General features: G+C 39.6%; 1 protein-coding gene and 1 pseudogene across 13 annotated transcripts; one reads left to right on the plus strand and one right to left on the minus strand.

Annotated features, from left to right (window-relative positions):
• Positions 1-36841: 36841 nt before the first annotated feature.
• On the minus strand, positions 36842-204289 carry HUWE1 (HECT, UBA and WWE domain containing E3 ubiquitin protein ligase 1). 13 transcript variants are annotated; one of them, XM_042974388.1, is made up of 85 exons: positions 201559-201945; positions 198044-198183; positions 192681-192746; positions 172740-172808; positions 166846-166944; positions 165926-166132; positions 164433-164585; positions 142554-142616; positions 139929-140006; positions 138831-138878; positions 138681-138749; positions 137976-138075; positions 136574-136674; positions 136149-136299; positions 135886-136013; positions 135145-135285; positions 134828-134933; positions 132949-133083; positions 132339-132440; positions 131770-131850; positions 122747-122853; positions 122396-122573; positions 114715-114806; positions 113891-114102; positions 110860-110917; positions 109649-109825; positions 106369-106614; positions 105222-105355; positions 104274-104368; positions 92707-92898; positions 90352-90568; positions 89824-89946; positions 88651-88888; positions 88031-88261; positions 86630-86752; positions 86036-86131; positions 85174-85443; positions 82602-82754; positions 80915-81042; positions 80605-80686; positions 79767-79943; positions 79144-79303; positions 78497-78855; positions 75437-75632; positions 74106-74273; positions 72881-73026; positions 72396-72462; positions 71224-71438; positions 67459-67670; positions 66833-67015; positions 64097-64269; positions 63595-63743; positions 62763-62838; positions 61829-61927; positions 61107-61240; positions 60751-60919; positions 59177-59405; positions 58366-58544; positions 57992-58081; positions 57678-57832; positions 56476-56521; positions 54246-54530; positions 53147-53402; positions 52816-52946; positions 52081-52295; positions 51717-52005; positions 51476-51578; positions 50180-50726; positions 48914-49517; positions 48129-48250; positions 47860-48016; positions 46578-46710; positions 46093-46295; positions 45363-45490; positions 43974-44070; positions 43265-43414; positions 42365-42610; positions 41931-42048; positions 41218-41358; positions 39985-40272; positions 39764-39869; positions 39012-39129; positions 38530-38711; positions 38050-38240; positions 36842-37462 (listed from the first exon to the last, which is right to left on the minus strand). In XM_042974388.1, the coding sequence occupies exons 4-85, from the start codon at positions 172782-172784 to the stop codon at positions 37360-37362; spliced, it is 13254 nt and encodes a 4417-aa protein (XP_042830322.1). In that variant the 5' UTR covers positions 172785-172808; positions 192681-192746; positions 198044-198183; positions 201559-201945; the 3' UTR covers positions 36842-37359. The 13 variants fall into 13 exon arrangements, with proteins under 13 accessions (XP_042830322.1, XP_042830321.1, XP_042830325.1 ...); XM_042974387.1 differs by lacking the exons at positions 192681-192746; positions 201559-201945 and adding an exon at positions 204197-204289; XM_042974391.1 differs by lacking the exon at positions 192681-192746 and having other exon boundaries at positions 104301-104368; positions 201559-201946.
• A 10963-nt stretch (positions 204290-215252) lies between these two features.
• Positions 215253-216119, plus strand: LOC102958672 (annotated as a pseudogene).
• Positions 216120-288358: the final 72239 nt, after the last annotated feature.

A 288358-nucleotide genomic window follows, 5' to 3' on the forward strand; every position in this document is an offset into this window, starting at 1 on the left:
TGAAGATACTGCCTGAGGCCAGGAAAAGTCTACTGAAGAGGATCAGAGGAACAGTCCTCAGAGGTAGTTCATCTCCAAACCAGTTTGAGTGGAAAAACTTCTTATGGAGCATTGAATAAAGAACTCAGAAGGGTATTGCCTCAGTACCAAATTAGCTCTAGACTATCAAATTAGCTCTGAACTAAAGACGGTTTAGGTCCAGGTTTAAAAACCTAAAAGCATGCTTCAAAAGGATCACATTGATTAAATGTGTCCCAGAACAACCCCCCACCATGTTTAAATACCCCCCCAAATTCAGCACTCAACAAGGTAAAATTTACAATGCCTGGCATCCAATAAAAGATTATCAGTCATGCAAAGAAGCAGGAAAATACAATCCATAAGGAGGAGAAAAACAATCCATAGAAAATGACCCAGATGATAGAACCAATAGACAAAAAATATTAAAGCAGCTTTTATAAATATAATCCGTATATTCAAGAAGGTAAAGGAAAGAATGAGCATGGCTGAAATACCACACCCAAAGAAGACCCTGCTGCATCCCCCAAAACTCAGAGCCGAGATCCAGTACTTGCTAGAGAGAATATGGTTGTGGCTCATTGAATGGTGGAACTTGCTCAAAATCTGCTTTTTGGAACTTGCCAGAAATCCACGCTCTAGGAGGCCAAAGAAAGCTGTTCATGGGGAGCTGTGTCATCAGAGGCACTCTGCTACAAAACTACCTGAGGGAAGGTGCCAGGGGAGGTTGCTGGCCACTGGGCACTGCTGCTTGCTGTGCATCACAGGAACTGGAAAATGAAGCTGTATTTCAAATACCAGAAGCAAATCACTACTAACCCATATGATGGGGGATTTCAGAGAGAATCTGCTGGCCATTGGGTGCTGGTGGTCACCATGTACTGCAGGAGCCAGGCACTGGAGAATCTGAGAGTGCTTTAGGACCCTGGTGTTGGAGAAAGCTGTGTATGGTGCGGGAACCTGCTGAGTGGGCACAACAGAGCCAGGAAGAAAAACCAGTTTCCTTCTTGCAATGTCTCTCCAGTGCCCTCTACTGGCAAAGCTTCAGGGCCAGCTGGCAAAAGAAAAAATTTTTTTTCAAAAATTTTTTTATTTATTTAAATTTTAGCTAGTTAACATTCAGTGAAATATTGGCTTTGGGAGTAGAATTTAAATGGTCCAGATCCATTTTCACAGAGCAAGCATAAAGAGTGAATTTGAAGCCAAGAGGAAAAATCAGCAACTGGCACAGTTCACCCCTTTGACTACTCAGCTTATGTGTGCACCCCTCTACACATAATTGAATTCTTATACAACAAAACAATGTATAGCTATCTTTCTCATAAAAGAGGAAGTTGTCACTCCCCAAAATGAGACATAGTCCCAAGAGTAATTGTATCCATTGTTGCCTGTGTTAATTATTCCTCAAATTTAGTCACAGTCCACTGATATTCTAATATTGAAAGACTAAATTGTAAGATTAACTTCCAACAACTATTTGTATATAAAATAAAAATGGGAAAGAGAGAGAAAAATAAAATAGCTTAAATTGCTAGCATATACATAAACACATAAATATAACAAGCAAAAAGAAAATAGGCAAAGCTACAATAGTACTCATTTCTGTAATTGATCATGAAGCTGTAATTGTCATCTGTGGCTTTCTTCTTCCACTATCCATTCTGTATTTCCCCTGCCTTCCTCCAGCAACTCAGGTACTCTTTTTTTTTTAACCTAATGGAATGACTCAAACTTTCATTTCTAAAGTGTCTGAGTCCTCCATCATCCTGTCTGTTGTGAATTACTTTAGTTCTCCATTAACTTTTACTATTGGGCATGGTAGTACTAAGAGGCATCCCAGATAATCCTGAGTTGCAGGCATAGTCTTCCTTGCCTCCATTGTGTAACAGCAACCTGATTTCCCCTTGGTAATGAAAATCAGTCACTACAACCAGTGAATTAACTCTACCTCCCCCCACTTTTATTTGCCTGTAGTTTCATTGGCATAGGAGCCCAAAATAGCTCAGCTTCCAATTCAGTGGAGCTGTTGTTGTGCCCCCTAGTGGAGGCTTCTTCCACTGGCAAAGAATCACCAAAATTTAGAGGACAATGTCTCCAGCTTCATTAGGGTCTTCCCACCCATACCCATTCCAATTTACAGGACCCTCATCCTTCCCCATCAATGCCCTCACTTTAACAGTAGACACCCTGCAAGACTACAAATTCAGTTTGCATTGTAATTCAGCCAATTGCAGGATAAGAGTCTGCATTTGATTTTCAATAATCTTAGCTCTCCAGCTATAGGAGATAAGGGTCTCCTTCAGGGCACACCTAGATCTTAGGTCATTTATATGGTGCTTAAGCTGAGAATTCAAATCTCTGAGCTCATCCTTTTCTTCCTCTACTTTGTCCAGCAATATTAGGAGCAACCGGCCAATCTAATTATTCTTGTTAGTTTTCAAAAAATGTTTGAAATTCTCATATACACTATCACTCAGCTCTTTCTTATAAGCGGTTGATTAGGACGATCCAATGGATATATTTTCTATTTTCATCAGTGCTCTCTTTATACTGGAAATTGAGTCAGTAGCATCTTTAAATTTAATCAGATTAGAGAGCCAACTCCAGAAACTCCAGACCCAATTTAGAAAACTCATCCTTAACACTCTGTTCATCTAACCCCACTCCTGGCACCAAAATCTGTATTAGTCAGTGTTCTTCAGAGAAACAGAACCAACAGGATATATTTATATATAAAGAGATGTATTACAAGGAATTGGCTCATGAGATTATGGAGGGTGAGAAGGCTCAAGATCTGCAGCCAGCAGAGATGGTGTAGTATATAGTACATAGTATGTAGTATATAGAGCTAATGGTATAGTTCCAGTCCCAGTTCAAATGTCTGAGAACCAGGAGAGCCAATGGTGTAGTTCCAGTCCGAGTCTGAAGACAGAAGAAGACTGATGTCCTAGCTGAAAGACAGCCAGTCAGGCAAAGAAAGAGTGAATTCTCTGTTACTCAGCCCTTTTGTTCTTTTCAGGCCTTCAGTGGACTGGATGAGGCCCACTCACATTGGTGAGGCAATCAACTTTACTCAGTATACCAATTCAAATGTTAATCTCATTCAGAAATATTCTCACAGGCGCACCTAGAATAATATTTAGTCAGTTATCTGGGTATCCCATGCCTCAGTCAAGTTGACACATGGAATTAACCACCACAGGGGCTTAGACTTCCAAACTAGCAGAGCTCAAAGTTGCTATGATGGGAAGCAAAAATTCTATGCGTGGGTTATTAGATACAATAGTGAGAGGGGCCATTCCTACTCTTACCCCTTGATTTCAGGACCCACTTATACTGGTCATGGGGGAGGTGGCACCATGTAATGGTCTCTGATTCAAAATGCATACTCTGTCCTATAAAACAGAATCTTATCCTTTCAGGGTGTTGTTTTTTAACTAGCATTATAACTGAATCTTCAAAGCCATTCCACGTTTCAATTAGGCCAGCTGCTTCCAGATGGTATAGTATGTGGTAAGACCAGTTAATTCCATAGACATGAACCCATTGCTACATTTCCTTTGCTGTGAAATGAGTTTCTGGATCAGATACAATGCTGTGCAAAAGAGTCCACAGATGGTGGTGTTGGCACAAGCATTACGGGTGGGAAAGGGAAAAGCATATCTAGAAAATGTGTCTATTCCTGTGAAGATGAAGATGAATCTCTGTCTCCTTCCATGATGGAGGAGGTCCAAAATAATCAACCTGCCACCGGGTTGGTTCCCAAAGGAATAGTGCCATTCCAGGGACTCAGTTTTCATCTCTGTTTGATGGCAGATTAGGCACTCAGCAATAGCATTAACCATACCATCCTCAGTATAGAGAAGCCCGTATTGTTGAGCCCAGGCATAGTTCCCACCCTCACCACTTTGTTCATGGGCTTCTATGGACTGAATTGTGTCCCCCAAAATTTATATGTTGAAACCCTAACCCACAGTGTGATGGTATTTAGAGATGAGGCCTTTGGAAGACAATTAGGTCATGAAGGTGGAGTCCTCATGATAGGATTAGTGCCCTTGTAAAAAGAGCCTTTTCTCTCTGTTACCATGAGCAAGAAGATGGCTGTTTGCAAGCCATGGAGAGAGATCTTAGCAGGAACTAAATCAGCCTGCACTCAAATTTTGGAACTTCTTAGCCTCCAGAACTGTGAGAAATACATTTCTGTTGTTTAAGTGACCCAGTCTATGGTGTTTTGTTGTTATGACAGCCTAAGGAGACTAGTCAAAGAGGTTGTTGCCTGTTTTCTCCTCTAGGATTTTGATGGTCTCTTGTCTCACATTTAGGTCCTTCATCCATTTTGAATTTATTTTTGTTTATGGTGTAAGAAAGTGGTCCAGTTTCATTCTTGTGCATGTCACTGTCCAGTTTTCCCAACACCATTTGCTGAAGAGACTGTCTTTTTTCCATTGGATAATCTTTCCTGCTTTGTTGAAGATTAGTTGGCCACATACATTTGTGGATCCATTTCTGGGTTCTCTATTCTGTTACATTAATCCATGTGTCTATTTTTATGCCAGTACCATAACTGTCTTGATGATTACAGTTTTGTAATACAGCTTGAAGTCCAGGATTGGGATGCCTCCAGCTTTGGTTTTCTTTTTCAACATGACTTTGGCTATTTGGGGTCTTTTCTGGTTCCATACCAATTTTTGAATTGTTTGTTTTAGCTCTGTGAAGAATGCTGGTGTTATATTGATAGGGGTTGCATTGATGTGTAGATTGTTTTGGGTAGTATTGACATTTTAACAATATTTGTTCTTCTAATCCATGAGCATGGAATGTTTTTCTATTTTTTGTGCGTCTCCTTCAATTTTTTTTAATTTTTAAAAATCTTTTATTTATTTTTGAGAGATAGAGACCGAGTGAGAGCAAGGGAGGAACAGAGACAGAGGAAGACACAGAATCCAAAGCAGGCTCCAGGCTCCGAGCTGTCAGCACAGAGCCCGCCACGGGTCTCAAACCCACAAACCGTGAGCTCATGACCTGAGCCGAAGTTGGATGCTTAACCGACTAAGCCACCCAGGCGCCCCTCCTTCAATTTCTTTCATAAGTTTTCTATAGTTTTCAGTGTACAGATCTTTTACCTCTTTGGTTGGGTTTATTCATACATATCTTATAGTTTTTGGTGCAGTTGTAAACAGGATCAATTCCTTGATTTCTCTTTCTGCTACTTCATTATTGGTGTATAGAAGTGCAACCAATTTCTGTATGTTGATTTCATATCCTACGACTTTGTTGAATTTGTTATGTCAGTTCTGGTAGGTTTTTGGTGGAGTCTTTCAGGTTTTCCACATAGAGTATCATATCATCTGCAAAGAGTGAAAGTTTGATTTTTTCCTTGCCAGCTTGTCATATGGCATTCTTATTTGTCACAGACACTTCGAGTGCCAATGGATCTGCTGGATCATAAGGTTTCAACTGAAGAGGAGCTTGTACTGAAGCTGCAGAGCTTTAGCTTGCTCTGGTCCCATTCGAAACTGGAAACCGTGTGGGCAACTCTGTAGATGGGTTCAAAGTAGCATACTGAAATGTTGCTTCCAAAATCTAAAGAAGCCTACCAAGGCATCTAAATCCATTTGGGCTTCTATAACAAAATATCACAGGCTGGGTGACTTGTAAGCCACAAACATTTCTGTCTCCCAATTCTGAAGGCTGGAAGTCCAAGATCATGGCACTAGCAGATTTGATGTGTGGTAAGGGCCTGCTTCCTTGCTGATAGCTCACTTCTCACTGTAACCTCACATGTAGAAGGTGAGAGGTGAGAAGATGAGAGGTGAGAAGGTGAGAGGGAGCTCTGTGGGGTCTCTTTCATAAGAGCACTAATCCCATTTATGAAGGCCCCACCTTCATGACCTAAGCACATTCAAAGCACCTCCTAATACCTTCACATTGGGCATTAGGATTTCAACATATGAATTTCAGGGGACACAAACATTCAGACAAAGCACAAGGGTTATACCTCTTTATTTATGGTAGGAGGTATGAAGTATAGCAACTTGTCTTTCACCTCAGAGGGAACTTTTCAACATACTCCAGACCATTTAACTCCTAGAAACTTCACCGAGGTGGTAGGTCCCTGAATTTTTGTGGGGTTTATACCCAAATATATTTGTCAGGGTTCTCCAATGAAAGAGAATGAATAGGATGTGTATATATTGGAGAGAGATTTATTTTAAGGAACTGACTCACATTATTATGGAGGCTAGCAAGTCTACAATCTTCAGGGTGGGCTGGCAGGCTGGAGACTCAGGAAAGAGCCAGTGTTGAAGTTCAAGTTTGAAGGCCATCTGCTGGCAGAATTACTTCTTGCTCAGGGGAACTCAGTCTTTGGTCTAGTCAGTCCTTCGACTGATTATATGAGGCCCACCCACGTTATAGAGGATGATCTGCTTTACTCAAAGTCCACCAATCTAAATGTTAATCTTATCCAAAAAACACCTTCACAGAACATCTTAGAACAATATTTGACCAAATATGTGGGCACAAGCCCAGCCAAGTCAATGTTATAAAATTAACTATCACACCAACCTTTTCATTCTTATTAAGGCATCTAAGGTACTTGATACTTCCTTTTCACCAGATCCAATCAGCATTTCATCAATGTAGCAGTCCAGTGTGATGTTTTGTTGAGTGTCAAGATGATTAAGATTTCTGCAGACTATATTATGGCAGACACCAGGAGATTTGATGTATCCCTGAGACAAACTGCTGTTCTTTTCTTTTTTTTCTTTTTTTCTTTCTTTCTTTCTTTCTTTCTTCTTTCTTTCTTTCTTTCTTTCTTTCTTTCTTTCCTTTCTTTCTTTCTTTCTTTCTCTTTTTAAAGTAGCTCCATGCCCAACCTGGGGCTTGAACTCACAACCCTGAGATCAAGAGTCACATGCTTGGGGTGCCTGGGTGGCTCAGTTGGTTAACCATCCAACTTCAGCTCAGGTCATGAGCTCATGGTTCATGAGCTCAAGCCCCACATTGGGCTCTCTGCTGTCAGCACAGAGTCCGCATTGGATCCTCTGTGTCCCCCTCTCTCTGGCTCTCAAAAATAAATAAAAATTTTTAAAAAAGAGTTGTATGCTCTACCAACTGAGCCAGCCAGATGCCCCCAGGTTATACTGTTGTTCTCGTCAGTTAAAGCAAATGGTTTCTGGTAGTCCTTGAAATTTAGTATGGAGAAAAAGTCATTAGCCAAGCCAATACCTGCATACCAAGTTCCAGGAGTTATATTGAACAATTCCAGTAAATACACTGTATTTGGAATAGCAGCTACAATTGGAGTCACCACCTGGTTAATTTTTTTAAGTTTATTTATTTGTTTTGAAAGCGCACACGCACATGCAAGCAAGGGAGGGGCAGAGAGGGAGAGAGAGAATCCCAAGCAGGCTTCAGCTGTCAGTACAGAGCCCGATGTGAGGCCCAATCTCATGAACCACGAGATCACAACCTGAGGTGAAATCAAGAGTCAGACCCTGAACCTACTGAGTCACCCTGGCATCCCACCACCCGATTAAATTTATGATAGTCTGCAGTCATTATCCAAGATTCAGCTGACTTCTACACAGGCCAAACCGGTGAGTTAAATGGAGACAGGATAAGTATCACCACATCTACTTTTTAAAGTCTTTTATGGTGATACTAATCTCTGCATTCTCTTGGGGATGCGTTATGATTGGTTTACTAACGTTAAAGGGAAAGGAAGTTCACTTTCACTTAGTCCCTTCTTACCATAATGGCCCTCATTATTAACAGCAAACTGATGTGGAGATTATGCCAGTTTCTAAGTATGTTTATTCTAATAATAAATTTAGGAATCAGGGAAATAACCACAAGGTGGGTTACTAGACCAACTGGGCTCAAGGGGAATTGAGGTAAAATTCTATCACCTGACCATCACTTTGTAAAGTAAAAGTGAAGCCCCCACTTTCTTGGGCCACAGTGACATTTTGGGTCCCTAGGAATTAGTGTCAATTCAGAGCCATTGCCTAGGAATCCTCATAAAGTCTGGGTATTTCATTTTCCTCAATGCACATTCACTCTATTAACTGGCCACAGGTCCCTTGGGGGAAGGCTTGGAGGAAGATTTGTGGTATGTTCTTACAGCAATAGTGCATGTTCCTTCCTCAAGGGAACCTGCCCTTCCCTTCAGTCAAAGGGCTCTGGGTCTGTGAATTGACTTCAGACTGAAAACAGCAAGAGGCTGACTCTCCACTGTGGTGACTTGAGTCAGATTTCTGGCTACTAGATCTAGAACTTATATAAATTAGCAATATTCTAGTAGGCCATTCATCTGTTTCATTCCTAGGGACATCATGATCAGTTTGCCTACACATTCATGCTGCCCTTTATGGTAGATGTTCCTACCTTGTCTTTGGCAGTTAAGTGTTGCCACTTGGCCTCTAGTTTTCTGGGAAGCCATCATCCCCGTTGAAACCAGAGAGCTTGTCTTAGTGTGTTCAGGCAGTTCGAACAGAATATAATAGATTGAGTAGTTTAGAAACAACATTTACTTCTCACAGCTCTGGAGGCTGGGAAGTCCAAATAAGGCACTTGCAGATTCAGTGTCTGTTGAGACCTGTTTCCTGGTTCATAGATGGCTGTCTTCTTACTGTGTCCTCACATGGTAGAAGGGATCTCTCTGGAGTTTTTTTAAGGGCATTAATTCCATTCTTGAGGGCTCCACCCTCATGACCTAATCACCCCTCAAAGGCTCCACCTCCTAAAACCATCACACTGGGGGTTAGGTTTCAACATATGAATTGGGGAGGTACATTAAGGGTATAGCATTCTCCCCCTGGCCCCCCAAAATTAATGTCCATTTAACATGCAAAATACACTCATTCCAACCCAATAATCCCAAAAGTCTTGACTCATTTCAGCATCAACTCTAAAATCTAAAAGCCTCATCAAAATATTATCAAATCAGATATGAATGAGATTCAAGGTACGATTCATCCTGAGGCAAATTGCTCTCCAACTGTGAACCCAGCAAGTCATGTGCTTCCAAAATTTAGTTTTGGCACAAGCACAGGGTAGACATTGCCATTCCAAAAGGGAGAAATGGGAGAAAAGGAAGGAGTGACATGGTCTGGTCAAGTCCAAAATTCAAGGGGCAAATTCTGTTAGACCTTAAGGCTCAACAATATTCCTCTTTAGGGGTGCCTGAGTGGCTCAGTTGGTTAAGTGTCTGACTTCAGCTCAGGTCATGATCTCAAGGTTTGTGGGTTTGAGCCCCATGTCAGGCTCTGGGCTGACAACTCAGAGACTGGAGCCTGCTTCAGATTCTGTGTATCCCCATCTCTTTCTCTGCCTCTCCCAACCTTGTGCTTTCCCTCTCTCTCAAAAATAAACATTTTTAAAAAGTAAATTTCCCTGGACTCTCAACAAAAGTTTTTTAAAAAAAGAATATTCCTCTTTGGCTGGATGCTCTGCTCTCCAGGCCCATTGGGGTGGAGGTCCTACCTTCCAGACACACTGGAGAGAGGCACATGGTGGCAGGTTTACTCCACAGCTTTGCTGGGCATGAGTTGGGCCCCTAAGGCTTTGGGCATCTGGCCCCCAGGCAGTTCTCTGCTAGGGCCCCATGGTTCACCTGGCTGGGGTCCTAAGCTTGCAGCTCTGCCTGGAGGCCTGGTCCTTTGAGATCTGGGTGGAGGCACCATGTCCTCATGGTGCAGCCCGTGCCATCTTGGGCTGCCAGAGCTGCACCTGAGGTAGCTGGCGAGCTTGGTATTGAGTGCAGGAACAGAACCCACCACCATGTGAGGCAGTGTTGGGCAATATGCCAACACCTCCTCCTTTGAAACTATTCTGTCCACAGAGCCCTTGTACTCTGGGCCTATGATTGGACAGGCAGCCCTGATGATCTCTGGATTGCAATCAGGGTCATTCTTCCCTGAAGTCATACCTGGTATGCAAGGAAGACAACCACAGAGCTTCCAAGGATGCAGGTGTTCCTCTCACTAATGGATTTTTTTTTTCTTTAGAGAGAGAGAGCATGAGCAGGGGAGGGGCAGAGAGAGAGGGAGGGAGTGAGGTAGGGGAGAGACAGAGAGAGAGAGAGAGAGAGAATGAATCTCAAGCAGGCTCCATGCCCAGTGCAGAGCCCAAGGCAGGGCTCAATTTCATGACCCCAAGATCATGATCCGAGCCGAAATCAAGAACCTGACACTCAACTGACTAAGCCACCTACAGGCCCCATTAATGGATTGCTTAATGTCTTAGTGAATGAGGTGTCTTCTGAGCCTCTTCATGGAACATAAGGGTTGTATGCAGGCCATCCATGACAAATTCTGTCCAATATTCCTATCATCCTCAGCTTGTGGGTTCCCTCCAGACATGCCAGGGCACCTCTGGCATCTCAACCTCATTAATGTGGGCCACAAAGAGTCCCAGTTTCAGTTAATCAACGAAGTAAGCTCTTAGAGCCACCTTCAGCTGCATGTGCTGATACATTAAATCCAGAATCTCTAGTAAGTGTACCAATATCAATTAATTATGCCCTCATTCATCTAACATCCTTAGAATCTGCTTCTGCACTGATATCCCAGGTTTTGGCCAATATACACCATCAAAGTCTTACAATTCTTTTGGTATATAAGCTGTTTTCTCCTTGGTCATAGTGTGCACTTGTTCCCCTGGAACATGCTGACCTTAGTTATGGTTCTATCAGCAATAGGGGGTGGTTGTTATTGGTCTTGAGGAGAATCATCATCCCCTTTCAAGGCATTTGGACCAAGTGTTTTACAGTATTTTCAAGGAGAGAAAGGCTAGGCTCAGACACTGAAGGGCAAGCTACTTCCATTAGTGAGGGAGGCTCAGAGTAACTTGGTAGTTCAAAATTGTCAGTTTCATCTGGAACCAAACTGATGTTACCATTCCAATTTCAGGATCCCATTTTTTGCCAGTCAGTGCCCTAACTTTCACATGAGAAGCTTGCCGAGACTGTGAATTCAATTGTCATTGCAATTCAATAACCCCTACAGTTAAATATTGTATTTTATTTTCAGCAATATTAGCCCTGTAGCTACAATAACTAAGAGCATCTTTTTAGGCATCATGAAAGCTCTCTGGTTCTTAGACTGTGGCTTGAGCTGAGAAATTAATGGACCTAAGCTTGTCATTTCTCTTTGTAAGTGCTCAGTGCACTCAGAATAATCCATCCCACATCTGAGTCTTTATTGCCAGCCATTATTATTGCCATAATGGTCAAATGCAGCAGCCATTTAGGCTTCCAAGGATGTGATTCAGTTGACATTTCATCATAATTAACCATAGATTGATTAATCATGATGCTACTGTATGCCATGGATTACTAGCATCCATTTCTCATTGATAGGCACTGTGCTCAAGCCCAGAGGTGTGAACAAACCAAACCCAAAGTCTCATCTCTGCAGGTCTGCTTCCTGGGACCACTCTTGGTGACAGACAGACACTATTGGTATCAGCCCGAGTCCTATCTGTAAAGAGGAATGACACAGTAATTTGAACAGGGTAAGTTAATATAAGGAATTACCTATAACAGGGATAAGAATAATGAGAGGTTGGCTAGGAGGATGTAAAGAGAACTCTAAGGAATACAGGAATAGCAGATATAAGAAGTAGTCACTAGGGCGCCTGGGTGGTTCAGTCTGTTGAGTGTCCAACTCTTGATTTCAATTCAGGTCATGATCCCAGACTCATGGGATTAAGCCCCACATTGGGCTCCACGCTCAGTGTGAGCCTGCTTAAGATTCTCTCTCTCTCTCCCTCTGCCCCTCTCCCCAGCTTGCCTTCTCCCCCCTCAAAAAAACAAGTAATCACTACCTCTAGGGTGAAATACAATGCTCTGGGACTGAGATCCAGATTTTGTTGGAGAGGCATGACTATAGCTCATTGAATGGCAGAGAAGTCACTGTGGTGCTGCACTGGTGGAACTTGCTGGAAATCTATCCTCCGGAACTTGCCATAAATCTGCCTGCCATGGGATTCACGGAGTGCTGCTGGCCTCTGTGCACCTAAGGAGCCAGGCCCTGGGGAAGCTGCAGGATCCAGAAGCACTCAGCTTGCTACCAAAATGCCTAAGAGTAAGTGCTAAGGGGAGCAAAAAGCTGCTGATCACTGGGTGCTACTGGCCATCATGTACTGTGAGGACCAGGCACTAGAAAAGTTGTGAGCATTGCAAGAGTCTGATGCTAGAAAAAGTGATGTAGAAGGAGCCTGCCAAGCAAGCACACAGGAATCAGGAAGGAAACCTCTTTTTCTCTTGCAATATCTCTCTAGCACCCTGTACTGAGAAACCTTCAGTGCTTGCTGGCAAAGGAAAAATAGGTAAAATATGCTCCATTATCACAGAGCAGGCAGAAAGGGTGAATTTGAAGTTGAGAGGCAATAAATTGACAAATAGCACACCAGGGGTCAAAGAAGAAATCATAAGGAAAATTAGAAAGTATTCTGAATGGAATTAAAATGAAAATATAATTTATCAAAATTTATGGAATCCAGCAAAATCAGTGCTTAGAAAGAAATTTGTAGCATTAAACGCTTATATTAAAAAAGAATAGTCTCAAACCAATGACCTCAGCTCAAGAAATTATGATAAAAAGAGGAAATTAAACCCAAAATAAGCAGAAAAAGGAAATAACAAAGATAAGAGCAGGAATCACAAGTAGAAAACAGAAAAACAATAGAGAAAATCAAAGAAACCAATAGCTGGCTTTTTGGGAAGATTAATAAAATTTACAAACCTCTAGCCAGAATGAGGAGGGAAAAGAGAGAGAAGACCCAAATAACTAATATCAGGAGTAAGATATGGGACAACACTATAAATCCTACAGAAATTGAGATAATAATAAAGGGATGTTATAAAGAGTTTTATACTCACAAATTTGACAATTTAGATAAAATAGACACATTCCTTAAAAGACACAAGCTACCAAGCTCACTCCAGAAAAAATACAACCTGAATAGCCATATGTCTTTAAAGAAATTTATTTCATAGTTAAAGACGTTTCCATAAAGAAAATCCCATGCCAGATAGCCTCACTGGGCATTCTATTTGACCAAACAGTTAAGGGAGAAATAGTAGTTGTATACAAACTGTTCAAGGATATAGAAAAGAAATATATTAATTTTCTATTGCTGCATAACGGACTACTATAAACTTAATGGTTTTAATCAATATTCATTTATTATCTCGGTTTCTGTAGGTCAGAAGCCCAGCACAACATGACTGGGCTCTCTGCTCAGGCTGCAATCAAGATGCTGGCCACACTAAGTTCTTGTCTGGAGGCTCTGGGGAAAAATGCTTCCAAGCTCATTCTTGTTGGCAAAATTGAGTTCCTTGCAGTTGTAGGATGGAGGATCCCACTTTCTTGTGGGCAATCAGCTGAGGCTACTCTTTTCTCCCAGAGGCCACTGTATTCTTTGCCATGTGACCCCCAACCCCAGGCCTTCGAGCCAGCAACAGTGTGTCAAATGTTTCTAGTGCTTTTGATTTTGGACAGTTACATCTTCAAACTCCCTTAACAGCAGTAACTAGATTCATGTTTAACTAAATAACTAGGAGAAGGTATGTGTATACCAGAGACTGGGAATCTTGGGGGCCATCATAGAAATTTGCCTAACACAGGGTGGGAACACTTCCCAACATACTCTATGAGTTCAGCATTACTCTAATTCTGATACCTAATCAGACAAAGAAATCCCAGCAAGTTATTTCATGGATATCAACACACTAATTGTAAAATGTATAATAGAGAGACAAAAGACCACAGTGGCCAACATCCAATGTTGACTGAAGGAGAACAGAGTAGGAGGACTGATACTACCCAACTTTAAGACTTACTATAAAGCTACAGTATATAAGCCAGCATGGTATTACCAAAAGAATAGATCTAGATCAATGGAATAGAAGAGAGAGCTCAGAAATAGATCCACATAAACATAGTCAACTGATCTTTGACAAAGGAGCAAATGTAATACAAGGGGGCAAAGATAATCTTTTCAACAGGTGCTGGCACCTGTCAGGATAGCTATTATTTAAAAAGGGGGCGGGCACCTGGCAGGCTCAGTTGGCGGAGCATGTGACTCTTGATCTCAGGGCCATGAGTTCAAGCCCCACATTGAGTGTGGAGATTACTTTAAAAACAAACAAACAAACAAACAAAGTATTGGCAAAGATACGGAGAAATTAGAACGCTTGCACACTGATGGTGGGAATACAAAATGGTGCAGCCACTATGAACAGTATTGGGGTTCCTCAAAAAATGAAAAATAGAATTATCATATGATCCAGCAATTCCACTTCTGGTTATATCTCCAAAAAAATTGAAATCAGGATCTCAAAGGGATATAAGCACCCCTGTGTTAATTGCAGCAGTATTCACAACAGCCAAGACACGGAAACAACATAAGCATCCATTAATTAATGAATAGGTAAAGAAAATGTAAATATATACAATGGAATACTATTTATTCAGCCTTTAAAAAGAAGGAAAATATGCAATATGCAACAACATGGATGAAACTTGATGACAATATGCTAAGTGAAATAAGTCAGTCACAGAAAGACAAATACTGCATGATTCTACTCATATGAGGTATCCAAAATAGTCAAATTCATAGAATCACAGAATGGAATGGTAGTTGTCAAGGGTTGGAGTAAGAGGGAAATGGGGAGTTACTGATCAATGGGCATAAGGATTCAGTCAAATAAGATGGATAAGCTCTAGAGAGCTGCTGTACAATGCTGTACCTATATAGTCAACAATAATGCATTGTACTTTTAAAAATTTGTTAACAGGGTAGATCTCATATTAAGTGTTCTTACTACCAAAAAAATGGTGCTGGAACAACTTGACACCCACATGCCAAAAAAGGAATCCAGATACCAACCTTACACCCTTCACAAATATTAATTCAAAATGGATCACAATCCCAAACATAAAATGCAAAACTATAAATCTCCTAAAAGATACCACAGGAGAAAATCAAGATAATCTTGGGATTGGCAATAACTCTTTAGATATAATGCCAAAGACATGATCCATGAAAGGAAGAATTGATAAGCTGGACTTTGTTAAAATTTAAAAATTTCTGCTCTGTAGAAGACAGGAGAATGAAAAGATCAGCCACAAACTGAGAGAAAATATTTGAAACGACCTATCTGATAGAGGACTGTTATCCAAAATATATAAAGAATTCTTAAAACTCAGGGTACCTGGGCGGCTCAGTTGAGTGTCCGACTTCAGCTCAGGTCATGATCTCAAGGTTCACAAGTTTGGACCCCACATCAGGCTCACTGCTGTCAGGGCAAAGCCTGCTTCAGATCCTCTGTCCCCCTTTCCTCTCTGCCCCCACCCCTGCTCGCGTTCTCTCTCTCTCTCTCTCTCAAAAAAAAAAATAAAAACATTAAAAAATGTACTTAAAAAAAGAATTCTTAAAACTCAATAGTAAGAAAATTAACAACTCAATATAAAAATGGGCCAAAAACCTCAACAGGCACCTCACCAAAAAAGATATCAGGTGGCAAATGAGCATATGAAAAGATGCTCCATATCCTATGTCATTAGAGAAATACAAATGTAAACAACAAGGAGATACTACTACATACCTATCAGAGTGGCCAAAATTCTGAATGCTGACACCACCAAATGCTGGTTAGGATACGAAGCAAAAGGAATTTTCGTGCATTGCTAGTGGGAATGCAAAATGGTACAGCCACTTTGAAAGTTTGGCAGTTTCTTACAAAACTAAACATACTCTCACCATATCATCCAGCAGTCATGTTCCTTGGTATGTTTACCTAAAGGAATTTGAAAACTGTGTCCACACAAAAATCTGCACATGGAGGGGCGCCTGGGTGGCTCAGTTGGTTAAGCGTCCGACTTTGACTTAGGTCATGATCTCACGGTTCGTGAGTTCCAGCCCCGCGTCGGGCCCTCTGATGCAGGCTTGAAGCTTGGAGCCTGCTTCACATTCTGTGTCTCCCTCTTTCTGTGCCCCTCCCTCACTCACACTCTGCCTTTGTCTCTCTCAAAAATAAAATAAAACATAAAAAAAATTTTAAAAATCTGCACATGGATATTTGTAGCAGCTTTATAATTGCCCAAACTTGAAAGCAACGAAGATGTCCTTCAGTAGGTAAATGGATAAACAAACTGTGGTACATCCAGACAATGGAATAGAATTCAATGCTAAGTAGAAAAGAGCTATCAAGCCATGAAAAGACATGGAAGAACCTTAAATACATATGACTAAGTAAAAGCAGCTGATTTGAAAAGGCTGTATATTATATGGTTCCAACTATATGACATTCTGGAAAAGACAAAACTGGAGATCAGTGGTTGCCAGGGGTTAGGGAAAGGGAGGGAGGAAAGAATAGGCAGAGCACAGGGGATTTTTAGGGTAGTGAAACTATCCATTATAATGGATGTATGTCATTACATATTTTTCAGACCTATAAAATATACAACACCACAAGTAAACTCTAATGTAAACTATGGACTTTGGGTGATTAGGATGTGTTAATGTAGGTTCATCAGTTATAACAAATGTACCACCTAGTACAAGATTTTCATAATGAGGGAATTTATTCATGTGTAGGGGTGGAGGGTTATATGGGAAATATCCATACTTTCTGCTCAATTTTGCTATGAGTCTAAAACTGGTAAGGGCACCTGGTGGCTCAGTTCGTTGAGCGTCCGACTCTTGATTTTGGCTCAGGTCATGATCTTGCAGTTGTGGGATCAAGCCCCACATTGGGCTCCATGCTGAGCGTGGAGTCTGCTTAGGATTCTCTCTCTTTCTTCCTCTGCCCCTCTCCCCTGCTTGGGTACTCTTTCTCTCTAAAATAAAAACATAAATAAATAAAACTTCTGTAAAAGTAAAATCTTTGTTACAAAAAGGATATTATGAGAAAAGAAAGCTACAGATCAAATATCCCTCGTAAACATAGATATGCAAGTTTTAAACAAAATTTGAGTAAATCAAATCCAACATAATATATAAAAAGGATTGCACATCATGACCAAGTAGGGTTTAATCCTAAGAATACAAGGTTGGTTTAATACTTGAAATCCAATCAGTGTAACTCATCATATTAATGGACTAATAAAGCAAAAATATATGATCATCTCAACTGACACAAGTAAAAACATTGACAAAACCTAACATCCATCTGTGACTTAAAAAAAGGAGAAACGAAAAACAATCTCTTACAAAATTAGGAATTTGGGGGTTTCTTCAACCTGATATGGAGTATCTACATACAACCTACGTCTAATTTCATTCTTCTTTTAAATCTAATTTCATTCTTAAAGGTAAAACGTAGAGTGTTTTCACCCTAAGATCAGAAAAAGTCAAGGAATGGGGTGCCTGGGTGGCTCAGTCGATTGAGCGTCCAACTTTGACTTAGGTCATGATCTCACCGTTTGTGAGTTCGAGCCCCGCATCAAGCTCTGTGCTGACAGCTCAGAGCCTGGAGCCTGCTTCAGATTCTGTGTCTCCCTCTCTCTCTGCCCCTCTCCCACTCATGCTCTGTCTCTTTCTGTCTCAGAAATAAATAAACATTAAAAGAAAAAAGAAAAAGCCAAGGAAGGATGCCTACTCCCACCATTTCTGTTTAACATTGTGCTGGAGGGTCTAGCCAGGGCAATAAGGCAAGAAAAATAAATAAAAGTCAGACTGACTGGAAAAGAAGTAAAACTGTTCTTACTTGCACACAACATGATTACCTATGTGGAAAATCCTGTAGAATCTACAAAAAAACCTACTGGAACTAATAAGTGAGTTTAGCTAGATTGCAGGATACATGTTTAATAGAAAAAAAAACAATTGTATTTCTATATACTATCAATGAATGGTCAGAAATTGAAGTACAAAATACAATACCATAAAAAGGTGAAATACTTGGGGGAAAATTTAGCAAAAGACTTGCAAATGCTTTACACTGGGAAGCACTGGAAATTAAAGAAGAGCAACATAGATGGAGAGATATACCATGTTCATGGACTGAAATACTCAATATTGCTGCAATGTCAGTTCTCCACAAATTAATCTATAGATACAGTGACATCCTAATCAAAATACCAGGAGATGTTTTTTGGAGGGGTGGGTAAAAATTGACAAGCTTTTTATAAAATTCCTATGCAAAGTATCTAGAATAGCCAAAACAACATTATAAGAGAAGAACAAAATTGGAGGGCCTAACACTACCTGATTTCAAGGCTTCTTACAAAGTTACAGCAGTCAGGGGTGCCTGGCTAGCTCAGTCAGTAGAGCGGACTCTTAGTCCGAAGTCTTTTCCCTGTCTAGATATGGTTCTGCACTTCCCTAGCCGCTCTTTCTCTTCCCTTTGTCTCTCTGCAGAAGGGGGTCCCTCCCCTCTGTGCTCATGTGGCCTTTTTTTTTTTTATCTCCCCCAGTTCGCAGTTACCCACCTATCTTTTTTCCAGCTTTCTCATTTTCTTCCTAGTAGATTCAGTCTCTTTTCCTCCCAGGCTCTTGTGTTCAAAGCCCTTTGGCTTCTACACTTCTTTGAGAGACGTGGGATGTAAGGATCCCCCTATTTCTCTGCCATGTTGGAACTCCTCATTACCCGAGCATATGACTCTTGATCTTAGGGTCATGAGTTCAAGCCCCACATTGGGTGTGGAGCCTACTTAAAAAAAATAAAATAAAGTTACAGTAATCAAAACAGCATGGTATTGGAATCAAGATAGACAAATAGATCATAGAAGAGGCCTAAATAGCATCATGAGGATGGACTACAGTAGGTGTAACTAGTCACCACTGATTTAGATAATCTTTCCTGCAATATATTTGTGCCACGCAATTTTGTACATCAATAAGTAAGTGTATCTGTAGTGTTAAAAGTGGTCAGTGTGGTCAGATCCTGAAGGTGGCAGTTGACTGAAGGCAGGGGCTTATGGCTGGTTTTTTTTTTCATAACTACATATGCAGTGTCTAGTGCCTGGTATCTAGGAGGTGCCAAATTAATATTTCTTAAACTGATGAAACCCATAAGAGTCATGCATAAATGCATGATCTCTGAAATGCCGGCAGAATCACAAGTGCACACTCCTGCAGGTACAGTCACATGTTAATATGAGCAAATGTTTACCCAACGCTTCCTATGGTCCAGGCACCATGTTGAGCACCAGATAAGTATTGTTTCATCTTATGCTCCACCAAATAGAAATGATTAGGATTCGTGTTTTGCAGATGAGGAAACTGAGGAACAGGGAGGTTCAATACTTTGTTCAAGGTTACTTAGCCAGTGTCAGAGCCAGGGTCTGTACCCAGGCTAGTTTGTCTAATTCCAGAACCTATGGCCTGACTACTATGCAAGTACACACAAGCCCAGAGAGACCCAGGGATACACAGAGAAAATTTTTGGCTATAAGAAAGCTAGTTCCAAACTCAGAGGCAATTCCATGCAGACATGTGCTCACACAGTCTCTCTCTCTCTCGCTCTCTCTCTCTCTCTCTCTCTCTCACACACACACACACACACACACACACACACACACAGAAACACAAACACACTCACTGATGGCCACTCTTCCATGTCAAATACTGACTGACACTCACACTGTTAAAAAGGAAACCACAGGCACAAAATGGAGTCACTTACGCTAGGCCAAGTCACCAAACTGGGGCTTAATACCTAACCTAGTTGTAGTTTCAACCTCTCCCAGACATGTAGTCTTAACCAGTCAGCCAGGAATTTTCTGGTCAGCCCCAATAAGGTAACCTGTCACATGGGCCTTCTCTATCCCCAAAAGGAAAATGAGGTAATCTACCTAATAAGACCCCTTTTCCCCCAAAGGAGGTCACCACACCCCAAACAATCCCCTTTTCTGTTTCTGACTTCCTTGTCTTGCCTTTAAAAACCTTTCCCTTTCTGTGGCCCTTTGGAGCTCCCCTCTACTTGCTAGATGAGATGCTATATGATTCATGAATGGATTAATATGGCCAATTAGATCTTTAAAATTTACTTGATTGAGTTTTTGTTATTTAACAGATTTGGTGGCAGCATCAGTATCCAAAGTGAACTTCTGATAGCATTTGGGGACAATGAGAAACATAGGTGTGGTGCCTGTAAGCTCTTGAGTTCTCTGTTTCTCCCTGTTTCCAAGGGCCTTTGGTAAGTTTCTCTCAATTCTGAGCTCCATTTTCTTTATGTTGAGCTCCCAATATTAATTTGCTTTCCACAGTTCCCTATTTTGACTGAAAAACCTCAATCCTGTCCCCAGTCCCCAGATTCCACATTCGGAACTGCTGTAGGTTACTGGACTAAGTTGGACTGGGTCTGGCTTAAAAACTAGATGGGGTCCAGGATCAGACTGGGTCTGATTTAAGCTGGGCTGGGTCCAGTACAAGGCCTCAGGTCAGTAAAATTGTATTTTAAATAAAGCCTAGTTGCTAACGGGAATCTTGGAATTAAAAAAAAAGTCTCAAACATTGGTGGGCATAGGTCAAACATTTAGAGGTTGTTTAAGCACTTGGCACCTCAAGTAAACTGCCCTGATAAGATAAGTTAGTCACAGAATGGGTTAGAGTGATACTCGCCAACCTTAAGAAAACTTCTTTGCAACAAGGTACACTGTAAAACACCCCACAATTCCAAACCTCATGTCATGTCCTTCTTAGGCATTGGTTTGGCTCTGAGAAACCCAAAGGTCTAGCTAATTGAAGTGAGATCCTTTAAATTTTGAGAGTTGAGTGCGCCACCTTCAGGCACACCTGCTTATGTCTAAAAACTACAGTCCCTGAAGCGGCAGATATCTAGTAAAATGGCAAAATCTTTCTAAAAGCAACCTAGAATTACAATGGTCATTACGGGGAATGTTCCAATTAGACAAGATTGTTCATATACGAAGTGCACTTGAAGGCAAGAGATCCCAAATTAAACAAACAGAATGAGATACCTGTTTTAACTGGTATGCAGAAGTCTCCAAAAGACTTCAATATTCCAAAATAGCTTCATTAAGAGATTCATCACAGAAGGCTAATGAAAAATTAAAGACACAAGGGGTTATGTAAAACAAAACACAGGCTGCCAGCTCTTCATCAGCTTGTACACATGCTGGTAGGACCTGGTAAAGCCCAGAAATGGATGCAGGAAGCAAGATGGTAAAACCCTGAGGATGATATTCAATATCCTGGACCTTCAACATCCCAGAGACTGGAAAAAGCTCGCAAAATGGCATCTGAACCCTTACAAGCCATTCCTAGGGTCTTCCTTGCCCACACTGATCGGTCTATTATACAAACTTGCAAACAAAAAGAAGGTGAATCAGTGGCAGACTTTAAAGCCTGTTTAGAAGCCTTCTTTCTACAGCATTTGGGGTTCCATACAATAAATAAGGTCACCCAGCCTGCTCTATTTGTAAGTGGATTATCTCCTGAAATTAGTGGATTGGTAAAAAGACAGAAAACAGGATGGGAGGCCACTGGCCTGACTGAACTCATGACCATAGCTGAGCATTTTAGAAGAACCCTGGAGCAAGACCACAAACAATAATCTGCCAAGCTATTAGCCTTATAGTTACAGCGGCTCCAAGGCCAGAGACCTAAAATAACATGTGGGCCTCTCAAATTGCACCCTCCTAGGGGTACAGCTTCAAGACACTGGCTCAAGGATTCATGTCTCTGCTGTAATCACCTGGGACACTGGAAAAGAGATTGTCATCAAAGGTCCTATGCAAATTTTTCCTGAAGGCCCTTATATGTACCTCCAAAGGAGGGCCCCCACATGTGTCCTCCCACAGCTGATGGGACTTCGAGGGGTTCTCTGGTAAAGTATTACCAATAATTCCCTTAAACAGCCAAGAGGAAACTAAAATTAAAATTAATGGGTAACTGTGCCAAATTCTAGTTGATAGCAGAGTTATGCTTTTCTACCTTAAACTCCACCATCACAGGACAAATCCCTTGGAGTAATAAGGAGGTTTCTATAGTGAGGGTATCTAATAAAATTCAGAGAGAGTTTATATCTCAACCAATACAAGTAACTCTGGGACACTTCACTGAGAAACATTCTTTTTTGCTGAGATGCAGCCTTAGTCAACCTATTAGGTAGAGATCTCTGTAAATTAAAAGGGCTAATATGTTTTGCCTCCAATGGAGACCTCCTCTTGGAATTTACTCACCAACTCAAGCCGATCTTTTTAAAAAAATGTTTATTTATTTATTTTGAAGGAGAGAGAGAGAGTGTGTGTGAGCAGGGGAGGGGAGGGACAGAGAGAGAGAGAGGGAGAGAGAGAATCCCAAGCAGGCTCCACACCATCAGTGCAGAGCCCGACGTGGGACTCGATCTCACGAACTGTGAGATCATGACCTGAGCTGAAATAAAGAATTGGATGCTTAACCAGTTCAGCCATCCAGTCACCTGCAAGCCTGATCCTTTATATTTCTTACAATTTGTCCTTGACATAGAAGAGGAAGACTTCTAACAAAAGTACCCTGATTTTAATCGAAGTGCCCCCAAATCTGTGGGCTACTTCTAATACAGACACTGAAAGAATAAAAAGTGCAGAGCCTATAAAAATTCAAATAGATATAACTAAACCTCTTTCTAAATCACCTCAACATCCATTAAAGTCCGAGGCCAAACTTCACACCCATAGTGTAAGACCTGATCCCCCAGGGGCTAATCATTCCCTGTACTAGCCTCTGTAACACACCCATAGGTCCTAAACCTAATGGGTGGGGATGGTGATTTGTCCAGGATTTGAGAGCTATTAACAAGATAGTTATTCCCCATTTCCCAGTTGTCCCAAACATGAACACCTTTCTGTTACAAGTCCCACTAGACTCAAATGGTTCACTGCTATAGACCTTTGTTCAGCATCTGTTAGCTTCCCTGTAGACCCCAACAGCCAATATCTGTTTGCCTTTACTTGGGACAATTGACAATATACCTGGACAGTTATGCCTCAAGGGCTCACTGAGGCCCCTTCTTATTTCTCCCAAGTGCTACACCAGGATTTAAGTACCCTCCAATTCCCCAGGAAATTAAGCCTTTTACAATATGTAGATGATTTCTTGCTGTGCTCGATTACCAAAGAAGCATCCATAAAGGATTCCATTTACTTGCTACAACATTTAGCTGAAAAGGGACATAAAGTATCTAAGGAAAAATTGCAAATTGTCTTTAAGTTCTGTTCATTACCTAGGTCATAATCTAAGCGCTGAAGGAAGTCAGCTATTTCCAAAAAGAATTAAACTAATGCAGGGATTTCCTAGGCCCACAAGCAACAACTTCATGGGTTTCTGGGCTTGACTGGCAATTGCAGATTATGGCTCCTAATTTTTCTCTGTTAGCTTCTCCATTGTATGAACTTACTCAAATTTCAGTCCTTGAGCCCCTTCCTTGGGAAGATAAACATGAGCAGGCCTTCAAGAGCCTAAAACAAGTGCTACAAGAACTGTTTGCCTTAGGGCTACCTGACCTACTCAAAACCTTTCACCTTATTTGTGCAAGAAAGGGATAATGAAGCCCTGGAAATGCTCACGAAAGAACAAGGTAATGAACATATGCCTATTGCCTATTATAGCACACAACTCGCTTCACTTGTTTGCAACTGTTCCAGCAGTCTTAACGCTATAGACACAGATGTGAAGTTAATAGAAGTCTCAGAGGATCTAACTCTAAAAAATCATGTCTATTTACAAACTCCTCATTCTGTACAAAGTTTTCTTAATTCTGAATTGACTAAACCATTTTCTCTACAAGTAGATTAATCTCCTATGGGATCCTCCTGCTTCTACCACCTCATCTACATCTTAAACATTGCAACACCCTTAATCCTGCTACACTACTACGCCTGCCCAATGAAGACAAGCCCCGTGAGGTGCTTGTTATCACCGTGAGGTGATAACATCCCATTTCATTGCATTGCATCCTGATTTATGAGACACCCTTTTAACTCATCCTGATTTAATCTTGTTTGTGGACAGGTCATACTGTAGACATGAAAAAGGGAATTTCCAGGCTGGTTATACTATTACTATTCAATACGAGCTACTCAAAAGGGGAAACATCCCCAAGCTAAATCAGCCCAACGAGCAGAGCTCTGTGCCCATACCAGAGCATGCCACTTATCAGGACAAACTGTTAATATTTATACTGATAACCAGCATGTCTTTGGGGTTATCCATGATTTGGGGATGTTATGGAAACAAAGGAGTTTTCTTACATCCTCTGGGAGCCCAATGAAAAGGGGGCAACAAGTAAATGGCCTTCTCACTGCTATTCTCTACCTTCTGTAATTGCTGTCGTTAAACTTGAGGCTCAGGGCACCTGGGTGGCTGAGTCGGTTAAACATATGACTCTTGGTTTTGGCTCAGGTTGTGATCTCATGGTTCGTGGGATCAAACCCCACATTGCGTTCTGCACTGACAGCGTGGAGCCTGCTTGGGATTCTCTCTCTCTCTCTCTCTCTCTCTCTCTCTCTTTCAAAATAAATAAATAAATAAACTTAAAAAAATAAAATTGAGGCTCACACTGAAAGGACTGAACCTGAGTATCAGGGAAATGCCCTGGCTGACTCTCATGCAAAGTCAGCCACAACAGAATCTGTAAAGGTTGTGGCACAAGTGGATGAAGTCCATTCTGCTTCTGCTAGACTTTTACTGGGATGCCCTCAATGCCAGACTTTTGCCATCCTGATGTCCTTACAACATGGCCACAGTCAGAATCAGAGAAATTAAGATGGGGAAACAATGACTGTGAATTAAATGGTCAGGGCTATGGGAAACCCCAGATGGCTACTTAGTTCCTCCCAGCTCCCTGGCAAACCCCGTTTTTCGGTTTTTACATTCCTTCACCTACTCTGGTGCATTTAAGATGACTTAAATTGGAAATAGACATTGGTGGGGAGACTTCTATAAAACTGCAAAAACAGTTTATCACCAATGTCTGACTTGTTAGGTCTATCGTCTTGGAAAAAGAGTTTTTGTTCCCTGAGTCCTCAGACCTTCCTCTGGACCCTTTGAACACCTGCAGTTGTACTTCGTTCAGCAGCCACTTAATATGAAGGTATCAATATGTTCTTGTTACTGTATGTGTGTTTTACTGGATGGATTGAAGCATTCCCCTGCCACAGGGCTGATCCCCTCACAGTGGCAAAGACACTGTTAAATGCGTTTTCCACTTGGGTTATACCTTCCACGATCTCCAGGGATGGAGGAACCCACTTCATTGGGCAAATCATACAAGCTTTAACAAAAAACCTTGCAAACTTCTTGGAATATCACTGTCCTATCACCCTCAGTCATCAGGCAAGGTCAAGCGAACTAAAGAGATCCTCAAACTTAAAATATCTAAATTTGTGGAAACTACCAGACTCCCTTGGCCTAAGGTACCGTCTTTTGTCTTGCTGACTATTCGTAGCACCCCCTTTGGAAATCATAATCTCACTCCATACAAGATAGTCACTAGCAGACCAGTGTTTATTGGCATAAACCTTCTGCTGATCCCTTATCTCAAGCTAGTATGGCCAGCTACTGTAAGTCTTTAATGTCTTATGCTCAAGCCTATCAACAGGTAAAAGAAGTTTTCCCATATCCCAATTCAAAGGTCCCAGCCTAGAGCCTGGTGATTGGGTATTCTGGAAATGTCATCAGAGGAAGACAGCCCTCCAGCCCCATTGGGAGGGGTCTTACCAAGTGCTCCTGACCACTGATATTACTGCAGAACTAGAAGGCATTGAGCCTGGGGTACATACACACCTCACACTAAAGAAGGTTTCACCTGAAAGCTGATCCTGTGCAGTCTGGAGGCCTCCAAAGCAAATTGTCAAGGAAGAAAAAACAAAAAACAAAAAAAACCCCACAAACTGACAAGGAAGAGAAGTAGCTGACATTGGGGTAGACTGCTTCTGCTCAAGACATCAGACCAAAAAGTAAGGAAAAACAAGCAAACAAACAAGCAAAAAAAAAAAAAAAAAAAGACATCAAATCAAGACTTCCTACTTTAAACATGAAGCCCTTTCGCCTTTTTACCCTTTCCTTTACTGGCATTGGCCAGGAAACATAATGCCCTCATCTGTATCTCCTAGGTCATTGCTAAGAGGAGCAGTAACCTTTCAGATTGCTGGATTTGTCATCCAAGATAGCAGTCTACCCACGATGCTAGAGACCCCCTGGTCCTCCCTGTGGCCAATTTCTATTCCTAATGTCACTTCAAACTACAGTCAACCACACCCCACCCTTAGAAGTCTTTTACTGAGCTCAACTTTAAAAATTTTTTTTAATGTTTATTTATTTATTTATTTTATTATATTTTAAAATATAATTTATTGTCAAATTGGTTTCCATAAAACACCCAGTGCTCATCCCAACAAGTGCCTTCCTCCATGCCCATCACCCACTTTCCCCTCTCCCCCACCCCCCATCAACCCTTATTTATTTTTGAGAAAGAGGGAGACACAGAATTCGAAGCAGACTCCAGGCTCCGAGCTGTCAGCACAGAGCCTGATGCGGGGCTCGAACTTACAAACTGCGAGATCATGACCTGAGCCAAAGTTGAACACTTAACCAACTGAACCACCCAGGAGCCCCTTTTATGGCCAGAACATCCAGTGCCTTGTTTTTACCTTTCTCCAATTATAAATGTACACACCCAATTTGACACAACTACCTCCATAAATCTTAGTACACTTGCACCCCCACATTCCCATGATTATCTAGATCAGACCTACTCTACTCCCCACTCACTGAGATCTCCCCAGCAGCACCCATCTTTGCAAAGCATTTAGAATGACTATTTCAGGCTCAGGGATTCTCTTCCCCATAAGCACTGAAAACCTGACTTACCGCTGGCTTGAATGAGTAAATGCAGCAATCCCTGTGGGTGAGTCTGTTAACAGTATCACCCTAATGGGAATGCTCTGTGCAAAGAAAGGGTTTGTCTTTGTCTGTCATTCTCTATGGGTTTATGAATGCCTAGATGGCTGGCATGTAACCTATCAATGCCTTTTAGGTTTTCTAACTGTGCCCCTAACTTTCCACAACTGAACTAAGACACATCATTGGTCAACTCTCCTGTATTTACATCACTGAGTTAGAAAGGACTTACCAGGAGGTTTTCAATGACTCAGAATTCACTGAACCAGGGCCCTACTTCTCTGGCTAGGAATAAATGTAAGTGAGGCTATGATCAGGACCCCCTCCTTAACTCTTGAAGATATTGTAGATTCTGTTGCTAAGACAATAGTTTCCCTAAAAAGATCCTTAGACTCTCTGGCCAAAGTAGTTCTTGATAATAAGGATAGCCCTTGACTATCTTTTAGCTGAGTAAGGAGGTGTCTGTGCTGTGGCCAACACCACCTGCTGAATTTGGATTAATGCTTCTTTTTTTTTTTAATGTTTATTTATTTATTTCAAGAGAAAGAGAGAGAGGGGGAGAGAGAGAGAATCCTGAGCAGGTTCCTCTCTGTCAGCGCAGAGCGGGGGGTGGGGCTTACTCATGAACCGTGAGATCAAGACCTGAGCCAAAGTCACCAGTGGGACACTTAACCAACTGAGCCACCCAGGTGCCCCTGGGGAAGTTGAAACAATTGCATAAGATCCTGGAGCAAGCCACTTGGCTTAAAAAGGGGATTCCTTCAGCAGGGTCTTTCTTTCACTTATTTAATTTTGAGTGGTTTCGGTCTTGGGGACCATCACTCCAAAGTGCATTCCAAACACTGGAAATTCTCCTGCTCGTTATAATCATAATAATCTCCCCAATGCATTGTATTTTCTCAAGAGCTTGAAATGCGTGTTTGTAGCTGCTCATGCCAAGCAAATTATCTCCCTGAGACTGGGTGTCAGAAAAGGGACTAAGAGAATGACCGACTTAAAGACTGTGACCCCAAAACCGTGACTTGTGAACATCACAAAGGTTAAGACCTGTGGATACCACACAAAAGGAGAAACAACTGCAAGAACTTCAGAGTGAAAGCTGGGAGTAGTTCTAATTCCTTAAATTTTGATCACATCTCTAAATTAAGCTGACAGTCTGATCAAAAGGGGGAAATTATTAAAAAGGAAACCACAGGCCCCAAATGGAGTCATTTATGCTAGGCCAGGTCACCAAACTGGGGCTTAATACCTAACCTAATTGTAGTTTCAACCTCCCCCAGACATGTAGTCTTTTAAAAATCTTTTTTAACATTTATTTATTTTTGAGACAGAGAGAGACAGAGCATGAACGGAGGAGGGTCAGAGAGAGAGGGAGACACAGCGAAGCAGGCTCCAGGCTCTGAGCTGTCGACTGAGCCACCCAGGCGCCTCCGCCCCAGACATGTAGTCTTAACCAACCACTCAGGAATTTTCTGGTCAGCACCAAAAAAGTAATCTGCCACATGGGACTTCCTTCTCAGTCTCCAAAAGGAAAATGAGGTCATCCACCTAATAAGACCCCTTTTCCCCCAAAGGAAGTGACTTCATCCCAAATAATCCTTTTTTTCTGTTTATGACTTCCTTGTCCTGCCTTTAAAAACCTTTCTCTTTCTGTAAGCCTTTGGAGCTTCCCTCTACTTGTTAGATGGGATGCTGCCCGATTCATGAATGGATTAATAAGGCCAATTAGATCATTAAAATTTACTCGGTTAAATTTTTGTTATTTAACAACCCAAGCACCACAACTCAAGGCACCAAACCAGGGCCACGCGCGGTCACACCGTCACACATCCACTTTTGGAACGACAGTGCACAGTTAGCCCCCACGAGCCCATTCGGTTACAGCAGTGCACACGCAGTGTCACACGATCACTTGCAGTTAGACCACACGCAATCTCCCCAACACAGTAACAATGTCCCCTCCCCTAAGTCGTCCTGTTACACAAACCCAGAGTCACACCCACTAATTTTCCAGGAGGAGGGGCTAGGGGAAGGCGGTCTAGGCGTGGGGCCTCCGGCTGAGCTGCTTCTGGTAGGCGCTAGGGTTGCCGGGCAGAGAGCGCCTGGGCTCCACATCCCGCTCCGCCATTGGCTGGAGGTCGCGCTGGGGCGGGGCTTGACGCCCGGCTTCCGTCCTCACTGGCCGAGGATCAAGTTGGCTTGGAGAGGGTGACCAACTGTCCTGGTTCGCTCGGGAGGTGGGATTTTCAGTGTTTAAACCAGGCAAGCCCCCGGCAAACTCAGAAGAGTTGGGCGAGACTTTCCTGCAGTGGCGCGCAAGGCTGGGTGGGGCGCTTCTAGATCCTAGAGATTTCGTCTGAGAGGGGAGTGGGCAGGGCGTGCCCACTGGAACTAGGTTATTTATTTTCTATTGTAGAAACACATGCTCACGGTGAAAAATAGACAAGGAAATCATCATTATCATCATCATCATCATCACCATCATCATTATTCAGAGGAGGCTCTGGCTTACCTTAGGCCCTCAGTCTCCTTTCCCGTTAACAATGCTTTGTTTCACCTAAGCCTGCATAAGCCTATTAATGACTTTTTCAGAGTCCTCGCCGGTGACTTGTGTCCCGCCTGGAAGAGGGCAGCAGCAGCAGCCTCCTCAGACTTCCCCGGCCTCCACGCTGGCCCCTCCCACCTACTCTTCACCTGCAGTAGAGAGGTCTGCGTCACATCTCTTCTATGCAATATATTCCCTTTGGTAGTTCCCACCTAACTCAGAGTTAAAGCCTGGGATTTGGCCCCTGTCTCTCTGACCTCAACTCTTAGGACACTTCCCATCACTCACCTCTCTAGAACCCCACTGGTCTTCCTTCTAGATGCCATGCAAATTCCCACTTCGGAGCATTTACACTGGCTGTTCCCTCTGCCTGGAACACTATTCCTTGAGATACTTCGATGGCTTATACTCTTGCTCCTTTCAAGCAGGTCTTCTGAGCTTACATATCATCTCTTTGGAGACGCCTTCCTCTGACCACCTCAGCTAAAATAGCCTCCCCCCCCAACTCTCTTTTTACATCTGTATTTGTCTTCAGAAAAGAAAATACATCACTCACTCCCTGATATATGTGTTTATTGTCTGCCTTCCCCATTAGAATGTCAGCTTCATGATTGCACGAATTTATGTCTCAAGTGTTCACTGCTTGCATCCCTAGCTTGACACACAGCACATGCTCAATAAATGTTTGTTCAATGAACAAAGCAGGAGGATAGAAGTGTAATGAGTGGTGGAGGCTGTGGGGCCTCAATGTTGTGGTCCACCCAAACCATTCACATTAACATCCCCCCCTCCACCCCCTCCCTCCCACGGACACACTCACCATGTTGTCCGCAAGCCAAAGAGTTTGGGCTGCCAATTTCCATTTGAATTTATAAATATTAAAAAGCATTAACAGGAGTATAGGATACATATCATTTGGCACCTTATTGTGCATATTTTGAGGTTTTTCATTGTGTCAGTGCCCCTGTAGCTAAAGGTCAGGAGCATGAACCTGCCCTGAGTCAAGAAAGTTGGTAGTGAGGGAGAACACACAGCATGGGGTCTGGGGTATCTCAGAAGAAAGATGTGTCATAGGATTTGGGCAGGTGATTTGGGGACAATTCAAAGAAGTGAAAATTTGGTCTAGATTGAATAGTATCCAGAAGGGGTAATTTTATGATTGGGTATGCTACTACATCTTCTCTATAGAGAGGACTAGAAAGAGGCTAAAACTGTAATTGGCTAAAAAAAAAAAAAAGAAAAGAAAGCAGCCACTCATTAATCAGGATAGGGGATGTTGGGTGATTTCTGTGGTTTAGACAATGTCTCTGACATTTTGTCTGTGTTCAGACATGATTTTGAAGTGGTTTCAACTTTGTCTTTTTTTTTTAAGTTTATTTATTTTGAGAGAGAGATAGAGAGCAAGCAGGAGAGGGACAGAGAGAGAGAGAGAGAGAGAGAGAGAGAGAATCAAAAGCAGGCTCTGCACTGTCGGTACACAGCTCAATGTGGGGCTCGAACTCATGAACAGTGAGGTCATGACCTGAGCTGAAATCAAGAGTTGGATGCTCAACCCACTGAACCACTCAGGCGCCCCTCAATTTTGTCTTAATCCAATGAATGGCCTTCTCTGATGTTGATATTCTGTGAAATTGTTTATGTTCAATGGGAAAACATTAAAGCCTAACTGTGAATGTCAATTAGGCCAGACTGCTCCCAGAAGTCAGGGGCTGCTTTTCTCTTTCTCGGTAGACATTACAAAACTACACATCAGAAAGGTGGTGCCAGTTTCTCCATACTATACAACAGTACCCATTTCTTCACATTCTCTCCCACCTGTGTTAACTGGAATTAACGTAAAAACTTTATATGAGTGTGTGTGTGTATGTGTGTGTTATATACAATGTTACATTAGTTTCAGGTGTACAATATAGTGATTCAACACTTCCATACAACATCTGGTGCTCATCATGAACTTGCACTCCTTAATTTCCATCACCTGCTTAACTCATTCCATGTGCACACCTCCCGCCACCCCCCCCCGCCCCCCCGCCCCACCGTGCCTCACCCCAACCCCACATCCCCTCTGGTAACCATCTTATATTTCAATTTGGTAAGTGGTTTCCATTGCGCTTTTAATGGATCTTTAATTATTACAGAGGTGGTAATAATTATCACAGAGGTAAGCATTTTTATATGCTTATTGCTCATTTATATTTCTTCCACCTTTCATGTCCTTGTATGTGTTTCTGTTGGGGAGTTTGTTTCTTAGTGATTTGTAAGTTTAATATATATATATATATATATTTTTAACTTTTTTAATGTTTATTTTTGAGAGAGAGAGAGGAGAGAGAGACAGAATGAGCAGAGGGAGGGGCAGAGAGAGAGAGAGAGAGACACAGAATCTGAAGCAGGCTCACAAACCACGAGATCATGACCCAAGCCAAAGTTGGATGCTCAACCAACTGAGCCACCCAGGTGCCCCATAATATATATATTTTAATATATTTAAATATATAAACACACAATACACTATATATATATACACACACACACTATGTATATATATATATATATATATATACATATATATATACATATATATATATATATGATTAACCCATTGTCTGTTAGAGACATATTTTTTCCTAGATTGTCATTGCTTTTTTTATTTTTTAATTTTTTTTTTTTAGTTTATTTTTTGAGAGAGAGAAAGAGAGGGCAGTGGAGGGACAGAGAGAATCCCAAGCAGGCTCTGCAATGCCAGTGCAGAGCCCAATGTGGGGCTTGAACTCACGAACCATGAGATAGTGACCTAAGCTGAGATCAAGAGTCAGACACTCAACTGACTGAGCCACCCAGGCGCCCCATAAATTGTTATTGCTTTTTAATTCTGTTCACGGTGTTGCCAACATTTTAGTAGTCAAATATATCAGTCTTTTCCATTATGATGTCTCTTATAGATTTTAGCCTTAGATTTTCCATATCCCAGATCAGTTATTATTTGCTCATATTTTCATTGTGTGCTTTAAAGAATAAGTTCATATTTTTCATGCTTGACTCTTCCATTTGGAACTTATTCATGTGAAGTGTAGAGCAAAATTTGTATTTTTTTAAATTTAAATTTTAGTTAACATACTGTGAAATACTGGTTTCAGGAGAATTCAATGATTCATCACTTACATACAACACCCAGTGCTCATCACAAGTGTTCTTTTTAATATCCATCACCCATCTGGCTCATCTCCCACCCACCTCCCTCCATCAACCCTCAGTTTGTTCTCTATCATCAAAAGTCTCTTGTGGTTTGTTTCCGTCTCTTCTCTTCACCCCCCTTCCCATGTGCTCATCTGTTTTGTTTCTTAAATTCCACATGGGTGAAATCATATGGTATTTGTCTTTCTCTGATTGACTTATTTCGCTTAGCATAACACATTCTAGCTCCATCCATGTCATTGCAAATGGCAAGATTTCATTCTTTTTGATGGCTAATATTCCATTATATGTATGTATATGTATATATATGTGTGTACACACACACACACACACACACACACACACACCATCTTTATCCATTCATCAGTCGATGGACATTTGGGCTCTCTCCATAGTTTTGGCTATTGTTGATAATGCTGCTATAAACTTCGGGGTGCATCTACCCCTTTGAATCTGTATTTTTGTATCCTTTGGGTAAATACCTAATAGTATAATTGCTGGGTCATAGGGTAGTTCTATTTTTAGTTTCTTGAGGAACCTCCATACTGTTCTCCAGAGTGGCTGCACCAGTTTGCATTCCCACCAACAGTGCAAGAAGGTTCCTCTTTCTCTGCATCCTCGCCAACACCTGTTGTTTCTTGTTGTTAATGTTAACCATTGAGGTGGTTTCTCACTGTGGGTTTGATTTGTATTTCCCTGATTATGAGTGATGTTGAGCATCTTTTCATGTGTCTGTTAGCCATCTGGATGTCTTCTTTGGAAGTGTCTATCATGTCTTCTTCCCATTTCTTACCTGAGTTGTTTGGTCTTTGGATGTCGGAATCCCAGAGAACACAGGCAGCAACCTCTTTGACCTTGGCCATGGCAACTTCTTAGTAGCCATGTCGCTGAAGGTAAGGGAAACAAAAGCAAACCTGAACTATTGGGACCTCATCAAGATAAAAAGCTTCTGCACAGTGAAGGAAACAAACAATAAAACTAAAAGGCAAAATTTTACCTTTTACCCTCCCAATACTTAGGCAAGTTTCCTAACCTTGACAAAGCTATTCCTCTGTAACTGACTCTTGGCACTTCATTTTTTTTTTTTTTTTTTTTTTTTACAGCCCACAGCATGCTGAATATTCATGGCTGAAGCCATTCTGCCAGGTCTGCCTATTTCAACTCCCGTCTTGCTTAGCATGTCAGTTTGTCCCCCAAAGTCTCAAAGCCAGCTATACTTGCATTTTTATGCAAACTGATAGTGTCTTCATTTGCCTTTTTGTGCTTCTTGTGAGTTTTGCCATTTTTTTTCATGAGTCCTAAACACTCCTTCTTAAGGTTATTCTTGGGTATTTTGTTATCATTGTGAAGATAATCTATTTTTTGTTATGTTCTCTGGTTATTGCTTGTATTTGAGAAAATGTTTAATCTTGCTACCCCTGCCTGTTAAGTCTCTGTGTGCCCACTGCCCCTTGTACTTTCCTAACACCTGCCTCCTTCCCTTCAGTAAGTTTTTGGAAAGCACGGCCTTCTCAGTATTGTCAGCACATGGTAAGTGCTCAATATTTTATGTTTACTATGGGTAATAATTCTCTCCCCAGCCAAGGCGAGATACACATCCTAAACATAGAACCGTATGTTCCAGTTTATCTGGTTTGCGCCTGTGGCCCAGCATAATTATTCATAGCATCCTTTTTATTCTTAAAATTGTCTAACTTTGGATGACAGAGTACATGGTCACCCTATAATTAAAAGAGGACTATTTTAATAAGGAAACAACCCATGGTAATCATAATGCACAGGCAGATCAGTGGGAATTACTAGGGGGCAAAAAGAGACCTGTTTAATCGTATCAAGAAAGCAGCTATTAATTAGCCTTCATGTAGAATTAGGCCTGTTACAGACTTCCCTGCTGCCTAACTCAAATTCATCGTGAAATATAATAAATTGTCTATCTCAAAAAACTAATTATGAAATATTTCAGATGTTATAAAGTATTATAATAGATAGCATTGTAAGGAACACCCACATTGTCTAGCACCACCCAGCCTAAAAAATAAAACATCACCAACATAGTTGAGGCTGTGTAATTATCCGTTCCAAACTGCATCTCTTTGTCCCCCATAACTTATCCTGAACACTGTGCAATACTTTGTCATACTTCTGCATGGATTTTCATACTCTTTACATATACAGATGTAGTTTTTCACGCTCTTGGTACGTATGCCATGTAGTACTGTTTTGTGACTTTTAAACAGGTCTCATACTTGTCAAGATTGTGCATGTTGATAAATTTAATGGATATTTTTACTGCTACACAGAATTCCACTGTATGAATTTATTACCTACTCATGCGTGTTGGACAATAAATGTTTACACGGGCGAATGCTTTGTTCATGGTTAAGTAGTCCTCTTGTTGAGAGTCAATTTTAAGTTCTAACAACTTGTGGTTCTCTTTGTTTAGTGAAGTTTCTCAACAGTTATACCTCATTTTCTGCTTTATTGAACTGGTTAGAACTGGTGTTAAGTGTTGATAGTGGTGATTGGCCACGTTATGCTTCCAGCGTGATGTTGGCTGTTGGTCTAAGGCAACCTCATCAAGGTACTGTCTTTAAAGTTACCAGTAATAATTTTTAGCAAATGCCTTGCATCAATTGACAGAATTTTTTTATTTGACTGGCATTGAGGTGTAAATATTACGCCACACACATATCCCAAAGGCAAATCATACTTGGGGTCCCATTAGGTTTCTGTAGTATGCCACTGAATTAGATGCTTTTGTTTTTCAGGGTTATTCCATCTGTACTCCCAGCCTCCATACCCAACTCCCAAACCTTGTACCTCTCCAATTTAAATGTTAGCGGTTTATTCTTTGATTTTTTCCAAGAATCAGTTTTTAAAATTTTTTTTAATATTTATTTTTGAGAGAGACAGAGTGAGAGTGGGGGTGTGGCAGAGAGAGAGAGAGAGAGAGAGAGACAGAATCCGAAGCAGCTCCAGGCTCCAAGCTATCGGCACAGAACCTGGCACAGGGCTTGAACTCAAGAACTGTGAGATCATGACCTGAGCTGAAGTCGGACACTTAACTGACTGAGCCACCCAGGTGCTCCAAGAATCAGTTAAGCTTATTTATCAATTCTACCATATTTCTGCTTATTTTCATTTCAAAGCCCTGCTGGACTCCCAGCCTCATCTTAGGCCACCACCATCCTTTGCTTAAGTTGTGTCAATTGGACTCCTACTGCCTTGACCTAGATTAATCTCGCCTTCTTAATCTTAACTCCCAGCCTCGGGATTCAAGTCGAGTGGCTGACAATGGAAAGCCTTCCCTGATCTTCCAGGCTAGGTCAGGTACTTCTCTGGGAACCTTCCTACATCTGTCACAGAACTACTCAGTCTCCTTCTCCTTGGACTAGAATCTCAGTAGCAGGGACAGGGCCAATTCATCGGTCTTCTCAGGTGTCAGCCAGAGGAGGCAAAGGTTAAGTGTCAATTTAAAAAAGGGAGAAAATATCTAGCAGCCATTTGCATCAGGGCCAAGGGGGATCAGCTTAAGGGGAAAATCTTTATGAAATAGGACCTCCAGAGAATGAGGAAAACCACACAAAGCAAGCATTACTCGGGGTTGTTTTTCTAACTAAACCTTTATTATTTTTTTCTTTGAAGGCTGGAACCAAAGTCCTTCGATCAGCTGTAACTGCTAGATGGAGTAAAAACCACAAGAGACTATTGGGTGATCTGTGAACAGACTGGCAGATGACGAAACAAAACCAAAAAGGATGGGAAGACTGTTCTTCTGGAAAGCTAGTCAAATTACTTGCTTATTGAAATTTGTTAGAAATAAACTAAAACATTAAATGAAATCAAAATTTTAAACTGAGCTCTAGACTTGAGGCTGTTATAAAGGCTCACCAAACAGAACTGTCAGTTGGGTTGAGTTCTCAGAATGTTTCTTAAAACCTGGTTTGTTCCCCTCAAGCAAGGTGATGCTTTGTCCTTGGCTGCAATCTGTAACACCATCACCGCCCTCAAGTGCAGGTCCCATTCTAAAAAACAGGCTTCCCTCAATTCCTGGTGGCTGCTGATCTCTCCTGATAACTGGGAAACCGCCTTTGAAGAAGGAAGATGCACCAGTGGTGGTGGCAGAGCTGGTTTTCTGGAGTCCATTTGCATCTTTTCTCCAGATGTAGTAGCATGTGCTCAAGAGTTAAGTTTGAAAAAAACTCCATTGTGAAAAGTGAGTTATGAAGAGTGCTCTTTATTTGAAACCTCCACAACACAGACGCCAATCTTGTCTCGCATTGAATCATTAGCTGTGCACATCAACACATTCCAAGCACAAATTAAGAAATGCAAACAGAACAAAAAAATATATATATATATAATTTTTTCCCCTATCCAAAGGTTTCAAGTCTCAATGCAGCAAATCCTTCTGAACACAGAATCTGAGGAGCACACTGTTCAAACAGTTGGGACAAACAGGTCCCTGCAAAGGCTAATGCCTTTTTAACACATGGGCTGGGGATCATGGACGGCATGGAACAGGGAGGAGGAGGTGAGGAAAAGGGAGAGGGAGAGAAAATGAGCAGGACAGGGGCAATGGGTATGCGCTGGGGAAGCTGGGACACACACATGGTGAGTTGATGGATTTCATTTATTGGTTTTTGACATTTTCTTTCGGGTTCTTTTTTGTTTTCATTTCCCCCCATTCCCAGGTCCAACAATGATAGAAAAACCCCACAGTGGTGGGCAGAGCCTTATTAGGCCAGCCCAAAGCCTTCAGAGCACTCCTGGATGGCCAACAGTAGCATGTGGCGGAGCTTCTCAAAGCTCTCATAGGCAGGCAGGTCCAGCTGATTGAAACTAGGGAAAGAAGAAAAATCAGTTTGTGACAAAAGATTATAACCAAATCCCTGTGTTCCCATGGTGCCCACTGACCTGTCCTCCCTAAGGGAACCTACTCCTCACTTCTTGAAGACTTGCTGTTCTAGCCTAGCCTGCTCTGCCCTCTTCTAATCTGGCCCCAATACTGGCCATGAGGCACCTAAAATGTAAATCTGACCCTGTCACTCCTTAAACACCACAGCCTTGCCTATGGGCTAATGTGCAAGCTCCAAGGAGGCCTTTGGGGTCACTGGTGATCCAACCTCTGCTCAGTTATTCAGCCTTCTGTTGCCTGCAACCTCTTGCTCCAACTAAGCCCTGGAGTACACTGTGCTCTCATGTGGCAGTGTTGACCTGCAATGTCTCCCCAACCTACTGTGAATCTGGGCCAGCTTCTCATCTCAAACATCACCTTTTCCACAAAACTATCAAACTGTGAGCTACCCCAAGGTCTAGCATAGCTGGGGCCAGATTTGGGTTCCTGCCCTTGGGTAGGGGCCTAGAAGCAGCAAATATGCAAGCTCAATCATGAATGCTTAAAACAGGGAACAAATCCTTCCTCTTACCATGTGTGAGCTGAAGGCAGGCGATCTGTGGACCTGTCATCTCGATGGATCTGAAACTTCTGAATGCCATTCATACCTTCAAGGGCAGCAAAGCCTTGCAAGGGCACTTTGGAAGTACCCGTGACAAACTGGAGGAACTTGGCACGGTCAGCTTGGTCGAAAGAACGCAATGCTCTCCAGAACCACTGGATCTGTGGGAAAGGACACAAGAAGCCAGTGTTAGGTAGAGAGCTCTTGAAAAGAGGGGGGGATAGGATTTGAAATCTTAGGCTAGTCCCTTCCGTGAAATGGGCTTCAGTTCCTCCATTCATAAGATGAGCAAAAACATCACCTGAAAACATGTTCTAGAAGGATGAAGAGTTAGGTGTAAGTAAGCTGTCACCTATACCCCCTTCATGTCCCCAAAGAGTACTGGTTTATTTGGTGTCATACAAACTAGCACTGCTTAGGGATAGGAGAAAGATGCCAGTAGCAGCTCACCTGAATAGAGTTGGACTGGTACTTGTGGTATTCAGTGTTGGATTTCAAATCATCAATGTCAATTGTGGGCAGTCCTGATATGAGTAGCTCTAACTCCTGCTCAGTGAAGATAGAAATGAGGCGCTTTGGAATGATCTCATAGAAGCCTTCTAAGAAAGCTGCCAGCTGTTTACGGATGGCTCCTGGGGAGAGAACCAACAAGCCATGCGGCATCTAAACTCACACAACTGGTAGAGGTCAGAGGTCCTCAATCTGGCTCCAGCTGCAACTAGGATTGTGAATGGTATACCTGCCTCACCTAACACTGTTTCTGGGCCCCTGTATAGGGTGAATTAAGGGAAATATTTTTTGGTCAGGTGTTTGGACTCTGGCTGGGATTTGTGGCTGGCACAGGGGAAGAGAAAAAACAGTATCTGTGAAATGAGTGAGGCCTGACCTCTTCCCATATGAGCAACAAGGAGTATAAGGGACATTTCCCCTACCTGTCATTCTCATCTGGCACACCAGGTGTACATACTCCTTCTTATTCTCTTCTGTTACCAAGATGTTGGCCCCATTAGGTTTGAGGTCACGAACTTCACAGACTCCAAACTCTTGGACCTGGAACACCCAAAACACCAATCATTCATACCAGGCTTGGTCCAGGATGGGATTTATATAGCTACCTGGGAATATGTAAAATCTTTGCCATGTCCTGGGTAGAGAGATGAAGCAAGGTCATAAAAAAGTATCTTTTCTCAGGAGCTCATAACTTTGTAATAGAGAAAAGCCAAGGGTTTGGCTTCAAAACACATAAAGGCTGAAAATAAGGAAATTGTCAATGGTAAAAGGGAAAAGGCATGATTAACGTGTAATATGATACAGTACAATCTATATGGAAAACAATTTGGAGGAAGACTGATATTTATTTATACCATTTTTCTACAATGAACTACTTCTGGAAATGAAGAATATGGAATTGGAGACTTTAAATACATATATACATATATATATGTATATAAATAAAGAGGAAACTAGGAACTTGAATTGTTTTACAAATCCTGGTTTTTCTGTTTGTGATGTCTCATATAAATACCCACTGCTCACTGCTGGATGGGGAATGGAGCATGGGACTTAAAAGTTGAGATGCTTCCTTAGAAGCATAAGAGATTATCCAATCCCAGTTCAAGGGTGGCCCCATAATGGGTTTCCTGGACTAGCTAGAATGTGCTGTGGTGACAATTTCTTGACCTACCTCAGTGCTGAAGGTGAGGTCATAACCTAGTGTGGAGACATCATTTTCCAGCAGATAAACCAGGCCCTGGTAGAAGTGGTAATCTTCACTCTCCATATCCGTATATCTAGAAAAACACGATCAGGGTCACCATGGGTTAGGGTGCAGGAGAGAAGCATGGGGGTGGGACACAAGAAAAGAACCTGTCAAAAGAGAATGTGGATCCTTTGCCACATCCTCACCTGACAGACTTGCCCAAGATGTGTTTGTAGAAGGACCGAGTAAAATAGCACTCCAGGAGGCGGTTGTCATATACAGCTTTGGCCACAATGCGTCCAACAAACTTGAAGTAGCTGAGGTGGTTGGGGTTGCAGTGGGAAGATGGGTTGATGGTGTAGGTGACCCGATCACCGGGTGAGGTACGGAACAAGGCATACATAGGATTAAACATCTCCCGAGAGATGATCATATACCACTCCCGTAGGAGCCCTCCAGCATCCTGCCCTTCTTCTCCTTCAAACACTATATACCTGCGTAAGAGACCAGAAACAGATGTGCAGAAAGCCCAGGACAAATCCATTCATTTATGTAGTATGACCCGAGTGAGTGAGTGAAGCAATGGCTGGGGGGTACAGGATCAGAGAACAGAAGTGAATACAGAGTGCCAGGAAAGCCCAGAGGAAGGGTAGGGATCTGGGACAAAAAAAAAGCATCAACAGAAAAGAAGTCCTGAATTATCAGTAAAGGTTCATCAACAGGAAAGGTATAGAGGCTTAAATGAGGGCCTCACTTAGGGAAAGCAGGGAGAGGAGGAATCCAGCGGTGTCAGAGAGGGCTGATCAGGCTGATACCTGTTAAGGATTTGGTGGTGGAGGAGCAGGGCCCAGTCTGTCTCAGAAGTGTCTCTGACTTCCTATATGATTACATGGATGGGGAACCCATGCCACGAGGGAGAGGAGGAATCAAGTTCCTGAGCTCAGGAGCGTCAAACTACTCCAACAGGTCTTTCATCTCACTGGCATTAAACTGCTGATCTCTTCTAGGTGGCTTCAGAATCACCAGTAAACAATTACCAATTTGGTGAGGAGCCACTCATGCAAGTGTGGTCTCCCTGAAGCCAGGATACCATTTGCTCAGCAGTCTTCCCATTCCTAATGTAACAACAGAGAAAGCTCTCTGTGAAGCCATCAGGTTTATCCTTATAAATGCCAAAGACTCTTCTCTCTGGGATTTGTTGCATAGCTCATCCCAAAGGTCAGCCTAGCCAGCATTAGACCAGTCTTCTGAGACCAGACCGAGAAGACAGAAGACAGCTCAGTGAGACTATCTCTACCAGGTTCCTATTTGGAATTCCTGCTGGGGAGGGCAGCACCTCCCTCAGTTCCTGGGCATATCTGGTGCTTAAGTAAGCCTTCACTACCATGTAGGAAGTTGCTCCACCCTCCCATCCTCTTTTCTCTCTTATGGGCTCTTACAATCGATTCTTCATTTCTTCAGGGGATTTCCGGTGCAGTTCACGATAGGAATCTTCAAACACATGATCACGGCGGACGTGCACAGCCATGTCTTCTTTCCGAAGCCCCTCATCCAAACGTTCTAGCTCTTGGCGGAAATATCTTGGGAGGCAGAAAAGGAAAATAGGATTGGGGGTGGCAGAGCAAACTTCTGTTTGCTTGATCTTGATTAGGATGAAGACCCACAGTGATGTTCCTCCCATCCTCCCAACACTTTGATCCTTGCTCCCCAAATGTTCCCCTGGGGAAGTGCCCAGTAGTTCGGAGAGGCAGGTTATTCATTACCAACTCTAAATTTTTCCCATCTCCACCGAATAAAGGCCCAGAGTCTGTGGCAGAGAATTTCTGCTGAGCCATGCTGTAAGTGTACTATGGCTACCTGCACCTCCTGTATTACCCCAAAGGATGGAATGGAACTTTAGGAGTCATGTGATTAAACAAAGGTTTTGCACTTCTCTGAGGAAGGATGGAGAAGACCAGGGAGTATTTAGGTACAATGACTGTCAGAGACACAGATGAATCTCTTCCCTCCCACCCAGCACCATTTCCAAGGGCTGCCACCAATGGAAACTTCTTTCTCTGAAAACACTCCTTCGGGAGGAATTTTGGCTCCTTTCTGGGAGAGAAGATAGCATTTGAAAAGTTCCCATCCCCACAGCCTCCAAGGCACATACTTGCGCTTGACATCAAAGTCGAGGACACGAATGTAGTCTACCAGGACAGCAAAAGGTCCATCAGCGAGGTGGGTGGTGGACTGCCGTAGGATCTGGTTTAACACAGTGCGGTGAGTCTCTGTGGGGAGAAAGGGACAGCAGGAATCAGCACATCCTGGTTCCCAGAAGACTACATGATAGCCAACCAACCAGCAACTTTCTTATTTCAGAGAAAAAAGTATGGCACAAAAGGGCTTTCAGATCTGGTCCCTACCCTCATTAGCTTCATTCTCTTTCTCCCCCTACCCACCCAGCCACCCCCCCCCACACACTCTCTCTCTCTCTCACTCAGTCCCATCCCTCTCCCCCATGAAACAGCTAAGAATAAAATGTATGAAATGACCCTGTATAAAAAATGAATCCTTCTACGCTGGAGGCCTAAGAGTTCCCTGTACCTGCAAAGCGAAGGAACTTCTGCGTGTCAGGGGGCAGGCTTGAGGAGATGTGCATAGATGAGGGCTCCCTGGAGAAGAATGGGTCAAGGGAGGAAGGAGTGGCTGGGGTTAAGGGGGCAGGGGAGAGTGGAGGAGGCTCATCCTTGATGTGTGCCAGCTGGCTCTCACGGGTGTCTCGGACAGGAGGCTTGCTCTCTCGCTCTGTGGCATGGACCAGGAAGAAGGCCTCGACAGCTGGCTGTAGCACTGGGGGTAGGAATGATAGGGAAGTTTTGAAACTTCAACATACAAACCTCTTTTCCTTCATGATCAAATTACAGAAGTACAGTATGGAAGAAATACTGAAAACCTGCAGGAGAAATACAATGGTAACAAAGAAAAATGAAGCCACGGAGGAAGTCTGAGCCTCCTTGAAACTAAAGAAAAATGGAGGGGCGCCTGGGTGGCTCAGTTGGTTACGTGTCCGACTTCGGCTCAGGTCATGATCTCGCGGTCCGTGAGTTCGAGCCCCGCGTCGGGCTCTGTGCTGACAGCTCAGAGCCTGGAGCCTGTTTCAGATTCTGTGTCTCCCTCTCTCTCTGACCCTCCCCTGTTCGTGCTGTGTCTCTGTCTCAAAAATAAATAAACGTTAAAAAAATTAAAAAAAAATAAATAAAGAAAAATGGAATAGGCTACCAGTTATAAAGATTCCCCTGGTCTAAAAAGTGAAAGATACCAGCTACTAAAAGAGAAGGCAAATCTTTTTTTTCTGATACTAAAGTGACAGAATTTGAATTCTCCTTTGAATTCTCATTTCAGAGACACTGAGAGGGGTGATCTGGAAGGAAAAAAGTTAAGCTGGCAGAAAGGGCCCAGAGCAGATCAGTGGGTTGGGACCTTGGCCCAAAGGCCACAACTCACCTAGCACCGCATGCTGGTCATGGGATTCCTCCAGTTCCTTTAGACACTCTCCCAGCATGTCCCATAGCTCGTCCAAGCTCAGCTGCTCACTGAGCAGGGGTAACTCAGGTGGCCTCTCCTCCTTCTCCCCTTGTGAGGTTCCATCTGAGCCTACAGGCCACACAGAAGAGAGACAGAAAGCCTTTGAGGTATTTCCTTCATTTAGCTTTTTCCCAGACCAGCTGTGCAGGCCATTAGATCAAGGAGACTGGCTCACTGGCTACTAAGTAATACTGAGTGACATCTGAAAGTAAGCTCTAATCCTACACTGGATGACATTTAAATTTAAATAAAATTAATACAATAAAAAATTTGGTTTCTCACTTGCAAGAGCCACATTCAAGGAAACTGAAGCCAAGAGAGATTTGCTTCAGGTACCAGAGTCACTAAATGGGGGAGCCACAACTGAAACACGTGCTGTCTCCACATCTAACATCACATCACAGTTTCTTAACTCCAGGAATTGTAGTGTATGCTACGAATCTCTAATAAGGGCGCGAGATGGTGATATTGATCTTCGTTGGTAAAAGCCTATTAACGTTTACAAAAACCAGCGTTCAGTGGAACAAACTGGAAAACAGAGCTTATATATGTGGAGAACAGGGGACCCAGCAGACACTTCATGAAGACTGGCTCTTTTGGTGCACTGGAAACAGGAAGTAGTACTGACCGATGGACGGAGTATCCTGAGCACCGGGAGATGGCTGGTCCACATCCATGGGTGACTCCTCTCTCCGGACAGAGGCCTCTGACTGGCTTGACTCCGACTGGATAAAAGGGAGACAAAGTCACATAAAGGGTGCAATGCAACTCTGCTTTCCTCAGGGAGAGGCTAGAGGCTGTTTCTATCCATTCTCACACATACTAAGTTTGGAAAGAGGTTTCCTATATATTTGGTCAGAAAACCCTGTGGCTTTCCAGAACAAAAGAATGGCCTTCCCACCTCCTTTGCTGTCCTCCACCCTGAGCTAGCAAGCTTTTCCGAAAAGCTCCTTAGATTCCTGCATTGCCTCCACTCTACTCTTGACCTACATCTAGTCAGACACCAGCCTTCTGGATACAGACTTGGAAGACTTCTTCTGGGGACAGATTACATATATGTGCATCTACATATAAAACTCAAGTGAACAGACTGTAGGTTTGGCTCTCTGTTTCTGTTTGCTCAGAAAAGGGGAAATAATAAGGGAAAGCCTTTGATGGGTGGCATTATTCACAAAGCCAACATCTACCCTATCGGGTGTGGGAAAGACGGGGCAGAAAAAAGTACTTCAGAATAATAGCTGTTTTCCCTTTCTCCCTTGTTGGGAGTCACAGCCCTCAAATTCTAGGACATTCCCAGCATGCTCAATGAAATCATACTGTAGAATAGTAATTATACGTAAAGAAAAACCAAGCCTCAGGATACCTTTATTTCCTGGATCTTGGGAAGGTGACTTGCATGTTTCAAGAACAGGAAAACAATGAGAGTGCCACAGCATACATACATGATGCCAGGCTTTTCCCGCAGCCACTCTGTGCTGGGATCCCAACAATGAGTTGGCTATCTAGAAACCTGAGGGTTTCTTCCTAAAAGTGACTGAGTGCCTAGGTGCCATGGTACCAAGAGAGTATGGAAAACAGAAGCAGAGGCCAGAGTAGATGGACCAGCCATAGCCTAGAAAAGGCTGTGTGGGACGTAGACCAAGCTTGGGAGAATTTCAAGGGCTGGATTCCTGATGTATTTGCATTATTCCAAGAGACTGAAAAATCTTTATTCCACATCCCCTTAGAACCCAGACACTTAGCATTATGCAGTATGCAAAAGCGCCACTATTGACTGGATAGCTGGGAGTGGGGTATGATGGCCAAGCTTTAAATCATATCAATCCAAACCAAACCAACAAAACAATGAACAAACAGTAGAGAAAACACCAACAGAAAGTAACCCTGTTGTCCAGAAGCATTCATACAGCAAACTTAATGCAAAAGCATACAAGGTAAGGGCAGTGAAACCCCACTGACGATGTGGTGGGGAGGGGAGAGAGACAAATGAATGAGGGGCCACAGGCATCATGCTAACCGTTGCTGCTTGTTGCTGTCTCCGCGCCCTTTGACCCTCACGTACCATTTGTATAATGGCATCAGCCTCAGCCTCCAGCTGCCGAACAGCTGCCTGGATGCTGCTAGCTGAGCCTAAACCGGAGGAACCTGGGAGAAAGAAAAAGAAAGGCAAGGTATAAAATGTAGAAAGAGAGAATGCCCAATATTCTCTCTCCCATCGCCTGGGCTGCCACAGGGCATCCTGCTGAAGTCTCTGAGCTTTATTTAGCTCAGGCAGCTACACAGTGCTCATCACCAGGCACTAAGAGCTACCATTACAAGTAAGGGCAGGGGGCATGGTGGTACACAGATGGATAGTAGCAGGTAGAGAAGGTTCTGTGGGACAGGAAGAAAGGTAGGATTTGGTAGGCCATGGCTGAGGCAACATGGCTGCAAAGTTTTAGTCAGGAGTGAGCCAAGAAGCAGAACGGAGACACGGTGACTTAAACCTTATCCAGCGAAAGATCTGCCCCCAATTTCTTTGCCAGATTTCCACTCCCCTTTAATTCTCACTTGCCCTAATGAATTTCCTATGCAGACAGCTTGAGTGAGATACAGAATGCAGCCATCAACATTCTAGGGAAGTATCATCATTTCCTTTTTTGGAAAGTTCAAGCAGGATGGAGACATGACATTAGGTCCTGCCCTCCAGGGACTCTGAGTTCACCACCACCAACCCTGACCCTCAACTGGACACTCCAGTTCCATACCTAGCCTGCCTGTCTGCTTGGCTTTCTTGTTAGCTCGGCGTGTGTCGTCCCGGAGCTGGATGATGACCTGCAGTACCCTCAAGAAGAACTTCTGGGTAGATGTCTTGGATGTCAACATGGACATAGAAGGCAGCTGGAGCTCCCGGCCACCCAGAGGTCGCTTCTGAGATGCCACAATTACCACATTCTCAGCCATGTCAAACCTGGACAGTGTAGAGGTGGCTTGCGTATATTGACCGCATCAAAGCACAAACATCCAGAGTGAGCAGGGCTTTTTGGTGTTGGCTAGAGGGTTAAAGAATCTCCAAAGGAAATCCCACAGTGGGGAAAAAATAGGGTCAGGTATGTATAGGACAGATAAAGAAATCTGCCCAGAGAGGGGGGAAAAAGAAAAAAAAAACAAACAAACCAGGAAACCAGCAAGAGCCACCTTTTAGAATATCCCAGATTTTGGCCCCATAGCCAAATGAGTGGCTACCACCCACCTGCTCTGCATTTTGCCTTTCAGCTTCGTGGTCTGTGGCTGCTCCTCAGGTAGGCCATCAGGAGAGAGGGTCTCACACTGGGCTCGCCGCTGCTGTTCTAGGTTATATTCCCGTAACTCAGCCAGAAGGGTACCTGGGTCAAGTAGAGGAGCCACCAAGTGTTCAGACTTCCCTAGTGAAGCAGCTGAAAGCCAAACCTTTGCAAGAAACCTACCAGGCTATTGTCTTTGCTCAGCTGCAGAGAATCTGGAGTGAGCAGAATTTTGCTGTTCACCTATGTGTGTTCATGGATCAACCATCCAGAGACTACCAATTTACCCTGCCTCAAGAATCTGTAGAATCTACATGAAATGCAGATCAGTACAGAGAACAAAAAGTATCGGTTTGGGAGCCTGTATACATTTTGAGGATAAGGAAAGAACTGCAGGAGAGTGCCTAGGACACTGCCTGGCCCATGGGTGTTGAATGGTAGCAGTCAAGAAAGGTCAGACTGTGGCCAAATTCCTCCTGGAAGAACCTTATAGTTCTCATGTAGCAAAGAACATAACGTCCTGGGTCATAACAGTTTAATTAACACCCATATCACCTAAGCCCCAGGCACATTTGTGGGGAGAGAACTAACCAGGTAACCAAAATCTAGGGAGAGCCATGATTGGGATGGGAGTGGGAGAGAGCAAACAGGCTCTCTATGCTGAAAGAAAACCTGGCTCTACTCGTCAATTCAATTGCTTCATCAACCTGGGTTTTAGTTTTCTCTTGGTAACAACAGGAAGGAAGATTGAAATGAGACAATTTCCAAGTGTTCTTAGAACTTTTGTACCCTCACAAGTACACAAAGGCAGAGGGTACCATTTGGACTCTCAATTCTTGAGCCTAACCTAAGTGCAGGTGCATCTCTGAGGTGGTGAAGTTGCCTAAGCAGGTTCATCATAGGACTCCTGCAAGTGCCCAGAATGTAGAAATGGAAGAAAGAGCACTGCTGGTCCTATACATGATCGTTTCCCTTTACTACTAAGCATGGATTACGTGCCACGTGCCGGGCACTGGCAATATAGAGAAAAGCCCAGCCTCGCTCTCCATGAACAACTGAGCAGGGGAAAACAGATGATAACCCAGTATTATCAGTGTTGCAATGGACGAGAGTACAGGGGGCTATGCTACACAAGTGGAAGGAGTTTGATTCAACCTGGGGATTCGGGGAAGGCTTCCACTTGGCTTCCCCAAGAGGGGATATCTCAGTGGAAGGTTTCAGAAAGACAAGACGTTTTACTCCTGTTATTACCTATCTGTTTACAAAGAGTATAGCCCAGATGGCGAGCTCCATTCAGTAGCAGCTTGAGAACAGTGTCCCGGGTTGCAGGGTCCCCCCGAGAGAGCTGTAGTAACACATTTGCTGCATCTTCCAGACCTTCTTCAGAACAAGAGTGTGACGTCAACACCTGGGAAAAAGAAAAGAGAAGGGGTGAGCCTCAACTTAAGAATTAAAACTTTATCTACTCCCATTTACCTTTTCTCCCCCAGTCTTGGGAATTCAGAAGAGCCTGGACTCACCTCCACAGAGAGCTGTAGCTGGTTTTCCGTGAGGCCAGAGGATACCATCTTAAAGTCTGCACTGCTGCTGCCCCCATCACCCACCTTTGCTGGAGATTTGCTGGCCTTAGTAGTTGTAGAAGCTTTGAGGAAACAGATGAAACACTGTAAGCCTCTAAAACGCACAGGCCAGAACCAAGAAATCACTAAATCATCCAGGGCTTCAATACGGGAAAGTAGTGAAAATGAAAAGCCACCCACCAAAGCCAAATCCCAATGACTCAGTTTGTCAAGGAGTCTCAGGACTAAACATTTCTCAACTGTTTCCCTACCATTGAGCCCCTTCCTCAAAATCTTCAAATAATTCTTACTAGTCTGCTGTAGGGCTCATTCCCTTTATTTCCTAGGACAGCTTGGCTAGTCTACCCTGATTCACATGGTGTCCTGCCTGTTCTTGAACTCTGTCCTGAGAACTGGCTCCTTCAACCAGGATGGAAAGGTTGGGAGTTCTTTGAAAATAGGGACTTTCTCTCTCTATCCTCCTTTTGGTGCTTAGCCTAGGGAAGCCACATTTAGTGAATGCCTGCTGGTCTTTACGAGTGTCTGTGTGGGTGGATGGATGGGTGTGGGGAGGAAAAGGATGGAGAGAGTGAATTGGGACTGATGAGGTCAAGAATGAACGCCTCTGGCTCTCACAAACACAAACCAAGCTGACTGCTATCATTTAGGGAGTAATACCTGGATGGGGGAGTGAGGGGTGAGGTGGGTGTACACACCCCAGGCTTCCAGCCTACATCCACACTTACTTGAAACAGTAGTGGTAGCAGTCGTGGGGGTAGTCACCGTGGTCGAAGCAGCTACGGCAATGGTGGATATAGCCGTGGCAACAACCAGAGCTGGAGCAGAAGTGACAGGGGTGGTTGCAGCAGGGGGAGTGGGCGTGCTGGAGGCGGCAGTGGTAGTGGTGGTAGATGTGGTTGAGGTGGCAACAGTGGTGGAGGAAGCACTGCTGCCAGAATTAGCCTGTGCTTCCGATACTTTGTTTTCTGGGAGAGCAATTGAGATGAGAGAAAGGAGTCTGAGGAGTTTCTCAGTTAAGAGAGAGCTCCGGCGGATGACTGGGTGTGACAACATGTTCATGAGCTGCCCCAGGGGAGAGGCCTCGAGGCTGTATGGGGAGGTTTCCCCCTCACCACCAGCGCTCACTGGCACTGACTTCACGGAGTTCTTGCCTTTCCGGCTGACATTCATGTTGTCCAGTTTTACCAATAAATCCCAGAAGTCTGTGCAAATGCCACTGCTGGTGGACTGTGAAGAGCATGGGCTGCAGGCCTGCTTACTGCCCCTCTCCCGATCGCTCTCACAGTTTGTTTCTTTGGTCCGCTGCTGTGTAAAGTGGCTGGGAAATACCTGCCGGCAAGAGAAGGACATGCTTGATCTAGGGGGTGCACAGAGAAAATATGTCTTCTTGACAAGGAAAGACAACTGGTTCCTAGACTCTCTACTCCTTTGGATAGCTTTGGCAACATGGGAGAGATGTCATACAGGAGTTTTATCTAACTGATGGTGAAGTGGCCCAAAGAAACAAACAAGGGCTTTGAAGGGAGATGATTAGCTAACTTCTGAGCGCCAGTCTCTGTATTTATGAAATGGGGAGCACACCTATGCATAATGTATTTCTGCACAGTGCCTGGCACAAGGCAGGCCCTCAACAAATGGCATCAATGATTATTAAAAAGAAAACTGAACTAAGTTCTAGGTCCAGCTCCATCACTTACTAGCCATGTGACAAAGCCACTAAAAATTTCTGTACCCCAGCTTCTTCATGTGTAAAATGGGAATCATACAGATTACTGAAAGTTGTTTTGATAACGAAATGATATAATGCACAAAAATTGCAAAAAGTAAAAAGAACCCCACAAAATTATTCACTTGACAACTCTCAGAAACAATACAGGCCTCAGCACTAACGGTGAAGAAAGACCTACTTGCTCTCTCAGAGTTCAGATTTCATCTAGGCTGTGATTGCCATCCCTCTTCCATCCCCAAGAGTTGGTTGGGTTCAAGCTCACCTTGGCCAACTGAATGAGTGTGTCCAGAACATGTCTGCAGACAACAGGAGCAGCCTGGGGGTGGATGTGGACAGTGGAGCCACTGCTTGCATGCTTCTCGGTATGTTTGCGACCCCCTGAACGTTGAATCTGGAATATATTAGTCCTGCAGCCTAGGGCTGCGTCCATAGATACTGAGAGCCAGGAAAGCTGGTTGGAGCTCTTAGACTCCATCTTGTGTAGGAGGTCCAGGGGCCGGTGTTCGTGGCTGCCTGATCCACAGCTCTTGCTTGACTTTTTGCCCTTCTCCTCACTTGAGGAGAGCTTGGGTGTTTCAATGCACAGCTCACTCTCACTGCTACGCTGCAAAATGGACAACAGGCTGCGGATGACCCAGTGGCGAGTCTGCGCATGGTAGCAGAGATTTCTCAGTACTCGGTGTAGACGGCTTGTATTAAGCTTTGGCTCATCCACGAAAAGTAGGACCAGGAGACAGGATAGGGCTTCGTGGTCCAGGAGGAGTCGTCCTCGGAGGCGGAGGAGAGTGTCTACATTACTGCCAGAAGGCCTGGAACAGAGCATAGTTTCTGGGTAACACGTAGCTAGAATGCTGGGATTAGGTATAAGGCCTGGGGAAGGGGGATGAGCTGCATACCTCCAAGGAGGCATAAGAAGGAGAAGTGCCTAAGTCTAAGGGCTCTTAATAATAAGAGCTGCCCTCTTGTGTGCCCACTGGGTACCAAGCACTCTACAATGTCTATACCAGCTGGTACGGGGCTGCTGATAAGACTAAAGAATTGCCCATTTTTGAGGTGATGAACAAGAGGCTCAAATAGGTTAAGTGACTTGCCTTACATCACATGATATCTGTATCATCAATTGGTAAAATTGGATTGTACTTGAAGTCTTAAAAATAATGTTTATTTCTGCCTTCTCTAGACTACTAGGGGGTTGCCTGCCTGCCTCATAGAGACTGATCACTCCCTTTACATTTTGGCATGTTGGGTACAGTCTGCTTCAGCCTGGGTAGTAATGAACTCCTCTTCTTCTGTGGCCTAGATATTACAATCTCTAGGCAAATGGCTTTCCTTATACCACAACCTGCTGCCAGCCTGCCTTACTTTGTGATTATGGTTTACAATAGCTACACCAACCCCAAAGTGTGGCTTTCTGAAGGTGAGTCCAAAGATTTGGCTCCCCACTCATTCAAGGCAACAGCTGGAGAGTTCACTGAGTCCCTCTACCTGTAAATTAAGGATGTTGGACTGGCAGTATATGGGAGAGATGATATGGCAAGGTGAAAAAAGACAAAGGTACCTGTTATGGCTGCTGCTACCCCCCATTTGAAAGGTGCCGCCCCTCTGCACAGCAAGGCGAGTGTACTGAACTCCACGGTTGCCACTGAGGCGACTGGTGAAAGCTGGAAGAAAAGAAATAGGAAACTGAAACTAGGGAGGCGGGTGGTATGCCAGGTCCGGGTAACACAAAGGGCAACAACAGAGCCTTGTGTATACAAATTCAAACATTTCAGAGCCCTCCCACTTGCCTCCCTCTGTACCCGGGCTTCGGAGAATGGCAGAGAGTGCAGAGGTGCTACTGTGGCCAAAGAGCCGCTCATGCATGAGTTGTCGCTGCCGGGCTTCTTGTTCTCGCCTCAGGGCTTGAGCCTCAGCTGCAATGTCAGGTGGCATCACAGCCAACACGCTATCCTCCATGTCCTCTAGGACACTACGGCGCAGGTCTGAGGGTAGGGTCTGGATGAAGGTCACAGGGTCCATGGGAGTGTCTGAGCTAGCATTCTGTGCCAGTTCCCGTCGCTGTTGCTCAGCTCTTTGCTGTGCCAGCACCTACAGAGCAGAAGATGTCAATGGGGCACACCCACAACCAGGCATCCTGGTCCCACCAGCTCCCTGCTCACATACTTCCTCTTGGATAGCTGGAGGCAGGGCGGCCAAGAACTCAGGGCTCACTTCAGTCACACCAGGATTCCCCACCACTGCAGGAGCTGAGTTATTTGCTGAAGGGGCAGTCCGAGTTGGTGGACGAATGCCCAGCTGGTTCTGTAGGACTTCCCGGCGAATGTCATCAGGCAGAGCAGCCAGGAAAGAGGGGTCCACACCTTCGGGTAGACTGATACCTGAGGGGAGGTGCAAGACGTGAAGGAACTCGCACCTCTACCGATGCTTAAGATGCACTTGAGTAAAGAAACTCAGGGCCTTGCTTGTGGGAAATGAGCTTTGTTTGTCCTCACTGCACACAAAAGACAGGACACACAGAAGGCCCACTCACCTTCCCTAGGCTCAGAATAGCACTTGTTATATGCCAGATTCTGTGTGTACACTGTCACTTAATCTTTATAAAGACCCTACAATGTAACTATTATTACTGCCTCATTATCAATGAGAATCAGAGAAGTTAAGTGATGCCCCCAGGTTCTGAAGGTAGGTCGCTGCAGAGGGAGGAACCTGAGCTAAGATCTGTTTGACTCCAAAGCCTGGGCTCATCCTATCATGCAGCATTAACACACCCTTACCACTAAGTCCTCCTCCCATGTGTATGCCGCCTTCCAAATGGAACCGTTTGGTGGGCATTTCCATGCCAAAGGCTACAAGAAGCCTAAACAACCCCTGGGTGGCCTGAGCACACATGGAGCTCACCTGCAAGGGGATCTTCTTCTTCACTGCTTGTTGAAGGCAGTGGCTCTTCTAGGATTCCCCGGGAATCTGCTCCAGAAATGGCCACAGCAGAATCTCTGGTGGAAGAACTCTCAGAGGATGCAGGGGGAGAGCTGAAGAAAATAAATTTCAGGTTGTTTTTTGTATTAATGCTTTCCTATTTAGAAAACACTCCTACAATATCCCTTTCTTATAGAAGCTATGTTGACCTCCCTAGTGCACCAAGCGTATGCAGTAGCTAACAAGTCTACATGTGGCTTGAAAGACCCGCCATCACATCCTGCCCTCTTCTTGCTCTGTACACAATACTTACCTGTCCTCAGGGGGTGGGGCAGGTTCCCCTGACCCATCACCCCTGCCTTGCACTTCTGTGACAACTGGTGGGGCATCCCCAGGAGTGGAACTGCCTACTGTGGGCTGCTCAGAACTGCCAGCTGCTGAGGTGTCACCCACAGCTTCCTCTAGGGTACAGGAAGCCAGGCTACTGGTGTCCATGGGAGAGCCTTCCAGTTGACTGCTGACAGCTGTCAGTGCATCAGAATCTTCAGCTCTCTCTGGGGAAAGAGAGGCTAGGAGGAAGTCACATGGAGAGGTTAGATCTCTGCCTAGAAGAGGGGGCTGAATTAAGATGCAGCCAGATTAAGGGAGCCTGTCACTTTCAGATTCCCTGCAGGCAACATTTATACATGCGTGTTGGTACTGTTTATCTAAATAAACAATGTTCCTTGAAGGAAAAAACTCCTACACCTTAAGACTTTTCCAGAGCACATCATAGGCGGCATGGTATACAGCAGGAATAGTAATTAGGTTTCAATTCATCCTGTTGGAACACTGCTGAGAAGAATTTTGAGGCCCCATTTCAAACCAGTGGGAAACAGTGACATGATATAAATGGTGTCTGCCAGGATGGGAGAGCTATATGTGTGTGGGGTCAGATGCTTGCCATCCCTGAAGGATGCTGAAGCAGAGCAAGCTTTAAAATCACCCAGATCTGGATTTTAATCTCAGCTCAACCACTTACTGAGTGATCTTGGGCTAATATTTCATGTGAGTTTCAGTTTATTCATGGAGATAACACTGCCTACTTTAGAGGGTTGTTTCTGCATGCTCTTCTGACTGAGCCACCCAGGTGTCCCAGGAGGGTTTTCTGATTACCTCAATAAACTGCTGGCATCATCACTTGTATCATTAGACACTCAGATATATTATCACTTGAAGACACAGAGAAGAAACCTCAACTTTAGGAAAGCTAATGTGCAAGGTGAGAACATACTCTTTGAGAATTTGAGCTTCTATTATTTCTCTAAGAAAAGTAAAGAGAAACTACAAAGATGTCCATTCTCCACCCCTATACCCTCCTGCCCACCCCCCCCCCCCCCCCCCCCCCGCCAAAACCTTGAAATTCTACTCACTTATAGTGGGAGCTGGGGACAACTCCATCTGAGTCGTTTCTGCTTCTCCACTTGGCCTTGTGGGACCTAGTTCCTCTGGCTCTACCGGCATCAATAGCTGTGTAGAGCTTGCCCCTTCACCAGCTGGGGATTGCAGCTCTTGAGGAATGTCTCCCAAGGCTGGTGGGGGTGGGAGTGTTTGTTGTTGTGAGGGCTGCAGAGCGACAAGGGTCTCCTTGGACTCAGATGTTGCTGCATCGGTTGAAGATGGGGTTGTTGGGTAGCTGTCAGGCATAGGAGTCCCATCTTTCTCGGAAAGAATGACAATGGGGGTGTTAAGGGGCAATCAGCCAAGAACCCAGGGAACCACTTAATCAGCACAAGTGGCCTGACAAGTACCCTGCCCACCCCCGGGGCTATGACAGGTCCTAGGAACAGCTTGTGGCTGGTCTGGTATACCCAGGATGAGGGCTAAGGCACAGTGCTATCTTAGTCTCAAGAACTGGAGATCTGAATCTTTGTAGATCCTAAGAATTAAATCTTTCTGTGTCCTGGGCGGAAGGGGAAAGAGTTCAAGTCACTTTATAATGATATTTGCCTCACCCTAAATATCACCTATTCCCTTCCACCTCCCTTTCCCCCCCCCCCCCCCCCCCCGGTCCTGATTATCCAAGGAATATCTACAACTCTGATGGAGGCAACCAGTGCCAAGACTAAGTATGAATATGCCACACACCAGGGAAAGTAGTAAGTTGTATAGTTATCTTCTAATTGGGGCCTAAAATCCCTACCCCACAACAATACAACTTACTACCTCACCTCGGCATGAGCAGAATCCTCTAGCAAGGGCAGCAGGCAAAAGGCCATTTTTCCTGATGACAGACCCTTTCAAAGACCTTACTTTCATTAAAGGGACCAGGACACCTACCACCCACTTTCACTGCTTTAAAAAAAATACAGTAGTCTTTAGTATAATCATTTTGCAACCCAAATGCCAAAGGAGACAGAACGTATAGGAAAGCAGAGGAAAATTCTGAGGAGATGGGGTGGGGGAGACATAATACCACACGGACCAGTTACTAGAATCATGAAACAGCTACTGACATTAAGATTAGAAGGAGGAATACGAAACGTACAGCAGTAATACCATTTAACCCACAGAGCTACCTTCCCCAAAAGCAGATTGCTCAAGATAATATCTGCATTAGACTTTTAGATTCCAGACCCACAAAGTTTATACAAAAAGGAAAAAATAAAAAGAGACTAACATAGGATTACCAACTTTTAGTTTAGCCAAATAAAAAAGAATCCTGTCAATATCACTTAATAAAAATATTTTGATACCAAAGACCTAGAAAGGACATAATTTCTTTAAATCAAATAAATTTAGCTTTCTGAAAAACTCATTAATCCCTCTTTAGTTTTTTTTTTTTAATAAAGCTTCCTTACTTTTTAAATTAAAAAAAATTTTTTTAAATGTTTATTTTTGAGACAGAGAGAGACAGAAAGCGAGCAGGGAAGGGGCAGAGAGAGAGAAAGAAAGAATTGGAAGCTGGCTCCAGGCTCTGAGCTGTCAGCACAGAGCCTGATGTATGGCTTGAACTCGTGAACTGCAAGATCATGACCTGAGCCAAAGTCAGACGCTTAACTGACTGAGCCACCTAGGCACCCCTAAATTTTTTTTTAATGTTTATTTTTGAGAGAGAGAAAGAGAGAGCATGAGTTAGGGGAGGATCAAAGAGAGAGGGAGACAGAATCCGAAGCACGCTCCAGGCTATCAGTACAGAGCCCAACACAGGGCTCGAACCCACAGACCATGAGATCACGACCTGAGCAGAAGTTGGACACTTAACCGACTGAGGTGCCCCGATCCCTCTTTACTTTGTTCATTTCCACTAAGGACTGGCATTTGGGACTACCGCCATCAGGTATTCTCATGAAGTACCACACCATGGTGGTCACCAAAGGGGGCAGGACACATGGCCTTGCTATACATGCCAGAATGCAGCACAGCAAGATCAGAATGAGAACCTGAACAGAGCACGTCGGAGGGGAAGTGTACCGCCGTGGGAAAGACAGTAGACTGTATAGTTATCTCCAAGATGGGGTATGACCCTAAAACTATACAATCTACTACCTCATCCCACAGAGCACCAGTGTTCATTCATCTTCAGCCCACCTGGGCCAGCTACTTGGGTCAGGAAAAAGAGCCAACCAATTAGCAAGAAGGTAAAAAGGCGGGTAGAGTTACCTGAGAGGTTCTGTTCGGTGGAGTCACTGGTCTTAGATGCAGTACACTGGAAAGAGAAGAGACAGACCCATGTGGGACTTTGCAAGCACATTAAGATAGGGGTCAACTATAATAGCCACCAGTTCCAACATAAGCCATCTAGGAGTTCAATGACCTGGATGAAGATGAGCACTTTAGTGAGCAAATGTATCTCCAATTTCTCTAATACATACTTGTGTTCAAAGATGGCTTGGGGACAGGGGGGGGACTTCCAGAGGGCTGACTGAAGAGTGAGCTGGGCTTGGCATAGGACATGACCTAAACACAACTGTGAGGCCAGCAAGAATTTCTTAAAGTTTCACCTCTCTTTATTTCCCTTCCTTAGGCTCATTTTGTCTACTCCAGCTTCTTAAATCATATACCAGGCTTACTGATTTTCTATCCCTTTTCACATGTTTGAAACAATGTTATTGTTTATATCAAGCAAAACTTCCATACAAAGTTATTTGTTAGATCAAGCTTGTTATCCTAACTGAACATTTTGATATCCTTAACCTAATACCTTAACTGCTGAATGGGACATAACAGTCTTTCAACTCAAGTCTTTTAATTTCTTTGTATTTCTGTTAGATTTTACTTCATATATTTTAAAGCTAATATTGTTTAAAGTCCCCAAAACTTCTAAACCAGTAGCTTCTTTCTAAATCAAAATGAAAAATCAAGCCTTAGAAATGACATGTGGTTATGGGGCTCAGGGAAGGAACATTTCCTGATCTGAAGCCAAAACCTAAGCCTAACTTATTTAAATGATGGAATGGGGCCATCTTGGTAAGGTTGCCCCCACACTTGTTAAGTCAATCCTCAGAGAGTGAAGTGGAATTGAACCCCCAAGAGCATGGGCATAATCAAATTCATTCTTCTAATCTAGCTGCAGTCAGTGAAGGAAGAGATTACACAGTGTGACTGGTAAGTCAGGAGCCACTCTGGTTCTTTCTCCAGTTTTCCCCAGTGAGAGACAATGGAGAAATAATTTTCCCTCTGGGTTTGAATTCTTTTTCCTAAAAAACATGTGAACGTATGGTGAATTTGGAATGAATCATTTCTCAAGTTCAATGTGAACATCCCAGGATTCTTCAATGACTGGTGCTATGTGTATGCCAAAACCACATGAAAGTAAAGGTAGACATAGCCAAAGATGAATCTTCCTAGCCCTTGCAAATCACCTGTGCACTCTGATCTCTGTTCTCCTTATCTTCTTTGCCTTTGTCAGTTATCTTTGTTTCTTCCTCAGCCAACTGTTTCCTCCGTTTCTCCCGCCTTTCTTCCAGCTCCTCATCCCTCAGGAATTCCAGGTGATTGACAATGGGCACTTTAACAACTGGATCACAGAAACAAAGATCAGAGGTTGCTCAGGGGAGGTGAGGAAGGAAGCCAAGAGGCAGAGCTTGTGGCCAGAGAATGAGGGCAACATTCTCCCATGCACTCATCCTAGCTGTGGAAGGCTCACTACTGCTCAGATAACCAAGCTACCACATACCTGAAACACAGTCATGCATGCTCTCAGCATCAAGAACTTTGCATTCCTCTGTCCAGCGGGTTAGGGCTGTGGGGATGCTGGACAGGGTCCCTGTGAGGGAACAAAAGAGAATGAGATTCCTGGCCTGGTCACATGTCATCTGATGCAAAAATTGCCGTATTTTTCTAACAAGACCCAATGTCTTATCACGAGGTTTGGCACATCACAGGTATCCAGAGATAGTAAAAGTTTTGACCTTGGCTAAATTATCAAGTGGTTCTGCCCCTATAATATGTGGTTTCTCTAGGCAGGGCAGATAATGTTCTCCTTTCCCTCAGCAGGGAAAAAGTAGAAGGCGAAAAACTCTATGTATCCTCCCTTTTCACCAAACTTGCCTGCTTGACTGGTAGCTGTGCTCTGGTCATGGAAAAAGTCATCCAGCAGCTCATCATCAGATCTGGCAATAATGTGGACATCATCGTTGCCCACCAGGAGGCGGGCTCGGCCTCGGCTTTGTAGGGGAAGGCTGCTGCTCAGCTGAAGGATGTCAGCAGCAGCAGAAGGACCAAGCAACCTGTAGGGTGATGGTGGAGTGCCATGGTCACTGTAACCCATAGGGGTCTTGCAACTGTTGTTGTGATCCTTTCTGTAACCTCTAGGAAATGCTTAATGCTATTATAGACTTGATCATACTTAAGCATAAATCTTTTTTTTTTAAAGTCTTATTTATTTAGGTAAATCTCCACACCCAATGCGGGGCTCTAACTCAAGACCCTGAGATCAAGAGTCAAATGCTCCTCCGCCTGAGCCAGCCAGGTGCCCCACTAAGCATAAATCTTAGTTATCTTTCTAACCATTCCATCTGTCTGTGAACTTTATTTGGGTTGAGGTCACATATTATTCCATAGTTCCTTGTACAGTGAGTGTCACTGGTAACTCCAGGAATTGTGTTAGGGTATAATATCTCTCTTGTATACCCACTGTTGCCTGTACATGGATTATTATGTCCTTTCTTCTCACTACACTCTAAGCCTGAAGGCAGAAATCCCATCATGTCTATATTTAAAGTGTAAAGTGCTTGGCATATGAAATGATTCACTGACTGTTGAATGTATACATAGGACACTGAAGCAAAAAGATACAATCTGGTATTCTCCAGAAGGCTGCATATATAACCCAAAAAGAAACGGGACAAATGTAACTCACCTCTGGAGTATAAGAGGAGGGTTGGGCTGGCGATTCCCAGGGTAATGAACATGAATGGTGTGGCCTGTATTGGCTGTCAGCTGCCTTAGGGTTCTCTGACTGCGCCCGATGCCCTGGGTGAGACGTGTTGTGGAGGAGCCACTGCCCAGCGTCAGAGAACTGTGGTCTGCATGGCGTACCATCAGTGGGTGAGTGGTAGGGATATTTCCTGGGGATGGGGGGATGTCTGCTGCAAGGACAATATGTAAAGGGGTCAGTGTCAAAAAGAAATTTCTTCCAAGGTTGTTCAACCAGAGCCATGTCTCCTGGGCCTTACTTCCTCACACGGAAACCTGAGCTTTGTCCTTTCTCCCTCATTCCCACGCCTCATGTATAATCACTGACACTACCATAGCTTATGCCACCATCTCTTACCTAGATATTGCAACAGTCTCCTAACTAGTACCTTCTCCCAATCCATTTTCCACACGACAGCCACAGTGATGCTTTTAGACCCCTCAAAAACATGCTACTCCTCCATCTTGAAGACTCCAATCCTCTCCCCCTTCTTTACTTGCTCTTTTGTTTTTGGCCCAGATGTCACTTGCTCAGATTTTACAGATTGGCTTAATAACCCTTTACTCTGGGCTTTCTTACCATACTACAGTGTAATGCCTGCTTACTTATGATTCCTAATAGACCATAAGCTCCTTTGAGGGAAAGGGACCGTTTTATTTTTCACTGCTGTATTCTTAGTACCTAGGAAATAGTAGGCATCCTCATTTGTTCAATTTGATTTACTAAATGAAGGGAGGCTCAACGTAAGGAAGACTGACAGAAATCACAAAAATGAAAAAAAAAAATCACAGAATAGAAGGCACCTTGAAAATTATGTAATACAACCCATTTTCAAAAAAAAAAACTTTTCATTTACAGGTGACAAACTGAGGCTCAAAGAGGTAAAAGACTACTTGGCCAAGACAACAGACCAGCACAGTTCAGTATTTTCTGCTATATCATGCTTGTGATTTGGGGTCAAGACCTGCCTTTTCAAGACAGCTTGATTTTAAGAACTAGATGCTAAAAGCGAACTTTGACGTTGATAGAGGAGAAGGAAAGAGATTCACTCTCTCCTCCGAAAAGATGCGTCCTTGATGAACAGAGTGAATGTGCTCAAATCTACTCCCCAATGCCAAGCTCAAAGGTGTTCATTCAAACTCTCAAGATCCAGTGTTACAGACATAAGAATTGATTGCCCTGTCACTGTAGTGTGCACATGGGTGCGTGACGCAGTCAGCCTTGGTCTCACTTAAAAAAAAAAAAATTCAAGCAAATCATCAAGTTGTCCAGGCTCTAAAATGGCTGCCTGTTTACTGAGGTGGAGAGAACAAAAAGCAGCCTCTCACAATTCTTTCTTCTAAGTATACATTTATTGAGAGAGATGGATTCAGATATCCCTTGCCCCAGGAAGTCAGCATAGGAAAAGAAGTGCTGTCTGTATCAGATTGATAGCTGCTCTGGTTCACTGCTTGGTTTACCCTAGAGAAGGGTATAAGAATCAAGAGATAAAACCCAGCTGAGCCCCTGTATCTTACTAGCACTGGAGAACATGTTGTCAAACTCAATGATGAGATCATCCTCCCGGTCAAAGCGCTCAAATCGGACCAAGGGAGAAGCGTTCATATCAGGGTAATCCTCATCCAATTCCATTTCAGAGCCATCGTCGTCATCGTCTTCATCTCCCTCTTCACCTTCATCATCCTCCTTAAGGGGAAAATAGGAGATGGAGAATTGCTGGAGGTAAGGGTTTTCTGAAGTCTGATGTCATGGCCACATTTGCACATGAGGGAGGGAGGCGCTGAGGCTAGCAACCCAGACTGTTGGTTTTCTCCAGCTCTGTGTTCCCATGGAAGAGGTTGTCTGAACCAACCCAAACACAGTCCCCCCTCACCTGATCATCTTCCTCATCTTCCTCCTCCTCCTCCTCTTCATCCTGACTATCATCCTCATCCTCGTTACTGCCACTGCTGTCCTCTTCCTGAGTGTGCTCCTCCTCATCCTCAGGGTCCAGGATATTCATGGAATCTAAAACAAAGGGAGCACATTGGAGGACTATACTGAGCAGCTAGCAAACAGGCTACTGTGGCAGGCCGGCAGATTGAGTGGGAAGGCGATGGGGTATCTGACTCTAGGAGAGGAAGAACCAGATCTGGGGTGATGTACAGACTTAGTGAGCCAGCCCTGATTTCCTGAGAGTGCCAATCAATGCATCAACACGCTGAGCAGGGTGGCTGAATGTGGAGGCTGGCTACAGGGTGGTGCTTCAGGAGCCATGGTCTAGGACTTGGCCAAGTCTGCTGGTGCCCCCTTGCCTTTCCAGCTCTACTTTGCTATTAACTGCATCCTGTTGGTAAGAGGGAATCTGGAGCGATGATAGCAGGTGGGTGAGAAGAAAGCGAACCAAGTAAGAAGTAACAAACTTTTGGGTAAGCAGTAGTAACATGTTATTTGAAAAACTGGCTGAGGATAAAGTGGATGATATATGTCAGCGCATGCAGACAGATGCTTCCTTATTCTGCACATGTGGGCAGCTGCCTCCAGGAAAACCCTAGTGTAGTGTCTGTCAGACGTGCAGGGCAAGAAGGGAGGCCTTTCTGGCCTCGGCACTCTCACCTTCTCGGTTGGCCTGCAAGGTGGAAGCTTGGCTGAGGTTGGAAGGAGCTTCATCCATCAGCACGTCCTCTTGTGATTCATCCTCTCCACTTCTGCTCACTGAAGGTTACAGAGCAGAGCCTTCACTGAACAACAGAGGACTTCCCTTTCCAGATTGGGTGCGTCTAAAGTAGCTATGTACACCCAGCAGATATCCACTTTTTTTTTTTTTTTGGATGAGGGAGAAGACCTAGGTTCTCTGCTGTCGACTAGCTAGGTGAGCTTGGCCAGTCACTTTACCTGTCTGAGTCTCAGTTTCCTCATCTGTAAAATGGGATGATCACATCTGCTCTGCCAATCCCACTAATTGTGAAACCACAGAGGATAATGGGTGTGAAAAGTCTTGTCAAATTTAAGAATACATGTCTACTTCCGTTTATCCTTTGATTTCCTTCATCAATAAAATAAAAACAAGTAACACAGAGACCCTTGGAGCCAGGTGACAGTAGGGTACCTTTGCCGTTTTCCGTTTGAGTTGTAAAAACGGGCCACCCTTAGGGAATGATCACACTTTTTACACTACTGAGACTCAGAGGCAGAAAGCCCCTGGATTTTGCTAAAGAACTGCAAGGAAAGCACGTTCTCACCCTACAGGCTCTACAGCCTCCTCTAGGATTCCATGAATAAAAAACACGCTTAATATGCCTGATGTATCATTTATACCGATGGCCACCCCCTCCACCTCCCCCACATAGGCAACACTTCAGATCCGCCACAGGTCTGTAGATGGTTTGTGAATTTCTCATCTGTAAGATCGTCAACATCAAGACAAGCAGCAATCTAGGCTGGCTATGAGCCCTTAGGCAGAGCTGAGCAAGCAGATGATGAAAAAAAGGGTCCTCCCAAGAGAGACTGAGACAAAGGAAAAGGCTATACTCAGTTCTGGGGCTCTCACCTATAATTGTACTGTTCCCAGATCCGCCATCCCTCTCAAGCAACTCATCTATCAGGTCCTCCAGCTCATTCTCAACCTGGAGAGAAATAGAACATATATATGGATGCACACAAGTCTATCATTGCGCTAGCACGGAAACCCTAAAAAAAGCCAGCAAGGGAGTACATATTTCCAGGATAACGTGTGACAGAGAATGTTGCATAAACACCACACATTTGGTGCTAAGAGCACAGAAGCTACCATGTGCTGTCAATCCACACTCAGACTGTCCTTCAAATGGGTTCATCCCAGTTATCTCAGACCAGGCGAGTCTTTATACTATCCAGAAATACATGCAGATCTCCTCAGAGCTAGCAGCTTAGGACTGTACGCCCCATTTCTTACAACTGCTACCAGCTCCAGAAATTACAATGCTTTCTTTAGGGTCTTTAGAAAATAGCTGTTTGAATGCTCCAGTGAGACCTGGTGCTATAGGCACAACAGTGATGTTAAGGAGTTTCCATTAATGACCAGCACCAAATAAATCAAAGACCTTGGGCCCAAAGGGGTCAGGCCAGTTTTCTACATCCACATTTCACCTGTGCCTAAGTCTGGGATTCCTGCTGGGATCCATTCCATTTCATAGTACATGGATGGCATCCTGGCCTTATCCCCACCTCTCATTTAATACAATTCAAACACATTTACTGAACATCAACTAAGCATATCATCTGTGCTCCTGTGCAAAGTAGACAGCACTGAGGCAAGGATCTAAGGTACTCACCCACCCACACCACTTGGGGATTTTGTTTAGCGCCGCAAAAGGGGTATGCTGGGTGATCTGCCTCCCTACCTGCATCTCTTGTGAACTGAGCACCTCAGGCTGCCCAGCAATCACCACTGAGTCGGTTTCAGCCTCCCCATCCATGATATCCCCATCTGCCACCTCTGTCTGAGTGACATCATGATCCTCCTCCTGCACTTCTGCTTCCCCAGGCTCGCCTGAAACAATCAACCAACCAGCAAAATAATCAAAGGGTGCCTATATGCAGGGCACCACGAGGCAAGCATGGAAGACAATAAGGTCCCTTCCCTGGGCAAGTTTACAAGTTCTCAGAGAAAAAATGAATGGGTGACAAAGGAAAAGACAAGGCTACGTGTGAGGATAGCCAAATAAGGCTGCAATTTTAAGGAATTCTTTGTGGGGCAGATTCCCACGCCACTATGACAGATCTCTAGAAGGCCAGCAATTTCCCAGGGAAACAATACCAAGCCAAAAGAGTTGTGATGCCATGCCCATAAAGTAACTATGCCCACCCAGTCTGCTCTCCAGTCCATTGGCTCTGATTCCCTACCTGGGTCCTGCTGGTTGCTATTGGAGTCCTGAGCAGCTCCTTGGGCATCCTGCTCAGACTTGCTCTTGCTAGAAGCACTCTTGCTGCCAAAAAGGCTACTAGGCTGGTTCACAATCCGGGAAAGTGTTTCCAAAGGCTTCAAAGCAGCATTGACTGTGTTGGCCATGTTTGGACTGAGGTAAAGATACAGAGATGGACTTAGCACAGAAACCTGCACTAAAAAGAACCAAGGCTCATCAGAGTAACAACTGATTCCAGGGGATGGGGCATGGACGGTACAAGGTGAGCCTGGAACATCTTGTTGTGCCAGAAGGCTTTAAAAAATTGATGGGGTCATTACCACAGGCCAAATCTGAGAATAAAAAATAATGACGGTAGTGAATTATACCATATTAAATATAAAAAGAAACTGCAGCCACAGGGATACAAACATAAGCAGAAGGAAATCTTCATTATAAAAGAATACCTGCTAATAAATAGGAATGAGAAAATCAGAAATCCTCACTTTTCGAACAGCAATGTAAGCGATCCAGGCAGGGATCACCAATAAATGCTAACCTACTGAGTTAAAAATCTTCAGGGCATAAGATATTCATATAATCTTCATATGAACTCAAAGTATCACCCATAAAACATTTATTAAGTACAAAAGGGAAAGCTAATGTTTATGTGATCAAACTTAGCATCACCAATAATGGGACAAATTAGCATTATGTGTCTCCTGATATGATGCACCAAGGGCAAATATCACCCATGTAGTATTCATGCCAGAAGTTTAACCTGAACCTAGCCATGAGGAAGCAATTAGACAAATCCAGGTTATGGAATATTCTATGAGACATTTGGCGCCTTCCAGATTCTTCAAAATAGTCAACTGTCAAAAAAAACAAGATACACATGACATCAGATGCAATTAGTGATGCTCACTGGATGCTGGATTAAAATGCTCTCTCCCAAGCTATAAAGACATACTTGGAATAACTGGGGATATTGGAATATGAACTACATGTTGAATCCTATTGTATCAATGGTAAAATTTCTTAGATGTGATGATATTCTAGCCATGTATAGGAATGTTTATTCTTAGGAGACACATGCTAAAGTATTCAGAGGTTAAGCATCATGTTGTCTGCAATGAACTTCAAATGATTCTGCTCCTAAAAGGGGGAAGGAGAGGAGGAACTAAAGCAAATAGGACAGAATGATAACCACTGGTTAATCTACATGAAACATATGGTGCTCATTACACTGTGAGTCTAAAATTTTTAAATGTTTTTAAAAAATTAATGAGCTTGTATCAAGAGGACAAAAATCAACTTGAAGAGGTCCCATGGGCCAAAGGTGCAATGGAAAAGAATAATGACTGCAGAGATCCAAATAATTCAATAAAAATAGAAAAACCAGAGAAAAGTTGCATTTGAGGTGGTGATTAAATCTATTTTGACTTTACTCTAAAAATTAGTGACTTAAGAAAAAAAATAAAAAAAGTTTTTATCCTGCCTCTTAAGTAGGAACTGTATTTCAGGGTAACCAGACTCTCCCCCCTTGAACTGGAGCTGTCACAGAAAAATGCCAGCTAATAATGTCGAAAGAATGACAGAAATTAGAAAACAGTCATTGATAATCCCCCAAAAAACTGACACAGGAAAGGATTATCAGTTGGTGTTAAGATCATTAATTAGGTATACAGCTGATAGGAAACCAGACATTTATATAGCACCAAAACAGTAATATAGGCTACTTTCTAATAAGAAGGGGGGAAATTTAACAGTACTCTACTCTAGAGTAAGTCAATTTTATCATGATTATTAATGACAGTTCAAAGAGATGTGTCTCCCCATGATGGAATATGAGATACACATCATTTATGATATATCCTAACCAGTAATTTCAAATTGCTCCATTAAGCCTCTAGCTCTAATTAGAAGTTAACAGAAAACAGGGAGTAAAGGAACAAGTTAAATGACACTGCAAGGAACCAAATGGACCAAATCTAGAAGGCAAAACATTCAGCATGACAGCAGGCCTGGTCACCTTAACAAGTTAGTGTCATTAGCAGAAATAAAATGAAAATTAAAAAATTAATTAAGATTCTGTGTTAGAATAACAGATTCAGAGGATATAGCCAGATGTAATGCAAGGTCTGTAACTAGATTCTGGTTCAGACAAAAATTTCTGAATATGGATTTGGGTGTTACATATGATGAAAATTTACTTACAAAAGCAAGGTAGAGATTTATAACTGGAAAAACAAAAAACCCTAATCCAACCTAGGTTATACAACAGCATATATGATATCATTTTAGTAAAAAATACATTTTGTATGTATATGAAAAAACCACTGAAGAATGTAGTAAAGTAACAGTGATATCTGGTGGTAGAAACCCAGTATCTACTTTTGCTTCTGCATTTTTCATGATATACATATAATCTTATAATAAAAGGTTACTTTTAATTAAGATGGGGGAATCTTGGGGAAAAAATTACTGATACAGTCCAACTCTTGAGTTTGAAGCAAATGAGAAAACTAAGGTCTAAAGAAAGGCAAGTGCCTTGCTTAAAAACCACAATACTAAGAACTCAGGTTCCCACCTATACCCAAACTTTTCCTATCACACCAGTGGCTCACTACTGATTCTGGTGAGGATACATGAAACACAAGCAAATGAAGAAATAAAAGCAGCATGATTAAAGGGAGGGCAAAAGCTTGCAGCTGAAGTTCAGGAATAATTTTACCTGGACAGGTCCAGGCTATGAGGCACTCTTGCCAGGTCGTTAACCAGTCCTTTCTTCAGGAAGAGTCGAATAATGTTGTTCATGCCATTGTGCTGGGTCTTGGCTGTGGCACTGCTGTAGAAGCTGGACGTTGAGGGGCAGGACTCCATGATAGTACTGATGATACACATCACTGCTTGAAGCCTGGGAGAGAAGTTTGACACCTCTATCATATGAATACTGCCCATTCTTAGGAGTCTTAAACTAACCGGCCTCAGATAACCCTCCTGGTGCCCTGTGTTTCCTTCTGGAAGTAACATTTAAACAGGTGAGAGCTCACTCCCTGAGTGGTAGCATTCTTAATTTTCTTTACACATAATTTAAAAAATGAGACTGAATAATCTGCTCAATTTCTTGAAGACATCAGAACTATAATGACAACATCCCTTTGTTCTAAGCTGTTTACCCTCCTCAAATGTAATCAGTTCCCTAGGTATTTTGAGGCACTAGAACTATTTGAGAGGACCAGAGAATATACAGTGCCAGTGTGACCAGAACTCTTGTTCAAGTGCTAGGAATCCCACGGGCCAAGAATGGAGTAAGGAGATGCTACTGATTATCAGCACTAGGTCAGGCATGGGTTTTACCTGGCATGTTTCTCTGTACTCTCAGCCATAGCCAGTGCCCGTCCCAGAGCTGCTTTTACTTCATTCACAAGGGCTACTTGGGCATCTGTGCCACTCCCTGCAGCAGCTAGGCTTGCGAGGAATAGGCGGGCCAGGGCAGGTGTGTCCTTGTCTTCTGCATTCTGGGTATGTGGGAGGAGGTGGTCCAGAACAAAGGCCAGCACACTGCAGTCCTGAAAAATTATTATGACATTTACTCACAAGCATAATTATGCCATATTGTTTGCACATCAACAAGGTACACATACACAAAGTTGATCCTTCAAGTCACCCAGTCAGTGATTATCAGGTCCACTTTATAGATGAGAAAACCAAGGGTGCGAAGTACAAACTAAGTGAGCAAATCCAGATTTTATGCTTTTAAACTCCACTCATTTCTCACTAGTTTACACATTTTCATTTACAGGTCACTTGATATTTCTCAAAACATTTTTATGTGTGGTATTTAAAAGAACTGTTCACAGTAAACCTACAGAACAGTTAAGGCAAGTTCAGTATTTTCCCATTCTGACAGATGGGTAATATGAGGCCCAAAGAAACAGGGCCTGTGCAAAGAACTTAACCAATGGCAAGGATTCAAATCTTGTTCATAATTAAGTGCTATAATGCCTTCATGTATTCAATTAAGTTGTAATGTTTACGGATACCTATAATGTGCTAAGGACCCTAGGCTAAAAATAGGCATTTAAAAGAGAAACAGCACAGCCACAGATATGGATATGCAAAAATATTTAATGCAAAGTAAATAGCAAAAAAAGGCCCAACAAGGAAAAGAAATTACATGAGACTTGTTCCTTCTAACAACGACTTCTGTCCTGATAATTCTTTATATTAGAAAGAAACTTAGTTCTATTGTCATTTATGCAGATATTGGATCAAAATTTTGGAATTAGAAAGGATGGCTGTATAACACTGAATGTACCAAATACCACTCAATGGTACACTTTAAAATGCTTGATTTTATGTAAATTTTGCCTCAATAAAAGCTGCATTGAAGAATTCTAGAGTCTGGAAAATTAGATACGGTGGCTAGGTTAAGATGAAACTATTAGAAATAAAAATTCCCCAGTACTGAATAAAATACAAAATTGTGTAAATATGTTATATAACATTATTAGTAAAAACTGGAAAAAAAGCTTTGCAATTTGGGAAAGCAGGGTGATGTAGTAAAAGACTTGGATTTGCAACCAGAGACCTGGATTCCAATTCTAATCCTGTTACTCTGCAGTTTGGCCTTGAACAAGTTACTAACCTTTCTGAGCCTTCTCTACTTCTCTATTAAGGGGAGCAATACCAACAACCTTCTAGTGCTGAGGTAAGGATTAATCAACAGTATTTGTAAATCACCTAGGAGTACCCAGTACCACAAGGTCATGTGACACATAATAGATACTTAATAAATTTGCAATTAAATGTCTTATTCCACAAGGAATGCTTATATTAACTACAACTGGCATAATGAGTAAAAGCTTTGAAATAAAAGCCTAATGTATATTTAGTATACATAACTCCACAAAGGACTTGTATCTAGAATATGTAAAAAATTCAGTAGAGAACAAGAATATAAGACTTGGACACCTCACAGGAGAATATCCAAATAGCCAATACAGAAAAGGATATTTTAACCATAATGCAAAATCTAGTGGATTTGTAGTAATCCACTAGAACAGCTAAAATGAAAAATAAGAAAATACCAAGTGTTGGCAAGGAGGTATGGCAAGCATACCATATGCTGTGCTTGGTAATAATATAAATGGACACAACCACTCTGGAAAACTTTTGGTGCCATTTGCGAAAGCTGAAGAGACCAGCAATTCTACTCCTTAGGCATGTTAACACCTAATAGAAACACTTAATCCAGTTTATCCTTGAATAACACGGATTTGAACTGTGTGGGTCCACTTATATGCAGATTTTTTTTTCAATATATTGGTGCCATACTGTAAATACATTTTCTCTACCTTACAATTTTTTTTACTGAAACCATTAGCAAGTCTTTATTTCCCTTACTGCCTTTTCATTTGAAATTAAATAGTTTTGATTAAACTGTTTTCTATTTAATTAAAAAAAATTGTGAACAAGCAAATTTGTATTTAAGAGTTTCAGCTCAAAGTTGCAACAATCTAAGAATTAGTGATCCAAGCAGAAATTACAATTTTATTTTTTCTCAGGGGTAATAACATTTTTCTCCCTCTAATATATGTAACCATACAAAATATGTGTTAATGGAGTGTTTATGATGTTGGTAAAGTTTCTGGTCAACAGGAGGATATTAGTAAAATATTTGGGGGAGTCAACAGTTTATGCAGATTTTCAACTACAAACGTGAGGAGAGGGGAAGGAGGTGTCAGCACCCTTAACATCCCTGCGTTGTTCGAGAGTCAACTGTATATGTTCACCAAGACATATATAAGAATGGACTGTAGCAACACTACTTTCAATACCTGTAAAATGGAAAACTACCCAATTGTCTATTAGCACTAGAATGGACAAGACTGTGTTACATTCACACAATGGAATCCTATACAGCAAATAAACTACTACCACACACAAAAGTGGATATTGCAAACAAAGGAATATACACTGTATGATTCTATTTATATAAAGTGCAAAACGAACCTATGACAACAGAACTCAAGATAATGGTTGACATTATGGAAGTTTAAAAGGGAGGGGGAGCTGTAGAAAGGCATGAAGGGGTAAGCTTTTGTGGAGTTTTTAATGTTTTAATTTGGGTAATGGTCATCCAAGAAAAACTAACGACTCATTCAGGAATTGCATATTTTTGTATGTATTTTAAAAAACTCAGATTAAAGTAAAACTAGCTTAAAAATGGCAGCTGATTTCATATTCTTTGCCTGCAACATTAATGCCCCTACTCTACTCTCAGACCATTTATTGCTTACTAACCATGAAATTAAAATATAACCTCCCAAACAAGGTTCCCTTTTTGAAAAAAATCTCCTTGGGGGCCCCTTTTATGTATATGGGAACATGATCTAGTTTCTTAAAGTGCCCTCTCACTTGAAAAATCTAACCTGAAGATAATTCCATTTCAAGACATTTCTTTCCCACAGCTCTGATAAACATTTAGGCTTTCCTTATGTTTTATGTTACCAATACTATTACCATATCAGGTGTCTTTGCACAGGTGTGAGTATATCTGGAAGATAAACACATTTTGTCTATTTGGCTTATTCTATTGTCCCCTAGACACCTTTATGTAGACAAACCACAGATACCTTTCAAATTACACATTTTCTCTTCAAGCCATTTCTTCTAACATAAAAGGAATAGAAAAACATAAAATGAGAAACATCGGAATCCTTGATTTTGTTTTTATTTTCCAAAGATCCATTTCTACCTTTAAAACATCTCTTCAACTCACCCATTTTTTTCCCAACAACTTCACCAAGATCCTGTATTACCTAGATTGCTATCTACATCAGATTCCTAATTGGTCTGACTCCAAATCTTGAGTTTTACAGTCTTTACACTGCAGAACAAGTGATTTTCTGCAAACAAATTAACAAATGGCACAAACTCACTCCCTGTAATGAACCCGATAGCTCTACATCATGGGGAAAAGCCTAGCTTCTTTAACGTGTCTAAGAGGCCTCTGCCTCTCAACATTGGGCTAACATGTGCAGGTTCCTAGCAAACTGTCTGACACATTTGTATCCAAATGATGACAGTATCAAATCTTAAGCAGATTGGAAATATTACCTCTTTAATCAGCTCAGACTGGCCCACAGTGTAGCTGTAGTTGGCAATCAGGGTAGCAATACCAACATAGGACCTCACCAACTCTGCCAGAAGACGAAGAATAGTGGAGGTGGGCATTAAAGGTTTGCTGCCCTTGCCCTTCTGCTTGCCTTCCTCAGAGGCTCGGTCCCCTTCTTTATCTTTCTTCCCATCACGAGACTCTTCTGGAGTTGATGCTGTTGAGAAAGAGTCAAACACTGGTTCAGTTTCACACTGAAATATTGGCAAACATCAAGCCTTATGTGGAAAGAGAATACTACTTCTATTCCACTTTAGGTCACTGATACAAATGGAATGTCCTCCTCATAATGCAGTGGAAGGACACATAGGATGACAGGTCTTAGATATGGTGCAGCAGGGAGGCTTTGCCCAACTGTTCACATATCTTCTGCCATTTCCCTCCTTTTATACATAATTTTGCACTCCAGAAATACTGTACTGAGAGTTCTCCAAAGACGCCTTATGTACCCCCTTTTACCTTTCCTTCCCACATGTCTCCCTGGCACACATTTACTTATCTAACTTAATTCAAATTCTGATCTCCTCCATAAATACTTTCCTGTCTCATCCAGGAATACAGAGATATAGCGGGTACATGTGCCCACTGTACCTTATCCCAGCATGCCTCCATTCCAGCAGTTATATTAAGTATGGTATCTCCTTGGTTAGATCTCAAAGATCTTTCCTATCCAAGAAGCAGCAGCTCTTGGAAGGTATCCTTAGAATTGTTTCCATGTGACATTTCTCTAATTGTTGACTAAGTAGCCAATGGGCTCTGGTAACACTGCTAGAATCCACCATGCAAGGTTTATAGCCAGAATTGTGTCACTGGCACCAAAGCTCCATACGCCAGGATAAAACCCACCATAAGAAATATATGTGGTGGTTTAAAGAGTAGATCTAAAGGATCTCACCACAGCAACCATTACTTTGTTAGTTAAGTCACAGTTCTACTAATTTTAGCATAGAGAAATCCTTTATTTACAGAACATGGAGCTCACCCTTGAGAAAAGTTCACTTAGACAAATGTGACAATTATGCCTGTATTCCCGTATCCCCTGCCCAGGACACCCACAGTTTCTTTGTTCTCTCAAGAAAGTAAGAACAAAAGAGGGAGAAAAGTAAACCATTACCTTCTCCTTGGGATGTCCCAGATGTGGAAGTCTCAGTGGAGGTACCATCTGCAGCAAAGACCTGACTCTATGGAGGAAGAATACCCCTGAGCCATTATTAATTTCAGAGACAGTTGTCTCTAAATGGTAGGAACCCTTCCCAGGGTACTCATTACGAATGCTACAGACTCTCTTTGGCTGATCTTTTAACCATCTTCACTCCGTACATACTATAATCTGTGGGAAGCTATCATTATAAACAGTGACTGGAAGATTGGGGGCACATACAAGGGACAATGAGAATGAAAAATGAATTTAATATTTCCAATCCAAAGAGAGAAAAATCCCAGATTTTACCCCAAATTTATCTTCATTCTTAGGCAACAGATAATTTACAGATACATCAAAATTAATACCTTTGAAATTTCCCTGGCATAACCTTAAACATGGAGAACACATAGGTATCAGAAAGCGAGAAGGAAGACAGGAGGTTGGAATTGACTTACATTAATGGAAAAACCTGACTGTGCATCAAAGTCACTGCCCTGACGAGTAAGTGACCGGTACTGCTGGTATACATCATCACCCATGTCTTGCAGGAGCTGGCCAACCTCTTGGGTCATACCCCCAGGTTTAGGATCAGATTTCTCTGCTAGAAAAACAAAAACAAAACAAAACTCATTAATAACTATGCAATGCTAATGCCTATTTGGCAGCTTGGTCAATTTCACTTCACTTACTATGACATAGTGATGTGGCTAGACTTTCACTTAAGAGGGGAAACGTAGTTATGACCAAGAGAGCAAGGTTGAAAGCCTCATTCTTTTACTAACTAGTTTTGTGACCACAAGCAATTTACTTATTTTTCTCACTTTCCTCAGCTTCACAACTAAGCTTAAATGAACATACCTGGTATTATACCTAGTGCAACAGAGATCAATAAATGGTTACCCCAGCTATATAAGCTAAATTATTTTGGGGGGTGGGGCTGATATGTGAGGTAGAATAAAGGTTCTATGGTTGTAGAAGCAAGAAGCTCTATATGGATCAAAGTGCTCAATAGATGAAAAGCACCAAAGACTCATATTTTGACTTAATTAAAGATTATATTCACCAATTTTTGGCAATTCTGTGGGACATATCAATTAAATATGTCCTAAATAAAATCCTGAAGGATATGACTGGAATGCAATCTTAAGTTCCAATTAATTCACTCATGACTTTCCCAGTACTTACAAGCAGCACCTTAACTAGGAATAAAGGTAGATTGGGATGGTGGTCTCAAAGGTCAGGAAGCCTAATCACACCTTCTAATACTGATCCCAGTTTTTTTGGAAACAAAGATGTTTTAGCAACAAAGAGAATGAAAACATTAGAGACTTTTTGGTATAAATTTTCCTGCCCACAAGATGCCATTATCTCCTCTTTAATCTTTGTTCATTCTTCCCTCTGTATGGGATAGACTCTCATATGTCAGCATTCTCATTCTTATCATTCAAGACTTATTTCAGAAACCACTTGTTCTAAGAAACCTTCCTATAGGTCCCACCCCCACAAGGTCAGATGCCTTGCTCTAAGACTCACCACTACCTTACCATCTGTCATAATGTATGACCATTGGCTTTTTCAGAGAAGTGCACATGGGCACACAAGGAGTGCTCACTATGCCATTAAGTTGGTTGAGAGATCCAGGCAAAGTGCCCGGCCTCCTGAGGTAGATTAGATACATACCTTCCTCTGGAGCATGGTATGCAGCCAGGGCATTCAGCATATCATAGATCACTTCCTTGATGGTATCAGGAATGACAGGCAGAGGTGAGGGCTTCAAAGGGGTCGTCTTCACTAGCTGTACAGCATTAGGACCTTTAATTCTAAGATTCTCAAATTCATCATCTGAAGCTAAGCCAAAGTGAGACAGAGAAAAATCACTCAACAGTGAACTAGTACCTATATTTGATTACTAATAAAGACTCAGAAGGGGGTTTGTATAAACACACATGCTTGGGACAAAAGGCCATTTCCAAACGTTCAAGTAGCCTACTAGGAAATCTAGCTTTCACTTTCCCTAAATCCCACAGAATTTATTACAGCAGTACCAAATAGTAAAAAGAGTATAGGCTTTGCAGTTGGGGGAGACTTGGTTTTGAAATCCAGTTCTGTTACAGGATCATTGGCCAGATTACTTCAACAAACCTTAATTTTCTCACTCCTAAAATTATTCTTTTTTCATTCCTAAAATTTGAGGATTAAATGAGATCATACAGGAGACATGCCCAGCACAGGAGGTCAGGCACATATCTGGGGCTTCCAAAAATAATTAGCTCCCTTCCCAACATTAAAAAACAAAACAAAACACAACTCTCCCTCCACAACCCTACAGAAAAGTTGAAAGGTTAGTAAGACACCCATATGCTTTTCATCTAGATCCTAAGATCAAAGATATTTTTCTACATAACCATAATACCACCATTAACACCCAAGACATTTAACACAGATATAATCATCTAATACACAGTATTCAAGTTTCTCCAAATCTCTTTACCTGGGTCCAGAGTCCCATCATGGTTGGTAGTTCTTTCTAGTTTCATCATCTAGGAGAACCTTCCATTTTTTTCCCTTTATGACATTAATATTTTTGTAGAGTGCAGGTGAGCTGTCTTATAGAATGTCTCAAAATTTGCATTTAATTGCTTCCTCATAATTAAATATGGGCCAAACATTTTGGGCAAGAACACACTGATGATACAGTGTACTTCCTACTGTACCATGTGAGTCACATGTCCACTTGTCCCTCAATTACCACTTTATCTGTAAACCATTCACATTCTGTTGTCACACTAAGACAAATTCTTTGAGGGCAAGGACTAGACCAAATGAGTCCTTGGTATCTCTGGCAGGGATTACCACAGGGCAAGTAAAATAGATAGACACAAGAAATATTGAAGTACCTCTGAACTGGCCCACATGTCCCAACACTTGCTTAAGGAAGCTTTCCAAGTTATCTCTGGGGTTATACTAGGCCACAGACTTCAATGTCTCAAAGGCCAGAAGGGGAAACTCACCAGTTCCTGAGCCTCGAGGGGCTGGAAGGGCAATGCGGATACAGCAGTTGGCTACTTCAGTGAAAATGTCTGGATTGCGGCATGCGGCTGGCCCCAGGACACGAAGGATATAATTGATCTCCCGAGAACCAAGGCTGCCAGATACAACACCAGAGGTAGTGCTACCAGCTCCACTCGTGGCTGCTGAGCGAACCACCTAGTAAAGAAAGGAAGAAGCAATGTGGATTAATGACCACTTTCTAAAACTCCAATTGCATTCAAGGAAGAGTTACCAAGGATTCAAATACTATCCAAACTCTGCCTCAAGACACTGGATGATAGTTTTAGATTTTTGGGAAAAGATGTACTTGGGTCTTTTAAGTCCCATTCCTTCCTGATTCAAAATATGTGGCTTATAAAAAGTTACAGGATTCAGCACATCCCAAAACTATCAATTATTATAACAGATGGCATGTTATCTTTATAGAAATTGGGAAATGTATCTAGACCACTGATCATCTAAATTATAGCCCTCACATGTAAGTGCCAGCTCCTAGCCTTCCCAAATGCTGTCCCAATTTTAAACCAGAATGGTTCAATCTCTAAAAATATGCAATACCAATATCCACTTGGTGTTTAAGAACAAAATTAAACGTTTCTTTATGCCTCAAAGTCAATCATCAGTCTTAGACAGACACAGGAAATACTGAACTATTTACAGATGGCTTGCTCTGAAACTATAGGGCTTAGACATTATGCTTTTGGTCTTCACAAAAGGACTCATTAATCAATAGAAAATACAAGAAGGTAATAAAGAAAATAACTACCGTATTTTCCATTATCATTCCTTTGTGAACTATGTTCACAAACATCTTTTGGAATCTTAATGCTTTCCTTACCAAATCAGTCATCTCTTTAGTTGAACATATTAACCCCAATATCTTGCCTGTAAAGCTATAATCCTAAACTCTCATTTTTTAAATACTGAAAACTCTAATTTCACTATAAAGAATGTGCTGTAATTTAGTTATCCAGTCCTCTGCTGGACATTAGATCTCCAGTTTCTTCTATGGTGAACATTCTTGTATATGTACCTTGGCATACTTTACTTTAATTATCAAATAAATTCCTAGTCATAGAATTTCTAGGTCAAAGAATATCTCAAACTGACAGTAACAAATTGCCCTCCAATGTGGCTGCACCAATTTCCACTCCTACCAAAAGTAAGAGTATGCCTGGTTGTCCACACCCATACCTGCAATGGATATTATCAAGCATTTACATTTTGCCAACTTGATACATTAAAACTGCCACTGATCTTCCTTTGCTCCTCATAATCCTAAATACAATTAAGCTTAGAAAGCTCTTCTCCAACAAGAACCTGTATTTTCCAGGCATTAAATTTTTTTTAAATGTTTATTAATTTATTGCGAGACCGAGTGAGCAGGGGAGGGGCAGAGAGAGAGAGACAGACAGAATCCCAAGCAGGCTCCACAACTGCTAGCACAGAGCCTGACGTGGCGCCTAAACCCACAAACCATGAGATCATGACCTGTGCTGAAATCAAGAGTTAGACGCTTAACCGACTTAGCCACGTAGGCGCCCCCTTAGCATTTAAAAAAAATTTAAGTTTTATTTATTTTGAGAGAGAGAGAGAGAGAGAGACTGAGCAGGGGAGGGGCAAAGAGAGGGAAAAAGAGAGAACCCCAAGCAGGCTCCACACTGTCAGCACAGAGCCCAATGCAGGGCTTTAAATCACAAACCGTAAGATCATGACCTGAACGGAAATCAAGAGTCAGATGTGAGCCCCTTCCTAGCATTTTTTAAGTTGTATAAACGTTAAACACTTTAAGTATTTTGTTTTTAAGTCAGAATTCTATCTGTATGTAGCTGTTTCTTCCCTGTTGGGCTGTCTCTTGCCCTGGATCAGTATATACGCTGTTTTTAATAGTGCTCCTTCTTTTGATTTTGCTCATGTCAGATGAAATCAAATAGGCTGGGTGAATGAATGAGAAATGTATACTCATACACACAGAAGTATAAAGTGGTTCCACCTTTTTGGCAAGCAAGTTAAAAAATACTCATATGTTTTCATCCAATTTCTAGGAATCTCTGAGAAAAACAAATCTTAAATGTGACAAAACCATGCACAAAAATGCAAATTGCAACACTAACTATAAATGTGGGAAACAGTGTCCCAAGAGAGGAAAATGGAAGTCCAATAACATTCACATGATGACTGTTGACAAAGAATTAATAGGAGGAAATAAGACATTTGTCCTCCCCACTCCTCCCCTTTGAGGTCTTATGTTGATGTTACAAAATTTTTTTACATGTTTTTTAAAATTTATTTTTGAGAGAGAATGTGCGTGAGTGGGGAAGGGGAAGAGAGAAAAGGGGACAGAGGATGTGAAGCAGGCTCTGTGCTGACAGCAGGCAGCCTGATGCAGGCTGGAACTTACGAACTGCGAGATCATGACCTGAGCCACCCATGTGCCCCATAAACATTTTTCTCTTTTCTAATTACTTTGTCATTTTTACACTGCTTTATGTTTCCTAAAATAAACATATAAATGTCTTAATTTTCCAATCTGCACAACGGGTATCTGCAAATGCTTATTAAAGTGTCTGGCATATTATAATATTCCCAAAACTTTACTACTTTTACAACTCCAAAATACAATGTTTGGAAAATGTGCTCACGGGTGAATACATGAGAAATACTATAAGGGAATCAACTTTAAGACATGTACTTGGTGAAAGGTATCCCAGTTCCTCATTAACAGTTTTTGGTTCAAAAAACCTATACTGCCAAAGAGGACTTTATAGGTAAGATTTATTACTATAGTAAGTGTAAGGACAGAAAATGTTATTTTCTAGTTAAAAAAAAATCATTCAATGGGACAATCTTTCATATGTAAGCAAGCACTTGAGCACACAGCTGGGAAAGTTTGCTGGACAAAACATATAGTCTATGTATCTAGTTATATACCCTATGAAAAACAAGAAGTGTATCTGAGATCAAGGAGAACAAAGGTATGATATAAAGCTAAACCAGCTTCTGATATCAAAAAGACTCACCTTTTCCATGGTATGACGGAGGGTGCAGGGATCCTCAATGATGTGTCTTAAAAGAAGGGTGACCAGGGGGGTAAACCCATTGAAGCCTGAACTCTGGGTCAAATTCAAGATCATGCGGGTACTCTTTAGCTCTGCAAACATCATGGCGTATTTGTGGTCTCGGGTGAGCCTCAGGCAGAGACGAAGGGTGGCATGCAAAGTGTCTGGGTCTACAGGGACTCCTAGCATGCTCACACAGGCCCGGATTAAAACAGTCACCATATCCTCTGTCAGGCCCTGGATCAGGATCTCCCCAATTTTTGTTTCTTCCAGGCTCATCTCCTTTTCAGTATTTGTACTCTCTAGGGCCAAAGGAGTATCTACAAATGAGAAAGTAAGAGTTCAGAAGTTTAATTTGACATTTCCTTCCATATCTCTCCCTCATAGCTAGGTCAAGCACTTGGGTTTGTTTCTATTACAAAATATACCAAACACCAATTCTAGGACCAGATAAAAGGACATATAAAAGGGACTGTGTATCTTTAAGTCACCAAGCAATATGATGGGTAAGAAATCACTCATGATAAAATTGGCCAAAACTTAAGCCATAAAGGCACATGAAGCTTTACGTAACACTCCTTGAAAGATTCAAAACTGAAGTTCCATACCACTGGGTTTATTTTCTTTACGTTTGATATCCATTTCTTTGCTTTCTTCCAGCGTCTTCTCTAGTTCCTGTCCATTGCTATTTTTTGAGTTTTTATTCAGCCGTGGTACCCTCAGGAGAGTCAGCATCACAGGGCGCCGATTCCCTGTTTCCTCATTAACCTAGAAATTCAAGAAGACAAAAGACAGCTCTACAAAAAAAAAAAGGAAACGATAAGAGGGGCTGGAACTCCCAGGTAAAATGCTGCAATAGGAAGGAACCCTGGCAACTTTTTCCATCCTTATCACCTACAGAGAGAAAGCCTGAAGGTCCCCAAAAGTAAAGCAGCATACACAAGGCCCTATAACAAACTGGAAACTTTCCAATAGAGTAGATACCATCCCTAGCACTTAAAATCATTTCTGGTTGGAAGAGTATCATATTGCCATAAACAACAGACTCATGGTCTAACTAATGACTTTAGGAAGACTCCATTCTCTGTCAACTACACCGAATTTAGTAGTGGTAACAGCGCTTCTTATAACACATGTCAGGACGTCTGGTTCAGGAAGAAGCAAACCAAAAGGCATACTCAGCATCTTCCCCTCTTTTCAAAGAAGTTTACAGCACCGAGTGAGCACGTACCTGCACCATTGTAGTGAACTGGACAGTGTATCTTCTTCGGCCTGCAGTGAAACGCACACTCGTCTCTCCAGATTTCCAGGCAGAATCAATAGTGCTGTTGTTGCTTGCACTGTAACTACACCAACGCCCAGAGCGGTCATCAAACCAGCGCCAGTTGTTGTTGTTGGACTGTAGGTACTGAATACAAAAACAAAAAATTTCTTTGTATTTCCTACAAGTTTGGTTGTTATAAGAAACAGTAACTTCATCTGTTCACTACTAAAGCTAACCAGGAAAAAGAAAGAATACTGTGAACATTTAGTAAAATTTTGAGAACCAAGAGAAGTTTTTTGTATACATTAATTCTCACATTCCTGATCCCTTCCATAAGCATAAAGACCTCTACACCCTTGTCCTGCAATCCTCTGCTTTTCTTTTGTTTCCAACTGTTTTCCACAAATGGGAAACATTATTTCAAATGTGCAGGAACCAAATTTCTGTTTCTGAGAAGGCACTGAGATAATGTGGCCTATATAATTTTTGTATAAAGAGCACTTGGCTTCTGTAGGAATTGCTGCACACTCAGTCCTTCATATAGAAGCCCCTCTCTCCTCTGGAGATAGCACACTCCTTTAACATTTTCTTCCAGGTAAGTTCTAGGGTCCTTCACCCAGAAGCTCCATAAAAAAATAATTCTAACTCGCCATTCAGAAGAAAAATATAGCTACTGAGATCCCTCAAGAGATTTAGGTCTTGATCAGGCAGGTTTCCATTCATTCTTTACTACTCTGCCATATTCTCTTCTGGTCTATTCTCACCTCAAGAGGCTAAGCAGTTTTGTCAACTATGTATTATATACCTTAGTCATTTGGGCTCTCCTTTTTGAAGAGATGGCTGTCTTCTCATAGAAATCTATCAGGAGCAACACGGGGGTGATCCACCTAAAAAAGAAAGAAATGATTTACTTTGGGCAAGCCAGAAAACCTGTACAATATGGGAAAACTTATTGTGATTTTATTAGGCACCTCATCTATTTTCAAACCACAAAAAGGTACACAAGATTTGCCCCATACATGCTCTAGAAAAGTGCTTGATTTAGGGCCTGAGCTATAGGGCCCAAGTCTGAGAGGGAACAGAAATGAAACCAGGTGAGATACAAGATCACTCACTTCGGGGTCTGGACCTCTTTTTGCTCCTTGGCGGCCTGTAGGCAGGGTTGAACCACTTCCAAGAGTTTGATTAGGACATTAAGGATGCCACTAGATTCAACGACCCAGGCACAAGGTAGCTTCAACTCCTAATTGGCCAAAGAAAAATAAATAAATACAACTTCTATTCACCATTAAGGATTGGCACAGTATGGGAAAACACAAAGCTGAACACTAAGAGAACTGCTGAATTAAAATTCCACCTCTACCACCTATTAGCTGTGTGATCTGAGTTACTTAAATTCTCTAGGCCTTCAGTGTTTAGACCCTCAGGGGTCATAGGAAGTAATTTCTACTTCGAATGTTAATTGTGGGGATTAAATGAAGTGTGTGTATGTATACTCATTCACTCTAATGCCCAATGCATTTCCTGGCACATTAATATGTATTTATACAGAAGCTGTTATTAGGATCATTAATATCATTATCATTAAGGATTACCATCTAGGAAATATAATCTTAATTATGTTGAAGTTGAAAAGCTTCTGATTTACAGAGAACCTTTATATTCTTTCCAGGAAGATGGAATAATTAAACATAGCAACAGTTAGTTAGCAGTTCCCCTACAGGTGCTACACTATAAAGTAGTTCCTTTATAGGGGCTGCACTGGAAGTAATTTAAATGTCCAATAGGCAATTACTTAAACTAGGGGACATCCAAAAGATGGAATGTATACATGACATGGGAAAATATTCATAATACTGAGAGAACAAAATACAAAATTTTCTTTTTTAAAATGGTCTGATCCTAATTATTTTAAATGCATAAAAAAGGGCTAGAAAAAAATTAAAGACTGTTACTTGTGATTTTTAAAAGGGGGGGGGCGAGATTCATGAGTGATTTACGTCTGTATTATAATGTTATTGGGGACCCTGCATTCAGTACTTTGCAATCCTTTCCAAAAGTTATTTATTCACAAGTGCTATAATAAGAATTACCACTTCCATCAAAAAAGAAAAACCCCAAGACTGTAAACACACAATTTGACACATATACTGGACTTAATCTCCTGAGTTCTTGTAAAGGGTTTACTCCATTAAGTTCAGGTTTTACTGTTAAGCCTGACCTACAAATGAAGAGTCACTTGTGCAAGGTCAGTTGCCTCCTAATTCCTATGTAGGATGAAACAAGAACATGTCCTGGCCATTCTCTTGCTTAAAATAATCTGTTGATTGACCAAGTATGAAGGAAGAATCAGATTCTATCTGATGCCCATCATCCAATTTCTGGATCTGACCCCACATCTGACCCCACCTTTTGTCTACCAGTTAGGTTTCCTCAGAAAGGCCAAATTATCCCACAACTGTACTGGGATAGTCATTCTAAAAACCTTTTAACTACCACCCCCAAATCCTCTAAGACATGATTCAATTAATTAACACTTGTTCTGAGAAGCTCTTCCCTCATTAGCCAGAAGTGATACATTTGCCCTCCTCCTGAACTCAGAGAAAATTCTTTATACTATTCATGTGGTACAGAACACTGCATACTGTACTTAATTATATGTCTTATAGCCTATCGGACACTGTGGGCTCATGAAATGAAGAGATCATGTCTTATAATTCTACCTTCTTGAAGGTCTCAAATGGTAGGTGTTTTATAGTTCTTTAATGATGAATTACAGGAACCAAAAGATCTAAATCTTACCTCAAAAAGCAGTGTTAAAAGCAAGATTCTAGTAGCTAAATTGGAGGCTTGGGGCAGGGTGGCCATCTGACTGATCCACTCTGACACAGTTTTTGTGTCACTCGTTGTCAGGGGAAGAGCAGCTTTGATCAACACATCAGCAGCTTCCCACACCTAGAAAAGCAGAGAAGTGGCCAAGTCAGGTAACTGTAGATAGAGTATAAGGTTTGTCAAAACATCCTTAACCTTGTAAAACACTCCCTCCACTCCCAACACATTTGCTGAACAAGGATGAGTGAATAATAAAACGTTAACTAAAGGGATTTAGTGTATCAAATGATGCATGCTACGAAAGGAATGCCTCTAAAAAGAGGAGTTTCTTAGGCTAGATTACAAGAAGCCTCAATTTTAACTTAAAGGAAATGAATATTTAAAAATTTTCTGGGTGCCTGGGTGGCTCACTAAGTTAAGTGTCCAACTTTGGCTCAAGTCATGATCTCATGGTCCCCGAGTTAGAGCCCTGCGTCAGGCTCTGTGTGAATATCTCAGAGCCTGGAGCCTGTTTCAGATTCTTTGTCTCCCTCTCTCTCTCTGCCCCTTCCCCGCTTGCACTCTGTCTCTCTCAAAAATAAACATTAAAAAAAATTAAAAAAAAAAAAAAAGGGGCGCCTGGGTGGCTCAGTCGGTTAAGCGGCCGACTTCGGCTCAGGTCATGATCTCGCGGCCCATGAGTTCGAGCCCCGCGTCAGGCTCTGTGCTGACGGCTCAGAGCCTGGAGCCTGTTTCAGATTCTGTGTCTCCCTCTCTCTGACCCTTCCCCGTTCATGCTCTGTCTCTCTGTCTCAAAAATAAATAAACGTTAAAAAAATAAAATAAAAAAAAAAAACATTAAAAAAAAGTCTAGGGGTGCCTGGGTGACTCAGTTGGTTAAGCATCTGACTTCAGCTCAGGTCATGATCTCATGGTTCACTGAGTTCGAGTCCCGTGTTGGGCTTTGCATTGACAGTGTGGAGCCTGGAGCCTGGAGCCTGCTTTGGATTCTGTGTCTCCCTCCCTCTCTGTCCTTCCCCACTCAGGCATAGTCTCTCTCTCAAAAATAAATAAACAAAAAAAATTAAAAACATTTTTAATTTCTAGTGCATGTAAGTCAACCCCAAAGGTTCTCCAACTTACATTTCCATCAACAATCTTTTACTATAATTGCCCCAGAATTACCATTAAAAACAAAAATAAACCAGAATGTTAGAAATGTTGGTCTTTAGTCTGCATGTTCAATTTTTTTTTTTTTTTTTTTTTTTTTTTTTTATTTTTGGGACAGAGAGAGACAGAGCATGAACGGGGGAGGGGCAGAGAGAGAGGGAGACACAGAATCGGAAACAGGCTCCAGGCTCTGAGCCATCAGCCCAGAGCCTGACGCGGGGCTCGAACTCACGGACCGCGAGATCGTGACCTGGCTGAAGTCGGACGCTTAACCGACTGCGCCACCCAGGCGCCCCTGCATGTTCAATTTCTTATAAATTTGACATAATTGCTGTTTTCTAGGTTTTAGTTTTCTTAAAATCATTTCTATAAGCTCTTAATATAAAAGATAACTAAACCTAGATCCTATCTTGGGAAAAAAGGTTTACCCAGTTTTCCTTTTACTTTTGTGCTATCTCCATACACTAAAGTTATTATGTTTACATATATCACTTAAAAAAAATTTTTTTAAGGTTTATTCATTTTTCAGAGACAGAGAGAGACAGAACATGAGGCGGGGAGGGACAGAGAGAGAGAGGGAGACACAGAATCTGAAGCAGGCTACAGGCTCTGAGCTGTCAGCACAGAGCCCGACACGGGGCTTGAACCCACACACCATGAGATCATGACCTGAGCTGAAGTCAGATGCCCAACTGACTGAGCCACCCAGGCGTCCCACATACATCACTTTTTGGTTTCTTCCTCTGCTCTCTTGACTTAAAAAAAATATACAAAAGAAGATCCCAATGATTTAAAAACATGAACAGTAAAAAAAAAAAAAAAAAAAAAAGGTAAATAGGACTAAAATATTAACTATCTCTTTGTGTGGGGATTCAGGGTTATTTCTTATCCTTTTCATGTAACTAGTACACATTAATTTCATAATAAAGAAAAACACTTTAAAAGAAGACAAATATCAGGTCACAACTATTAATTAGGATGGGGACTTGTCAAAGTGGTTGCATAGGAGAGGGAAAAATAAAACATTTATTCACGGTTAGTCCAAGGGGACTAACTTGGCTCAAGAGTGAGACACATTTGGGACATTTTAGATGAATTTCAGAGGAGATGCCTAGAAAAAGAAAGCTTTGTTTTTTCCTTTAAAAGGTATTTTTTTTTTTGTTAAGTAGTTTATTCACTTTTTGCAGGGAACACTCAAGAAAGAGCAAGATTACCAGATCTAAAGAATTCAAAGAGAATATATCCATATCAGGCAAAATGCAAAAAAAACCCAAAAACCCTCCAAGCCCCAAGCCAACAGTTTTATTTAAAAAAATAATAATAAATCAGATTTTGATGGATGGCAGAAAAACCACTTCACACACTCCTTTCTTCTGGCTCCTGGAGAGCTCACCTGATTGACTACTTGCTTCAGAATCATGTCTCGATAGTCAGCTCCATTACGTTTGATTGCGGTCATGATCAGATCACACACCCGGTATACTGTGTCCGGCAGCTCATCAAGAAGGTGAAAGCAGCCTGGCAACATGGTATCTGTGAAAGTGTGGAGCTCATCTTGTTCCAATGGATCAGCATCCTGGAACTTCTCTAGACATTTAGCTTCTTCCTCCTCCTGCTTTTCCCGAGCTTTCCGTTCCTCCTCCTCCTTCCGACAAGCAACTTCCTGGAGGCGGGGAAGGAAGCATGATAACATATGGGAGAGGCGAAGACAGACAGAGAATACTCTAAAAATGTACTGGCCTTACCATACTGAATACCCACTACCTTTCTCCTCAAGCAGGGGATATGTTCTTAGGGGTGGCAATTGTTCATGAGGGCAGCCACAAAGGCTAAGGCAAGACAGGAAAAGCAGAGAAAGACACTTCTAACTTCCAAAGCATTGCAAATTTATTTGCAGCATCCTGTATCACACCCTCCCAAGAAAATCACCTGGAGAAATGGTCCTGCATTCTCTGCCAGTCTAAGTAAACTGAAGCAATTGTTATTTATGAACAGACAAGCCAAGACTGGCCTAATTACCAGGTATATTTTGGGTCTCTTATTTGACAGTAAAGGTTAACATTTCATCTGCCTCACTTAGCTTCAGGTCAGTACAATGTAGATCAGTGATGGCAAGGTTGGGATGAATGAATACTCTTGTGTCTTTTCTTTAGACATTAATTCCACCAATTACATTGCAGTAGTAGTAGAATGTTCATAAAAACAGTCAAGATTAATGTTGTCAGACCCTTTTGGATGTCCTATGTCCTAGTTACCTCAGGTGATTCCGCTCTTTGATCCATTGGGATATCCTGTCCCAGAGACATGGCAATTGCTCGCATCATCTGGTCCTCTTCCGACATACTCAGATCCTACAGAGAAGCAACAGAAAATCCAGCAACAAAACACATAACAACTCACAAGAAATCAGACATCCTGTGCTCAAGCTTTAGAGAAAAAGAGAAGGTACCCTGAATGCTGCTCTCTAAATTCAAATCCTAGGCTTACCTGGTTGCTACAAAAACAAAGAGGGGAAATCACAATGAAATTAAGCATAAGAAGGGGACTTCAATGTGACTATCTAGTATGCATTTCAGAAAAGCATTTCTTCTATTGCTTCCTGACTGTGGATACTTTAAGAGTTCTTCTGCAAAAAAAGTCCAGTAATTTGCATGGCTGGGAGATAGGAAGCTTCTGCTTATTACATTCTAAACAGTGTTATCACAAAACAAAAATACTGGCATGCAGAAGTCTGAAAATGAAAAGTAGTTTATAGAAGCGAAGACCAATGATGGAAACACAACAGAAGAAAAAACACAGCAGCAGCCAAACCAATGCCCTAGAAAATTACAACTGCTAAGCCAACTTACTCGAACAACTCCACCCATGATTGGGGGAGGGTGGGTTAGAAGGTACTCTGTGGCCTGCTCCATGGTGCTGGTGTTCAAGAGGGCCTCCATGGCATGTTCCCTTGTGAAGCCCATGTCCATGAGCTACAAAAAGAATGCAGGATCTCAGAACCACAATAAAAGAGAAATTCAAATACATTTTTAAAAGGTAGAAACCCTTCCAAGATGAAAACAAGGTTTTCTAACTTCATATGAACTGAGAACAGTAATAAGCTAAGGCAGTTAAGTAAATAAACAATCCTTTCCATTTGGTGCTTCCACAGCATTCAAACATCAGAGCTACACATTGGGGCAGGGAGTCAAGGTGATTCTCAATTCTATCCTCTAAGAAAACGGGGCTAGATGTTTATCATCATGAACAGGATCACTCTAATTCACAGATTGAGATTCATACACAGAAGCAAAAATGGATCCCCACTCTTCTGGAAAACAAACTGGCAACAGAACAAGAGCCTGAGAAATTGACCCAGACATTTTATTACTAGGAAATAATCATGAGATGTACAGAAAGATATGTACAAAAAGAAACTATACACCACTGATTTACAACATCAAATAAGAGAATTAACATCCAGTAATAAAAGAATGACAGGAAGCTAAAAAAATCACCCATTTTCTTAATGACAGCAGTACAATTCTACATACTGTATGATGTTAATTAGACATAAAATCAAGTGATGAAAAACCATCTTTTCTGTTGACATTATGAATGCCTTTAAAAATAGTTATATTTCCAAATTTTCTTAAAGTGAGCATTTAATAGTTATATATATATTTAAAAGACATATTTGTACTTAAAAAGGACTCTAGACATAAAGAGAGCACACATACACACAGAAATTTCCAGAGGAATATGCTAAATTCTCTGTGATACTGAATTGTCAGGATTGTAGAGCCTCCTCAGTCTGCTTCTAGCCTCCAATTTTCAAAATGTGGTTTATATATTTACTTAAAGACAACAAACAAAAGTTTTGTAGATAAGGTTTCAGAGAGCTCTGTTGGAGAATAAATTTGGGTCACGATACCCCTTACCCTTTCCCTCTACAGATTAATGAGAAAGTAGCTGAGAACAGTTTGTGTCCAAAGAACATGGCAGCCACAGCCTATTGAGAATACTGTAAAAAAGTTTTAATACTTAACAACATGCTTGGGAGGACACAAATCTTTTACCTGTTAGGAGCATGAAAATTACACTCCAGCTTTCTCAGGAGAAAAAAGAAATGCTAAGAGGGAACAAATTTAAACGTATCTCCTAGCTAAGAGGACCAGGCACTCAGTGGCATGTAAACTTAGAAAACCGACAAGCAGTATACTCTATCAGGTGCAAAGCCTAGGCCCTGGAGTGGGAAGCTAGGACCCTACCTGTTGCAGTTGCTGCTGGTTGACTTGAGGTTCCCGGCGAGAGCCACCTTCTTCTTGCCCTGTGTCCTCTTCTCCTCGAGACCCCTCCTTCTCTTTGCTTAGTCTCTCTCGAATCACAGGTTCTCCTCGGAGAATGTGGCATAGGATGGCCAGCATGGACTCAGCCATTCGCCCACCATATACCTTCAGGGGTTTCCGGTTCCAAAGGTTCTTGATGCAAGTAAAGGCTGCCTAGAAGTCATTTGAAAAGCTGCGTGATCATTCTATCTCAATTCAAAGCTACTGGAGGAGTAAGTCAAAGACTTACAGGAAAGTCTTTCCACAAAAGGTCAGTGCCAACAACAAAATCCTTGGTCAGTACTGAGGGGGCATGAAGAAGCACACAGAAGGAGCACTGAACCCAATCTAAAGAACCAATCTCAAGTTTACAGTTCAAATATTTACACCACAGCATATTCTCCAATGGTCTCTATCCCCCTCTTCTGTAAGGCAGCCCTTATCTGGGAGTAGGATCCAATGGTTCTCCAACAATCGAGTTATTTCATTAAGGACCAAAAAGAAGGAGGGCTACCTAATCAGCATGAGAAATTTGTCTTGGTTTCAGAATGCTCAATACTCACTTTCTGAGTTACCACAAGGAAGCGGAGGGCACTGAATTGTGGAAAGTTCTGGACGCCTCCAGGCAATTTGGCAGGCAGTGAATGTGGAGATTCAAGCACCGTGGTGGGATTCACCATCTTCTCCACTAGCATTAGCCAGGCATCTAGGAATTCTCCTGTGCCATCAGGTAAATCTGAATGTTCTAATCCCTCAGCAACAGGAACTTTGCCTCCCATGGACAGAGCCCAATTGAAAGTTCTAAATTCAAAAAAGAAAAAGTATATACAGAGAATATTAGTATTGTAGATGGGGGGGGGGGGCATTCAGAAGGTTCCCAGTATCTACACTGGCACTACACGTCCTCTTAGAGCTACAGCTGCTAATCTATCCAATATTTATTAGCTTTATCTTTTTGGGGAGGAGGGTTTACTCCAGATTTATTGAGGTATTACTGACATATAACATATGTAAGTTTAAGGTATACAGTGTGATGATTTGATACATATACTGACTGCAAAATGATTACCACTTTTAGCTTTAGTTTTCAAAGCCAAACTGAACAAACAAAAAAACAAAAGTGGTTACCAGAAGGGAAGGGAGTAGGGGAATGGGTAAAATAGGTGAAGGGGATTAAGAAGTACAAATTTAGTTATAAAACACAAGCACTTCACAGAAATGAAAACTGCGGCATAGGGAATGAAGCTAATAACATTATAATAACTTTTTATGGTGACAGATGGTAACTACACTTATGGGGATGAAAACTGCATAATGCACAAAACCGTCAAATCATAATGTTGTACACCTGAAACAAACAGAAAACTATATGTCAACTATACTTCGATAAAAAAGTGAAATTCAGCTTAGAATCTTCAGACTAAGAGAAGGACAAAAATTATCAGTCAGAGAAACAATAGAAAAAGACAAGTCTGTTAGAAAAATATGTACCAAGCACTAAAAACCAAATGAGAAAAAGCAGAGACCCTTATGAACACCTTTAAGACAGGGTGAATCCCAACCTCCAAGAAGACAGACAAATATGTCTAGTTCCCAGAATGTAAAAGGGTGTAACTAATGGCTGTCTCTATGTATCTCACTGTCACAGGACAGGTGATGTAGAAAGTTGTGTGCCAAGGCACACAGAAAGACCAAACTCCAAAAAATGCTTCTCTGTGAAACAACTAGATTCTTACTCAAAAAGAGCATTGTGGCCTCCAGAGCAGAGAAATTTCTGCAGCATGAGGTGGTAAGGATATTTCCTCTCATCAAACAGCATTGGAGATGTAAAACCAACGGAACAGATGAAGAATGTCAGCCTGAAAGAGGGGAAAAAATTTTTAGACTTCTCTGAAGCAGTCACAGAAGCAGTAGGAAAATTCATGTAGAGGTCTAGAGTAAAATTTAACATTGTACTGAAGTGACTGAGAGACTGACTGGAATTCAGGTGGGTGGCTAGTCTGGTTAAAATTTCTAAAGCAAAAAAGGTGATGATTTTTACACCTAGGAAAAAATACAAGGTTACTGAAATATAGTTTGATTATAAATACTTGAAAAATCTCTATATTCTAAACTAAGAAAAACCAAGACAGTACATTAAACTGCATGTAGGCAATGCATCTATAGTTAACAGGGGACCTTTCAAGTCCTCTAGTTCAGTGGTTCACTCTCCATTTAAGTAGAAAAGCAATGAATTTGATTCTGTATCTCAAGCAGAATCTCACCTGAAGCGGGGAGTAGGTGTATATGGTGGAGGTTGCCAAGATAAGCCCTTTGTGAGGAGTTTAGTGAGGGCTGAAGCTGTGGATCGAGCAGCAGGTGTCGGTGCTGTGGTGGTGCTGGCAGCATGATGGCTCCTTCTCTGGCGGACAGGAGACCCCACGCAAAGTTTAACAAGGAGTCCAAATAGTTCAGCAAGTGCTCGGCCTAATCTGGAGGAAGCTGGAACCCAAAAGTCAAAATAAGGCATGAGAGTACTCTCAGAATGGTTTCATTATAACTAACATTACTGACGAATATATTTTTATGATTGACCACTTCCTCCCACACAAACACCTGGATTTGTTTCTACATCTGACAATCCAAAAAGGAAGTTCCAGAGAATAAATGCCTCTTTTGAAGGCAACAGAGAAGTATGTTGGCACTCATTACATATGTGAAAGACAAGATAAACACATTGTTAAAGTAGGTATTAATGGAAATTGCCTTTGTAGAAAAAGCAACACAGCAATATGAACCAGTTAAGTAAATGAATACATCTACTGGGTTATGGAATCACTTAAAATGCCTACAGAACTTTAAACATAGCAAAACCGTTAACAATTTGGACCAGGAAAGAACATCAGACATACTATATATTGTCTGATCACAACATTAAATGTATGATCCCCAAAGGAAAAAAGACTGCTATGAAAAGCTTAACAATTTTATAAATGCCTTTCTTAAGGTGTTAGGTAGATTGTAAGTATTTCAAATTTTCATCCTTGTAGGATGCTTTTTGGTATACGTTGTTGAACCAAAGAGTAGAATCCAAACTCATGTTTGAAAATAGAAAAAGGGAAAGGAAACATGGCCAAACATATTCTATTTGGGTGTTTCTTTGCTCTTCTTAAACCATTTCTCTGTATTTTTGTTCTACAATATTACTCAAAATCATAAATGAAAATACTGCTATAGAATTTCTAAAACAAACATTTCATCATGATCCAGAGTTAAGAAAGGTTAGATCTGAGTCAAAGTAAAATCTCTTGTGTACAACAATGCACCGTGAAAAATAGGCTCTACTAGAGCTGGCAGTACATATCATACCCAAAACTTAGTAAGCTGAGTTAAACAGCCTAAGAAAAAAGGAATATGCCTTTCTTCTTCTTAATCCATCCGAATTAGGATTTCCTAATATTAGGCGGTACAGATACTTGCACTGCTTGGCTGGATGCTGGGTATGCCCAGACTCTGAAAAACCAATGCATCCAAACCTAAGACTGCACTTTGTTTCACCTTCAGGTGAACAAACAGCAAAGTGGCTCAAAGGTTGTTAGCAAGGATAAGAAAAGAAGATAAAAGGCCAGTAGCCACAGATAAATAGACATTAAAAGCATGGGCCGGGCCCACAAATAAACCCCAGATTTTTCTAAGGTCAGAGTTGTCCAAAAGGTCTAGCAAAGAAAGTAGAGGTAAACCATGAGCACCTTCTTGGTCAATTTACCTTCAATATGGGGTTGGTGGTGGTAGATTTTCAAATTAAAATGAGTAGAAGTAAACAAATTAGAACAGAATGTAAAATTCAAGGGAGTTAAAAATAATAAACAGAATAACCAAAGTCCATTTTCTGCTTGTTTTGGGGCACAGCTCCAGATTCCCAGGAGTTATGTCTTCACTTTCCTCTACATTAAGGTGTCGGAAAGAGGTAAATATTGAGGAACATACAAAATAGGTTCCTTAAACACTGACATTAAGGGCAAAAGAAGACAAAGATTCGTGCACATCTTTAATGCAGTCTTGCATCATGTTAATGCGGTCTCCACAGAGCTGCCAAATTTACATTATTAAAACATGAATCAACCATGTCACTTGCCAGCTATGTTTAAGGGACAGAGAAAGGAAAAGGAGACTGGGTGGAGTAGCCACACAAGTAACAGGAAAACAGGACAGTTTCATACCACAGAAGCCAAGAAAATTGTATTTAGAGGTGGTGGGCCAACTATCATCCTGCAAAAAAGTGAGAAAGGAGCTGAAGAGTATCCAATGGACTTAGCAATAGGTTACTAATGAGACATTTTAGTGGAATGGTAGGAGTAGAAGCCATTTGCAGTAGTTGAAGAATGAGTAGGTAGGAAGGAATTAAAGACAAGGAGGGGTAGACATAGCTTTCAAGAACGAGTCTCTTATGCCTGTATCCCTAACACTTAGTACAAAGCCTATCACATAGCAGACATTGTATTAAGTACACCTGAAAGTAAGTCACCAAAGTTGAAAAGTTCCTTAAAGGAAACAACGCAGCCATATCAACTGAATTTGTCTGAGAATTGGTTAAAGCTCTGAAACCCAGAAAAGGGAGTAGAAAGAAAAAAATCACTCACCTGACAATAAAGGCTTGATTTGCTTGATTCTGGCAGCCATAGCAGGTGTGATTTTAGATTTGCCCTTAGAATCTGAAGCAGTAGGTTCATCTGTCTCCATGGGAGCCAATGCATCACCATCAAGCCCAATGCCTTCTAATAAGCCCTGGGTAGAAGCATCCATACTTGGAGCTGTTCCATCCTGTTCCCCATCTGTAGACAAAGAGGGAAGCAGTAAGACCATGTTGAGTTGTCACTTACCTGGTTCCTTGTTCTGAAGTCACAAGAAATAGCTACCCATGGAGCTTGTTACACTTTAAGTTTCCATAACTTCCTAAATCTGAAATAGAAAAAGAAAAACAAAACTGTACTAACATGCCCCTCTCCTTGAAGCCCTTCTAAGTAGCTAATACTGACATTTTCCAGTGAGAGCATATGAACTGTCTTAAAACAGGACTACCTTCTAAGACTAGGTACTGCATGACACAGGGGCACCATTCACACAGACTACAATATGAGTGGTGCACCCTCCCCGCCCCAACCAATGCTGTCAAGGTGAATACCCTGTTAGAATTTCATGGCTTGCTAATAAATTCAAATTAAATATCATAAATTACCACTGGAGAAATACATTTTCTAGCATATAAGATTTTTGCATATGAATGAGAGATGTATCTTTTTCTTTTTTGGTGGGGATATGTGTGCTCTTAGATCTAATAATCAGCTCTAGACAAACGTTAATAAAACACATCACCAAGTTTTTTTTGTAATGTTCTAAGAAAACCTGTGGAAATGGGAGTCATCTTTGTTAAATGTGTAAAAGAAATTGTTAGAAAAAAAATATATCCAGATTGTTAGGTGAAGCAATTCTTTGACAGAGTCTAATTTTGTTCATATATCCTTCCTAGTAAATTATTTTATAGTTTCTTTGAGTCAAAATTTGGTGTATTTGGCTAAATTCGAGGTACTAATTTTTGGTTTGGTCCTCTTTCTCCGAATTTATTAATACTTTATTATTTTTTTATTTTAGAGAGTCAGCGAGTAGGGGAGAGGGGTAGAAAGAGAGTGAGATTATCCTAAGCATTTTCAACATGGAGCCCAAAGCGGGGCTCAATCTAACTGTGAGATCATGACCTGAGCCAAAATCAAGAGTTGGATGCTTCACCTACTGAGCCACCCAGGCGTCCCTCTCCAAATTTAAATGGGCCAAAGGTTTGTGTTTGTTTTATTAGTGCTCTCCCCTCCCCCATAATAACTAGCTATCGTGTAACTCCTTATTTGGTTAAGTTATGCCTTTATTCCTTAAGCATTTTCCCTATGTTTAAACTCAGTACGATGTGTAAGCATATCTTATGGGTTTTTATATATGGAATTGTCTTCACTGTTTTCTTAATAGTCTATCAAATTAATTTCTTCCCTGTTGCAGAATATAGGGAAAAAAAGTTTCCAGGGGCACCTGAGTGGCTCAGTCGGTTAAGCGTCCGACTTCAGCTCAGGTCATAATCTCGCAGTCCGTGAGTTCCAGTTCCACAAACTCACACTCTGTCTCTATCTCAAAAGTAAATAAACATTAAAAAAATTAAAAAAACTTTCCAGAAAGTTGCCTTTACTTTTTTTAATTAAAAAATTTTAAGGTTTCTTGATCTTTGAGAGACAGAGTACAAGTGTGGGAGGGGCAGAGAGAGGGGGAGACAGAATCTGAAGCAGGATCCAGGCTCTGAGCTATCAGTACGGAGCCCAACATGGGGCTGGAACCCACAAACAGAGAGATCACGACCCAAGCTGAAACTGGATGCTTAACCAACTGAGCCATCCAGGTGACCCAAAAGTTGCTTTTATTAATTTTAGGTTTGCTGCATTAGAGTCTGAAAATTGTGTATTAATTTATGCTTATTGCAATTTGGAACTTTCATCGTGATATAACATAAAAGCTATTCTCTAAAATACCATTGTACAGGGGTGCTTGGTTGGCTGGCTTGGTTGGAAGAGCATGCAACTCTTGATCTCAGGGTTGTGAGTTCAAGCCCCACACTGGATGTAGAGATTACTTAAATAAAAATACCACTGTACAAAGGAGCCTAAAAGATGGCAGAGTAGGACGGCCCTGAAATCATCTACTCCCACGTTTACAACTAGATATCATCCATATCCAAGTCAATAAACTGAAGAGCAATTCGAAGACCAGCAGAACAAACTCCACAACTAAATATAGAGAAGCAGCTGCATCTGAAAGGTTAGGAAGGTCAGAAAGGCCGAGGGAGGCTGCCCACAGAAGGGAGGGAGTAGGGTGCAGAGACGGTAGGGAAACAGGCACTCGCACCAGGAAACTCACAAGAGGAGATTCATTCCCATAACGTTTGGCTTTAAAAACCAGAGGGGCTGTGGGCACCTAATGTGGCTCAGTCAGCTGAGTGTTCAACTCTTGATTTCAGCTCAGGTCATGATCCCAGGCTCATAGAATTGAGCCCTGCATCGGGCTCCTCGCTGGGCAAGAGCCTGCTTAAGACTCTCTTTCCCTCTTCCCCTCTCCCAGCTAGCACATGCTCTCTCTCGCTCGCGCGCGCGCGCTCTCTCTCTCTCTCTCTCTCTCAAAAACAACAACAAAACAAAAAACCAACACGAGAGGGGCTGAATTCTATGAGTCTGTAAAACCATTGGGACTTGGGGTTGAGCTTTAAAAGTCAGTTGACTCATACTGGGCCAGCTATCACTTGGTTGCTGCCCTTAAAGAGACAGCAGCCTACATAGAGAAGCAACATAAAAACGTCAGTTTACACAATACTGGGGCAAAAGGGAGACAGATCTCTTCAAGCTGATTTTAGAGCTTGTTGGGGGATTTCTCTGAAAAGGAGGGAGCTGGCAGTTGCCATTTTTCTCCCCTTGCCCTGCAGCATTAACACAGAGCATTAACACAGCTTCCTTGTAGGAGGCAAGGCTACAGAGACACTACCTAACCTGCAAGCAGTGAGCCATGGCCGTGAGGTCTCTTGAGGACTCACCCACAGGGCAAATTCTGTTAAAGCTACACATGTCCTGCCCAGCCACCTGGTGCATAGTTGTGCACTGTGCCCCCAGCTGCTACAGTGTTTTGGAGAATCTGGCATAGCACTAGCGTCCAACTCCTATCTTCCTAACACTGCCACCCAAGCTCTCAAGTTAACCAGTGGGTGTGCCCCCTCGGAGTTGACTTGCCTGGGTCCCACTAATGCCACAGAGAGCAAGTAAAGCCCACAAAAGACAGAGTCAGTACAGATGACTACAGTGAAAGAAAAAGTGACTCAGACAAAACAGCAAGACATAAGTATCATATACAGGATACTCTCCTGAAATACGAGGTTCTGGTGAACAAGGGACACTACATGGCATTATAGGACCTCTTCTTTATAAGGTCACTACATTTAAGAGCAAAAGACATAGCTGAAATTCTTAACACATAAACAGACATAGAGAGGCGGACAAAAAAAAGAGAAATTTATCCCAAATGAAAGAACAGGAAAAGGTCGTAGCCAGAAATCTAAGTGAAACCGATGTAAGTAACATGCCTGATAGAGAATTTAAGGCAATGATCATAGGGACACCCACCGGATTTGAGGAAACAATGGAAGACCTAAGTGAGACCCTTAATGCAGAGATAAGGAATAACATAGCAGAGATAAAGGGCTCAATAAGTGAAATGAAACTCACACTTGATGGAATAATAGCAGGCTGAAAGAAGCAGAGAAATGAATTAGTGACCTAGAAGACAAGAGTAATGGAAAGTAATCAAGCTGAACAAAAGGGAGAAAAGAAATATGCACATGAAAATAGACCCATCGAACTCACTGAGTCCACAAAACATAGCATTCATTACTACAAGGAGACCCAGAAGAGAGAGAAAGGGGGGTAGAAAATTTATTTGAAGAAATAATAGCTGGAAACTTCCCTAATCTGGGGAAGGAAACAGATATGCAGATTCATGAGGCAGACAACCCCCAACAGAATCAACAAAAGCAGATGAACACAAAGAGACTGTAATTAATTTTGCAAAATACAATGATAAAGAAAAAAACTGAAAAGCAGGAAGAAAAAAAGAAGTAAATGTGCAAAATATAGTGATAAAGAGAAGACTCAAAAAGCAGCGAGACAAAAAAAGTTGGTAACCTATGAGGGAAAACCCAGAAGGCAAGCAGATTTTTCAGCAGAAACTTGGCAAGCCAGAAGGGCATGGCATGAAATATTCAAAGTGTTGAATGGGAAAAAAAATGTGTGGCCAGGAATAGTTTATCCAGCAAGGTTATCATTCAGAACAGAAGTAGAGATAAAGAGTTTCCCAGACAAAAACTAAAGGAGTTCATAATCACTAAAGCAGCCCTGTAAGAAATAGTAAAGAGGACTCTGAGTAGAAAGGAGAGATCAAAAGTGACAATATCGGGGTGCCTGGGTGGCTCAGTCAGTTAAGTGTCTGACTTTGGCTCAGGTCATGATCTTGTGGTTTGTGAGCTCAAGCCCTGCATTAGGCTTTGCAATGAGAGCTCAGAGCCTGGAGCCTGCATCAGATTCTGTGTCTCCCTCTCTCTCTGCCCCTCCCCTGCTCGCTCTGTCTCTCTCTCAAAAAACAAACATTAAAAAATTTTTAATTAAAAAAAGTGACAATATCAAGGAACTCACAAAAAAGGATATAAGATGTAACAACAAATACCTAAAACATGGGGAGAGAAGAATGGGTTCAAACTTAAACCACAACCAACTAATATAGACTGCTATATGCAAAAGAAATTATATACGAACATCATGGTAACCATCTATCAAAAACCACTAAAAATATTCAAAGAATAAAGAGAAAGAAATCCAAATAGATCACTAAAGAAAATAGCAAACCATGAAAGACAAGAAAGGATCAGAAAATTTCAGAAACAACCACAAAACAAGTAACAAAATGGCATTACTTATCGATCTATCAATAATTACTTTGAATGTAAATGGACTAAACACTGCAATCAAAAGACACACAGTGACAATATGGATAAAAAAGCAAGACCCATCCTGCCTAAAAGAGACTCATGTTAGACCTAAAGACACCTGCAAGTGGAATGCAAGGGGCTGGAGAATCATCTATCATGCAAATGGTTGTCAAAAGAAAGTCAGAATAGCAACACTTATACTGGACAAAATAGGCTTTAAAACAAAGACTGTGAGACAAAGGAGGACACACTATATAATAATAAAGGGGACAATCCAACAAAAAACCCTAACAATTGTGAATATGCACCCACAAAGGAGCACCCAAATACACAATACAGTTGATAACAAACGTAAAGGAACTAATTGATAGTAATACAATAATAGTAGGGGACTTTAACACACCCACTTACATTAATGGACTGATCATCTAAACAGGGAATCAACAAGGTAACAATGACTTTGAATGACACACTGGACCACATGGATTTAACAGATATATTCAAAACATTCCATCTTGAGACAAAATAGCAAAATAACACATACACATTCTTTTCAATTATACATGGAACAGTCTACAGAACAGATCACACATTAGTCCAGAAAACTAGCTTCAACAAATTCAAGAAGATTGAAGTCATACCATGCATCTTTTCTGACCACAATGCTATGACAACAGAAGTCAACCACAAGAAAAAATCTGAGGGGCGCCTGAGTGGGTCAGTTGGTTTAAGTGTCCATCCAACTCTTGATTTCAGCTCAGGTCATGATCTCAGGGTTTGTGAGATGGAGCCCCCACATCTGTGCTGACAGCACAGAGCCTGCTTGGGGTTCTGTCTATCCCTCCCTCGCTTGCATGTGCTGTCTCAAAATAAGTAAACATTTTTTAAAAATCTGGAAAGACCACAAATACATGGAGGTTAAACAACATGCTACTAAACAACAAATGGGCCAACCATGAAATCAAAGAAGAAATTTGAAAAGTACATGGAAACAAATGAAAAACACAATGGTCCAAAATCTCTGGGATGCAGCAAAGACAGTTATAAGAGGGAAATATTTAGCAATATAGGCCTACCTCAACAAGCAAGAAATCTCAAACAACCTACACCAAAAAGAGCTGGAAAAACAACCAAAACCTAAAGCCAGCAGAAGGAAGGAAATAATAAAGATTAGAGTAGAAATGATCTAGAACTAAAAAAAAACACAACAGAACAGATGAATGATAACTGCAGCTGGTTCTTTAATCCTCAGTAAAGAAAAAGGACAAAAATAAAATCACCAATGAGAGAGGAGAAATAACCACCACACCACAGAAATACAAAAAATCATGAGAATGTTATGAAAAACCATATGCTAACAAACTGGACAACCCAGAGGAAACGGACAAATACTTAGAAACATATAAACTACCAAAACTGAAACAGGAGGAAATAGAAAATTTGAACAGACTGATAACCAGCAAAGAAACAGAGTCAGTAATCAATAAACTCCCAGCAAACAGAAGTCCAGGACTGGATGGCTTCACAGGCGAATTCTACCAAACATTAAATCAAAGAAGACTTAATTCCTATTCATCTCAAACTATTCCAAAAAATATAAAAGGAAAGAAAACTTCTAAATTCTTTTTATGAGGCCAGCATTACCCTGATACCAATACCAGATAAAGACACCATTGAACGAGAGAACTACAGGTCACTATCCCTGATGAACACAGATGCAATAAACTCCTAGCAAACTGAATTCAACAGTATATTTAAAAAAACATCATTCACCATGATCAAGTAGGATTTACTCCCGGGTTGTAAGGGTGGTTCAATATTTGCAAATCGATCAGTGTGATACATCACATCAATAAGAGAAAGGATAAGAACCATAAGATAATTTCAAGAAGATGCAGAAAAAGTACGACAAAGAACAGTATCTATTCATGATAAAAAAAAAAAAAAAACAACAAAGTAGGTTTAGAGGGAATATACCTAAACATAATAAAGGACACATATGAAAAACAAAGCTCACATCATCCTGAATGGGGAAAACTGAGAGCTTTTCTTTTAAGATCAAGAATAAGACAAGGATGCCCACTCTTACCGCTTTTATTCATCACATCACTTGAAGTCCTAGCCACAGGAATCAGACAAGAAAAAGAAATAAAAGACATCCAAAAGTAAGGGAGAAGTGAAATTTTCCCTATTTCTAGATGACATAATACTATATATAGAAAACCCTAAAGACTCCACTAAAAAACGCTAGAACGGATATACATATTCAGTAAAGTCACAGGACACAAAATCAACGTACAGAAATCTGGTGCATTTCTATACACCAATAATGAAGAGAAAAAGAAATTAAGAACAATCCCATTCACAAATGCACCAAAAATAACATACCCTAGGAATAAACTGAACCACAGCGGTACTCTAAAACACTGATGAAAGAAATTGAAGAGAACACAAAGAAATGGAAAGACATTCCGTGCTCATGGAATGGAAGAACAAATATTGTTAAAATGTCTATACTTCCCAAAGCAACCTACATACTTAATGCAATCCTATCAAAATACCAGCAGGAATTTTTACAGAACCATAACAAACAATCCTAAAATTTGTATGGAAACACAAAAGACCCCCAATAGCCAAAGAAACCTTAAAAAAGAAAAAGCTGGAGGCATCACATTTTCAGACTTCAAGTTATAATATAAAGCTGCAGTTATCGAAAACTGTATGGTACTGGCAAAAAAAAAAAACAAAAAAAAAACCAGACACATAGATCAACGGAACAGAAAAGAAAACCCAGAAATAGACACAACTATATGGTCAACTCATTTTGTCAAAGCAGGAAAGAATATACAATAGGAATAAGATGGTCTCTTCAACAAATGCTGTAAGGAAAAATGGACAAGATGTAAAAGAATGAAACTGGACCACTTTCTTACACCATACACAAAAATAAATTCAAAATGGGTCAAAGACCTAAATGTGAGCCCTATATCTATAAAAGCCCTAGAAGAGAACACAGGCTGTAACCTCTATGACATCAGCCATAGTAACATTTTCTAGATATGTCTCCTAAGGCAAGGGAAACAAAAGCAAAAATATACTATTGGGACTACATCAAAATAAAAATCTTCTGCACAGTAAAGGAAAACAACAAAATTAAAAAGCAGCCTACAGCACGTGAGAAAGTATCTGCAAATGATGTATCCGATAAAGGGTTACTATCCAAAATATACAAAGAACTTACTTCTACAACTCAACACCCAAAAAACATATAATCCAACCAAAAAATGGGAAGAAGACATGAACAGACATTTTTCCAAAGAAAGTATAGAGATGGCAAAAAAAAACACAAGATGTTCATCATCACTCACCATCAGGGAAATGCAAATCAAAACTACATTGAGCTATCACCTCGCACCTGTCAGAATGGCTAAAATCAAAGCCACAAGAAACAAAAGGTGCTGGTGAGGATGTAGGAAAAAAGGAACCCATTTTCACTGCTGGTGGTAATGGAAATTGGTGCAGTCACTCTGGAAAATAGTATGGAGGTTCCTCAGAAAGTTAAAAATAGAACTACCCTACAATTCAGCAATTGCGCTACTAGGTAGTTATCCAAAGAATGCAAAAACACTAATTCAAAGGGATACATGCACCCCTATGTTTATACTAGCATTATTTACAATAGCCAAGATATGGAAACAGACCAAGTGTTCACTGACTGATAAATGGATAAAGAAAAAGTGGCACATATGAAAATGGAATGTTCTTCAACCATAAAAAAGAATGAAATCTTGCCATTTGCAAGGATGTGGATGGACTTAGTATAATGCTAAGCAAAACAAGTCAAAGACAAACACTGTATGATTTCACTCCTATGTGGAATTTAAGAAACAGAACAAATGAGCAAAGGGGAAAAAAGAGAGTGAGACAAATCAAGAAACAATCATACAGAACTGATCATTACCAGAGGGGAGGGGTTGGGGAAGGGGTTATATAGGCAATGGGGATTAAGGAGTGTACTTGTCCTGATGAGCTTGTCCAGGTGATGTATGGAATTGTTGAATCACTATACTATAGAACTGAAACTAATATAACACTTCATGTTAACCTACTGAAATTAAAATAAAAACTTTTAACAAATACAAAAGAAAAATTTTAAATATATAACATGGAATCAGAAAAACAAAATAGCCCTGTCCACATATGTGTGAGCCACATATAATTTTAAATTTTCTAGTAGCCACATTAAAAATTAAAAACATAATTTAAAAAAATTTTTTTTAGGGGCCCCTGGGTGGCTCAGTCGGTTAAGCGGCCGACTTCAGCTCAGGTCATGATCTCACGGTCCGTGAGTTCAAGCCCCGCGTCGGGCTCTGTGCTGACAGCTCAGAACCTGGAGCCTGTTTCGGATTCTGTGTCTCCCTCTCTCTGACCTTCCCCCATTCATGCTCTGTTCTGTCTCTCTCTGTCTCAAAAATAAATAAACGTTAAAAAAAAAATTAAAAAAAAAAAAAAATAAAAAAATTTTTTTAATGTTGGGGCGCCTGGGTGGCTCAGTCGGTTAAGCATCCACCTTCAGCTCAGGTCATGATCTCACGGTCCGTGGGTTCGAGCACTGCATCGGGCTCTGTGTTGACAGCTCAGAGCCTGGAGCCAGCTTCAGATTCCGTGTCTCCCTCTCTCTCTGCCCCTCCCCTGCTCATGCTCTGTCTCTCTTGGTCTCAAAAATAAAAACATTAAAAATTTTTTAATATATTCATTTGAGAGAGAGAGAGAGAGAGAGAGAGAGAGAGAGAGAGAGAGAGAGACAGACACACAGAATCTGAAGCAGGCTCCAGGTTCTGAGCTGTCAGCACAGAACCCAGCGCGAGGCTCAAACTCACGAATTGTAAGATCATGACCTGAGCCGAAGTTGGATGCTTAACTGACTGAGCCAACCAGGCGCCCCAAACAGATAATTTTTTAATATACTGTTTAACCCAATTTATTCAATTTTTATTTTTCAACATATAATCATATATAAAAATTGTTAAGTTTTCACACTTTTATACTCAGTAATTTTTAAAAACCAGGTATCTATAAATATGTTTAAGTATATCTCAATTTGGACATTATATTTTCATAGAAATAGCTGATCTATGTTTATTTCATACATTTTATGCATGTATGAATATATGTTTGTATGTGTATGTATATATATACATATATACACACACACACACACACACATTATATATATACATGTATATGTGTATATCCTACATGTATATACACATGTAGGATGCATGCCCAGCGTGGAGCCCACCCTGGGGCTTAAAGTCATGACCCTGAGATCAAGAGCTAAGCTGAGATCAAGAGTCGAAAACTTAACTGACTGAACCACCCAGGTACCCCTTTCACAGAATTTAGTTGAAAAAAAAAATACATTCACATACCAAAGTTGTTCTAAACATACTTAGAAGCCTTCTAACAACTGAACACAGTAATAGTTGTTATATTGAAACTAACAAAAATTAAGAATTCAGTTTTCTCCATCCAATCTATATAATCTCAACTACATGTTTAGCAACCCTATTTCCAAATAAAGTCACATTTTGAGGTGCTGGGGGTTTAGTGCTTCAACATAGTATTTTTATGTAGGTGGGGTGGGGAGACACAATTCAAAACTTAATACCCTCCCCTTGTAAGAGGAAATAAAGAAAAAAAAAGAGCAAGAGGGAAGATAGAGAGAAAGGGGAAGAAGAAAGATTGGGGGGGACACCTGGGTGGCTCAGGTCAACATCTCATGGTTTGTTGAGCTTGAGCCCTGCATCAGGTTCCCTGTGGTCAATGCGGAGCCTGCTTCAGATCCTCTGTCCTCCCCTCATGCTCTCTCTCTCTTTCAAAAATAAACATTTAAAAAAACAGGGAGGGAGAGCAAAAGAGGAAGAAAAAAATTCAATTTTTTAGCTGTGCTGGCCACCTTGTGAGTGTTCAACATTCCACACATGGCTAGTGGCTACCATATTGAGCAGTGTGGTTCTAAAGTGTTCCAGTCACTTAAGACAATCATTTGCCATCTTTAAGCAGGGAAATTAAGCTTCTGATAAGTATGCATACACAAATTAGAGTCCCACCACATGCTTTGATACAGTAACTTCTAGGAATTAATCTTCCCTTTACAGAAAACTATATAAAAAGATACTCATTTTTAAAAATAGTCCATTAGAAACTTAACAGGGAATGGTTACTTCACAAACCCTTTCTTTACATGGCACTTAATGTCAAGTGAAAAGAGATCTAAAATATTACCTCTAAGATAATCTCAACTATGTTAATAAAATGTATCCCCAAGGGGAAAGATCAGGTAGATACTTCCAAAATATTATTTGTGATGCAAGTATGAGTGATTGTTCTTTCTACTACATCCCATAATTTTTACCATTATGTGTATATACATTTTATAGAGAAAATGAGTGAAAATAATTTTAAGATAAAAATGAAAGGAAAAAAAATTGAGGACTAAGGAAAACAGAGGTAACTAAATTTACACACACACACACACACACACACACACACACACACACACACACACACACACACAGTCACCTATAAAGACACAGAGACAGAATTCAGGAGAATTAATGGCTAAGATTTTGGTTTCTTGGTTACCTGATCTTTTTCCGCCCTGGGTCGTACCTGCCTTCTCATCCTTTGGAACCAGTTTCTGCATGTCCGCCTGGCCAAATTCACACCCAGATGGTAGGCTGCAACAAGACAAACCATGAGCAAAAAGAACTGTCATAGCTCATTTTTAAAGTTATGCTTGGTTTCTAATCTGCTTGACTGACACTATCCTCCCTGTAACAGGTAAGTTAACCTAATAGGGTATCTGCAATGATCAAGTTCCTGAGGTAGCACTCAACAAGGTTTTGAAATCAACTCTTCGGATTTGGGTAACAAATTTAAAATACCTATCATGCTGACACTGCATATTAAGGACATAAGATCAAAGATGTAGAAGATAATACGTTTATAAGCAAGCCCCCAGGCTGGTAAATGGGAAGGACAATACTATGGACTGAACATTTGTGTCCCCTCAAAATCGTATGTTAAAATCCTAATGCCCAATGTGATGGTATTAGTCGGTAAGGCCTTTGGGAAGTTCTTAGATCTTGAGGGAGAACCCTCATGAATGGGACCTAAGCATAAAATAAATAATAAACAAACAAACAAACAAACAAGCAAGCATAAAATTAATGGGACCAAGCATAAAAGAGGCTCTAGAAAGATTCCTAGTCCTTTCCACCATGTGAAGATAAAAACAATTAAAAGTCTACAACCCAGAAAAGGACCCTCACTCAACCATGCCAGCACCACAGTCTCAGACTTCCAGTTTCCAGAACTATGAACAAACAATAAAATTCTGCTGTTTGTAAGGATCCAGTCTGTGGCATTATGTTATAGCAGCCTGAATGCACGAAGACAGATAAGGTACCCTCTGAACTCTTTACTAATAAATAGCCTTCTATCCTTGACCAAAACAATCCTCCAGGATAATTGAACTTAGTTTCTCTGTTAGGAAAGACAAAGATAATAAAGAGATGACCATTCCCTTACCTGTTTGGGGTACACAGGGAGAGAAGAACAGTGCTTTCCCACACCAGGGAACAGTATAACTGGCTCAGCTTGCTCAGAACACTCAGACCCAACTGAGAACCCCACTGGTTTACGGAGATGGAACGAATTTCACTCTGCAATCAAAGTAAACAGAAGCTGATCTTTGGGATGTCCTCCTCAACATTTGTCTGTGTCTAACATCCCTTCTCATTTTCTTCTCATTGCTTTCTTGGAAAGTGAAAGACAACAGTCATGTGCAATTTTCTAAAGAAACAGTTCTGTAGATTCATTGACAGCCTTCTAATTTTTTTAGGTGGTAGGGAACTTGTTATTTTCCTCTTATTTCTTAATTTCAATAAACGTTTAATTTCTTGAAGGGAACATTTCACATGAATTTTATTTAATTTAATAAAAAGTCATGAAAATAAATCCCTAAGCTTTGTAATGTAATTGAATTGTTTTCTAAATAGTTTATACCTGTGCTTTTCATTTGATTTGATCCAAAGAATATACTCCTGCTCAAAGGCATAGAACAAGGGTGCTGAAACATTACATCATTAATCTTTAGAACTGAATACTTGAGAACTAAAGGCTGTAAAACTGTGAGCACATAAAAACACCCTGTGTTTCTGGCAGCACAAGAGGAACCTCACATGGATGGCAGGCATAGGGTTTGATATTTAAGTAATATTTATTAATCTGTTAATTACCACTGACTTAAATGTTCTGTGGTCAAATTTCTTTCTCGCCATCCCATTATTAGGCCTACACGCATTTGTAGAAAGATTGGGAAACAGTAAGGCCAGATAATCACCCAATTGAGGCTTGCCTACTAAAAGAGGTGACTATATATCCCAGTTGGCCTATATAGCTGCCCATTATTTATAGCAACCTCTTTTCCTCTCAACAAAGTCCAATTCACAAAACAAATTATATGGTAACCCAAATTCTAAGGAAAAAAAAAATACTAAGGCAAAGCGAAACTAGACAGCAACCTGAAACATAAACCTATATTATTCACTGAACAAAAATCTGTTCTTTTAGCAGCTAGCCCAGGTAGAACTGCTTCTAAGCACAGTAAGATGCCCAGTATATGCCGCAGGTATTTTACCAGCTTTAAACCAACTTGCTCACCCCTAGTTCTTACCTGTCCAACTCTGCAAGTATGAACAAACATCATGATGTAGGCGTGGGCAGCAGTAAGTGCATGCAGTAGAGGTGTGGCCTGAGCTGAGAGGGTAGCATCAGCAACATTGCCAGCACAAGCCAGTTCTCGCAACAACACTGAGCCCCCAGGGGATTCAATTGGGCGGTGTAACGGCTCCAAGGATGAAAGGATGGAGTCCAACTGAAGGAGACCCTCCTGAAGAACTTTGGGTTCATGTGACAGTGTCTGAAACAAGAATAATAATTAAATCATTAATGTACAATGAATTTCATATGCATCATGTCTTTAATAGTCACAATGGAAGAAGTGCAAGACAAGTCTCACAAATTTCAAACCTGGCCATGGTCTCCCATCTGGGTAAATGGCAGAGCCAAAATATGAATGCAGGTAGGACATACCTAAATGCCTCCTAGAGAAACATTTTACTTCTCTCAAATGAGAGGCTTTCAAATGTGGTAAGCCAATCATATTTAAAAGCTTGTGATGGCCAAACTGAAATACTGTTACAGGAAGGACTCCACACTATGTGATTAATTACAAATTTTTCTCAATAGGGAGCAATATTAGGCAAAGTTCCAAAGCATGGAAGTAAACCAGTATTACAACTGTTCTTTTCCTAAAATAAGAGGTGATTTTAGAATAGGTATCAGCTAGGCAATCTCCTTTTTTATGAGACAACTCAAGATTATATGGCCCTTGTAATTTGCTTTTTGAGTCCACAGAAAATTCTGTCATCCAAAGACAGGAGAACTTAAGTGTCTTTCCTGTGGCTTTAAATACATCTATCCATTCTCACACAGTATGTTAGAGGTAGGATAAAGATGGAGCACAGCCCCTTTTCCTCTCTTATGAACAGCACTTAATTAAATATTGCAAAGAGTAAAGCAAAATAAAACATTAATTACAGCTATGTCACAATTATGGACCCTTCCAAGTCCATAAGCAACTGGATTACGGATTTTTAGCAGCAATTACTTGCCATTGCACAATTCAGCTAATAAAGGAGCTTCATAGATTTAATGCAGTCCCTATGAAAAGGTCAATGGCCTTTGGGTGGGGGTAAGAAATAGAAATCTCTCTCTTAAAATCCTTAAGAAGAATCTCAAGGGACCCCAAATAGATATAACTATCTTGAAAAAGAACAAAGTTGGAGATCTCAAACTTCCTGATTTCCAAACTTATCACAAAGCTACAGTAATAAAAAATGTGGTACTGGCATAAAGACAGACTTTTAAGACCAACAGAATAGAATAACGCCCCAAAATAAACCCTTGCATCTACGGTCAAATGATTTTTGATAAGGGTTTCAAGACAAAGGTGCAAGAGAAAGAACACGCTTTTCAACAAATAGTGGTGGGAAAACTGGGTATCTACATGCAAAAGAATGAAGTTGGGCGTTACTTTACACCATATGAAAAAATTACTCAAAACAGATCAAAGACCTGAAGGTAGCAGCTAAAAATATAAAAACACCTAAAAGGAGCCATAGTGTAAAAGCTTTGGGACATTGGATTTGGCAATGGTTTTTTAGATTTGACATCAAAAGCACAGCAATGGCAGGAAAAAAAGATAAAATGGATTTCATCAGAATTGAAAGCTTTTGTGCATCAAAGTACACTATTAACAGAGGTAAAAGGCAACCCATAGAGTGGAAGAAAATATTGCAAATCATTTATCTGATAAGGAGTAACCAGAATATATAAAGAACTCCTACAACTCAACAAGAATCAAACCCCACTAAAAAATGGGCAAAGGACTTGAGTAGACATCTCTCCAAAGATACACAAATGGCCAATAAGCACATAAAAAGATACTCAACATCACTAATCATTAGAAAGATGCACACTGAAACCATGAGGTTGCACTTATACCTATTAGGTTGGCTACTATCAAGGAAAAACAAAGAAAAAGAAAATTAACAAGTGTTGGTGAGGATGCAGAGAAATTGGAACCCCTGTGCATTGTTGGTCAGAATATGAAATGGTGGAGCTATGGAAAACAGTATGGTGGTTCCTTGAAAAATTAAAAATTGAACTACCATATAGTCCACCAATCCTACTTCTGAGTATATAGCCAAAAGAACTGAAAGGAGTCTTGAGTATGATCGCACTTTTATGTGGGATCTAAACAAGTTAAATTCAAAGAACCAGAGAGCAGAATGTTATGGTTGCCAGGGGCTGGGGGGAAATGTGGAGACGTTGGTCAAAGGGCAAATTTTCAGTTATGAATAAGTTCTGGAGATTTAATATAAGCATGGTGTCTATAGTTAATACTATACTATATACTTGAAATTTGCTGAGAATATATCTTAAGTGTTCTCACCACACACACACACACACACACACACACACACACACACACACACACACACAGTCTTGAAGAAATACAGGCACACCCGTGTTCATTTCAGCAGTATTCAAAATAGCCAAAAGGTGGAAGCAGCCCAAATGTTTATCAGTGAATGAATGGATAAACAAAATGTGGCTTACACATATAATAGAGCCATAAAAAGAAAGGAAATTCTGACATATGCTACAACATGGGTGAATCTTGAAGACATTATGCTATGCAAAATAAGCCAACCACAGAAAGACAAACAGCTTATGAATTACATGAGGTACCTAGAACAGTCAAATTCAGAGTGACAGAAAGTAGAACAAATTTACCATGGGCTGGGAGGGCAAGGGGAATGCAGAGTTGTAATTTAATGAGTACAGAATTTCAGTTTTGCAAGATAAAAAACTTCTGGAGATTGGTTTGCAACAATGTGAATGTACTTAACGCTACCGAACTATACAGTTAAAAATGGTTAAAGTGGTAAATATCATGTGCTGTGTATTTTACCACTATTTAAAATAAGTAAAGCATTTAATTTCTTGGCAAAACTTGAACAATCTTGAAAAAGGAAAAAAAACTACATTAACTAAACAATACCAGATTGTGTTAAAAGCATCCATGAGAAAGGATGACATAATAAAACCAAGCTCCAAAACATTCTTGAAGATATACTTTCTCTTCCAAAAAACTCAAATGTTAGAACTATGTACCAAACCTAGGAACAATAAACAACTTCAACTTTTCAATGAGAAATGATGTGACACACTATCAGGCACAAAATTCACCTGTAGCACATAACCACAAATTTCTTCATTATTTTTTGGTTGTAGGTAAAGGGAGACCACAATAAAAACATGTATACAGAAGTACTGCAAAATTGATTTCTAAAAAGAAATGAAAATATTTAGCCAGATGCTCTTACCAATATGGATTTGCAGACACCTGCAACAGCCTGACAGGCCGCAGATGTAGGAAAATCAATGGGCAGATTGGGAAGACCCAAAATGGTGACCAAAGGCAAGAGTCCTTTCTGATTCACAAATTCCTGGCAGTGGTCATCTGTTGTATTGTTGCTCAGAATAGATTCCACAAATTTCATCTAGGTAACGAAAATGAAAAAGAAAATGTTAGAGACTAACCTGGAACTAAAAGGCCAGCTTGGAGTAAGAACAGGGGTAGCCTTGTATTCATGTAATCAGTATTTTCTAAGATACCAAAACCTCAGGTAAGTAAGTATAGAGATATGATACGGACCCTAAACATCTGCTAAAAACACCCACAAAAAACAAAAAACAAACACCACAAATACGAATAATTACTTCTCCCCAATCTACCTTTTTGGCTACCTAAAGTTATATAATTTGAGAACATAGAGAGGATAAATGACTTGCTCAGAGCCACACCCATGAATTAGTGGCAAAATCAGATCTAATTCTCTTAATTTGCTCCTAGCGTGACAGTGCATTACCTCTCCCCTGGAAGCAAAAATGGATACTTTCCCTCAATGTGCCCATAATACAAATGAAAACTAGAACTCTGGAAGAGTGGTTTGGACCAAACAAAGCATTTTTTAAGGGTAACAAAGTAAAATGTGGGCAACAAACACACAGGCACAAAAGATACCATCTCTGGAAGTCTGGGAAGTGCTTAGTGGGCTAGAATAATTGCTAAGTGGGCTTCCCCTTATAGAGAAATAATTCTGGGAAAATTCAAACTCTTTACTTTTCTCTTGAGACACCTGGGAAATTAAAACGAAAAGCCACATTACTATTTTTTTTATACAAAAGAGAAATTAATGGGAAATCTAGCAAATAATGGGAAAAAATACATGTTGGACATATTCATAGAACATAATACTGGACTGGCCTAACAAATCCCACTCTTCTGCTTGGATTCCAATTGGGAATAGTAGCAATGAACAGAAAATTGGGAGTATCTAAAAAAGGGGAAGATTGTTGTCCATTTTTGGCAAACCAGTCTCACAGAACAAGGTTTGCATATCTTTGCCCACTGTTCTGCACTGTAAAGGCTCCAGTGAAAATAAATGCAAAAATCACTGGACTATTTGGTAACCCCACACGTTTTCCAGAATAACACACACTTTTACTCAGTTTGCCCTACCACGAATCTTACCACATTAAGGATGTAATCCATGAGGGGAATAGGAATACGTTCTTCTGTACCAACAACCCTGTTAAGGGAGAAAAGAGTGAGTTACAAAAACTCGCAATACTAGTACAAGAAAACAAAGGAAAGGGAAACAGCATGAAATTCTAGGTCCTTTCTTTAAGTTAGTCTTTAGTACAGCACAAGGGAAAAAAAACTGAAATCAAATCTGAAGCTAGCTTTTCTAGCCAGCCTAGGTTGAGAACACAAAAGAAAAAACCAGGCCTTAACAAACTCAGCATTTGCACATATCTCAAAAGAAACTATCCTATCTTAGGCAAACTATCATAGGAGGAATCCATCGATATGAAAACAATAAGTTCTATTGAGACTACTGACACATTTGCTTAAAGATAGGAGCTAGGCAAAGAAACAAATACAACATCTTACCATGTTCTTGCATCAGGTTTAAAGTTATAATAGACGGCAGGAAATGGAATTTAATTTTGTTCAAAATTCCATGCTTAGATTGACAAACCATTCAGAACAGTTAATCAAAGATGAAGTCAACACCCAAACCCTCCTTCCCTAACTATTTATACTTGTATCACAACAGTCCCTGAAATATCCAAAACCTGTGATCAGGTCTTTTGTTTCAAATACTTTAATGCTGCACCATAGACAAGGAGGCTGCAGTAGTGCCATAGCTGCAGGAAACAAAGCCTTTAAGCCCAATCTTGGCTTTTGCAAGAAACAAAAGGGGGGAAACCCACAATATCTATTAAAATGAAACACAATCTACCTCAAAGATGAACCCTAGGAAGGGTCAAAACTTCAGTCGAATAGGGAGCATTCTGGATATAGGCCCTTGAAGACATTTGGGTAAAGGGCAGAAATAAAAGAAGGGAGAGGTGGTGGGAGAGAGGGGGCAAGAAAACTGGCAAGAAGTTAATAGTCCTCAAGATGTAAATAAAGATTTGCCAGGCATCAAAATGCAGACTAGACAGTGGCTTCAGTGATGACATACCTAGAGCTAGAGTTTGACAAGGATATTGTGAACACTCTCAATGAAGAATACAGGGAAGAACTTACTACAAAGGGGGGGGGGGTGTCTGTAAGCCAGGAGTGAAATGATTCCATGGGAAGACTGCAAGTTTTCCTTGACTATAAAGTTCCTCCTCAACCACTACAGCAATCCCTACTTACAGTAATCATCCACCCCAGCCTGACTGTACCTCCTGGGAAAGAACCTAGAGATCCATCTCTACAGCTAAGGAGTGCAGGTGTGGTTCTAGCCCAAATGAAACACCTGTCCCTTTGTAAAAATCAACGGTAATGGCAAAGAGCCAAAGTAATATTATGAAATGGGACCCAGGTACTTCCCTCATTTGCTAGATGGAAGTTAGGGAGGAGAATGAGAGAGAAAACAAACCAATAATGGTTCTTAATCCACATCTAGGAACAAACTGGTAACCACTTTTTTCCACTATCCTCATCTTTTGGCTTCCAGGCTGAAAACGTCATGCAAGAATAGTAAACATGATCAACTCCCCCTTTGGAGGTAAAAAAGAAAAAGCTCCTTTAAGAATGAGACATCTGACCTGGCTTTGCAGGAACTTGGTAGATAGAAAAGAAGGAGATAAGATAATCTGTGGATGGGGATAAATATGGCTATAACACGGTGACACATATCCTAAGAAAAGCATGGAGTGAAAAAACATGAGGCCATGAGAAAATGTCAATTTACTATGACAGCTTGAAATCTGGGCATGTTAGATCTAAGGTGTAAGATGTCCAGGTAGAGGAAAACATTATATGCAGATGAACATGCCCAGCTTCACTCAAAACCACCCTCCCACCTCTCAAGTTTAAGAAATCCTTCTCTTATTTTGTAGCCAGGAAAGGAAATCATATCCCAGCAGGGTGGCAGACAATCAAGGATGTGGCAAGGAAGCACTGATTCTGACTCCTTTGCACGTGAAGTCTTGCTTTCTTTCAGGTGTCCTCCACTTCCAGAAAGAGAACATTTTAATCAAAATAGAAGATGCTGTTAGAATGAAGGTAGAGTTTCCTTCTCAGACAAGGGTAAGACATCTGCTCAACAAAGCAATGTAGAGTACTTAGTAGTTAATGCCTCTCCTCAAAAAGAAAACAAAAACTCATACCAACAGGCTCATTACTTCCTAGAGTTGTAAAAAGGTACCGATTTTGGAGTCTAGGCCTTCACTCCTTCTATCTATACTCGACCATAATTTTCTCTTAAGTTCCCAGCAATCCTTCAACACTAGCCTAAACCCATTCATATCCACACCTAAAACATTCCTGCTTTTCTCAGAACTAGTTATTTATAAACCAAAAGAGCACTTATTAAATGAATAAATGCATGACAGTCCAGAGGGATCACACCCTCAAGAGTTATACCTACAATAGTTACATTTCATTCCTAGCATGTGAACAATATAAGCTTCAAAGAGCCACTATCAGCCAGCAGTCTTTAAGCCCACCCCCATCCCCATTTCACCATCTAGGTAGTCAATTTTAATATAAAACAAACCTTAAATAGAAATAAGAAGGAAAATCTACTGTGCCTGGTTACAACCATACAGTACATTCCAAAGACTTCTGATTTATCTGGAATGAACAGATAGTAATCAAACAAAAAACAAAGACCAACAACAAGTCCCTGTAATTCTTAAGGACTTCTTAGGAGACAGGCTTCAAAAGTATGATGTTTCATATGTGCTCACTTATGCAAACAATTAAGCAATGATACGAATACTATACCAACAATGGGAACATAAGTTCTCTGAGAGAAGCCCATCAACTTGATCTAGTGAACTGATTCAATTTCATGAACTTTTTAAGGACACCTTCCTAAGGCAACCAATACAATTAAAATATGAAAGGATAAATGATACACAATGGTTAAAGAAAGAAAAACAAGACTCCTAGGGCTGGAAGAATCTTATAATGATCTAATACAACTCCCTAGCTTTTATAGATGAAAATGACATGCCCAAGGTCACAAGGCTAGGGGACCTGTCTTGCAAACACTTACTGCTGATTAGGCTCAGTTTCATTCTGTTGGGCAGAATTAAAGCTCTGCATGGCCTGTACTTCTTCTTCCTCCTCATCCTCACTAGAGGCCTCTTCTGCAGCATGATTAGACCTTGGAGGAGGAGCAGTGGCAGTGCCATCTGCCTTCTGGATTGATGGCTTCTGACAGATGTATTTAGGGTCTCTTCCAAGGTTACAAATTTCTTCAAGTAACTGAAAGACACAGGAAATATTATTTATTAGTAAATAAGAAATGGGACAACTAACACATTTTTGGAGCATTTTCTATGTGTTGTACACAGAAGTGCTAACACAAAACACTTTATCTTGACATATGTATGTAACATACATCACTCCTGGAATATATCCTATTTACACACAATCCTATTTTACACACAAGGTAACTGAAGTTTCGTGAAGTTAAGTAACTTGTTCAGGATCACATAGCTGTTAAGTGACTAACCTGACTCCATGTCCTAATTCATAAGCACCAGGCATATACTATACTGTAACTGGCAGGGCTACTAAATGTGAAAAAAAATATCAAGAAACAAAGGTTAGAAAAACTAATATGCTTTTACAAATAGAAGCTAAATCCTGGCAACTTGTTAATACCCTATAGGAGAAAATAATACTTAAGTGACTTTCTGGGGGTAGGAGGGGGGGCAAGGACCAACCCAAGGATAAAGAGAAAATAAGGTAGACATAATCATCTTCTAGGAATAGCCCAAGAATCCCAATGACTTCTAGTAGGTCAAGCTTTTTTCTTAAAAACTCCCCCTTAACTGCTCTCTCATGCCCACGGTCAGCCTTATCACTTCATACCTTAATGATTGCAGTTGTTGCATCTGTTTTGAGGGTGGGCTGATGTCTCATGAGCTCATCAACAGCACTCCCCAGGTTAGATGCGGTATCCCCTTAAAGGAAAAAATGAACTGTTAGAAAGACTGAAGAAAATAGAGCTTGAGCTATTTTCTCTGCCAATACGAGGAGGAAAGAAGAAACTGAGAAGGTTGTTGTGATTTTCTAATGCCATGCTTTCTCAAATGAATTCACACCAAACTCTGAAAGCAAATAACTGGGGAGGAAAAAGGAACTTTATCAGTCTAGTGAAAACATAAAAAAAAAAATTTTAACTTATTTATTTTGTGAGAGAGAGCGAGCACACAAGTGGGGGAGGGACAGAGAGAAGCAGAGACAGAATCCCAAGCAGGTTCCACACCATCAGCGTAGAGCCCATTGTGAGGCTTGAACCCACAAACCGTGAGATCATGACCCGAGCTGAGATCAAGAGTGGGATACCCAACCGACTGTGCCACCCAGGTGGCCCTAGTGAGAACATTTTAAAATAACCACATATTCTACATTCTACTCTGGCAATCTCTAATGCCAAGGTCTGAACTAGGAGGGAGGGAGAGAGAGGAGCATAAAACCATTAACACACTGGCTGCCCCAATTAAGAACGATATTGGCTAGAATGCTACAGTGGTGGCTGAAAGCACAAAGCACATTTGTGAAAACTAGATTCTGGAGTCCTACCTTCTCATTATTCTGTAATAATCTGGCCTCAAATACACTGAGAAGAAAATCTATTAATTTCTTACTATCGTAGGGACTTGAACATTAGAATAGAAGAGCAACACCTTGGGACTTTATATCTCCTGTTGCAACAGATTCGATGGTGAGCCTGGAAATCTACTGCCCCTAATACCCATTTCTCACTAGCGCCATGACCGTACATTTAATAATGAATGGTTGATAGTCTGAGGAACACCACTCCTTTGTTGCTGACATCTAAAAGGTCACCGGAAAAGAGTCGTCACTATAGTTCAAGCTCTGGTCACTGAGGTGTCTCAGTGGCACAGAGTGATGACAGGTGGAAATGTGGACTCCCAAGGAGACCCTCCTTCTGTTTTGCTGCCTCTGTCAGACCCAATGTCCTAAGTGACCTCGCCCCCAAGATCTTCACTGGATAATTCTTGCTCCTCCAGGTTCTCCCATTGTGATAGAAGCACAGTATAGGCCTTGCTGCCTGGGAGCCCATAGGGGAATCTGGGACTGCCTCTCCTGCCCTGACCCAAGAGGAGGGGGTGTAGTCCCTGTAAGTCACTCTACTACAGTTTAGCTTCTGACCAGCCCAAACCCTGCAGCCAATTGGAGCTTGAGGATATGGCCTGGAGGCACCACCCAGAGATCTGGAGCCACTCAGGGGCACCTGGGGACATGATCTGGTCCCCTTGGTGGCCTAGGAAGGAAAAAGTTTCTATGGCCAAAGTTTGGTTTTCCCAACACTTGTCCCAATTCAGATTAAAACCCTGAACTTACACACACACACACACACACACACACACACACACACACACACTGAACTGTTGAGAAGCATGAAAATATGAGCAGAGGATAAGGATGAAGTCTTCTTTTCTACCTGCAATACAACGTATATAGTGATACAACTATAATTACAGTGATAACTCCCATTAAGCTTAGCACATCTAACCAGAGAAACGACGGGAGTTCAAGAAAGGACTTCCTTGCCAATTGGTGGCTTGATAACCATCTAACATCTAAAATCTTGGCACCAGGGGAAGATGGCGACGTAGGAGGATGCTGGGCTCACTGCTTCCTGCGGATCATTTAGACTCTACCCACACCTGCCTAAATGACCCAGAAAATCTCCAGAAGATTAGCAGAACAGATTCTCCAGAGCCAAGCGTAGACAAGAGATCCATGGAAGAGGGTAGGAAGGGCAGAGAGGCGGTGCGTGCTACACAGACTGGCGGGAGGGAGCCAGGGCGGGGGCAGCCTGCCGGCAAAGCAGAGGCCCCAAGTCTGGCTTGCAAAAACGGAGGCGCCGGATGGAGGGTGTTCTGATGGCAAGGGGGACTGAAAATCTGGAAGGTTATAAGTTACCAGATCTGCTCGGAGAACGGGAGGGCTGGAGGACAACGGGAGGGAGAGTTGTTGAGCCCCGGACAACAGAGCGCAGCTTGGCGGAGAACAAAGGCGCTCGCCAGGACCATCTCCCTCGCCCATCCCCCACCCCAAATCCCAAAGGGAACCAGTTCTTGTCAGGGAACTTCCTTGCTCCACACAAACACCCAACGCTGTGCTTCTGGGGATCCATCCCTCCAGTGGGTCTGACTCCCTCGAGGTGCCGCAGGGCCCCTCCCGAAGTGAAGGAAAAGTGAGCTGAGCCTGCCCCTCCTGCCCCTGTGCACCTTGCCAATCCACCCCAGCTAATATGCCAGATCCCCAGCACCACAAGCCTGGCAGTGTGCAAGTAGCCTGGGCGGACCACGCCACCCCACAGTGAATCCCGCCCCTAGGAGAGGGGAAGAGAAGGTACACACCAGTCTGACTGTGGCCCCAGCGGTGGGCTAGGGGCAGACATCAGGTCTGACTGCGGCCCCGCCCACCAACGCAAGTTATTCAAGACAGCACAGGGGAAGTGCCCTGCAGTTCCACACCACTCCAGGGACTATCCAAAATGATGAAATGGAAGAATTCCCCTCAAAAAAACCTCCAGGAAGTAACAACAGCTAACGAACTGATCAAAAACGATTTAAACAATATAACAGAAAGTGAATTTAGAATAGTCATAAAATAAATCGCTGGGCTTGAAAACAATATAAAGGACGGCAGATTATCTATTGCTACAGAGATCAAGGGACTAAGGAACAGCCAGGAGGAGCTAAAAAATGCTATCAACAAGCTGCAAAATAAAATGGAGACAAACACAGCTCAGATTGAAGAGGCAGAGGAGAGAATAGGTGAACTAGAAGATAAAATTATGGAAGAAGAAGCTGAGAAAGAGATAAAAAAATCCAGGAGTATGAGGAGAAAATTAGAGAACTAAGTGATGCACTAAAGACCAATAATCTACGCATAATTGGTATTCCAGAGGAGGAAGAGAGAGGGAAAGGTGCGAAGGGTACTTGAAGAAATAATAGCTGAGAACTTCCCTGATCTGGGGAAGGAAAAAGGCATTGAAATCCAAGAGGCACAGAGAACTCCCTTCAGACGTAACTTGAATCCATCTTCTGCATGACATATCATAGTGAAACTAGCAAAATACAAAGATAAAGAGAAAATTCTGAAAGCAGCTAGGGATAAACGTGCTCTAACATATAAAGGGAGACTTATAAGACTCATGACCGATCTCCCTACTGAAACTTGGCAGGCCAGAAAGGAATGGCAGGAGAATTTCAATGTGATGAATAGAAAAAATATGCAGCCGAGAATCCTTTATCCAGCAAGTCTGTCCTTTAGAATAGAAGGAGAGATAAAGGTCTTCCCAAACAAACAAAAACTGAAGGAATTCACCACTAAATCAGCCCTACAAGAAATCCGAAGGGGGATCCTGTGAGACAAAGTACCAGAGACATCGCTACAAGCATGAAACCTACAGATATCACAATGACTCTAAACCCATATCTTTCTTTAACACTGAACGTAAATGGACTAAATGCGCCAACCAAAAGACACAGGGTATCAGAATGGATAAAAAACAAGACCCATCTATTTGCTGTCTACAAGAGACTCATTTTAGACCTGAGGACACCTTCAGATCAAAAGTGAGGGGATGGAGATTTATCATGCTACTGGAAGTCAAAAGAAAGCTGGAGTAGCCATACTTATATCAGACAAACTAGACTTCAAAGTAAAGGCTGTAACAAGAGATGAAGAAGGGCATTATATAATAATCACAGGGTCTATCCATCAAGAAGAGCTAACAATTATAAATATCTATGCACCAAATACGGGAGCCCCCAAATATATAAAACAATTACTCACAAACATAAGCAACCTTATTGATAACAATGTGGTAATTGCAGGGGACTTTAACACTCTACTTACAAAATGAAAAGATCATCTAGACACATGGTCAATAAAGAAACAAGGGCCCTGAATGATACATTGGATAAAATGGACTTGACAGATATATTTAGAACTCTGCATCCCAAAGCAACACAATATACTTTCTTCTCGAGTGCACATGGAACATTCTCCAAGATAGATCACATACTGGGTCACAAAACAGCCCTTCATAAGTATACAAGAATTGAAATCATACCATGCATACTTTCACACCACAATGCTATGAAGCTTAAAATCAACCACAAGAAAAAGTCTGGGAAACCTCCAAAAGCATGGAGGTTAAAGAACACCCTACTAAAGAATGAGTGGGTCAACCAGGCAATTAGAGGAGAAATTAAAAAATATATGGAAACAAACGAAAATGAAAAGACAACAATCCAAACGCTTTGGGATGCAGCGAAGGCAGTCCTGAGAGGAAAATACATTGCAATCCAGGCCTATCTCAAGAAGCAAGAAAAATCCCAAATACAAAATCTAACAGCACACCTAAAGGAAATAGAAGCAGAGCAGCAAAGACACCCCTAACTCAGCAGAAGAAGAGAAATAATAAAGATCAGAGCAGAAATAAATAATATAGAATCTAAAAAAACTGTAGAGCAGATCAATGAAACCAAGAGTTGGTTTTTTGAAAAAATAAACAAAATTGATAAACCTCTAGCCAGGCTTCTCAAAAAGAAAAGGGAGATGACCCAAAGAGATAAAATCATGAATGAAAATGGAATTATTACAACCAATCCCTCAGAAATATAAGCAATTACCAGGGAATACAATGAAAAATTATATGCCAACAAACTGGACAACCTGGAAGAAATGGACAAATTCCTAACCACCCACACTCTTCCAAAACTCAATCAGGAGGAAATAGAAAGCTTGAACAGACCCATAACCAGCAAAGAAACTGAATCAGTTATCAAAAATCTCCCAACAAATAAGAGTCCAGGACCACATGGCTTCCCTGGGGAATTCTACCAGGCATTTAAAGCAGAGATAATACCTATCCTACTCAAGCTATTCCAAAAATAGAAAGGGAAGGAAAACTTCCAGACTCATTGTATGAAGCCAGTATTACTGATTCCTAAACCAGACAGAGACCCAGTAAAAAAGAGAACTACAGGGCAATACCCCTGATGAATACGGATGCAAAAATTCTCAATAAGATACTAGCAAATAGAACTCAACAGCTTATAACGAGAATTATTCACCATGATCAAGTGGGATTCATTCCTGGGATGCACGGTTGGTTCAACATTCGCAAATCAATCAACGTGATACATTACATTAATAAAAGAAAAGATAAGAACCATATGATCCTGTCAACCGATGCAGAAAAAGCATTAGACAAAATTCAGCATCCTTTCTTCATAAAAACCCTTGAGAAAGTCGGGATAGAAGGAACATACTTAAACATCAAAAAGCCATTTATGAAAAGCCCACAGCTAACATCATCCTCAATGGGGAAAAACTGAGAGCTTTCCCCCTGAGATCAGGAACACGACAGGGATGTCCACTCTCACCACTGTTGTTTCACACAGTGTTGGAAGTGCTAGCATCAGCAATCAGACAACAAAAGGAAATCAAAGGCATCAAAGTTGGCCAAGATGAAGTCAAGCTTTCACTTTTTGCAGATGACACGATATTATACATGGAAAATCTGATAGACTCCACCAAAAGTCTGCTAGAACTGATACATGAATTCAGCAAAGTTGCAGGATACAAAATCAATGTACAGAAATCAGTTGCATTCTTATACGCTAACAATGAAGCAACAGAAAGACAAATAAAGAAACTGATCCCATTCACAATTGCACCAAGAAGCATAAAATACCCAGGGATAAATCTAACCAAAGATGTACAAGGTCTGTATGCTGAAAACTATAGAAAGCTTATGAAGGAAATTGAAGAAGATATAAAGAAATGGAAAAACATTCCGTGCTCATGGATTGGAAGAATATTGTCAAAATGTCAATACTACCCAAAGCTATCTACACATTCAATGCAATCCCATTCAAAATTGCACCAGCATTCTTCTCGAAGCTAGAACAAGCAATCCTAAAATTCATATGGAACCACAAAAGGCCCTGAATAGCCAAAGTAATTTTGAAGAAGACCAAAGCAGGAGGCATCACAATCCCAGACTTCAGCCTCTACTACAAAGCTGTAATCATCAAGACAGCATGGTATTGGCACAAAAACAGACACATAGACCAATGGAATAGAATAGAATCCCCAGAACTAGACCCACAAAAGGATGGCCAACTAATCTTTGACAAAGCAGGAAAGAATAGCCAATGGAAAAAAGACAGTCTCTTTAACACATGGTGCTGGGAGAACTGGACAGCAACATGCAGAAGAATGAAACTAGACCACTTTCTTACACTATTCATAAAAATAAACTCAAAATGGATAAAGGACCTGAATGTGAGACAGGAAACCACTAGAACCCTAGAGGAGAAAGCAGGGAAAAACCTCTCTGACCTCAGCTGCAGCAATTTCTTACTTGACACATCCCCAAAGGCAAGGGAATTAAAAGCAAAAATGAACTGTTGGGACCTCATGAAGATAAAAAGCTTCTGCACAGTAAAGGAAACAATCAACAAAACGAAAAGGCAACCAACGGAATGGGAAAAGATACTTGCAAATTACATATCAAAGGGCTAGTATCCAAAATCTATAAAGAGCTCACCAAACTCCACACCCAAAAACCAAATAATCCAGTGAGGAAATGGGCAGAAAACATGAATAGACACTTCTCTAAAGAAGACATGCAGATGGCCAACAGGCACATGAAAAGATGCTCAACGTCGCTCCTCATCAGGGAAATATAAATCAAAACCACACTCAGATGTCACCTCACGCCAGTCAGAGTGGCCAAAATGAACAAATCGGGAGACTATAGATGCTGGCGAGGATGTGGAGAAACGGGAACCCTCTTGCACTGTTGGTGGGAATGCAAATTGGTGCAGCTGCTCTGGGAAACAGTGTGGAGGTTCCTGAAAAAATTAAAAATAGACCTACCCTATGACCCAGCAGTAGCACTGCTAGGAATTTATCCAAGGGATACAGGAGTACTGATGCATAGGGGCACTTGTACCCCAATGTTTATAGCAGCACTCTCAACAATAGCCAAATTGTGGAAAAAGCCTAAATGTCCATCAACTGATGAATGGATAAAGAAATTGTGGTTTACATACACAATGGAATACTACGTGGCAATGAGAAAGAATGAAATATGGCCCTTTGTAGCAACATGGATGGAACTGGAGAGTGTGATGTTAAATGAAATAAGCCATACAGAGAAAGACAGATACCATATGTTTTCATTCTTATGTGGATCCTGAGAAACTTAACAGAAACCCATGGGGGAGGGGAAGAAAAAAAAAAAAAAAAGAGGTTAGGGTGGGAGAGAGCCCAAGCATAAGAGACTCTTAAAAACTAAGAACAAACTGAGGGTTGATGGGGGGTGGGAGGGAGGGCAGGTTAGGTGATGGATATTTAAGAGGGCATCTTTTGGGATGAGCACTGGGTGTTGCATGGAAACCAATTTGAGAATAAATTTCATACATTAAAAAAAATAATAAAAAGAATTAAAATCTTGGCACCAATTATAAGATAAATCCTGGTTGCTTACCTAGAGGATCAGAGCTCCTCCTCCTTCGCATGGCTGGGAGGTAATCCGGAGACAGAAGAACTTTGAAAAGACGTTCAAAAGGCTGACACTGTACAAATGACTGAAGACCTCGGGCATTCAAGCAGAGTGCACTAAATACATTTGGGAGGGAGCCAAGGACTTCACGGGTAGCAGGAACCTAGAGAGAAGATAAAGTGAGTCTGAAGACATCTAAAATAATTCAGATGTAGATGCCAGGAAATTTTGACCAGGGTACTGCACAGAGATAGTAGGGTGTATGTCTCTGTATCATCCTCTGTGGGGAGGGGTATGTACAGAGCAATTTTCACACAAAAGCAGAAAAGGACTCACATCTTTGATAAGTAGTGCATGAAGCATGACATCTGTTAATCCATTGTCCTGGAGTGAGGAGAGCAGTGATGGTTCTTGAAATACAAACACAGTCACCACTTCAGTAGCTAAAAAAGACAAGAAATATGAGAAAGTGGGAGATTCTTTACAGGTATTAACAAAACTCCAAGGGCTTAAAAAACACCAACTCAATATACAACAAATGAAATGCCTCTGAAACGAAACTTCACTGCTCATCAAAAGACCACTATTAAGAATTTGGTGACAAACCTTCAAGATTTTTATGGGCAATGTACAGGCATAAAAATAATTATGAATACCATACTGAATACTGAAAAATATACCAAGAGAGATTTCAGGTACTCTCATAACATAAAAAAAAAAAGGTAACTATGTGGATGCCTTGTTAATTAGGTTGATTATAGAAATCACTTTGTCGGGGCGCCTGGGTGGCGCAGTCGGTTAAGCGTCCGACTTCAGCCAGGTCACGATCTCGCGGTCCGTGAGTTCGAGCCCCGCATCGGGCTCTGGGCTGATGGCTCGGAGCCTGGAGCCTGTTTCCGATTCTGTGTCTCCCTCTCTCTCTGCCCCTCCCCCGTTCATGCTCTGTCTCTCTCTGTCCCAAAAATAAATAAAAAACGTTGAAAAAAATTTAAAAAAAAAAAAAAAGAAATCACTTTGTTATGCATACCACCAGATCATGTTCTTCATCTTAAAAGTATGTAGTTTTATTAAATATGTAAATGAAAAACAAAAACATTAAGATTTAATGAGCATATTTTTATAACGATGAGGTTATACTGCTATATAACCTATTTCTTCTAAATTATAATATGTACCATACATACTCCTTTATTTTTCCCAGTCACTGTAGTTCATTCAATTTGACTGGCTGCATACCATTCCCCTAAATACACGAACCTCTGTGGATATAAACTAGTCCACAACTGTGAGAACTGATAAACCTAAAATATCTTTTTTTGTTTGTTTAAGCAGAAAAAATATCTAAAATTGGGGAGAGGGGTTTGCTGGGTTGAGGTAAATATAAACGTAACTGATGGAATAGACAAAATGTCTTCTAAAAAGCCTTTCACCAATTTTAAAATACCATTAGCGTTATTAAGAGTTCTTAGGTATTATTCTGACCAATTTTTGACAATATACTTTAAACGTGCTGTCGGGGCACCTGGGTGGCTCAGTCAGTTAAGTGTCCGACTTCGGCTCAGGTCATGATCTCACAGTTCATCATGAGTTTGAGCCCTGCCTTGGGCTCTCTGCTGTCAGCCCAGGGCCCACTCTGGACCCTCTGTCCCCATCGTCTCTCTGTCCCTCCCTTGCTTGTGCTTATTCTCTCTTAAAATAAATAAATGTTAAAAAAAGTGCTATAAAGACTAACATCAATGCTCAAGAAGAAATTAACATTAAAAGGTAATCGAAAGTGAAGCTAGATATAATTGAAAAAACACAAAATTTAGTGAAATTGCAAGCAAATAGCATGAATAATTAAAACCAGTAACTAGCCCTTTGAAAAGACTGAAAAAGCTTACAGACTTATGGGTAATCTAAGAAAAGCAAGCAATATGTCAGCAATGAAAAAAAGGATCTAACCGGGTTCAGAACAATAAAGTTCTTTTACAAACTGTATGTTAATAATGAATGAAATGCAATGCTTTCTTTTCTAAGAAAATGTCATAAAAATTGATTCTCAAGAAATGACAGCAAAAGAGACTATAACCACAAGAATTTTTAGAAGTAAAAATACCAAGTAACAGAAAGGCACTGAACCAAAAGTTTTAGATGGGAGTGTTATTAAACCTTCTAAGATCCATTAAGACAAGGCTTGTCAGCTCATTTTACGAGATTTAAAATTTTTTATTTTAAAACCTGACAAAGAGGTGCGCACACACACACAATATTAATAAACCATGTGTAAAACAAACTTGTAATGCTGATACCTGAGATCTAAATGATACCAAAGGATTTTATCTGTTTAAGATGGTGAATAGAGCACCTCTCATCTATTCCAAATGTCATTGAAATGGCAAATACATGACAATTACTGGGGACCAACAGCTGTCAATGGTCTTTGGGATTTGTGATGGGCTATAAACTTATGGAAAAGTTAAGTCCTTTTGCGGGTTCCTACTGGTATATAATACACCCTTCCGTAGATCTTCTTCTTCTTTTTTTTTTTACAAATGTCTTAATTCCAAGGGGTCACTAAAATTTAGTATTCATAAACTAAAACTAATGTCCTACTAGAGGTTACTAGAGCATCAAATTTGTTATTTTCCAGAGGTCTAACTAAAAGGCTATGTCATAATGCTACTAATGCAATCTGACAGTTTAAACCCTCTTTTAAAATTAACAGATGACCAAATATTAGAATTTAAAAAAGGAAACACACAAAATCCAACTGGCTCCATATGGGACCTAGCAACTGACTCCTAAGAGTTAAATAATGAAAGACAACTCTCAAAAAATTAATGATTAAATTGAAACTAGAATCTACAAAACCCATAAAACAGCAATGGTGTGTTAAGACAAAGGGTCCCTTAATAATAAGGAAACAGAGGGGCGCCTGGGTGGCTCAGTTGGTAAAGTGTCCAACTTTGGCTCAGGTCATGATCTTGCGGTTCATGGGTTCGAGCCCATGTCAGGCTCTGTGTTGACAGCTCAGATCCTGGAGCCTGCTTCAGATTCTGTGTCTCCCTCTCTTTCTGCCCCTTCCCCACTCCTGTTAGCTCTCTCGCTCAAAAATAAACATTATAAAAATTTAAAAGAATAAGGAAATAGAAATTTTAAAAGTTTGTAACAAATAAGAAGTTTGATAATTCAGTAGGCATCTTGCAAAATTATAGAGAGAAATTCTCTCAGGAAGTGACATGTGATCAATGTGGTAGGCTTACTAGCTATATAATAGGGCTTCCTGGAGAGAATAAGTAAGAGGAACCAAATTCAGGAATTTTCCTGAAGCAAAAAAAAATACTCAGATATTAGAAAGGGCCTAACCAAGTGCTATGAGAGAATACTGAAAAGAAACAGAACGAAATACATCCTGGTGAAATTTGTGAACTCTAAGAATAGAGAAAATGAAGTTACCTACAAAGGAACAAGAACCAGTTTAACATCATGGTTATCTACACTATGTAACATTAGAAGACAATGGAGAAAGGTCTAAAAAATTCTGAAAGTAAAAGAAGTATAACACTTTAAAAATTACCCAAAGATGTACTCCAACAAAATTAAAATGAATAAGAAAGGAAAAATCAAGAGTTACTAAAAAAAGAAGACAAAGAAAATGATGAGAAAGGGGTGAAGGCAGGTTCAAGGTCTTATTTTATTCAGCTTGGCAGAAGACAAACTGAGAAATTTTTAAAGTTTAGATGTCGATAAAACAATATAGGAATAACTATTACAAAAAAAGGAGTAAGAAAATTAAGACTCAGAATATGAAAAAAAAAATTAACAAAAGACACAAGACTTGAGAGAAAAGAAAAACACTGGCAGTCACAAAAAATTCGTCAACATATAAAATTCTTCAAGATAAAAAAAAAGCACAATAGTTGTATGAATAAATCATTCTGCCGAAAACAACTAAAGGGTGGATTGAATACTTGAAACATCTTTTAAAATGTGAAGAGCAGACAAAGTAAATTATAGTTAAAAGGTCCAAAATAAGTCAAAGTGTGAACTTACAGCCTCAGGCTTTTGTCTTAAAAGCACAGGGAACATACCTTTATTGAGTAGGAAATCCAGTAGAAAGGGAGTCTGTCTACGTTACAGATGGCAATTACACCAATTACATGTGATGGAGCCTGCTGGAAAAGTTGTTGCTTTCTAACTCATGACCAGGTCACTTCTGATAAAGGATGGGGCTCAAGAGTCAGCCCAACTAGACAGCTGACTGCAGTCATTCTAGTACTGGAGGACACACCTCAATAAAGGTATGACCACTGTTCACATTTTTATAGACACCTGGATGATAGCTAATGGCCTTATTGGTTTTTTGGTCAATGGGCTCAAAAGTTACCACATTCAGGATGGTGCCCAAAGGGCTTTCTACACTGGGAATATATTGCTGCTCAAACTTTGCATATTACAATGAAAGTCTGATGTCTCCACTCATGCCAAGACTGCCACAGAGGAAGCTCATACTTATGCCATAGCTGACTGACTTGTTCATACTTTTCAAATAAGCTCAGATATTATTCCTTGACCATGGCTCAACAGGCCCTATGAGACCTCCAGCCATTGCAGTCCCAGAACGTTTAAAATTTGGGCTAAATGCCACAGCATCCAATGCTACTGGCCTTGGCCCAAGCTCCAGCCTCCCAATGTGATCTTTGCACAACGTCCTGCCATTGGTGGCATAGTCAATGGGAATACATACAAAGGGGTGAATACCCCTTCTCTGACTGGGAAATTCATTTTATCGAGTCACTGTCCCTATCTGCTGGTTCAAGTACTATGCCCTCACAAAGATTCAGTGTTCTTGGTTTACCCTTTCTGCCATGCTTAATATAAGCCGCATTAAATGTTAGTTTCCTTTTAGCATCCAGATAACACTGACTCTGATGTGGGTACACATTTTATCCATTCAGTCTGAGCATGGGCAGTACAAACAAGGCACCACCTGGGACTTCCAACTTATCACCTGCAGACAGCAGACCTAATACAAAAACCTAATAATCTACTTAAAGACATGCTCTTAAATTTATGAAATGGACAATGGTCTACTGAATTGGTCTCTATTTGCCCACTTTTTTCTTATCCTAAACTGTCAACATTTTAAGTCATAGGACATCCTAACAAGATCCTCAACGAGGACCTCTCTATTCCTTCTCTAGCCACAAAAGGGACAGTTTCCACGTATGAATCTATAATACCTAAATAGAATCAATCCCTCCTCACTTAAAGACTTTTTTATCCTGGTGCAACCTACGCTAGGATTGGTGCCTGTAGTGAGAGTTAGGTAACAAAGGAATCCACTGAAAACTGAAGGCCTTCACCCTCTCAGACTACTCTGTATGCCACAAAAAGAAGGTCTTTGCTGAAGACCTTTCCCAATATAATAGTTTCAAAGGTTGGTTAACTGGAGGTCCCTCTTGGTAGGAAATGTAGGTCTTGGTGCCTGCCTGTTCCCACACCTATAATTTTATGGTTCTTCTAAAGAGGAAAGAAAGACCTTAGATTAGTTCCCAGTACTAACCTTCTCAAACAGGATGCTAGCTCTTGATCCACCCTATTAGAGAGATAACGAACAGCAAACCCCTATAGAATCTGGGTTAACAATACCTGTGACTTCCATAATAAATGGGCACCTCCACCACACCAAGACCTATAGACCACAACAGATCTGAAAATATTATGGAACATTCTGGTTCTGGTTGGCCTGGCAATGCCTGATTTGGCTCATGGCCTGGGTCTAGGAATCTACCATTCCAACTCAATCAATGCCACACTCTTTGGTCTCCTCTACGCCCATGCTATGACCTCAATTATTTGGGGATATTCAATCAGTCCACAGTTCCCTGTAAGAAATTACTCTATAACTCCTAGACACAATGTCATACTGACATTCAGTCACTTTTGTAATTATTTCTCAAATGTATAAAGCCTTCCGTTAAAGGTTTTGGGCTAGGCCAGGACTCCCATCAACCTAGCATCCTAGATGATGATTTCAGTACAACTGGTAGTCCCAGGCTCAGTGGTGACACCCCCAAATATTAACTGCACCTGTAATGGGTGACCACATAACTTGTCACCATTCCAAGAGCCCCATTATCTGACAGTCCCACACTTCACTTTCCATTACTCCACCGTAACTGTACCAACATTTCCCATCTTCCTCAACCTGATAGACAATATTTATGTAATATTAACAGAGAACGTAACCTGAGCACTAAAACTCTAGCAATGTTAACAGGTGCCCAAGCCCAGGCAATCAGTTATAGAAGTAACTCTTGTCCCCTTGGAGGTCTTCAGTATTGATATTGACTACCTACCACCCTCTCCGGTTAAGCAGTCCATAATAATCATCATAGTGTTGGCATCAGCTAAGCTAGGAATAGAGCACAAGCAGACATGAACACGTTAAAATGTGGCAGCACTAAGACAGACGGTGAGAGAGAAGAAAAGGCAGTTAGAAAAGTTAAAAGGGATACAGTTGGGTATAAAAGTGGGGTAAAAGGGCCAGAGGCTGAATTTGGGAGGAGTCAGAATCCTTATTTGGTTGGTTTCAGCACATAGTTGTTGAACAAGACTTCACAACCTCACCAGATGCTTCCTCACTGACTTCCTTCATGCCCTTCCAGCTTCCCCCACCAATCCAGTCTACTCAATGATGCCCTCCACCACGTTGAGACTATTTTGCCCTTGCATGTCTTCCCTGATATAATTTGGCCACTAGAAACTCCACCCTCCAACCACCTTAGGCTACTGGATCTATGACACAACTCCTGTTCAGCAAAATCATACATTCTACTCCATCAACTGCTCCCTTCTAACCCACACGATGACCTGTGTCCTATGAACATTTAGTACCCAGGTACCCTAGTTTCAACCAGAATGTCTAGCTCTTTCATCGAGTTTTGCCACAAAAGGGAGCACTGGGCCATCTTTTTATCTATTATATTGAGCTGCACCTTAGGTGTTTTTAATTCTGTAACACAGATACCTTTTATAGAGACTATCTCAACAATGGCACAACTGGCCGACCATATAAACCAAACACCTCAAGCCTTAGAAGCCCTTAATGAGGTAAAAAGGAGTCTAGCTGCTATGATAGTTGGTAAAAAGATTGGCATTTAACTATCTACTGTTACTTTAAGGTGGTGCTTGTGCCTTAAATGGGACTTCCTGCTGCATGTGGGCTAATATACAGGTTCAAGTATCCAGAATACTTCAACAAAATAAAGGAACTAAACATCCAACTATATTATAAAAATGTGCCAAGAGATTCTCAAAACCCCTTTAATTTTGTTTCCTGGCTCTCTCCTTCTGCCTGGGGTGAAAGGCTGTAGTATCACTTATGGAGCTAAAACAGTAATTGTTGGACTAATTATTTTAAATTGGCTTTGCAAATCTGGTCCCTCTCAAGTACAAGTTTATTTATAGGAAACCAGGAAGGTTGCTATGTTAATTCAAACATCAGGGATGAATCAAGACTCTAGAGAAGGAATTCGGTCTTCCACTAATGTTTGCTTTAGTGTTCTAAGTCTCATTTCTGGCTTCCTGCGTCATGCTGAGAGGCCTCACTTGCTCCCCGCCCACACCCCACGTGTCCTCTTGCTGCCTCCTTTAAACTTCCCCTTTATAAGATGCCTGTGTACCTGGCTTTTCTCTGTTCTAGGGTTTCCTCCCAGAAAGAGCCATCCTTCTCTGCATCTTGACTTGGGACTTCTCTACCTGTGTAACAAATCTTCAATCATACCAAAGGGCTGCTGTCATGAGTTCTGTCATATGAACCTAACCTTGGGAGGGAGTCTATGTCAAGATAGAGTTGCTGTAATACAAAGAAACACTTCCTCAACCTGACAAAGAGGAACAAAACCTTCTGCTAACCTCAAACTTAAGGGTGAAATACTGAATGCTTTTCCCTTGAGTTCATGAACAAAGCAAAAAGGCCCATTCTCACCACCTCTATTTAGCACTGTATTGGAAATCTTTGCCAATGCACGAAGACATAAAAAGCAAAAAAAAAAAAAAAAAAAATTAAAAAAAAGAACTATTTGTAGATGACAAAACTGTATAGAATATCTTAAGAAATTAACAAAGCAATTATGGGGGTGTACCTGTGTGGCTCGGTTAAGTGTCCAACTCTTGATTTCAGCTCAAGTCATGATCCCAGGGTGTGGGCTCTGTGCTGAGCATGGAGCCTGCTTGAGATTCTCTCCCTCCCTCTCTCTGCCCCTCCCCCAATCACCCATGTGCTCTCTTCTCAAAATAAATAAACTTGAAAAAAATCTTTAAAAATAAAAACAAAGCAACTATAAACTACAAAGTGAATCTAGCAAGGTCATAGGACATGAACTTTAAATTTAAAAATCCTAATTTGCTTCAGCAGGGGAGTAAGTACCAAGTTGAAGTAGCCAAAACTACTCCCTCCAGACATCCCAAAGTATCAAAAAAAAAATGTGTTACTGGTACAAGGAGGTTTCCTCTATTTCTACACTTCCCATTACGTTCCTTTAGTTTCTTTCATTTATATTTTAGAGAAAGACTGCGGATGAGGAGAGGGGCAGAAGGGGAGAGAAAGGAGGGGGAGAGAGAGACAGAGAGAGAGACAGAGAGACGAGAGGGTGGGGGGGAGAGAGAATATGAGAATCCTAAGCAGGCTCCATGCTTAGCACAGAGCCCGGCGTGGGGCTTGTTCCCAGGACCCTGATGTCATGACCTGAGCGGAAATCAAGAGTCGGAAACTTACATGACTTAGGCACCCAGGCGTCCCCATTCCTTTAGTTTTAAGGAGAATTCTAGAAGCTACATATCTCAAACACTGTCCTAAATATGTGGCACTCAATAAATGCCAGTTAACAAAAATGAGGTTTTAACAACAGCAATACTCAAAGTATTGCCAACATAAAATTGCAAAGATGTTTTTACAAAGTAACCACAGCTTCTGAAATTGCATTTTCTACAGTGAGAAATGATTTTCTATACTGTAGTTTGTGGGGTCTGACATTCAATTCTAAGAATGAAAACCATACTGACTGAATTTTCTGGACCAAGATTAAGGACTAACCATTGAAAAAGTCACACTTGCAGCAGTAAGTATGGCACAAATGTACAATAGTACTTATCACACATGGTTTATAACACATTGCTTATATACTGTATGTTTGGCCTTCCAGAAATGGATATTTGAAACTGAATTCTGATCTTTATTTCATCACTAACTAGAAAGATACATAATCACACAGTGGACAAATGTGGACAATAAAACCCTGTAAGAATGTAAAATATACAGAGAACTGGCAGGTCATTCCAGCTTGGTATAACCAATTATTAACACCACTTACCTAGGAGGAAGAGTGATGGGCCATAGTATTCTGCATTGCTGATGATGTGCTTCAGGGAGGTAGGGAGAGAACCATCCATCACTAAGAGAAAAGAAAAGTGAACATCAAGGAGAATATGATTAGTCCAGGAGTAGTTTGATGCGTAGGGTTGATGGAGCAATATATTATGTGTACCACCACTATGGTAAACAAACTCTTGTGCTGAATCCAGTCTAATGGTTTCTACTTGTCTCCTCCTCACATTCTATTATTTATTCCTTGTCCATGAAATAGCCTCTTAACAGTGGATCAAAGAATAAAAGAATACAGACACAGACAAAGTGAAGTAGCAGGCTAGAAGTGAGCACAGAGTCAAAAGCTGAAAAAGGAAAAACATAGGTGAATCATTATGAAAATGGCTAGAATCCTTAGGTCTAGGAAAAGTGACACTAAATGACTAAAGGCTATTCAAAATGGCAGGCCTTTTCTTAAGCCTGTCTTACAAAAAAAGAGTAACATCAGAAAGTATCAAAATCACTAATCTCTGAGAAAGTCAAACATCCTTCAAGAAAGTATCTAAAATCAAATACCATGTCGTATGCCGTCTGAGAAAGCAGGGTCTTGAATGGCCTTCTTGAGGAAATTTAACATGGATTTGAGAAGTGCTGCTCTTTGTGGAATACACTGAACTCCTGGCAAGAGAGAAAGATGGAGGATTATGTTGAGTTCACCATGAGACCAGATTGAGCAGGCACATAGAACAAATTTTTAAGAGACGCATATACACTATATCAACACTAGCAGACATTCAAAGTGACATCTCTGAATGGTGGGAAGAATACTTACTAAGCTTTGAAATTGGGAAAGTAAATCACTGAGGCCTACACAAAACTAATGCTAAAATTAAAAGCCTGAAGTAAAACCACAAAGTAAAAAGATTAACTTTTTGATCCTCAGTTCCTGTTTTAGATATTATCTGTGTTCTGATATGGCTGCTTTGATAAAATAATCAATGTGTGAATAGTTGGAGAAGTATGAAATACATGTTAATATAAGAAAATGGACACCAGAATGGCACAGTAACATGCACAGTCCTAAGAAGCAATCCTCAAAATATACCACTAAAGCTATTCCCAAAGCACCTTCTTTACTAGTTTAGTAATTCAGTGTGAAAGACTATGTATCTACTTGTCTACACACCAGGACGGGGGCCAGGTCCAGAGCCAGAGGAGATGCTAGTGCTGCTGCTGGAACTTGATGCCCTTAAGTCAACATCTAGCCGGTGCTCCATAGAGATGGATGAGCCCGGACTACTTTCCATAGTCACATCTGCAACTAGAGTAAAAGTTATGATAAAGAAACTAGTTAGAATAAAGGCACCACCAAAAGAACGATTGTTTGAGAAATTTTTTCCCATTAAGGTGAGATGAATGATATAAAAATGGAGACTAGATTAGAATATTGAGACCCAAAATAAAAATGTAAACTTTTCACAAATAGAAAAGTATTTAACATCATGAGTTAAGATATGCAAATTAAAAACAATCCTTCAAAAGAAATCCCTTTCAATATTTCTTACCCGCCAAATGTGGTGGGAGGAAAAAGAGTGGTAAGTAAAACATGCAACTTCATATACTACTGGTGGGTAGCAGACAGCAGGCAGAGCTTTTTGGAATTTTAATGAAGTACATGATACAAAATTACTTCTTACAACTTGTACAATATAATAAAGCTCCACTAGCAATAAATCAGTTTACATTTTTAAATACTCTTCCAATCTTTTTATTTTTTTTTAAATTTTTAACGTTTATTTAGTTTTGAGACAGAGAGAGACAGATCATGAATGGGGGAGGGTCAGAGAGAGAGGGAGACACAGAATCTGAAGCAGCAGGCTCCAGGCTCCGAGCTGTCAGCACAGAGCCCGACGCGGGGCTCAAACTCACGGACTGTGAGATCATGACCTGAGCAGAAGTCGGATGCTTAACCGACTGAGCCACCCAGGTGCCCCTCTTCCAATCTTTTTATACATAAACATTCCCATTTGTGCCTACTTATATACATGGAAGCACAACTCATGATTTTGTAACCCATTTTTTTGTTGAATAGGAAATTTTCTCTACAAACACATCAGAATCACCTGTATTGGTTGATAAGAATTTAAATTCTAAGAAAGCTGTTTTGGAGAAGTTTTTTGTTTTTATTACTATTACAATTAACTATGCATGGAGAGGGTAGGGAGGTTTAAAAAAAACACACACACATGATGATGAACCCAAAGATTAAGACTATTGGGCCACCTATCTTTTTGACTTTATGATTTAAATTTTTTTTTTAACGTTTATTTATTTTCGAGACAGGGAGAGACAGAGCATGAACAGGGGAGGGTCAGAGAGAGGGAGACACAGAATATGAAGCAGGCTCCAGGCTCTGAGCTGTCAGCACAGAGCCCGACGCGGGGCTAGAACTCACGGACCGCAAGATCATGACCTGAGCCGAAGTCGGCCGCCTAACCGACTGAGCCACCCAGGCGCCCCTTGACTTTATGATTTAAAACATGTTCCCTATTCAACAACTTTTTCACCTCTCCTCATCCTTCTCAAAATAGCCTGATAGTTTCAAAAGAGCCCATTTTAGAGTCTACATTCTCCTTATTTTTCCCAAACACATATTTAAACACCTACGATATATCAGGCACTGCTGAAGAATAGAGCAGTGAACAAAACAGTACCCTGATCTCATGGAACTTACATTTTAGCAGGAATAAGAAGATAATGAATCAATACTTAGAAGACACCTATTAAACTCTTGAAATAAAACAGAGGGGCTCTACTGCTGCTCTACCACCTGCGTCACCTTCCATCTCTATTCCCAACAACTTGTGCCTCCCCCATTTACAATTAGCCTCATGAAAAACAACATACAAATCACTTATGTAGAAAAATACTGTTTTGTATTTATACAAATACATAATCAAATCAGTTGTGTACTTTAGAATTTATAAGAAGGAAGAATGAAAATTGGGGTTGGATGATAGGAAAATGCCAAGCACAAATATATTGACTTAATAAGTGTTCATTACCATCCATATCAGTTTCCATTTCTTCTCCTTCTTGTGTAGTACTAGGTCTCTGGATCTTTGGCTTGATCACAAATGGACATTCTTTTCGGCACAAATCTACTTCATGCTACAATCAAGGGAAAAGTAGTAAGAAAATCCTATATATATGTATCGGAGATTAAAAATAATTATAATGAAAGAATGTCAAAGGCAGATTACAAAATTGGTTTCTAAAAACAGAAAAAGGCTAAGATGGCTCTTTGGGGTTATTAGGATACTTCCTAGGCTCAAATCTTACTGGATAGGGTCTATGCTAAGTGCTCCTTATATAATAATACCTCAAGTCTATAAATGAAGATAGAAAGTCCACTATGGGATTGAAAAGCTGCCATGTCCAGGTTGGTGATGAGGTCAACCACTCTGACAGCTCTGGTGACAAACGTTATCTGATCCTGTTCATCGCCAAGAAACTTTATGACCTATCGAGGAGAAAAGGAGGCAAAGCTAATCAACTGAAAAAAACACAAAACTGTGAATATACTTTTAGAAACATGCAGTCTAGGGTCTCGGGGAGGTGTGGGAGAAAAAACAGGTGTTCGTCAAATGATAGCTCTATCACTTCTGGGACTCATCCTTCAGAGATAATGCGGACCTAAATTACCTTTCAGGATTAAGTAAAATATTCAGGGAGAAAAAAAGCTGGTGTCTAGTGCCCAGCACACACTAAAGCCTATTACCTTCATAGCACAATTTACAAAGTACCTTTACATACATTTTCTTTAGGGTGACAGCCTAAGGTCATCAGAAGATGTAGCTAGTCTTGACTTGTACCTGGGTTCTTCTGACTAGCACACCATGTTGGACTTTGATCAATTCTTAATAATGGAGATGGCTTCTCTTAAAAGTTGTTAATGAGACAGATAACTAGAATGCCAAACTAGAAAAATTAAGGATAACATTTTCTGGGTAAGCTTTCTTATGCTGTTTGCTCTCACTGTGAACCATTCCAAACTTGTAATTCTATACTTGCTCTTAGTTCATTTCCCCACAAATGTTATTTTTTAAAAAAAGTAGAGCACCTTCAATAAGGCTTCCATCATTCCACAGGAGACCAAGGCTTCACCACCTGCATCATAGCTGGCAAGATGGTATAAAAAAGAGAAGAGAGCAGTGGCAAACTGGTGAGGGTATGGATCCATGGAAGGATCTATAAGGGAAGTTGGGAGAGACAGAAAAAGAGCAAGCTGAGAATGTGATGTTAAGCTGGCAAGATGTTAAAAAAAGACTCACGAGCAAAAGGGTAAAGTTCTTGCTGCCTAAAATAACAATCATCAAAACTTACCAATCATGGCCTGGATGCAGTTCCGCACAAGTACAGGCAAAAATCCATGGTAAGAGGCAGTTCCAGTACAGTCAATAATACTGCTGAGTTTTGGAGTTCTCTCCAAATGAACAATTGATGTTAATGTTCGTAAAGATGCGGCTTTAATCTCCTAAGAAAGTAGAAGGCAAACATGGGATGTGAGCCAAGTTGCTAATACACAATATTCCAAAATTTAACTCATTCTACTGTTGACTGTTTAGGGGAGATGGAGGTCTGTTGAGAACACTGAAAATCCAGCACTTGTTAACTCTGTAGGTAAATATCCAAAGAAGAAGAAGTAAAAGAGCCAAGCTTCCCTCTTGGGGTTCATTCTCAACCCCTGGGAAAAACCAGAAGGAAAATACACACAAGCCTGACGCACACAGGAGAATATTAATACTTACCATAAGCTGCTTATCTGTTATCTGAAGGACATCTACCAACTCCTCTATCAACCCATTATACAAGATACTGTTTGCGGACTCCTGCAAGGCATTGGAATACACTGCAAAAGGAGAAATAAACACTTTAGGCAAGAAGGCAGTGGTCAAGCCACTGCCCAATGACAAACCTTTTTGCACCTACTGGTTCTAGGAAAAGATTCCCTTCCAACCAGCACTGGAGGACAGAATCACTGAATTCTAGAGGACTGATCAAATATAGTGATAAGCCCTAAATACCCTCCAAAGTGACAGATTCTCCTATTATTAGCATCGGTTGTCATGAGCAAGGATTTTGGGGAAATGGAAGTATGAAAAGAATGTGAAGAGTTAATGTTTTTTAGAACATCACTACTTGATATAACAACTATTGTACACTGGAGATAGACTTCCATTTTAGTCTCTTCATGTGCTTCTGTTTTTCACTGGCAACACTTTATAGGCTGTAAAGAAAAGAATTTTGGACAACTACAGACTAAGCCAGAAACTTGTATGTCACTGTGGAATAAAAGCTGAGAATATCTATAATCCACTTTCAAAGAATCCCGCACACAAGTAACAGTAGACATAGTCTCCTAAAGTGCAAACTAATAGGATTAGAACATAATTCATTTAGTTTACCAAACATGTACCCACCAATGTGCCAGAAGTTATGCTAGGTGTTGAATACAAAGTGAAAAGCAGGAATTTCACTTCAAGGAACTCATAGTTTAAAAGAGCAGACAATAACACACTAAGCCTGGTAATATTAACAGCAGCTATCATTTTATACCTTCTATGTGTCTGGCATGCTAGGTGCTTTATAGGTTTTCATTTAATCCTTTATCAGCCTATGAGGGAAGTGTTGTCCCAGTATTAAATGAAGAAACTGAGGCCAAAAGCATAACCCATAAGCTAATCATTTGCAGAATCTGGATGAGAGCCCAGGACTAATTCCAAAACCAGTGTCCTTTCCACTCTACCACTCTACAGTAAAAGTAAGATGCACAGTATTGACTTCTTAATACCTTCTGACTTAAAATTATACCACTGAAGGGACAGAAGAGGAAGATGAAATGGCAAGACGAAGACTAGGGGCCAGGGGAGAGGGCTACCTGAACACCCATCAAAACAAGAAAAGGGCAAAAATCAAGACTAAACCCATGTGATATGTCTGTAAGTATTATATCCTTTTTCTAATACAACATTAAGGAGCTGAAGAATGATGAATATGGTGAACATTAGAAATGCTGGCAATTTTACAATTTAACTTGCCACTTAAAGTAACTACAATAAGCCTCACAGCATCAAGGACAGATGAAGCTCAAAGGAATTTATGTCTAAATTGCCAAATCAGGGCCTATTAATTACAGTGTTATTCTCTTACCTAATATAGATATAGCATGCAACCTGGCTTGAACAGCTTGTAATCGCTTCCTGTGATTAGAAAAACCATGGGCCAGCCGTATGTGTGTAAATAACAGCATCTGTAAAGATATAAGACCTAAATTAGCAATCAATGAAAAAGGGGACTATACTTTCTGAAGGTTAAATCTTACCTCTTGGGATATTTGTTAAATGGTTTATTGTTGCTGTTTGTTAAGGTGTCAAACAGAACAATTCCACTCTGAGGCTAGCTGACAAAATGAGTGCCACAAAACACAGGCTCAGAGAATCCTAATATCCTAACATAAGCCAAGAACTATCACTATACTGACAGGAAACAAACTGAAGACATTTGGCAAGAGTTCAGATTGTAATTAATCAAATCAAATATTTTATTACTATAACAATGAACAGAAAAAAATAACACAACTAAATGTTTTCTTCTTTGGCATGCAAAGTGTTAAGCTACTAACACTTATTAGATTCACATGGTGGGTAAGGCAGCTTATGTTTTACTCAAACTCTCATAAGGACCTAGGAAGTTAGTAGGTGTCGGCCTCATAAAAGATGAGGAAACTAAGGCTCACTGAGGCTAACTAACTTACCCATGATCCTTTCTGATATGCTATCTCCCAGCCCAGCACATATCATTAATCTATATGGATAACAACCACACCCTTTAGATAATTATTAGGACCTACCATACCTGTTTATCCTTAGGAATGCTGTACATTTTGGTAAGAGATTCCATGATTTCAGAAGGGCTTTCTGAAATCTACATTAGAAAAAAAATGGTTAGGAACAAAAAGTAAACTGAATGTTAGGAAACTAGCCAATAGTAAAAAATTCCTCTTACCTTGTCAAGTTGTTCTATGTGAATATAATGTAGTGTGTTACTAGTCGTCTGAAATTTAAGATAGGAGAGTTATTAGGAGTCACTGTAATACCTCAGCTTGCCCTGCCATAAGACTGCAAGAGAGTGGTCTGAAAACCAAGATGCCACCCTAGGCTGAAGCCTAACTGAATGCTCTTAAAGTCAAAGCAACTTTAGAATGCCCCAAAATATCCATTTTATATACAGAATATTCTCAAGAAAGCTTCTTTGAACAGTACCAAAATATAATGCACAGACACATTTCATATTCTTCCTCATTCCTTAAAAAAAAGTTTGTCACTTTTAAATTGAAGTATAATTTACATACAGTGTTTCAAGTGTACAGTATAAGGATTTAGCATTTCTGCACATTACTTAGTGCTGATCACAGTACTCTTTATCTCCTTTATTTACTTCACCTACCCTTCCAGCCACCTCCACTCTGGCAACCACCAGTGTTTTCTGTATTTGTCTATTTTTTTGTCTTTTTCTCTTTCTTATCCTACAGATCATGTATTCATAGCAAAGACAAAATCCATGAAAATGGCTTCACTCTCCAAATATGCATTACAACTGTTTTCAAGGAGTCATTAATCTATAAGGATTATTCATTAATGCTACAGATCAAAGAGAAGATCTTATTCACTAAGCTACTTCTAAACAAAAATAATTTTAGTATTTCCTCAAAGAATATGGAATGATCACATAATTGAAGCAGTACCCTGTAAGCAATATATAGACTTCTTGCAAACTGGCTTAAGTAGAGAAAGTTGATCACTTTCCAGACTTAAACTGCATGTTGGAATTCCCAACTGAAATGAAGAAAAATGCACGTCATGGCAACACACCATAGAGGAGTCCTATCTTTCGGCAGCTCCAACATAAGTAAGATCCAAACCTACCAGAGCAGGGCATACAATGAACACTTATTCCTGAGAAACTGGTAGATGTATTTAAATTGGGAGGGCAGCAATGTAGCTCAAAACCATTCCCTCATTTAACTGAGGAGTCCTAGAAAAAGTCAACCCCAGTTACAGTACATGATAGACTCTATCAGAACAAGCCTATTATGAGACTTACCCTTTTCTCGATTTTGACCTCGGCCCCAGGGTCTGCATAGAATTCAAAGTGTAGTGTAGTTGCACTGGGTGGGTATTTCTGTGTATGAAGCACATGAAAGAATTAGATACCATCTTCTCCCCTACTCTTCCTTCCAAGTCCTAACCACTTGTCCAAATCATTGTAGCAGCAGAATAAGCAGTATAGTCACAGCGGCTACACTGCCTTTACTCCTTTCTTAGCAGAGTTCAGATGTCTTATAAGACACAGAAACAGGGGCGCCTGGGTGGATCAACTGGTTAAGTGACTCCTGAGTTCGGCTCAGGTCATGATCTCAGTTTGTGAGATCGAGCCACACATCGGGCTCTATGCTAATAGCGAGAAGACTGCTTGGGATTCTCTCTCTCCTTCCCCCCAACAGCTCACATGCACACACTCTCTCAAAATAAATAAATAAACATTAAACACACACACACACACACACACACACACACACACACACACACACACACACACACACACACACAATCAGGAGGATGAAGCCCAAGGCTCCAAATGCCTTCATATTTCTTATAAGTTATGAGTTGCCCTTTCTTTCAAGAGATCAATTCTGGGCGCAGCTATTCTTAAGAGGGAAAAGAGAGGCAAGTCCACCAACCAATAATGAATAAGAATCCAAGAAAGGATGGAGAACAAATATAAGAGTCTAGGTACCAGCTCGAGAAGGGAAAAGAACATTCTCTTGGAAATTTTAGTGTCCATCATCACCTCTGGAAATATTTTATTCAAACTGTGCCTCACTGGTGTACCTTCTTAATTCTTCAAATAGTCCCTTTCATATCATTCTACACCACTTCCTATGATATCAAAATGCTTTCTGCACAGGTAAATACCAAGTCACTATGAACCAGACCCTGGCAACAAATCCTCTTTAACTCTAAAAAAGCAAAAACAAAATTAAGACCACAACAGAATGTACATTAGAATGAATCCTTAAAAGAAACCAGTAGCAGTATGGGACACCTGGGTGGCTCAGTTGGTTAAGCGTCTGACTTTAGCTCAGGTCATGATCTTGCAGTTCAGGAGTTTGAACCCTGCATCAGGCTCTGTGCTGAAAGCTCAGAGCTTGGAGCCTGCTTTGGATTCTGTGTCTTGTTCTCTCTCTGCCCCTCCCCTGCTTGTGCTCTCTTAAAACATGAATAAATGTTAAAAAAAAAAAAAAAAAAAAAACAATCACAGTGGTTGTCTCTGGAAATGGAGAATTATTGTATACAATAATTCTTACAAGTTTTTAAAACATGTATATATATGTTAATTCCTTTGAAAGTATACATCATACTTTTCAAAGTCTCATTGATATACCAAATATCAATAAATAGAAGGATGTGTGTGATTTCTTAACAAAGGCTGGGCCCAAAACAGGCATCATACAAACCTAGTAGAGTATATCATACTGTTTTGCCCAAGGGGTAAAGAACAAGCTTAATATACAAATGGAGGCTCAGAATTAACCAACTTAAAGATGAAATGTTATTTTCTCAGAATTAGAATTCCAAACTGAATACTCTTTAAGATTTATGTAGCTTTGCTCATTAGATAACACTTATTTCCCATACTACCCAATATTCATTCCTATAATGCACACTAAAGAAAATATACCAACTAAAATGGGAAAGTAATTTGTTCTAATTTGTAGTTTTCTTTGATCAGAAAAAGAACCATTCCCCCGGGGAAAAAGGCTTACTAAAATAAAATCACTACATTTCATCACAGCTATTTGTCCTATACACGACAATCTGACAAAGGCAGCAACATCTGCTAAAAAATATAGTTGCTTCTTGACATAGAATTGTTTTCACACACCCAATTGTGATCCCAAATTGGGATCACAAAGCAACATATCAAAGCAGAAAGGAGGATGGCCTAAGCTTGTAATCTAAGCACAGATAAAAAGGTAGGACAGGGCACGAGTGGTAAACTTGGAAAGCACATGTAACATTGTAAAGGTCCCAATAACTCTCATGGCAGAACTGTTCCCAGTGTCCATTCTTTTTTTTTGTCTGTGTGTTTAAAATTTTTTAAAGTTTATTTTATTTTGAGAGAGAGCGAGAGAGCAAGAGAGCGTGCGCGCGCACACAAGTAAGCAAACGGGAGGGGCAGAGAAAGAGGGACAGAGGATCCAAAGCAGGCTCTATGCTGAAAACAGCCTGATGCGGGGCTCGGACTCCAAACCATGATATCATGACCTGAGCTGAAGTCTGATGTTTAACTGACTGAGCCATCCAGGCGCCCCTCGAGCATCCATTTTTAAAAATCGCACCACAGTGCCCAGAGTTCCAACAGTAACAGTGAAAGAATGCAAGCAAATGCACTTTCTAGGATTTCTCATCACTTTCAAACTGATTCACCAAATGCAGCGTTCTACTCAAGACCTGGGTATGAACATACACTGTGTTTCTGAAATTCTTCCAAATGCCAACACAATGAGGGCCCAAACACCTAGATAAGGTGTGTTATGTCTTAACTGATGTCAGGTTCCTCAAAGATCTTGATCTGAAGTGGCAACTTAATATTCCATATATTCATTGTAAAGTAAGGCTCAAAATAATAGCTCTGCCAAGATATCCATATTCAAGAATTACTTACCATCATATGCAAGTCTCTGCAACATTCTGCAAGTCCAAAGCCATTCTCCTTTCCACCCCAGCTCTTAACAAAGGAAAAAGACAGTGTTAAAATAGTGTTTAAGGTAGCCTTGTATGTAAAATACTTAAAAAGAGTATGTGGCTGCTTGAAACACAGCATCAAGGAGACAGCCAATGTGAAAGTCCAACAAAGAGAAGGAAGAAATAGAAGCAAGGACTTAAGACTCAAGGCAAGGGGCGCCTGGGTGGCTCGGTCAGGTTAAGGTCTGACTGACCTTAGCTCAGGTCTTAATCTCAGTTTCTGAGTTTGAGCCCTGCGTCGGGCTCTGTGCGGACAGCTCAGAGCCTGGAGCCTGCTTCGGATTCTGTGTCTCTCCTCTCTCTCTGCCCCTCCCCTGCTTGTGCTCTTTCTCTCAAAAATAAATAAACATTAAAAAAAAAAAGACTCAAGGCAAGATGATCTGCCTAAAGGTAATTTCTCCAATGAGATCAAATAGCTGTTCACTGTGAGGATGCGACTGGGAAGAACATAAGCAACTATTGCAAATAATCGAACTGTGTATGTTTGCAGTCATACTTGCTGACAGGTAAATCTTGTCTCATCAGGCCTTCAGTATTCTGCTTTCCAAATACATTTTCACCTCCCTCACTAGACTGAGGAATCACATGCTCTGTATCTCCTTTTTTTTTTTTTTAAAGTTTATTTATTTTGAGCCAGGGGGTGCGGTGGTACACAAAGAGAATCCCAAGGAGGCTCCAGGATGGGACTCGATCTTGTGAACCATGAGATCATGACCTGAGCCGAAATCAAGAGTCGAACACTCAATCTACTGAGCCACCCAGGAGCCCCTCTCCAGTTCCTTTTTGACATGGTTGCCAAGTTGCAAAGCAGGAGACTGTATGTTGCTTACTCCAAATATACTCTGCCTCCACAAAGTCTAAAAACTCATCAAGTACTAGCCCCTAAGGTATTGGGGGAGAATGACTGAATTGTACACTATTATTGGCTTTCAAATCCAAACCTCTGACCATATAGTCTTGCTTAATAAACTAGCCTGCATTTTCAATGTGTTTGATATCAAACATTTTTATTTTAGTCTGATTCGGATGCTATCAAGGGTGGGGTGAGCATTTATTGAAATCCTTCAAAGGCAAATGCATTAGTCCTCACTTCCTGGGACAAGGCATACAATACAATTGGATTAAACAACAGACAAAGTGAAAAGCTTGGGGAAAAAGGCTGGGGAATGAGATGCTTTGGAGAATAAGGACTTGGAAAAGTTCCACACATTCCTGGGAATCTAGAAGGCCATGTGTGTGCCTGCGGCTAACTAAGCACATTCGTAGAAAATACCTGAGAAGGCCCTAAGTTCCACACCTCTGGATGAGCATCAGGCTCTGTGCAAGTCAGAAGTAAAGGCTAAGGCAGAATTATAAATATCCTGGTTAAGTACTGAAGATATTGAGTATTGCCACTAAAGATACCAACGTACACACAGAACCCACCTACAAAGACTGGGAAAAATATGTATTTTTTTGTTCCAGGAGTTTAAGGCAAACCACTAGCTGACCACTAAACTAAGAGAACAGACTTCAATGACCACACAAAAACAGTTATGAAATCACTTCAGAAAAATCTAACTAAACAACAACAAACCATAACAAGCCCTAGGAAAGAGTGAGAATTTGATTTCCAGAGCGGCCACATTATAATATTAAAAATATTTTAAAAATATTAAAATAATTAAAAAATATTAATATAATATTAAAATAGTAATATTAAAATATTTTTAAAAATTATATATTAAAAATATAAAAAATATAAAAAACTATAAATATTAAAAAAATATCCATTATTCAACAAAAAAACTATGAGGTGTGCAAAGAAATGAGACACTGTGAAACACATAAAGGGGAAAAAAAAAGTTACAGCAACATTAACATGAGCAGTGATGTCAGCATTATGGCCAAATAAGACCTCTCTCACTGCCGCCATGCAACAACAATTTGGCATCCATCCATGGACATAAGTGCCTCTGTTGGGAGTTGGGAAACCTAGCCCCATAAGCCAAGGGATGGGGGAGGAGTCTCACCCACCTGTTGGGTAATAGACCTACAGACCTTGGTCTCAGCTATAGACCCTGCAGTAGCCTGTGAACCAGCTGCAGCCAGTCTAAGGAGCCCCAGAAGAACACAGTCTTAAACAATCATCCACGGATGATAAAAGTTAAAGGATAAAAGTATTAAAAATATTAAAAGCTAAAATAATTTGTTAAAGAATATACACTACAAAAAGAGGTAAACTGAACATTAAAAATGTAAAATGAATTTGGAGGAAGTAAAAGGGTGGAATATTTGTATACAAAGTTGTTATCAGCTTAAAACACACTTTTATATCTATAAGATGTTTATGTAAGACTCATTGTAGCCAGAAACAAAAACCTAGTTAGATACAAAAAAGATCAACAGAAAGAATCAAAGCATATTATTATGGAAAACCAATTCACAAAGGAAGTTAGCAAGAGAGGAAGAAAGGACAAGGAAAATACAAAACAGCCTGAAAACATTAATATGGCATTACTAAGCCCTTGCCCATTAATAATTACTCTAAATGTAGGTATACTGATTTTCCAATCAAAAGGCACAGATGGAATACTTAGATGGATAAAAAAAACCAAGACCCAGCAGCTTCCAAAAGACTCACTTCACCTTTAAGGGTACATGCAGACTCAAAGTGAAGGGTTGTAAAAAGATATTCTATGCAATAGAAACCAAAGGAGAGCCAATGGGTAAGCTATACTTATTTCAGACAAAATAGACTTTTACTCAAAACCTGTAACAAGAGACAAAGGTCATTATTTATAAAGTGGTCAATTCAAAGAGCATATAACAATTGTAAATTATATACATACAATACTCGAACACCTAAATATATTAAGCAAATACTAACATCTAAAGGGAGAAACAGATAACAATACATAATGGTAGACTGGTACTTTCAACAATGGTACACACTACTTTCAATGAGGGATAGATTGCCCTGACAGAATATAAGGAAATGTTAGATTTGAACTGTACATTTTTTTAAGTTTTTATTTAAATTCAAGTAAATATACAGTATGATATTAATTTCAGGTGTATGATATAGTGATTCAACACTTCCATACAACACCTGGTGGCTCATCACAACAAGTACACTCCTTAATCCATATCACCTATTTAACCCACCCTGAACTCACCTCCCCTCTGGGAGTTCTCTATAGTTAGGAGTCTGTTTCTTGGTTTGCCTATTTTTCCCATTTGCTTGTTTGTTTGTTTCTTAAATTCTACATATAAGTCAAATCATATGGTATTTGTCTTTCTCTGACTTATTTTGCTTAGCATAATACTCTCTAGCTCTATCCATGTTGTTGCAAATGGCAAGACTTCATTCACTCTTTTATATGGCTGGGTAATATTCCAGTGTGTGTGTGTGTGTGTGTGTGTGTGTGTGTGTGTGTGTGTGTGTGTGTGTGTGTGTATACACACACACGTACATCTTTATTCATTCATCAGTTGATGGACACTTGACTGTTGCCAATAATCTGGCTATTGTAAATAATGCTGCTATAAACATTGGGGAACATTGGGTGCATGTATCCCTTTGAGTTACTGAACTATACTTTTTAGATCAATGGACCTACCAGGACTATACAGAACATTTCACTGAACAGCAGAATATACACTTTTCTCAAACACACACAGAACATTCTCCCAGATAGATCATATGACAGGTCACGAAACAAGTCTTAGAAAATTTAAGAAGACTGAAATTATACCAAGTATCTTTCCTAACCACAATGGTACAAAACTAGAAATCAATAGGAGGAAAACTGAAAAATTCACAGTATGTGGAAATTAAACAATACACTCCTGAAAAATCAAGGAGTCAAAAAAAGAAATCAAAAGGGAAATTAAAAAATATCTTGAGACAAAAAATAAAATGCAAACACAACATATCAAAACTTATGGGATGAACCAAAAAAGGCTACAAGAGGACATTTACAGGGATAACTGACTACAGTAAGAAACAAGAAAGATCTCAAATACAACCTAACTTTATAACTAGAAAAAGAACAAACTAAGCCCAAAGTTAGTAGAAGGAAGGAAATAACAATGATCACAGCAGATATAAATGAAATAGAGACAAAAAAAAAAGCCAACAATACAAAAGCTCAATAAAAATAAGAGGTGTGTTTTTTGGAGTGGGGGGAAGATAAACAAAATAGACAAAACTTTAGCTAGACTAAGAAAATAAGAGTGAAGATTTAAATAAAATCAGAAATGAAAGACACATTACAATGGATACCACAGAGATAGACAGGATTAAGAGACTACCTATGATTTCTCTAATATATGGAATTTAAGAAACAAAACAAAGAAGAAAAGGAAAAATACAAAGAGAGAAAAACCAAAAGACTCTTCACTACAGGGAACAGATGGTTACCAGAGGGGAGGTGGGTGGGGAGATGGGTGAAATAGGTGGTGGGGGTTAAGAGTACACTGATAATGAGCACAGAGAATGTAAAGAATTGTTGAATCACTATACTGTACACATTAAACTAATAGAACATTGTATGTTAACTATACTGGAATATTTAAAAACATAATAAAAATAGAGACTACTTATGAACACATTGCCAAATTGGATAACCTCTAAGAACTGGGTAAATTCCTAGAAACAGAGAACTTACCAAGGGTAAATAATGAAGAAATAGAAAATCTAAGCAGACTAATAATGAGCAGGAATATTAAATCAGTATTCAAAACACAGAAAAGCCTAGGATCAGATGGGTTTCCCTGATACATTCATCAAACATTTAAAAGAATTAACACCAATTCTTCTCAAATTCTTACCAAAAATTTGCAGAGGCCAGACTTCCAACTCATTTTAAGAGGCCAGAATTACCCTAATAGGACACTAAAAGAAAACTACAGGCCACCATCTCTGATGGACAAAGACACAAAACTGTCATCAAAATACTAGCAAGCCAAATTGCACAGCACATCAAAACGATTATACACCATTTTCAAGTAGGATTTATCCTTGGGATGCAAGGGTAGTTCAACAAAAACAAGTCAACAAATATGATACACCATAATAACAGAATAAAAGACAAAAATCATATGATTATGTCAACAGATGCTGAAAAAAACATTTGACAAAAATTCAATGCCCTTTCTTGATAAAAACTAAAAAAAAGGGATATAAAAGGAACACAGCTCAACATAATAAAGGTCATATGTGACAAGCCCATAGCTACTATCAAAATCAAATGGTAAAAGGATGAAAGCTCTCCAAGATCCTGAACAAGATAAGGATCCCCGCTCTTAACACTCCTATTCAATACAGTACTAAAAGTCCTAGCAGAGCAATTAGGCAATTAGAGAAATAAAAGGCAACCAATTTGGAAAGCAAGAAATAAAACGGTCTCCATTTGCAAATGATGTGATCTTATGTATACAAAAAGCCGAAAAATCTCACCAAAAAACTGTTAGAATAAATTCAGTAAAGCTGCAGAATATAAAATAAACATATAGAAATCAGTCACGTTTCTAAACATTAATGAACTATCTGAAAAAGAAGTAAAGAAAACAGGCAGCACCAGAAACAGTAAAATATTTAGAAATAGATTTAATGAGGGCGTCTGAGTGGCTCAGTTGGTTGGGTGTCCAACTTCGGCTCAGGTCATGATCTTGTGGTTAGTGAGTTCCAGCCCCATGTTGGGCTCTGTGGGGACAGCTAGCTTGGAGTCTGGAGCTGGCTTCAGATTCTGTGTCTCTGCCCCTCCCCCTCCCCCGCTCACTCTCTCTCTCAAAAATAAACATTAAAAAAAATAAATTTAAGGAAGATGAAAGACCTGTACACTGAAAACTAGAACACTAACGAAAGAAATTAAAGACACAAATAGAAAGATATCCTGTGTTCATGAATCCCAAGAACACTGTTAAAACATCCATACAATCCAGGACGCCTGGGTGGCTCAGTCAGTTAAGCATCTGACTTTTTAGCTCAGGTCATGATCTCATGGTTCCTGAGTTAGAGCCCCATGTCAAGCTCTGTGCTGATAGCTTAGAGCCTGGAGCTTGCTTCAGAGTCTGTGTCTCCCTGTCTGCCCCTCCCCTACTTGTACTCTGTCTCTTGCTCTGTGTCTCAAAAATAAACACTAAAGGCCAAAATGAACAAATCAGGAGACTATAGATGCTGGAGAGGATGTGGAGAAACGGGAACCCTCTTGCACTGTTGGTGGGAATGCAAATTGGTGCAGCCGCTCTGGAAAGCAGTGTGGAGGTTCCTCAGAAAATTAAAAATAGACCTACCCTATGACCCAGCAATAGCACTGCTAGGAATTTATCCAAGGGATACAGGAGTACTGATGCATAGGGGCACTTGTACCCCAATGTTTATAGCAGCACTCTCAACAATAGCCAAATTATGGAAAGAGCCTAAATGTCCATCAACTGATGAATGGATAAAGAGATTGTGGTTTATATACACAATGGAATACTACGTGGCAATGAGAAAGAATGAAATATGGTCTTTTGTAGCAACGTGGATGGAACTGGAGTGTGATGCTAAGTGAAATAAGCCATACAGAGAAAGATACCATATGATTTCACTCTTATGTGGATCCTGAGAAACTTAACAGAAACCCATGGGGGAGGGGAAGGGGGGGGGGAAAAAAAAAAAAAGAGGTTAGAGTGGGAGAGAGCCAAAGCATAAGAGACTGTTAAAAACTGAGAACAGGGGCGCCTGGGTGGCTCAGTCTGTTGGGCCTCCGACTTCGGCTCAGGTCATGATCACGCAGTCCGTGAGTTCGAGCCCTGCGTTGGGCTCTGTGCTGACCGCTCAGAGCCTGGAGCCTGTTTCGGATTGTGTGTCTCCCTCTCTCTCTGACCCTCCCCCATTCATGCTCTGTCTCTCTCTGTCTCAAAAATAAATAAACGTTAAAAAAAAAATTAAAAAAAAAAAACAACTGAGAACAAACTGAGGGTTGATGGGGGGTGGGAGGGAGGGGAGGGTGGGGGATGGGTATTGAGGAGGGCACCTTTTGGGATGAGCACTGGGTGTTGTATGGAAACCAATTTGACAATAAATTTCATATATTGGAAAAAAAAATAAACACTAAAAAAATAACTGAAAAAAAAAAAAAACATCCATACAATCCAAAGCCACCTGTAGATTCAATGTAATTGCTATCAAAAGTCCAATGACATTTTTCAGAGAAATAGAAAAAAAATCCTCAAATTTATATGGAACCACAAAAGACCCCAAATAGCTAAAGCAATCATAAGAAAGAACTGTAAAGCTAGAGGTATCACACTTCCTGATTTCAAACATTATTACAAAGCTATAGCAATAAAGAAAACCCAGTATGGTATTGACATAAACACAGACAAATACACCAACAGAACAGAATCAAGAGCCCAGAAATAAACCCTCACATATATGGTCAACTAATATTTGAAAGGGAGCCAAGAATAATCAATGGGGAAAAAATAGACTCTTTGATAAGTGGTGCTGGGAAAACTGGGTAACAAAATGCAGAAAAAAGAAAATAGATTCCTTTCTTATACCACTCAAAAAAATGAACTTGAAATGGATTAAAGACTTCAACATGAGACCTGAAACCATGAAACTCCTAAAAGAAAACATACAGGAGGGGCGCCTGGGTGGCTCAGTCAGTTAGGCATCTGACGTCAGCTCAGGTCATGATCTCACCGTTTGTGAGTTTGAGCCCCACATTGGGCTCTGTGCGGACAGCTCAGAGCCTGGAGCCTGGTTCAGATTCTGTGTCTCCCTCTCTCTTTGCCCCTCCCCCACTTGTGCTCTGTCTCTCTCTCTCTGTATATCAAAAATAAACAAAATGTAAAAAAAAAAAATAGAAAAAAAAAAGAAAACATAGAGGAAAAGCTCCTTGACACTGGTCTTGGTAATAATTATTAGTTTTTTGGGATAGGATACCAAAAAGCATAAGCAACAAAAGCAAAATGAAGTGACACAACACTAAAATAATTCATACAACTCAGTAACACACACAAAAAAGATTTTAAAATGGGCACAGGAGTTAAATAGACATTTTCCCAAAGAAGACATACAAATGGCCAACAGGTATTTGAAATGGTGCTCAATACTGCTAATCATCAGGGAAATGCAAATCACAACCACAATGAGGATACTGCTTCATACCTGTTAGAATCAAAATACAGTTAAGAAATAAGTATTGGCTAAGATTTGGAGAAAAGGAGACCCTCATGCACTGTTGGTACAGTTCCTAGTGAAATGCTATCCTCAAAAAATTAAAAATAGAACTACTATATGATCCAGCAATCCCAATTCTGGGCATATATCCAAAAGAAATGGTATTAGGACATCAAAGATATCTTCCCTCTCATATTAACTGCAACATTCACACCAGCCAACCTATGGTAACAAACTAAGTGTTCATCTATGGATGAATGGATAAAGATGTCACACACACACAGGACTAATATTCAGCCAGGAGAAAGAAGGAAATCCTGCCTTTTGTGACAACATGGATGGACCTTGAGGGTATTTTAGTAATTGAAATAAGAGAAAGATAATTACTGTATCCTATCACTTATATGTGGAATCTAAAAAAGCTGAACTCCTAGAAACAGAATGGTAGTTGCCAGGGGCTGGGGCTTGGGGCAAATGGGAAGATGTTGGTCAAAGAGTATAAACTTCCAGTTATATATAAGAAGATCTGGGGATCTAATGTACAGCATGGTAACTATAGTTAACAATACCGACAATATACTTGTCAATATAGTTGACAATATACCTGTCAGTTGCTGAGAGTAAATATTAAATGTTCTCATCACAAAAAAGGAATGGTAACTACAGCAGGTGACAGAGGCTGAGCACAGGAGGAGGTACCGGCCAAGCAGACATAGAAGGGCAGTTATGGAAAACTCAAGAGGACAAGGAGGGCAGTTTAGAAGCCAAGACTAATGTCCAGTCAAATACTGAAATGAAATTAACTTTATTATTTTTTTAATCTTTAAGCCAACACATTTTATTTATGCATTTTTATTTTACTTCTAGTATAGTTAACATAATTGTTAAATTACTTTCAAGTACACAATACAGATTCAATAATTCCATATATTACTCTGTGCTCATCAAGGAGTCCATCAGCTATTTCATCCATCCCTTCACCCCCGCCCCAGCAACCATCTGTTCTTTGGTTTTCCCTTTGCTCATCTGTTTTGTTTCTTAAATTCCAAATGAGTGAAATCATATGGTATTTGTCTTTCTCTGATTTATTTCACTTAGCATTATATGCTCTAGCTCCAACCATGTTGTTGCAAATGGCAAGATTTCATTTTTTTATGGCTGAGTATTATTCCATTAGACACACACACACACACCTTTATTTATTCATCTATTGATGGACACATGCTACTTCCATCATTAGGCTATTGTAAATAATGCTGCAATAAGCATAAAGGTGTATATATATCCTTTCAAATTAAGTGTTTTCATATTCTTTCAATAAATACCCAATAATGTGATTACTGGATCATATGGTAGTTCTATTTTAAAAATTACATTTTCAAAGAATATTTAATTCGTGTGGGAAAATACCATGGGTTATGTGGGGGAAAAGCAGCATATGAAACAACGTTATCAGTTATTTTTTCTACATGATGGTGACTGAGGATTATTTGTTATTTTCTTCTTTACAATTTTCTGTGTTTTCTTAATTTTTAACACTAAACATGTATTACTTTTGTAAAAATTCTGAGACAAATAGATTTGAAAAATAAATTCTGGAAGGTGAAAAAAAAGAATAAATCTGAAGCTAGGTCAATTGCATTACCCAGTTGAAAGAGAAGAAAGAAAATTAAAAGTATAGTCTAAGAGTTATGTGGGGACTCCATCAAGTGTACCAACATATGCATAATGAGAGTCCCAGAATGAAAGGAGAAAGAGGAGCAGAGAAATTAAAGAAATAATGGCCAAAATCATATCATATTTGACCAAAGACTTGACCTATAAATCCCAATTCAAGAGAATAAGGACTTGTCAAGTACCAGGCATCCTCAATAAGATCAATAGCTAATTTTTCATCAGAAACCACGGATGTCAGAGTACAGTGGGAAGACATAGTCAAAGTCCTAGAAGAGAAGAACTGCCAGTCAAGAATTCTGGACCTGGCACAATTATCCTTCAAAAATGTAGGAGAAATTAAGACATTCCCAGATAAAAGCTGAGGGAGCTTGTTGCTGGCACACGTGATTCAAGAAATGCTAATTGGAGTCCTTCAGGTTGAAATGAAAGGGCGTAAGACAGTAACTTGACTCTATATGAAGAAATAAAAGACACCAGTAAGGTAACTACATAGGTAAATTATAAAAGCACTGATGTATTTTTAGTTTTGTAACTCCTCTTGTTTTGTGTGCTTGAAAAGACAACTATATAAAAGAGTAATTATACATTTATGTTGATAGGCACACAACGTATGGATGGAATTTGTGGCAACAACAATACAAAGTGGAGGAAACAGCTACACAGGAGCAAAGTTTTTGTGTGCTATTAAAACTAAGTATTTAAAAAAATGTTTATTTTGAGGGAAAGAGTGCAAGTGGGGAAGGGGCAGAGAGAGCGGGAGACAGAGAATCCCAAGCAGGTTCCAAGCTGTCAACACTGGGCTCGATCTCTCAGACAGTGAGATCATAACCTGAGCCGAAACCAAGAGACGCTCAACTGACTGAACCACCCAGGCTCCCAAAAACTAAGTTGGTATTAATTCAAACTAACTTCTCAAAAATCAAGATGTTAGTCTAACCCACAAGGCAAACATTTATAACTAGACAAAAGATAAACAAGGAAATAGAAGACAAACTAGACCTAACAGATATAGTAATCCACCCAACAGAACACACATTTCTTCTGACGTACAAGTAAAACATTCTCCCAGATAGACCACAAAACTAACTTCAAGAAATTTAGAAAGAATAAAATCATATAAAGGTATCTTCTCCAGAACAATGGAAAGAAATTAGAAAATTCCCTAAAATGAATGAAAATAAAAACATGACATACTAAAACTTACAGGATACACTGAAAGCAGTGCTTACAAGGAAATTCACAGCTATAATTGCCTACATTAAAAAAAAATCTAAAATCACTAACCTTTCACCTTAAGGAACTAGGGAAAAAAAGAGTGAACTAGACCCAAAGCAAACAGAAAGAATAGTAAAACTTAGAGCAGAGATAAATGAAACAGAAAATATAAGTAAACCAAATTTGGTTCTTTGAAAAAAAAAAATCAACAAAAATAGACATTCCTTTAGCTAGACTGACCCCCCTACCCCCCAGAAAATAGAAGTTCTTGCTTTCTCTTGCTTTCTTTTTCAAAGGTACATATAGATAGCAGGAACCAGTGAAAAGGGAAAGATTTAAGGCAGCTGGCTATTATGATGTTCATCTTCGACAGTCAGAACAAGTTACTAGATTTTTCTGATCTTTACCTCAATCTATGTATAAAATTGAGAAAATGATGCAGCACGCCTGGGTGGTTCAGTTGGTTGAGCATCTGACTTTGGCTGAGGTCGTGATCTTGCAGTTTGAGTTTGAGTCCTGCATCAGCCTCTCTGCTGTCAGCTCAGAGCCCACTTCAGATCCTCTGTCTCCCTCTCTCTCTGCCCCCCCCCTCAAAAATAAACATTAAAATATACAGTAAAAAAATGAACCATTTCTGTTCAAAAGAATTGAGAAAATGATGCTTGTAGCATCTTTCTCAAGATTAAATGAGACAAGAATGTGTAAATTAGAAGGTCCAACATTAAGAACTTAATAAAAGCATCTGTTACCACATACTGATGCATTAAAGATATTCACTGTGGCATTATTTACAGTAGAAAAATATTGAAAATAACCCAAATAAGAGCAATGTTATGTAAACAGAGAGAATCGTATGATGGCATAACTTCACAGTATTTAAAGTATTCATTTACAGAAGATATAAAACCGTACCTTAATATCAATTTTTTCTCTGATGGTATTAGTTTCATCCCAAAAAGATCTTGCCCACCCAAACAACAAAAGAACATGGAGTTATACTTTCTCTGAATGCTTTTACCTTCATACTTTCGACACTCAACTTTTTAATACATCTTCATTTGATACCACATAGAAGAGACTGAGATTCAAGCCAAGGATCTGAATTTGCAAGGCAGAATAAGCTTGAAAAGCTGTACACCTTCGTAATTATTTTCCTTTTGTTTCTTCTATTGTCACAATTGTTTTAGCATTACTTCCACTATTCATGTCATCACAGAATCTTTCTTCCCATGTTTTGTAATTAATAAAAATCAAGCACCAATGACTTGCCCTAATAAGCTGGAATCCTTAAAAGACCATGTGCCAAGTCAAATCTGATTCATGAAAGTCTGTGATAATGTGACATTCATATTACCATTATATTAAACACAAAGAAACATTTCTTACAAAACTATGCAAAATTAACAAGGGAAAACACCAATGCTAGTATATTAAATGAAGTTATAAAATTATATATACCATGTGTGCAGCTATGTAAAGAAATATGTATAAAATAAAGTCCAAGAAAATCTATCAAAATACTAAGGATACATGATCATGATAAATTATCTTCTGTAGATTTCTGAATTTTTTAAAAATACCAAGCATATATTTTTATTATGAGGAAGTTTCTTTTGCAGCCAACAAGGTAAATCTATGGAATGTTTGAAATTCTAGGGTACTTATTAGTACTACTCAGAGCAACTAGTTCTTTGTCCTTTTTATTATACACATATATCTGCTTTTTCAACTACTATGTGACCTTTATAAAGAACAGAACATGTTTTATCCAGCACAGGGCTGGTTATATACTTCTTGAATGGTGTCAACTGGAAGGTCTGGGTGTGGATTCAAGAGCCAGGTCTCAGGCTGACACCCAGGTTTGGAATAAAAACCATGCTATAACAACCCCAAACACCTAAGACAGTAACAGCAAATAATGCATTTCACACTTTATCAGGGACTAAGAGCCTATAGGCTTTTCCCAAAAATAATATAACTTCTGAATGTCATTATCCTCATCTATCCTATAGTGTTACCATATGATCCTAGCAATTAAGCAGACACCCAATAAATAACTATTGTATCAACCATGCCATAAAGGCATATTTGACACCACATCACTAGATGGGATTTGCTAAAGGGTAAGTATTCAGACATCAGGAAAAAGCTTGATGGGGCGCCTGGGTGGCTCAGTCGGTTAAGCGGCCGACTTTGGCTCAGGTCATGATCACGTGGTCCGTGAGTTCGAGCCCCGCGTCAGGCTCTGTGCTGACAGCTCAGAGCCTGGAGCCTGTTTCAGATTCTGTGTCTCCCTCTCTCTGACCCTCCCCTGTTCATGCTCTGTCTCTGTCTCAAAAATAAATAAATGTTAAAAAAAAAAATTAAAAAAAAAAAAAAGCTTCATGTTCTTTGAGATGAAACTGTAAGAATTCAGTAAGATTTTGTAGCTTTACTCAATAGGACAGACTAGACCAGTGGTTTTCAAAGTGTGGTCCCTGGATCAGCAGCCTTAGTATCACCTAGAAATTTGTTAACAATGCACACTACCGGGCCCTGTCCTAGGTCTACTGAATCAAAAACTGGAGGCGGAAAGAGGTAAAGGAGTGTGAGCAGGGGATGGAAACCAATCTATGTTTTAATAAAGTGACTCTGATACATGGTCAAGTTTGAGAACCAGTGTACTAGACCTTCACCAAACCAACTGGCTTTTAACAATTCAATAAGCCTTCTTGGAGAACTTACCCTACATTTGCAGTTCACTAGCCACTGTTCATATTTACAACTGGCCCACATCATTGGAATAACTGAGTCACTAAAAACCTATCATGAGAAAAGATACCACATACACATTTTTCATAAAGACCAAAACATGATATTCAACACTTTTCCTAAAAGCCATTCCACACTTTTTCTGAACCATTTCTGAAAACAAGTATGTACATAAACACAATAAACAAAACAACGTGAAGATTTGGAAAAAAATTAACAGATGACAAAGGGCTATTATCTCCAACAGAGCTTTTATAGCAGAAAAACACTAAACTAAGAAAAAAATAGGCAGACGAACAGACAATTCACAAGAGCAAATCCTAATAGCCCAAAAAAGATGCTCAAATTCACTACTCATAAAGTAAGGGCCAATTAAAGTAACACGGATTATTACTGGGACTCTTTCACAGAATCAAAACTATCAGTAAGTAAGGGTAAAAGTACAAGATTGCTTAATGTACCAATCACTGTTAACAGGAAAAAAAAAAGAATATGCATTAATAGGGAAATAGTTGTATAAATTACAGAACATACAAACTATGGAATACTGTGTAACCTTTAAAAGAATGACATAGCTATACAGCGATTTAGTGAATTTTAACAAAATATTAAATAAGAAAATTTAGATGCAAAATTGTCCTGCCTTTGTAATTCAATGACAAAAGTACCCTTAAAAATACCCTCTATGAGGTTAGAGAGGGAGAGAGCCAAAGCATAAGAGACTCTTAAAAACTGAGAACTGAGGGTTGATGGGGGGTGGGAGGGAGGGGAGGGTGGGTGATAGGTATTGAGGAGGGCACCTTTTGGGATGAGCACTGGGTGTTGTATAGAAACCAATTTGATAATAAATTTCATATTAAAAAAATACCCCCAATGTGTCAATATAATATGACGATAAAATACATACAGGATTGTAGGAAGACTGTAGGAAGATGACCCAAGAGAAAGAAGAATGCACCAAAAAAACTGTGTGACAGTATGTATATGTTTGTGCAAAATAATGTGTATATAGTCTTAATTTTTTTTTAACATTTATTTTTTGAGACAGAGAGAGACAGAGCATGAACAGGGGAGGGGCAGAGAGAGAGGGAGACACAGAATCTGAAACAGGCTCCAGGCTCTGAGCTGTCAGCACAGAGCCCGACGCAGGGCTTGAACTCAGGGACCGTGAGATCATGACCTGAGCCGAAGTCGGACGCTTAACCGACCAAGCCACCCAGGCGCCCCAATATAGTCTTAAAAGAAAGCAAATATAAAAGGGAATATCATGTAGTTATGTGCTGACAACCAACTTCAAAAATAGCTTCCATTACGTACTTGCAACATGATAAGCATTAAACCTAAATGTTTCATGACGTGTTAGTTTATACCTGAAATCTAGGAGGTAGATGATCATAATCCCCAATTTACAGATCTATAAACTGAGATTAATTTGATCTGTTAAGAGCTCTAGGTCCTCTAAATCCAGGTTCTTAACCACATGCAAGTGAATACATGTATTTGTTGCACAGGCGTGGATAACAAAAGAATTGATTCAAAAAGCAGTCTAAAAACTGAAGAGACATGAACCAAAATGTCTATGAAGACCACTGTTACAAAAACTGTTACATTTCAAAAGGAAGATGTAGGAGAAAGCAAACCATGTCAACAAGTTACATTTTTAGAGAATTTTACATTTGAGAAAAATGAAGTTTTAAAATTTTAATAGGGAGTGTAATGATAGTTATTATTACTTAACACCTAGCCTATTATGTCTAACCCCTCAAAAACCTGCAAGATTCTCTTATTTGTAATAACAAAGCATCACACACTATATGTTAACAAAAGCTGCAATGTATTGCACCCATCAAGATTCTGAATTGTTTGGGACTTAAAAATCAGCCTTCAATCTACAGTCTCTATGTTATCCCAATTCAGAGGAAAAAGGAAGCATATCTGTCAAAGGTAAAAGGAGTCCAAAACACAAAAGAACATACAGCAGTCCCCCAGTATCTGCAGTTTCATTCTCCATGGTTTTGGGTACCCACAGACAAGAGCAATCTGAAAGATGATCCTTCTTCTGAGGTACTGTCAGATAGTCAACAGTAGCCTAAGGCTACATTATGATGACTATGTCACATTGCCTAGTCATTCACCTCACTTCATCTCATCATATAGGCATTTTATCATCTCATATCATGACAAGATGAAGACTGAATACAGTACAGTAAGTTATTTTCAGAGAAACCATATTCATGTAACTTTTATTACAGTATATTCTTGTAACTATTCTATTTTATTATTAGTTATTGTTAATCTCTTACTGTGCCTAATTTATAAACTAAGCTTTATCATAGGTATGTACAGGAAAAAAAAACAGTATATATGGGGTCAGTACTGTCTGCAGTTTCAGGCATCCAGTGCAAGTCTTGGAATATATCCTCCATGGATAAGGTGAGGAGGCGGGGAGAATACTGTAATAGCAATCATTTAAGCAATCCTTCCTGGTAATAGAATGGTCCAAGGGAAGAAATGAACCTGATAATCCTGAACTATCCAAAAACAACAGCAAAAAAAAAAAAAAAAAGAAAATCCTACACTTCCACACTTTGCATATGCGTGCCATGTAAGAGTACAGTATACATCTTAATTTTTACTTTCTAAATTAATATCTGGCAAGATATTAATTCTGGTAGGTGTGTTATGGCTCTACACAAAATACCAAATTAACTAGAATGTTCTTCCGTCTTTAAATGTAAAGCTTGTTCTGAAATCTGAAAACCATTCGACATGGTATAGCTTTTGGAAAGGGGATGGCACATATAAGCAAATAGATCAGGTTTCAAACTCCAGTTCCATCAATGCCTGGTTGTGGGAATTATAAGCAATCACTTCACCTTGCTTAACACCTCATACTCTTCATCTGTAAAATGAGGATAAGAATTCGTAGCTTCAGAGTATTAAGAGGATTACATATAATAGGTACTAAGTCAGGTTAACAACTATAGCACAATGGAATATAATAGCCATTAAAAATAGATCTACAAAGTCATTACAAATTCTCAATTATAAAATACATAATACACAATGGCTATAAAACATTCAAAGTAGAGAATATAAAAAGTGAAACTCACCCACCATCATTCCCCCCAATTCCCTTTCAGAGCTTACAATTAGATATGTAACTTTCTGGACTTTACTAATACAGTTTACTTTTGGACTTTTAAAAAACCATAGACGGGATCTTCAACTAAGTTTTCTTGCTAAGAGATCCTTTCATTGAGGAGTTTTAGATGCCATGTTAATTATGACATTTCAAAAATTTTTCTCAAACAATGGTGCAATAAGAATACTTCAATATAACTTTTGCACACATCTGAATATGTTTCTAACATTTCTTTAAAATAGAACTATTGGATGAAATAAAATATATACATTTTTATTTTCTTAGAGAGAGACAAAGAATCTTAAGCAAGCTCCACACTCAGAGTGGAGACCAATAGAGAGCTCAATCCTACAATCCTAGCATCATGACCTGAACTGAAATCAAGAGTCGGACGCTCAACTAACTGGGACACCCAGGCACCCCTAAAATGTATACATTTTTAAATGAAAGATGTGGTCAAACCCTACAAAAGGACATTTTGACACTAATAGTTTATATGTACCTGTAAGTACTGTTTCCCTACAACCTAGTCAATACTATATACTATTGCCAATCTAGTGGTTAAAAATGACCTCACATAATATGCATTTCCCCATTATTCCTAGTGTAAACTTTTCATGTTTTCTTGACCAATTCTTTAAAAATATTTAATATTCCTCTGTGAACTGTCTGTTCATATACTTTTGCATGTTTTTCTACTGGATTACTTATTACATTTTTAATAATTTACAGATGCTATTTATATAACATTATTCCTTTGTTGTATACAGTACAAATTTTTTCCCCCAGCTTAAGAAGTCATCTGCCTTTTAATTCTTATACACAAGTTTTAATATTTTCACATAAAATCTGTCAACTTTAAAAAAGGGCTTATAGGTTTCTTGACTTAGGAAATCCTTCCTCATGAAAGATGTTCAAGAGTTGCCTATATTTACTCCTAAATATGTTTCTAGGATTTATGTGAATAGGGTGAAGAAACGACCTACAACACATTTTTCCCTCAAACAGCCAACTGTACCACTTTTCTTTATAAATGAGGCTTACTATTTTATTCTGCAGATGTCTATTTCTATGCCAATTAAAAAAATTAAAACTACTATGGCTTTATATTTTGTTATCTGTTACAGCAACTGACCCTGATTCTTTATCAGTATTTTCTTAGATATTTTTGTGCCTTCTGCTTTCCAATAAATGCTATTAACAGGGCCTCTACTTAACCAATTTGACAGATTAACTGTATTCTCCATGCCTTCTGTAAAATATATTGACTAATGCAATCTTGCTGCAGTCACTCTTTTGCTCCCACCAGTTATCGGTAAGTGTACCAAGCCAGGTGTTGGTCTTCAAACTCATTTATGTCAGCTGTCTGTAGAGCAATTAATGGTGTCAAGATTTTAGTTTGTAAAGGAACCTGAATATAGAAGTATGTTAAAGTACTATACAAGGCCACCTGGGTGGCTCAGTCAGTTAAGCATGTGACTCTTGATTTTGGCTCAGGTCATGATCTCACAGTCATGAGATGGAACCCCATGTTGGGCTTTGCACTGAGCATGGAGCCTGCTTAAGATTCTCTCTCTTTCTGTGCCCCTCCCCCACTCATGCACATGTGCATGCTCTCTCTCAAAAAAATATAAATAAATACCATATAAAACAATGATTTAAACTGAAAAAGGAACTATCTTTTTAAAATAAAAACTAATCTGAATATTTGGCAAAGACTAAAAGGCAAGATGCTAAAAGTAGTGTCAGGGCGCCTGGGTGACTCAGTTGAGTGTCTGACTTCAGGTCATGATCTTGCAGTTTGTGGGTTTACGCCCTGCGTTGGGCTCTGTGCTGACAGCTCGGAGCCTGGAGCCTACTTTGTACTGTGTCTACCTCTCTGCCCACCTCCTCTGCTTGTGCTGTCTCTCAAAAATAAATAAACATTAAAAAAAAATAAAATAAAAAAAAATAAAAATAGTGTCAAGTTAGGGGAAAAAGATTCAGGGGTAAATTATAGAAATTTCTAATTCTGTATTCAAGTTCCTTTACAAACCATGCTACTGGTGCAGAGCTCACTTGGGATTCTCTCTTTTCCTGCCACTCCCCTGCTCGTGTGGCATGCACGTTTTCTCTCAAAATAAATAAACTTTAAAAAAGTTCTGCTTTAACAACATTTTAACAATAATTAACCTACCAACTATTAACCCTAATTTGATCTAAGAGGGCTTCTACTGTATTGAGTCTTCTCATACAAAAAATGGCATCATCTGTCTTTGCTAACAAATTTAGATCATTTTTTAAATCTGTAAGTAAGGGTTTTGTTCTAACAGATCTTAAATACTGCTGGTTAGGTTTATTTTCTTTTACTTATTTATATATACCATCTGTCCATCCAATTACTGCCCATACACATTTTCCTTGCCAAAGACAACACTTTTCACCACTTCCTATATCCTTTAATTTGTTTTTTCAAAACTGTGTTGCTTTGGGTGCACATCTTTAAGTTTCAGAAATGGTACTACCAATAAACATTTTTAACTCCCTCTCACTCAACATTATTTTCAAAAGCTACTGATGTTGCTACGTGCATTATTTGGTCCCCTGCTTCTAACTGCTACACAGTCCATAATATGCATAAACTCCATTTTGCTTATCCAATCTACTGCCACAATGATGCAGTATTCTCCCACATGTTACCTGATGGAATAATGTGTTATCTTTGGGATATATACCAGGAGTACCAGTCAAGGGTTCCTATAGCCTCACATGCCTATTAGCACTTACCATTACACAGTTTTCTAATTTTTGCTGATCTGACAGTTTAAAAGGCTGTATCTTGCTTTAGTTGTATTTTTCTAATTACTAATGAGTCTGGAGCATCTATTAATGTGCTGAGTTTTCTGGTCTGTGAATTATCTATCCATACTTTTGTTTATCCACGTTAATTTGGAGGAGTTCCTTAAATATACTACAGGGACAGTCCCTTGACAGTTTTAAAACATGGCTAAACACTTCTCAATCTATCACTACTAAGTTTTATCTTTGGCAGTGCTGCTTAATATTGTCCACAGACCAGCTGTTATTCCACCAACTGTTTGAATGTGGTATTGGTCCATGACAAAATGAATTGGCACCAGAATGTTGTTAGCCACATCAGTAGGTGCACTGTTTAGGTCAACTGGTGTTTTTCTCATTCAAGGAAGCAGTGTGCTGATTTACATTCCACTTAAGTGCTAGCATAGCAGTGAATTATGATGTTTTCCATTGAAAAGGAAGTCTTAATTTTGTATTATAAAATTCAAATTTTTACAGTAAGATTTACGCTTTAGAGTTTTTAAGTTTTTAAGAGTTCCTTCCCTACCAGTATATCACAATATAACCTTCTACATTATCTTCTCTTAAATGTATGGTTTTGCCCAATACGGTTTAACTATACTTGTTGATCCTGTGAATGAGGTCTTTATTCTAATCATCTAGTTGTTTATTACTACTGTACAGAGGAGATATTTGTTTCTATACACTGACTGTTGACTTGGTTGTCTCACTGTACTTTTATTAGTTCTAGTAATTTTATGCTATCTCCCCAAAAAACCCAAAAGCCTCAAACCTATCACCTTCATATAGTAACAAGTTTTCTCTTTTAGTATGTATCATTCATTTCTTTCTTTTCTCTTGTATTTGTTAGGACCTCTACTACAAATTCCAGTGGCAAAAGTAGTAGGTAGCATCTTGTCTGACTTTAGAATTCAATGGAAATGCTTCAGCTTTCCCATTATGACTTCTGGTAGATGATTCATAAATTTAAAGTTTGTTTTCCTATTTCTAAGAGTTTATATTAGTTTTTATTAATGTGCTGAATTTTATCAAATGCTTTTGAAGCATCATCTACTTGAGATATGGTTTCTTTTCCCTTTTACTGTTATTTGGGTAGCCAATGTTGAACTGTCTTACATTTTTTTAATAACATGAGAAAATTACTTATGTTAAAGAAAACAGGTTGCATGTCTCTATATGCATATTTGCAAAATGTAAGAAGAAAATATGCTCAAATTTTGAAGGAAGCTGCATCTGGGTAAGTTATAAACAGGTGATTAATATTCTCTTTACACTTTTCTATATGTCCTAGAATTTTCACAATACATGTTGCATTCACTATCCTACAAAAATGATTTTTAAGGAATCATGTACCTAAAAATAGCCTGAAACTTGAGTTACATTATTTGAGTTAACCATTCAATTGGCTTTTAAAAAGTCAGACTTACCAATTTCTTCTAACAAAACGTTCTAGCAATGGCTACCTCTCTCAAACCTAAGTACGTATCATCCTTTTGTCTAGAAACATTGGACAATAGTTTGGTTGAGTTGAACTTTTACATGAGAGTTCTTTTTGCCTTCAATTACAATTACTACCATCACAAGCCAATTACTGAGCACAGCGCAAAATACCTTGTATTTTATTCTGAAACTACTCTGAAGGTAGATATACTAAATTCCCAAATGAAAAAACTGGTATCAGAGCTAATAAGCAGGGACAAGACAAGACTCCAGTCCAGATCTTTCATTGCACTATACCTCCCTCGTGAGTAGAATCTGATTCTGAACTTTCCAGAAACGAAGTTGTCATTTTTGAAAAAAGGGAGATTCTACTTTGTGAGTAGAGATTCATGAAATCTCTCACGATTACTTCATAACAATTGAGAATACTTCTTAGGTTTAGGGGGAACTTTGCTAATGGGGCCCCCATAATTCCATTTAATTAGGCCAGTAAACTTAGGGATTACTATCCATTTTGACAATGCAAAAAACACCTGTGGAAAGGAACTATATGGTCCAGTTTTGTGCCCTTCCACTCTTTACCCATGACTCACCTCTGCCAAGTGTTGCAGCCGGGTTAGCAGTGGGGTTCTCTTGTCAGATCCAAGACGTGTGATATAGTTTGATCTTTTGCTAAATACATACAGAAGATTAAGGACTGCCAGCACCACTTGCATATCAGAGGAAGCCAATAAAGTTGTCAAATGCTACAGGGAAAAAAAAGGGCAAGTTCATGGTATTAGGCACACTAGGCCTTGAAAACTTAAAATACCAATGTAGTAATAGATTTGTCAATATATACAAAGCTATTAAGAAGTTTAACAATACAAAAAAATTTATAAATATTTGAGCACCTACAACATGCAACCTTGTTCCCAAGCAACTTATAATCTGGCAGCAAGCCACAAAGTCCAATAAAAATAAAACGAAAACAAAAACACATGAGCAGCAGCTCAAAACTGCACAGGTGTCCCCACAAGAAAAAGAAATTACAAAAGAGACACATGTGATATTTTAATACATAGTGGAACTCAAGAACATTAAGTCTCCAGCTAGACTAAAAGAACTGTGAAAGAAAGATAATTTTATGCTCCTGTATTCTTTGAGATATAGAATAAATTAAAATGTAGGGTTCTCCATATGGAAGCTAAAGATATCAACAACAGCTGGTGATGGGGCGCCTGGGTGGCTCAGTCGGTTGTGTCCGACTTTAGCTCAGGTCATGATCTTGCAGTTCGTGGGTTTGAGCCCTGCATCGGGCTCTGTGCTGACAGCTCAGAGCCTGGAGCCTGCTTCGGATTCTGTGTCTCCCTCTCTCTCTGCCCCTCCCCTGCTCATGCTCTGTCTCTCTGTCAAAAGTAAACATTAAAAAAAATTAAAGAACAAAAACAAAAAAACAACAGCTGGTGGCACTTATGACTGTTACAGTACAGTGTATGTAACATTAACCCAAGAGTGACTGCTTTGATTTTTTAATAAAATCGAAGTCTATCAATATATTTAAGCATCTAGTCAGTGTTAAAATCAGTATGTCATTCAGATGGCAATAAACCTAGGTATTTCTGGTTGCTGATAATCCTGAAGGCCATGGTCTTCCTTTTGCAACTAATATATTTTATCTTTAACAGACTGCTTATCTGTTCCTCACTTAAAACTCTGGGTGCTATACTTTAGTTCAGTTATTCCACTTCTTTTCCCAAACCGTTTCCTTTCAATTCTGTTTACCAAAGAATTAGAAAAATTAACACTAACAACAGGGCACTTAAGCAATGAGTAATGTGTCAAGGAAATCAAACTATTTCCAATAGTTTAAGTGGTTTGGGGCTGCTTTAATAATGAATGCGGAACAAAGATAAATTCCCACAAATTCCCAGGAATACTTCAATATATGTATTACATTCTCAATCTTATCATTGTCTTTGACACTGAAAACTCCACAGAGCTCCAAAATGAAAAGGAAAGAATTATCAGAGAGAAATAGCAATTTATTTCTAGATATGAGCGATTCTAGTTAAGAACAGATCACATAGGCTTGAACCTCTCATACCTCTATGGAACTGTACAGATGCCGGGAAAAGCTGTACTCAATGAGCAAGGCAGTGAAGTTCAACACAGCCAAGAGAAGCATTTTTAGTTGTTCTCTCTCTGGCCTATCACACACGAGCATCCATGACATATTCTCCACTGTTTGTCCAGCATCTGCCAGAATTCCATCAAAGCGGTCCAACAGATCCACCCAGTGATATAACTCACACTGGAGAGAGGAAGAGAAAGAGGAACATGTAAGAATAAGGTCGAAGTACTATGTGGGTACTTTGCTACAATGGATTGCTGAGCAGGACACCTAGACAAGTTCACTTCCCACCTTTGCTTCTCTTCAATCCCCCCACCAGTACAGAAATCCATATGACAAAGATCATACTCTGAGCCACATAAACCTGTAATCATTGTTATATCCATCAAAGTACATTATGTACAAACACCAGCAGACACCCTAACTAGGTCTTTAAGGGGAGAATTCTGGCTACCTTCTGAGGTCTACAAAACAATGACTCTCCCTGCCAGAATCCATTTTATCAAAAATGTTCACTTTTAGAGTTATCTAAAGAAGATTCTTTTAACTATCTCAAACTCATACTGTCAGTCAAACTAAAGGAATTCTGTGGTTGAGATTCTTTATCATCACCCGTGTAAATGTTCCTCACCCTCAGCTAGCAAACTTTTCCTTTCATATTTTCTTTCAAAATTTCCTTGGTAACTATTCATAAGCTAAAAGCTACTGACCTAGAGCTATACTAGACATACAGCTTAGTAGATAATACAGCTTATAACTGTAGACATACAGCTTACCAGATACTAATTGATGAATGATGCTACCTCATTGTGGTTTCTCTTTCCATATCAGAACATACAAAATGATGTACTAGTCCAGGGAGCCCTGCCTTTTGGGAGTGTGGGTTCACATACCTTTCCAATGTTCCATGTTTTGATTTGCTGCAGTTCCAAGAGTAGTTGCTCATCATTACAAACTTTGAGTTTGTCTATTAAGGCTCTGCAGTCTGCAGGCTGAGAAAAACAGGTATTCACAAAAGGTTTTTTGGAGTAAAGGAATCTTTAAGCCAACACACTCAGCAATTTAGAAAACTGGAAATTTGCCAGACAGTCACTTGGGATTAAATGGAAATCTTGTAATAAAACCATCCATCTGTTCATTTTCATTTTTTTAATGTTTATTTTTTTTTGAGAGATACAGAGCATGAGTGGGGGAGGGGCAGAGAGAAAGGAAGACAGAATCTGAAGCAGGCTCCAGGCTCTGAGCTGTCAGCACAGAGCATGACATGGGGCTCAAACTCACAGCCCATGAGATCATGACCTGAACTGAAGTCAGACGCTTAACTGACTGAGCCACCTAGGTGCCCCCATCTGTGCATTTTAACTTGGATAAACTTGTACAATAGAAATAAAGGAAACAAGCTAGACATAAAAAAAAAAAAAAATGAAGGAATCTGTACCACAGTCTGAAAGTTAACTAGAATACCTGATAAGAAATCTTGAAATCAGAGGAACACTGAAAAGCCCTAGTGAATTCACAGTTAAAGGTGAAGATTGGCTATATTTTCCTACAACTATTAAATCCTCTTAACTGTAGGAGGGTCAAGAGCTTCTGAACACCGGGACTTCATTCTTATAGGGTTCCCATTGCCATACATTCCTGCTCTCTTTAACTGATGAAAGGCCTGTTTGTCAGGTAACAAGGTGTGGATTGACAGTTTATAGTAAAGTTTCTTAAAGCAGAGGAGGAAGGACAGGGAATGGGACATAGAAGTCTTCTATTATGGATGGCAGCTGGAAATGACTACACTTGCATGGCATCCTGAAAATGGGCCTAGATTTGCAACCAAACAAACCTGGGTTCAGTTCTTAGCTTGATGTTTACTAAGCTGTTTGATCATGAGCTACTCCAATCTCTCAGCCAGTTTTCTTACCAGGGAAACACACCTAATAACTACCTTGGTAATGTGAAGCTCAAATGTTTGCAACATACATAAAGCACTTATTTCACATAATAGGAGTTTAAATATTGAGACACAGCATACTACTTCAAAGAGTATGAGCTTTGGAATTAGACAGTTGGTAAGCTACCTCTTTGAATCTCCGTATCCTCTTCTGCAAAATAAACTAACATCACCTATTTACCCAGCAATGTCGTCATGAGATTTAAACTAGAGGTACCTTCAGTACCCAAAACAAACATGGAATAACAGGGGTTTCTCCCTCTGAAGTAAGCGTTATTAAGAGCTACCTCAAATTTTTGTGGTGATTAAATGCATGTAAAATTCTTGGCATAAAATCCTTCCATAAACCAGGCCTGCACTTTCCTCTCCTTGAAGTCATATAGGTTGAGGGAGAAGTGATGAAGCAGGATAAACATAACATGGGAGTCTAAACCATCTACTCATGTAGTTCACTTGTGCTTTCTGAACGTACTGAAGTTTAGTATCAAATATACCACTTCAAATCTAATCTGCAGCTATGCAGAACCAATTTTATGATTTTGTGGGTTAGATTACACCCAATTCATGATGAACATTTGAATACTATAGTCACTTGGTATCTCATAATCAGGCATTCAGTTTTTATCAAGTTCCAGTAGCAAGCCTGAAACTGCTTTTCTGACTGTCAGAATACTTGTTGGCAGGTAATAGCATTGCCAAATTCTAGGAATCTTAGCTGCACTTCCCCTATCAGGGCTTGCCAGAGGCATCTTTGGCTGACACCTAAATCAGACATCTGGATCTACTAGATCAAAATGTCCACATAGTAGGGCAGCTTGCATCATAGCCTGAACCTTTTGCAGAATCTTTTCTAGATTCAGACTTCACTATCACTTTAGTGGTTATCCAGCAAATAAATCAAAACACCAAGCCCATATTTGATACATGGTGTTTCCAAAATCCAAAGAGAACCTCATACGTTGTTCCTCTGTCTTCATGGTGCATGGTACAAGGCGCAGCAATCTATCTCTACTTTAGAAGGGAAATCTTGACATTTCCCAGACCTCTGGACCCCTAGAAACTTTCCTGATGTGGGAGGCCCTCAAGCTTCAAAGGGCACTCTCTGGTACACAAATGCCTAAGGCATCTAAGGTACTTGTGTTTTCTGCTCACAAGATTCAGTCAGCCTAATGGCATCAATGTAATGTGCCAGCACAATGTTCTGTTTTATCAGCTGTATCAAGGTCCATAGTTTGCAGAATGCACCAGGGACAAAAGTGTATCTTTACCATCTTGTTCCTGCTGCATAAATGCAATAAATGCAATAATACAAACTGATTATTATTTTCCTTCTGGCAATACAAAAGAAAGCATTTGCCAATTCAATGGCTGTGTACTAATTGCCAAGGTTCACATTGATTTGCTCCAATAAAGATATCAAATCTAGGGGGAAAATCCTTTGCACAGCTGCTAATATACAAAGTGATCAATAAATGTCTTTCGTGTGCAGACACTATGGAAAACAGTGTGGAGATTCCTCAAAAAAATTAAAAATAGAACTACCATAAGATCTAGCAGTTCCACTTCTGGGTATTTATCTCAAGAAAATAAAACAATAATTTGAAAGGATATATGCAGCCCCAGGTTGACTGCAACATTATTTACAATAGCCAAGATATGAAACAATCTAAGTGTCCATCTTAGATGAATGGATAAAGATGTAGTATACATATATAGTGGAATACTATTCATCCATAAAAAAGAACAGAATCTTGCCATTTGTGACAACATGGATGGACCCCGAGGGCATTAAGCTAAGTGAAATAAGTTAAAGACAAATACCCTATAATCTCACTTATACACAGAATTCAAAAAACAAAAAAAACAAAAACCCAAGCTCAATAGACTGGTGGTTGCCAGAGGTGGCCAGGAGGGGAAAATGGGTAAAGAGATCAAAAGGCATGCATGCATGCACAAATAAATATCCTTCTTAAAAATAATATCTAGTATTAACCACAGTACAGAGAATTGAGTATGTTGCTCAAGGAAACTAGGCATCTTTAAGCCTTAAAAATGTATGGTCTATGATCTAAACGTTCCAATTCCAGGAGTTCGTCCTAAGTAATTAATTAGTAGCTATCAAATGTTGTGAGCCAGAAATTTGTATATAGGTGTCACCCCAAGAACAAATCCCTAACAATCCATGAGGTAATAAAAGAAAAAAAATTTTTTTAATTTGCATTTCTTTGATTATCTACAACGTTAAATTATTCTAGAAGTTTACTGAATCTGTTCTTTTCTGAAATGATCTATGCCCATTTTGTCATTGGGATATTCATCTCTCCTACTGATGTAGCTACTAAAGATATTAACTACAGTTCACTGAACAACATGGGAGTTAAGGGTGCTGACAAACCCCCATGCAGTAGAAAATCCATGGGTAACTTTTAACTCCCCAAAACCTTAACTACCAATAGCCTACTGTTGACTAGAAGCCTTACTGATAACATACACAGTCAATTAACACGTATTTCTTTTGGTGTGTATATTATATACTATATTCCTACAATAAAGCTAGAAAAAACAAAGTGCTATAATTTTTAAGAAAATCATAAGAAATATACATTTACAGTACTGTATTTATTGGAAAAAGTCCACATACCAGTAGACCTATGCAGTTCAAAACCGGGTTGCTCAAGGGTCAACTGTATACTGGGTTACAAATATTTTCCCCAGCTTGTCATGCGCCTTTTTACTTTGGATATACTACTTTATGCTTCCATTATTTTTTCTCCTTTGCTTTAATGCTTGGAAGGGCCATCTCCATCCAAGACTAGGTAAATATCCATCTATATTTTACACCTATAATCTAGGTGTGAATTTCTTTTAAAAATATTTGACTTTTATCTAGAATTTATTTCAGTATAATAGTCCCCACCCCTCAAAAGTCAAACAATTGTCCTGAAACCATTTCTTGACTAATAATTTCCTGTCCCTAACAACCAATAATTCCTACAATTATCATATGTTAAGTTCTTATGCACATGAATACTAGGATCCTTTTCTAGGTTATTTTCTTACACTGATGTTACTGTTTTAATTTGTGTCACTTCTTAAGACAAGGTTTCTATTTGCTCTTTAGTTTCCAAAATAATTTGAATACATAAATGTCAAAAATTCAAGATGCCCATTAAAAAATATATTTAAAAGTGGGGGGGCCTGAGTGACTCAGTTGAGCATCTAACTCTTGATTTTGGCTCAGGTCATGGTCTTGCGGTTCATGGGTTCAAGTCCCACATCGGGCTCTCTGCTGACAGTGTGGACCCTGCTTGGGATTCTTTCTCCCTCTTTCTTTGTCCCTCTCCTCCTTGCACTCTCACTCAAAATAAACATTAAAAATATACTTAAAAATCCAAGATGCCAAAACACATCAAAACCAAAATCAGATGTATCTGCAACAGCTATGAAAGTGAATATACTCATTATGTACGGCATTCAAGAAGAAACAACCTGACATTTCAACGGCAAACACAAAAATGTATAGCATGTGCAGACAACCAATATAAGGTCAATAAATTTGAAAATATATTTAATTAAGGCATGCAGATTAGAACCATTAATATTTCCCCCCCTTATTAACAAAAATTTAAAAGATAATCTGTAATGCTAGAGAGGGTATGGGAAGACAGCATTTCTCGCACTCATCAGTATAATACTTAACAAAAAAGGGCAGAGAATGTCCATGCAATAATCTTTTAAAGACTAGAAGAAATACAGCAAACTGTTAATAGCAATATCCATAGTGATACTTGCCAGGTAGTTAGTTTTTAAAAACCAAGTGACCTGTATTTAGCAAATAAACTGATTATGTGCCAAATCCTTTGCTAAGCATCTGCCTCATACCAAGGAGGGAAGAATTATCAACCCTGTTTTACCACTGTGAAAACCAGGTGAGCAAATAAATGCTTAGCCACAAAAACTAGTAAGATTCAAACTCATGTCTAATTCCAAAGCTTGTGCTCCTTGAACAACGGGGTCTACAGGAGAGTCGTAACAAGGCAATACTTTCTTAACCTCAAAACGCAGTTTAAGACAGCTGATAGAATACTGGACTGAAGCTAGGATTTCTGCTGCTAGGACATGGTCACCCAACACACAGATTAACATAGGTTAAACTAAATTGTATGATTAAGAATCCATGATTTAAAAAAGCTACACCACTGGCCCCACAAGAAATCTAGTTAAGAAACATGTTACTACTTTAATTTTCTTGAAAACAAAATTGAGAAAGACCACACAAGTACAGACAGAATTTGAATCCACACCTGCTCTTTCCATTATACCATACTGCCTTTCAATGCATAAGAAAAGCAGCCAGAGAGCCTACTTCAGGTACATACAGCTACAACAGTTTAGTGTTTACTTTCCACTGGTGACTAGCTTATTCACTTTTTTCCAAAATTTTATTTAAATTCTAGTTAGTTAACATACAGTGTAATACAGGTTTCAGGAGAATTTAGTGATTCACTACTTACATATAACACCCAGTGCTCAACATGCCAAGCGCCCTCCTTAAAGCCCATCACGCATTTATAGCCCATCCCCCACCCACCTCCCCTCCATAAATCCTCAGTTTATTCTCTATAGTTAAAGAGTCTTTTAATGGTTTGTTTCCCTCTCTTTTGCTTATTTGCCTTTTTAAACAAGGGAAGTTCAAAAGCAAATACGACTTTTTCAAGACAACTTGCTGTTTTATTGCACTTTGTATATATAAATGATGATGTATTTGGAAGGTCAGTATGGTGAACTGTCTACAAGAACTTTTTCTAAAATGCAAAAAATAAGACCATACTTTTGGATACTTACAGCCTCAGTAGGTGTCTTTTTCAGTTTAGTCCTGTCTACTTTCATGTTTTCGATTTTCTGTTTTATGATCTGAAAAGAAATTCCCCAAAAGAGTGAGAATTTAAAGTTGCAATCTTGAGCTCTACATGCTCGACATAAACAAGATAGAATGAAGAGCATGCAAAATGCTTAAAGCAAAAACTCTGGAGTTATGATGATGCTATGTGAACTCACAGGCACAGCTATGAGGTAGGGAAGGATAAGGAATATCTCCAGATAAAACTGGCCCACATCCATATATTGCATAAGACTAATCAATTTAAGCCAAAATTAAAGCGCTTTTTAAAAACAAACCTCTCAAACTCATAATTGAAAATAAAAGATCACAATGTTTTTAACACACCTCAGGATGGAAAAATTCACCATATCCTTGCAGTTTTCTGGAAAACTTAGCAATTCTACTTCTGGGAATTTAGCCAAAGAAAATCATGAGGATGCACAAAATATTTAACCATAAAAACCTATACTCCATGACCATATGTAATAGTGAAAAATTGGAAAAGAACAAACGTCCAAAAAGGATTGGTTTAAAATGAAATATTGCACAATTGTTATAAACACTGCACATAATTATATAACAGAAAGATGTTCATGGTGAAATAAAAATTACAAAACAAATAGTATAAACCTATCTAAACCACTTAGAAGGGGTATGCATCAAAATGTTAACTCACTGCTGACCAAAAGGATTATGTAGATGCATCTTTGTATCTTTTATTGTTTTAACCAATAAAAATATATTAGTTGTGTTATAACAACAAAGGCAGCATAATACTTTAATTTTTAATTAGAAAATGAGATAGAAGACTCCCACTAGAAATTTCCTGAGCACAGAACACAATCATTTTACTAAGATCTTTCAGTTTGGAAGGCACAAAAATGGGTAACCCCTAGTGTAAACCTACGTGATCTTTCATGGCAGACAGGTCCCTCAAGATGCTCTGACCAAGGCACAAGAAGAAATAAAGGTTTCTCCCATTAGCAACCAGGACACATGGACAGAGGTAGAGGTGAACTGAAAGCTCTTTATATACCAAAGATTCTCCTGATAATAATGTATCTGCTACATAGCAGTAACTGAAGGTGAGTGTCCCTTCCCCAAGAAGGCTGTCATAATATAAAGCTGACCAAGCACAGGTATAAAATTCAGGCAGCTTCGGGCCTAGATTTAGTCCAACATACTCAGTAGTGTGGAAATAAAGTGTTATTTGCCTACATGGTCGGTATCTTTTCAACCAATGGGCATTCAGGAAGAACTGATCAAACATCCAGAGTATATTCTAAAATGCATTCCTGGAAGAAAAAAAATGTTTTCCCTCTAAGGTTCACATTTCAAGATATGGGATTCCAAATTACTTTTTAAAAAATTACCTCAGCATCTAAAAAAAAATGAACCAAGTGCCAGCTGCCAACAACTTCCAAAATATCTAAAACGAGGCCAATAGGATTCTGGCAACAATCCAATCCATGTAGTAAAAACTGTAAGTGAGCTACTTATACTCAGTTTTGATTTTTCTCACAAAACTTCTCATACTCATTACCTAAAGCAAGTGGCTATCACATTACTGTGGCTGCAGTCATTTGCTGGGAGGCTATAAGACTAACTCTGCTGCAGGAAGTAGCAGCCAGCCCCAACACCATACAACCCAAATCACTGAATGCCTTCCCTTCAAAATTAGGAACAAAGTAAAGATGTCCACTCTCACCACTTTTATTCAACACAGTGTTGGAAGTTCTAGCCACTGCAATAAGAAAAGGAAATTAGAGGTATACAGATCAGAAAGGAGGAAACAAAACTCCCTATGTGCAGATGACAAAGGATTATTTAAGTATAAAATCCCCCAAACGTACAAAAAAAACCCTCCCAGAATAAATGATCTCAGTAAAGTTGCAGGATATAAGATAAACATCCACAAATCAATCTATTTCTATATACTGGCAATAGACACATACACTCCAAACCTAAAAGTACACTACCACTCACAATTGCTCAAAACAAAACTTGAAATACTTAGGTGTAAATCTAACGAAGCATGTATAGGACTTGTATGTTGAAAACCATAAAATGTTCATTTAAAAAAAATCAAAGAAGGGGGCGCCTGGGTGGCTCAGTCGGTTGAGCATCTGACTTCAGCTCAGGCCATGATCTCGCCATTTGTGGGTTCGAGCCCCACGTCGGGCTCTGTGCTGACAGCTCAGAGCCTGGAGCCTGCAGCCTGCTTCGGATTCTGTGTCTCCCTCTCTCTCTGCCCCTCCCATGCTCACGCTCTCTCTGTCTGTTGATAATAAATAAACGTTAAAATTTTTTTTTTAAAAATCAAAGAAGATCTATATATATGGAGAGATATAACATCCTCATAGATTAAGATGGGTCAACATAATAAAGATGGCAATTCCCCTCAAATTGACATGCAGATTTAATGCAGATCCTATCCAAATCCCAGCAAGATTCTTTTTTTTTTTTTAAATAAACTGAGATTATTCTAAAATGTATATGGAAAGACAAAGGAACTACAATAGCTGAAAGGAACTACGATAGCTTTAGTATTTTGAAAAAGTAGGAATCCCTCTCTCTGATTTTGACATTCATATGTATACCACCCTGTAATAATCAAGACAATATATGTAGTACTGGAGGTGGGACAGACACATGTATCAGTAAGAATAGAAACAGACTCATACAAATATGCCCAACTGATTTTTGACGCTTAAAAAGGCAATTCAATCAAAGGATAGTTTCATCACCAAATGGTACCAGAGCAAGTAGCCATCTATAGGCAAAAAGATGAACTTTGACCTAAGTCACATACTTTACATAAAAATTAACTCAAAATGAAACGTGATGATTGGGGAGAAAAGCAAACCCTTGTGTACTGTTGGTGGGAATGTAAACTGGTGCAGCCAATATGGGAAAACAGTATGGAGGGTCCTCAAAACATTAAAAATATCCATCAATCCACTTCTGAGTATTTAGCCAAAGGAAATGAAAACACTAACTTAAAAAGACATATGCATCCCCATGTTTACTGCATTATTTACAACAGCCAAGACATGGAAAAAACCTAACTGTCCATTGATGGATGAGTGGATACACACGAATATTATTCAGCCATAAAAAAGAAGGAAATCTTGACATTTGTGACAAATGGCTAGACCTTGAAGGCATTATGCTAAGTGAAATAAGTCAGAGAAGACAAATATGGTATGGTCTCACTTACATGCAGAGTATCAAGAAACAAAAAACTCCCAAAACACTAAACTCACAGAGAACAGACTATTAGATGCCAGAGGCAGGAGTGAGTGAAATGAGTGAAAGTGGTCAAAAGGTATGAACTTCTGGTTATAAAACAAATAGGTCATGAAGATGTAATGTATAGCATGGTGACTATAGTTAATACTGTATTATATATTTGAAAACTGATGAGAGCAGATCTTACACTTTTCAGTGCAAGAAAAAATTATAACTAGACTTACTGTGATCATTACACTATATATACATATACAATCAAATCACTATGTTGTACACCTGAAACTATTATAATGTTGTATGTTGATTATCTCAATTTAAGACTGCAAAGTAAAAAAAAATGGATCACAGACTTAAACTATAGAACTCACTGGGAGAAAATATTTTCAAAACTATATATAATATCTAGAATACACAAAGAACTCTAAAAATTCAACAAAAACCCAAACAACCCTCCAAAACAAAAGCAGGATTAGCTTGTAGCTGCAACTATATTTTAGCTCCAACTATTTTAATGGCTTAAGAAAATGTAGATGAGGTCATGGGCAAATATTCACACACATATCTCACTTTAACTACAGCTGTTTTGACTTAGGGTTCTGTACCAGTCAAGGGCCTGGGTTGAGAATAGACTCTGGCTAACTAAAGCAGAAAACTGATTTAATGGAAGGATAACAGACAGCTCAGGGAATCATCAGGAAGGCTTACTGATCCACATTCAGAAAATGGGGAGGAGCCAAGGAAGCTATGCAGTCTAGGACTACAGCCAAGGGACCTCCCACAGACACAGCTTAGCTGGGGGTGCCTCTACTGTCAACACCAGACTCTGGATGCCTAGAAGCTACCCCTGGTGGCAGAATGATTTCTGAACAGTCTCAGGTTATTTGCATCAATGGCTCTAGACACCAAAAGTTCCAAGTGTGAGCATCTGATTGGTAAAGTACAGGGGTAAGTCCAGGCCATAATTGTCAAGGTTCAGGGAGAGCAAGTATTTTGTTCAGTTTCCAGTGTTTGGGCTCCAAACTTTTCATAAACAGATTCAGATGATAGGCACCCAATTAAATAACCAGTCCAAAACAAATGAATGAACACACATGTTCCCCCAAACAAGTGCAATGTTAACCTGTTTCTATAATTTTGTTGCAAGAAACACCTATAGTTTGAAAAAGAAAGGTATCACGGTCCATGAGACATCAATTAAGAAAATTTCCCCCCTAGTTATTCTAAGCTAGTTTCACAGTGGGAAGGGAAAGTATTTTTTGAGCACTCACTATAAGCCAGACAATACTCAGGTTGGTGTTTCCTAAAGCATTTTAGAGCATTTTGCTCCATGAAGGAAGACAAGGTTTCAGTAACTTGCAAAATGTTACAAATGGAAGTACAAAAGGAATTTTCCTTTAGAATAGTTAGGTGGCTGACTTACGTTACTAATGGCTCCAAGAAACCTTGGGTAAAGGAAACTTACTAGGCCACAGAACAATTTTTTCAAGTGTTATCTACTCAAAGTCCATGAATGTAAGTATCCCAAAGAACAAACTTTGAGACATGCTGCCTAGAGTCTTCATATAATAGTCTTTCATACAATCCTCACCACTCAAACCAAGTTTTATCCCATTTACAGATAGAAAAACGAAGGCTCAGAGAAATTAAGTGGCTTGTCTAGCTAGTTGGCACCAAGATTTAAATCTAGGCCTTTTTGGCTCCCAAGTCCATGCTTTAATAACATGCTGTTCGCTTTACTAGTTTTATTTATTTTTTTAATGTTTATTTATTTAAAAGAGAGACAACAGGGGAGGGGCAGAGAGAAGGAGAGAGACAGAATCCGAAGCAGGCTCCAGGCTCTGAGCGCTCAGTGCAGAGCCCAATGCGGGGCTCGAACTCACAGTGAGATCATGATCTGAACTAAAGTCGGATGCTTAACCAACTGAGCCGCCCAGGCGCCCCAGTTTACTAGTTTTATTACAATAAATTCCTGCAGATGAAAACATGTATTTGTGACAGATTCTTCTACACTGTTAGATCCTATTCAGAAAATTACTGCAAGACAGGAAGCTGGGGCACAATGTGAGAAGCTGAGATACCGTCAAATCACACTAATGACCAGGGAATGAGTTCTACCTAATGCTTAGAAGTTAAACAAGTTAAAATCCTATTACATAAAAAAGCCTCTAACAAAAAGAAATTAGTTCTAAACAAATCTCTGGAAATGGCCTATTGCCTTTGTTGGTTCAGACCAGAACTCTGAGCACCAAGCAATCTTTACAAGTAATAAAGATTTCTTCCTACAATAAGGTTTAAAGATCAACTTTAAGGAAATTAATGAATTATTATGAACCACCATCCACAGCTATACATTACTTAACACTTCTATTTAATTAACCATTTCTTTTTTCCCTTCCTCCTTTCCCCCAAACTTCATTTACTTTTGAGGTTTCTAATCTTGGTTTTACAGGGTTTATTTACATCAAGGCAAGGGTGTTCACTTAATATATACTGAGGAGAAGTCACTCTTTAAAGGGCAACTCACTCTGTGTAACCACCTCCAGGTGATAAAATTTAGAATGACTTTCAATACTGAATTAGCTTAAAGGCAGAGGAGTAATTTCCAAGCTGGCTCAATAGCAGTTGAGTATAGTGGCAGGTTAGCCTTACAATTCAAAGTATGGCTGAAGGATCAGCAGCACTGACATCATCTGAGAATTATTAAAAATGCAGAATCTCACCCAGAGCTGAAGAATCAACCTGTATTTTAATGAGATCTTCAGGTGATTAATATATTTAAAGTTTGAGAAGCACCAGATCAGAAAACAGGCTCAAAATTAGGAAACCCAGGTTAGAATCCCTGCTGTATCACTTACTCACCGTATGAGCATGGATAATCAGCCTCTGTGCACTTTTGTTTCCTCAACTGTGAAATAGGGATAACTGATCTCACTTCCATACTCACTTTCATCCAATCCATTCTCCAGAGAGCAGCAAAGATAATCTTAAAACATAAGTCAGCTCATGTTACTTCCTTGCTTAAAACCTTTCAACAGTTTCCCTAAAATTATATCCCAACTCTAACCATGAGTCTCAGGGCTCTGGCATGATTTAGTTCCTGCAACTCTCTCCAATCTCCTTTTTGCACTACCACTTTAGTCTTTCCATTTAGTTTCTAGAATGCTTTAAGTTCCTTCTGGCCTCTAGACCTTTACAACTGCTATTCCACTGGAATGCTTCTGCCCCAACATACCTATTCTTCCCTCAGCTAGTTCCCTTTAAGGAGTGACTTTAAGACCCAAAGTGGCTTCCCATGGCAACCCACCTAAAGCTGGTCTGTTATTTTTCAATTACACTACCTTGCTTGTTTCTCTCATAACAAGTATCAATATAACTAGTCTGACTTTCTACAGTATTAAGCTCTTGGCACGTAGCACAGCATCTTCCACATGATAGGTAGACAAATATTTACAGAATGAAGTTCATGAAAGAAGTACACACTGAGAATAAAAATCTGTGACTGTCAGCATATAGAAAGTATTTGAAGTCATGGGTCTGGAGATGATGACTTAAAAAGAAGGAAGGAGGGGCGCCTGGGTGGCGCAGTCGGTTAAGCGTCCGACTTCAGCCAGGTCACGATCTCGCGGTCCGTGAGTTCGAGCCCCGCGTCGGGCTCTGGGCTGATGGCTCGGAGCCTGGAGCCTGTTTCCGATTCTGTGTCTCCCTCTCTCTCTGCCCCTCCCCCGTTCATGCTCTGTCTCTCTCTGTCCCAAAAATAAATAAAAAACGTTGAAAAAAAAAATTAAAAAAAAAAAAAAAAAAAAAGGAAGGAAAGAGGCCCAGAACGAAGTTCCTACTTGATACAACATTGTTTTTTTTTAATGTTTATTTTGAGAGAGAGAGAGCTCACGCACAAGCAGGGAAGGGGGAAAGCAGAGAGGGAGAGAGAATCCCACACTGAGAGTGTGGAGCCTGGCGCGAGGCTCGATCTCATGAATGGCAAGATAATAACCTGAGCCGAGATCAAGAGTCAGACGCTTAACTGACTGAGCTACCCAGGCACCCCAATCTACCAGAAAAGGCGAGGTTGGTGAGGTAGAAGCAAAACTAGTTCATTATGCTATCATGAAAGACAAAAGATGGCCAGACTGATCTATTGTGTCCAATGTCGAAATGAGGTATGTCCCGAAAAATGTATGTTGAAATTGGGGGTAGAGATAACTTGACCAACAATAGTTTCAGGGGGGATGGTGGGAAGGGAAGCCAGACTGGAGTGAGTCAGGGAACCAATGGAAAGAGAGGCAATACAGATGGCACGTTTAGAAAACTCTTCTGAAAAGGTTGGTTGTAAATGCAAGCAGAGAATTATGGGGTCACTGAAAGGTAGAGGGAAAGAGGAGGTAACAGAAAGAAAATCCCTAAGAAAGTTGAGGGTAGGGGACCCTTAAGCCTCTCACTATTTCACCTTAAAATAATGAACACTTATCTGGATTTTGAAAGCACAAGTACTAACGAGAATTATGACAATCCTCTCCCCAATCTCTTAATACTTGACTATCTCTGTATGTGCTTACATTGTACCCTGTACCTAACACGTCCCTATTAATGACAAAATGTTTGCCACAAGGGTGAGGAAGTTTAAAACAAGCATACACACAAAACCCCACAAACCTGGGAGCAAGATAAAAAAAAAAATACATTATCAGTGGTTGCCTCTAGGTGGCATGATAACATGGTTTTTATTTATTTATGCTTCACGCTTTCCAGGTCCTTCCAACCTTTCTATAATCGTGCATCCATTTATAGTAAGAATTTTCCTTTTGTACAATTTTTCTTAAGGTTGAAAACAGTGGCCCCTAATCCAAATGGCATGAATCAAATTAAGAACAATATCATCTAAACAAATGCCCTGGAGTGGCTGCTGCCTGCTCTTGGAGCTTCCTTCCTATACACTCTGCTGTTTAATCCTGGAGTTTAGCACACAGCAAGCACTCAATATTTATTGATTTAGTATTGGTAGGTTAAGAAATGCTTCAAACATGTATGGGAGTGTGGTTGAATCCGAGTCAGCCTAAAATTCCCCGGGAAATCATGGAAAAGCATTATGGCCGTTTGTAAACAAAAAATGCTTTAGAGAACCCTAACCTCCAATGTACCACAAAGCAAAAGCCTTTGCCTCTAAGAGTCTCTGAAAGAAAATTCAGGTGAGAGCTGCTTGGACCATCCATTATCTCAGAAAGCAGTGAAGTGAATCTTGAAATCCAGCCTGCTATACACTGTTTGATTAGGAAGGCACAGACAGCACATTAACTGATTTCTTAAAGGGGGCACATTTCCATCCAGCCTAGTTTCTGATTATTTATATTAATATCCATCCAACAAATCACAGAACCCATGTGTCGTCATCATAACATCAGCTAATATTTACTGACCACCTAACTATGCGTTATCTCTAATCCTTGTATGAAGTTGTAACAACTTGAAGACTGTTCCCAGTTTACTAAAGCCAAGAGTAGCCACGTACTCAGTAAGTGGTAGAGCTGGATTAAAACCAAATCTGCTCCACAACTCTATAGTATACAAAATGTCTATATACATAGTCCATCCTGCCAAACCCCTCCTATAGACACCAATAACCCTATCCTTGGCCATATAAATAAAATATGACCCTGAGGATTGCTGACCTAGATTTTATTGGACACTGATAGTAAAACGTAGTAATAAAGCAACCAAAAAATAGCTTTTATTCACTCAAGACAAATCTGGAAATTACCCTGGTTGATTCTCCTTCAAAATATAGTATTCTGTAAATACTATATACCTCAAGTAAGTGTATATCCTTGCTCTGCAGTATACTCAAAAAAATCTCTTGCAGGGATACCAAGGATGAGGAATCTGAAACCTCCAATACCGACTCTGGAAGTAAGAATGGCGTGTGAGAGGGTCACCTGGGTTGGCTCAGTCAGTGAAGGGTCCGACTTCGGCTCAGGTCATGATCTCATGGTTCGTGGGTTCAAGCCTCGCATTGGGCTCTGTGCTGATAGCTCAGAGCCTGGAGCCTGCTTTGGATTCTGTGTCTCCCTCTCTCTCTGCCCTTTCCCCCGCTCATGCTCTGTCTCTCTCAAAAATAAGCAAACATTTAAAAAAATTAAAAAGAAAAGAATGGTGTCTGAGAATGCATCCCCTACATTTGCTCTACCCTACAGCCCTGGGAAGCTGCAGACCTAAGAGTTATCCTTTTGGTCATTACTCCCAATTACTTAATAGAGACAAACTGGCATCAGAAAAATCAGGCAACAAAACAGGGCTCACCAAAGTCACAGATCAGTTTCGCCAGAAGAAAGGAAATGGCAGCATGCCAAGCAGCCCCTTCTTAGCATTCCCAACAATGACCAAAAAAAAAAAAAAAAAAAAAGAGTAATGCCAGCATGAAAATTATGTAAATTAAGGAAGACAGGAAGAGATTCCTTGTCTATGCATTTTCAACTGGTGCTCTGGAATAATCCTAGTACACTCTCTAAGACTGATCTGTCTCACATCCCCTTCCTTACTTGTGGCTGGATTTGGTGTAAGAGATCAATTGTAACAATGGTTATTTCCTTTTCATCATATCCAATTTCAAAGATGCAAATGCTTTTTCTTTCAGTCTTGCCCACATCTACCGAAAATTAAGACATCAGCCTTTAAACTAATATTCTCTATTCAAACTAATATTAAGAACTTAACTGTGGGGCGCCTGGGTGGCTCAGTTGGTTAAGCGTCTGACTTCGGCTCAGGTCACGATCTCACTGTCTGTGAGTTCAAGCCCCGCTTCGGGCTCTGTGCTGACTGCTCAGAGCCTGGAGCCTGTTTCAGATTCTGTGTCTCCCTCTCTCTCTGACCCTCCCCCGTTCATGCTCTGTCTCTCTCTGTCTCAAAAATAAATAAACGTTAAAAAAAAATTAAAAAAAAAAAAGAACTTAACCATAAAAAAAGCCTGCCACTTCCTAATAGGTGAACTTCACCCAGAAGGGCCACAGGCAACATTCAGTTGAGTTCAGAAAAAACATCTGCCAGAAATTAAGCTGCTTAAAAATTATCTTAAAAACAATTTACTTAAAAATTAAATCCAGAGTTCTCAACCCTGGCTGTACAAAATCACCTGAGACTTATTTTAAGAACTAAAAATGTCAGGCCATACAAGTATCTGACTCAGTAAATAGGAGGTGGGAACTTTTTTCTCAAGCTACATAGGTGATCTAGTTGCACAGCCAGATGTAAGAGCTGCTTTGTTAGATAGTATTGTGCTTTGCCTATTTGTAACTCACTTAGGAATTTTCTTTAAAAGAATGGGGTATAAATAAAGCAAGAATAGCCATGTGTTGATAACTGCTGAAGCTGGGTAACAGGTACACCCAGGTTCATTATGTTATTCTCTAACTTTTGTACATGTTTGAAAATCTCACAAATTAAATTTAAATTAAGACTTTATCCTGCCAGGTCCCTCCATTCTATCCTCCACATCACTACCAGAGCAACCTCCTCAAACTCAAAATCTACCTACATCATCAAGTGCTAACTCCTTACCTAACCCAGCATTCAAGACCTCTAAGACCTGGTCCCTGCTCACCTCTCTTACCAGGGCCACAACATTACATATTACTACCCTTGGCTCCCCAGTGCTTTAACCATGTGAGGCTTTTTATAGTTCCCCTAACATTCAAGACTTTTAATACCTTGATTCAGATTGTGCTTTCTGCTAAAATGGCTGCTCTCTGCATATCCCCTAGAGCTCAGCTTAAATGTCACTTCTATGAAGCCTTTTCAGATTCCCTCTTCCCCAGAGTAAAATTGATCACTCCCTCCTTTGTGCCCCCACTGTGTACTGCATATATCCTCAATCAACACACCTCTTTATTTACATGTCAGTCTCCCCACTAGGGTAAGTTCTGCATGAGTGGGACTGTGTCTATTTATCTTTACTGTCACCAGAATAGGAACTGTCACTTATTAGAATAATACATGAAGGACTATCCAGTAAATGTTTAAGGAAGCTAAAAATCCAAGTCACACTCTTGGTGAAATTTTCAACTGAGGAAACCAATTTATGATTCATTCATTCTGCATATATTCTATTCAACATATAGGTATGAATGCACTACATACACAGGGCATTGCAATAGGTGCTAGGAGATAGCCAGGTGTTCAGAAATGTAAATCAGAGAAAAAGGAAAACTAGAAGCAATGATCACATAAAAGCAACAAAAAGTACATGAAAATGCACAATGAAATTACAACTTCCTGGTGGCCAAAGCAAAGCCAGAAACACAGTTACAAGAGAGCAACAGAATACATAAAATAAATCCTTATATAACACCAACCACAATTCTCTTGCTTTTTTAAAAATTTGGATTTTTAGAGATTCATGCTGCATAAAGCAGAGTACAGCTTTGGCAAAAGTGAAACAATTAGCCCAGTATCACTTTGTGGGCATAGTGCTTTATATCTGGATCAACATATACACGAAAATATAAAAACAAACAACACAGCAATTTGGACATAATCAAAACATTTCCTCTTGTCCTATACCAAGGGATCCCCACAATAATTCTGAAGTTCTATGGAAAGTTTCTGCATATGTTGGTATTTTTCTGAGAACACAGTTTATAGCTTTCACTAGCTTCTTTTTTTTTTTTTTTAATTTTTTTTAACGTTTTATTTATTTTTGAGACAGAGAGAGACAGAGCATGAACGGGGGAGGAGCAGAGAGAGAGGGAGACACAGAATCGAAAGCAGGCTCCAGGCTCTGAGCTATCAGCCCAGAACCCGATGCGGGGCTCAAACTCACGGACCGCAAGATCGTGACCTGAGCCGAAGTCGGACGTTTAACCGACTGAGCCACCCAGGCGCCCCAGCTTTCACTGGCTTCTTAAAGAGATCTATGACCTGAAACATTAGGAACCATCACCCCACAGAAAAGATCTCTAAGACATAGCCTGCTTAATGACTACATTGTTTTCACTTTCACTCAATGAAACACAGGCATATGGTTTTTGCCCCTAAAGCCACGATAGGCTACTGTCAAATACAAAAAGTACAGGAAACCAAAGAACAGAATTCCAACCCTTTTGCATTATTCAGCTCCAACTGTCTCATATCCCTGGATTTACAAAGAAACATACAGCATCTCTCAAGATTAAACCTCCTCTGTGTAAGAGGGAATTATGTATTCCTGGATATAATCCTCTAGTCCCATATCCTGAAGAAAGGTAGAAGAGGCACAAACCTCCTATTAAAAGGCTAAATTAGGGGTGCCTGGGTGGCTCAGTCAGTTGAGCATCCGACTTTGGCTCAGGTCATGATCTCGCAGTTCATGAGTTTGAGCCCCGCGTCGAGCTCTGTGCTGACAGCTCAGAGCCTGGAGCCTGCTTCAGATTCTGTGTCCCCCTCTCTCTCTGCCCCACCCTTGCTTGTGCTGTGTCTCTTTCAAAAATAAATAAACATAAAAAATTAAAAAAATAAAAGGCTAGATTAAGTATATTTCTAAATAAAAGCTAAGTTTAATGCCTAAAAATAGTCTAACAAAAGATGTATCTGTATGGGGAGAGAAGAGACCTCAGTAACATATTTACTTGCTACCGTACATTGTGGATTATTTAAGTTTAAAGGTAGAAATTAAGGAATACTACTGGAAGAAAAGTCAAAATGAAGTAGAGGACAACAGCACAGTACAAAGGCCTGGGAGTTGAATGGGACTGGGCTTAAATTCCATTTACTACCTGTATGATCTTACACAAGTTCCTATACCTCTATGAACGGGTAACCTCTGTAAAATAAACAACATAGCCCATCTCAAAGGACTGTATCTGGCAATGAATAAGCCATATTAATTTTTGCTCTAGTTCTTTTATTTGTATTTAAAAAAATTTTAAATTTGTTTTGAGAGAGAGACAAGAGAGCAGGGGAGGGGCAGAGAGAGGAGAGAGCGAATCCCAGGCAGGCTGCACACTGTCAGCACAGTGCCTGATGCAGGGCTCAAACTCATGAAACTGTGAGATCATGACCTGAGCTGAAACCAAGAGTCAGATGCTTAACCAACTGAGCCACCCAGGCGCCCCTGTTCTAGTTCTTGCAGTTCCAGATTAATGTCAGGGCAACAATCTTTTCTTTAATGTTTATTTTTGAGAGAGCGAGCGACAGAGATCAAGCGGGGGAGGGGCAGAGAGAGGGAGACACAAAATCTGAAACAAGCTCCAGGCTCTGAGCTGTCAGCACAGAGCCTGACGCAGGGCTCGAACCCACAAACTGCGAGATAATGACCTGAGCCAAAGCCAGGTGCTTAACCAACTAAGCCACCCAGGCGCCCCTAAGGGTAACAATCTTATGACGGATATTACAAACAGAAAGAATCAAAAGCAAGAAAGAGCTGGTCTTTTCAACCTTTCTACATGTTATCTGAATATGAAAGAGAATATTAAGCATATATCAATCTCTAGAATATTAAAGTACTGACATGAACCAAAAAATTAAACTCAATTTTGATGAGACCGAGAAGCTCTGGATCTCGTTCTCAAGTTAGTTATAAGTTCTCCAAAGATTAAACAGTCTACTAACTACTGTCTGGGCCATACAACTTAAGAATCAGAGATTTTAAGTGTATCTCAACTATTTTGAGCTGGTTCAAATGAATTTAGAAGGAAGAGAGACCAAGATTCTTTTATATGATTTAAAAGAACAATAATTAGAGCAATTATCAACAGGGCAGCAAACTCCTCTCAGTATAAAATAACTCCAACCTCATAGGATTTTTATGAGGCTGAAATTAGTTCATTGACAAGAAAACTTAAAACAACGCTTTTAGAAAAAAAAAATTATGTCCCAGCATATAGACAAAACTGGCTGAGTAAATTTAATAGCACGACACACAGACTGGCATACACTCATTTCCAATGTTCTTTAATTAAGCCAAATAATGTGAACAATCTGCTGCTTTAAAACATTTATGTCTCTAACACGAAAGATGTTTGCTGAAAATGAATGAACAATATGCAAAGGTACTCTAATTCCCTGCCACCAACTAACTTTGTGACCTTAGGATAATCTGGGCCTCAAACATATAAAATGAAAATACAGTGATTACAATCTCTTAAAGCACTATTTCAAGTTCAAGACAAATGTTAAATATTAAACATGAACAATTTGAATTATTCTCAAAAACTAAAGACCAAAAAGTAACCAAGCCAGTTTTCTACTTGGCACAAGTTCCAACTTTTATGTTTTAACAAACTACACTTTCCCAAATAATTCAGTTTTAAGCTGAACATATATTCAAAAACCAAATAGTCTTTCCCAAGATAAAATAGGAACTACCCGTTAACCATTTGGACAAAAACAGAAGCACACACCTACTTCACATTATTACTTAAACACAAAAAGCTAAACTGTAAATGTATTAGAAGATAATGCATGTAAATATTCTTTTAATCTTGGCAAAAAATTTATTTCTAATATACAAAGAACTCCCAAAACACAGTAAGATAATCTGATTGAAAGTAAAAGGGCACAAACTTGGGGCACCTGGGTGGCTCAGTTGGTTAAGCATCTGACTCTTGATTTCGGCTCAGGTCATGATCTCATGGTTCATGGGATGGAGCTCCGTATTAGGCTCTTTGCTGACAGCGTGGAGCCTGCTTGGGATTCTCTCTCCCTTTCTCTGCCCTCCCCCCCCCCCCACTTGTACTCTTGCTCTCTCTCAAAATACATAAAACATTAAAATAAGATAAAAAGGGCACAAACTTGCAATTTACAGAGGATGTAACATTTGCTCATCCTAATCCTTACAAAAATTCTAACCAAAGCAAGAAGGTGCTATTTCTCATTTATCAGACTGGTTAAAATTAAAAATAAAAAGATCAACAGTATCTTGTTTTGGCAGATATATGTGGAGAAAAGGGCACTGAAAGACACTGCTGCTCAGAATGGTAATTCAGTATAGCCTTTCTAGAGGTCATTTTGGTAGTACTGATCAAAAATTTAAATGGTACCACTCTGACCCAGAATGAATTCTACTTCTAAGGCTCAACAGTAGGGAGTGATTAAATTATACTAGATCCATGCTTTGAAATTCAACGCAACCATTAAAAAGAATGGAGTTGAGCTGTATGTTTTGACATAAAAATACACATAGCACATAGATAAGCACAGTATGTAGATGCTAAAAGGTATAAAAGAATATACACAAATTGTCAGAAGATTTTTGAAATGTGGTATGAATAAAACAAGACTATCATTTGGGGAAGGACAGGGACACTAATTTTTAAATAAAATACTTTGTTTGAATCTTTTAACAGTCAACACGTTACTTTTATAATTTAAAACGTTTGAAAAGGAAAAAAATATGAGCTTAGAAAACATTAATTTGAAAGTTTTACAAATAGGAAATCCAGCCCTATCTACAGGCTTATGGCATCCATAAATACGCATGGGAACACATAGCCAAATTGAATTGTCCCATGAAAGAGCTCAAAATTGATCCCCATGTTGAAAAGTAGCCACCATAGTCAAAAGGACAAAGAAACTGAGCTTTCTTTGCTTTTTCTCATTTACCTTTCTACTTCCCTAAAATTTCCCGATTATGAGGGGTAACTTTCTTATAGGAAGGGGCCACTTATTCTGCACTTCTATGGATGATATCTGCTGGCATATTTAGAAACTGATTCAGTTCAGTTTCAAGAAAAGATAGAGCACAGTGAAAATAGGTTCACCTGGGTTCGACACCCAACTCCACCACTAATCAGCAACATTTGTTATCTTGGACAAATCACTTCCCCTAACCTGAGCCTAAAAAATAAGGAGTCTGATGAGGCGCCAGTCAGTTAAGCATCCTACTCTTGGTTTTGGCTCAGATCATGATCTCACCGTTTCGTGAGTTCAAGCCCTGCATCAGGCTGTGTGCTGACAATGCAGAGAGAGCCTGCTTGGGATTCTCTGTTTCCCTCTCTCTCTGCCCCTCCCCCACTTGTGCTGTCTCTCTCTCTCAATATTAAATAAACTTTAAAAAAATGAGTTTGATATGGATAATATCAAATACAGGCTCTTTCTCAGCTCTTCTGTTAGACCTGGAGAAGACTACCATTTAAAAAAATTTTTTTAATGTTTTATTTATTTTTGAGACAGAGCATAAGCAGAACAGAGATCAATATATTAAGTGGGAACAACAAATTTCAAAACACCATTTCTATATTGGTTTGGGGAACACCTAAAAAAAAAAAGACAATTTGGGGACAACCAAGGAAATGTAAATATGGACAGGATACTAGATAATATTAACAAAAAGAGCGAACTTCCTAGGTGTGATAAATGGCATTGTAAGTCCTGATTAAGACATGCCTGCCAAAGGATTTAAGGATGAAATGTCACTCTAACTTCATATGCTTCAGAAAAATTAAATGCCCATGTGTACATATAAATCAAATATGGCAAATTTTAACAACTGTTGGTGATATAGATGCTCACTGTGCTATTCTTTCAACATTTTTATGTCTGAAAATTTTCACAATAAAAAGTCGGAGGGAAGGTTATGAATTACATTTTTGAAAAGAATAAATTTTTGAAAAAAAGTGTGCTTATGCTACTCAAACATAAAGAAAAGCATTGGAAGAATGTATTACATACCAACATACTAATAGTATTCATCTGAATGGCAAGAAATTTCTGTGCTTATCTGTATTATTTCAATACTAAGCCATGTATACTCCTATAATCATGGGGAACATTACTTAAAGTCAGGAAAGCATTTTCAAACAAGAATTACAATAAAATGAACAAATGACTAAATAACATCCCTTTTTAGGGATGTTTTAACAAGTATGCAAACAATATTACATAAGTAATAGTGTGAACATCACATAGTTTTTAAATTTCTACTTGCATGTGTAATTTATACCATTCTCACAATATAGTAATTCAAGCAATTCGTGGTAAAGATAGCAGTAGGGAGGGGAATGCTGGGTGAAAGTTCTTAAATATTTCCCCTTATATCAAACCTCCCCATTAAAAGATCTAAGGTAAAAATAAATGTTAAAGATGATCAGCTCAGGAGAGGGGGGTAGGGAAAGGGTTTCTTGTTATATTATTCTCTGTATTCTTCAGTATATTTTGAATTTCTCAGAAAAAGAAATGCAATAATTACAGAAAAAGCTAAAGTTCGCCTTGGCCACTCCTTCCAAATAATCAGTTTACCCTAGTTTTTAAAAAATATATAAATAGCGCCATACAGTACATGCTATCTTACAACTTGCCAAAATTATCTCCGTATAAATAGCTGTATTAATTTATACCACTTGTGGCAGTATTCTAAGACCATACTCTTACCTGTATTTTTGCCATGACCTGGTAGTATCTATTTTTTGCCAATCTAATGGTTAAAAAGTATCTCATTTTAGTTTGCAATTCTGGTATGAGTATCTTTTCTTGTTACCAGACAGTTTTAGTTCCTATTCTGGGTAAAGTCTGTCCCTAATTTTCTGTTCCTCTTACTTTTAAACTGTTACTCTTATCATTAAGATGGGAACACACCAAACAAAATGTTAATGATGACTGAATATTTTCGTGGGAGTAGGAATCTTTTCCTAAAATAACACATTTCCTAGTTTTTCCGAAATCAATTCAGTAACAGAAAGTAGAAAATGATATAGTGAATGAAAAAGATCCTTTTAGATGCAAGTACAGTAAAACCTTGGATTTCGAGTAACTTTTTCTGTGAGTGTTCTGCAAGACGAGCACACCTTTCCAATAAATTTTAACTTAATAACAAGCGATGTCTTACAATGTAAGTGACACCAAATGTCACATGATCCCAAGTGAGTCAATGGTTCTAGAAATTCGCTTTGATATACGAGTGCTTTGAATTACAAGCATGTTTCCAGAACGAATTATGTTCGCAAACCAACGTTTTACTTAGTACTTTCAGGATACCTATTATAGGAGCACACAACACCCTAGAGGAGCTCATAAAATCCAGCTTAAGGAAATAAACACACCTAAAGCACAAGGCTTGTGAAGAAATGAAATAATGGTTGTGGCTACTGATTCATTTGGGATACATTTAACTAACTTCATTTTTGTACAGCATTTCTTTGAGTTCATGATGTACTTTTCACAAATCTTGTTTAACACGAATAAATTTTTTTGTGACATTTTCTGATGCCCTCCCATAAACTGCTATAGCACATTTTGTTCACTCCTCCTCATTGTCATGATCATTTTGACTGTGATTTACAAGTCTCTCTCCCCTGGTACACCATGCTGCCCTCCCTCCTCCGGTTGCCTGTCTCTATATTCCCAGTATCTAGCATTATTGGGTATGTCCTCAAATATTTGTTGAGTGACTGAGATATCATCACCCTCATTTAAAGGATGAGGAAACTGTTTCAGTGATGAAGTAATTTGCCCCAAGTGACATAGCTATTAAGTATTTATTTTACATAAATTACTATGGCCTTACCTTTGTAGTATACTGTACAATTTAAACATTTGAAATAATACATCATCTCACTTTAATGCTCATAGCAACTTATGAAGTAGGCTTTTTGATTACCATTTCATAATTGAGAATGAAACCTGAGGCACACTCCAATCCTAAACCGCACAGCGGTCTCTATACATACTTTATAGATCACTAATTGGGTATAGGAGCCAATACCCAATACCTCTAAAAATAGATACCTTTATGCAGCAAACATCTTAGGGAATGATGGGGGGGGAGGGGAGGGGAGGGGAGGGGGGGAGGAGGGAGAGAGAAGAAGACAGTCAAAGCAATAGGATGGAGACTGGAAACCAGTTATAGGTCCACCTGAAGACTATAAACTGGTATCACAGTGTTAATCACATGTGCCATTTTGAAATCCAAAGGTTTTTCTTGGTATTACCCAGTATTCATAGAAGACAACTGCAGGCTTTCTCACATATCAGCAGTCTCAAAGGCTGGGGATAAAGAGCTAAGGAGAGCTTTAAAAAATAATAGGTTATATCATGCATGGACAAAGCAGGGAAAAAATGTTAACATAAAGGAAAAGGCTAAGGACCTTTAAACATCATCCCAGTCCTTAAATGAACTAAGTTTCTTCAGTGAAGAGAACAACTACCATTCATTTTATGTCCCTAGATCCTTGTACTTAAAAACACTCAGTAAATGCTTACTGAACTAAAAAGAGGTTAAGACATGAAGAAAAAACATACATTAATTTAAAAAACAATGGCTTCCAATTTACTGAACACTTACTATATGCCATGTGCTGTACTTCAGAGAATATATAAAATGTTAAAAGGGATAATATTTACCTCTTTTCTAATCTGCTGTGTATGGTGCTACTGAAGTATGTTAACAGTGGTGATACTGATGACCATTACGAACACTCATTATGGGTTACTAAGGTTACAGCAGAATCATGAACAGAACAAAGTTGAGCCACAGGGGGCTGTGTAGATATAGGGAGATAAAGGCAACCAATGTATTATTACACATCACCACAGAACTGGATAAGACCCTTCAGAGGGTATGAATGTGATTCCTAATGCGTGGCAAAGTGAAAAAACTACTCTGGTTAACACCCAGTTATCACTGGCCAGAGTCAGCCCAAAAATGACCAAAGAACAACCCTTTCCTCCCCACCACTGATGATCCCAACACAGACCTGAAGGGTCCAGACAGGCTTTGCTAACTGGCCATCACTTCACCACCGTGACTGCCCATCTCTGAGCTGTTGGAGGGGTTAAGTGAAATAGTATGTTAAAGAAATAACCATCTACTGACCACATAGAGTGTACTACTAACAACTTACATTTTCCCATTTAAGCCCAATAACCCCACAAATAATGTATTTTCCCTTGATGAGGCAACAGATACGTTAGCGTGTCCAACATGATAAACTAATACATGGCCAGAAAAAAATTTTTTTTAATTCATCATTAATCCTATCCTTCTCCTACAAACTGTATCACTGAGTAACCTTATAAAATTATTCCACTTAATATATGAAAACAAAATGACAGAGTTAGAACATCAGCATTTTGACATTCCCAATGACTAATGTTCAGAAATTGCTGTTAATATAAAAAAAAAACAACACAAGACATCATTACAACTTAATGAATGCTGTGAACACACCACCAATATTCTTGCCAAAGGGAATGAACCTAAATTTATAAAATCCTCTGGATCCACTGTCAATTTGCATGAAATATAGAGGACAGAGGAATATGTAAGAACTGTACTGAGTAGGCAATAAGCAAAATCCAGTCTGTGGGAAACTCCACAGGTCAAATGGCCTGAGTTCTTCAACAGATATAGCATAAGGAAAAGAAAGAAAGGGAAGTTACAAGTATTTAAAATACATCAAGTTTTAAATAAATGGACAAAGCAAATTAACTGTCCAGGGATATACACTTGGATAATAAAGACAGAACAGAATGCAAGTGATTACTATAAACTCAGAACAGTAGATACTTTCCAGAGAGATACTTTCTGAATTCTGTGGTTGGGATGGGCAGGTGGATGGACTTAACAGGGTAACAGGCAAGGTTCTATTTCTTGAGTTATGGTTACAAAAGTGTTTGCCTTAAAATAATTTATTAAACTATAAATTTGTTTTGGGGTGGTTTTTCCTATTTGTATATTATTAGTTACAATAAAAGAAAAACACTTTAATCACATTAATGCTGCTTACATATGATATGATTCTATTTCTATGATATGCCTAGACTAGGCATATCATAGAAACATAAAATAATGAGTGGTGGTACTGGGTTTCCTCTAGGGATGAAAATGTTTTAAAATTGGTGTGTAGTGGCTCTACAACCATGAAAACACTGAAGACCACCGTACGCTTTAAATGGGCAAGTTGTATGGTATGGGAATTATGTCTCAACAAAACTGTTTTAAAAAAAAGTCTAAGACACTCCAGTTAAGCCAAGACACACTTTTAAAATAAAGACTGGGATAGAGCCCAAAAATTTCCATTTCTGACAAGTTCCCAGATGCTGCTGCTGTTGCACACATTTTGAGAACCACTGCAACAGAGGATTTTAAAAACGCTTCCAGCTCAAAGCAGTACTAAACAGCACTGGAAAGTAAAGTGTTTTACTCAGGGACTGAGAAATCAGTCCAGAAAAAAGTTAACACTATGCCAAGCATTGTTCTATTCCCTTGATTCCATGACCATTAAACATCAGCAACTCCTGGGAACTTGCTGGAAATGCAAAGTCTCAGGCCCCTCCCAGACCTACAGGATCAGAACATCTGGAGTTGGAGCCCAGCCATCTACTTCAGCAAGCCCTCTAGGTGATTCTGATGTTCCCTGAAGTTTCAAAGCTACTATTCTAAGCATTTTAAATGCATTAACTCAGCTAAACTTTTCCAAAACCTTATGAAATAGGTAACATTATCAGCATTTTACAGATTAAGAACTGTGGCACAGAGGTTAAATAATTTGCACAAAGGGCGCCTGGGTGGCTCAGTCAGTTGGGCGTCCCGACTTCGGCTCAGGTCAGGATCTCGCAGTCCGTGAGTTCGAGCCCCGCATCGGGCTCTGTGCTGACAGCTCAGAGCCTGGAGCCTGTTTCAGATTCTGTGTCTCCCTCTCTCTCTGACCTTCTCCCATTCATGCTCTGTCTCTCTCTCTGTCTCAAAAATGAATAAATGTTAAAAAAAATAAAAAAAAATAATTTGCACAAGATGACAACTAGTAAAAAATGGAGCCAGAACTTGAACCCAGGGAGTCTGGCTCCAAAGTCCATGTTTTTAACCACTATGCTGAAAGATCTTTCCACCTATAAGAACTCAATTGGCAGAACACAATAATAAAGAATTAGCGGATAAAAAAATGCAAAGACCAGGAGAAATACACTTCACTATAAAGACAGGCGAATAAGGGGGCGCCTGGGTGGCTCAGTCGGTTGAGCGCCGACTTCGGCTCAGGTCACGATCTCGCGGTCCGTGAGTTCAAGCCCCGCATCGGGCCCTTGTGCTGACAGCTCAGAGCCCGGAGCCTGTTTCAGATTCTGTGTCTCCCTCTCTCTGACCCTCCCCCATTCATGCTCTGTCTCTCTCTGTCTCAAAAATGAATAAAAACGTTAAAAAAAAAATTTAAAGACAGGCGAATAAGAAAATCATCAGGCAAATAATGTTATCATTAAAAAAGCAATCTTCCAAAAGCATTCCAGAACATAAGCAGCCACCAAATGTTAATATATCCCAGTATTTCCAAAGCAATTATCTCTGATATCTAATTATAAGGACTTAAAATCTGGGTTATGCTAAAGATGGTACATAAATTCACGGCAGTATGTTCACATTTACCAATCTTTAAAATCTAAATGATTATACTAAAAGATCATTCCAGAATAATTTGAACCTCCCTACTCCTTGTCCCTTTTAGTCACTATACAATCAGAATCTAGGGTTTGAAAAAGAACTTTCACACTTCTCGAGTCCAACGCGCAACCCAGACTGAATCTATGTATAATACCAATTTCCATTCAATATTCATAAGAAGCTAAAAGAAATTCCAACTTTTGTAAAATCACATTCTGGGATCAATCCATGTCACCACTGTAATTTTTAAAGCCAAACAACTAAAAACTTTTTAAGGGCACTATAATGTGAAAATGCTCAGTATTAACAGTCCAAATGAAACCCAGAGTTGTTTTACTCATAGAGAGCCACTCTTTCACTACTTGAAAACATTTCTATAACCAGAAGACCAAGCTGATCAACAAGTACATCAAGTTTTAGGAACTCAACCCCTATGACACATCAAATGAGAAGGCTTCCAAAGAATCTTCAGAGCTGAATTATCCCTGACATTAACATATAAACATCTAGTAACCAGTCATTGAGGAAACAAGTTGGAGAACAATACAGCAAACACCCAGAGCCCAAGTACTTTGACTATCAACCTTATAGATGGTGAGATCATTGTAAAGCAGCTTAATATGGTTACAGCTACACGTGAGATTTTAACAACTTAATCCAACTGCAGGAAAGGTAACATGGAACATGAAGGGCAAACATTTTCAAAGCAACCAAGTTTGGCATTTTAATACTCAACCCATGGTTGAAAACACGCAACAAAAGAGAAAAAACCAACAGCACTTCCATTAAAGACTTGTAGCTGTTAAGAACTCTGGAAACAATTCAAACACTGCAATGCCTACTGTGTAAAGTTCTGTTCCAAAAATCTACAGTTATCCCAGTTTCAAAACTCTGGATTAGAAGGTTTAAGTGACCTTGTTCAAACTTCCTAGTAACTACAGAAAACTCAAGACAGGAGTAAATACCTAACCACTACATCCAACATGCTCAAAATTTTTTTGCCGAATAAATGGGCTTCGCTGTAATTCCTAAGAAATTACCTCTTTACGTGGTCACTTTTCAACTAGTGATCTGACTTCTCCATTAATGAACGAAGAACTGAAAAGCCTGAACTCATGATCCATAGCACTGGTGATTCAAAATCATATTTCATCTAAGTACCTCAAAAACTTTCATTCATGACCTCTATCCTCTCTGCCTCTACAACTTGGAATGACTCTCATTTCAAAAGTAGGCACAAGTGGCCTTGTTCTGCCCACATTTGTGCTTAAGTCAAAGGCTGGCTGGAGCCTTTATGTGCCAACTTCCATTCCCAGGTTTGACCATGGAAGGGACATACAGCAGATCCCAAGATAACCAATTCTGCACAAGGAAAGAAATGAACAGTTTAAACGACTTTATGCTGTAGAACATTATTTCCAAAAGAAATAAAATGAAAAATAACAACAGAAAAACCATGGTTGTATATTAATAGCTGAAAATCAAGAGGAAAGTGAAAGTTCTCAAAAACTGTTTAGTATTGCCATTTCAAAAACTTTATTCTAGCCAGAAGAACTCACCACTAAGTCTTAATAGCTTAGAAGTTATGAGTCAGAGCAGCTGAGATACCAACATCAAAAGAATAAAAAGCAACATTTTAAGATAGTATAAAAATAACTAAACCACCTAGGAAATTGAAACCATGAAAAATCCCAAAGGCACAGTTAGGTCATTATCTAGAAAACATTAGCTTCTTCCGTAAGGAGGCCTACTTTTCATGTGGAGCAGCAAGCAGGGCCAAGACATGGAACTGAGATCAGGTATCAATTAAATCAGACTCTACCACAGTAAGGGGAATCCATGACTAGTTATTTCGGGATAGTGCCTAGGCCAGCAGTATCAACTCCAACTGGGATACAGGAGATTACTGCCATTGTCCCATTATAATGGGGGTCCTCCAAGGTCTTTAACTTAGTAAGAATGAGCTAGATACCACTGCTGGGATGTAATCACCAAATGTGAGGGAAACTGCAGAACAATATCTTCAACACATAAATCAGAAAAAGAGAGAGGGAACCTGCAGATTAAAACAGATTTAAGAAATAAACATCAATCCACCTTTGTGACAAATGGGCTTTCTTTGGACCCTAATACAAACTAAAATTTGAACATTAGTTTCATATTTGATATCTTCAAAAATCATTGTTAATGTTTTGAGTTGTGATAATGGTTTTGAGATTATGTTTAAAGAGCCCTTTTCTTTTAGAGATACAAATATTTTACAAATAAAAATATGACAGCAGGGGTTTATTTCAAAATAATGGCTGGGGATAGTAGGTAGAAGTACAGATGAAGAACCGCTACAAGTTGGCAACTGTTAAGCTGGTTATGGGTACACAGGGGGATTATTACACTATCCAGTTTCTGTATGTTTGATATTTTTCATAACTCTTTGAGAAAGAACTGATTAGACATAATATCTTGTAATTTTATTTTCTGAATGGTGCTTCGGGTGATTTAAAAATCGTGTGCACACAGAATTCATTTAAACAATAATATGATATGCAACCAATGCCACATCAGATCCAAATAATGAAAAAAACCAAAGTAGCTCAATTACAGAATGGAAATACATACACTCCCCACCACCACCTCCATTCCGGGAAGTAAAATACAAATATTATCCAAAGATCTACAAAAACTAACCTAAAATCACAGCCAATCATACTCATCCTGGTGGGAAATCCCAACACTTCTACAGCCTCCTGAACCTTCCTGACCAAGTTGGTCTTGGTCTGCTGGTTCCTCTGGAGTGCTAACCCACTCAGATCAGACTACTGGAGGACCTACAAAAAAAAAAAAAAAAAAAAAAAAAAAGGGGGGGTGGGGAGAGAGAGATACACATTTATTAGGGTGTGGGGGAGTTAACCATTACATAAATGTTCAAACATACTCAATTATTATTTAAGTAATAGCCCTCACATATCAATTTGCATTTTTAAGGACCTGCTTTAGACAGTAATAAGAATTCAAAACCAAAAGCCAAACCAATTCTTCCATTCTGACATTCAGACAACACCCCCTGAAAACTGAACTCAGTCCTCAACCCAAACGAAATTATAGGAGACAGTAATTACTTTATAGAAAATTTTATACACTCACTGTAAACTGATAATAAGGCAATGTTAAATTTATTATTTTTTTGTGTGAAAAGAACCACACACTACAACTTCACACATCTTTTTGGGCATACTGGGAGACAACTGATAAACACCTGGGAAACTCAGGTTGAACTGTGCCACTGAACCTTTTACACAAAGCTTTTAACTGGTATTGCCACTCCTTCCTCACTTCTCTGAGATCTACCTAGAATAAATTAAACCTTTTAGGTCACACCTAGATTATCATTCCCAGATTTATTCTAGTTCTGAACAAGAATCAAATTGAGGTTTAGTTAATTTCTGATTCATTACTTGACCCACTGTAAAAAAACACCAAGGCAATATCACAAAACAGAAAGTGATCTCCTGTCCTCCAATGAATAGGGGGAAAACTCTATTACCTCCAAAGCACTTTAAACTGAACATAGCAAACCCGAAAGCTCAAAACTAGTGCCCACGTAGTTAATTACCAGATGGTTACCTATGGTATCTTTAATCCTAGGTAAACTTTTCACCTCATCATATTCCTATTTCAAACCTAATCACCTGGCCAAGGTAACAGATAAAAGTGTTGAGTTTAATATTGGTCTAATCAAAATATTAACAGTAGGTAAAACTACCTTCAAATTGAATACGTTCACTTCTATTTAATAAGAATGTTGGAAAATATACCATGGTAAAATACAAGGAGTAGTATATTAAAAAACTAGCAGTAACTCACTATGGGAAAGTATCTTGGTATTCCAAACAACTTTCCTAAATTCTCTCAGATAGGAATTGCCTTGTGCAGGTAAAGCCAAATAGCAGATCCCCACACTAATCTGAGGAACCAAAGAAAGGAGGTGGGAGAAAAGCAGTATGAACACTTGAAAACTAACTGGCAGAAGTTCCCTTGCTTACTGTGTAAAGCATGGTAACAAATTTCATCTTTGGGCGAACAACAGGACAGACTCTCTTTGAAGCAGTGGAAGGGAGTAGGCAAGGGATGAGGCATCCCTTCTAAAAGGCAAACACCTGGATGTGGTTCTTGACAGGAATCTCACAGCCAGTGGTCATTTCAAGATAGTGATTTTGCACTAAAATTCCTAGACTAGTAGGTTAACACAGGTGGGAATTCCAATCAAACATCATGAACCAAAGGAGATAAAATAGTGTGATCCAAAAGGAGGGAAAAACTACAAAAACGATAGGACAAGCCTAGAAATATACTAAAAACTTAGAGGAATAAAAATCTCTTCTTTCTCAGGTCATAAAACTACCCTATGACACAGATACATCTTCCAATCTATTCTTACACCAATAAAAACTAACTACAATTTATTGTGTGTCTACCATAAGCCAGACACTTTACAAACTAATTCTAGCACCTATAAAGCGCTACTATCCCTATTACACAGATGAAAAAACTGAGAATCTGAAAAGTCATATGCCCAAGGTCACAAACTCCCATGTGAATCCAAAGCACACAGTTATTTCCACCATACCAGTGCCTCCCTTGACTGGAGAATGTTGGTGTCTCCTCAAATCTATGCAAGGCTAAGGGAGCCTAAGAGAAAACAATGGTGAATATGTAATCTATAAAGAAAACAAATGACAGGGAATTGTCTACAATAATGGTGGAATGGGGGAAAGGCAGAGAAAAAAGTAGAACAGGGAAATGATTGAGGGTCAGAGGATAATCAAAGCTATTTTATTTTCTAGCACATGGAGGAGGGGAAAATGTAGTGGAGCCTGACAGGAGGGTATCTTCTCTCTAAGGGATGTTAAGTCCTGAAAAAAGAACACGGGGAGAGGTATAAAAGAATTGAGAAGCATGTTAGGAGGTGGTCAGAAGCAAAGATAGAGGTCCACAGACCAAGAGGACTCAGGAACTCAGAGGAAGGCAGGGAAAAGGGGCAGTTCCCAAGCTTGCAAAGAAGGACTGCAGGGGATAGAGAAGGACAAAAAGTTGGTTTATTGGAGGATTATCCTCCACAGCTTTTCCTTTAGGGTTCTGGCGGGGGGCCGGGGGTGTCGGGGAATGTAATGAGGAAGGAAAGGCTAACAGCCCCAAGAACAGATGATCTGCAATCATCCAACCACCAATCCATTCATTGTTCCATCTAAGAGTTAAAAGTGGTCGAGGAGCCTGCAAAGTTGCAGAAATCAGTGTCGTGTACTCGAATCGGGGTCATACAAATCTGAAGACCTGAGAAAACGGAAGGCTACTGTACAGTTCCATACACAAAGATGGAGTAAATGCAAGAAAGGGGAAAGGCTCTCTCAACGCTTGCGTCAAGAGGACCAATGGAAGAGGGAGACAGGACAGGTTAGAGAACTTGGCTAAGCTTTTCCTTAATAGGGCTGGGGTGGGGGTGACAGGGAAAAGCTCCTCTTAAATACAATCCTCAAATATCCATGTGGATGAGGACAGAATTAGGGGAAAAGGAGGAGTACGTCAGAGACACCAAAACTAGACCCCTAAATCTTAGTTCAAACACCAAGGCAGTTGGGGAAGTAGAACCCACCTCAACTCAAGAAAAACCAGGGGATTCATCTGGGCCGCTGAAGGGGCGGAGAACAGAGGCAGGCCCGAAAAAAGGTAGTGGAAAGGGAACCAGCCGTCGTAGGTTGGTCCCCTTCCCCCCACCGCTCAATCTAACCCCCAACCCCAGTCCCTAACTAACTCCAGGTCTCCCGCCCCCCACCCTTCCCAACCCGCCCACTGCAGTGGCGACAACCGATTGGTGGGGCAAAGGCGGGCCCACACGCGACTGAGGCCCGGGAAATGGTGTCGCCTCAACCGAACAGAGACGGCGTGGTTTTCGCCTCAGGTTTGGCTTACCGGCACCTCACTGTTTCCCCAACCTTCACCTCCTTAACGTCGGGTGCCTGAGAAGCGTCATAAACGCGGACAGCCAACACTTCAGTCTCGGGTCCTGGCCGGACAGACATCATCTCCCGCCGCCATCTTAACAGCAAGCGGACCGACCCTAGTCACTACCTCCCCCCCCCACAAGCTACCTCCGCCACCGCCAACGGATCCCACGAGGACGTAACCCCGCTCGCGCGAGAACTCACCGGATAAGAACAGCACGAGCCGAAGACGCTACCGCCGCCTCCGCGGCTGCTGCAGTCCGTACACTAACCGCGGCCGCCTCCGCGCAATCCCGCGAGAACCTCCTACCGGACGGGAAAAGCCTGAGCCCAGCCCTTCCCAGACCCCTCCTCCCACCAAAGCCGAAGCCTTTACGGCTCCGCTCTCACCCTACGCGAAGCGAAAAGCAAATGACGCACAACCTCACTAAGCACCGAGGGGCGGAGCCAATCTGCCGCTGCCGCCGGCTCCCGCATGCGCCGAGAGAACTATCGCGATATTACGTTTTAGTTTCTGCGAGACCTTCGAATTCACCGCAGGATGCCGCCCGCGCCTCGCCTTTAGGAAACACGAGATCTCGCGAGACCTAATGCACGCTCCTAAAAAGGAAAGAGGCGGAGCTTCATGAAAATGACTGGGAGTTTTTCGGGGGGAAGGGAGGAACCTCCCGTCCTGCAGGGATCTCGCCTACCACGAGGTTTCCGACCCACTGCGGAGCTGGCTGCCAAACCTCGCGATGACACAGCTCAGCGCCAAATCTCGGCCATGTCCTGAAAACTGCCTCCGCCCCCGATCTAAGGTGTCTAGAGCCTAGTGCTTGAGGAAAATTTATAAAGTCAACCTGTTTATTCTCACGTTCCCGGACAGAGCTGTACCAATTAACCAAACTGCGTTCTGGAAGAGGAGCAACGGGTCTCCCATTGTTACCTGCCTCCAGTAGTCACATATTATCCTGGACTAACACATGAAAGACGTTCAGTCTCACAATAAGCTCACAAATGCAAATGAAAACAATGACATAACATTTTTTGCCCATTAGATCGGGGAAAAAATTTTAAGACCTAATAACCACACTCCTTCCATCGCCGCACTGCAGGCTAACCTGAATCCATCTTAATGTAACGAAAGGCTCATATCGTTAGTTCTAGCTCTAAAGCCACTAATTTTTAACTCCTGACGCTTTACCTTGGCATAACCAAAAGATCCAATAAAGTGGTTTTCTCCAAACAAAGGAGTCTGCCCTCAAAGGAAAATTCAAGCGGGGGATGGGGGGTGCGTGCTTGCAGTTTTTAATATGGCAGTTTTTCCACGTCTAGCCAACAATGTTTCTCCAATAAATCTTGGATCCAATCTGGCTCGATTTGTGGGCTTTTCTATTCTAATGCATTGTTCTGTCCATTCTAATTTAAATACTGTTCCTTTAGAGTACATTTTAATAGCTGGTAGTACAAATACCCCCATCTTTACTTATCTTTTAAAATATTTTCTCGGTTTTTCTTAGCCATCTTTTTTTCTGGATGAACTTTAGAATCATATTAAGTTCCAAAAACTTGGCATATTTATTGAAATTCCATCAATTGTATAACTCAACATAGGAAAAATTGGCATCACTACAAAATTGAGCCTTCCTACCGAGAAGCATGGTATCCCTTCTCCATGTATGCAAACGTTCTTTTATTATATACCTCAATAAAGTTTTGTAGTTTACTTCTAGGTATTTTTTTCGTTTCTCTTGCTACTGCGAATGGGGTTTTTAATATTAAATTTTCGAAATGCTTATTGCTTATAGATATTTTATATCTGCCTACTTACTTTTGTAATCGGGCGAATAAAAAATATGTTCAATTTTACTGGTAATCAGGGAAATGCAAATGAAAACAATGACATACCATTTTTTGCGCTTCAAATTGGCCCAAATTACAAAGATTGATAATAATTCATGTTGGCACAACTGTGGAAAAATGGGCAATATTGCACAACATTGGAAGAGTGTAAATCAGTATAGCCTTTTGGTAAGGCAATTTGGACAAATCTATCAAAATTCAAAATGCATATACACTGAGTAGCGATTACTCTTCTAAGAATTTCTCCTACGGAAATACTCATACATGTGCATGAAACGTATATATACAAACCCATTCATTATAGCATTGCTTGTAATAGCCCCCTTCCCCCCTCCAAAGGGAAACCAGCTAATGTACACCAATCGGGAAATGGTTAAATAAACTGTAGTACAATCATACAATGCAGCTGTTTATAAATGAGATTAAAATTTAGAGTCCCTGATATATGAAGATCTACAAGATATATTAAGTTTTTAAAAAGCAATTAGCCGAAACGAATGTTTTTGCGTGTGTGTAGTACCATTTAGATACCAAAACATACATATACAACGCCTAGTAGTTACCCGCGAAGCCTGCCTATCGGCCCCTCACCTTCCCCCTCCTCTGAGGCCGCCTTCCGAGAACCCGTGAGATAAACGCTGAAGGCCTGGCCTCTACTCTCTCTCTAGGGCCACTTGGCCACAGCTAATGCCGGTACCTCGCATCCCCACTGTCAGCCGCTCTCCCGCTGCGCTGCCTGCCGCTGCCCCGCTGCCCCAGAAGATGCGGCTAGCTTTGGGCTGGCGCCTGCCAAGGCCTGGGGGAGGGGAGAGGAGGCGGGGTTGAGGGAGAGCTGGGGCAGGCCGCCGGGCCCCTTCACCAGCCTCCCCTGCTGGCTCCCCAAGGCCGCCACCTCCGCGACTCTGCGCAGGGTCCCGTGGGAACAACCCACCGCGAGGAGCCGAGGACGGCCTCGCGAGCAAAGTCCGCCCCCCCAACCCGGGGAAAAGACGCTTACCTCAGTGGCAGTAGCTCCGCGGGGCCCGCGAGAGCGTGCCCGGTCCGCGGCCCTGCTTCGGCCCTGCTCCCTTCGCTCGCCCTCCGCGGAAAACCTACCCCTCTGGCTCTCCTCACACCCGATCTGAGGCTCCACCCCCCCGCTTGAGAAGCCCCGCCCCTGCCCCTCTAGAGGGCACTCCCTCCGCGGTGGAGTAGAGTCCCCTATAGCGGACTGCGCCTGAGCTATTTATTCCCTGTCCAGCATATCCAACAGTAGAGGATAGTAGGGTCGCTAAGGAATTGGGATCTGATTCGAGGCACGATGGGAGCCGCTGAAGGGTGACGTGATTTGATTTGATTTGATTTGATTTGATTTACGTTTAAAAATTAACAATCTCTCCGGCCGCCTTGTGAAGAATGGGGGCAAGAGGGCAAGCAGGGACACGGTGTGGAGGGCTGGAGACGACGGGGACGCTGACCACAGTGAATCCCTCCCTCCCCCCCCCCCCCGCGGCAAAACCTTAGAACACGTACTTAAGGCACGTAGTAAGCTCTCAATGAACATCCTCTTTATTGTTCTCCTTGGTATTATTTGGGGTGGTAGTGCGATTGGCAGAATTTATAGAGGATCTGCACCTGTGAATGCATAGGAATAAAAAGGATCTGGTAGGAGATACCCCTATTAATCGCGCTTCATCTGGTTGCAGAATGAGATTAGAAGGTGAAAAGAGAGGGGAATTTTGAATCGCAACTTTAAATACTTCGATAAGGTTTGAGTTTTTTTTAAGCATGTATTAACTTAGTATTTTAAAGCATAAAGACAAAAGGCACTATCCAAAGTACTCTTGAGACATAGAGGAAATAAAAACTATAATTATACCTTCCAGTTGTAATTCTAGCCCTCCAGAACAGTGGTTCATGCCTCGAATTGAGAATCTGATGAATGGATCCACTGCCTGCCAAATAAATATTTATACATAAAATTTCGTGTATGATCTCTGCTTTATGGAGGCCCCTTTTCAGAGAGATTGATCCATTAAATATTTAATGGGTGAATGTTATTCCATTGTAATGTTAATTATTTAACCAGGATTCTATTTTTAGGTTTTTTTAATTAAAAGAAATACAGACATGGACTTTGATATAACTAAATATGTGCATATTTCTAAGATTTTTCTTCAGGAGAAATTTGTAGAAGTGGAATAGATAGGGTCAAAAGGTCACTCCTCCCAAAAGCACATGACAGGCTTTTCAGAACAGTTTTAACAATATACAGTCCCACCAGAAATATGTGAGAATTCCAATTTATTTGGATATTGCAATATCCTCATCAATAGTGCTTATAGTCTTCAAAAAACCTTTTAATTTAGTAAGGCCTTTGACTCTAATTCCAATCTCTCACAGCAACTGCATTAATTCTAATAATCCATGAGCTCTATGCCTAATTCTAACCCCTACATTTCTACTGTTAATTCCTAGGCCCCATAAAGTCTAGTTTTCCAACTCCTAATTCTAAAATCCCACTTACCTCCACAATCCTCGTTATCATTTCAATCTGCAGCATCCTTTAGTTCTTTTGGCAATTGCACTCCTTTTATACTCTTAATTCCAACCAGCATCCCCCTACACGCACGCACACACGCACACACACACACACACACACACACACTTCTATTTTTCTTATTGTAGAATATTCAGAAAATATATGAAAGCATAAAGAAAATACCAAAAGATAAAAAACACTATTAATGCTTTAGTTTTGTCCTCCTTGCCTTTTACTATGCATTATATATGTATTTATAGTTTTTTTTTAATGTTTATTTATTGCTGAGACAGAGAGAGACAGAGCATGAGTAGGGGAGGGGCAGAAAGAGAGGGAGACACAGAATCAGAAGCAGGCTCCAGGCTCTGAGCTGTCAGCACAGAGCCCGACGCGGGGCTCAAACTCACAAACCGCAAGATCATGACCTGAGCCGAAGTCAGACACTTAACCGACTGAGCCACCCAGGCGCCCCTATAGTTTTAAACAAAAGTATGGCATGCTGTTATTTAATAACCTAGTAAATATTTTCCATGTAATTAAATATTTGTCTATAACATTTTATTTTATTTTATTTTATAACATCATTTTAATGACATGAAACATTCCTTTCTTTAGCTTTTTGTCCTTTTTTCATTTTACAAAGGTTTTCCTAATTACACATGAATGAATACATTATTGCAAAACACTTAACACAGATAAATTTAAAGTTCCTCTTAGATTCATATACACATATAGAAATACATAGCTTTGTTTTGTGTTTTATCCTTTTTGAAGATATAAATGACATCCTATCTTATGTATTGTTCTGTTCGTTGCTGTATTCACTTTCTGTGGCTTGAAGATCTTTCCATGTCAGTGTATATAAATCTACCTCAATTATTTTATGTACTGCATAGTATTCCATTGAGTGAGTGTACTATAGTTAACTATTGATATAGTCACCCATTGATAAATATTTATTGTTTTCAATTTTTTACTATTAGAGTGTTATTTTTTCTTACTATTGACAGTGCTGCAGTGAAAATCCTTGTACATTTTTTGTGCATATGCTAAAAGATTTATGTAAGACAAATATGGAAAAGTGAAATAGCTCAAAGACAGCACATTTTGAAATTTTAATATTTAATGCCAAATTGCCATGCAGAATGACTCAGTTTATACCTCCACCAGCAGTGAATAAGAATAACCATTCCCCGGGGCGCCTGGGTGGCTCAGTCGGTTAAGCGTCCGACTTCAGCTCAGGTCATGATCTCACCGTCTGTGAGTTCGAGCCCCCCGTGGGGCTCTGGGCTGATGGCTCAGAGCCTGGAGCCTGCTTCCGATTCTGTGTCTCCCTCTCTCTCTGCCCCTCCCCCGTTCATGCTCTGTCTCTCTCTGTCTCAAAAATAAATAAACGTTAAAAAAATTAAAAAAAAAAAGAATAACCATTCCCCTAAATTTTTATCCACACTCAGTATTAACCAATTGTTTGAATATTTTGCCAATGTGATGGGTGAAAAATATCTTATTATTTGCATTTTGCTGATTGTAGTGAGGTTAAGGGATAGTTTCATATGTTGGTGGGCTACTTGCTTGTGTTGTTTTGTGACTTTCCTGTTCATATCTTTTATCTGTTTTCCAGTTGCATTATTTGGCTTCTTGTTATTGAATTATGTAGTCTGGATATAAATCTTTGTTACATGTGTGGGAAATGTTTCGCAGACCTCTGCTTAGTTTTAAACTTTGCTCATGGGGTCTTTTTGGGTATAGATGTTTTTAAAGTTGGTGTATTCAGATTTATCAGTCATTTCTTTTATGGCTTTTGCATTTTGAATCTTGCGTAAGAAGGCCTTTCTACTCCAAGATTAGAAACATTGTTCTGTATTTCCTTGTAATATTTTAGAATTTTTTATGTTTAGCTCTTAAATTATCTGGAATTTTTCTGGTAAACATTTTTCTAAGTCATTAAACATTCTAACAATATTATGCTTAATACAGGACTATTATTCCCTTGTAATACTAATTAGTTATTAGTATTTTTCATTAGACCCTAAACATTTATTGAACAGATCATTCTTTTCCCCTTATCAAAAACCAAATTCCTAAGTATAGACATAGGTTTTAATGTAAATCATCAGTTCAATAGTCCTAAAATCCATATGAGCATCAATACCACACATTTTTTAAGCACTTGAGCTTTAAATTATTATTTCATATCTGCTAGGGCAAGCCCCTCTCTTCTTTTCCCACGAATTTCTTGACTTTTCTTGTGCATTTTCTTTCCCAGATGAATTCTAAAATTAGTTTGTAGAGTTCTATAAGAATTCCTATCGGCCTTCTATTTGCATAAGTTTACTTCATCAAATGGTTGTAGGATATTACATTTGACAAACCAGTCTTCTATTGCTGTATAATCATATTTTCTTTTTTTTAATGTTTATTTAATTTTGAGAAAGAGAGAGATAGCGTGTGAGTGGGGGAGGAGCAGAGAGAGAGGGAGACACAGAATCTGAGGCAGGCTCCAGGCTCAGAGCTGTCAACACAGAGCCCAATGCTGGCCTAGAACCCACAACCTTTGAGATCATGACCTGAGCTGAAGTCGAACACTTAACCAACTGAGCCACCCACGCAGGTGCCCGTTTCTTTTTTTTTTTTGTTTTAATCTTTATTCATTTATTTTGAGAGAGAGCGAGCGAGAGAGCGAGAGCGAGCAGGGGAGGGGCAGAGAGAGAGGGGCAGAGAGAGAGGGAGAACAGGGAATCCCAAGCAGGCTCCGAATGACCAGCACAGAGGCTGACATGGGGCTCAAACCCACGAACCGTGAAATTATAACCTGAGCCGAAACCAAGAGTCAGACGTTCAACCGACTGAGCCACCCAGGTGCCCCACTCATGTTGTTTGTAATTGTCCACTGTTATAAGTAGTTCTGTAAAGGATATTCAGAAAAATCTTTGCTCACCACTATGTTTATTCAACTACAATAAATTTCAACAAAGCAAAACATATCCACATTTTAGAGGCCCAGTGTACTTTGGGAAAGATTTTACCAATTTACATTCCTTTGGGGCATGTAGGTGAGTCATTTCCCTATCCTGCTTGCATGACTGGGTCATTAAAGGGTTTTAAACCTTTGAAAATTTGATAGGCTACATATTTCATTGTTTTGCACATGTAAAGTATTTTGTATTTGTTTTCTATTTTTGCACAACAAATCACTACGTATTTAGCAGTTTAAAATAATACCTTATTGTCTCACAGTTCTGTATGTGAGAAGTCTTGGTGAGCTTGGCTGAGTTCTTTGCTTTGGATCAAACAATGCCAAAATCAAGGTGTCCCCAGACTTGGCTTTTATCTGGAGGCTCTGGGTAAGAATCCATTTCCAACTTCATTCTAGCTGTTGTCAATATTTAGTTCCTTGCCATTGTAGGACCGAGATCCCCATGCTCCCAGCTTCTAGAGGTCACCCACACTTTCTTCTCCTTACTTACCTCTTTCCATCTTCAAGCCAGCAGTGGCATGCTGAATCCTTCTTTTGCTTAGGATCTCTCTGCCTTTCTCTTCTGCCACTAACCTGAGAAAGCTTTCTGCTTTTAAAAGGCTTGTGCGATTAGATTAAGGCCATTGGGATAATCCAGAATAATTTCCCCATTTTAAGGGGAACTTTAATTACATCTGCAAAATCCCTTTTGGCAGGTAATATAACATAATCACAGGTATTATCATATTCACAGTCTGAAAATCTGAGGAAGGGAGCATTTTAGGATTCTGCCTACCATAGATTTATTTTCCCTTTTTCAAACAACTACGTGAATCATTCTGGTTATAAAAGATTCAAATATCACAGAAGTACTGAACATGGAGCAAAACATGAAACCTTTCACACATCTCTACGTACTACAACCTCTATTTGGAAGTAGACTTTATATTTTTTGTGCATGATGGGACATCTTTTTGTAACTGGTCACCCTACCTACCTTATCAGTTCTAATGGTTTTTATATTCACTCTCTTTAGTTTTAGAGGTAGATCATGATATCATCTGCAAATAATGATTTCCCCTCCATATCATGTTTATAATTCCTATGTGCAATGACTTGACATATTACATTTTATTGAATTTCTAGAAAAATGTTAAATATAGAGGTAACAGTGGGCATCTTTGTCTTTTCCCTGGTTTTAATGAAACTTCTAATGCAATGTTCCCAAAACTTATGTTCTGGATGATAATAGATTTTCATATATTTTATTATGAACATTTTCAAACATATAGAAAAGTTGAAAGAATCTTATAGTAAATACCTACATACCCACAAACTTACATTTTACCATTAATGTTTTAATACACTTGCTTTATCACATAGCTATCATCTATCCATGAATTAAACAGTCTTATTTTTTGATGCATTTCTTTCTTTCTCTTTTAACTAGACCGTAGAGGTTTTTCTGCTTTGTTGATATTTACAAAGGACCATTTCTTGGACTTATTTTCCTATTCTACCATTTTCCCCACTCTCTACTCAAGAAATAATTATTTTCAGCTTTTATACTTATTAATATATTCCTCTAGTTCTCTCAAGTGTATTTTGCTGCTTTCTTTGTAATGGCTTACATGAAACATGTGGTTTATTCATTTTCAGTCATTTATTTCTAGAAGCATCTAAAGTTATAACTTTTTTCTGTGTTTGACCTTAATATGTAGTTCTTTCATTCTTACTAATTTCTAGTCTATAATTTTGGTTTTGATTTATTCTTTGACCATGAGTTATTTAGAAGTGTTATTTGATGTTTGAAGTGACTCAACTTTTATTTTCTGTTTTTGTGGTTATAAGTTAGTTGTATTGCACTGTGGTCCAATAATGTGACTTTTATGGTTTCTAGTATTGGAAATGTATTGTGCTTTCTTTTGTGACTCAGTATATGATCAATTTTTGCAAGTGTTGTATAGGCATTGTTTAAAAAATACACATTATAAGGTATAACTTATCTGATTTTCTGTTTTCATACATTTTTATGTAACATTGTTCGGTATGTATGTTTATGATAGAAGATATTCTTGGTAGATAGTTTCTTTTATCAGTATCTCTCTTTACCCTTTTTAAAACATTTTGCCTTGAATACTAATATTTCTAATGTTGATGCTATCACTCCATGTATATCTTTATTGGTTTTTCTGATTACAGAATGTCAAACTCATAAACTATTCAAATAGAGTTAACAACTGTTAGTATGGTTTATATTCTTTCAGATTGTATTCTATCTATATATTGATACATATGTGTATTATAATATAGGACTTTTTAAACCATAAAAAGGGGGAGAATCATGCCATATATGCTTTACAACCTGCTTTATTGACTTAATGTGTTTTTTAAGTTCTGATTTAAATTCCAGTTAGTTAACATAAAGTGTAATATTAGTTTCAGGTGTACATTTAGAGATTCAATACTTAACATACAATACCTGGTGCTCATCACAAGTGCGCTCCTTAATTCCCATTATCTATTTAACCCATCCTCCCACCTACCTCCCCTCTGTTACATTGTTGGTGGGAATGAAAACTGGTGCAATCACTCTAGAAAACAGTATGGAGGTTCCTCAGAAAGTTAAAATTAGAACTACCCTATGATCCAGCAATTGCACTACCAGGTAGTTACCAAAGATCACAAAAATACTAATTCCAAGGGACACATGCACCCCAATGTTTACAGCAGCATTATCAGCAATAGCCAAATTATGGAAGGAGCCCAAATGTCCATTGACTGATGAATGACTTGGTGTATTCTTGACATTCTTTCTATGTCAGTGTGTGTGTGTGTGTGTGTGTGTGTGTGTGTATTATTTTAAACTAATCTCTGGAGCTGGCATTTATACAAGTGCTTGGCCTATCACTATCTTTCTTTTTAATTCAAATATCACTTCAGAGAAGCCTTCCCTGACCCCCCAAAACTGGATCAGGGCACCCTGTAATACTTTCATAATATTCTGCTATTTGCCTTCCTAGGTACCCAAGACAACTGTACAGTTGTGTGATTAATGTCTGTTCCTTCTCCCTGCCCACACACACACACACCCCACATACACCCTACACTAAACAGTGATCTTCTTGAGAGCAGGGTCCATGTCCTTTTTGTTTATATTTGTACCCCAGCACCTATCATAGTGCCTGACAATTGTATCTTTTCAATAAATATTTTTTGAAAGATTGAATGAATAAAAAGCCCTGTAAGGCAAGCATTATGATTATGCCCATTTTAGTCACCCTATATGAAATCCCTTGAGAATCCTCAGAAATAAATAGATAACACTCAGTTATGAGTTTCTTAATATGTCAATATTTAAAGGTATACACTGGTTTTTAATTATTTGCATAGGGTAGATGCTTCTTTGGATTGTTACTGAGCTTTCATCATTATAGAGTGCTAAAATGAACATCCTTGTAAATAGCTTTGTACATGTATGTACTTCTGTAAGACAAATGCCTGGAAATGAAATTGCTGCAATGGGTATGCACATTTTGCAACTGGATAGATATTGCCAGTTCTCCCTCCCAAAGATATTATACACATTCATATTCCTAGTACCAGAGTATGAGAATGCTTTTTTCCCCATACCCTTACCAAAGCTGTGTATTTTCCCTTATTTTATCATTGCTAATCTGATACAAGGTGATATGTCATTGCTTTCATTTTCATGTTTTTGATGTTTTGGTGAAATTGAACACCTCTTAATTTGTTTCGTAGCCATTTGTATTCTTCTTTTTTCAAATATGTAGCCTGTTTGTGTTGCTTGCCCAGGTTTTTATTGAATTTAGTATTTTCTTATTGATTTGGAATAGTTCTGTTTATATTGTGGATAATAACACTTTGGCTTCCTGTCACAGATACTTTCCTCAGTTTGTCTTTTAACTTGTAAATTTCTTAGAATATACAAATTTAAAATATTTTATATAATCAAATTACTGATTATTTCTTTGTTTTTAATGTTTATTTCTTTTTAAGAGAGAGAAAGAACGCAAGTGGAGAAGGGGCAGAGAGAGAGGGTGACACAGAATCTGAAGCAGGCTCCAGGCTCTGAGCCGTTCACTTAACCGACTGAGCCACCCAGGCATCCCTGATTATTTCATGTATAATAGATGGCTTATGTGCTGTACTTTGAAAACATTTCCCCACCTTAAGATTATAAAATTCTTTCTCTATGTTTTTTTTTAGCACCTTTATGGTTTTAATTTTCACCTTTAAATGCATGTTCCATATGGGTTTTATTTTGATGTATAGTATAAATGTAGGTTTCCAACTTTAATTTTTCCCAATACCTATCCAATTATTTCTATATAATTGTTGAATAGTCAATGTTTTACTTATTTGAAATCATACTAATCTCTCGGATATTGTAGAGTCCATTTCTAAAAACTTCTGTTCCAATGGGTAATGATTAAGGGTGTAAGCAATGGAGCCAGACTACCTGGGTTTGTGCCCACCTTTGCCATTTATAGTTTACACATCTGTAAGATGGGGATAATAGTACCCATATCATGGGGTTGTGATTACAAAAGTTTGTTTATGTACAATAATTGGAACAGTCCCTGGCACATAAGTACTGGTATTTTTGTAATATTTATTATTGTAAAATTTTTATTATTGCTTTACCATTTTTCATAGTACATGATCACATCATTTGTATGTAATATTTTTGTCACCTTGCTGTAGAATGACTTCAAAGCAACTTGAATAATTTGCAGATGACCTATAACAACTCTATTTATCCTCCACTCTTATATTTCATCTGAATTAGGCAGCTCAACTGTAGGCGGTTAGGGATGGAGAGGAGAAGAAAGGAGAGGGGATGAATAAAACCATCCCTATTTACAGATGACAACCCAAAATAACACACACACACACACACACACACACACACCCCTAGAACTAATAAGTAAATTTAGCAAGGTTGCAGAATACAAGATCAACACACAGATATCAGTCACATTTCTGTATACTAGCAATAAACAGTACTATTTATAGTAGCTCTAGAAAATGAAATACTTAGGGAAAAATCTAACATGTATAGGATCTTGGGGCGCCTAGGTGGCTCAATCGGTTAAGTGTCCGACTTTGGGTCAGGTCATGATCTCATGACTCATGGGTTCAAGCCCCACATTGGGCTCTGTGCTGACAGCTCAGAGCCTGTAGCTTGCTTCATATTCCGTTTCTCCCTCTCTCTCTCTCTGCCCCTCCCCTGCTTGTGCTCTGTCTCTCTCTCTCAAAATTGAAAAAACATTTAAAAAAGAAAAAAACATATACAGGATCTATATGCTTAAACCTATAAAATTCTGATGAAAGAAATTTCCAAAGACCTAAATAACTGGAGAAACATACCATGTTTATGGACTGGAACACTCAAAATATTAAAGATGTCAGTTCTCCCTAAGTTGGTCTATAGATTTAATGCAGTTCCTATAAAAATCTCAAGATTTTTTGTAAAATAGAGTTGGGTTGAGTCTAAAATTCATATAGAATGGTAAAGGAAGTAGAATAACCAAAATGATTTTGAAAAGATTAATAAACTTGGAGGAGTCACACCACCTGAATTTAAGACTTACCAAATAGCTACAGCAATCAAGACAGTGTGGTGTTGGTGAAGGGACAGACATATAGACCAATGCAACAGAATAGGAAATTCAGAAATAGACCCACACAAATATGGTCAATTGATTTGTGACAAAGGTACAAAGAATTCAATGGGGGAAATGACAGTCTTTTCAACAAATGATATTAGAACAATTGGACATCCATATATAAGAAATGAACTTTGACTAAAACCTCATACTTAATACCAAAATTACCTCAGAATTGATCACAGATCTGAATGTAAATCATAAAACTATAAGATTTTTAAAGGAAAATATAGGGAAACATCTGGAACTTTCTTATATTGCTGGTGAGGATACAAAATGCTATAGACACCCTGGAAAACAGGCAGCTTATAAAGTTAAATATATACTTACTATATAACCCAGCAATGCCAAGCCTAGTTATTTGCCCTAGAGAAATAAAAACCTGTGTTCACACAAAACCTGTACATAAAATCTTTAGAAGTGTTCTATTCATAATCACCGAAAGTTGGAAACAACCCAAATACCCTTTAAGTGATGAATGGATAAAGTGTGATATGTCCATCCAATGGAATACTACTTATCAATAAAAAGGAATGAATATGCAAGAACTTGAATGAATCTCAGAAGCATTGTACTGAGTGAAAGAAGATGACTTCAAAATGTTATGTACTGTTTGCTTCCATTTATATGACATTTTTGAAAGGACAAAAATATAGCGATGGAGAACAGATCAGTGGTTAGGAGTGGAGAGAGGGTGTGACTTCAAAGCAATAGCATGATGGAGTTTTATGGGATGATGGAACTATTCGGTATCCTGATTATGTTGGTGGTTACATGAATCTCTGTATGTGTTAAAATTCATGGAACTGTACACACAAAAAATCAAATTTTCTGTATATTAATTTAAAATTAAAATACAGTTGCTTCTCTGGGAAAATACCAAATGGCGGATGACGCCAGGCCTGCTGGAGGACCGGGAGGGCCCCGAGGCCCTGGAATGGGAGGCTTTGGCGGCTTCCGGGGAGGCTTCGGCAGGCAGGGGCATCCCGGGCCAGGGCCGGGGCAGCGGAGCTCACGGAGGCAAGGCTGAGAACGAGGAGTGGATCCCCATCACCAAGCTGGGCCACCTGGTCAAGGACATGAAGATCAAATACCTGGAGGACATCTATCTCTTCTCCCTGCCCATCAAGGAATCTGAGATCATTGACTTTTTCCTGGGGGTGTCCCTCAAGGAGGAGGTTTCAAAGATTATACCTTTGCGAAAGCAGACCCACGCTGGCCAGCGAACCAAGTTCAAGGCATTTGTTGCCATCGCAGATTACAATGGACACGTCGGTCTGGGTGTTAAGTGCTCCAAAGAGGTAGCCACTGCCATCCGTGGGGCCATCATCCTGTCCAAGCTTTCCATGGTTCCCGTGTGGCGAGGCTACTGGGGGAACAAGATCTGCAAGCCCCACACTGTCCCATGCAAAGTGACAGGCTGCTGTGGCTCTGTGCTGGTGCACCTCATCCCTGCCCCCGAGAGGCACTGGCATTGTCTCAGTCCCTGTGCCCAAGAAGCTGCTGCTGCTGGCTGGTATTGACCGCTACACCTCAGCCAGGGGGTGCACTGCCACCCTGGGCAACTTCACCAAGGCTACTTTTGATGCCATTTCCAAGACCTACAGCTATCTCATGCCTGACCTTTGGAAAGAGACTGTGTTCACCAAGTCTCCCTATCAGGAATTCACTGGGTCTTGTAAAGACCCAACCCAGAGTCTCTGTGCAGAGGACCCAGGCTCTGGCTGTGGTCACCTCACAAGAAAAATAAAGTGAATGGAAGCTTGAAAAAAAAATTAAATTAAAATACAAAAAAATGAAGCTAGATTTAGAATGACACCTGGTATGTCTGGTGGATCAGTACACAATTGCAACTTTGTTCAACCATTTTTCATCCTTGCCATCTTGTTCCACTATCCTCTGCCTGTTGGTCCTTCACCTTATGATGCCAGGATAGCTGTAGCTACTCAGGCATCACATGGTCATACACTAACATCAAAAGGCTGGAAGAAAGATTATAAATGTCATGTGTCCCTTATTAAGAACAAGAGAAATTTTCCTAGACATCCCCAGTAAACATACCCTCTTGTCCATGTTTTTTGTCCATGCCCAAACCAATCATTTGGTGAGGGAATTAGAATTACCATGATTAGTTAGCTCAGACCAGTGCCACTCAGAGTCTGGCCCCTGGGCTGGTGCTAGTCTACAAACTGTTGGTTACTAGTCCAAGACAAACTAAATGCAGAAATTGAGATTACACATGTAGAAACTTTTATAACAAGCTAAGTAATTGTGATGTCTTTTGAATGTAATAAAAATTGGGGGCTGACATTTTGTGGGTCTTCATTTGAGATCCCAGCTCCCGTGAAGTCTAGGATTTCCCTAAATATCAACAGAAATGGGGGTGTATCAGGGAGGGAGAAACTGAAGGATGGCCATTGGGTAGGGTACCAACAAAGTGGGACATGAAAAATCAATGATGCAAATGCTGTGACTCCTAAAAACCCTGGAAAATTCCATAGTCTATTGCAATACAGACCTACCTCAAGAAGAAAGAACAATCTCAAATAAATAATCTAATCTTACCTCTAAAGGAGCTAGAAATAGAAAACAAATGAAGCCCAAGCCAGCAGAAGAAGGGAAATGATAAAGATAAGAGCAGAAATAAATGATACAGAAACTAAAAAAAAAATTAGAACAGATCAATGGAACCAGGAGCTGGTTCTTTGAAAAAATTAATAAAATTGATAAACCCCTAGTCAGACTTACCAAAAACAAAAAAGAAGGGACCCAAATAAATAAAATCACAAATGAAAGAGGAGAAATAAGAACTAACACCACAGAAATACAAACAGTTATAATATTATGAAATTCTATATGCCAACAAATCAGACAGCCTGTGAGAAATGGACAAATTCCTAGACACATACAAACTACCAAAACTGAAACAGGAAGAAATAGAAAACTTGAACAGACTGGAAACCAGCAAAGAAATTGAATTAGTAATCAAAAATCTCCCAAAAAACAAAAGTCCAAGGCCAGATGGCTTCACAGGGAAATTCTACCAAACATTTAAAGAAGAGTTAATACTTATTCTCAAACTATTGCAAAAAATGGAAAAGGAAGGAAAAATTCCAAACTCATTCTATGAGTCCAGCATTACCCTGATTCCAAAATCAGACAAAGATCCCACTAAAAATGAGAACTACAGGCCAATATCCCTGAAGAACATAGATGCAAAAATTCTCAACAAAACACTAGCAAATCAAATCCAACAGTACATTAAAAGAATCATTCACCACGATCAAGTGGGCTGCAGGGGTGGTTCAATATTCACAAATCAGTCAATGTGATACACCACCTTAATAAAAGAAAGGATAAGAACCATATGATCCTCTCAATAGATGCAGAAAAAACATTTGAAAAACTACAACGTCCATTCATGATAGAAAACCTCAACAAAGCAGTGATAGAGGGAATATACCTCAACATAATAAAGGCCATATATGAAAAATGCACAGCTAATATCATCCTCAGTGGGGGGAAAACAGAGCTTTTCCTCTAAAGTTAGGAACAAGACAGGGATGTCCACTGTCACCATTGTTATTTAACATAGTTCTGGAAAGTCCTAGCCACAGCAGACAACACAACGAAATGAAAGTCATCCAAATCAGACAGGAAGAGGTCAAACTTCTACTGCTTACAGATGACATGATACTCTATATAGAAAACCCCGAAGACTGCACCAAAAAATTGCTAAAACTGATGCACGAATTCAGTAAAGTTGCAGAATACAAAATCAAGGTACAGAAATCTGTTGCATTTCTATACACCAATAATGAACTAGCAGAAAGAGAAATTAAGGAATCAGTCCCACTTACAATTGCACCAAAACCCAAAGCATATGTTGGAATAAACCTAATCAAAGAAGTGAAAGACCTGTAGTCTGAAAACTATAAAGCATTGATGAAAGAAATTGAAGTTGACAAAAAGAAATGGAAAGACATTCCGTGCTTATGGATTGAAATAAAGACTATTGTTAAAATGTCTGTATTACCCAAAGCAATCTACACGTTTAATGTAATCCCTATTAATCACCAGCATTTTTCACAGAGCTAAAACAAACAGTCCTAACATTTGTATGGAACCACAAAAGACCCTGAATAGTCAAAGCAATCTTGAAAAAGAAAAGAAAAGCTGGAGACATCATGATTTCAGACTTCAAGTTATATTACAAAGTTGTAGTGATCAAGACTATATGGTACTGGCACAAAAACAGACACATAGGTCAGTGGAACAGAATAAAAAACCCAGAAATGAACCCGCAACTATATGGTCAATTAATCTTCAACAAAGTAGAAAAGAATATGCAATGGGAGAAAGTCTCTTCAACAAATGGTGTTGGGAAAACTGGACAGCAATATGCAAAATAATGAAACTGGACCACTTTCTTACACCATACAGAAAAATAAATTCAAAATGGATGAAAATCCTTAATGTGAGATTGGAAACCATCAGAATTCTAGAGAACATAGCAACCTCTTTTACGTCAGTTGTAGCACCTTCTTACTTCTAGCAACTTCTTGTCTCTGGAGGCAAGGGATTAACAAAAGCAAAAATAAATCATTTGGACTTCATCAAGATAAAAAGCATCTGCACAGCAAAGGAAACAATCAATAAAACTAAAAGGCAACCCAGAGAATGGGAGAAAATATTTGCAAATGACATATCTGATAAAGGGTTGGAATACAAAATATATAAAGAACTTACACAACTCAACACCCAAAAAACAATCCATTGAAGAAATGGGCAGAAGACATAAATAGACATTTTTCCAAAGAAGACATATAGATGGCTAACAGACACGTGAAAAGATGTTCAACATCACTCATCATCAAAGAAACACAAATGAAAACTACAATGAAATATCACCTCACACCAGTCAGAATGGCTAAAGTTAACACAGGAAACAACAGGTGTTGGCGAGGATACGGAGAAAGGGGAACACTTTTACACAGTTAGTGGGAATGCAAACTGGTGCAGCTACTCTGGAAAACAGTATGGAGTTTCCTCAAAAAGTTAACAATAGAACTACTCTGTGATCCAGCAATAGCACTACTAGGTAGTTACCCCAAAACCACAAAATACTAATTTGAAGGGATACGTGCACCCTGATGTTTACAGCATTATCTATAGTAGCCAAATTATGGAAAGAACCCAAATGTCCATTGACTGATGAATGGATAAAGAAGATGTGGTATGTATATATATACACACACCCACACCCACCCACACCCACACACACACACCCACCCACCCACACCCACACACACACACAATGGAATATTTCTCACCCATAAAAAAGAACGGAATCTTGCCATTTGCAATGACGTGGGTGGAGCTAGAGGGTATTATGCTAAGTGAAATAAGTCAGTCAGAGAAAGACAAATATATGGTTTCACTCATATGTGGAATTTAAGAAACAAAACAAACGAACATGGTGGGGGGAAGAGAGGAAAACCAAGAAACAGACTCTCAACTATAGAGAATAAACTGATGGTTACCAGAAGGGAGGTGGGTGGGGGATGGGTGAAATAGGTGATGGACATTAAGGAGGGGACTTGTTGTGATGAGCACTGGGTGTTGTATGGAAGTGTTGAATCACTAAATTCTACACCTGAAACTAATATTACACTATATATTAACTAACTGGAATTTAAATAAAAACTTGAGGCAAAAAACCTGGAAAATTCCCGACAAAAGCATAATTTGGGACCACTACTGTGGAGCAGGCTCTCCTTTTGGCTTCACCTGCACAATCACCTGCAGTGCTCCCACTCCTAGTGGGTAGAGCAGTCAGGTGGAGTTGCACTTCTTCTGAGAAGCCACACCTCAAAACCTGTTTCCCAGCTGGCCCAACATAACCTGTATTTTTTCTGATACCAGAGAGTCCTCCTTAGAAGGTTATAATTGGCCTACATCTGCCATTCTTGCTCACAACAACAAAAACAAAAGAGCAAAAAGCTCCACAAGACATGCCAAATGAGGCACATCCAATCAGCTGGCCATGGTGACTGACTGTAGCCTGTGACAGAGGCTTTCACACTTCTTTGTGCTCAATTTACAGAATAAGAAACATATTTGACATCACAATTCAGTACATGCATGCACACATACACTCAGAGACATCTGAAACCACTGTTCCACAAAACAGTATTTACTGTGTGTAATGCACTCTGTTGTTTAAATTTTGTATTTAGGGGTGCCTGGGTGGCTCAGTCAGTTAAGCGTGGGACTTCAGCTCAGATCACGATCTCACGATTCTTGAGTTCGAGCCCCACATCGGGCTCTCTGCTGTCAGCCAAGAGCCTGCTTCAGATCCTCTGTCCCCCTCGCTCTCTGCCCCTCCCCCACTTGCTCTCTCTCTCTCTCTCTCTCTCTCTCTCAAAAATAAACATTTTATATGGAGAACAGAGGGTTACTGGAGGGGTTGTGGGAGGGAGGATGGGCTAAATAGGTAAGGGGCATTAAGGAATCTACCCCTGAAATCATTATTGCACTATATGCTAACTAACTTGGATGTAAATTATAAATAAATAAACAAATAGAATTTAAGTATTTTTAAGCAAAAAAAAATTAGAAAATTATAAAATATTGTATTCATTTGTTTTGTTTTAAAAAATGCTGATCGGGGGTGCCTGGGTGGCTCAGTCGGTTAAGCGTCAACTTTGACTCAGGTCATGATCTCGTGGTTCATGGATTCCAGCCCTGCGTCGGGCTCTGTGCTGACAGCTCAGCTCGAACATGGGGCCTGCTTTACATTCTCTCTCTCTCTCTCTCTCTCTCTCTCTGCCCCTCCCCTGCTCGCACTCTCTTTCTCTCAAAAATAAATAAACATTAAAAAAATTTAAAATGCTGATCTTGTCCCACGAAATTAATTGCATAGCCCACCAATGAGTTACAACCTGCAGTTTGGAAAGAAGTGGCCTGAAGGGTGGAGACGTAATGGTTCTAAATTCCAGAAGCCTTTAGAGTAGCCACCAGTAACTCTTGTGTGGGATGTTGTGGCTCCCTCTGTACCTGTTACCAAGACTGGAGCCCTAACCCAGGACAATGCTTCAGCAGCCTTATCTTTTCCCCCATAAGCTTCTGTGACCTCAGAACTCTAGCCTCCTAAATCAGCTGCCTTAGCAGTGAGAGGGCCAGAGGCCCTCCAGGCTGTTCATGGAGACTGAGTTGCCCTAGCAACGCTTGGCTGTAATTGACTCCCGCTGTCACCTGCTCCAGCCTAGCCTGCTTCTCCACACTGCGGGCTGTGGCCCCCTTTTCTCCTACCTCTCATAACAATTTCTTCATCCTCGTTACATAGACAGATGTCTTCTCATCCCTCCCCTTCCTGATAGATGGTCAGATTCTTGGCACACACCTCCCTGGCACTCTCTACATTGCCAAATACTCACTCTGACATGATTAAACACTCCCAGAGATGGGTGATTTGCATTTCTTTCAGATCACAAACAATCGCTAGCTGGTCAATTTAAATCAGAGATCACAAACCCAAATGTAGGCAAGTCACACAAAAGCCTAGGTGGGGACTGTGCCCCTTCCTAAAAGAAGCAGTGGCTACTCTGTCCAGCTGATTTTGCCATACAGAAATGCACATTGGCATGGCCAGAATCTTCCAACTTTTCCAGAGAGGCCATAAAATCTGGGTTTTTATATGAGCTCTACCAATTTTTAGGTGCTGACAATTAATTTGAAAAATATCTTTTTAGGGGTGCCTGGGTGGCTCAGTCAGTTAAGCATCCGACTCTTGATTTCAGTTTAGGGCTTGGTCTCACGGTTTGTGAGTTTGAACCCTGCATTGGGCTCTGCACTGTCAGTGTGGAGTCTGCTTGGGATTCCCTCTCTCCTTCTCTCTCTGCCCCTCACCCGCTCATGCGCGTGTGCACACACGCTCTCTCTCAAAATAAATAAATAAACTTAAAAAGATCTTTAAAATCTTACAGGTCAATTCAAGCACAGCAGGCTACCATTTTGCAAGCTCTGTTTTAAGCTCTCTTTTATTCTCTGTCTTGCATTTGGACTTGATTGTCTTCTGCCATCTGGGGCAAAAAAAAAAAAACACAAAAAAAAAACACAAAAAAAAAACAAAAAAACCCCCACAAACCACCAATAACTGGGCTTAAATTAGCTCTAAAGTTCTCTCCCTCCCATATGGCCACAGTAATCAGGCAAGACTCTTAAGAGATGTTCATGGAGCGAAACCAGTATGTTCCAGTGTTTCTACTGGGCACTGGAGTACCCATTTCTACATATTACTGCATTCTGGTTTGTTCCAGTCATGCAGTGAGTATGTAAGGCTGGCCACTGGAGAAAGCCTTGGCCTTGTGGGGAAGGAACCCTTCTCTTGCTTCTTCCCCTTTGACCATATTTATTAGTTATGTGATGTTTCCCTTTCTAGTATTTCCATCTGTACATGAACTAGAAATTTCTGCCCTTTCAGAAGTGTTGGGATGAGAGCTTTCCAGTCCCCACTATGTGTCACGCCACCTCTTTCACTCACCACCTCCTCCCCACAGTGACTGATTGGTGAGGTTCCAAAATTTAATTGAGGGCTTATTGCTCAGGCCCTGCTGAGCTTCCTGCCATGTTTTTCAGAGCTCCCTTGCCTATATAGCATGCTATGTCCTCCTATCTGCCCCTCCGTGTGGCCAAGTCTTACTAAGGCCAGCTTAGCGGGGTAAGGCTCCGCTGCACAGACACATCTATTCCCTCAGGAAGGCACAAAAATCTAGGTTTGGGATAAAAAAGTTGAAAACCTGATTCAGGCTGCAGGCCACGGATCCATTCTCCAAATCAGTCTTGTTAACAATAAATCTCAATATTCAGATCCCTCTTTGACCCTTGTGTCTGTTTATTTTTTTAATGTTCTATTTATTTTTGACAGAGAGAGAAAGAGAAAGAGAGAGAGAGAGAGTGAGCAGGGGAGGGGCAGAGAGATAGGGAGACATAGAATCTGAAGCAGGCTCCAGGTTCCGAGCTGTCAGCACAGAGCCCAATGTGGGGTTCCGAACTCTCCGAATGGCGAAATCATGACCTGAGCCGAAGTCGAACACTTAACCGACTGAGCCACCGAGGCACCCCTCTTGTGTCTATTTCATAACTAGTTTGGAATTCAGGGGAGAAAGTGATATGATTATAGATAGGACCTTTAGAGGTACCCGCATGGTGTCTGGGTTGAGAAACCTCAAGAAACAAATGCAATGACTGGCATTTGAGATCTAGAATAACATTTGAGGGAAGCAGTTCTCTTTGTGGGAGTGTGGTGGCCGGTGTGCACATGTGTTGCAGCTGGTTTTCTTTCTTTTCTTTCTTTCTTTCTTTTTTTTTTGTTTGTTTTTGCCATAAGGTCAAGCCTTGGAAAGCACTGGCCATGCTCATCATTGACTTTGGGAGTTTGTAGCAGTTTACATTATGATTGGTGTCTGCAGGCATGCCACTGCTTTTAATAGACAGCAGCTTTAGAAATCACAGGCCCTAGAGGTCTTTGACCTTACAACTGTGGCAGGTGTCTAAAAGCAGGTGGAACCAAGAGAACCCTAGTAAGAACAGACTGTGCATGCTTTTGTGGCTGAGAAAGGGATTAGAGTATCAGGAAAAGAATATTTTGCCTTGGTTAGGTTTACCTCAAAACAGTTTTTATTTTATATTGAAGTATAATTGACACACAATGTTACATTAATTACAGTGTTGAAAACAGCTTTAACAATCAGAGGGCTGAAACATTTTTGCTCCTTTTTTTTTCCTATTTCTCAGAACTATAGACTGGGGCTTTTAACTGCAAAAGTAGCTAAATTCCATGTGAACCACAAAGTACTAAAGAGTGACATTATATATTTTGCATTTAGTAGGTGACATTCTATCAGTACCATCCCTATATCTTGATTTGAATTGCATCTTGTTACAGAGGCAAGGAAAAAATATGGAGGAGCTGCCTTCTTGAATTTTTGTGGCATGTCCACAGACTCCTAGACTCATCCCCTTTCCCCCCAACACCACCACCACCTCCGCCTGGTGTCAGGTTGGCACTGGACTTATTAATTACATGAAACATGATTATGACTTTGGATTTTAAAGACCCAGACTCTGGTTTTAACCTAGGAAGGCAGGTGATTTTTATCAAGGTATAGATAGAGAAATGGGAGCCCCTACCATATAAAGTATATATATGCTATGCTATAGCATCTTCTTGTATTGAGGTGAAGAAACAAGTCTAAAAATTATTAAAGTTCCAAAGACTAAACCAAAAAAATGTAAAGACCACCATCGCTAGGAATAGGGTTTGCTTGCAAAATCAAGGAGGCACTGGATTTCCTTCAAAATAATGCTTTATTCTAATTTATGTGTGAGTGATATGACATTTCTGAGATTTGCTTTGAAATATTCCAGAAAAACACTATGAATAGATGAATTAAAATTGGCAAAGTTCCAGAGTGCCTGGGTGGCTCAGTTGGTTAAGCGTCTGACTCTTGATGTCCACTCCGGTCATTATCTCACAGTTTGTGAGTTCGAGCCCTATGCCAGGCTTTGTGCTGACAGAGCCTGCTTGGGATTCTGTCTCTCTCTTTCTCTGCCCCTCCCCTGCTTGCACTCTCTCTGTCTCTTTCTCTCAAAATAAATAAATAAACTTTTAAAAACTTAAAAAAAATAAAATTGGTGAAGTGTCGATAATTATTGAAGCTGAGTGATTCATTATACTATTCTTAGGGGTTCATTATAGTATCTCTCTAATTTTGTGTATGTTTGAAATTTCCCATAATAAAACGTTAGAAAAATAAAAATAAGCATTACTGTTGGAACAAGAGCAGCAGGAGAATGAAAGAAAAAGATACAAAATGTTATGCTATTTAAGCTGGAGAAAGAGAGGGATTGTCTTGAAAAATGTGATCTTAGGAAAACTGGATAATGAGCTAAACAGAGATGAAAGGGAAAAAGAGATACTCAGATCTAAAAGCTTTTAAAGATGTAACTAGACACAGGGAGATATTTTAATTGTTAGTAGGTCAGAGAGCTTTTCTGAGTCCCAAAGAAACCAAAGAGAGATAGGTAGAGAAGAAAAACACACTGGAATTACTCTACCAGTGAGAGTCAAGATCTACAATGCTATGGGCAAGTATTTGCATATAAAGGTGTTCTCTGAAAGTTGACCTTAGAGACCTCAGCTTAGTAGGCAAAATGCCCCCTCCCCCAAGATGTTTACACTCTAATCCTGAGAAACTGTGAATATGATGTATTACATGACAAAAGGGATTTTGCAGACATAATTAAGGATACAGACTTTAAGACAGGGAGATTATCCTGGATTTTCCAGGTTGACCCAATATGATAGCCCTTAAAATCAAAGAACCTACTGCTGGCAGCAAGAGAGATATGGCAGAAGGAGAAATCAGAAAGATTCCAAGTGTAAGATGTAAGGATCAATGTGCAAGGACTGGAACTAGGCCTTTAAACTAAGGGCCACTCCCATCTGACTGCCAACAAGAAAACTCGGTCCTCAGGTCTATCAATGCAAAAAACTAGATTTTGACAACAACCTGAATGAGCTTTGGAAGCAGATTACTTCCAGAACCTCTCAGTAAGAGCCCAGCTGGCCGATACCTTGATTCTGGCCTTGTGAAATCTGGAGCAGAGAAACCAGTTGGGCCAATCTGGACTGCTGATCTACAGAATAATGAGATAATAAATTTGTATTGTTAAGCCTGGAAGTTTGTGGTAATAGAAAACTACTATAAACCGTAACATTAAGTGGGTATAAAAATTTGGACAGATTTATGAAAGAGAGACTAAGGATCATTGTAAAATACTTCAAGCATTTTAGATGAGTTTCAAGGCAACACAAATATGGGTGGGAGAACAAGTATGACATGTCCTTGTGGGCACAAGCTTAGAACCTGTGTAGGGTTAGGACTCCAAGAGAAAGAAATGGGGAAGATGACATACAACAGGGAAATCAGGCAAGAAAATAATGGATTAAGTCGGAATAGATGTTGATTTTAATGGGAGAATATCTTCTGGTGGAATTATCCAATTCTGGAAGGTGAAGGTAGACCAGAATTGTTGAACTGTAGATACTTTTGCCAGCTCCAGAATTTCTCCCCCTCCAAGTTTTATTGAGATATAATGGACATATAACATCTTATTACTTTAAGGCATACATGATAATAATTTGATATACGTATATATTGTAAAATGATTGCCACAATAGGTTTAGTTAACCACAATTTCTCGAGTACTTGTCTTTCACTATGATGAAGTTCACAAGACAAAAGATAGAGGAGTTTGTTAGGAAAACCAAGTGGCTGAGTCTGAATCCAAAATTAAAGAAAAAGGAAGGAATGCACTGTGATTCAAAAAGTAGTAACTAATGCATCAGACATTGCTAATTATCCTTCAATATCTGTTCTCACCTTCTTTCAAGGTAATTATCTTTTTAGGTATGCACATACCTGCCCAGCTAAAGATTGCATTTCCTATTCTCCATTGCAGCTAGGTGTGGCTAAATATTAGCGAATGGGATGTGACTGGAAATGATGTGTACAACTTTCTGATAGAGACCTTAATGTAAGAGCTCTTCCCTTCTTCATCCTACTGGCTGAAATGTGAGCCATTTTGTATCATGTGGTTAGGAGCACGATTCTGGTGATGAGCTGGAGATTGAGTCTCTGAAAAATCTTATAGAACAGCTACCACACTAGTCCTGAACTGTCTTCTTCTGGTCTGTTACATCCAAGGGAAATAAATTTCTGCTTTATTTAAGCCTCTGTCAATTTGTATGTCTGTTACAAGAAACTGAACCTATATCCTAGTGAATATAGCCATGTACACTTTAGAGAAGGAGAGGTAACCAACCTAAGAAGCAGATTAAAATATGAAAAATTTAGCTGAGCTTCTGGATCAAGATGGTGACTTGGGCATTTGCTAAAACCTCCCCTCAGCCCTGTTTCAAATACCTAGAAAGCTACTGTAAAATGTTCCCAGTTTTAACCCTCTTGCACTGTTGGTGGGAATGCAAATTGGTGCAGCCGCTCTGGAAAGCAGTGTGGAGGTTCCTCAAAAAATTAAAAATAGACCTACCCTATGACCCAGCAATAGCACTGCTAGGAATTTATCCAAGGGATACAGGAGTACTGATGCATAGGGGCACTTGTACCCCAATGTTTATAGCAGCACTCTCAACAATAGCCAAATTATGGAAAGAGCCTAAATGTCCATCAACTGATGAATGGATAAAGAAATTGTGGTTTATATACACAATGGAATACTACGTGGCAATGAGAAAGAATGAAATATGGCCTTTTGTAGCAACGTGGATGGAACTGGAGAGTGTGATGCTAAGTGAAATAAGCCATACAGAGAAAGACAGATACCATATGGTTTCACTCTTATGTGGATCCTGAGAAACTTAAGAGAAACCCATGGGGGAGGGGAAGGAAAAAAAAAAAAAGAGGTTAGAGTGGGAGAGAGCCAAAGCATAAGAGACTGTTAAAAACTGAGAACAAACTGAGGGTTGATGGGGGGTGGGAGGGAGGGGTGGGTGGGTGATGGGTATTGAGGAGGGCACCTTTTGGGATGAGCACTGGGTGTTGTATGGAAACCAATTTGACAATAAACTTCATATATTAAAAAAAAAATGTTCCCAGTTTTTAATTGTGAAAAATCTCAAATGCATAGAAAAATCCAAATTAATACAGTGAATATCATTATGCTCACCACTCAGTTTCAGTTGTTAACATTATGCCATATTTGCTTTATCTATCATCATATATCTAATTTTTTGAAACATCTGAAAGTGAGTTGACTTACATTATTCCTAAAAACTTCAGTGTACATCTCGAAAGAATATTCTCCTATATAATCACAAAAACTTTGTCATATCGAAGGAAATTAACAATAGTATTCTCACAATAATATTTTAATATCTAATAATATCATCTAGGCCCTATTAAGATTTCCCTGGTTGTCCCCAAAATGTCTTTAATAGCTTTTGTTTTTATTTATAATTGTAATACTTTATTTCTAAAAAAACCCTCCTACTTACCCACTAAACATAATTAAATGGATATTCACTTACATTGTTATTTCTCATTCCAACTCTACCAAAAATACAATTAAGGAGGGGTGCCTGGGTGGTTCCTTTGGCTGAGCATCCAACTCTTGATATTGGCTCAGGCCATGATCCCAGGGTGGTGGGATTGAGCCCTGAATCCGGCTCTGTGCTTAGCATGGGGCCTGCTTAGGATTCTCTCTCTCTCTCTCTCTCTCTCTCTCTCTCTCTCTCTCTCTCTCCCTCTGCCCCTCTCCTGTTCATTCTCTCTCTCTCTCAAATAAAAAAATTACAATTAAGGAAAAGGAGAAGTAAGCAAGGACAGTAGTAGACATCAACAAAAATTTTAAAGGTGGAAAGCAGCTGAACAATTGTAACTGAGAAAGTTTAAATCTAAGTGACTATATAAATAAAGACAAAATGAGGGCACTTGTTAGGATGAGCACTGGGTGTTGTATGGAAGCCAATCTGACAATAAATTACATAAATAAATAGTTTTATAAATAAATAAATAAAGATAAAATGAAACAAACCCATTTATACTGGGGAATGTTTCTAAAATTTACCACTTCGTGTATTGTAGGAAGAAAACAAAATAAATATATTACCACTTCACCATAACGGCTATTTAAACTTCCTCATTAAGAAAGATATTGTATTGGTTTTACAACTTAAAACACTGCAAATTTATCATTTGAGTGATTTGTCCCACATATTTACAGTGAGAATTGGGCATATAGGATTATTTCTAGTACAATTTATATTTGGGTGTTCTTTAAAGCATCATGCTTTATTACTTTACACACACCAAAGTAGATGCACTTAGCTTTCATTATCATTTCCTTTTGGATGCTCAAATTGTCACTATATCAGTTCTCTGTAGATGATGGCCATGTTGTTTTTAAGGATATCCTGCTACCTCTCAGTGTGTCCTTGATTTCTGATAATAGCAAGAGATCACATGATCATCTTGAATTCTTCTGTACTATATAAGGTATCAAGGACTCTTGAATCCTTTTAGTTAGAAAGCCATTTTCAATATCATATCAGGATTATTGTTGGAGCAGAGTATACAGCTTCTCATTACTACTGAATTCATGGGTAATAACATCAGGAAAGAAGCTAATTAAAACGTAGAACAAGAGTCATCTCAAAAAATAACATAAGAAGATAAGAATAAGGCATGTGTTCAAGCAGACAGTTCCAATTCCATAAAATTATTACCTGGTTTTCATGAGATCTTATTAATATACTTAACCTATTTTCTCTAACCCTGCTACACTATTCTAAATGCTGTCATAAAAACAGTGAATTAAAGTTATATTCCGCCCTCCCCCCCAATTTAGCAATCTCCATTAATGTTGAACTTTCTGACTCTTTTATCAAGCACCCAGAACATTCTGAAATATTCAGGGCCTCATGATACCAAGTGTCAGTATCACTTGGTCACTTACTGATTGAAGGAGAAAAAGAAAGCAAGCTTCTCTCCAAATGAACACTAAATAATACACAAGCCTAAAAACACACAGCATCTTATAAAATCTCTATACTGTTAGTTGGCAAGGACAATGAGGTAGTCCAGAGACATATATAGCTGTTGGGACTTATTTGAAACTGTCCTTTAGCTTTCCATTTGGGAAATTTTATCCTCTATCACAAATATCTTACTATAATTTTCATAGCTTTCTTAAAAACCAGTATCCAGTCGAGTTTCATGCATTGCATCTTATGTCTCTTTAGTTTAAATTTGAAAGTTGTCCCACAGTTTTATAAAATATTTTTAAAGTTAAAAAAATGGATGGCTGAGCTTGAAAACTATAAAAAAGGAGCTCTCCAGGGGTCAGAAACAGAGATAGCCCAGTCTAAACACACCAGTCTTTAAAAGTGGAGGAAGAGTGGGTCTGAGAGATTCAGTGTTGCTGAGTTTGAAGGTGGAGGAGGGGCCACAAACCAAGGAATGTAGTCAGCTTTAGTTTGTAGCTAGCAAGAAAATGGGAACCTCTGTTCAACAACTTCAAAAAAAACCCTGAACTCTGGGCACCTGGGTGGCTCAGTCAGTTAATCGTCCGACTTTGGCTTAGATCACGATCTCACGGTTCGTGAGTTTGAGCCCCGTGTCAGGCTCTGTGCTGGCAGCTTGGAGCCTGCTTCAGATTCTGCGTCTCACTCTCTCTCCGCCCCTCCCTTGCTCAGCTCTGTCTCTCTCTCTCTCAAAAATAAAATAAACATTGAAAATTTTTTTAAAAAACCTGAATTCTGCCAACAGTTCAAATGAGCACAAAATGGATTCTCCTCTGGAGCCTGCAGACAGGGAATGGGCCCGGTAACACTTGATTTTCAGCCAGTGAGACTTATGTGGGATGTCTGACCACTGGAACTGTAAGAGAATGCATGTGTGTTTTAAGCCACTAAGTTTGTGGTAATTTGTTTCCGCAGCAATAGAAAATTCCTGCAGTAAGGTTCTGAACCATGCTCAGAGCCATGCTTACTACTTGTAACTGCTCACAGTGTGGAGGCTGGGTCACCACACAAAGCCCATCCTTAGGGGAATGTGGGATGCCAGGAGCACAGGGTTCAAAATGGGGAATTAAGTGGTTTCAGATAGAGTAGAGGTTGAGGAAAGGAGCCACAAAGATGACCTAAGGACTAGGGTGCCACCGCAAACCATCTTTTAACTTTTCAAGAAGACAGGATTGTCTCAAATGCCACTCTCTGAGAGAGGTAACAGCAAACATGCATGGAACTTCATCCTCTACCATAGGGTAAACTGAGTGCTACTGTTAATCTCTTGATAAATCCCAGCAGAGTTCAAAGTGAAAGGTTGTGGACCCTAGACAAATAGCACGATGTAAGTTGACTCCTGTTGAGACTGAAAGCAAGACAATTTCCTCTTTCTCTCACGTTTTCTGTGGTTACTCTTCTTTCCTCCAGATATTGCTGTCTCTGATAGACATATGCTTTGCTTTTTGACTGCAGTGTGGGTCTGGACTGTATTATATACTACTTTCTAGCATCATAATTTTGCTTGGGACAACTGCTTCAGTGGCTGAGATTTGCTTGTGACCAAGAAATTTTTAAATAATATTTTATTAATACAGAAGCAGTCCCAATGCATTATAGGAAATCAGACTATATAGACAAACAGAAATATGATAAATAATTACGTAAGTAAAATTTCCACTACCCAGCAATCACCACTGTAAGACCCTGGTGCATTGCTTTCAGGATCTCTCCTTTCTCTCTCTCTCTCTCTCTCTCTCTCTCTCTGTGTGTGTGTGTGTGCATGAGCATGTGTGTGTCTATACGTGCTTTTGTTTTATCACCAAACTGAGATCTTACTACATATACTGTTGTATTACCCTGTTCTTTTTTTAGCTATCAACCTCTCTTTTGCTATTTCAGTAAAATTTCAACTGACCTAACACCAAGATCATATTTATATTTCCCCAAATGACCTAAAAATGTCCCTTGCAGTTGCTTCATCCAAAGCAGTACCCAATCCAGACCATGCATTACATTTTGCTCTTATGTCCCTTAAGTCTCTTTTAATCTATCATAGACCATCTTTAATAATACTGATTTGCTGAGGATACCAGGCCAATGGTTCTGCAGAATTTTTTTGTCTGGTTGCTTCTTTGCATTATGTTCTTCTGAAGTTGTGCATGTGGCATCGGAGATGGGAAAATCTTATGTGTCTAAGTAATTTTTTTAACTCTTACACAATGGGATATATGAGAATCTTAGAGTTGGATTAATTCTTTTTAGGGGGTCCTGAGTGAACTTCACCTATTCCAGTGGATGGCAGCCCAGGTTGAAGTTGTCAAAGGAACCTCCATTCTCTTCCCACCGCAGAGTGAGACCCTTCTAGCTGAGAGTGAGCAGAAATAGTAAAAGAGAAGGAAATAATTTTGGACCTAAATTTCCTCGGAATTTTGAAATTTACTTTCCTCCTAAGAATTTCAGGAGAGGAGAAATTTCACATTGTTCAGAATTATTTGTGACATTTTAATACTACCATTTGGGCTGAATATGTAACTTCTGGTGAACTGTTTTAGACAATGTGGGCATAATCTGGTAGGGGAGATATGACAGGGACAGACTTTACAGCTTAGGGTGCAGCAGGGAATTTGAAGTTAATTTGATTAATGTCCTGTGCTTATCCACTTCAGAGACTTCTGGAGACAAAGCAGAAGTGCCCAACATTGGTCCTAAGAGAAATAGTGGTTGGTATTGAGAGAATTGTGAAGGTAGAAACTGGACTGGCCTGTTGAATTCTAGTCTCCTACCCTTGATTCAGGCAACCACCCTCCAAAGGACCATGAGTTTGTCTATTAAACCCAACAGGTTAAGCTAAAAAAGTTAAGGAGTATTACCAGGAACGATGATCTCCTTTGTTATAGGCTGAATTATGTCCCCCATCCCCATCTCATATAAAGCCCTAACCTTCAGTACCTCAGAACATTACTGTATTTGGAGATAGAGCCTTTAATTTTTTTTAATGTTTATTTGTGTTTGACAGACAGAGAGAGAGAGAGAGAGCATGAGTGAGGAAAAGGCAGAGAGAGGGAAACCCAGAATTCGAAGCAGGCTCCAGGCTCCGAGCTGTCAGCACAGAGCCCAATGAGGGGCCCAAACTCACGGAGTGCGAGATCATGACCTGAGCCGTAGTGGGACACTTAACCTACTGAGCCACCCAGTGCCTCAAAAAGGAAACTAAGTTAAAATGAGGCCACTAGGGGGGACGCCTCTCTGCCCCTCCCCCGCTTGCGCTCTGTCTCTCTCTTGCTCTCAAAAATAAACATTAAAATAAAAAAACAAAAACAAATTTTTAAATGAGGCCATTAAGGTGGACTCTAATCTAATCTGACTGGTGTCCTTATAAGTAGAGGAGATGAGGACACACAAAGAGATGCCAGGGTGCATGACACAGAGGGATCACTTTGTGAAGAGGCAGCAAGAGGGTGTCCATGTACAAGCCAAAAAGAGAGCTCAGGGGAAACCAACCTTGCTGGCACCTTGATCTTGGACTTCTAGCCTCTAGAACTGTGAGAAAATAAATTTCTGTGGTGTAAGCCACCCAGTCTGAGATATTTTGTTATGGTGGCCTGAGCAGACTAATACATTCCTTTTCCTGTGTTCCTGCCAGTCCATGAAATGGAAGGATGCCTCCTTTCCATTTTCATCTATTTATTTTGAGAGAGAGAGAGAGAGAGAGAGAGAGACAGAGCACAAGCAGGGGAGGGGCAGACAGAGACGGTGTGAGAGAAGTCCAATCAGTCTCCATGCCGTCAGCACTGAGCCCGACGCCGGGCTCAAACACAAGAACTGTGAGATCATGACCTGAGCCGAAATCAAGAGTCAGATGCTCAACTGACTGAGCCACCCAGGCACCACTAGCATGTCCCCTTTCCAAAGTAGAGACATCACCTGAGGTATTTTTGAAAAATAGCACTGATGTTACGTCCCACACCACAGAGATTCTTACCTAAGTGCTCTGAGTGGTAGTCTGGGTATCAAGTGATTCTAAACTGCAGCCAAGGCTGAGAACTACTTGGATAGGAGGTCAACCAAGAGTTGTGTGACACAGCACCTGAAGGTGATTGGGACCAGGGCTTTACCAACTAAGTAGCAGAATAGTGGGAATCCAGCCACTCCATAAAACTTTTAGGGAAAGTTGGTCCTATTACTGGGAATTTGGGTCTTATGGGCTGTTCAGTGAAAATTGCTTTCTCAGCATTAGGTGATCCTACAAAGCCTTTCATTATGCACATAGGTGTTAGCTTTTTGGGTGTAGGAATAAATAGTTCTATATCAAGACAAAGGGGAACAGATTCTTTCAGCTTCCAACAGGAGCCTGAAAGAAAGATGCCCAATACCCTCCTCACAAATTTGAATTCCTTTCCCTAAATTGTGCAGTCAGTCACAAGTGTTAGAAGTTCATGTTTGAGGTGGCTATTTAAGTGTGAACTGACAATCACATAGTGCTTTCAGATTAGCTGGAGGCACTGTCTTTATGGTGGTCATGTGCCTGCTTGCTGTGCTACTGCACAGCCACAATTTACATATGGAAAATAGATGTTCCAGCACTCTTATTCTTTAAAGAAAAAAAAACCCTGAATTTCTCTATAACTTATATACAATACAATTTACTCTTATTAGTGTATAGTTCTACAAGTTTAGACAGAGCCTAGAGTCAGTCATACAACCACCACCATAATCAAGATATAGAACAGTTCTATCATTCCCCAAAATTCCTGTACCAGCTCATATATTCTTGACTTGCAGAAACCTTGTATCCATCCCCTCAAGCCCCAGGTGCTTAGTGCTTGTAGGGACAGCTTTGGTACAACATCCAATGCAGCCCACATTTGACCCTCCTAAAGTGGGCACGGCAGGTGGAAATAAATGGGAAAGGTAGATCCTGGCAGTCATGACAGAAGGGCTGGCCCCACTGTCTTCCCAGACAGACTGACATGGCTAAAATTCCAATTTCCAGCAAGGTGTGGCCCTATTTTGGTCAGGTTTGAGGACATTGTTAGTGCCTTATCATTTAGGGCTAGATTCTGCCCCAGAGCTTAGAAAGGGAACTAGTCGCTTACTAGGTTTCAAAGGTACCAAGGTAAACTTTGAAAACCTTCCTGCCAGCACACACTGGAGAAGCAGGCTCAATACCAGGCAGCTATTGCATCATCTCAAAAGAAACACAATCAATTTTACTCATTACATTTGAATATTTATTTCCTGCCAAAGTACATTTTAAATCCCCATTTCAAAATAATGTGTTCACAAAGATCAGGTCTACTATGTACAGGACATCATGAAACTATTTCAAGAAGCATTATAAGGTCTTTTGCCAGGACAAAATCTCTTTAAAAGGGGCTTTCTGGCATTGCTGAGAACATATGTGTTCACTGATAGTAAACTAGATACCATGGGACAATAGTGGGTAGCTTTACTGTTTCTAATTTTAGTATGTATAACAAAATGGAAATCTATGAAGAATCCCCTTCAACTCTCCCTGGGGACAAAGAAAGCCTTTGGGGCCTTCTTGGAACTAGGACAAATTCCTGAAGGAGAGGCAGCTGTGTAGCAGCGCAGATCCTTGATCGCAAGCAACAGAATTGGACTTTGGCTGATTTAGGTAGAAAAAGAATTCATTAAAAAGATATTGACTATAGATGCTGGAGAGGATGTGGAGAAACGGGAACCCTCTTGCACTGTTGGTGGGAATGCAAACTGGTGTAGCCACTCTGGAAAACAGTGTGGAGGTTCCTCAAAAAATTAAAAACAGATCTACCCTATGACCCAGCAATAGCACTGCTGGGAATTTACCCAAAGGGTACAGGAGTACTGATGCATAAGGGCACTTGTACCCCAATGTTTATAGCAGCACTTCCAACAATAGCCAAATTATGGAAAGAGCCTAAATGTCCATCAACTGATGAATGGATAAAGAAGTTGTGGTTTATATATACAATGGAATACTACTTGGCAATGAGAAAGAATGAAATATGGCCTTTTGTAGCAACATGGATGGAACTGGAGAGTGTGATGCTAAGTGAAGTAAGCCATACAGAGAAAGATAGATACCATATGTTTTCACTCTTATGGGGATCCTGAGAAACTTAACAGAATACCATGGGGGAGGGGAAGAGGAAAAGAAAGTTACAGAGAGGGAAGGAGGCAAACCATAAGAGACTCTTAAAAACTGAGAATAAACTGAGGGTTGATGGGGGGTGGGAGGGAGGGGAAAGTGAGTGATGGGTATTGAGGAGGGCACCTGTTGGGATGAGCACTGGGTGTTGTATGGAAACCGATTTGACAATAAATTTCATATTAAAAAAAAAAGGATATTGGGTAGCTCCCAGAACGAGCAGGCAGGCTGGAGAAGTAGGTTTGCAGGCAGGAACAACACTCAAACCACGTTGCAGAACTGGTCTGGTGAGGAGCCCACTGCAGCACCTCTGAGCACTCCAGTCTGTAGCTTTCACCACTGTTTCCCTGCAAGAAGCTCTGTGTGGCTGTGAATCCTAGTGCTGCCTGAGAGAGAGACTCAGTCTCCGAGTCTCTAACTTTTAAGACAAAGTCTAGGGTGATTGGTCTAGGTTATGTGCCAACACCCTAGCTGTAAGGGAGAGTAAATGTGGCATTCTTAAGTCCGTGGAGGCAGTCAGAGCCTGCCTCCTTCCAAGAATCATAAGATGGGGAAGTCCCTAACCAGAGGAAGTGGGTTCAAATGTACACGCAAAAAGAGTAGGAAGAGACACAGTACAGGCTGATGGTTGGCGGGGGGGGGGGGGGGGGGGGGTTGCCTGGTGTCACGTGGCACCAAGTTAGTCATCGCTACCTCATTTGGGGGTAGAGTAGAGGAAGGCAGAGTGGGCTGACGCTGAGCTGAGGAAAGTGATCAAAAAAAAAAAAAAAAAAAAAAAGAACAAGGGTTCTATTTCCCTCAGGGCCTTAATATTTTGCTGCCAGATTGGAGTGAATGAGAACTGCCTAATGGTTGGGAGCGGGGGCAGGACCAGGAGTTTCAGTCCCCTATACAAGGCAGAGAAAGCAATTAGTATTGGCCTTGGAATATAACTTCCTTGTTTAGAGGCCCTGGCATGATGACCTGGGTGATTTGGAAGCAAGTAGGTGGTGGTGGTGGGTGGAGGGAGAGAATTTAGAGTACTTTTCTCAGCAAGTCATTCCCTTTGATCCCTCAATGGGATGCACCCAAACACACCTGGGGACAAAATCAGGCACCAGAGTATATTTTCTGATAGCAGCCATTTGGTGCCAAAGATAAGAAATCTATGTATAACAACTTTAGGGAGTTTCTGTTCTAAAATTCTCAGTATACGAGCTATCCTCTAGATTTACATTTGCCAATGACAATACTTTGAATAGCTAGGGTACAGAAGTTCAGGACTGAGCCCTACCATCCCTGGGGAGACCCATAACCAGAGGGGTTTAAATGACTTATATTAGATATATTTGGGATGCTCAGGCCTGATGAGAAAATGCAGTAGAACCAATATGAGGCATTCTTGGCACACATCTGAAATCCACCAGGATGAATTAATGCCATAGGATTTGCCACTGCTTTTTTGTATTTGGATAACATACTTAGCTGCTCACTGATCTCTGATTTGGAATAGGTGAGGGAGGCAAGACTACAGGTAACTTCATTCAGTGTTCATCTACCCTTAATACCCTTAGTAGTGGTTGGTAAGCTAGCTATTACTGTCTCTCATCATAAGCAAGAAGAGGAAAAAGCAAGGGAAACGACAGGATAAGGGGCCTGAGTGCTGCTGTGAAATTTGGGGCTGCTCTGTGAGCCATCACTAGACAGCTACTTCCTAGCACGTGTTAAGGTAACTTGGGTACCATTACTGTGTACAAAGTGTAGTCAGAAATGTAGTCAAGTCCAGATAAAGTGATCTACCAAAATAGCTTATTGTTATAAAGGAACTGATTAGAAAAACTACCTCCACATACCCCAATGTAGACAGGGAACAATCTTGCCACATCCATAACAGAAGGTAGGAACAAATTCTTTGAGGGATTCAGCTGTGTACGAAATTGAGGGAAACAGAACCCAAAATATCAGGTGTGAGGGAGCTTGGTGGTGAATTCAAGTGGGAAGATGGAGACAGCCACTTATCAAGATGCCCACCCACCTACACCTCTGGGGGATCCTGTGCAGCACCCTTTGGACCAATCCATATGAGGGAAATCTGAAGGTAGGTAGGTAGGTAAAGCAGACGACGCTAATTGCCTAAATTCATTTCTTTCTCTTCTTCCTTGCTGGCATAGTCCTGAAGTGGTCATGTGCTTAGGGAAGGGGCCTTACCCCAGCCCTCTTTTGAGGTGATGGTGAAATCTTGAATAGTCAATGCCAATCATTAATGGGCTCATTCTCCCAGTCCATGATCGGTTTAGGTATGGGCATGTGATCTAGGATCTGAGGGGATCGTGTCCTAGGATCTGAGGGGAAGTCTATTGGGGGACTTTTGGGAATGGGTTTCCTCACTAATAAAAGGAGATGTATAGAAGGAAACTCCTCTCTTCTTAACAGGACGTTTCTGTGTCTGCATGCAATGCTAGAACTGCTGCAGCCACCTTGCAACCAGGAAGAAAGATCTGCTGTCAGTAGAGGAAGATAGAAAGAAGAATGGAAGACCCTGTGCCTTTGATGGTGTTATTTGATTGTTAATTCAATCATCTCTGAAACCACCACATGGGAATTTTTGAATCAGTTTTAGAAAATGACATATTCCTTTTTCTCTTGGAAAGGGCTGTGGATGGGGAATGAATTTTCCTTGTGGAGACACAAAGATTTTTACTGGGAGCATAGCATAGTAAATTCTGAGAGCTCCAATTGTGACACACACATTGTGGCAAGAAGTCCTTCTTGGGGCTAGGTTGAGATCTTGAAAAAATGAAAACATTTACTCATCCTTTAAGGTAATGGAAACCAGCCACTGGCTGTAGTTACATAGCCTGAGAAGGGCCTGTCAATGGGTGAGGAGTATTGTCATGAGAAACACTGATTTGGACCAGGGAACCAAACCCAAACCATGGCCAGGGGCTAAGTCTCAAAGGTATCCATCCCATGAATGAAACGTCAGTTTGTTCTTTGAGATCTTGCCTCCTAGGCATCTTCATGACAAAACAGTTGCCCTGCCTATACCCCAGGACCTCATCTTCTTACTGCCCTCTTGTGACATGAATGGAAACAAGATCCTGTCTGTGCCTCAAGACCCTATATCACTATCATCTAGATAATGTGTGAAGACCCTTAGCTCTAGCACTTGAAGGGGTGCTTTCAGGTTACCTTGGACATCTACTGTACTGTGTCAAAGAGGAACTCCTATATCTACACTTTGAGACAAGGAATGGGACATATGAGCACATCACTAGCTAGGGACAGAGGGCCACAGACACTGTTATACACCTGACAACTGAAATAATATGCCTGGGTACCAACTTTATAACAAAATCAGTGGTAACATGGCTACCAAAATTATATAGCCGGACTTTACTATGAGGCGATCATCCAAATCTAGAATTATAATTGTTGCATTTAGATTATCTTCAAAAGAAAAATTTTAAAAATGAAGTATTTATGAACGACTGAGAATACACTTTTGAACCCCTGGGAAGGGGGGACTCCAGGCCACGGACCCTGGTTTGAGAAGCCATGTTAGGACACTCTCAGAAGGGATTATCAATATGAGAATAAATAATATTGAAACCGAAATTAAACTTTCCTTTGTATGAAATGAGAATGACAATTCAAGGCTTGAACCAATGTTTTTAAACTACAGTATACCTAAGAATCACCTAGAATGATTGATAAAATGTAGATTTCTAGGCCATGCTCCCAGTGATTATGATTCAGTAGGTCAGAGGTGAGACCCAGGTGAGCCTGCATTTTAAACAGGGGATTCTAGTGCAGGTGGATAAGGGATCATACTTTCAGAAACACTGAATCTGCCAACAAAAAGTGTGCCATTAAAGTGATACAGCCTCAAGAAGAGGATTTCTTCCCAATAATCCCAAACGGGACAAAGGGGGATAATAGGCCAGGGTAATTCTCCCAAGACAGACCCAGAGGTAGGAACAGACAGATTGGTGGATCAAGGAATGTACTGTACTGAGGGAATGGAATCCTTGTTACCCCACTAGAGTCTGGACTTTGGCCAAGTAGTAACTGCTGTGTGCTATTTCCTTTTCTCTGCTTCAAATGCGAGTTTTAATTTTAGCTACTTAGTTTTTCTTCTACCACTGTGCAACTGGGTGCATTGAAGGTTGGTTAAATGTATCATTTAGACATAGTTTGCTTAACTATGATGATTGTATCAGGCAAAAATTTTAGTTAAAAAGCAGGGCACCTCGGTGGCTCAGTTGGTTAAGTGTCTGACTTCAGCTCAGGTAATGACCTCATGGCTTGTGAGTTTGAGCCCTGCCTCGGGCTCTGTGCTGATATCTCAGAGCCTGGAGCCTGCTTCAGATTCTGTGCCTTACTCTCTCTGCCCTTCCCCTGCTTGTGCTCTCTCTCTCTCTGTCTCTCCAAAACATTAAAAAATTTAAAAATCGTTGGGGTGCCTGAGTGGCTCAGTCGGTTGAGGGCCCGACTTCGGCTCAGGTCATGACCTCACAGATCGTGGGTTGGAGCCTCGCATCAGGCTCTATGCTGATAGCTCAGAGCCTGGATCATGCTTTGGATTCTGTGTCTCCCTCTCTCTCTGCCCCCCCCCACTTGCTTGCACTCTTTCTCAAAAATAAATACAACATTTAAAATAAATTTTAAAAATTGTTAAAAGCAATAGAAAACCCATCTTAACTTGTGTAAGCCAAGAGTTTTTTAAGAGTTTTATTGAGAACTAATGGATATTTAATAAACTGCACATATTTAGAGTGCACAATTTGATAAATTTTGACATATGTGTATGCCAATGAAACCATCAACACAATCTATATAATGAGTATATCCATCACCACCAAAATTTCCCTAGCCCCTTTGTAATCACTCCTACCTACCCTGGCTCCCTCTACCCCTACTCCTAGCAACCACTGCTCTGTTTCTATCACTATAGATTAGCCTGAACTTTCTCTTTTTTTTTAAGTAAATTAATAAACTTTATTTTTTAGAGCAGTTTTATGTATACACATTGTGCAGAAAATACAGTTTCCATCTACCCCCTCTCCTCTATGTCCCCATTCTCCCCTATTCATAACATTTGGCATTAGTATAGTACATTTGTTACAATTGAACTGATATTGATAACATTACTATTAGCTAAAACCGTAGTTTACATTTGGGTTCACTCTGTGTTGTGTAGTTCTCTTGGTTTTGACAAATGTGTAATGTCATCCACCATTACAGTATCATACAGAATGGTTCCTCTGCCCTAAGAATCCCTTGTTTTCTACCTATTCATCCTTCACATCCTCTCCCCAAACCCTTGGCAACCACTGATCTTTTTACTGTTCACTCCATAGTTCCGCTTTTTCAGGGTTGTCATATATTTGGAATCATACATTCTGTGGCCTGGCTTCTTTTACTCAGCAGAGTGAATTTAAGATTCCTCCATGTCCTTTTATGGCTTGATTAGCTTTCATATTCTAGCCCTTTATATGAATGGAGTCATGCAGTATGTAGTCTTTTTTGTCTGGCTTCTTTTACTCAGTGCACTTTATTTTGGGATTCATCCATGCTGTTGTATCAGTAGTTCATTCATTTTTATTGCTGAGTAGAATTCCATTGTATAGTTGTACCACAATTAGTTTATCCACTTACCTGTTGATGGACCTTTGGACTATTTCTAGTTGGAGACTGTTAAAAATAAAGTGGCTCTAAGCACTCTTCTACATGTCCGTGTGTGAAAATACTTTTTTTTTTTGAGGGTAAATTCCTAGGAGAAGAATGATTGAATCATATGGCAGAGGTATATTTAACATTTCAAAAGACTACTGAACTGTTTTCCAAAGAGGCTGTACCACTTTACATTCTGCTAGTATTGTGTGAGAGTTCCAGTTCCTCCACATATTCCACAATTGGTTTTAGTAGTCTTTTTAACTTTACCCATTCTAATAAGAGACTAGTGGTATCACATTGTAACTTTAATTTGCACTTCCCTAGTGGCTAATGATCTTAAGTATCTTTTTTTAAAGTTTATTTATTCATTTTGAGAGAGAGAAAGAGAGCGCACACTAGCGGGGTGGGGGCAGAGAGAGAGAGAGGGAGAGAAAGAATTCCTAGCAGGCTCCATGCTGTCAGCATGGAGGCTGTCAAGGGGCCTGATCCCATGAACTACAGTTTTATAATCTGACCCAAAATCAATAGTTGGACGCTCAATTGACTGACCCACCCAGGTGCCCCTTGAGTATCTTTTTATTTGCTTATTGACATCTATATATCTTCTGTGGTAAAGTGTCTGGTCAAATCATTTGCCTGTTTTTTATTTAATTGCTTTTTTTATTATTGAGTTTTTTAAAGATTATTTATTTATTTATTGAGAGAGAGAGAGAGAGAGAGAGAGAGAGAGCACGCTCAAGTGGTGGAGAGGAAGACAGAGAGGGAGAGAGAGAGAGAGAGAGAGAATTCCAAGCAGGCTCAATTCTGTCAGCACAGAGCCTGATGTGGGACTCAAACCCACAGACTATGAGATGATGACCTGAACCAAAGCCATTCTGACAGGTGTAAGGTCATATCTCATTGTGGTTTTGATTTGTATTTCCCTGATGATGAGTGATGTTGAGCATTTTTTTCATGTATCAGTTGGCTATCTGGATGTCTTCTTTGGAGAAGTGTCTATTCATGTCTTTTGCCCATTTCTTCACTGGATTATTTGTTTTTTGGGTGTTGAGTTTGATAACTTCTTTATTATCTTTTCTTTTATTAATGTGGTACATCATGTTGATTGATTTGTGAATATTTAACCACCCCTGCAGCTCAGGAATAAATCCTACTTAATCATGGTGAATGTTTTTTTTAATGTACTGTTGGATTTGATTAGCTAGTATTTTCTTGAGAATTTTTGCATACATGTTCATCAGGGATATTGGCTTGTAGTTCTCTTTTTTGTTTGTTTAGATGTTATTTATTTTGACAGAGAGAGAGATAGACAGAGAGAGTGAGGGAGAGAGAGAATCCCAAGCAGGCTCCTTGCTGTCAGTGCAGAGCCTGATGCAGGGCTTGATCCCACAAACCGTGAGAGCATGACCTGAGTCAAAATCAAGAGTTGAATGCTTAACCAACTGAGACACCCAGGCACCCCTGTAGTTCTCTGTTTTAGTGGCGTCTTTGGTTTTGGAATCATAGTAATGCTGGCCTCATAGAATGAATTTGGAAGCTTTCCTTCCATTTCTAATTTTTGCAATAGTTTGAGAAGAGTAGGTATTAACACTTCTTTAAAAGTTTGGTAGAATTCCCCTGGAAAGCCACCTGGCACTAGACTTTTGTTTTTTGGGTAAGTTTTGATTACTGATTCAATTTCTTTGCTGGTTATCAGCCTGTTCTAGTTTTCTATTTCTTCCTGATTCAGTTTTGGTAGTTATATGTTTCTAGGAATTTATCCATTTCTCCTCTCTCATATGTGATAAACCCCCAAGCAGATTTATCAAGGAAAAAAGAGAAAGGACTCAAATAAATAAAATGACAAATGAGACAGGAGAAATAACAACCAACACCACAGAAATATAAATAATCTTAAAAAAACTTTTTTACATTTATTTATTTTTGATAGACAAAAAGAGACAGAGCACAAGTTGGGGAGGGGCAGAGAGAGAGGGAGACACAGAATCCGAAGCAGACTCCAGGCTCCAAACTGTCAGCACAGAGCCCGACGCGGGTCTCAAACTCACAAACCGCAAGATCATGACCTGAGCCGAAGTCAGACACTTAACCGACTGAGCCACCCAGGCGCTCCAGAAATACAAATAATCTTAAGAGAATATTATGAAAAACTATATGCCAACAAATTGGATAGCATAGAAGAAACGGATGAATTTTTAGAAACATTTTAAACTACCAAAACTGAAACTGGAGGAAATAGAACATTTGAACATACTGATAACCAGCAAAGAATTTGAGTTAGTAATCAAAAAACTCCCAACAAACAAAAGTCCAGGACCAGGTGGCTTCACAGGCAAATTCTACCAAACTTTTAAACAAGAGTTAATATTTGTTCTTCTTAAAGTATTCCAAAATATAGAAAAAAGGGAAAACTTCCAAATTTATTCTATGAGGCCAGTAACCTAATACCAAAACCAGATAAAGACACCACTAAAAAAGAGAACTACAGGCCAATATCCCTGATGAAAATAGATGCAAAATTCTTTTTTGAAAATATTTTTTTCACATTTATTCATTTTTGAGAATGAGAGACAGAGAATGAGTGGGGGAGGGGCAGAGAGAGAGAGAGGGAGACACAGAATCTGAAGCAGGCTCCAGGCTCCAAGTTGTCAGCACAGAGCCCAACGCAGGGCTCAAACTCATGGACCATGAGATAATGACCTGAACTGAAGTCAGATCTCCACCGACTGAGCCACCCAGGCCCCCCATGATGCAAAAATTCTTAATAAAATACTATCAAACCAAATTCAACAATACATTTAAAAAAATCGTTCACCACGATCAAGTAGAATTTATTCCTGGGTTGCAGGAGTGGTTCAATATAGGCAAGTCAATCAAAGTCATATATCACCTCAATAAGAGAAAGGATAGGCACCATAGGATCATTTCAATACACTCAAAAAAAAGCATTTGACAAAGTACAACATCCATTCATTGTAAAAACCCTCAACAAAATAGGTTTATAGGGAACATACCTCAACATAATAAAGTTCATATATGAAAACCCCACAATTAACATCATCCTTAATGGAGAAAAACTGAAAGCTTTTCCCCTAAGGTCACAATCAAGACATGGATGTCTACTCTTACCACGTTTTTTTAAGTTTTTGTTTTGTTTTGTTTTGTTTTTTAGGGAGGGAGAGCACAGGAGGGGCAGAGAGAGGGAGAGAGAGAATCCCAAGCAGGCTCCACACTGTCAGCACAAACTCATGAACCGTGAGATCCTGACCTGAGCCAAAATCAAGAGTCAAACGCTTAACCAACTGAGCCACCCAGGCACCCACCTCTCACCACTTTTATTCAAAATAATACTGGAAGTCCTAGCCACAGCAATCAGACAACCAAAAGAAATACAAGGAATTCAATCAGTAAGGAAGAAGTATTTGGCAATGACATGATACTCTATATAGAAAACCCAAAAGACTCCACCAAAAAACTGCTAGAACTGATCTACAAATTCAGTAGTCACAGGACACAAAATCAATGTACAGAAATCTCTTGCATTTCTATACACCAATAATGAACAATCAGAAAGAAAAATGAAGACAATAATCCCATTTACAATTACACCAAAAAATAATATGATTCCTAGGAATACACATAACCAAAGAGGTGAAAGACCTGTACTCTGTAAACTATAAAACACTGATGAAAGAAATTGAAGATGACACAAAGAAATGGAAATGCTCATGGCTTGGTAGAACAAATATTGTTTAAATGTCTATACTGTCCAAAGCAATCTAAGCATTTAATACAACCCCTATCAAAATAACAATAACATTTTTCACAGAGCTGTAATAAACAATCCTAAAATTTGTATGGAGCCACTAAAGACTCTGAATAGTCAAAGCAATATTGAAAAAGAAAAGCAAAGCTGGAGGCATCACAATTCCAGACTTCAACTTATATTTTAAGGCTGTAGTAATTGGGGGTACCTGGGTAGCTCAGTTCGTTAAGCGTCTGACTTCCGCTCAAGTCATGATGTCACAGTTCGTGGGTTTGAGCCCCGCATTGGTCCCTGTGCTGACAGCTTGGAGCCTGAAGCCTGCTTCGGGTTCTCTCTCTCTCTCTCTCTCTCTTTCTCTCTCTCTCAAAAATAAATAAACTTTTGAAATGTTTTTAGAGAGGGAGGGAAGATGGCGGCGTAGGAGGACGCTGGGCTCACCGCGCGTCCTGCTGATCACTTAGATTCCACCTACACCTGCCTAAATAACCCAGAAAAATGCCAGAGGATTAGCAGAACGGAGTCTCCGGAGCCAAGCGCAGACCAGAGGCCCACGGAAGAGGGTAGGAAGGGCGGCGAGGCGGTGCGCGCTCCATGGACTGGCGGGAGGGAGCCAGGGTGGAGGGGCGGCTCGCCGGCCAAGCAGAGCCCTGGAGTCTGGCTGGCAAAAGCGGAGGGGCCGGACGGACTGTGTTCGGACAGCAAGCGCGACTTAGCGTCTGGGAGGCCATAAGTTAACAGCTCTGCTCGGAAAGCGGGAAGGCTGGAGGACAAAGGGAGGGAGAGCTCAGTTTGGTGGGGAACAAAGGCGCTCACCAGCGCCATCTCCCCCGCCCATTCCCTAGCCAAAATCCCAAAGGGAACCAGTTCCTGCCAGGGAACTTGCTCGCGCAGCGCAAACACCCAACTCTGTGCTTCTGCGGAGCCAAACCTCCGGCAGCGGATCTGACTCCCTCCCACTGCCACAGGGCCCCTCCTGAAGTGGATCACCTAAGGAGAAGCGAGCTAAGCCTGCCCCTCCTGCCCCCGTGCACCTTGCCTACCCACCCCAGCTAATAGGCCAGATCCCCAGCACCACAAGCCTGGCAGTGTGCAAGTAGCCCAGACGGACCGGGCCACGCCACCCCACAGTGAATCCCGCCCCTAGGAGAGGGGAAGAGAAGGCACACACCAGTCTGACTGTGGCCCCAGTGGTGGGCTGGGGGCAGACATCAGGTCTGACTGCGGCCCCGCCCACCAACTCCAGTTATACACCAGAGCACAGGGGAAGTGCCCTGCAGATCCTCACCACTCCAGGGACTATCCAAAATGACCAAACGGAAGAATTCCCCTCAGAAGAATCTCCAGGAAATAACAACAGCTAATGAACTGATCAAAAAGGATTTAAATAATATAACAAAGTGAATTTAGAATAATAGTCATAAAATTAATCGCTGGGCTTGAAAACAGTATAGAGGACAGCAGAGAATCTCTTGCTACAGAGATCAAGGGACTAAGGAACAGTCGCGAGGAGCTGAAAAGCGCTTTAAACGAAATGCAAAACAAAATGGAAACAACGACAGCTCGGATTGAAGAGGCAGAGGAGAGAATAGGTGAACTAGAAGATAAAGTTATGGAAAAAGAGGAAGCTGAGAGAAAGAGAGATAAAAAAATCCAGGAGTATGAGGGGAAAATTAGAGAACTAAGTGATACACTGAAAAGAAATAATATACGCATAATTGGTATCCCAGAGGAGGAAGAGAGAGGGAAAGGTGCTGAAGGGGTACTTGAAGAAATTATAGCTGAGAACTTCCCTGACCTGGGGAAGGAAAAAGGCATTGAAATCCAAGAGGCACAGAGAACTCCCTTCAGACATAACTTGAATCGATCTTCTGCACGACGTATCATAGTGAAACTGGCAAAAGACAAGGATAAAGAGAAAATTCTGAAAGCAGCAAGGGAGAAACGTGCCCTCACATATAAAGGGAGACCTATAAGACTCGTGACTGATCTCTCCTTTGAAACTTGGCAGGCCAGAAAGGCTTGGAACGATATCTTCAGTGTGCTAAACAGAAAAAATATGCAGCCGAGAATCCTTTATCCAGCAAGTCTGTCATTTAGAATAGAAGGAGAGATAAAGGTCTTCCCAAACAAACAAAAACTGAAGGAATTTGTCACCACTAAACCAGCCCTACAAGAGATCCTAAGGGGGATCCTGTGAGACAAAGTACCAGAGACATCGCTACAAGCATAAAACATACAGACATCGCAATGACTCTAAACCCGTATCTTTCTATAATAACACTGAATGTAAATGGATTAAATGCGCCAACCAAAAGACATAGGGTATCAGAATGGATAAAAAAACAAGACCCATCTATTTGCTGTCTATAAGAGACTCATTTTAGATCTGAGGACACCTTTAGATTGAGAGTGAGGGGATGGAGAACTATTTATCATGCTACTGGAAGCCAAAAGAAAGCTGGAGTAGCCATACTTATATCAGACAAACTAGACTTTAAATTAAAGGCTGTAACAAGAGATGAAGAAGGGCATTATATAATAATTACAGGGTCTATCCATCAGGAAGAGCTAACAATTATAAATGTCTATGCGCCGAATACCGGAGCCCCCAGATATATAAAACAATTACTCATAAACGTAAGCAACCTTATTGATAAGAATGTGGTCATTGCAGGGGACTTTAACACCCCACTTACAGAAATGGATAGATCATCTAGACACACGGTCAATAAAGAAACAAGGGCCCTGAATGATACATTGGATCAGATGGACTTGACAGATCTATTTAGAACTCTGCATCCCAAAGCAACACAATATACTTTCTTCTCGAGTGCACATGGAGCATTCTCCAAGATAGATCATATACTGGGTCACAAAACAGCCCTTCATAAGTTTACAAGAATTGAAATTATACCATGCATACTTTCAGACCACAATGCTATGAAGCTTGAAATCAACCACAGGAAAAAGTCTGGAAAACCTCCAAAAGCATGGAGGTTAAAGAACACCCTACTAACGAATGAGTGGGTCAACCAGGCAATTAGAGAAGAAATTAAAAAATATATGGAAACAAACAAAAATGAAAAGACAACAATCCAAACGCTTTGGGACGCAGCGAAGGCAGTCCTGAGAGGAAAATACATTGCATTCCAGGCCTATCTCAAGAAACAAGAAAAATCCCAAATACAAAATCTAACAGCACACCTAAAGGAAATAGAAGCAGAACAGCAAAGGCAGCCTAAACCCAGCAGAAGAAGAGAAATAATAAAGATCAGAGCAGAAATAAACAATATAGAATCTAAAAAAACGGTAGAGCAGATCAACGAAACCAAGAGTGGGTTTTTTGAAAAAATAAACAAAATTGACAAACCTCTAGCCAGGCTTCTCAAATAGAAAAGGGAGATGACCCAAATAGATAAAATCATGAATGAAAATGGAATTATTACAACCAATCCCTCAGAGATACAAACAATTATCAGGGAATACTATGAAAAATTATATGCCAACAAATTGGACAACCTGGAAGAAATGGACAAATTCCTAAACACCCACACTCTTCCAAAACTCAATCAGGAGGAAATAGAAAGCTTGAACAGACCCATAACCAGCGAAGAAATTGAATCGGTTATCAAAAATCTCCCAACAAATAAGAGTCCAGGACCAGATGGCTTCCCAGGGGAGTTCTACCAGACGTTTAAAGCAGAGATAATACCTATCCTTCTCAAGCTATTCCAAGAAATAGAAAGGGAAGGAAAACTTCCAGACTCATTCTATGAAGCCAGTATTACTTTGATTCCTAAACCAGACAGAGACCCAGTAAAAAAAGAGAACTACAGGCCAATATCCCTGATGAATATGGATGCAAAAATTCTCAATAAGATACTAGCAAATCGAATTCAACGGCATATAAAAAGAATTATTTACCATGATCAAGTGGGATTCATTCCTGGGCTGCAGGGCTGGTTCAACATTCGCAAATCAATCAACGTGATACATGACATTAACAAAAAAAAAAAAAAAGAGAGAAGAACCATATGATCCTGTCAATCGATGCAGAAAAGGCCTTTGACAAAATCCAGCACCCTTTCTTAATAAAAATCCTTGAGAAAGTCGGGATAGAAGGAACATACTTAAAGATCATCAAAGCCATTTATGAAAAGCCCACAGCTAACATCATCCTCAATGGGGAAAACCTGAGAGCTTTTTCCCTGAGATCAGGAACACGACAGGGATGCCCACTCTCACCGCTGTTGTTTAACATAGTGCTGGAAGTTCTAGCATCAGCAATCAGACAACAAAAGGAAATCAAAGGCATCCAAATTGGCAAAGATGAAGTCAAGCTTTTGCTTTTTGCAGATGACATGATATTATACATGGAAAATCCGATAGACTCCACCAGAAGTCTGCTAGAACTGATACATGAATTCAGCAAAGTTGCAGGATACAAAATCAGTGTACAGAAATCGGTTGCATTCTTATACACTAATAATGAAGCAACAGAAAGACAAATAAAGAAACTGATCCCATTCACAATTGCACCAAGAAGCATAAAATACCTAGGAATAAATCTAACCAAAGATGTAAAAGATCTGTATGCTGAAAACTATAGAAAGCTTATGAAGGTAATTGAAGAAGATTTAAAGAAATGGAAAGACATTCCGTGCTCATGGATTGGAAGAATAAATATTGTTAAAATGTCAATACTACCCAAAGCTATCTACACATTCAATGCAATCCCAATCAAAATTGCACCAGCATTCTTCTCGAAACTAGAACAAGCAATCCTAAAATTCATATGGAACCACAAAAGACCCCGAATAGCCAAAGTAATTTTGAAGAAGAAGACCAAAGCGGGAGGCATCACAATCCCAGACTTTAGCCTCTACTACAAAGCTGTAATCATCAAGACAGCATGGTATGGACACAAAAACAGACACATAGACCAATGGAATAGAATAGAAACCCCAGAACTAGACCCACAAACGTATGGCCAACTCATCTTTGACAAAGCAGGAAAGAACATCCAATGGAAAAAAGACAGTCTCTTTAACAAATGGTGCTGGGAGAACTGGACAGCAACATGCAGAAGGTTGAAACTAGACCATTTTCTCACACCATTCACAAAAATAAACTCGAAATGGATAAAGGACCTGAATGTGAGACAGGAAACCATCAAAACCTTAGAGGAGAAAGCAGGAAAAGACCTCTCTGACCTCAGCCATAGCAATCTCTTACTCGGCACATCCCCAAAGGCAAGGGAATTAAAAGCAAAAGTGAACTACTGGGACCTTATGAAGATAAAAAGCTTCTGCACAGCAAAGGAAACAACCAACAAAACTAAAAGGCAACCAACGGAATGGGAAAAGATATTTGCAAATGACATATCGGACAAAGGGCTAGTATCCAAAATCTATAAAGAGCTCACCAAACTCAACACCCGAAAAACAAATAACCCAGTGAAGAAATGGGCAGAAAACATGAATAGACACTTCTCTAAAGAAGACATCCGGATGGCCAGCAGGCACATGAAAAGATGCTCAACGTCGCTCCTTATCAGGGAAATACAAATCAAAACCACACTCAGATATCACCTCACGCCAGTCAGAGTGGCCAAAATGAAGAAATCAGGAGACTATAGATGCTGGAGAGGATGTGGAGAAACGGGAACCCTCTTGCACTGTTGGTGGGAATGCAAATTGGTGCAGCCGCTCTGGAAAGCAGTGTGGAGGTTTCTCAGAAAATTAAAAATAGACCTACCCTATGACCCAGCAATAGCACTGCTAAGAATTTACCCAAGGGATACAGGAGTACTGATGCATAGGGGCACTTGTACCCCAATGTTTATAGCAGCACTCTCAACAATAGCCAAATGATGGAAAGAGCCTAAATGTCCATCAACTGATGAATGGATAAAGAAATTGTGGTTTATATACACAATGGAATACTACGTGGCAATGAGAAAAAATGAAATATGGCCTTTTGTAGCAACATGGATGGAACTGGAGAGTGTGATGCTAAGTGAAATAAGCCATACAGAGAAAGACAGATACCATATGGTTTCACTCTTATGTGGATCCTGAGAAACGTAACAGAAACCCATGGGGGAGGGGAAGAAAAAAAAAGAGGTTAGAGTGGGAGAGAGCCAAAGCATAAGAGACTGTTAAAAACTGAGAACAAACTGAGGGTTGATGGGGGGTGGGAGGGAGGGTAGGGTGGGTGATGGGTATTGAGGAGGGCACCTTTTGGGATGAGCACTGGGTGTTGTATGGAAACCAATTTGACAGTAAATTTCATATATTAAAAAAATAAATAAATTTAAAAAATAAAATGTTTTTAAAAAGTTGTAGTAATTAAAACTGTGTGATACTGGTACAAATATAGGCACATAGATCAATGGAACAAAACAGAAAACCCAAAAGTGAACTCACAACTATATGGTCAATTAATCTTGACAAAGCAGGAAAGACTATCCAATGGGAAAAGGACAGTCTCTTCAAAAAATACTATTGGAAAAACTGGACAGCAACATGCAAAATACTGAAACTGGACCACTTTCTTTCACCCATACAGAAGAATAAATTCAAAATGGATTAAAGACCTAAATGTGAGACCTGAAACCATAAAAATCTTAGAGGAGAACATAGGCAGTAAATCTCTGATATCATCTGTAGCAAATTCTTTCAAGATATATCTCCTGAGGCCTGGGAAACAAAAGCAAAAATAAACTATTGGGACTTGATGAAAATAAAAACTTTTTCACAGTGAAGGAAACAATCAACAAACTAAAAGGCAGCCTAGGAATGGGAGATTTTTGCACATGACATATCCAATAAAGGGTTAGTATCCAAAATGTATAAAGAACTGACACAACTTGACACACACAAACCAAATAATCCAGATAAAAAATGGACAGAAGTCATGAACAGATACTTTTCCAAAGAAGACATGCAGATGGCCAACAGACACATGAAAAGTTGCTCAACATCACTAATCATCAAGGAAATGCCAATCAAAACTACAATGAGACATCACCTCACACCTGTCAGAATGGGCAAAATCAACAACACAAGAAACAACAGTCATTGAGGAGAATGTAGAGAAAAAGAGACACTCGTGCACAGTTGGTGGGAATGCAAACTTGTGCAGCCTCTGTGGCAATTAGTATGGAGGTTTCTCAAAGTGTTAAAAATAGAACTACCTTATGATCCAGCAAGCACACTACTGGGTATTTACCCAAGGAATACAAGAACCCTAATTCAAAGGGATACATGCACCCCTATATTTATAGCAGCATTATTTACAGTAGCCAAGATATGGAAGTAGCCCCAGTTTTCACTGATTGATGAATGGATAAAGAAGATGTGATATGCATATATATAATGGGATAGTATCCAGCCATTAACAAGGATGAAATATTGCCATTGCCATTTGCAAAGACATGGATGGAACTAGAGAGGATAAATGCCAAGTAAAATAAGTCAGTCAGAGAAAAACAAATACTATATGATTTTACTCATATGTGGAATTGAAGAAACAAGCAAAAGGAAAAAAATAAGAGAGAGAGAGAGAGAGAGAGAGAGAGAGAGAGAAAGCAAGAAACAGACTCTTAATTATAGAGAACAATCTGATGGTTACCAGAGGGGAGAGCGTTGGGGAATGGGTTAAATATGTGATCAGGATTAAGGAGTGCACTTGTCAGGATGGGCACAGGGTGATGTATGGAAGTATTGAATTACTATATTGTATACCTGAAACTAATATAATACTGTATGCTAAATAAGTGGAATTAAAATTAAAATTAAATAAAAATAATTTCTTCAAATGAACATAATCATTTTGATGAAGCAAAATAATTTTTTTAATTTATTATTTTTATATCGGGTATATTTACAGTGTTATGTTAGTTTTAGGTGTACAATATAGTGATTTAACAATTCTGTACATTACTCATTGCTCATCATGATAATAGAACTTTTTTTGGTAAGTGTACTCTTTTTTATTTACCCTAAAAAGTTTCACAATATGGTAAAAGTGACAAGCATGAAAAGTCATTGGCATATTCTAGGAAAGCATATAATTTTTAATACCTTCACCTTCCATAAGACTTCTATACTCATACAACAACCACCACCTCACATCAGTTTCTTTTTCTTTTTTCTTTTCTTTTCTTTTTTCTTTTTTCTTTATTTTTAACTTGTTTTATTTTTTATTTTTAAAAATTTACATCCAAGCATAAGAGACTCTTAAAAACTGAGAACAAACTGAGGGTTGATGGGGGGGTGGGAGGGAGGGGAGGGTGGGTGATGGGTATGGAGGAGGGCACCTGTTGGGATGAGCACTGGGTGTTGTATGGAAACCAATTTGACAATAAATTTCATATTAAAAAAATTTACATCCAAATTAGTTAGCATATAGTGCAACAATGATTTCAGGAGTAGATTACTTAATGCCTTTTACCCATTTAGCCCATCGCCCCTCCCACAACCCCTCCAGTAATCCTCAGTTTGTTCTCCATATTTATGAGTCTCTTCTGTTTTGTCCCTGTCCCTGTTTTTGTATTATTTTTGTTTCCCTTCCCTTATGTTCATCTGTTTTGTCTCTTAAAGTCCTCATATGAGTGAAGTCATATGATTTTTGTCTTTCTCTGACTAATTTCACTTAGCATAATACCCTCCAGTTCCATCCATGTAGTTGCAAATGGCAAGATTTCATTCTTTTTGATTGCTGAGTAATACTCTATTGTGTGTGTGTGTATATATATATACCATATCTTCTTTATCCATTCATGCATCGATGGACATTTGGACTCTTTCCATACTTTGGCTATTGTTGATAGTGCTGCTATAAACATGGGGGTGCATGTGTCTCTTTGAAACAGCACACCTGTATCCCGTGGATAAATGCCTAGTAGTGCAATTGCTGGGTCGTAGAGTAGTTCTATTTTTATTTTTTTGAGGAAACTTTATATACTGTTTTCCAGAGTGTCTGCACCAGCTTGCATTCCCAGGTAAGTGTGCTCTTGATCCTCTTTATCTATTTCACCCATACCCCACCACTCTGGCAGCCATCAGTTTGTTCTCTATAGTTAAGAGTCTTTCTTTTGTTTGTCTCTCTCTAAAAAACATGAACTATTGACTTATTGTTTTAGTTAGAATGTCTAACAGAAAATATAACTCTAAAATACCTATAATTAAATATATTAAAGATATAATTATAATAAATTAAATAATTAAAGATATAATAATTAAAGATAAATTGTATTATATAATATGTTATGAGGTAGGATGGCTCCAGTGTTTGCTAATTTAACTGCTCAACAACGTCATCAAGGACCCGAGAATCTTGTTATCTTTCTGTTCTGCCACCCTCAGCTTCCTGAGGCTAGTCCCCTCATAGTTGCAATGTGGTTTCTCAAGTTCTGTGTATCACATTCAGTCATGCAACATCAAAAGGAAGAGTCTGGACTGTCTTTTTTATGTGCCTCTCAGAGTAAGGACACATCCAAAACCTTTCTTGGAAGATACTTGGTAGACCTTTTCCCATATCACATGACCATAAGGTAGCATAAATCCCTTAGATCAGGATTGGTAAACTACCACTAGTGGGCCAAATCCAGCCTGTTGCCTGCTTTTGTACAGGATGTGAGCTAACAGTAGGTCTACATTTTTCGAGAGATGAAAAAAATCAAAGGAAGAATAAAGTTTTGTGACATATGAAAATCACATGAAATTCAAATTTCAGTCTCTAATGAATGTCCAGTTTCAACATGGAGATGTTGAGAGCTAGAAAGATGTCACTCTTAACCCTTATCAGAAAAAGCTGGAGGCACCTGGGTGGCTCATTTGGGTTAAGCGTCAAGTCTTGATTTTGGCTTAGGTCATGATCTCATGGTTCTTGAGGTCAGGTCCGCTTCAGGCTCTGTGCTGAACATGAAGGCTGCTGGGGATTCTCTCTCTCCCTCTCTCTCCCTCTGCCCCTCCCCCGCTCCTCTCTCTCTCTCTCTCAAAATAAATAAATAAAATATTAAAAAATGAAAAAAGCTGGCAAGAAGTAAGAACATTAAACTAGAAGTTTTGATGAATTGCTGGGGGCAATTGCTGGAGTGTGAGCCAGCATGAGAGTATGGATCTCGTGGGAGTGACAGGGGCATTATTGCTGCATTTTCATCCAGGAATTCCCCCACCACAGGTTCTATATATAGAATGAGAAGAATCCAAAGAAAGTGCACAAACACTCTCTCTCTCCCTCTGGTGCTGGCTGGAGGAAGGGAACATCAGTCATTTCAAAATCCAAAATCCATTCAGACTCTTTCCCCTATCTCCATTATGGAACAAACAGCTTAATGTGCAATGGGAAGGGATTCTATGGAAAGCCCTGATAGGGAAATCACAACTGAGATGTTTAAGAGTTTGGAATAAATCTGTGCCCCTCTCATCAAACACTGATCTCCTTTTTAGTAGCACATCATGGTTTGCTCTGGTGGAGACTGAATACCTGATCTTAGGCATACAACATCCTTAGGCACACAACCTAAGCTGCTTGTCATTATTTTTTTTCTGATCTACCAAGCAGTAAAATTGGTGTTCCCACAAATATTCCATAATGAAAGGGAAATAGAGATCTAAGGAAGAAACATGCGCACAGAACTCTCAAAATGGTCCCAGATTTTGGGACTGTTTGTATACTCCTAGAATACTCACCAATGCACCCAACTACAGAGGAGGCTCTCAATAAGCAGGTGGACCAGATGCACCATCCTATGAACATCAGTCAACCTCCCTTCTCAGCCAACCCAGCACTTGCTAAATGGACTAATGAACAAAAGTCCAACTCCCCCCTCCTAAGTCTGAATTGGTCTTTGCTGAGTGACCATGTTGTTAACCCAGATTGCTTGTCATAACCTTTCAATGAGGGATTATGGCTCAAGAGGACAAACCAGCTACACAGTGGCATGTTGATTATGCTAGACCCCTTCCCTCATGGAGCAGGCAGTGATTTGTTGTCTCTGTAATGTCTAATTATTCTGTAAACATACCTACCTCCCTTGCTCACTGTGCTTATGCAAATTTCACTATCCATGGGTTTATTGAATACCTTATCCATTATGACAGGTACATAGAAAGATGTCACTGACGAAGAAACTTATCTTACAGAAGAAAAAGTCAGGTAAGGAACTGACGTGCACTGGTGTTACCACATTTCCCATCAACCAAAACCAACTAGCTTTATAGAATGGGAAGGATAGTTGTGCCTCAGTTGGTAGGCAGCATCTTGTTAAGACAGGATGCCATTCTACAGTAACTGATAAATATATGGTGCTTTTATTTCATAGCTAGAACACAGGCACCAAGGAACCAGAGGATGTAAATAGGAGTGATCCTTCTTACTATTATACTTAATGCATCACTTGTAAAAATGTTGCTTCCTGTTTCTGCGATTCTGAACTCTATCAGTTTAGAGGTTTTAATACTGAAGAAAGGAATGCTTCCCCTGAGGTATATTTGACAACAGCCACGTTGTCATTTCAAGCTTCTCATGCTGCTGGGAAGACAAGCCAGAAAAAGGAAGGGACTTACCGATTAGGTTGGAATGACTGACTCTATCAAGGTGAAACAGGATTGCTACTACCCAATGGGGTATGGTTGAGTATGGTTGCTCCCCTGCCAGCAAATCTTCTGGGGCACTTTCTGCTACTACTGTGTCCAGAAGTAAAAGCTAGTGGAAGACTAAAACAACTCCATGTAGACAGGCCCACCAATAGCTCAAAATTTAGAATGGGTAATGGGGAAGGGAAATCATAAATACCAACCCCAGCCTCCTGGCCAGTTGTAAAAATGAATATTTACATTTTCACTTAAATATTATACTTCATGTTTTACACATACATATGTCTATATTTACATATATTTAAATATTTTTTTAAACTCTCCTCCATTGCTCTATGTAGAAGTGATGGATGTGATAGTGAATGCTATTATTTAGTCCATGGATTACAGAATATATGGATCAGCATGGAAGTGGGGAAAGAAGGTTATCATGCAGAGATCCTAGACTTGGATCTGGGTGTAGAAACTGATGAGACTTCAGTTGACTCTAGGGGAAAGGGCTGAGTGTGCTTTCAGTTGTACATGGAACAGTTGCATTATGTAAGGGGGCATTTTTTGAAATTGCAGGTATAGGAAGGTGGTTATTGGGCAGATGAGGATGGGCCTATGGTGGGCAGCTATCGTTTCTTGTCTGTATAGTATACTTCCTTTAGTAATAACTCCTCCTTTTTCCTGTGAAAAACTATCCCATCCCAAAAATTACATCACTCTTTTTTAATGTTTATTTATTTTTGAGAGAGAGAGAGAGAGAGAGAGCAAGTTGGGGAAGGGCAGAGAGTGAGGGAGATAGAGAATCTGAAGCAGGTTCCCCACTGTCAGCACAAAGCTGGATATGGGGCTTGAAACCACCAACCATAGTTCAACACAGGACTGTGGCTCAATACAGAACCATTGAAGCACTGTGGTTCAGCACAAAGTTGGATATGGGGGCAAGAACCCACCAACTCTTGATGAAACTACCCATTAAAGCCTCTTATTTACCATGCTGAAGGACTGAGCATGTGATCTAGTTTAGGCCAATAAAATTCTCTCTCTCAAGAACTTGAATCTTGGGTGTAATCACACAAAAATAGGAAAATTATTATAGGAGCAAACCTCTCTCAACAGTGGCATCCTGTTCATTAGAACTGATTACCGAGATCCTACAAGTTGTCCTGGTTCTTGTCTTTTCTCAGGTTCAGTTGTTAAGCTTTTCTTTGATTCTGTGAGTTATCTCATTCTTCTTTCAGTAAATTCCCTTTTTTTATTTTGTTAAAATAAATCGGGTTTGGTGGCTTGTAATCAAGGGATCTTAACCAATACCCCATTATATATTGCTGAATGAAAAAGATAAGTCATAAAGCAGTATGAAGGAGAGTAGATCAAGATGGAGGACTAAGCACATGATCCAGCATCTTCCTCCTACTCTATTTGGAAATTATAGAAATGATATATATATTTTTAAGTTTATTTATTTGTTTTGAGGGAGACAGAGAGATAATCCCAAGCAGGCTCCTTGCTGTCAGCACAGAGCCTGATGCAGGGCTCAGTCTCATGAACTGTGAGATCATGACCTGAGGTGAAATCAAGAGTTGGACACTGAACTGGCTGAGCCACCAGGAGCACCAGAAATTACATATTTCTAAAATAAATAAATGTAGTGCTTGAAAACTGAAATAGATACTCCCAGAAGATCTAGAATTATGAGGAATCTGTGAAAGAGAGAAGGCAAATGTGATTGGAAAGATGAAGGAAACCAAATACTTGAATCACAAAATCAGGCAACAAATGCTACAAAAGGTGGAGGCATCATGGGGCACCTGGATGGCTCAATCTGTTAAGCATCCGACTCTCGGTTTGGGCTCAGGTCATGATCTCATGGTTTTGTGAGTTCAGGCCCTGCATCAGGCTCTATTCTGATGGTGCCGAGCCTGCTGGGGATTCTCCCTGTCCCTCTCTCTCTGTCCCTCCACTGCTCACGTTGTCTCTGTCTCTCTCAAAATAAATAAACAAACTTTAAAAAAAATTTTAAAAATTAATAAAGCAAAAGGTGGAGGCATCTTGAAGAAGGGGGGTGTTTCAAATTCAGATATAATAGAAACATAGCAAAAGAGAGTCAAGGGTGAAGGATGAAACAAGGGCAGCTGTGTGAGCTGAAGCCCTTGGGATGCAGAGATAAGGTAGTACCTAGGCAACTGATGTCCCCTGGAAGGCAAGGAATTTTCCTACCCCCAGAGGACTACCTAGGGGTGCACTCTGTCCATCAGCATGTGGACCATATCCATCCCACCCAACACTGAGTGCAGGCTTTGGTCAACACAATGTAGCACTCATGCAAGGTGCAGAGAAATTTTTAAAACAGCATATAGTATGATTCTATCTATTTGAACCTTGTGAAAGAGAAAAAAAACCTCACTAAACTTACTTATGGAGAGTATACGTACATTTTATATGTATAACAAAAGGTCTGGGAGAATATACAACAACCTGTTAACAACTGTTACTCCTTAGAGGTGATCAGAAAACTACTGCCTTTTTCCTTTATGGGGTTCCTTATTGTTCAGATTTTTAAAGAAGAATAAGCATTGTTTTTAAAGGTTTCTTTCATTTTTTCCCATACAATTATTTTGTTGAGATATATTCACATATCAAAAAATTCATCCTTTTAAAGTGTAAAATTTAATGATTTTTTGGTGTATTTACAAGGTTGTGCAACCATCACCAATAACTAATTCAGGGTATTAAATGTTCTAGAATATTTTCTTCATCCCATAAGGAAACCCCATACCACTTAGCATTCACTACCCACTTCTCCTTCCTCTAGACCCTGGCAATCGCTTCTTGTCTCTATAGACTTGCTTTTTCTGTACATTATATATAAATGAAATCATACAACATGTGGCCTTTTATGTTGGCTTCTGTTACTTTGCATGTTTTTAAGATTTATCCGTGTTATATTATATACCAATACTTCATTCTTTTTTATGGTTGAATCATGTTAAATTCCATGGGTATATCACATTTTGTTTATCTGTTTGTCAATTGGTGTACATTTGTTTTTTTTCCACTTTGGGGCTATTATGAATAATGCTGCTATGAACATTGTGCATATGTTTTCAGTTCTTTTGACTATACGCCTAGGAGTGGAATTTCTGGGTCATATGGTAACTCTATGTTGTACCACTTAAGACGTTGCTGAACTGTTTTTTAAAGCAGTTGCACCATTTCCATTCCCACCAGCAATGTATGAGGGTTCTGATTTCTCCACATCCTTGCCAACAGTTGTTATTATCCAACATATTCATATTTGTAATTAAAATAGTCTAAGGGCACCTGGGTGGCTTAGTAGGTTGAGCGTCCAACTTTGGCTCAGGTCAGATCATGATCAACGGCTCATGAGTTCGAGCCCTGCATCAGGCTCTGTGCTGACAGTTCAGAGCCTGGAGCCTGCTTCAGATTCTATGTCTCCCTGTCTCTCTCTGCCCTTCCCCGCTTGTGCTCTGTCTCTATCTTTCTCTCTCAAAAATAAATAAACATTTAGAAATTTTAAAGAAAAATAAAATAAAATAAGATAGTCTATAGTCGACACTTCTTAGGAATACTTTGGGAATCACCCTGGATACATGTGATTAGACTGGGAGTGGGCATCTGATCCAAACAGAACCAAGAATCCTTTTCCCTGCAGCCCTTGGAATTGAGACTAAGAGATTTCATCTCAGTCTGAAAGCTCTCTTAAACAATGGAGGAGATGGAAACTCTAAAACTGTTGGTAATCATTTCCCAACAGGTAGACTAGGAAGCAGTGAGAATCAATTGGCAACAAGAGAGAGAAGAATGAAACAAATATATATTGAGAAGCAGAGATTAGCGATGGAAAGAAATTACTTCCTGGGTGTTTAAGACTTTGTTTCCTGAGGTCTGGTTTCATTTTTCCTTTGGATTTCTCAAGCCACTCTTACATCTTTATAAAGTATCCTCTTTCTTGTATAAGCTAATCCTAGTTTGTTTCTGTTACTTCAACTACAAGAACATTAACCAATACAGAAATAAAACATGAAAAATAACAAAAAGGGGTTTTATAAAACAAAAACAACAGCATCTTTACATAACCAAAGACAGGAAAATAAGTCATTGTCTTTCTTTTTTCCCTTTCTCTGGATCCACTCCATTCTCCTGCTTCTTTCTGCAAATCAGATTCTTCCTCTCCCTCAGAGCCTCACTGCTCCACCATAATTTGAACTTGCAGGTTTGCAATAATGGTGATTCCCACCTTGACTCTAAATGACCTTTTGCTTCAAATGCCCAGAGCTCTCTCCCTTGACCAGTCTCTCAAGGTCCCATTTCCAGTTCTCTGAATAACCCGATATGTTCAGTTTTGGGGCATGGTCCATAGAGCCAGGTGTTTGGGGACATTTTCCATGGTCTGTGCACAGAAAATTTTTTCTACAAAGCAGGATTGGGCATGGGGGAAATAAATGTGTATGCCTTCTGAGTCCCTGACTATCTGGGAATGTCTTTTTTTCTACCCTCATACATGAGTGATAACTTGGTGGGATATAGAGTTCTTGGATCACAACTTTGGCTTCCCCTAAACTCTATAGATAATGCTCAGTTCTCACATTTTATGATGTGGAAGAGAAATCTGATGGTGGCCTAATTTTTTTTCTATTTGTGGTTAACCTACTCTTTTCCTTCTGGATTCTTATAGGATTTCATTCCTTACTCATGAAATTCTTTCATGTGGTTTTTCTTTTGACTCATTATCATCATCTTTTTTTTAATTTTTAGATTATAAAAGAATTTCTTTAACTTTTATTCTAAGTAACTGACTTTTTGCTGCAATATCCAATGTACTGTTCACTATCACCATTATGTTTTCAAATTCAGCAATTATGTTTTTCATCTGAAATTAAGCTTCAATTGTTCCCTCTGTAGAAATGGAATGTCCTCTCAAAGCTCATTGAGAATACTAATTTACAATTTTCTAAAGTTATCACCTATTCATCCCATCAAGTCTATTTCAAAGGTAAACATTTCCTTGGAGTGGTCTTCTCTCTAAAATTTTTTGAATTGTTTTCACAAGATCATTACTGGTCTCTGACTGGTAATTCTGAAGAGGGAGCCTATGTTTGTCTCTTCCTGACATTTGAGACAGATTCCCTCTGAGATGATATCTTAGACAAAGAAGAAAATTGAAAGCTTGTATTTTCTGTAGTTTTATTTTATTGTATTGGGGGAATTCAATTAAGACATGAAGAGTATGGAATGAACTACCAAAATGTAGTCATATATTAGGGAGGTTAAGCATTTTGTCAAATGACTAGTTTTTTGCCCCAGCTATTCTATGTGCCAGCAACATGGTGGGTGGTGCCCAATGTCTCTCTTGATTTGAATTTTTCCCTAGAGTGATCTTTTATTCCACTCTCGCCTCAGGCTCCTGCTGTCTGAGATTTAGAGCTCTTGTATTGGGTCCTAAGTGCAATTTCCCATGGAAAATAGGGAGCCCACAGTGCAAGGAAGTTCCTGACGTGCCAATGATAATTGTGACAGCCTGCATCTAGTTGGGGCACATCACACCTTCTCTAACTGGTTCACCTACCTATTTTAGAATCTTCCTATGGTAATGCCTCCCACTTTCCTCACCATCTGAAGCAAATGAAGGCTGGAGTCAGACTTGAGCCAGTTGGTCCACATGTGGGATGCTGAAACAGTTACCCCAGTTGTTTGGTTTTCTCCCTGGTATCTATCTTGTAGGCTGCCTCTGTTTCCAGTCTCAGCTGCTAACTTTGGACATTTCCAAAGCTCTTCTGAGAGAACAGTCCTCTTACTTATTACATGAACCTCTACTTTGTTTTGAGTTGAATTTAGGTTACTCACTGCTTTTATCTGACAGTCTTGTAGATGCTTTTAAAAGTTTCTAATCTATTCGTTGTTCACCTATAAAGAGGTTTTCCTATCTTTATAGTTCTTAGGTTGTTTCAATGGGATTATGAAAAGAAGGGACTTAAACACATGTGCTGAAATCACTACCTTTTATGCATTCTGAAGTGCTTGGAGATGAGTGTATTGATGTCTCTAGCACTTTGAAATGCATCAAAAAGTAATATGAGGGATACCTGGGTGGCACAGTCGGTTAAGCGTCTGACTTCAGCTCAGGTCATGATCTCATGGTTCATGAGTACGAGCCCCACATCAGGCTCCGTGCTGACAGCTCAGAACCTGGAGCTTGCTTCAGATTATGTGTCTCCCTCTCTCTCTGCCCTGATCCCACTCATGCTCTGTCTCTCTCTCAAAAATAAATAAACGTTAAATTAAAAAAAAGTAATATGAGTTGCTATAGATATGTGACAAAACAAATTTAGCTAAATATTAATTATAGAATCTAGATGGTGAATGAGTGTTCAATGTATCATTCTTATAATTTTTCTGTATGCTTGAAAAAACACAATAAATGTTGAAAATTTATTATTTTCAAACTAGAAGTTGATTCCTTTTTAAATGTTTATTTATTTATTTTTGAGAGAAAGAGAGAGCACAAGTAGGGGAGGGGCAGAGAGAGAGGAAGACACAGAATCCGAAGCAGGCTCTAGGCTCAAAGCTGTCAGCACAGAGCCCTACACGGGGCTTGAACTCACAAACTGTGAGATCATGACGTGAGCAGAATTCAGATGATTAACTGAGCCACCCAGGCATCCCTAGAAGTTGATTCTTAAACTTAACTTTGCCTCATTGTTTGGAGATCATTTTCAAGTAATTTTCACAAGGTACTGGTGATATATATTTTCTGAGCCTATGATTAATGTTTTGCCTTTTCAAGGACTTTTCTTCTTGTGTTATCCACTATTCTGCAGAACAGTATTTTTCTTTCAAGTAGATTATTGACATATTCTAGCTTTTCTAACCTCAAAATCCTCCTTTGAGTCTTTATCTGGATAATTTTCCACATTAGGGCTTTCCCACTCTGTTTTGTTCACAGATATATTCCCAGAGCCTAGAACAATACCCAGACTATATTAATCACTCAGTAACTATTTGCAGAGTGAATGAATGAATATCCCTGTTCTCCTTCACAGCCACCTCTCCAAAAATGGTTGTCTATGCTCTTCTTTATGGTTACCACCTCTTGATTTCCTTTTATTTGTCAGTTCATTCAAATTTGGCTTCCAACCTCATAATCCAACTTAAACTGCTTTGTCAATATGACAAGTGGATTCCATGTTGCCAAATCCAGTGGCTACCTTGCTGACTTCTAATTTCTGTTTCCATCATGATTTGGCACCATCTACTACTCCTTTCTTTTTGAAATGTTTTCCTTTCTCAACTTCTGTGACACCAGAGTCACAGAAGACTTGCAGGCTTGCTGCCTACATCACTAGCCTCTTCTTATAATTCTTTTATGACTTTTCTGCCTCTACATATTGGAGCTCCTCAGGACTTGGTCCTGGCTGTCTTCTCTTTCTATATGTTCTCCTTAAGTGACTTTCTTTAGTACCAAGGTTTTAATCTGAAGATTCCCAATTTAAATTCTCTAGCCTCGGCCACTCTTCCAGGCTCTAGATGTCTACATGACATCTCTGCTAGTTTTTTGGAACAGACATTTCAAATTTAACATGTTCAAAATGAAAATGCTGCTTCCCTTTCCCCTCCCCTTGAAAGCCATCCCTGCCCCAGACTCCTCCATCTCTGAAAATGCCAGATATTAAATGATTTCTGTTTGATTCCTTTCTTTTCCTTATCCCCCATTCCTAATCCAATAGCAAGTCCATTTAATTCTATTTCTAACATATATTTCAGATTTGTTGGTGTCTATCTGATTCTACTGCCATCACCTGTCCGGGAACAATGCAACAGTTTCCTAATAAATGTACATGCTCTATCCTTGCCTCTATATAAGCCAGGCTCTACAGAGCCAGAATGAACATTTAAAACTAGTTTCTGGACTTCCAGTTCTCCCAGATGGAATAGCTTATTCTTTCCAGGTCTTCGCTCTTACAACTAATAAATGCTGGATGTATGCAACAAACAAGCATATGAAGACTCTGAATGGTGGAAAGGAGATAAACTGCCTAGGGACCTTGGGACTTGAGGAACAACACAGTAGTGAGTCCCTTTGTTTCCTTAGTGCCTCCCCAATGTCCTGATTGGATAGAATACTGCAGAAGCCTCCAACTCTGAATTGCCAACAGGCCCAGACATAAAAAACTTCAAGAAAAGCCTGTTCCCCTAGCCAAAGGACCAGGAAAATAATGGCCTAACACCAGAAAACGTTTTGGCTTTTGTTATCAACCTATTCCCTTCAGGGATCTGCCATAGCTTCAGTCATCAAAAAATAGGAAAGAAAAAGTTTTCTTTGCATTTCTATCAGGAAAGGAAATCTTTCCAAGAAGCCTCAGAACAGACTTCTCAGGTCCATGCTTACTCCTTAGTTGTGAAGGAGGCTGCCAAAGTGAAGATTTAGCTCTCTCAGTTTATGTGATGAGAAGAAAGGGGCTGGGAATGATTTGGGATAGGAAACCAATAGTACTGGTCACACATTCTAAATTATGTTCTCCCACATTATTCTAAATAATGGCACTCTATTCTTTTCTTTATAGAAATGATTTCAGTTTTAAAGTATTTCTACATTTGTTTCTGTGCTAATTTATTCTAAGCACCACACAATACTTTTGGAGGGCTTCATGAGGGAAGGAAACATATTTAAATTTTTACCTTTTTATCCCCAGCACCTAGCATATTACCTGGTACAAAATATCTTACCTGAACTCAAAATATCTTGTGGAATAAATGAATGAAGTTGAGCATGCCTTTCTATTTCCTTTACATATGAAAGGCAATTTGGCTAAATATAAAATTTTGGAGTCACAGCCATTTCCATTCAAAACTGTAGACATAGATTTATTGTCTTCTGGCATTTAGTGTTACAGGGAAGATCAGCCTGATTTATAAACAAACATTTTTGTTTCTTAAGGAAACTTTTTATTTTGAACCAATTTAGATTCATAGGAAGTTAAAAAGGTAGTACAAAGAGGTTAAGTGTACCCTCACTCAGTTTCCCCAAATGACATTAGTATAAAGTATGTAGATATGTGTAGCCACCATTGCAATCAACACACAGTACTATTCCATAACCACAATCCCCTGATGCTATGCCTTTATAGATACATCCATCTGGCTGTTTGCAGCCATTAATCTGTTCTCCATCTCTGTAATTTTGTAATTTGAAGAATATGATATAAAAAGAATCATACAGTGTGTGACTCCTAGGTATTGACTTTGTTTCATTATCTACGCATCAATATTTTGCATATATCAATTTAATTGTTGAGCATTATACCATTATATGGCTGTATCAGAATTTGTTCAGCCATTCACTCATTGAAAGATACTTGGATTGTTTCCAGTACTTTTGCCATTAGGAATAAAGTGCTTATGAACATTTATGTACAGGTTTTTATGTGAATAAAAGTTTTCATTTTTCTGGGATTAATGTCCAAGAGTGCAATTCCTGAGTCACATAGTAATTGCATGTTTAGTTTTATAATAAAAAAACTATTTTTGAGAGTGGCTCTACCATTTTGAGAGTGGCTCTATCAGGATTGCATAAGAGATCCAGTTTTTCCACATCCTTGCCAGCATTTGGTTTGTCACTATTTTTTATTTTAGTTGTTTTAATAGGTAAGTAGTGGTACCCCTTTATGATTTTAATTTGCATTTGTTTAATGGTTGATGCTGTTCAATATATTTTCCTTTGCTTATGTGTCATCCATATATCATTTTTAGTAAAATGTCTCTTCATATCTTTTGCTTATTTTCTAATTGGATTATCTATTTTTTACTGCTGAGTTTTGAGATTTCTTTATGAATTTTAGATAGAAGTCGTTTATCAAATATGTGGTTTGAAAATATTTGTCCTAGTTTATAGTTTTTCTTTTTATCCTCTTAACAAGTTCTTTTGTAGAACAAAAGTTTTAAGTTTTGATAAAGTCCAATTTGTTGATATTTTTCTTTTATGGGTCATGTTTTTTTGTGTCAAGCCTAAGAACACTTCAACAAACCCTAGATTCTGAAGATTTTCTTCAATATTTTCTTCTGAAGTGATTATAATTTTACATTTTATATTTAAATCTATAAACCATTTTAGTTAATTTTTGTATAAAGTTTTGAGGTTTAGGTAGAAGTTCATCTATTTGCTTGTGGATATCCTATTGCTTCAGCACTTTTTGTTGAAGAGGCAATCTTTCCTCCATTGAATTTATTTTTCATCTTTGTCAAAAATAAGTTGACAGGACTTTTGTGGGTCTGTTTCTGGGTTTTCTATCTGTTCCATTGATCTATGTGTCTATCCTTCCACCAATAACACATAGTCTTGCTAATTGTAGCTATGTAATATGTCTTGAAATCAGGTGGAGTGGGTCCTCCTATTTTATTATTTTTTCCAAATTGTTTTAACTATTGTAGTTCCTTTGCCTTTACTTATATAAATTGTAGGGTAATATTGTTTATATGTACAAAAAAATCTTGCTGGGATTTTGATAAGAATTTCACTAAATATCTACCCTAATTTTAGGAAAATTGACATCTTCATTAAATCTTTCACAGTATTCTTACCATTTGTGTAGGTCTTTTTAAATTTTTGTATTTTATTAAAAATTTTTTTAACAATTATTTATTTTTGAGAGAGAGATGGGGAGGGGGAGGTGGAGACACACACACACACACACACACACACACACACAGAATCTGAAGCAGGCTCCAGGCTCTGAGCTGTCAGCACAGAGCCCAACACAGGGTTCAAACTCACAAACCGTGAGATCATGACCTGAGCCAAAGTCGGATGCTTAACCAACTGAGCCATTCAGGCACCCCTCCATTTATATAGGTCTTAAAATCTCATTCAGTGATGTTATATAGCTTTCAGTGTGTAATTCTTGCACTCTTTGTTAAAGTTTTTTCTGAGTATTTTATACTTTTTGATGCTTTCAAAACTGGAATTATTGTCTTAATTTATTTTTGAATTATTGCCAGTATATGGAAAAACAATTGATTTTTATATATGGATCTTGTATCCTGTGACCTTGGTGAACTTGCTTATTAGTTCTAATGATATTATAGATTATTCAGAATTTTATATATACAAGATCATATCATCTATGATACATGTGGTTTAACTTCTTCCTTTTCAATCTGGATGCTTTTTGTTTCTTTGGTTGCCTAATTACACTGGCTAGCACCTTCAGTACAATGTTGAACAGAAATGGCAAGAGTAGATATCCTTGTCTTTTTCTTTATCTTAGGGGTAAATACTCAGTCCTTCACCATTATGTATGATATTAGAGGTAGGGTTTTCATAATGACCTTTATCAGGTTCAAGAAGTTCCACTTTATTCCTAGTCTGCTGCATGTTTTTATTATGAAAGGGTGTTGTATTTTGTCAAATGAATTTATGTGTCTACTGTGATGACCATACGACTTTTGTTCTTCATTGCTTGATTTTTGTATATTAAACCAACCTTATCTTCCTGGGATAAATCCTACTTGGTCATGGTGTATAATCCTTTTTATTTGTTGCTAAATTCAGTTTGCTAGTATTTTGTTGAGTATTTATGCATCTATATTCTTAAGGGATATCGGTCTATAGTTTTCTTTCCTAATGATGTCATTGGTTTTAGCACCAGGTCTCATATAAGAAATGTTACCTCCAGAAATGAACTATTGGGACCACATCAAGATAAAAAGTTTCTGCACGGTGATGGAAACAATCAACAAAACTAAAAGGCAACCAATGGAATGGGAGAAGATATTTGTAAATTACATATCTGATAAAGGGTTAGTATCCAAAATCTAAATGACATATAAATCTATGTCAATCTAAAAACTTATCAAATTCAACACCCCAAAAAACAAATAACCCAGTTAAGAAATGGGCAGAAGACATGGCTAGACACTTTTCTGAGTAAGACATCCAGATGGCTAACAGACACATGAAAAGATGCTCACCACCACTCATTACCAGGGAAATACATATCAAAACCACAATGAGGTACCACCTCACACCTGTCAAGAATGGCCAAAATTAACAACTCAACAAACAACAGATGTTGACAAGAATGAGGAGAAAGGGGAACCCTTTTGCACTGTTGGTGGGAATGTTGACAGGCATAGTCACTCCAGAAAACAGTATGGAGGTTCCGCCCCAAAATTAAAAATAGAACCACCTTGTAAACCAATAATTGCACTAGTAGGCATTTATCTAAGGATACACAAATGCTGATTTCAAGGGGCACATGCACCCCAATGTTTATAGCAGTGCTATCAACAATAGCCAAATTATAGAAAGAGCTCAAATATCCATCAACTGATGAATGGATAAAGAAGACGTGGTAGATATATACAATGGAATACTACTCAGCGATCAAAAAAATAAAATCTTGCCATTTGCAATAGCATGGATGAAACTAGAGTGTATTATGCTAAGTGAAGTAAGTCAATCAGAGTAAGGCAAATATATGATTTCACTCATATGTGGAATTTAAGAAACACAACAGATGACCATAGGGGAAGGGAAGGAAAAATAAAAACAGAGGGAGGCAAACCATAAGAGACTCTTAAATACACAGAACAAATTCTCAGTTTTTCTCCATTGAGTAAGATATTACCTGTGGATTCTTCATGTATGGCCTTTATTATATTGAGGTATGTTCTCTCCTTGCTGAGAGTTTGTATCATGAATGCATGCTGAATTTTGTCAAATTCTTTTTCTGTAGCTATTGAAATGATCATATGATTTTTTAAAAAAATTTTTGATGCTTATTTATTTTTGAGGGAGAGAGAGAGAGCACGAACATGTGGGGGTGGGGAGAGGGGCATGGAGAGAGAGGGAGACACAGAATCCAAAGCAGTCTCCAGGCTCTCAGCTGTCAGCACAGAGCCCTATGCGGGGATCAAACTCGTGACCTCAAGATCATGACCTAAGCTGAAGTCGGATGCTTAACCGACTGAGCCACCCAGGCGCCCCTGATCGTATGATTTTTATTCTTTGTTTTGTTGATGTAGTGTATTATGTTGATTGATTTGTGAATATTGAACCACATTTGCATCCCCAGAACAAATTCCACTCAATTGTGGTGAATGAACCTTTTAATATATTGTTGAATGCAGTTTGCTAATACTTTGTTGCATATTTTCGTATCTATGTTCATTGGGGATATTGGCCTTTAGTTTTCTTTGTTATCTTTGTCTGGTTTTGGTATCAGGGTAATGCTGGCCTCATAGAATATATTTGGAAGCTTTCCTTTATCTTCTTTTTTTTTCTTTGTAATAGTTTGAGGAAAATACACAGTATTTTTTCTTTAAATGTTTGGTAGAATTCACCTGTGTGTCTATATGGTCCTGAACTTCTATTTTTTGGTAGTTTTTTTAAATAGACAATTCTATTTCGTTACTAGCAATTGGCCTGTCCATATTTTCTATTTATATGCTTCTAGGAATTTATCCATTTCTTCTAGGTTGTCCAATTTGTTGGCATATAATTTTTCAAAGTATTTTCTTGTAATTATTTGTATTTCTGTGGTGTTAGTTGTTGCCCCTCTTTTGTTTCTGATTTTATTTATTTGGATTCTTTCTCATTTTGTTCTTCATGAGTCTGGCTAAGGGTTTGTCAATTTTGTTTATCTTTTCAAAGACCCAGCTTTGTTTCATTGATTTTGTTTAAAAAAATTGTTTTAGTCTCTGTCATTTATTTCTGTTTTGATTTTTATTATTACCTTCATTCTACTCATCTTTGACTTTATTTGTTCTTCTTTTTCTAGTTTCTTTAGGTATAAGGTTAGACAGTTTGAGCCTTTTCTTGTTTCTTGAAGTAGGCCTGAATCACTATATGTTACCCTTCTAGAACCACTTTCACTGTGTCCCAAAGATTTTTGACTATTGTGTTTTCATTTTCATTTGTTTCCATGTATTTTTTAATTTCTTATTTGATTGCTTGATTGACCATTTGGTTGTTGGTTATTTTTGTTTGCTTGTTTCAGGTTTTTATTTGTATTCTACTTAGTTAACATATAGTGTAATACTGGTTTCAGGAGTAGAATTTAGTGATACACCACTTACATATAACATACAGTGTTCATCACAAGTGTCCTCTTTAATATCCATCACAATTTAGCCTGTGTCCCACCCACCTCCTCTCCAGCAACCTTCAGTTTGTTCTCTGTCATTAAGAGTCTCTTATGGTTTGCCTTCCTCCCCCTTTTTTCTTTCTCCTATGTTCATCTGTTTTGTTTCTTATAGTCTACATATGAATGAAATCATAGGTATATGTCTTTCTCTGACTAATTCCATGTAGCATAATACTCTCTAGCTCCTTCCATGTTGTTCCAAAAGGCAAGATTTCATCTTTTCTTTTTTTTCTTTTTAATTTTTTAATGTTTATTTATTTATTTTGGAGAGAGAGAGAGAGAGAGAGAGCAAGTGGGCAGAGGGGCACAGAGAGAGGGAGATAGGATATGAAGCAGGCCCTGCACTCACAGCAGAGAACCCATATGTGGGGCTTGTACTCACGAACCACAAGATCGTGACCTGAGCCAAAGTCAGACACTTAACTAACTGAGCCACCCAGGCGCACAAGATTTCATTCTTTCTAATGGCTGAGTAATATTCCATTGTATATATAAACACAATATCTTCTTTATCCATTCATCAGTTAATGGACATTTGGACTCTTTCAATAATTTGACTATTATTGATAATGATGCTATAAACATCAGATGCGTGTGTCCCTTTGAATCAGTATTTTTGCATCCCTTGGGTAAATACATAGTAGTGTAATTGCTGAGTCATAAGGTGGTCCTAGTTTTAACTTTTTGAGAAACCTACATACATTTTCTAGAGTGGCTGTACCAGTTTGCGCTCCCACCAACAGTGCAAGAGGGTTCCCCTTTCTCCATATCCTCGCCAATACCTGTTGCTTACTGTGTTGTTAGTTTTAACCATTCTGACAGGTGTGAGGTGGTATCTCGTTGTTTTGATTTCTATTTTCATGATAATGAATGATGTTGAGCATCTTTTCATGTGTCTGTTAGCCATATGGATGTCTTCTTTGAAAAAAGTCTATTCATGTCTTCTGCACATTTCTTCACTGGATTATTTGTTCTTTGGTTGTTGAATTTGATTAGTTCTTTATAGATTTTGTATACTGACCCTTTATGAGATATATCATTTGCAAATATCTTTTCCCATTCCGTGGGTTGCCTTTTAGTTTTGTTGATTGTTTCCTTTGTTGTGCAGAGGCTTTTCATCTTGATGAAGTCCCAATAATTCATTTTTGCTTTTCTTTCCCTTGCCTCTGGAGATGTGTCTAGTAAGAAGTTGCTGCGGCCTATGCCAAAGAAGTTGCTGCCTGTGTTGTCCTCTAGGATTTTAATGGTTTATGTCTCACATTTAGGTCTTTCATCGATTTCGAAGTTATTTTTTTGTATGGTGTAAGAAAGTTGTCCAGTTTCATTGTTTTGCATGTTGCTTTCCAGTTTTCCCCACAGCATTTGTTGAAGAGACTGTCTTTTATCTATTGGATATTCCTTCTCACTCTGTCAAAGATTAGTTGGCCATATAGTTATGGGTATATTTCTGGGTTTTCTATTCTGTTCCATTGATCTATGTGTCTGTTTTTGTGCCAGTACCATACTGTCTTGATCACTATAGCTTTGTAACAGAGCTTCAAGTTTGGAATTGTGATGCCTCCAGCTTTGCTTTGCTTTGCTTTCTCAAGATTGCTTTGGCTATTTGGGGTATTCTGTGGTTCCATACAAATTTTAGGATTGTTTGTTCTAGCTCTGTAAAAAATGCTAGTGATATTTTGATAGGGATTACATTAAATATGTATATTGCTTTGGGATGTATAGACATTTTAACAATATTTGTTCTTCCAATTCATAAGCATGGAATGTTTTTCCAATTCTTTGTATCATCTTCAATTTTGTTCATAAGTGTTCTATAGTTTTCAGAGTACAGATCTTTTGCCACTTTAGTTAGGTTTATTCTCAGGTATCTTCTGGATTTTGGTGCAATTATAAATGAGACCAATTTTTTGATTTCTCTTTCTGCTGTTTCATTATTGGTGTACAGAAATGTGCCAAATTTCTGTACATTGATTTTGTATCCTGGGACTTTGCTGGCTTTGTGTATCAGTTCTAGCAATTGTTTGGTGGAGTCTTTCAGATTTTCCACATAGAGTATTATGTTGTCTGCAAATAGTGAAAGTTTTACTTCTTTTTTTATTGGTTTGGAAGCCTTTTATTTCTTTTGGTTTTCTGATTGCCGAGGTTAGGACTTCTAGTGTTATATTAAATAACAATGTTGTGAACGGGCATCCCTGTCTTGTTCCTAACCTTAGAGGAAAAGCTCTCAGTTTTTTTCCCATTGAGGATAATATTAGCTATGGGTTTTCAGTGTATGGCCTTTATTATATTGAAGTATGTTCCATCTATCCCTACTTTGTTAAATTTTTTTTTTCAAGAATAGATGCTGTACTTTGTCAAATGATTTTTCTGTGTCTAGTGAGAGGATCATATAGTTCTTTTCCTTTCCTTTATTAATGTTGTGTATCACGTTGATTGATTTGTGAATATTGAACCACCCTTGCAGCCCTGGAATAAATCCCATTTGATCATGGTGAATGATTATTTTAATGTACTGTTGGATATGATTTACTAGTATTTCGTGGAGAATTTTTGCATCTATGTTCATCAGGGATATTCGCTTCTAATTGTCCTTTTTATTGGGGTCTTTGTCTTGTAGGAATCAAGATAATGCTGGCCTCATAGAATGAATTGGAAGTTTTCCTCCATTTCCTCCATTTTGGGAACAGTTTGAGAAGAATAGGTATTAATTTTTCCTTAAATATTTGGTAGAATTCCCTGTGAAGCCATCTGGCCCAGGAGTTTTGTTTGTTGGGAGAGTTTTGATTACTGATTCAATTTCCTTGCTGGCTTTTGGCCTGCACAAGGTTTCTATTTCTTCCTGTTTCAGTTTTGTTGGTTTATATGTTTCTAGAAATTTATGCGTTTCTTCCAGATTGCCCAATTTGTTTGCATATAATTTTTCATAATATTCTCTTATAATTATTTATATTTCTGTGGTATTGGTTGTGATCTCTTCTAATTCATGATTGTAATTATTTGGGCCCTTTCTCTTTTGTTATTGATACATCTCGCTAGGGGTTTATCAATTTTATTAATTCTTTCAAAGAACAAGCTCCTACTTTTACTGATCTGCTGTACTGTGGTTTTTTGTTTGTTTCTGTATTATTTATTTCTGCTCTAATCTTTACTGTTTCTCTTCTTCTGCTGGTTTTATGCTTCATTTGCTGTTCCTTTTCTAGCTCCTTTAGGTGAAAGGTTATGTTTTTGAAGCTTTTCTTGCTTCTTGAGGTAGACCTGTATTGCTATATACTTCTCTGTTATGACCACTTTTGCTGTATCCCAAAAGTTTTGGACTGTTGTGTTTTCATTTTGTTTCCATGTATTTCTTTATGTCTTCTTTAATTTCCTGGCCAACCTATTCATTCTTTAGTAGGGTGTTCTTTAGTCTCCATGTATTTGTGGTCTTTCCAAATTTGTTCTTGTGGTTGGCTTCAAGTTTCATATCATTGTGGTCAGAAAATATGCATGGTATGATCTCAATCTTTTTGTACTTGTGGAAGCCTGATTTGTAACCCAGTATGTGATCTATTCTGGAGAATGTCACACATGTGCACTGGAAAATAATGTGCATTCCGTTGCTTTAGGATGAAATGTTCTGAATATATCTGCTAAGTGTATCTGGTCCAGTGTGTCATTCAAAGACATTGTTTCCTTGTTGTTTTCTGCTAGATGATCTGTCCATTGATGTAAGTGGAGTGTTAAAGCCCCCTACTATTATTGTATTATTATCCATGAGTTCCTTTATGTTTCATATTAGTTGTTTTATATATCAGGGTGTTTTCAATTTGGGGGCATAAATGTTTAAAATTGTTAGATCTTCTTGTAAGATAGACTCCTTTATTATGATATAGTGCCCTTCTTCATCTTTTGTTATAGTCTTTGGTTTAAAAATCCAGTTTTTCTGGATTTTTCTTTTGACATCCATTAGCATGATAAATGGTTTTCTACCACTTTACTTTCAGTCTTTATGTGTCTTTAGGTCTAAAGTGAGTCTCTTGTAGGCAGACTCATATATGGGTCTTGTTTTTTTAATCCATTTTAATATCCAATGTCCTTTGATTGGAGCATTTAGTCTATTAACATTCAGAGTGATTATTGATAGTTATGAATTCAGTGCCATTGTATTACCTATAAATCATTGTTTCTGGAGATTTTCTCTGTTCTTTTCTAGTCTTTGTTGCTTTTGGTCTTACTTTCCCACTCAAAGAGTCCCCTTTAATATTTCTTGCAGGGCTGGTTTAGAGGTCACAAACTCTTAGCTTTTGTTTTCCTGGGAATCTCTCCTGTTCTGAATGACAGCCTTCCTGCCTAGAGTATTCTTGGCTGCATATTTTTCCCATTCAGTACATTAAATATATCATGACATTCCCTTCTGGCCTGCCAGGTTTCTGTTGATAAGTCTGCTGCTAACTTTATTTGTCTTCCCTTGTAAGTTATGGTTTTCTTTTCCTTTGCTGCTCTAAGGATGTTTTCCTTATCTCTGTATTTTGCAAATTTTTGTATGGTATATCTTGGTGTTGGACTACTTTTGTTGCTTTTGATGGGATCTATCTGTGCCTCTTGGATTTGGATGTGTGCTTTCTTTCCAAGATCAGGGAAATTTTCAGTTATAATTTGCTCAAATAAACCTTCTGCTTCTTTTTCCATCTCTTCTTCTTCTGGTACTCCTATGATACAAATTTTATTATGCTTTATGGAGTCTCTGAGTTCCCTAGTCTGCATTTATTATCCAATATTTTTCTTTCCTTCCTCTTTTCAGCTTCATTATTTTCCATAATTTGATCTTCTATATCACGTATTCCTTCATCTGCTTCTTCCATTCTGTGGTCATTACATCCAGTTGGTTTTGCATCTCATTTATAGCATTTTTTATTGTGGCCTGACTAGTTTTTGGGTTTTTTATCTCTATTGTAAGGGACTCCCTGGTGTCTTCTATGCTTTTCTCAAGCCCAGCTAGTATCCTTATGATTGCTCCTTTAAATTCTTGATCAGGCAAATAAATTATATCTGTTTCAATTAGATCCCTGGCCATGACTTTTTCTTGTTCTTTCTTTTAGGATGAAATCTTCCATCTTGGTATTTTGCCTACAACTCTGTCTTCTGCATGTTAAGAAAGCCTGTTATGTTTCCTGCTCCTGAGAGTAATGACCATATTAAAAAGATGTCATATACTGACCAGGGCCTGATGCTTCAGGAAGTGTGTCTGGTATATGCTGTGTGCACTCTGCTGTTGTGTTTTGGCTGCTCTTTCCCTCAGGTCTGTCCTTTCCACAATTTCTCCTTGCCCACATTGAGTAATATTTGGACCTTGTCAAGTGTGTGGCAAGTTTTAACTAGGTGTGTTTTGGTCTGCTTGTTAAAAGAGGCTAGATCCCATTTCCACTAGAGCTAAAGTTTTGTAACATTCTATGGCCAGTAGACTTGGTGCGTGTGTGTGTGTGTGGGGGGGTTTGTGCTGGTCTTCTGGGAGAAGGGCTTGCTGTTTCTCTTGTTTTCATGTACACTTGCCCTGTAAAAAACTGCCTGCAGAATGCAGGGGGTGGGAATAAGTGTAAGCAGCTCAAACCTCCACTGTAGGTGCAGTTCTACTTACTGAAGTCCGTCCCAGATAATGGATGGGGGGTAAAAATGGCATCAACCCACTCACTCATCCCAGGAGAGGGGAATTTGCACCTGCCATTGTTCAGGAAGCCCTCACAGAAAAGTGAACAATCTCCCCTCATGTTTCCCAAGGATCCCTCAGATCCCTGCCTTCACCTTGTCCGTGTTGGAGCTGTCTGCCCACACAACAGCGGTGCATTACTCCTTTTTTTTTTTTTTAATCTCAGGCACACTGGCTGTGTTTTTAAATGCCAAATTTTAGGGACCTGGTGCAACATGGGCCCTCACTGATCCTCTGTAGGAGGGTCTCACTGAGCTGCAGCTGGTGCTGTTTTGTCCCTGGAGGGCAGTTGCATGAATGCTCAGGGGCTTGGAGTTTGTGGTAAAGTGCAGCAAAAAGTTGGTGTCCAGGTTAGCTGCCCTCAGTAGGTGCCTCTGATGCTATGCTAATATATGGGGCAGCTCAGTAGTGACCACCAGCATTTTTTGTCCCCTTAGAGACAATGCCACCTCTATGAAATGCACTCCAAGAAGGGGAACTGTATATCCCAGTGTGACCCAGGGGATCCTGAGACCACACTGTCTGCTCCCAGACCTCTGCCCTCCTTCTCGACAGGAGTACCACTATGCCTGCCAGGCTCCACCCTGGTGATGGCACAGACTTCTAAAACTTCAGACTTTGAGCTCTGATGCTTATAAAAACTTGTGATAATCAGTCCCTCTCCTTTTACCAGTCAATGGTTTGGGGGAAGTGTTTTTCTTGTGCAATCTCCTGCACACAGCGCCCTCTCTCTCTCTCTGTCCCCTCTCTTCATGAGAGGGCACCCTCTCCTCTGTAGCACTTGTGTTTATTTTTTCTACCAAATTACGTCTATGCCCTTCCTACCTTCCACAATGTGGCTTCATTTTTCCCTCTGGTTGTGCAGTTTGTTCTTTCAGTATTCCGATCAATTTCTCATGTGTTCAGAATGATTTAATATTTATCTAGCTGTGTTTGAGGGATGAAGAGGCAAGTGTAGGGCCCCCCTACTACCCCACCATCTTAATTCCTTTCCTGACCCTATTGGTGGTTTAATATCATGTTGTTTAGCCTCCACGTGACTGTGTTTATTCTAATTTTTTTTTCTTGTGATTTCTTTCTAGGTTCATACTGTTGTAGTCAGAAAAGATGCATGGTATGATTTCAATTTTCTTAAATTTATTGAGGCTTGCTTTGTGGCCTAACGTGTGATCTATTGTAGAGAATGTACCATGTGCACTTGAAAATAATGTATATTCTGCTGTTTTTGGATGGACTGTTCTGTATATGTTATGGCCATTTGGTCTAATGCATATTTCTAAAACACTCTTTCCTTGTTGATTTTCTTTCTGGATGATCTATTCACTGATGTAAGTGAGGTGTTAAACTCCCCTACTATTATTCTATTACTATCATTTTCTCTTTCTATATCTGTTAATATTTGCCTTATGTACTTAGATTCTCCAGTGTTGGGTGTGTAGATATTTACAATGATTACATCCTCTTGTTGGATTGTTCTTTTTATCATTATTCAATGCCCTTCTTTGTCTCATTACATTCTTCAAGTTTTATTTTGTCTGATATAAATATTGCTATGATGGCTCTTTTTTTGCTTCCATTTTCATGGTAAATATTTTTCCATCTCTTCACTTTCAGTCTGCATGTGCCTTTAGGTCTAAGGTGAGTCTCTTGTAGGCAACATATAGATGGGTCTTGTTTATTTATCCATTCTCCCACCCTATTCCTTTTAATTGAAGCATGTAGCCATTTCATTTAAATCAATAAGTAATGTATTGATATTTTGTTATTTGTTTTTTCATTGCTTTTGCAGTTCTTCTCTGTTCCTTTTATTTTTCTCACATTCTTTTTCTTTGTGATTGATGAGTTTCTATAGTGTTATATTTGGCTTTCTTCCTCTTTATTTTTTTATGTATCCATTATAGGTTTGGGATTTGTGGTTACCATGAGATTATTATGTAGCACCTTAAGTATATAGCAGTCATATTAATATGATAGTTATTTACGTTCAAAAACATAAGTGTTCTAAAAAACACTTCTTTCTATTTTTTTACTCCCTCCTCCATGTTTTGTGTATATGCTATCATATTTTACACATTTTTATTCATAACTTTCTTATATCTATTTATGGCCATTTCTTTTGCACTTAATAAATTACCTTTAGTATTTTGTGCAAGGCTAGTTTGATGGTGATAAACTTTATCTTTTATTTGTCTGGGAAACTATACATTCTTCAAATCTGAGTGATAATTTTATCAACTAGAATATTCTTGTTGATACGATTTTTCCTTTCAACACTTTGAATATATTATGCCATTCCCTCTGGCTTGCAAAATTCCTGCTGAAAAGTCAGCTGATAACCTTATAGGTTTTTCCTTGTAGGTAACTTTTTGCTTCTCCCTTGCTGCTTTTAAAAGTCTCTATGTTGAACGTTTGGCATTTTAATTATTATGTGTGATGGTGTGGATCTTTTTGGGTTCACCTTGTTTGGACTTCTGTGCTTCCTCAGTCTGGATATCTATTTCTTTCCTTAGGTTAGTGGAGTTTTCAGCTATTATCTCTTCAAATAAGTTTTCTATCACTTTCTCTCTTCTCCTTCTGGGATCTCTATAACGCAAATGTTTGTTTGCTTGATTTTGTCTAAAAAATCTGTTAACCTATCCTCATTAAAAAAATTTATTTTCTCTTTTTGCTGTTCAACTTGGGTGGTTTCCATTACCCTATCTTCCAGATTGCTGATATGTTCTTCTGCATCCACGAATCTACTGCTGATTCCCTCTAGTGTTTTGTTTTTTTATTTCTAGTGCATTTATCAACTCTAATTGATTCTTTTTAAATATTTTCTATCTCTTTATTGAAGGTCTCACTGAGTTCTTCCACTCTTCTCTACAGTTCAGTGAGTATCTTTATGAGCATTATTTTATTTTATTTTTTTTTATTTTAGAGAGACAGAGAGCATGAGTGGAGGAGAGAGGCAGAGGGAGAGAGATAACCTTAAGTAGGCTCCATGCTCAGCGTGGAGCCCAATGCAGGGATTCTGGGATCATGACCTGAGCCAAAATCAAGAGTTGGATGTTCAAGCAACTGACCACTCAGGCACCCCTAATTCTTTATCAGGTATATTGCTTATTTCTGTTCCATTTAGTTCTTTTTCTGAGGTTTTGTGTTGTTTTCTTTGAGGCATATTCCTTTGTCTCCTCATTTTGCTTGACTTTCTGTGTTTCTTTCTATGGATTAGATGAAACAGCTGCTTCTCCTTAACTTGAAGGAATGATCTTGTGTATGATTCTCCCCTATGTAGACTGTGTGTGGTTGATGACTTTTGTTCCCTGGCTGGAAATGTGGCTAGTGTGATCTGGGGGTCCTGGGACATTCCATAAAGTGGGCACCCATGTCTGTATCTCCCTTGCTGTTCTCTTTTGCCATTCTCTCTATCTTATGTTGTGCAGAAGCTGTTCAGTTGCCCCTCTGTTGTTCTTCAGGAGGCGTTATTCTATAAATAGGTGTAATTTGGTGTGTTCCATGGGGGAGGAGAGTTTAGGGTCTTCCTAAATCACAATCTTGGACCAGAGCCATCTTTACTACATTTTTGAGGTATTTTCTAAGTAATTGCTCTGGGAGTTACAATTAACACCTGTATTTTAAACAATAGACTTTGGATTGATTCCAGCCTAATTTCAACTAGGCTGTGCACTAATATACTCCTGTTTCCCCTTCTCCTTTGTATCATTATTTTTGTACAAATTACATCTTTACCAAGTATAAAACCAAGAATTATAGACTCCACCTGAATTTATTTTTTATTATGCCACGTATGTTTTAATCTATTTTAACAAATCTCCCTTTTCTTTCTTTTCTTCTTCTTTTTTTTTGCCCATTACTTCATGTGGAGAATGCTGGTAGTGAGAGTGAACTTTAGCTTTCACACCATAGTTTCAGAATACTGTGATAGCATTGCATCAGAGCTGGAGGAGGGATGAACATTACACAGATATTCTGGAACTGGAGCCGGATATAATAAGTGATAAGACTTTGAGATGCCCCTCATTTTAGGGAGAGAACGAGCCTATTTTCAGTTGTTGGAACTTTAGCTGCATTATTTTAGGTGGGAACAATTTGAAACATAAACTGTAAACATGGAAAGTATGGTGTATGCAGACTTTGAGCAAAGTAATAAACTTTACTGAGTATTTATCATTGTGGGTACTATCTAACATCAGAACACCCTTTGTATGCAAAAATCATTTCCCATTATGAGTCTTTAAAATTTTTTTAAATTTAAATATATATATTTTTTAATGTCTATTTATTTTTGAGGGAGAGAGAGAGAGGGTGAGAGAGAGCGCAAGTGACAGAAGGGCAGGGAAAGAGGGAGACGCAGAATCTGAAGCAGGCTCCAGGCTCTGAGCTGTCAGCATACAGCCCGATGCAGGGTTCAAACTCACGAACCATGAAATCATGACCTGGGATGAAGTCAGACGCGTAACTGACTGAGCCATCCAGGCAACCCCCTATTATGAGTCTTGATAAGAGACAGGGCCCTGGGTTTTTCTCACAATATGCTTCCGTTACATCATTGAATCTTAAGAGAAACAGATGCACAGGCAATGTTGAAAAATTATTCTCAGAACTGACAATAGCATGAAGTGACCTTTGACAGTGGTGGCACGCCATGAGTGGCATCCTTATTAGACTTCCTATGGAGTGATCTTGGATATTCAGTCAATTCTCATTATTCATGAATCATATATTTGTGAATTCACTTACTCTCTAAAATTAATATGTAGCCCTGAAATCAATACTTGCAATACTCTCATAGTTATTTGCAGACAAGTGGATGAGCACAGTGGCAAAAAATTTGGGTTGCTTAATGTACATGTGACTAGTTGAGGTCAAACAAGATGATGTCCTTACTTTTTGTTTGGATTCTCATACTGTAAACAAGTGTCCTCTTTCTGGTATATTTAGTGCCATGTTTTTCACATTTTTGTGACTTTTGTTGGTGGCTTACTGTTTAAAATGGCCTCCAAGCTTAATGCTTAAATGCTGTCTAGTGTTTCTCAGCAAAAGAAGGCTGTGATATACCTTATATAAAGGAATTACACATGTTAGGTAAGCTTCATTTGGGCATGAGTTATAGTGCTGTTGGTTGTGAGTTCAATGATAATGAATCAACAATATGTATTAAACAGGGTGTTAAATGGAAACACACATGAAGAGATTTCTTTTCGCAAGAAAAGGGATGGCAAATGAGGATATGAAAGCACATTCAACATTATTAGCTCCTCTTAAAATTCTGAAAGGATTGCATTAGAATCCTCTTCAAGTTCTTGCTCCACTTTGAAGAAACCAAAACTGTCACTCACAGATAATGCACCAACTATGATTTCTGTAGGAAAAATGAAGAGGAAGGCCAATTAGTGGGAACATACACAAAGAAAAGTCCTTGATATTAAATAAAGATTGGTGAATAAATGTACATTTATATGTTTTAACTTAAAGTAAAAGTTTTAATATATAAATATATCATGTATGTGATTCTCTGCTTTACTGACTTTTCCCATTTGCTGATTGACTACAGTTATAATTGCATCAGATAAAAGAGCTTCTATTCTACCAGATCCTTCTTTGAGAATCATGTTTTAATATGCAAGGTTTTCTTAGAGTACATAATTTATTTATTTAAACTCAAGTTAGTTAACATACAGTGTATTATTGGTTTCAGGAGTAGAACCCATTGATTTATCACTTACATACAACACCCAGTGCTCATCCCAACAAGTTTTCAATAATTCTGTACATATATACTTTATTTTCCTATAAAATTTGACATTTTATGCAGTTGCTGCCCAGAGCCTTACAGTTTTGTTTTCATAGAACACATAAGAATATTAATGATGTATTAGTCATCTTACCATATTTTTTTGATCTTTTGGAGGACTAATAAGATTTACAAATAGACAAGAACACTTGAATAGTATGGGAACTGTATGGTGATGGGCATACCAGCTCCTTTTCCTTTCATTTCCTTTACCTTTTTGGTTGCTGCTCAGCACAGACATCCTGGAATTGGCTCCTAAATGTGATCCTGTCTGCCAGCATCATTTGGGAAGAATTTCCAATTTTGCCTTCTATGGTATATTTTATTTTATAATTTGAAAATTCAGAAAAGTACAAAGAATAATATAACAAACAACCATACACCCAGGATTCTTCATTGTTAACATTTTACCACATCTACTTCAAATCTATGTTTTTAAAAGTAATAAAAGCAATTAAGCAATTAAGTTGAAGTGTGCTTTGTCCACCCATCCTCAATCCTGTTCCTCTATTCTTACCCAGATTAAAACGCTATTGTGAATTTGGTGTTCATAGTATCAAATTTAATATTATTTAATAAATAAACATTAAATTTAATAATATTTACATAAATGTATATCTCTATAGGCAGTAAAGTATGGTATTGTGCATTTTTAACTTTACAGAAAAAGCTCCAGACTATACATACATATTTAATATATATTATTGCATAATATGTTAATGATGTATATTACATTGCAACTTGCTTCTTTGCAGTCAAGTGTTGATAATACATAGATCCAGTTAATTTCTTTTGGCTGTTGTGTAGCATTTGACTGTAAGACTGTATCACATTTTATTTACCCATTTATTTATTGAAGGACATTTACACATTATCCAGTTTTACACTATTACAATGCTGTGATGGGCATCTTAGTACATTCTCCTTGTCCACATGTTGGAGAATTTCTCTAGGGAAATTAGCTAGAAGTGAAATTACTGGGTAGTATGGTAAACATACCTTGTGTATCATTAAATAGTGTCAAAATTCTTTCCAAAGTGGTTGTCTCCATTTACACTTCCAATAGCAGAACATGAGGATTTCTGCTGTTCCACCTATTCTGTATCAGAAGAGAAACTCTTTGCCAGTGTGGTGGATATGAAATGGTTTTTCATTGTTTTATTTAATATTTTCTTGATATTTAGTGAGGTTGAGTGTCTTTTCATTTTATTTTCCTTTTCTGTAATAGACTTTTAATATACTGTTTCTTTATCTGTTGAGTTTTGTTCATCTTTTTCTTATTGTGCTGTGGGAATTCTTTATACCAGTTTTTAATTTTTGTCTGTTATGTGTGTTGCAAATATCTTTTCCCAAACTGGCACCCATCTTTTAAAAAATTTTTTTTTACATTTATTTATTTTTGAGAGACAGAGACAGATCACAAGTGGGGGAGGGGCAGAGAGAGAAGGAGACATAGAATCCGAAGCAGGCTCCAGGCTCTAAGCTGTCAGCCCAGAGCCCGACGTGGGGCTCGAACCCACGAACTTCGAGATCATGACCTGAGCCGAAGTCGGACGCTTAACCAACTGAGCCACCCAGGCGCCCCAAACTGGCACCCATCTTAATATTTTATTTATATGCTATTATGTTATAGAAGGTTTAATTTTAATAAAGTAAAAATAATTCTTTTTGTCTATGGTTTGGGCTTTTTATAACTTGGTTAAGGAAAACTTTCCTACTCCAAGGTCATATTATATTTTCAGATATTTTCTTCTAATAGGTTTAAATGTTTGCTTTTCATATTTAGAGTTTTGTCCATCTAGAATTATTCTCTGTGTAAGAGACAAAGTAGTGATCAAATTTTATTTTTTCCATGTAAAAATATGTTGTTTCAATATCATTTATTGGCTATTCTTTCCTTTCCCCAGTGTTTGAAATGCCACTTTTATAATATTCTAAGTTCCATGGACTTATTTCTGGGTTTTCTATTCTCTTCCAGTAATCCATTTGTCTATTTCTGCACCAGAATCACATTGTTCTAATCACTATAACTGTAAAAAAAATGTTGATATCTGGTAAAACAAGTCAATTTTTCTCCTCATTACTTTTCATAACTCAATAATTATTCTTCAACAAGTCTATTCCATATGAATTTTAGAATCAGTTTGAAAAATTCCATAAAAATCCTATTTGATTAGAATTTAACTTAATTTAGAGATTAATTAGGGAAAGTTCATAGCTTTATGATACGAGTCTTACCACACACGAGTCTTTGTGATAGTTCTCCACTTATTCAAGTAGGTTCTTTTTGATGGCCTATGTTTCATATATTTCTCAAATATATTTACCACAATTTTTGTTATATTTATTCTTAAGTGAGTAGGTACGATTCTAAGATGGCCCCCAAGATTTCCACCTCCTGGTATGCATATCCTGTATAATCACCTTCCCTTGCACGTGGATATGAGTATGATAGGATAGTTGCTCCCTTGATTAGATGACATTATGTGACAAAAGTGATGGAATAGTCACTCCTATGATTACATTACATTATGTAAGACTCCATTATAGCAGACTGAAATGAGATTCTCCTGCTGGCTTTGAAGAAAGAAGCAAGCTGCTATGCTATAAAAAGGAGGCATCAGAACTAGTACCTGAGGATGGCTTTTAGGAAATGAGAGCAAGGCCTCAGGTGACAGCAAGAAATTAGAGCCCTCAGCTCTACAATAGCAAGGAACTGAATTCTGCTAATAACCATATAAGCTTAGAAAAGGACCCTGAGCCCGCGATGAGACCATAGACTCTGCCAACACCTTGACTCCATTCTGATGAGACCCTGAACATAGGATCCATCTCAGCTGTGCCCAGACTCCTGATCCACAGAAACTGTGAGAAAATAAGTGGGTGCTGTTTTAAGCCTCTAAGTTTAACTTATTATGTGGCATTAAAAAACATATACATCAGGTATATCATTTTATCCCCCCCTTATTACTGTGAATGTGTTTGTTTCCTTGTCACTGTGAATGAGTTCTTTTTAAAATTTCATTTTAGAATAGTTATTACTGGTTATAGGGGTGCTATTTTTTTTTAAGTATGCTTCACATCCAGTGCAGAGCCCAACATGGGGCTTGAACTCATGACCCTGAGATCAAGATTTGAGCTGAGATTAAGAGTCTTATGCTTAACTGACTGAACCACTTAGGCAAGGGGTGCTATTTTATTTTTACATTTGTTTATTTATTTTTGAGAGACAGAGAGAGACAGAACACAAGCGGGGGATGGGCAGAGAGAGGAGACACAGACTCCGAAGCAGGCTCCAGGATCCAAGCTGTCAGCGCAGAGCCCCACGTGGGGCTTGAACCCACAAACCACGAGATCGTGACTTGAGCCGAAGTCGTACGCTCGACCGACTGAGCCACCCAGGCGCCCCAAGGGGTGCTATTTTTATATGTTGATCTTTATCCAGAAATCTTAGTGAAATTTCTTATTAGATCTAATGATGTGTAGATTTTCTTGGATTTTCTATGTGGACAACCATATTGAATAATAATGACAATTTTGTCTTTTATTTTCTGAGTCTTATACTCATATTCTTATACTCTTAAAGTCGTATACTCCTATAGTCTTATACTCCATTTTTGCATAGGTCAAGACCTTTAGTACAATATTGCGACAGAAGAAGATATAAGAAATCTTATCTTGTTATTGACTTTAATGGAATGGTTCTATTAATTCTCTACTAATTTGATGTTTACCATATGTTTTTTATAGACATTATTCATCAAGTTAAAGACCTTTTTGTTTTGTGTTTTGCTTATTTTTTTTTTTATCCACTGTGATAATCTTTATCTCCTAACTGGAGCATTTAAATCTATTTTCCTTTAAAATGGTTACTGATATATTAGGGTTTAAATCTTCCATCTTATTTTGTCCATTCTCTTCAGATACCGATTCTGTTTCTTTTTCTCTCACATCTTGCTTTTTAATCCATTTTTATTGAATATTTTTATCATGCCATTTATTTCCTCTCTACTGGTTTGGAAGTTATATCCTTGATTTCTATTATTTTACTGGTTACCCTGCCTCTGATCAAAGTCTAAAGTTCATTAACACTTTACCCTCATCCTAGATAACTTGCTTTGTTCCCTCCCAACCTAGATGGTATTGTCTGGTATTTATTTATTTATTTATTTATTTATTTATTTATTTATTTATTATTGTGGCCAGATTATGAGAGTGACAATGGCAAAGGAAACTTCCTTCCAAGAGCTTTTCAGAAAAGATGAAGGAAAGCTGATGGAATTGGAAGGTACCCAGGCAAACTGAAGCACACTTCTATGGAATTGAGGTCCCAGGTGCTTCCTGAAGATTCCAGAATTGCAGATCTTTAAGGCCTATTGTATGGGGTGTGCTTTGCAAGAGGTAAATGTTATCTAGAAGCAGATTCTAGCTCAATTGAAGGCAAAACTGGGGATGAAGAGGAGCAAATGTATTATCGGGTACTTTATTTAATCCTTCTAGACATTATTATTACTGCCTAATGTGGCCAATGTTTACTTACATTTGCCCACATATTTACCACTTTCTTTGTTTTTTATTCCTTCTTGCATTTCAGACCTTCCATTTGGGATCACTTTCTTTCTTCCAGAAGTGCATCCTATAGGATCTTCCTTAGTCAGAGTATGATGGTGATAAACTTTCTAAGTTTATTGTTTCTAAGAACATGTCTTTGTTTGCCTTTGTTCTTTTTTTTATTATGAAATTTATTGTCAAACTGGTTTCCATACAACACCCATTGCCCATCCCAACAGGTGTTCTCCTCAATACCCATCACCCACCCTCCCCTCCTTCCCACCCCCCATAAACCCTCAGTTTGTTCTCAGGTTTTAAAAGTCTCTTATGTTTTGGCTCCCTCCCTCTCTAACCAGTTTTTTTCTTCCCCTCCCCCATGGTCTTCTGTTAAGTTTCTCAGGATCCACATAGGAGTGAAAACATATGGAATCTGTCCTTCTCTGTATGACTTATTTCACTTAGCATAACACTCTCCAGTTCCATCCATGTTGCTACAAAAGGCCATATTTCACTCTTTTTCATTGCCACGTAGTATTCCATTGAGCATATAAACCACAATTTCTTTATCCATTCATCAGATGATGGAATTTAGGCTCTTTCCATAATTTGGCTATTATTGAAAGTGCTGCTATAAACATTGGGGTACAAGTGCTCCTATGCATCAGTACTCCTGTATCCCTTGGGTAAATTCCTAGCAGTGCTACTGCTGGATAATAGGGTAGGTCTATTGTTAATTTTTTGAGGAACCTCCACACTGTTTTCCACAACAGCTGCACCAGTTTGCATTCCCACCAACAGTGCAAGAGGGTTCCCGATTCTCCACATCCTCTCCACCATCTATAGTCTCCTGTTTTGTTCATTTTAGCCACTCTGACTGGCATGAGGTGGTATCTGAGTGTGGTTTTGATTTGTATTTCCCTGATGAGGAGCGACGTTGAGCATCTTTTCATGTGCCTGTTGGCCATCTGGATGTCTTCTTTAGAGAAGTGTCTATTCATGTTTTCTGCCCATTTCTTCACTGGATTACTTGTTTTT

The sequence above is a fragment of the Panthera tigris genome, chromosome X, assembly GCF_018350195.1.
Source record: "Panthera tigris isolate Pti1 chromosome X, P.tigris_Pti1_mat1.1, whole genome shotgun sequence".
In the NCBI taxonomy this organism is placed as follows: domain Eukaryota; kingdom Metazoa; phylum Chordata; class Mammalia; order Carnivora; family Felidae; genus Panthera; species Panthera tigris.

Bases quoted from the DNA above. Each gene is read 5' to 3' on its own strand.
- HUWE1 (XM_042974387.1), bottom strand. From the start codon at position 172,784: ATGAAAGTAGACAGGACTAAACTGAAAAAGACACCTACTGAGGCT. The intron at 136,675-137,975 runs GTAAGAGAATAA...CTCCTTTTGCAG, and splicing joins GCATGCTATATCTATATTAG to TGTATTCCAATGCCTTGCAG. The intron at 39,130-39,763 runs GTAGGTCAAGAA...TGGGTGTTCCAG, and splicing joins ACCTCACCTTCAGCACTGAG to GTCCAAGAGTTTGGAGTCTG.